The sequence below is a fragment of the Chlorocebus sabaeus genome, chromosome 25 (assembly GCF_047675955.1).
Source record: "Chlorocebus sabaeus isolate Y175 chromosome 25, mChlSab1.0.hap1, whole genome shotgun sequence".
Classification (NCBI taxonomy): Eukaryota; Metazoa; Chordata; class Mammalia; order Primates; family Cercopithecidae; genus Chlorocebus; species Chlorocebus sabaeus.
In genome coordinates, this window is record NC_132928.1 from 18,016,499 (window position 1) to 18,304,856 (window position 288,358).

The 288,358-nt window shown below is 40.9% G+C and overlaps 4 protein-coding genes and 1 long non-coding RNA gene across 15 annotated transcripts; 2 read left to right on the forward strand and 3 right to left on the reverse strand.

Moving 5' to 3' along the window:
- Nucleotides 1-8,310: 8,310 nt before the first annotated feature.
- RD3 (RD3 regulator of GUCY2D) lies at nt 8,311-14,275 on the forward strand. Its single transcript, XM_007988521.3, has 2 exons — nt 8,311-9,589; nt 11,468-14,275. Exons 1-2 carry the CDS (start codon nt 9,258-9,260, stop codon nt 11,757-11,759), a joined length of 624 nt encoding a protein of 207 aa, XP_007986712.3. The 5' UTR covers nt 8,311-9,257; the 3' UTR covers nt 11,760-14,275.
- A 22,329-nt stretch (nt 14,276-36,604) lies between these two features.
- Nucleotides 36,605-96,281, reverse strand: LOC103230137 (actin-related protein 2/3 complex subunit 3). The gene is given in 5 exon segments (XM_073011529.1): nt 36,605-37,211; nt 37,214-43,218; nt 49,509-49,585; nt 69,531-69,630; nt 96,178-96,281. Coding segments are annotated over 2 exon segments (534 nt in total). The 5' UTR covers nt 37,527-43,218; nt 49,509-49,585; nt 69,531-69,630; nt 96,178-96,281; the 3' UTR covers nt 36,605-36,990.
- Nucleotides 96,282-105,652: 9,371 nt separating this feature from the next.
- LOC140710245 (uncharacterized) lies at nt 105,653-111,826 on the forward strand. The gene is made up of 3 exons (XR_012091195.1): nt 105,653-105,794; nt 105,991-106,025; nt 111,542-111,826. It is a non-coding gene; the product is annotated as an uncharacterized lncRNA (long non-coding RNA).
- Nucleotides 111,827-113,825: 1,999 nt separating this feature from the next.
- TRAF5 (TNF receptor associated factor 5) lies at nt 113,826-162,418 on the reverse strand. 7 transcript variants are annotated; one of them, XM_007988529.3, is made up of 12 exons: nt 162,100-162,259; nt 141,165-141,339; nt 135,946-136,164; nt 134,937-134,994; nt 132,930-133,031; nt 129,265-129,429; nt 128,555-128,632; nt 128,173-128,247; nt 123,543-123,635; nt 119,113-119,253; nt 117,236-117,404; nt 113,826-116,576 (listed from the first exon to the last, which is right to left on the reverse strand). In XM_007988529.3, exons 2-12 carry the CDS (start codon nt 141,179-141,181, stop codon nt 116,002-116,004), a joined length of 1,692 nt encoding a protein of 563 aa, XP_007986720.1. In that variant the 5' UTR covers nt 141,182-141,339; nt 162,100-162,259; the 3' UTR covers nt 113,826-116,001. The 7 variants fall into 7 exon arrangements, with proteins under 7 accessions (XP_007986720.1, XP_007986721.1, XP_007986724.1 ...); XM_007988530.3 differs by lacking the exon at nt 162,100-162,259 and adding an exon at nt 142,569-149,431; XM_007988533.3 differs by lacking the exons at nt 141,165-141,339; nt 162,100-162,259 and adding an exon at nt 162,319-162,418.
- Nucleotides 162,419-173,385: 10,967 nt separating this feature from the next.
- Nucleotides 173,386-230,911, reverse strand: RCOR3 (REST corepressor 3). 5 transcript variants are annotated; one of them, XM_037985582.2, is made up of 13 exons: nt 230,541-230,898; nt 230,104-230,160; nt 219,506-219,583; nt 218,948-219,293; nt 216,882-216,934; nt 214,723-214,884; nt 212,903-213,027; nt 211,822-211,900; nt 200,488-200,706; nt 194,140-194,217; nt 185,171-185,228; nt 176,449-176,690; nt 173,386-175,988 (listed from the first exon to the last, which is right to left on the reverse strand). In XM_037985582.2, exons 6-13 carry the CDS (start codon nt 214,873-214,875, stop codon nt 175,644-175,646), a joined length of 1,299 nt encoding a protein of 432 aa, XP_037841510.1. In that variant the 5' UTR covers nt 214,876-214,884; nt 216,882-216,934; nt 218,948-219,293; nt 219,506-219,583; nt 230,104-230,160; nt 230,541-230,898; the 3' UTR covers nt 173,386-175,643. The 5 variants fall into 5 exon arrangements, with proteins under 5 accessions (XP_037841510.1, XP_007986727.2, XP_007986728.2 ...); XM_073011530.1 differs by lacking the exon at nt 218,948-219,293 and adding an exon at nt 222,920-223,015 and having other exon boundaries at nt 174,459-175,988; nt 230,541-230,820; XM_007988536.3 differs by lacking the exon at nt 218,948-219,293 and having other exon boundaries at nt 230,538-230,911.
- Nucleotides 230,912-288,358: the final 57,447 nt, after the last annotated feature.

Here is a 288,358-nt window from a genome sequence, read left to right on the forward strand (position 1 = left end):
CTGGAGTGCAGTGGCACCATCTTGGCTCACTGAAGCCTCCACCTCCCGGGTTCAAGCAATTCTCATGCCTCAGCCTCCTGAGTAGCTGGATTACAGGCGCCCGCTGCCACACCTGGCTAATTTTTGTATTTTTAGTAGAGATAGGGTTTCACCATATTGGCCAGGCTGGTCTCAAATTCCTGGCCTCAAGTGATCTGCCTGCCTCAGCCTCCCAAAGTGCTGGAATTACAGTCGTGAGGCACCGCACGCGGCCTCCAGGTGAACTTTCTAGCCACCTGATTGTGTCATAAGAATTACAACCCCTGATCACTGCACAGGATTTTTATAGTTTACCAAATGTTTTCATATATTGTCTCCCACCCGAGTCTCAGAGGAACCCTGTGGAGTGGGCTGAGCTGGCGTCTGAACACCATTTTATAAATGCAGAAACCAAGGCCTCACGGTTAATGAGCTGTAGCGATTATGCAGAGAATAGTGGGCGGGTACTTCTGGGGCACACCCTGCGCTAATTATACAGCTGAGGCCTAGGAGTCCCCTTCCATTCAGGAGAGCTGTGCCTTTCGCGGCATCGCAATTGCCTGTCTGCTTGTTTTCCTCCCTCTCTTGAGTGTACACTCCTTGAGGGAGTCCCAGCACCTAGCACAGCGACAGGCAGGTCACATACTCCTCCTGTGTTTGCTGAGCAAGTGACCAGATGAGAACTCAGCCCTGCGCTTCAGTCTCCAGGCCCTAGTCCCTCCCCGCACATGCCACTGTGCAAGGCCTCAATGCCCAGGCTGGTGGGTGGAGAAAGGCACAGCAGCAGAAATGAGCAGAATAGGAACTGCAAGCAGGAGTCCCTAGGAACAATGCAGGCCGTCAGGTAGAGTGAATCAGGAAGGCTTCCTGAACAAGTGAATTTTGAGGTAGAGTTTTTCCAACTTTTAAACTGTGAATATGCATAAACATGCAGAAATATACAATAAATATCCATCAATATTCCCGAGATACAACAATTGCTAATATTTTGCCATATTTGCCCTTGTAGGGGCCAAGGGCTTGGCCCTATGAAGGTTCACTTAAAAATCACCTCAAGAAAGGCTGATTAATTGGAGAAAAGGCGTACACATTTATCACGAATGCATACATGGGGAGAATCACAGAGGCACTGCTCACCCCACACTGGGGTTCGGAAGCGTATATACCTACCACCCTGGCAAAGCAAGTTATGGGAGGGGGAGAAGAGCAGTTCTGGTGAGAGGATTACTAGGGAGAATGAATGGGGCAGGGATCAAAAATGAACTTGTACATTATCCTGTGAGAGGGTCTGTTCAGGTGGGGGCTCGTTCTCAGTCTTAAGGGAAGAAAAAAAACATTGTTCCTTTTGGTGGATCTGGATCTTAGGCAGACAAAGGGCTTTGGAAGAGACAGTGGCCATGGGGAGGGCCAGAGAAACCGGAGGCTTCTTCAGCTCAGCATATGCAATGCCATATCTTGGGATATTAGTTTCTGAGCCCCAACACCCTGTTTATGGGGTGTGTGTATACATATTTATGTAACGTTTTCTGAACTATTTGAATCTTGTAGACACTCGTAAACACTTCAGCACCTCCTAAGATTGAGCTATTGGCCAGTATTCCACGGATCGTTTTTTTTTTTTTTTTCTTTTCTTTTTTTGGAGACAGAGTTTCGCTCTTGTCACCCAGGCTGGAGTGCAATGCTGCACTCTGGGCTCACGGCAACCTTGGCCTCCTGGGTTCAAGCCATTCTCCTGCTTCAGCCTCCCAAGTAGCCAGGATTACAGGCGTGCACCATCACGCCTGGCTGATTTTTGTATTATTAGTAGAGACGGGGTTTCACCATATTGGCGAGGCTGGTCTGGAACTCCTGACTACTGGTGATCCACCCGCCTCAGCCCCCTAAAGTGCTGGGATTACAGGCGTGAGCCACCGTGCCTGGCCCCATGGATCGTTTTCTAACATCCAGCTCATATTCAAATTTCCTCAGCTATCCTAATTTTTTTTTGTTTGAGTCGGAGCCTCTCTCTGTCACCCAGGCTGGAATGCAGTGGTGTGATCTTGGCTCACTGCAACCTCTGCCTCCCAGGTTCAAGCAATTCTTCTGCCTCAGCCTCCTAAGTAGCTGGGATTACAGGTGCCCACCACCACCCCCGGTTAATTTTTGTATTTTTAGTAGAGATGGGGTTTCACTGTGTTGCCCAGGCTGGTCTCAAACTCCTGACCTGAGGTGATCCACCCACCTTGGCCTCCCAAAGTGCTGGGATTATATGTGTGAGCCACCACACCCAGCATTTTTTTCTTTTAAATATAAAGAAAGGGATCTTTCCTAACTTGATAAAGGGTGTCTCCTTCTTTTTTTTTTTTTTTTTTTTTTTTTTTTTGAGATGGGGATCTCACTCTGTCACTCAGGCTGAAGTGCAGTGGCGTGATCTCAACTCACTGCAACCACTACCTTCCAGGCTCAAGTTATCCTTCCACCTCAGCCTCCCGAGTAGTTGGGACTACAGGCGCGTGCCATGTCGCCTGGCTAATTTTTTATATTTTTGGTAGAGATGGAGTTTCACCATGTTGCCCAGGCTGGTCTCGAACTCCTGAACTCAAGCCTCCCAAAGTGCTGGGATTACGGGCATGAGACGTCGTGCCTGGCCTATCCTAATTTTTTAAAACAAGGATTCAATCAGTGTTTGTGTGTTTGAGGCTGGTTATAAGTGCCATTGACTGAGTAGGAACCATTCATCACAGGAAGACTCTGAGGTCACCACGGCACTGCCACTCACCAGGTGGTGAGCCAAGTGTGGGGGCCTCGGGGCTTACACTGAGGAGTTGGCTCTGCCACAGTGGTGAATCTGGAGCCAGGCGGTGTAGAAAATTGTGCCAGATACTTAGCGAACGTTGCTCTTGCTGTTGTTTAACAGACCTCCCCCAGGCACCACGTCTGTCCCAGTCTCAGCTGAGGTTCAGGTTCTGGGCATACCCTGGGATAAGGCGGCACCCTCTGGAGTCTGTCTAGCCTGCCCACCTGCCTCTCTGTCTCTGTTCTTCCTCCCTCTCTCTCCCTCCCTCCTTTGCCCTTAAGAACTTAATCGGACCCACTGAAGAGCCTTCTGGGGGAGCAGCTGGCACCAGGGACAGAAATAGCACCAGCAGAAATCTTGTCTCTGCCAAAGCTTCCAGTCCTGGCCAGAGTTGCGGGGAGTGAGGGGACGGGAAGGAGGTGACTCAGAACACCCTCCTCCCCTGTGAGACCCTACACCTTGGCCAAAGAGGCTCAGAGCCCACAAAATTCAGGACTCAGGTGGGATCACCCCACTCAGCCCCTGCCATCTGGAGTTGGGAGAGTCGGGTGACAAAGCACCTTTTCTAGCGGCCAGCTCAGGTCGGGAGACTTAAGCCCAGCAAAGCAGGCCCCCATACAGGCTGCACCCCAGAATGTACTCGGGCTTGCTTCTGGCCTTACTCTGCTTCGAGGTGAGGCGTCTGGAGGTCCAGTAGACATGCCACCCTGTGGGCACTTCCCTTCGAGATCAGGCTTAGAGACCGAAATCACTGCCAGACAGTCACCCACCTACTTCCCCACAGAAGGGGCCACTGAGCAGGGCAGATGGCACTGCCAGTGAGAAACCCTAAGTCAGAGGGTGGCAAAGAGGTGGCTAGTTGCGGGGGTGTGGCTGGGTCTTGGAGGTGAAAGCTGGGGTGTCCCCACACGTGTTTGCAAGGCCCCTTACCATGTGGGATGAAACGGAGGTGGGAAGAGAGGGAGGCTGGCTGAGGGCCAGGAGATGTCCCAACCCACCTCCATGTGCCAGAAAAGAACTCTGAAGAGTCCAAGAATGCTGTCTGAATCTCACCCTCCACATTGTTAGGAAGGTATAGTTGACAAGGAAGGAAACGGAACATGCTTTATTTAATAGTTTGTTAGCTTATGTGGCCATGGCATGGATATTCTGAGGTCTGTTTGCCCTGGAGGCAAAAGTTATCTTCATTGTCTCCCATTTCTTCTCTCACATTTCTCCCGGCCACAGGAGAACCCTCTATTGCCAAGCCACTCTCTTGCAATCTTCTTTCCACTCAAATGCAAACTCAGATTAAGAAGAAAAAAGCTCCCTAAGGAGCTTTGAAAAATGCCTTCTTGTTCAGGGTCAGGTCAGGTCAGGTCTGTGGGGCTTGTTCCTTGATCCAACTGTTATAGCTTCTCCATCATTTATTCGTTCCTTTGTTCTGGCACTCATTCATTCATTTGTTTGCTATTTATTAAGTGCCTACTGACTATGTGTCCAGCACCAGGGATGGAAAGGGGAATACTCATTCATTCATTTGTTTGCTATTTATTAAGTGCCTACTGACTATGTGTCCAGCACCAGGGATGGAAAGGGGAATAAGGCACAGGCCCCCTCACATCCCACACCCGGGGTCAGGGGAGGTAGGCAGTCATGTTCCATAAAGTGCTCCTGAGCTCTGAAAAACACCTGTGCAGAGTGCATTCAGGGGACAAGGTAGAGAGTGGCCACATCTACCTGGGAGGTGGGAAGGTCAAGAAAACCTTCTGAGGGTGCTGACCCTAGACCTGGTCTCCACAAGAATGGGCAGGCATTTCAGACAGAGAGGGAGGAATATGACAAAGGCATGGAGCTGTGCAATAGCCTAGCACATTCAGTAGCCCTTGCAGGAATGAGTGACTCCGCATGCTTGTAGTACTCTTCTGCAGCGACACCATTCACTCTTTTGGTGCTAAGCATCAACCTAACCCACACACTTTGAAAAACACAAACCCTCCAGGGAAAGTGATACATTCAGTTACAGTTGCAGTCTTTGTGCCTGAACTGATGGAATCCTTTAGCCTTAGGCGAGGCTCCTGATGCTCCTGGCTCTCTGGCCATAACACTTCCACTCCTGCACTCCCACTCCCCAGTACCCCCAGTACACACAGTACTGCCTAACCTCTTTATTCTGGGCACATACAGCAGGTAAAAGCTAAGAAGTAAACGTCCTAGCTGCTACTGACCCCAGGAGTAGGGTCTAATGGTTCGTCCTTTCATCCCACCCTCCCAGGAAGGGGTCAGCTGTGTAATCTGAAGCCTCCATTGGTGATAGGCTTAGGTTGAGTGGAGAATGAAAAGTTTCAGATTTCTGGGGTTTTTTTTTGTTTTTTTTTTTTTGAGTTGGAGTCTCGCTCTGTCACCCAGGCTGGAATGCAGTGGCGCCATCTCGGCTCACCGAAACCTCCGCCTCCCCAGTTCAAACGATTCTGCTGCCTCAGCCTCCTGAGTAGCTGGGACTACAGGCGTGTGCCACCACGCCCAGATAATTTTTGTATTTTTAATAGAGACGGGGTTTCACCGTGTTGGCCAGGATGGTCTTGAACTCCCGGCTTCAAGTGATCCACCCTCCTCCGCCTCCCAAAGTGCTGGGATTACAGGCATCAGCCATCACGCCTGGCCTGTTTTCAGATTTCTTAATTCTGTTGATTGCTAAAGGAGTTGGTCATTCAAATCTCCATCTTAAGTAGGGATTTAGGTGTGGCCTTCCAGAAGGCTGCTGCTACCCCATCATAATATTCTCCTTTGTGTCTGATTATTTACCTTAACAATTCATTTCTCTGGATTAAGCACTGGGGTGCAGGGTGGTGGGAGGGTGGCTATCGGGAGAACCCACTCCCGATGTTTAACGTGGGTTCTTTTCTATTTCCTAAGTGTCTCGGCTGGGTTGAGAAATAAAGGGAAAGAGCACAAGAGAGAAATTTAAAGCTGGGTGTTAGGGGGAGACATCACATATTGGCAGGATCCGTGATGTTCCCCGAGCCGCAAAACCAGCAAATTTTTATAAGGGATTTTCAAAAGGGGAGGGAGTGCAGGAATAGGGTGTGGGTCACAGAGATCACATACTTCACAAGGTAATAAAATAATCACAAAGCAAATGGAGGCAGGGCGAGATCACAGGACCACCGGATGAGGTGAAATTAAAATTGCTAATGAAGTTTCGGGCATGCATTGTCATTGATAACATCTTATCAGGAAACAGGGTTTGAGAGCAGGTAACCTGTCTGACCACAATTTATTAGGCGGGAATTTTCCTCCACCTGATAAGCCTGGGAGCACTACTGGAGACCAGGGCTTATTTCATCCCTTCGGCTTCAACCATAAAAGATGGGATGCCTTAAAAGGGGCCGTCCATAGGCCTAGCTTCAGGGCGCATTCTCTTTCTCAGGGATGTTCCTTGCTGAGAAAAAGAATTCAGTGATATTTCTCCTATTTGCTTATGAAAGAGGAGAAATATAGCTCTGTTCCCTCTGGCTCACCGGCGGCCAGTTCAAAGTTACCTCTCTTGTTCCCTGAACATCGCTGTTATCCTGTTCTTTTTTAAAGATGCCCAGATTTCATATTGTTCAAACACATATGCTCTACAAACAGTTTGTGCAGTTGATACAATCACAGGGTCCTGAGGCGACATTCATCGTCCTCAGTTTAAGATGACGGGATTGGCCGGGCGCGGTGGCTCATGCCTGTAATCCCAGCACTTTGGGAGGCCGAGGCGGGCGGATCACGAGGTCAGGAGATCGAGTCCATCCTGGCTAACACGGTGAAACCCCGTCTCTACTGAAAAATACAAAAAACTAGCCGGGCGAGGTGGCAGGCACCTGTAGTCCCAGCTACTCGGGAGGCTGAGGCAGGAGAATGGCATGAACCCGGGAGGCAGAGCTTGCAGTGAGCTGAGATCCGGCCACTGCATTCCAGCCCGGGCAACAGAGCCAGACTCTATCTCAAAAAAAAAAAAAAAAAAAAAAAAGATGAGGCCGGGCGCGGTGGCTCAAGCCTGTAATCCCAGCGCTTTGGGAGGCCGAGACGGGCGGATCATGAGGTCAGGAGATCGAGACCATCCTGGCTAACACAGTGAAACCCCGTCTCTACTAAGAAATACAAAAAACTAGCCGGGCGAGGTGGCGGGCGCCTGTAGTACCAGCTACTAGGGAGGCTGAGGCAGGAGAATGGTGTGAACCCAGGAGGCGGAGCTTGCAGTGAGCTGAGATCCGGCCACTGCACTCCAGCCTGGGCAAAAGAGCCAGACTCTGCCTCAAAAAAAAAAAAAAAAAAAAAAAAAAAAAGATGACGGGATTAAGAGACTAAAGTAAAGATAAGCATAGGAAACACAAGAGTATTGATTGGGGAAGTGATAAGTGTCCACGAAATCTTCACAAATTATGTTCAGAGATTACCGTAAAGACAGGTGTAAGAAATTATACAAGTATTAATTTGGGGAACTAATAAATGTCCATGAAATCTTCACAATTTATGTTCTTCTGCCGCAGCTTCAGCCGGTCCCTCCATTTGGGGTCTCTGACTTCCCACAACAGGTGGCCTAAAAATGCAAGTGTCTTAGGGAGGTGACACCTCCCTCATCACCATGACACCTCCCTCATCACCAGTTGAGACTGAGTTCATCTGACCTCTTTCCTTTGCATATGGAGGGTCTAAGCAGAAATGGGATCACTGGTGCCTGGAAGGGGGAACTGCTTAGAGGGAGAAAAGTGCAGAAAAGGGAAGTGGGGCACCTTGAAGACCTACTTCAGGCTTTAGCTCGGGAATGTCATTTCCCTTCACTGTGGTCAGAATTACAGACTACATCTGACAGGTCATGGAGTAGCTCATTCACCCATTCATTCATTCATTCATTCATTCATCTACTCGGTGTGTCCTTCACCAAACTTGTATTGAGCAGGCCCGTGTGGGGGCTCCATGATGAGTTAGGCTCACTGCTGTCATACCTCCAGCTGTCTCACCTTGTTCTATGGCCGGATCCTGCCTCCACCTGGGACCCCTTCTCCATCAGCCCACGTGTCTGAAGCTCACACTCACTTCTCAGCCCACTCTGGCCCCTTTCATCGTCTAGGGTCACTCCTTCCCCTCTCACATCAGTGCTGACTCTGTGCTTCACCAGCAGAGTTCCCTCTCTCCATTGATGTTGCAGCTTTTACTCAACAAATATTGCCTCTCCTGGAGAGCAGGATCCTGGCATCCTTTCGTGTTTATGTCCCTCCACAGATGTGTACACAGTGCTTGATTAATGCTGAATGAATGAATGAATGGTGGGTAAGTTGGGTTTTTCCAGGTTAATGTTAATCCCATACAGTTTTTTTTTTTTTCTTTTTTTTCTTTTTTTGAGACAGAGTTTTGCTCTTGTTGCCCAGGCTGGAGTGCAATGGCGTGATGTCAGCTCATTGCAACCTCCGCCTCCCGGGTTCAGGCAATTCTCCTGCCTCAGGCTCCTGAGTAGCTGGGATTACAGGCATGCGCCACCACGCCTGGCTAATTTTATATTTTTAATAGAGACAGGGTTTCTCCACGTTGGTCAGGCTTGTCTTGAACTCCTGACCTCAGGTGATCTGCCCGCCTTGACCTCCCAAAGTGTTGGGATTACAGGCGTGAGCCACCACGGCTGGCCAACCCCATAGAATTCTAAGTGTCTTTCGTCAATAGGCTGGAGGCATTTAAAAACTGAGGGTGTTTTCCTGGTACACTGACATAGGATGTATCTGTTCTGAGTATGTGTGTGTATGTGAGTGTGTATGTGTGTTCCCCTTAAATCACAGGGAAAGCTTGTGCTCAGCCATAGTCCATATGTGTCCTGCTGTGTTGGGAGTTAGTGGGGATTCAGGAGGCCCTTTCTCTGGGCACAATCCTGGAGATGCTTTAAGGATCATAACCACAAGAGTCTCTTACTTTTATGTGATGCCTACAGTGTACAAAGTTTATTCACAGCTGCTTCTCACAACAGCCCTATGTTTTTTGTTTTTGTTTTGGTTTTTTGAAATGGAGTCTCGCTCTGTCGCCCAGGCTGGAGGCAGTGGCACGATCTCGGCTCACTGCAAGCTCTGCCTCCCGGGTTCACGCCATTCTTCTGCCTCAGCCTCCAGAGTAGCTGGGACTACAGGCGCCCACCACCACACTCGGCTAATTTTTTGTATTTTTAGTAGAGATGGGGTTCACCGTGTTAGCCAGGATGGTCTCGATCTCCTGACCTCATGATCTGCTGGCCTCAGCCTCCCAAAGTGCTGGGATTATAGGCGTGAGCCACCGCGCCCGGCACAACAGCCCTATCTTGTCTTACAGAATTAGAAATGATTGCTCAGGGAAATTAAGCCACCTACTTGAGGCCACTCAGCTGTTAGGGCGGAGCAGGTCTTCTCCCCTGGGTCCCAGCTCTCCTCTCTTCCCCTTGGGTTCCCAGGTTCCCCACCCTAACTAACAGAGGGGCCCAGGAAAGATGCACACCTGTCCTGTCTCAGCAGGGCCAGGGGCTATGTCTCTCATCTCATGGCTTCGGTGGAACGAGGCCCCATCCCGACTGTCCTCCAGGAGCCCTGCTGAAATGGTGCTGGAGACACTTATGATGGAGCTGACGGGCCAGATGCGAGAGGCTGAGAGGCAGCAGCGGGAGCGCAGCACTGCAGTCAGGAAGGTCTGCACCGGTGTGGACTACAGCTGGCTGGCCAGCACACCCCGGCCCACCTATGACCTCAGCCCCAGTGAGCGGCTGCAGCTGGAGGATGTCTGCGTTAAGATCCACCCATCCTATTGTGGGCCTGCCATCCTCAGGTGAGCACTGGGATGGGGATCCCTGCTGGGCTGCAGGCTCCAGGAAAGGTGGCTGCAGTGGCAGGGGCCTGAAGCCACCAGGACTAGAGCCAGGGAGCCTGGATGACCTAGTTACCTGTTAGAAGGAGCAAGAGGGGAAAAGGAATCTGAAAGAAACCATGAAACACTGGGCTAGGGTTGGGGGTCCAGCAGGAGGCAGGAGGCAGCTCCTGGAGGCGTGTGAGTTTTGATTCAAGAGAACACAATACCCTTGAGTTTTCTCTTCTCCTTGCCCAGATTATTATTGTCCTGGATTTTAACTTACCTGGCTTCTTTTCTTTCGTCAGTTTACCTTCAATATTACCTTCTTGGAGAAGTTTTCCCAGACATTTCTCCAAAATCAGATTCTTAATTATCCTAGCTTGTTAGCTTTCATGCTAGTCTGCCCACAGATGAGTGTGTGTGTTTGAGTGTGTGTGTGTGTGAGTGTGTGTATGAGAGAGTGTGTGTGTGAGAGTGTGTGTGTGAGTGTGTGTGAGAGAGTGTGTGTGTGAGAGTGTGTAGGAAGGTTTCAGACAGAATTCTGGGGCACTGCACATTTAGAGCTTGGGTGCCACAATGTTCCTTGAATTTAAATGTAATCCTACCGAAGCTGTGACCACATGGTCCTGTCTCAGAAGAATCGGTGCTGTTCTCAAAGCATCATCGAGTAATTTCAAAATAACTCAAGTTCTTTATCTACATTTCTCTTTGTAAAGGAAAATAAATCCACAATAAAACATCTTAAAATTCCTGTTAGTCTCCCAAAATCTTCCCTCACCCATCCCTTTAACTAACATATGCATTTATTGTACACCTTTTTCTTTGAAATTCTCTTTAAAAGCTCTCTCCTTCAGCCCCATTCACCTTCTTCAGCCCCGTTCACACTCCTTGGTTTCTGTAGAGCTTTTACCACCCCTCCCCTTTTTTCCTCCAGGTGGAGAACCTTACCCTCCCCCAGCTTTCTGAATCTGGACTGCAGAAGCCTCCCAAAGCGTATCTATTCCAGAAGCACCTGGGGACAGGGGTGGGTCATGGGGTGGAGCTGCTGAAAAGGGCACCTGGACTGGCAAATGAAACCTCAAAAGTGAGGGGGAAGACTGAGTGCACACAGGTCATGATTGTCCTGTCTCATTTCCGGTCTCATGTCACTGCTGAGAAGTCCTGACTCTCAATCTGGTGGAGGAAACCTGGTATTAAATAGACTTGCTAGCATTAACTTGTGAGCTCTAAGCAAAGATAGCCTAGGCAGAGTAAACAGCTTGGGAAACCACACCGGGCCTTGGGAGAACCTGGGACATGTCGGGGCCACAAGTGATTCTTCCCAGCTGATGTGCAGAGTCTTCCAGGGAAGTATCAGGGGACCCCTGTGCATGGCAAACAGCGCACCTGGAAGGAATATCACAGGGGCAGTGACATAATCAGATATAGGTTTCAGAAAGATCATGCTGGCCAGGGGGTGGAGAAGAGACAGGAGCGGCTTAGCCAGAAGGCCTCCCATCAGTAAGGCTGGCACTGCAAAGGGCTCCCCTTAATGCTGTATCATCAACAACCTTAGGTAAGTGTCAGGATCTTTACATACCTTAGTTCATTATAGCTCACAAAAAGGCAGCTGTCATCTCAGATTACAGACGAGGAGGCTAAGGCCAATGGAGGCCAGAGGTGGCAGAGCTGAGATTTGAACTCAGGATTAGTTGAATCAGTAGCAACGTGGGGTGGTTCCTGATTCGCTTCAGGAGCAGGGTAGAGTGGACTAACTGGCCACGAGGATGCACGGGCAGCCCCTCGGGGTTAGACGCCCCGGGGTGCCAGGCCCGCTGTTGTGGATGAATGGCCCCAGCGCCCTCCCCTCCCGCCCAGGTTCCGGCAGCTGTTGGCGGAGCAGGAGCCCGAGGTGCAGGAGGTGTCCCAGATTTTCCGCTCGGTGCTGCAGGAGGTTCTGGAGAGGATGAAGCAGGAAGAGGAGGCCCACAAGCTGACGCGCCAGTGGAGCCTGCGGCCCCGCGGCAGCCTGGCCACCTTCAAGACCCGCGCGCGCATCTCCCCCTTCACCAGCGACATCAGGACCATCTCCGAGGACGTGGAGCGGGACGCGCCGCCGCCACTGCGGTCCTGGAGCATGCCCGAATTCCGGGCGCCCAAAGCCAACTGACCGCGGCCGCTCCCCTGCCCAGAAGCGGAGCCGTCTGCAGGGGGAATGATAGGCCGGTGACTGGAGCGCCGGGCCCTGGAACCTCCTCACCTAGCCCTGAAGAGAAGACCCAAGAGGCGGCTGCATCCCAAGACGCTGCTGTAAAATGAAGCTCCATCTTCTTCCTCTGGCCACAAAGCCGAGTTAGGTCGTAGAGCCGCACCGCCTTTGCCCTCTCCTGCGCGAGTCTGCGGGAGCAGCCCCTTCCCTAACTGGCGGATTCAAGGTTTTGAAAGACAGACCATTGCCCCATCCTCATCTCCTGCTTCTGTCTAAAAGGGGACAGTTGCCCTGCCTTTTTGCAAGACCTAGATTCTCACCCCAATTTCAGGGATGTCCCATTCACTCCCCTACCCCCATCCCCAGTGCTAAGGGACCTGTTGGATGGTATCCATTCTTGCTAGTGACTGGCTGAGCTCACCACTGCAGACGGGTCACAGCCTTATGGGCAGGCACAGCTGGAAGGGACCAGAGAGACAATTAGATCCACTCTTTTCAGCTAGTAAATGTGGAACTTGAGGCTCAGACAGGGACACTTGTTTTGCCTTTAACTGCAGCCAGCTGCTCATGAACAGTGAGATTGTTCCTGCAAAAATAATGTCTGTTCTTGAGTTTGGAATCCTGGGCTATGAAGGGACAGATCCAAAGGCTACATCTCTACCTACCTGTGGCCTGATCCATCTCTTACCTTGGCACTGGGATGAGAATCTCAGCTGCTCTCCAAGAGGTGTAGCTAGGGGTGGAGGTAGGTTACTCATTACCCCACGCCACAATGTCATCACATGGTCTGTGGCCAGTCCCGAACAGCTTCTTTCAGAGGCTAAGCTCCAAGGTCTTCAGATGCTCCTCTAAAGAGCCCAGGCTTGTCAATTCCAGGGTGCCCCTTTCTGCAGCTGGTCACACCTGCTCTCTGGCTTTCTCCAGAAAGCGATGCCCAAACCCCTGACTGACCTTGAGGCAGCTGAGTGAAATGTTCTAGAAGAGCTTCCTGCAGACTTCATTGTCCTTCCATTTTCTAACACGGTTAGGCCTTGATGATGGGTATGTGGATTACCCAATGTGTGGATCACCCATGGAAAATCTGGAAGGCCAGGAGGCCTTCCCACACACTCTGGGGTTGAAGTGGGGTGTGAGGGGGATGGGTGGGGAAAGTGTCTACCCTCAACTACCAGTGCACATGCGGAAAATGCAAGTGGACCTTAATAGTAGCCTCAATAAAATGCTAGGAGGAGATAGAATCAATTGGGGGGGGGGGGGGAATCTGTGTATTCCCTCAGTGGAAACAAAGTTTGTTTGAATGATTTGGTTTTGAACTTCCCTTTTGAAGTTTTTTTTGATTTTCACTTGAATCTGGACGGAGAATCATAGGATGGTGGAAAACCTCTGATCTAACACTATCAAGAAGAAACAGTTGATTGGCTTATTAATTTAATTGGTAGATGTGAGAATCACTTAAAATAGGTATCTTAAACATCTTACATATTTTATTTGAAGACATAAAAAAGTTCACTCGATTGCCAAATTATTTTTATTTTTATTTATTTATTTATTTTTTTGAGACTGAGTCGCACTCTGTTGCCCAGGCTGCAGTGCAGTGGCGTGATCTCGGCTCACCACAACCTCTGCCTCCCGGGTTCAAGCGATTCTCCTGCCTCAGCCTCCTGAGTAGCTGGGACTACAGGCGTGTACCACCACGCCCAGCTAATTTTTGTATTTTTATTAGAGATGGGGTTTCACTATGTTGCCCAGGCTGGTCTCAAACTCCTGACCTCGTGATCCACTCGCCGTGGCCTCCCAAAGTGCTGGGATTACAGGCATGAGCCACTGTGCCTGGGTGCCAAACTTTTGATGTAGGTCCAAGCTGTGCTTTTCTGTGACCTATATGTTTTGTCTGGTGGGAGTTCTACACTTACGTTTTCTTGGTTTGCACTTTAATCATAACAATAATAACAACTGGCATAAAAGTTTTGGAACAAGCAGAAGTGACCCTGGGTAAGCAGACTGCTCAGCTGGTAGGGGCAAAAGTGCTGGGGGAGAATTAGAAAAAGGCCTCCACATTGTGAGCTTTCCCGGTGCCCTGGATATGGGTCAGCAAATGTTTTAGAGGAAGTGGTTAACCTGGAGAGAGATTCAAAGGAGGCTGGATAAGAGAATGTCTATTTTTCTCCTTCCCTATCACCTCACATGTACCTATTCTCCCCAAAGAGAAGGAAGACCTTACGTTTTCAATGTGGTGTTCTTTTTTAAGCTTAAGTAACTGGCTGCCAATGAAAACCTTCCCTTCCAGTCACAGGCATGTGGACAGAACCCACCAGACACTGGTTGTCCTACTACAGGCAATCCCAGCTGGTGGCTCTCAAATTCATGTGGGTCCGGAAGTTGTTCCTCTGGATTCAGGTTGTTAAAGGGACTAATGAGATCTGCTTCCATTTATATTTTTAAAAACTCAATAACCACAAATAAAAGAACAAAAAGTTTGAGAGTGTCCTTGTAAGTATCTGATGAGTGGCTGGCGGTATTTTGGAGGGGACAGGTTGAGTGTGTTCAAGACTGCCGCAGCCAGCCTGTTTGCACCCAGCTCACCACCACCAGCCACTAGAGGGCATGGGAGGGAGGCTTGTACTACTTTGTGACTACATTTTTTTTTTTTAACTTAACTATGAAAATCTTCAAACACACAAAAATGTAGAGGGAAAAGTTTAAGAAGCCCCATATATCTATCATGAAAGTTTAATAGTTACTAACATTTGGCCATATTTTCTTTATTTTCATATGTGGAGTATTTTAAGATAAATCCCAAGATGTTGTGACACTTTACCCCTGAATACTTCAGTATGCACTGCATAGGAATAAGAACTTCTTCCTGTATAACTATACTACCATTATCACTCCTAACAAAATTAACAGTAATTCTTTAATATTACCTAACACCCTGTCCATATTCACATTTCCCTGTTCCCAAGAAATGATTCTTGCCGTTTATTCCTTTGAACAAGGATCTAATCAAGCCCCATACATTGAGAAGAAAGTTGCAGTTTGTTTTATTTTTGTTGTTGTTGTTATTTTATTACATTTTATTTGCAGCTTGTTTTACAGTGGTCATATAATACTATGTAATTCCATAATGAAGCATTGTTTAAAGATAGAGTGCTTATGGAACACTCATGTTAACATGCAACAAGCTAATGACTGAACATAAATGATAAAAATTCTGCAAATTAGCCTAATGATACTCTTTACTCAGATCCTTGTCATATTATTTGATTAAAATTCTTCCACAGTTGGAACCAAGATTCCTTCATACTTTGAAAAGTAATGTTAAAAATTGATAGTGGGCCAGGCACGGTGGCTCACGCCTGTAATCCCAGCACTTTGGGAGGCCATGGGGGGCAGATCATGTGAAGTCAGGAGTTTGAGACCAGCCTGGCCAATATGGTGAAACCCTATCTCTACTAAAAATACAAAAATTATCCAGGCATGAAAACACATGTCTGTAATTCCAGCTACTCGGGAGGCTGAGGCAGGAGAACCACTTGAACCCAGGAAGTGGAGGTTGCAGTGAGCTGAGATGGCACCACTGCACTCCAGCTGGGTGACACAGCCAGACTCCATCTCAAAAAAAAAAAAAAAAAAAAAATTGATAGTGACAATTATATATAATCTGACTTTTCATTTGATGAAAATCCTTGTCACATCATATGTTTTATTTTCTAGGACCTGCTTGCAAATAGCAACCTAAAATCTTCTCCCTTTTTCTTGCCATTTAGGAACAAAACACTAACATTTATCAAAATAACTCAGGGGAAATCTTAAGAATTCCAATAGCAGATAATGAAAAAAGTTTGTCTATTTTTGATGCCATTGTTCATCACATAAATTTCAGTCTATGTCTTAATATTCATATGGTCTCCCAACAAAACACAATGTTACTTCAAAATTTATTCATAGACAAATTATTTTTATTTTATGTATGTATGTATGTATTTATTTTTGAGACGGAGTCTTACTCTGTCACCCAGGCTGGAGTGCAGTGGCACGATCTCTGCTCACTGCAAGCTCCATCTCCCGGGTTCACACCATTCTCCTGCCTCAGCCTCCCAAGTAGCTGGGACTACAGGCACTCGCCATCACACCCGGCTAAATTTTTTGTATATTTAGTAGAGACAGGGTTTCACCATGTTAGCCAGGATGGTCTCGATCTCCTGACCTCATGATCCACCCGCCTCAGCCTCCCAAAGTGTTGGGATTACAGGCGTGAGCCACCGCGCCCAGCTGACAAATTATTTTTAGACAATTATTTTGATTTATTACCTTGACTCATTTGTTAAAAGGGGAAATTGACATCTGTTTCCCTTTACAAATATTATTACATATTGCGTCATATTGGCATTATAATATTAAGGTGCTAAAGACAAAAACAAAAATTATTTCTTTATTGTATTCAAGGTAAAAATAATAATTTAAGTTTCTAAAAATGTGCAAGTTTTTATATAACTGCAAAAGCTGTTCACAAGCCAATAGAGGTTGGAAAGTGTTTTCTTTAACATTTTATTGTATTGCATTCCAGTTACAATTCCCTTGTTGGAACAAACACAATATTCTTAAAGCTCTGCAGTAAAACTTGGAAGTTTTCCAGCTCAGTCTCCCGTCTCAGCTAGGATTTGATTCAGGGAAAATTACATTCCAGTAACAAGTTGTTCCTCTCTGTGTGAACTGAGCACTGCCGCTAACTGCTTCAAAGCCACTTCTGGCACCTGGTCAGGGCCATAGGCAAATCCAGGGCAAAGGGGGATACAGTTAAAGTTAGCCTCTCCTTAGTAGAAAAGAAATCAAACCACTAGGAAAAAAAAAAAAGGCTCCAAACTGCAAAAGGAACAGGGGAAATGTGTACTTTATCCAAATAAGCCAGCCCAATAACATTGCTATGGACAGAAAAGACTTTGTCATCAAGAAACTCTTTTATTAACATTTGAATGACCCTTTACAGTTTACAAAGCGCTTTCACTCATATTATCTCACTTGATCTGGATTAGGGATTGAGGTACATTATGTTTTGTTTCAGACTGGGCATCATATGGCTGCCTAGAACTGGAAGCCAGAGTTCCTTCCACATGCTGTCAACATTATAGATCCTTCTGTGTTCTCGGAACAGCCCCCAAATACTCTATCACTGTACTTATCACAAAGTGATGTAAATGCACATGCTTTTGCTATTGCTTCTTCCTCCCACTTTGCTGTTCCCCCGCCTCCAGTAGTTTGTGAAATCCTTAAGTGGAGGAAGCAGGTCTTTTACTTCTGTGTCCCCATCTTCTGGGCACACAGTAGGTACTTTACAAATGCGCTTAACAGATGGGTGCATAGGGACACCGACATAGAGAGCTTATCTAGGACAGAGGCAGAGTGAAGAGGTGAGTGAACACTGAGGCAATTACGATACATCTATATCATTCATTATAAAATCTTTGAGGCACTACGGTGCTCATGTCTCATTTCAGTTTGTGTAACTCAAGATATGTCACTCACACAGTAGTCAAAAACCTAAGAATGCATTCCTTTGCTCATCAAGTATGTACTGAACGACTCCATGTGTAATAATTATAAAGGAGACGGGTCAGGGGTATGGTTACCCATAAGCCTGCCAGCTAGATAAGACTCTTGTTGTCTTGAAATTATTAATGATTTTTTAATAAAGGTCTCCAAATTTAATTTTGCCCTTATGTAGCTGCAAGTTATCTAGCTGGTCCTGATGGCACCCATAATTGGGAAGTTCAGGGTTGTTACTGACCAAATCTGAGCGCAATGGAATGTGCTCTCTCTCCTCTTCCTCCTCCTCTTTTCCTTCTTCTCTCAGTCTCTCTTCTCTTCTTCCCCTTCTTCCTCTCTTTTTTTTCCACGTCTTAGCTCTGCCTTCTTCTGTGTGGTGGTTGACACTTAATCACCTCTTTTAGTGTGATCATATCCCTCCCTGCAACTAGAAAAGATGGCTGATGGAAGTTCAGGCTGACATGTCCCTAGTTTAGCACTCCCAACACCCATATACTAATCCCAGAGGAAGACCCTGTGGCAGAGCCTGGTGAGCTAGTCACCAAACCCGCTTCTTCATTCTGCTGAACTCACAACTAGAGTTCAGCCTCCCTTTCCTTGGCAGTAGCCATGTGACCAAGTTTGGCCAATAGAATATGAGCAGATGTGAAAGCCTCTATTCCAGTTTGGCCCATTAAAAACCTTCCAAAAGTGATTCTCTGTCCTCTTTCCCCATCATGCTGGATTCTGATACCCAAGAAGAGAGGGTAGTCACAAGATGAAAGGGGCCTGAGTCCCTGAATGACCATATGGAAGGCCATATTGGACTTATGTGAACTACAAATATACTTCTATTTGTTAAACCACTGAGATTTGAAATTTATCTTTGCAGATGTTGGAGTAACTGATCTGTAACCAACATACACCTTGATTCCCCCTACGTGGGATGTCTACCACCCTTGGACCAGTTACTATTGCTGGGGAATGAGGTGCTAAGAGTGATCTAGCCTGGATCATGTGCCCCTCTGGGAACTTGGGGCACCAGATCACAGCCCCACTAGGACCACATGAAGTGAAAAGGGGGTGTTGTTGCTACAAGAAGGTGGATGGGAAAATATATGAGATGCCCCCGACGACCCCGAAATCAGCTCCCAAAGCTCTGAATAAGAGAGCAACCTGAAATCTCAAAGGGTCAAAAGATGTACTCTTTGAAAATCTGAATAGCTTAATATTAAAATGGTTTTCCTTATCACTGACTGCTGTAATATCATCTCAGTTCTTCCAAAGACCTTAAAATTACCTTTAATCTCATATCAAAGTAATTTGCAGAAGCTTCCATCCTACCTTTATTCTTGCTTCAAAGACAACAAATAAGGTTCCAACTGAAGGTCTCATGGGTGGGAAAATGAGAAAGTTTCTTTGTCTAGCCGTCCTTTGCCATATCAACCTTCTGCCCAGTTGTAGATATATACAGGAAGAAATGACAGCCATTCATTGTCCCTACTATGAAGTCAGCTCACTATTGTTGCTTTCTGAGAAACTTTTCATTTGTTTGTTTGTTTGTTTGTTTTCTTCTCTGCCACTCCATCTTGTCTTTAAAGGCTTCCTGTTTTTGTTGTTGTTTGGTGGGTTTTTGGTTTTTTTACTCATGAGCAGATTTTGCCCTTACTCAGGGGAACAAAAGGAAATTAACAGTCTAGATAAAATTGTTTGAATTTTGAGGCTATTGAACATTCCGGATTATAGTTCTGATGAAATTATTCTGCCACTTACATCTTTGCAAATCATTCACTCTCTTGAGGCTCCTGTTCCTTATCTATTAGAGAAGCATAGATATCTTTCTACCGCCCAGGCTTGTGGTGAGGTTTAAATAAGATCAAATGCTTTCCACTATAAAAGAACTTTCAAGTTTAAGATCTTACAGTTGTCTGTGACAGTCTTCTCTTCAATTAGTATGGGTAACCGAAAGTCAATTGAACACACTTAAGAGCACTTTTCACCTTCCTTCCTCTGGAGTGTCCAGACCCGGCTCTTTAATCATTGCCCTTGAGCCCAATTTCCCTCATCTTTTAGATCTGTGGTTCTCAAGCTTGGCTGCACATTAGGTTATCTGGTGCCCAGGCCACATCTCAGACCAATTAAATCAGAAACTTGGAACGGGACCCAGGCATCAGTTTTTCTAAAGTTTTCTAGGTGATTCCATTGTGCAGCCAAGGCTGAAAACCATGGTTTTAGATGATTCTCTCTGGAGAAATCAGGAAATTCTCTGTTGGCACAACTGAATCTATCTAACTGTAACACATGCATGAATGATTTCATTTCAATAGATTAATGCACTTTGGACCTATTACAATGGCCTTATGTGATCTTATGTTAGAGACAGATGGTTGCAAAGATGTTTATCACATAGATGTTTATCAGCTATGATCGATGTTTATCATTTCCTTAGCAGCATTCAGGAAATGTTTGAAGATGAGAGTATCTTTTTTTTTTTTTTTTTTTTGAGACACAGTCTCGCTCTGTTGCCCAGCCTGGAGTGGAGTGCAGTGGCACGATCTTGGCTCACTGTAACCTCTGCCTTCTGTGTTCAAGTGATTCTCCTGCCTCAGCCTCCCAAATAGCTGGGGTTGCAGGCACATGCCACCATGCCCGGCTAATATTTTATTTTTAGTAGAAACAGGGTTTCACCATATTGGCCAGGCTGGTCTTGAACTCCTGACCTCAAGTGATACACCCACCTCAGTCTCCCAAAATGCTGGAATTACAGGCATGAGCCACCGCACCCAGCTGAGATGTATCTTGTCAAGAGTGCTGCAAATGCCATTTTATAGCAACTAGAAAATGGAGAGGGTGATACGATCTGAGCTTTTTCTTATAAACCTGCAAGAATACAGTTACATAGGATGAAAATTATCTGGTGTCTTTTATGGACACTATTCATAACGGGTGTATGTGTATGTGTGTGTGTGTGAGAGAGAGAGAAGAGAGAGAGAGACAGAGAAAGAGAAAGAGAAAGAGAAAGAAAGAGAAAGAGATAGAAAGAGAAAGAGAAAGTTGTAATCCAGCAGGTAGAAATAGCTGTCTGGGAATGGGTTGTAGGGAACTCTTTCTTTCCTTCTTCTTGTGCCAAGTGGTAGAACTGGGAGGGAGGCAGCTGGAGCTAGTAAAGGTGAGTGGGAGGGTGTAGGTGCTGCCTTTGTCCTCAGAACTGGTAAAAGTGACATATTTGACCATTGGGCTTAAAGCCATCTTCAGATGCAAGCCAGTCCTGGGAATCAAGTTTGTTCTTATTTGCAGAGGTTCCGTGAAGGCCCCCTGGTGGTCATGGGCGGCTCAGCCAGAGAGTCCATTGTGCTGGCTGTGGGATCCCCGTGGATCAGCTCCTGTACCAGAGCAGAGTGGGCTCTGAGTGCACCATTCTTCTCCAGCTGGAAGCAGCCTCCCTTTGCAGGTTTGCCCAGGATACCCTCTGGCAGGACAAGAGACCTGCAGCATCACATCCTCTCCCAGCTGCAGACACGGAGCACCTGTTGTGACATCTACAAACAGTGTGACCTTGGCACAGCTATTTAACTTTGCTGAGTCTCAGTTTTCTCATTTGAGTAACAATATTTGCATGACACTGTGGTTGTGGAAATTAACTGAAATCAAGGCATATAAAGCTCCTGAAACCAGAAGGGTGTTCAAAGGCTCCTGGCTGTGTTATGTGTGTGCTCTTATTTTCCACCTGCTCACTTGCCTCTGGGTCCTCAGTGACCTGTCCCCATGGTGTAACCTCTGTTTCCTGAGGTTCAGCTTGGATGCCTCCCACCGAACACCACACCACATTGCTTTCCTTCAATTCATTTTCTCATTTGACCTCCACACTAACTCTGGGAGGTAGATGAGGAAGCAACGTCCTTTCCAGTGTAGCCAGGAGCTAAGCAATTTGCCCACCATCAAACAGCAAATCACCGGCAACAATAGTAAGAAAATGACCCACCATTTTGGGACACTTACTATGTGAGTAAGGCACATGCTGAGCATGGTGCATGCATTATCTCATTTTATCCTCACAAACAACATGATGAGGCAGGTATTTTTATCCCCATTCTACAGGTACGGAAGCAGAGATTTAGATGGTTGACTTTTTCCAAGGTTGTAAAGAGAGTAGCGGGCATAGCCAGAACTTGAACTGATTTCTCATCAGCTGTAGAGGCCTCTCTGCCTCTCTGGCAATAACTTGAACCTAGTTCTCTTGATTCCTGAAAAACTGCTTCTTTTGCAACGTGATGCTGCTCTAGGAACAACTTAGCAAATCCACAGCTACTGAAAGCACAGTACTTGATTTCTCTTCTCTTTGCCTGGAGATGTTTTTGTTTAGGATAACTTACTGTTTAATGCTGAATAGCCAAAACTGTGTGCCTCTCATGACTTGGAATTTTGATGGCCATAATCAGTTGGCCTCAGAAAAATATCAATCCCAGCTTTGTTCTCACAGGAGACCTCCAAAAGAGAAGTATAATTCATTTTTTCTTCCTCTTTTCTATTTCCGTAGGTGTCATTCTCTGTTATTCTGTTGGCTGTCATTTTTTATTTTTATGGACTGATTGATATAGACAAACCACCACTACCAACCCAGACAGCCTGAGAATGGATAATACATGTGGCTTCGCTGCCTCCTGAGATATTTCAGGTCCATTTACCCTGAACGGCTAAGACATCTAAGAAAGAACACACACTTCTTTAGCTGAGGATGCTAATTTGACCCACATAGGAAGCAGATGTTTCCTTCTGGCCATTTGCCCACTCCATGTGACTTGGGCTTTTCACACATGGTGGCTGGGTTCTGAAGGACAGAGAGTGTTCCAAGAGCAAACAGTCCAGGCAGAAGCTATAGGCTTGTTAAAAGCTGGCTATGGACATTTTAAGACATCATTTTTGCTTTGTCTTATTGATCAAGCAAGTCACTATAGTCAGCCTACTTTTTTGGGAGGGGAATTAGACTCCAGCAGGGAACTGGGGTAGCTGATCCCTCAGCAATATTGGTTTTTTTCTCTCTTTGCTAGTTTGGTAGGATAAAAATGTTATTTTAATTACATTTATTTCATTACAAGAAAGATTGAACATGAAAAGGGACGTGTATTAGCAACGTGCATTATCATGTAAATTATCTAGTCAAACATTTTGGCTATCTCTTTCTCTAATTTGTCTCAGGAACTTTCATGTTGCTATGTAGGAGCACCAGACGCTGGGTAATTTACAAAGATTAAAGGTTTATTTGGCTCATGATTCTGATGACTGGAAAGTTCAAGACCTGGCATCAGCATCTAGTGAGGGGCTCAGGTTGTTTCCTCTCATGATGGAAGGCAAAGGGGAGCCTGTGTGTGCAGAAATCACATGCCAAGACAGAAAGCAAGAGAAGAGAGGACAGAGGCCAGGCTCTTTCTAACAACTAGCTTTCTCAGGAACTCAAAGAGTGAGAACTGACTCCTCCCAAGGGAGGACAAGAATCTCTTCATGAGGGGTCGACCTGTGTGACCCAAACATCTCCCATTGGACCCCACCTTTAGCTTTGGAGATCAAATTTCAACATGAGGGTTGGAGTAAACAAACATCCAAACTATAGCAGACTGCAAATATTAAAAACATTAAATTTTGGTCTATTATATATATTGCGACTTTTTTTTCCAGTTTCAATTTACCTTTTAATTAAAAAAAATTTTTTTCTTTTTAAATCAAGATAGGAATCCTTCTTGCTCTGTTACCCAGACTGGAGAACAGTGCATGTGATCCTACCTCACTGCGGCCTCAAACTCCTGGGTTCAAGTGACCATGCTGTAGAGGACTACGAGCTCGCAAACGAGACATTCCCGATAAGTCCTGCTCTTGCAAACGAAGCATTCCTTCCCTGCAAACAGGGAGGACAAAGGAGCCAGCTGCAAACAGCAGACCCTGGGGGCTTGTTTATGTGTAAACATCTTGAAAATCCAGAAAGTCAGGGAAAGGTCAGAAAAACAACAATGTGTCTTGTGACTTGGCAACATTCCACAAACGACTGTATAAAATAAAGCAGAGCGTGCCATTTGGGGCGGCTGCCATGTTTGTCTTGTCATGTGTTGTCTTGTGTGTTCATTCCCTTGTTTAGGAAACATGCGGACCCCAACACCATGCAGCCTCAGCCTCCTAAGTAGCTGGGACTATAGGCATGCACCACCACACCCAGTTAATTTTCTAAAAATTTTAAAGTTTTAGTAGAGACAGGGTCTTGCTATGTTGTCCTGCCTTGGCCTACCAAAGCACTGGGTCCTTTTAATGTTTTACAGAGCTTTTAAAAAATTATCAATTATAGGCTGGTGTGGTGGGTCACACCCATAATCCCAGAACTTTGGGAGGCTGAGGCAGGTGGGTCACTTGAGGTCAGGAGTTTGAGACCAGCCTGGCCAACATGGTGAAACGCTGTCTGTACTAAAAAAAAAAAAGTAAACAGTGAGCCAGGCATGGTGGTACACACCTTTAATCACAGCTACTTGGGAGGCTGAGGCAGGAGAATTGCATGAACCCCAGAGGCAGAGGTTGCAGTGAGCCAAGATTGGGCCACTGAACTCCAGCCTGGGTGACAAAGGGAGACTCTGTCTCAAAAAAAAAAAAAAAAAAAAAAAAATCAATTATTCCATTAGATTCCAGTTTCAAATTTTTTTTTTCCCTCAGCTTCAATAATGTATAGTTAATAAAAATTGTATATATTTATAGTAAAGGATAAGATGTTTTAATATATGTTTAATTGTGAAATGATTAAATTAAGCCAATTACCATATTAATCACCTGACATACTTATTTTTTGTGTGTGCTGAGAACATTTAAGGTCTACTCTCTTAGCAGTTTTCAAGTATACCTTGAATTATTAACTACAGTCACTATGCCATACAATAGATCTCAGAAACTTATTCATTCTGAAACTTTATATCTTCTCTATTAGTCTGTTTTCATGCTGCTGATAAAGACATACCTGAGACTGGTAATAAAAAGAGGTTTAATTGGACTTACAGTTCCACATGACTGGGGAGGCCTCAGAATCATGGCAGGGGTTGAAAGGCACTTCTTACGTGGCAGCAGCAAGAGAAAATGAGGAAGAAGCAAAAGCGGAAACCCCTGATAAAACCAACAGATCTCATGAGACTTATTTACTATCATGAAAATAGCATGGGAAAGACTGGCCCCCATGATTCAATTACCTCCCCCTGGGTCCCTCCCACAACACGTGGGAATTCTGGAAGATACAATTCAAGTTGAGATTTGGGTGGGGACACAGCCAAACCATACCACCCTCTGATCAACATTTCCCCATCTCCTCCTCCCCTCCCTTCCAATCCCTGGCAACCATTCTCTCCCTCTGTCTCTCAGTTCTTTTTAAGATTCTGTATATAAGTGAGATCATGCAGAATTTGTTTTTTTGGGCCTGGTCTATTTCATTTGGTATAATGTCCTCCAGGTTCTGATTTATCCATGTTGTCACAAATGACAAGATTTCCTTCTTTATAAGGCTGAATAGTATTCCATTATATATGTATGTATGGGTGTGTATGTGTGTGTGTCTCTGTATAATGTGATATGTATTTGTTTCTTTATTCATTCATCTGTTGGTGGACACATAGGTTGATTTTACATCTTGACTGATGCAATGAACATTGTAGTACAAACATACTGATTTCATTTTTTTGTAGATGTATATCCAGAACTGGGATTGCTGGATCACATAGCAGTTCTATTTTTAATTTTTTGAGGAACCTTCCGACTATTTGCCATAATGGCTGTACCAATTTATATTCCCACCAACAGTGTACATAGGTTCTCCTTTCTTCACAAAACTTGTTATCTTTGATCTTTTTTATAGTAGTCATTCTAACAAGTGTTAGGTGACATCTTAGTGTGGTTTTAATTTGCATTCCCCTTATGATTAAAGATACTGAACATATTTTCATATCTCTGTTGGCCATTTTCATATATCTGTTGGTCACATCTGTTGGTATGTCTTCTTTTGAGAAGTGTCTATTTAGGTCTTTGGCACATTATTTATTTATTATTATTATTATTTTTTGAGACAGGATCTCACTCTGTTGCCCAGGCTGGAGTGCAGTGGCACGATCATGGCTCATTGCAGCCTTAACCTCCTGGGCTCAAATAATCCTCCCACCTTAGCCTCCCAGGTAGCTGAAACTAGAGGTGTACGCCACCACATTCAGCTAATTTTTCTCTCCATTTGTTAATTGGGTTGATTTCTTTTTACTAAGTTGTTTGAGTTCCTTATATATTTTGGATATTAACCCCTTATTTGATGTATGGTTTGCAAATATTGAGGTCTTTAATCTATTTTTAGTTAATTTTTGTATATGGTATAAGGGCCTAATTTCATTCTTCTGCATGTGGATATCCAGTGTTCCCATCATTTATTGAAGAAATTATTCTTTCTCCATTGTGTGTTCTTGGCACCTTTGTCAAATATCAATTGACCAGAAATGCATGGATTTATGTGTTTAAGTAGACTTCCCATCCTGTACTCAGATACATATTATCTTTATTCCTAACTCATCTATGGTTTAATTTTTAGTAATTAAATCAACAATCATTTAGACTTATTTTGATATATACTAGAAGGTAATACAATTTTTCCCAATGTTTACCCAATTTTCCTCACACCATTTAATAATCTATGCTTTCCTTACTGATTTAAAATGCAATCTTCATCTTCTACTAAATTGTTACATAAACTTGGACCTGTTTGGAGATTTTGAAGCAAGGGGATGAGAGAGCTATGCTGTAGAAAAATGACTGATTTTTCTACAGCATAGATCTAACATGGCACTAGCAGCTTCCACCTCCTGTAAATGACTGATTTAGAGGAGGTGGAAGATTTAGATTAACATCTAACATGTTAGGAACATCTAACATCTAAGGAACACAATATGTTGCTTGGTTTGGAAAGTTTTTTAGGGGCATAGGCAGTAGTTTTGGGGTAGAGGAGTAATGGAGGTTCATGTAGAGCAGCAATGTTCAAAAGTGTGGTCTGTGGACTTCTAGGGTCCTAAAACCCTTTCAAGGTGTCTGAGAGAAAAAAACTATTTTCATAGTAATATGTCATTTTGCTTTCTCATTGTATTGACAATGGCACTGACAATGCACAAGCAACGGTTGTTTTTACTGATCAGCAGTTTTCTGCTGACACCTTAGCATGAATTAAGGCAGTGATGCCAAACTGTACCAATAGTCATTGTACTCTTCAGTGCTAAACACTTGCAGCAAAAACAACAACAAGCAAAAAAAGAAAAGCCAGTTTCAGAAATTATGTTTAATTTTTGTGGGTACATAATAGGTGTATATACTTATGGGGTACATGATATGTTTTGATACAAGCATGCAATGTGAAATAAGCACATCACGGAAGCTGGTCTCGAACTCCTGACCTCAGGTGATCCACTTGCCTCGGTCTCCCAAAGTGCTGGGATTACAGGCATGAGTCACCGTGCCCAGCCTGGTTTAACTTTTCAAAACAACAACTTTTTGTTTCATTGATCCTTTGTATTTTTTATTTCAATTTTATTTCTTTCTGCTGTGATCTTTATTATTTCTTTTCTTCTACCAATTTTAGGTTTGGTTTGCTCTTGCTCTTCTAGTTCTTTTTTTATTTTCTTAGCCTACCTCACCCCCTGCCACCTTCTGGTTCTTTAAGATGCATTGTCAGATTGTTTATGTGAAGTTTTCCCGAAGTGCTGGGTGGCTCATGCATGTAATCCCAGCACTTTGGGAGGCAGAGGTAGGCAGGTCACTTGAGCTCAGGAGTTTGAGATCAGCCTTGGAAACATGGCAAAGCCCTATCTCTATAAAAAAATTAGCGGGTGTGGTGGCACACACCTGTAGTCCCAGCTCCTTGAGGGGGCTGAAGTGGGAGGATCACCTGAGCCTGGAAGGTCTCAGCTGCAGTGAGCTGTGATTGTGCCACTGCACTCCAGCCCAGGTGACAGGTGACAGAGGGAGACTCTGTCTCAAAAAGAAAAAAGAAGAAAGAAAGAAAGAAAGAAAGAAAGAAAGAAAGAAAGAAAGAAAGAAAGAAAGAAAGAAAGAAAGAAAGAAAGAAAGAAAGAAAGAAAGAAAGAAAGAAAGAAAGAGAAAAGGAAGGAAGGAAGGAAGGAAGGAAGAAAGAGAAAGAAAGAAAGAAAGAGAATCAGTCTTCCTCTTTTTTGATGTAGGCACTTGTAGCTATAAATTCCCTCTTAGTACTGCTTTTGCTGTAACCTATGTTTTGCTATGTGTGTTTCCATAATCATTTGTTTCAAGAAGCTTTTCAATTTCCTTCTAAAATTTTTCATTGACCCACTGGTTGTTCAGGAGCATATTGTTTAATTTATATGTATTTGCATAGTTTCCAAGGTTCCTCATGCTATTAATTTCTAGTTTTATTCCGCCGTGGTCAGAGAAGATGCTTAAATTTATTTGAATGTTTTATTTATTTTTTTATTTTTTTTATTTTTTGAGACGGAGTCTTGCTCTGTCACCCAGGCTGGAGTGCAGTGGCCGGATCTCAGCTCACTGCAAGCTCCACCTCCCGGGTTTACGCCATTCTCCTGCCTCAGCCTCCCAAGTAGCTGGGACTACAGGCGCCCGCCACCCCCGCCGGCTAGTTTTTCGTATTTTTTAAGTAGAGACGGGGTTTCACCGTGTTAGCCAGGATGGTCTCAATCTCCTGACCTTGTGATCCACCCGTCTCAGCCTCCCAAAGTGCTGGGATTACAGGCTTGAGCCACCGCGCCCAGCCCTCTTTGTTGATTTTCTGTCTGGAAGACCTGTCCAATGTTGAAAGTGGGGGGCTGAAGTCTCCAGCTATTATTGTATCAAGGCCTATCTCTCTCTTTATCTCCAATAATATTTGCTTTATATATGTGGGTGATCCACGGTTGGGTGCATATATATTTAAAATTGTTATATTCTCTTGCTGGATTGACCCATTTATCATTATATAGTAACTTCTTTGCCTCTTCTTATAGTTTTGGTCTTGAAATCTATTTATTTGACATAAATATAGCGACTCCTGCTCCTTTTTGGTTTTCATTGGCATGGAATATCTTTTTCCATCCCTTTATTTTCAGCCTATGTGGGTCTTTACAGATGAAGTGTGTTTTTTATAGAAATAAATCAATGGGTCTTGTTTATTCATCTGTTCAGCCACTCTATGCCTTTTACTTGAGAGTTTAGTCCATTTACATTTAATATTATTATTGATAAGTAAGGACTTACTCCTGCCATTTTGTTATTTGTTTTCTGGTTGTTTTGTGTTTTTTTCTTCCTTCTTTTGTATTTTTCTCTTTTTAAGCCTAGTCAGTCTTTCTTCTTTCCTTCTTGTCCTCCTTTAGTTACGATGATTTTCTCTGGTGATATGATTTAGTTTCTTGTTTTTTATTTTTTTGTGTCTTCATTGTATGTTTTTTGGTTTGAGGTTACCATGAGGCTTGCAAATACTATCTTGTGACCCATCATTTTAACCTGATAACAAGTTAACACTGTTTGCATAAACAATCAAAAAGAAAGCAAATAAAAACTCTATGCCTTAACTTCATCCCTTTGCTTCTTAACTTTTTATTGTTTCTATTTATGTCTTATTGTACCAACTATATCTTGAAAGTTGTTATAGTTATTTTTGATTGACTCATCTTTTTTTTTTTTTTTTTTTTTGAGACTGAGTCTCACTCTGTTGCTCAGGCTGGAGTGCGGTGGTGCAATCTCTGCTCACTGCAACCTCCACCTCTCAGGTTCAAGTAATTCTCCTGCCTCATCCTCCTGAGTAGCTGGAATTACAGGTGCCCAGCCCCACACCCAACTGATTTTTGTATTTTTTATAGAGATGGGGTTTTGCCATGTTGGCCAGGCTGGTCTTGAACTCCCAACCTCAAGTCATCCGCCCACCTCAGCCTCCCAAAGTGCTGGGATTGCAGGTGTGAGCCACCGACTGCACCCAGCCTCGTTCATCATTTAGTCTTTCTACTTAAGATGAGTAGTTTACACAGTTACAGCGTTATAATATTCTGTGTACTATTACCGGTGAGTTTTGTACCTTTGGGTGATCACTTATTGCTCATTAATGGCCTGATTGAAGTACCCCCTTTAGCATTTCTTGTAGAACAGGTGTGGTGTTGATGAAATCCCTCAGCTTTTATTTGTCTGGGAAAGTCTTTATTTCTCCTTCATGTTTGAAGAATATTTTTGCTGAATATACTATTCTAGGGTAAAAGATTTTTTCCTTCATCACTTCAAATACGTCATGCCACTATTTCCTGGCCACTGAAAAATCTGCTGCTAAATGTATTGGAGCTCCAATGTTTATTATCTGTTTCTTTTCTCTTGCTGCTTTTAGGGTCCTTTCTTTATCTTTGACCTTTGGGAGTTTGATTATTAAATGTCTTGATTTGGCATTCTTTGGGTTAAATGTGCTTGGTGTTCTATAACCTTCTTCTACTTGGATATTGATATCTTTCTCTAGGTTTGGGAAGTTCTCTGTTATCCCTTTTGAATAAAGTTTCTACCCCTATCTCTTCTCTACTTCCTCTTTAAGGCCAATAACACTTAGATTTGCCCTTTTAAGCTATTTGTTAGATCCTGTAGTATGTTTTTATTTTTTGTTTTGTCTCTTCTGTGTATTTTCAAATAAACTGTCTTCCAGCTCACTTTCTTCTTCTTGATCAATGCTGCTAAAGGGCCCTGATGAATTCTTCAGTATGCCAACTGCATTTTTTTTTTTTTTTTTTGCCAGAATTTCACTGTTTTTACCCAGGCAGGAGTGCAATGGCATGACCCTGGCTCACTGCAACCTCCATCTCCTGGGTTTAAGCGATTCTCCTGCTTCAGCCTCCCAAGTAGCTGGGATTATAGGTGCCCACCACCACACCCAGCTAATTTTTGTATTTTAGTAGAGACGAGGTTTCACCATGTTGGCCAGGTTGGTCTCGAACTCCTGACCTCAGGTGATCTGCCCGCCTCAGCCTCCCAAAGTGCTGGGATTACAGGTGTGAGCCACCTCACTCGACTGCCAACTGCATTTTTCAGCTCAAGAATTTCTGCTTGATTTTTAAAAATTATTTTAGTCTGTTAAATTTATCTGATAGAATTCTGAATTCCTTCTATGCGTTATCTTGAATTTCTTAGAGTTTCCTCAACACAGCTATTTTAAATTCTCCATCTTTAAGGTCACGTATCTCTTTCTCCAGGATTGGTACCTGGTGCCTAATTTAGTTCATCTGGTGAGGTCATGTTTTCCTAGATGGTGATAATATTATTAGATGTTCTTCAGTGTCTGGGCATTGAAGAGCTATTTATTGTAGTCTTCACTGCCTGGGCTTATTTGTATCTATCCTTCTTGGGAAGGCTTTCCAGATATTTGAAATGACCTGGGTGTTGTGATCTAAGCTGCATCGCTTTAGGGAGTACCCCAAGCCCAGTAATGTTGTGGTTCTTGAAGACTCATAGAGGTACCACCTTGATGGTCTTGGACAAGATCCAGGAGAATTCTCTGGATTACCAGGAGAGACTCTTGTTCTCTTCCTTTACTTTCTTCCAGAGTATTTCACTTTGTTCTGAGCCACCTAAAGCTCGGAATGGAGTGACACAAGCATCCCTGTGGCCACCACCACCATGACTGCACCACTATGACTGCTGACCTGAAGCAAGCACAGCACTGGATCTTGCCCAAGGTCAACTGTAACCACTCCCTGGCTACTGCCTATGTTCACTCAAGGCCCTAGAGCTGTATAATCAGCAGGTGGCAAAGCCGGCCAGGCCTGTGTCCTTTCCTTTGGGGCAGCAAGGTCCTGCAGGCCCTGGATGAGTCCAGAGGTGCCAACCAAGAGTCAGGGACTAGAGTCAAAAATTTTAGAAGTCTACCTGGTGTTCTATTGTACTGTGGGTGAGCTGGCACTCAAATCACAAGACACAGTCCTTCCCACTCTTCCCTCCTCTCCAAAGGCAAAGGAGCATCACCCTGTAGCCACCACCACCCCGGCCCATGAGGCATATTGCCGGACTACGTCTGATGTTCTCTTAAAGACCAATGGCTCTTAAGTTAGCTTGTGGTGAACGCTGCCTGGCCTGGGACTCACCCTTTATGGCAGTGGGCTCCCCTCTGGCCCATGGCATGTCCAGAAATACCATCCAAGAGTCAAGTCCTAGAATTAGGGTCTCCATGAGTCCACTTGATGCTCTATCCCCTGTGGCCATGCTGGTACCTAAGGTGCAAAACAAAGACCCCTTTATTTTTTCCTCTGCTTTTCTCAAGCAGGAGTTTTGCCCCATAGCCATCACAGCTGGTAATATGCTGAGTCTCCCCTGAAGCCAGCAAGTCTCAGAGGCTCACCAAGGCCCTTGATGTAGTACCTGTGTATCACTGCTGGTTATTCAGGAGCAAAGGGCTCTTCAGTTAGAAAATGATGAATGCTGCAAGGACTGAGTTCTTTCCTTCAAGGCAGCAGGTTCCCTTTTGGACCAAGGTGTGTCTAGAAATGTTGCCTAGGAGCTAGGGCCTGCATCAGGGGCCTCATGACTCTGACTGGTGTCCTATCCTGCTGTGACTGAGCTGGTATCCAGTATCCAAGATGCGAGACAAAGTCCTGCCCGCTCTTCCCTCTGCTCTTCTCAAGCAGAAGGAAGGGGTCCCTTTTGGAGTGTGAGCTGTGTAGCCTGGGACTAGGGGATGGGTAATGGCGGCCCTCCCTTAGCCACCCTAGCTGGTGTCTCAGTAGGTCACATGGCCCCCCAGTCCACTGTCTTTGGACCTAGTTTAGCACTAGGACTCACCTAAGAGTTGCAGTCCTTATGGCCTACATTGCCTTTCAAGTTTACTTGGAGACACAGAGCACCGTAGCCCTCAGTGGTGAGGTTTGCAGGAACTCAAGTTCCAACCACTGTGATCTGTGATTCCCCTTTGGCTAGGGCTGGTTTAAATGTTCCCTCCATGGGCAGGTGTCACTGAGTCTGGTCCGGTTTTCCTTTCTGCTCTACCAGAACAGCGCTGAGTTCACTGCCTCATAATTGCTGTGTTCTCCCTCCCCCAATGCCCAGAGCAGCTCTCTGTGCCATACCACTACTGCCAGGGGTGGGGAAGGGGTGGCGCCAGCAATTCAGGACTGTTTTTTCTATCTCTTCGGTGCCTCTTTCAGCAATATGGAGTTAAAACCAGGTACTATGAGTGTTCACCTGATTTTTGGTTCTTATGAAGGTGTTCTTTTCTGTGTAGATAGTTGTAAAATTGGGCTCCTTGTGGTGGGGATGATTGGTAAAGCCTTCTATTCTGCCATCTTTCTCTGCCTCTCAAGAAAAATACTCTTGGTGAAGCGGTAAAAAGTAATAATTTTATTAAATCTCAATCCTTGAGTATACATCTTTGTAATATTCTGTGTGACAAAATGGGAAGTGTATATAAAGTACTTCTGTATGCCAAAGTACAGTGGTTTCTCAAGGAAAACTACTCAAACTGATTGAGTCGCAAGCTGAAATAGCTGTTTTTCTCAGAGACCACCATTTTTACTTGAAAGAAAAACTGACAGAGAAATATGGTTATCCAGATGAGTATTTGGCAGACATTTTCTCTAAAATGAATGACATGAGCTTGTCATTTCAAGAAAAACGTCTGACTGTATTTGTTGCCAATGATAAAACTCAAGAAAAAATAATTTTGGAAAATACATCTATAACTCTCAGTTCCTTCTTACATCATGAGTTTGACATTTTTCCAATACTTAATGACTTTTCTGAAAATACTGGTAGTGATACTGGTATATCATTTTTACATTGTATAATTAAATGAGTTAATTTTTGGAAGATCTGTATAACTCAGCAGACCAGTATTTTTCAGATTGTCCAATGCATGATGTTACAAAACCATGCATGGATAAAAGAGCCAATTATAGTGCAAGATAATTCAATGAATTTTAATGTAACAAAGCATGAAAATCATTGATATAACTTCAGATTCCAACTAACTTCTTTTTGCAACTAACTTCTTTTTCTACCTCTGAATTGTGGGCAATTTTAAAAAAATTATAGTAAAATATACCTAACTTAAAATTTACCATTTTAATCATTTTTAAGTGTACAGTACAGTGGCATTAAGTATATTCATATTGGTGATTAAACCATCACCACTGTCCATTTCCAAAGCTTTTTCATCATTCCAAAGAGAAACTCTACCTATTAAACAATGTCCCATTACCCTCCTCTGAGTCCCTGGTAACTTGTATTATACTTTCTTTTTATATCCATTCTAGGTACCTTATATAGGTGGAATACTATTCTTTGTGTCTGGATTATTTCATTTAGCATAATGTTTTCAAAGTTCATCCACATTGTAGCATATATCAGAATTTCATTCCTTTTTATGACTGAATAATATTCCATTGTATGCATATACCACATTTTGTTTATCCATTCATCTGTGATGGATATTTGAATAGTTTTCACCTTTGGCTTTTGTGAATAGTGCTGGTATGAACATTGATATACAGGTATCTGAGTTTGGTTTTCAATTATTCTGGGTATATACTGCTGAATCATATGGAAGTTCTATGTTTTTTGTTTTGTTTTGTTTTTTTGAGACGGAGTCTCACTCTGTCACCCAGGCTGGAGTGCAGGGGCGCTATCTCAGCGTACTGCAACCTTCACCTCCTGGGTTCAAGCAATTCTCCTGCCTCAGCCTTCCAAATAGCTGGGATTACAAGCGTGTGCCACCACGCCCAGCTAACTTTTGTATTTTTAGTAGAGACGAGATTTCATTGTGTTGGCCAGGCTGGTCTCAAACTCCTGACCTCAGGTGATCTGCCCAACTCGGCCTCACAAAAATTGCTGGGATTATAGGCGTGAGCCACTGCACCCAGCCTACCTTTTTAAGGAACCATCATGTTTTCCACAGTGGCAGCACCATTTTATTATACACCCCCACCAACAATGCAGCAGAATTTCAATTTCTCCACATCCTCATCAACATTTTTTAAAAACTGTTTTGATAATAGTCATTCTAATGGCTGTGTATAAAGTTATATCTCATTGTAGTTTTTTTTAGTTTTCATGGTTTTTTATTTGCATTTTCTTAATTATTAGTGATGTTGTGCATCTTTTCATGAGCTTATTGGTCAACTGTGTATCTTTTTTGTAGAAATGTCTATTGAAGTCTTTAGCCAAGTTTTAAATTTGGGTTTTTTGTTTTTGTTGTTGACTGTTAGGAGTTCTTTATGCTATATTCTGAATATTTATCCTTTTTCAGGATACGTGACTTACAAATATTTTCTCCCTATTCTGTGGGTTACATTTTTACTCTGTTGATACCCTTTGATGCACAAAAGTTTAAATTTTAAAGTTCAATTTGTTTTTTCTTGTCTCCTGTGCATTTGGGGTCATATTCAAGAATTCATTGCCAAATCCAATGTCATGATTTCCCCCTACGTTTTATCCTAAGAATTGCATAGTTTAATCTCTTATGTTTAGGTCTTTGACCCGTTAGTTAATTTTTGTGTATGGTGTTGTGCAAGGGTCTAACTTCATTCTTTTGCATGTGGATATCCAGTTTTCTCAGCACCACTTGTTGAAAAGACTGTTCTTTCCCCACTGAGTGATCTTGGCACCCTTGTTGAAAACTTCTTGACTATATATCTAAGGGTTTATTTCAGGACTCTCTATTCTACTCCATTGGGATATATAGTATTTTGCACCAGCACTATACTGTTTTGATTACTGTAGCTTTGCAGTAAGTTTTGAAATAAAAAAGTTAGTCTTTTAACTTTATTATTCTTTTCCAGGATTGTTTTGGCAATTTGGGGGTCTCTTGATATTCCATGTGAATTTTAGCATGGATTTTTACATTTCTGGAAAAAAAAAGTTATTGGAATTTCAATGAAGATTGTATTGAATCTGTAGAGTACTTTGGGTAGTACTGACATCTTAACAGTATTACGTCTTCCAATCCATGAACATGGGGTGGCTTTTCATTTATTTGTGTCCTCTTTAATTTCTCACAGCAATACTTACAGTTCTCATTGTACAAATCTTGTATCTTCTTGGTTAATTCCTAAGTATCTTATTCTTTTCAATGCTATTATGAATTGAATTTTCTTAATTTCCTTTTCAGATTGTTCGTTGTTATTGTATAGAAACAACAGTGATCTCTTGAGTGCTGATTTTGTATTCTGCCTTTTTGCTGACTTTGTGCTAAAAATTTTGCGGAATCTTCATGGTTTTCTAAATATAAGATCATGTCATCTGTTAGGAGAGATAATTTTTCTTTTCTTTCTAATTTGGACATCTTTCCAACTAACATTTAAGAAACTACAACTAGTTGAGTTTTGATATAGTGCAAAGAAGACTATTCATGATAATCATAAAAAGCCATTAAAATACAACCTTCCCTTTTCCAGCTACAAAACTGATCTGTATGAGGCTGAATTTTCTTTATGTACTTCAATTAAAATAACATGTTACAATAGTTGAATGCAGAAGCCAATGTAAGAAGCCATATATATCAGTTTTCTATTACTATGTAACAAATTATCACTTTAGCAGCTTAAGACAACACTCACTTATTATATCAGTTTTCCCTGGGTTGGGAGTCTAGGTTCAGATGAGCTCCTCAGGATTTTTGCTCAGGGTCTCACAAAGCTAAAATTAAGGAGTTGGCCAGGGCTGCAATCTTATCTAAGGCTCAGATCCTTATCCAAGCTCACTGGTTGTAGGCAGAATTTAGTGTCTTGTAGCACTGAAGGCCTTATTTAATGGCTAGCTGTTGGCTAGGACTGCTCTAAGCAACTAGAGGTCATCCACAGGTCCTTGCCACATGGTCCTCTCACAACATGGCCACTTATTTCTTTAAAGCCAGAAGGGAAATCTCCCTCCAGTCAGCTATGATAGAGTCATATATAACATAATGTGATTATAGGTCACTCTATCATCCCTTTTGCCATATTCTTTTAGCTAGAAGCAAGGCACAGATCTTCCTGCATTCACAAAACTCACTGGTAACACTTTGGGGTGTTTGTACCACTCCAGACATTAGATTTGCAATGTCAACTGTTTGTTTTGTTGTTGTTGTTGTTGCTGTTTTTGAGACAGGGTCTCAATCCATGGCCCAGGCTGGAGTGCAGTGATTCGATCATGACTCACTGCAGCCTCGATCTCCTAGGCTTAGCCTCCCAGGTACCTGGAACTACAGGCATATGCTACCACACCTGGCTATTTTTGTGTGTTTTTAGTACAGGTGAGGTTTCACCATGTTGCCTAGGCTGGTCTCAAAACTAAAGCAATCTGCACACCTTGGTCTCCCAAAGTGTTGACATTACAGGTGTGAGCCACCACACCGGGCCTAATTATTATTTCATAAACATGTATTATTTATACTTACAATGAGTTTCTGTTATTTTTTTGAATGTTAGAAATTTATTTATTACTTATTCTTGAGTGCCACCTTAATACTGCAGATCATTTCAAATCACCCTTGATAACCCACTTTCTTTTCTCCCACCCAAATTCTTGATCAAGAGTTATTCAAGTAATGACATGCTCTTCTCTCTTCTGTATAAAACTTTATGAAATAAAGGCAAAAGATTGTGTACATCTTGCTGGGAAATGCTGCTCAGGGATCTGGAGACGGTGGCTGCCTGGGCTCCCTTCACTGTCCAGGTCCTGAAAGACTCTTGTTTATGAACTGTCTCTTCACAAAGCAAGTCCGCCACTTGCTGGGTTTATCATTCTGAGGGTCAAAAACTTGCTCACAAAGTCTCTGTCCAGTCTCTTGCCTTAGCTGATGTAAACAGGCTGTCATTACTTCATCTTCCTGTTTGTTTGCAGGTTTGGCATAAATTGCATTAAACAGAAAACGAGGCTTTCCAGAATAGGAAAATTAGCGATTCCCAGTGTATACATTTCTTTCTCACCTTGGCTTCTGGAATTACACTTCTAGAGTTTCTTCAGACACTCAGAAATATAGAGAGGTATATATATCAAGATCCTATCAGCTTCATTCTTAATTTCATAGTTTTTGAAGAAGACATTGGCCTTGAAGTAACAGATGGCTTCATCCACAGTATCTGTATCTTTTATCTCTCTGGGGGCAGGTCCTTTGAATTGACTTCTGATAGGTAAGAGTGCCATGTTTCCAATGAATTTGGTGTCAGGATCCATGAGAGAAGAGTGGTAAGCCGGCATCTTGGCGGTACCTGGGTTTCCTCTAATTGTTATTTTAAATGAATTAGTAATGAATTATATTTCTTAATTTCAATTGTAATTTCTAATACAGAAATTAAATTTTTTTTGAGACAGAGTCTTACTCTGTCACCCAGACTGTAGCGCAGTGGTGCCATCATAGCTCATAATACAGTAAATGTTGATAGACACTATTCCCATAAACAGCAGCTCTTTGGGCTCCTTAATAAATTGTCGGGAGGGATTGCATTGGGAGTTATACCTGATGTAAATGACGAGTTGATGGGTGCTGACGAGTTGATGGGTGCAGCACAGCAACATGGCACAAGTATACATATGTAACAAACCTGCACGTTATGCACATGTACCCTAGAACTTAAAGCATAATAATAAAAAAATAAAATAAAATAATAAATAAATAAATAAATAGTCAGAGGGGAAATGGAATGAGAACTATTAATATAACACCACCAAATAGTTGAAATTTTCCAAACTTTTTTTGTGATCCATAGAAATGCATTTTACATTGTGACCTAGCATATACATACGTATGCATATGCATATTACATGGATATATAACTGAAGCAAAAATTTCATGAAATAATACTGTTTTTTTTTTTTTTGAGACAGAGTTTCACTCTTGTTGCACAGGCTGGAGTGCAATGACACAATTCCAGCTCACTGCAACCTCCGCCTCCCGGGTTCAAGCAATTCTCCTGCCTCAGCCTCCCAAATAGCTGGGATTACAGGCGTGCACCACCATGCCTGGCTAATTTTGTACTTTTAGTAGAGACAGGGTTTCACCATGTTGGTCAGGCTGTTTTCGAACTCCTGACCTCGAGTGATGCACTCGCCTCGGCCTCCCAAAGTGCTAGGATTACAGGTGTGAGCCACCATGCCTGGCCAGTGCACTTTACTTCTATTATTATTACATTGTAATATATAATAATTAATTATACAACTCACCATAATGTAGAATCAGTGGGAGCCCTGAGATTGCTTTCCTGCAACCAGGCAGTCCCATCTGGGGGTGATGGGAGTCAGTGACAGATCATCAGGCATTAGATTCTCGTAAGGAGCATGTAACCTAGATCCCTCACATGCACAGTTCACAACAGGATTCACACTTCTATGAGAATCTAATGCTACTGCTGATGTGACAAGAGGCGGAGCTCAGGTGGTAATGAGAGTGATGGGGAGTGGCTGTAAATGTAGATGAAGCTTTACTCACTTGCCCACTGGTCGCCTCCTGCTATGCAGCCAGGTCCCTAACAGGCCACAGACCAGTACCAATCTGTGCCCCAGGGCTTAGGGACCCCTGCACTAGATGATTAATATTTACATTGAATTTTGAGAAGCACTGGCTGGGCGCAGTGGTTCACACCTGTAATCCCAGCTCTTTGTGGGGCCAAGGCAGGCAGATCACTTGAGGCCAGGAGTTCGAGACCAGCTCAGCCAACATGGTGAAACCCTGTCTCTACTAAAAATACAAAAATTAGCTGGGTGTGGTGGCCTCCCAGCTACTTGGGAGGCTGAGGGAGGAGAATCCCTTCAAACCAGGAGGCGGGTTTGAGGCCAGGAGTTCAAGACCCGCCTGGCCAACATGGCAAAACCCCATCTCTACTAAAAATACAAAAAAATTAGCTGGGCATAGTGTTGCGTGCCTGTAGTCTCAGCTAACCAGGTGGCTGAGGCAGAAGAATCGCTTGAACCCAGGAGGCAATGTTGCAGTGAGCTGAGATCACACCACTGCACTCCTGAGCAACAAAGCAAGACTCTGTCTCAAAATAAATAGATAAAATAAAATAGAGATGATGATATCAACAAACTCTTATCAGTGACATATTTGAGAGGTATAGTAAAAGAGTGCTTCACTATACTTTTTGTAAAATTCCATACAAAGCATTTAAAAATCGAATTTATGGGATGTCTTTTTAAAATGGTCACTTCTATAATGTGTTTATATTTATAGCACAATTAATTTGTATGCAATAAAAATATAAAATCTACAAATTATGGAATATGCCAGTGTCTCAGTCCATTCCTGCTGCCATAACAAAATAACTTAAAGTGGGTAATTTATAAACAACAGAAATTTATTTCTCACAGTTCTGGAGGTTGGAAAGTACAAAATCAGCAGCAGCATGTTCAGTGTCACTCTCTGCTTCCAAAATGGTGCTTTCTTGGTGCATACTCACATGGTAGAAAGAGTGAAAAGGAACAAGCAGCTTCCTTGCACCTTATATAAGGTCATTAATCCCATTCATAAGAGCTCTGCCCTCATGACTTAATTACTTCCTAAAGACCCCACCTCTTAATTCTAGCATATTGGCAATTATGTTTCAACATATGAATTTTGGGGGGTACATTTAGACCACAGCAGCCAATTTCCTAGTTCATGACATATATGTGAACATCCTGGAATACAGAGGGGTTGGGAGTATACGTAACTCTCCATCTATGTATTTCCACAATCCCAATAACATTTTACACTCATACTGACACTCCAAATACTCTTTCTCCTCTTTCTGTGTTGGTTTCTACTTTTCTGGTAAGCAATTGCCAAAGCAGGAAAATAAGAAGCCCACGACAACAGAATTGTCCAGAGTTTCGTTTCTTTATACAAGAATATTGTGTCCTGGCTGGGCACAGTGGCTCACGCCTGTAATCCCAGCACTTTGGGAGGCAGAGGCGGGTGGATCACTTGAGGCCAGGAGTTCGAAAAAAGAAAACAGTCCATTTATAACCTAAAATGCCTTTATTTCTTCAGTAAATAAGAAAATGAAAAACAAACATAAAAACCCTGTATCCTCTGCTGGTGCATTTCAGAAATGTCACCATTTCAAACATAAGGAAATAACTTTCTTGATAAATACTAGAAGCCCAAGAAAATATGAGGGCAAAATTATCTATAGTCATACGCTAAATATCTCTGTAATCAAAGATAAAGATGCTTAATTTATGTACAATCCTATTATAATTTACCCTGAGTTAATATCCTTGGGGAAAAGAATCCTTTAAGAATTCCATTCAGTAAAACACTATATTAGGAAAATATGAACAACGTATTATTTTAAAAAATATGTTTAGAGACAGGGTCTTGCTCTGTCACCCTGGCTGGACTACAGTGGTATAATCATAGTTCACTGCAGCCTCAAACTCCTGGGCTCAAGCGATCCTCCTACCTCAGCTTCCCAAGTAGCCAGGACTACAGGTTGGCATCATCATGTCTGGCTAATTTTTCTTTTTTTTTTTTTTTTTTTTTTTTTTGTAGAGATGGGCGTCTCTCTGTTGCCCAAGCTTGTCTCAAACTCCTGAGGGCTCAAGCAATCCTTCTGCTTTGGTGTCCCAACGTGCTGAGATTACAGGCGTGAGCTACTGAGCCTGGCCTACGAACAACATACTAAACTCTAACATCGTCACAGAATGATACTCCAGATTATTTTAAAGTTGTCTGCCTCAACAATATAACAGTATCAAAATTTCCAATTAAAAAAAATCAACTAGGCATGGTGGATCACACTTGTAATCTTCCTTTTGGGAAGCCAATGTGGGGCCATTCCTTGAGCCCAGGAGTACGAGACCGGTCTGGGCAACACAGAAAGACCATGTCTCTACAAAAAAATTTAAAAATTAGCCAACCATGGTGGTGTGCACCTGTGGTTCCAGCTACTTGGGAGGCTGAAGTGGGAGGATCGTTTGAGTCCAAGAGGTCTAGGTTGCAGTGAGCCACGATCATACTCAACACTCCAGCCTGGGTGACAGAGCAAGACCCTGAATAAATGAATGAACGAATGAATATTTAAAAAATCAAACTAGCTCTCTCTTTCACCATTTACTTCTAACACTAGTTTGTTTTACAAGCAAATATCAAGTACACGGTTAGATGGGATACACATTCACTCATAAACCTAAGTGAGCAAAAATCCCAAGGATCTGTAAAACTGTCAAAGGCAACATAAAAGGCTGACCTGGCAAATCGCTTTCTGTTTTTGTTTGTTGTTTTTTGTAGACAGAGTCTTGCTCTGGCACCCAGGCTGGAGTGCAGTGGTGTGATCTTGGCTCGCTGCAGCCTCTGCCTCCCGAGCTCAAGCAATCTTCCCACCTCAGCCTCCCGAGTAGCTGGGACTACAGGCATGTGCCACCATGCCTGGCTAAATTTATGTGTGTGTGTGTGTGTTTGTGTGTGTGTGTGTGTGTAGAGACAGGGTTTCACCATTTTGGCTAGGCTGGTCTCAAACTCCGCTCAAGCAATCTGCCTGCCTTGGCCTCCTAAAGTGTGGGGATTACAAGCATCAGTCACTGCACTTGATCTGCTTTCTTATTTTATAAAACACTGTGATAATTTTTTTCTTACATAATTTTTTTTTCCACTTTCATTTTAGACTTAGGGGGTAGATGTGCAGGCTTGATTCCTGGGTATATTGCAGGATGTGATCATTTTTAGATCTGAAAACTTTTTATTGGAAACTCATAATCAGTATACCTAATGTAAAAGAATATTACATCATGCTCTAAAAACAAATATTTGTGATTATGAAAATCTGTAATATTTGTTGAAAGAGGAATATGTAATTGCAAATGTAAACATAAAACGTGGGAAGAAAAACTGAGTAAGAAGTACATGAGCTGGATGTGGTGGCTCACATCTGTAATCCCAGCACTTTGGGAGGCCGAGGCAGGTGGATCACCTGAGGTTAGGAGTTTGAGACCAGCCTGGGCAACATGGTGAAACTCTGTCTTTACTAAAAATACAAAAATTAGCTGGGTGTGGTGGTACATGCCTGTAATCCCAGCTACTTGGGAGGCTGAAGCATGAGAATCGCTTGAACCCAGGAGGCAGAGGTTGCAGTGAGCCGAGATGGCACCACTGCACTCCAGCCTGGGTGACAAGAGCGAAACTCCACCTCAAAAACAACAACAACAAAAAAGAAGTACATAGAGGCCAAGCAAGGTAGTTCACGCCTGTACTCCCAGCACTTTGGGAGGCCACAGGGAGCAGATAACCTGAGGTGAGGAGTTCGAGACCAGCCTGGTCAAAATAGTGAAACCCTGTCTCTACTAAAAATACAAAATTAGTTGGGCATGCTGGCATGGGCCTGTAGTCCCAGATACTCAGGAGGCTGAGACAGGAGAAGTGCTTGAACCTGGGAGCTGGAGGTTGCAGTGAGGCGACATTGCCCCTTTGCACTCTAGCCTGGGCAACAAGGAGCGAAACTATCTCAAAAACAAAACAAAACAAAAAGTACATGGAAAAGACTTTACCTTTTTCATGGCATCTGTAAGTTTTCTGCCTTGCATAGAACTTTGGTAACAGTGTTTCATATGTAATAATTAGGCATAATATTCAAGAAAGCAGACTTATTCTCCTCCTTCCCTATAACATATCTAAATATAAAATAAGTACCCTAGAATTGCCACAACTGGCTTAGACTTAAGGTTCTCAAGTTTTGCATGTGGGCCTTCAAAGACAAAATATAATTTCCAAACTCTTTATTATGTGGTTTACAGAGCATCTGAAGATTGGTTTCATGAGTCTGAACTTGGTATGAAAGACGTTCAAATTCAAATCCCCAAGCCAGCGCATCAGTGTTTTTGTAGGCTTCACAGTGCTGGGCTCTGCATCCTTCTTTGGCCGCCTTACACCAAAAGGCTGAGTTTGGAAATCAAAAGGGTCAGCCCGGTTTCAGCCCCTCTGCAGACAATAAGTAGAACAGATTAGAATAGATTCACTACTTATTTTATTATACATAATACTTTTACTTTTCCCAATACTTACAGTAGAAAAAAGAAATTTTGCACATCATTGTTTTTTAGATGAGAACATGTTAAGCCTTGAAAAGTAAGTTAAATTAACACTGGAGCTTTACTTCAAACTCTAAACATATAGTCTTTTTTTTTTTTTTTTTTTTTTTTTTTTGAGACAGAGTCTCGCTTTGTCACCCAGGCTAGAGTACAGTGGCCGGATCTCAGCTCACTGCAAGCTCCGCCTCCCAGGTTCACGCCATTCTCCTGCCTCAGCCTCCCACGTAGCTGGGACTACAGGCGCCTGCCACCTCGCCCGGCTAGTTTTTTGTATTTTTAGTAGAGACGGCGTTTCACCTCGTTAGCCAGGATGGTCTCGATCTCCTGACCTTGTGATCCGCCCGTCTCGGCCTCCCAAAGTGCTGGGATTACAGGCTTGAGCCACCGCGCCCGGCCCAACATATAGTCTTTAAAATGCTAATAATACTATTAATCATCAAGTTTTACCATTAAATAAATGTTTTAGATACAGTGGCTTTATTTCAGACTCCATTTCCTGTGGCCTAAAAAATGGGAGAAAAATAAACTTCAACTATAAAAATCTAAATTTCAAATAAGAGGTTATTCTATGTGGAAAAAACACAAACAAGCATTTATAAAGACTGAATAGATATGAATGGAAATGAAAATAACTGACAGTAAATTTCTTGGATTTGCAAATTTTGAATACTTATTTTGAAGGCTGGAATGTTTAGCAACTTTTAACCTTAAATTATTTCAAATCAACCAAGTACTTAGTTTTGAGGAATTTTTGTGAGGGTGAGGCTCATTAGTGAGTTTTTAATCCACAAAAATCCAATTCCAATTACCAAGTAATATTTAGAGTTATCGTAAAGATTATACAGCTGGCCACATATGTTAGGGAGGTACAACAGTTTATAATGGGACACAATACTTTGCACATATTAAAGGTTAATTCCTATTGTATCTTTATCCTTTTTTCCCTTAAAAAATTTTTCCTTTTATTTATTCTTACTTTATTATAGTTTTCCTTTTTCCCAGAGATCACCACAACATTACAGTCTGGTATTTAGTATATAAGCATATTTGTTCTTCAGCATAGTTAACATTTTCCACTAGCATCTGATGCCATCCTACTGTTAATTCTGTTAACTCTGCTGCCTAGATTGCTAGACCCCCACCACAGCTTGGCAGAGAGTGAAGGGAGGTTTTGTTTTTGTACCGCTTTATTCTGGTCTAGTGCAACAGGAAAGAAGAGCTCTCTGCCATTGCAGGTCCCCAGACTAATGTTAGGAAGGGAAAAAGCTTTAACTCTGAGTAAAATTCAGAGTATTCATTATTGCAACTATTAAGGAGAATATTCAAAACTTGGAAATAAGGTTAAGCGATGGCTGCATGACCTTTTAATGTCATGCTAGAGCACTGTTTAAAAAGGCTGCCTAACAGTCATCTAATTCTCCAGGGAAAGTAACTTTGTTGGACACTGTATTCACTATGGCTTGGAGCTAACATATCTACATAAACAAACAATTTTATAGCTAGAGGCTAACTTAAATAAAATGGATGAAGTGTGACAATTCTCTTTTCTGACTAGTAGAAAGAGCAACTTTAAAGATTATACTTTCATTGCCCTATAGAACCTAACCAGTTTTGTATCTAATTTAGCAATCTTATCTCAGCATTCCTTTTTCCCCCATTCATTATAAAAAACAATAACCAAGTTTTTAATATTACCATTTCAACTAACTTTTTCATCCTGCTGGTTCCCTTAACTGAGTTAAATGAAACTTGGGCACATGCCCCCAATCTATTTTATTCTAATTTGAACCTATTTAACTCTCATCTTAGAATTATGTTTCTATGCAGTGGCTCAAGCCTGTAATCCCTGCACTTTGGGAGGCAGAGGGCAAGTAGATCAGGAGTTCAGGAGTTCAAGACCAGCCTGGACAAGATGGTGAAACCCCATCTCTACTAAAAATACAAAAACTAGCTGGGCATGGTGGCAGGCACCTGTAATCCCAGCTACTTGGGAGGCTGAGGCAGGAGAATCGCTTGAACTTGGGCGACAGAGGTCGCAGTGAGCCGAGATCGTGCCACTGCATTCCAGACTGGGTGACAGAACAAGACTCCATTTGGAAAAAAAGAATCATATTTCTAAGATTACAAGAATTTTATCTTATATCACTGGGATCAGAAATTGTGCTAAATGGCTATTACTAGCTGTAAGGGAGGCTGGGAATTTGAAGATTCACTTTTTAGTCTTTGTAAGCTAAGAAGGAAAAAAGAGCTTTCAAGAGACCAAACCTATAATAACTGTCACTAAAAATGCATGTGTGGTAGTAATGGCAGGGGAATTGTGGGAGAGAATAATCAAGAATGATCCCCAGATCAGGTTTAGGTTGTAAATCTACTAATATGAAGAACTCTGGAGAAGAAACAGGTCAATACTAAGCACTGAGAAATTAAAAGCTTTATTATTATTATTATCATTATTATTTTGAGATGACATCCAATGATTCAGCCCTGACATTATGTACAATTGTTATGTGCTGGATTTTTTTTTTTTTTTTTTTTTCTGAGATGGAGTCACTCTGTTGCCCAGGCTGGAGTGCAGTGGTACCATCTAGACTCACTGCAACCTCCACCTCCCAGGTTCAAGCGATTCTTGTGCCTCAGCCTCCCAAGTAGCTGGGATTACAAGCATGCACCACCATACTTGGTAATTTTTGTATTTTTAGTAGAGACAGGGTTTCACCGTGTTGGCCAGGCTGGTCTTGAACTCCTGACCTCAAGTGATTCACCTGCCTCGGCCTCCCAAAGTGCTGGGATTACAGGCATGTGCCACTGTGCCCAGCCTGTGCTGGAGATTTTAAAGGAAGAAAAGTAATTTATAATTATCCAAATCCTTGTAATAGTTGGTCAGTTGGGTGGCAAATCCCAGCCTATCAATTATATAGTAGAGTGCCCCATCCAGTGAAACAGTTTATGACAGAATGCTTGCATTAGACATTGCTTGTATTAGACACTGGATTTGTGGCCTCCAAGAAAATTTTCCAAGCAAATGACTCTATTTACCTCCAATTTACTACAAAACAAACACCTGCAATGTAGGAATTACTTAGAAATTTTAGTTCAAGTGTGTACTAAACACAAATGAAACGTTTTTATAGAGTATAGAAGAACTGTAAAAACACAATGCAATGTTTATTTTCAGATACGGTTGTCCCTCAGTCTACACAGAAGTTTGGTTCTAGGACCTCTGCATATACCAAAATTCAGGCATACTCAAGTCTCACGGTTAGCCTTGTGGAACCAGCCAACAAAAAGTTCGCCCTCAGTATACGCAGGTTTCGCATCCCACAAATACCGTATTAGCAATCCACGTTTGGTTGAAATAAATTTACATATAAGTGGACTCTTGAAGTTCAAACCGTGTTATTGATGGGTTAACTATACTTAACTTTATAAATACCATCAGCAACAACCATATTACCCTTTTCCTAGGAAAAATATCTGATGGTATTTATAAAGTTAAGTATATTTAAACCCTTTATCTGTCAAACATTAATTTTAGAATTCGATAAGGTTTAATTATTAACCAGATTATTCCTCTTCTACAATTTGACTAGTTGATTATGTGGCAAATAAGGACACCAATTACAACAAGGTGGGATGATACTATAACACTATTGGGTACCTATGATCGAGTCCTCTACTGAGTATGAAAACTTGTAGCCTGCCAAGTCGTCCTGAAGTCTACCAATCTTTATTATACTTATTTTAAAGGAATCATCCATTTTGTAAAACTTTTAATTTCCAAAATTTGTACTGCTTTAAATTTGGGAATTTTGTGCACAGTATTAAAAAACCATTTAGGATGATCCCTTAATAAGATTTATCCCATTAAAACAATGAATTTCTATAAAACTATGTCTTCCAGACTCTATATCCAGTTATTAGGTCATACAGATTTTACCTTTGCAATATCTCTTCTATCTATTCTTTTCAACCCCCTAATCACTGTCTTTAGTCTGATCTATAAATTGGCTGTATTCATATTTATCTTCCTCACTAGGCTACAATAGCTTCCTGTAGGTTTTTTCCTTCCAAATCATTCTGATATTGAATTATATTCCTAGAACAAAGGTTAGAAAACGTCATTTCTGTTTTAAGATGTTCAAATGTTCCCAATGCCTACAGAGTAAAATCCAAACTAGTCCCAAACTACTTCTTTGGTTTCATTTCTTACTACATGCCACTTCTCACTTTATGCTCCAGTTTCAACTGCAAATATCCTAATCCAAAATGAACTTTTGTTCCTATTTGCCTTTGCTAATGCTTTTCCTTCAGCCTGGAATCTCTTTACGCTTTTTTCTGCCTAGTAAAATATACTCATCCTTTAAGATTTGATTCAAATACCATCATCTCCTTTGGGGAGGACTACATGTCTACCAATCTGAAACAGATTAATAATTGCTCTGGGCACCCATGGAATTGTACCCTTACAGAAGCATTTATTTTCCATTAGTTTCTGCCTTCTTGGAGCCCATAGAAAAAAAAAGAGTGAATAAATATAAAATAAGAAACATAGTCACAAATACAGGCATAAAGTGTTCAAGTTCAGATACCATATTAAGCAAGTTAAAGTAATTTTTTTTTTTCTTTTTTGAGACGGAGTTTCGCTGTTGGTGCCCAGGCTGGAGTGCAATGGCGCGATCTCGGCTCACTGCAACCTCCACCTCTGGGTTCAAGCCATTCTCCTGCCTCAGCCTCCCGAGTAGCCGGGATTACAGGTGTCTGCCACTACGCTGGGATTACAGGTGTGAGCCAGCGCACCCAGTCAAGTTAAAGCAATTTCTAAATGTATTTGTAAAGCATCTGATTTGTTAGAGCAGATAGTATCCTAACGATTTTGTACAAGATGAAAACCAACTTTGTCATTTTGATCATATTTGAGAGTCACAGGACATTTTTACTTAAATTTTTTTTTTCTCCCCCGCAGGTTGCAGTGGCTCACGCCTGTAATCCCAGCATTTTGGGAGGCCAAGGCAGGTAGATCACCTGAGGTCAGCAGTTTGAGACCTCATCTCTACTAAAAATGCAAAAATTAGCCAGGAGTGGTGGCATGCACCTGTAGTCCCAGCTACTCGGGAGCCTGAGACAGGAGAACCACTTGAACCTGGGTGGCAGAGGTTGCAGTGAGCAGAGATCATGCCACTGCACTCTAACCTACACAACAGAGCAAGACTCCATCTCAAAAAAATTTTTTTGTTGCTGTTGAGATAGGGTCTCACTCCGAATGCAGTGAGGTGATCACAGTTGTAACTTCGAACTCCTGGGCCCAAACTATCCTCTCACTCCAGTCTCCTGAGTAGCTAGAACCACAGATGCGTACCATCACAACTGGCTAATAAAAAAAATTTTTATAGAGACGGGGTCTCACTATACTGTCCAGGCTGATCTGAACTCCTTGCCTCAAGCAATGCTCCTGGCTTGGCCTCTCAAAGTGGTAGGATTATAGGCCACCATGCCTGGCCCATTTTTAATTTTCAATAAAATTTTTTTTCTAATGACACTGTAATTCTGTATTTTAATTATATCATGTGAGTCCAAGAACAATATATGAAACTATGCTACGTTAATACATATTTTCAAAAATAAACTTTGAAGGAGATACCTGTTCACTGAATGTCATCTCAGAGTACAGAGATAAAATCCAACTGGCAATTTTTGAAGCTTTGAAGTATGTGGGATTGCTACTATTCTTGATAAATTTAAAAGATGAATGCAGTTTATATAACCAACAAGAAAAATTACACGCACAATTTTTTCCTTAACATGTCGTACACTGTGATTTGTAGTAAACCAGGCTGGGTGTGATGGCTCATGCCTCTAATCCCAGAACTTTGGGAGGCTGAGGCAGAAGGATTTCTTCAGCCCAGTTCGAGACCAGCCTGAGCAACATGGCAAACCCCCGTGTCTACAAAAAATAGCCAGATGTGATGGTGCATGCCTGTAGCCCCAGCTACTGGGGAGGCGGAGGTGGGAGAACTGCCTGAGCCCAGGGAGGTTGAGGCTGCAGTGAGCTGTGATTGTGTCACCGCACTTTAGCCTGGGCGACAGAGTGAGACTCTTTCAAAAAAAGAAAAAAAAAAAAAAAAGTAAACCAACTATCAAAGTACTGTAAAATAAATTTCTTAAACATGAAACACATGATACCTTGGAAAGGTGACATATGTGGCTGTTTCCTCCTTTTTTTCCTTCTCTTTCTTTTTCTTGGTGTTTCATATTTTGTCCTTAAAACAAAAGGAAACATATTAATGATTGCTTCAATAAAAAAAGACACACAGACCTTACTTATTTTTTAGTAGTGATTACATTCATGGCCCAAAATTTAAAAAGCAAAACATCTCCTTTCTACCTGTCAACCAGCCATCTAAATTTTCCCTTAGTCACTTACGGTTGTTATAACAAAATGCCACAGTTGGGTGGCTTAAACAACAGACATTTCTCACAGTTCTAGAGATTTAGAACCCCAAGATTAAGTTGTCATCAGATTCAATGTCTGGTTAGGGCCCACTTCCTGGTCTCCAGACTACCTCTTATCATGGTATCCCCACAGAGTTGAGAGAGGAAGCTCTAGTATCTCTTCTTTTTCCTTTTTTTTTTTTTTCTTGAAATGGAGTCTCGCTCTGTCACCCAAGCTGGAGTGCAGTGGTGCAATCTCGGCTCACTGCAACTTCCGTCCCCTGGGTTCAATCAATTTTCCTGCCTCAGCCTCCTGAGTAACTGGGGTTACAGGCATGCACTACCACACCCTGTTAATTTTTGTATTTTCAGTAGAGACAGGGTTTTACCATGTTGGCCAGGCTGGTCTCGAACTCCTGACCTCAAGTGATCTGCCTGCCTCAGCCTGCCAAAGTGCTGGAATTATAAGGGTGAGTCACCGCACATGGCCTCTTCCTCTTGTTATGAGAGCACTAATCCCATCATGGGATATCTAGTCTCATGATCTCATCTAAACCTAATTACCTCCCAAAGGCCCCACCATGTAATACATTGTTGGGGGATTAAGATTTTAGCATATGAATTTTGGAGGAACACATTTAGTCCATAATATTTCCCAAAGATAACAACAAATCTAGTTTTTTTTTTTTGCATATCTTTCCAAAGATACTTGTATGCATTTATAGGTTACTAAGTATATATGTTCTTCCCTTCAACACCACTACTTCCATAAATGGCAACGTATTTTACACACCATCCTGTGTGGCTATAACTTGAAGGCCATTCCTAATCAGTAAGCAAAGGATTACTTAGTATTTTTTTATGATTGCAATATATTCCATTGTATAGAGATTCCAGAATTTAATCAGCCTACTACAGATGGACAATTATGTTGTTTCCAATCTTTTACATACAATATTGCTACAAATAACATGTAAACATGTGGTTTTAAAGGTGTGTGAATAAATTACTAGAAGTGTAATTGAGGACTCTGGATTATATGTATTTCTAATTTCAATAGATATCATCATATTGCCCTCCACTGACGCTGAATCAATGTTCTTCCCCATCAGCAGAAAGTACCTACACTTCCCTGAACCTTGTTCCCCATGTTATTACATGATGTGATAACAAACTTTTGAATCTTTTAACTAATTAGATAGGTGAAAAATGACATTTTTAATTAAAATCTTCATTTTTGTTACCATGAGTAAGTTTGAGTATCTTTAAATAAATTTAAAAGGCATTTATATCTTCCTGTTGTGAGCTGTCTGGTCCTATCTTCTGCACATTTGTCTACTGGGTTGTAAGACCTTCTAAAATTGATTTTTTCCCCATCCTAAATCACATTTTTAGACTATCTGGCGTGGCCGGCCCTATCGTAAATCAAGTGACCCAAGGCCTCCAGGCAAACAAAGATAAAAGTTGAGTATTCTTTATCCAAAATGCCTGGGACCAGAAGTATTTCTAATCTTAAATATTTTGTTATTTTGGAATATTCATATATACAGAATGAGATATCTTAAGGATAGGACTCAAGTTCTAAAAACAAAATTCAAGGCTGGATGCAGTGGCTCATGCCTGTAATCCCAGCTACTCAGGATGCTGAGGCAGGAGGGTCCCTTGAGGCCAGGAGTTTGAGACCAGCCTGTGCAACATAGAGAGACCATGTCTCTAGAAAAAAATTTAAAAATTAGCCGAGTGCAGTGGCATGCACCTGTGGTTCCAGCTACTCAGGAGGCTGAGGTGGGAGGATCACTTGTGCTCAGTAGTTCAAGGCTGTAGTGAACTAGGATTGCATCACTACACTCCAGCCTGGGTGATAGAGACAGACCCTGCCTCAATACAGATAAATTAATTAATAAAGTTAGTTTATATTTCATATATACCTTAAACACATAGCCAGAAGGTAATTTTATACAATAATTTTTTTTTTCTTTTTTTTTTTTTTTTTGAGACAGAGTCTTGCTCTACCACCCAGGCTGGAGTGCAGTGGCGGGATCTCGGCTCACTGCAGTTTCCACCACCCAGATTGAAGCGATTCTTATGGCCTTAGCCTCCCAACTAGCTGGGATTATAGGCACGTGCCACTACGCCCAGCTAATTTTTGTATTTTTAGCAGAGACAAGATTTCACCATGTTGGCCACGCTGGTCTCAAACGCCTGTGATCCACCCATCTCGGCCTCCCAAAGTGCTAAGTTACAGATGTGAGCCACCACACCCAGCCAAAAATTTTTTTTTTTTTTTTTTTTTTTGACACAGAGTCTTGCTCTGTCACCCAGGCTAGAGTGCAGTGGCATAATCTTGGCTCACTGCAACCTCTGCCTCCCCGATTCATGAGATTCTTGTGCCTCAGCCTCTGGAGTAGCTGGGATTACAGATGCACACCACCAAGCCCGGCTAATTTTTGTATTTTTGGTAGAGACGAGGTTTCACCACGTTGGCCAGGCTGGTCTAGAACTCCTGACCTCAAGTGGTCCGCCTGCCTCAGCTTTCCAAAGTACTGGGATTACAGGCATAAGCCATCGTGCCTGACCTATGCAATGATTTTTAATAATTTTGTGCATAAAATAAAATTTGTGTGTATCGTAACATCAGGAAACAAAAGTGTCACTACCTCAACCACTACCCATGGGGGTAATCTGTGGTTGTTTGGCATCACCATCATTCCTGACTCAGAAATTTATTTGCTACTGATAAGGAATCATTTTCCTATACTTATTCCCACATAAGTACATAACAGCAAAAAATATGATACAACAGTAATAGAATGAAAAAATAATACATTCAGGGTAACCAAGCAGCACAGTAGCACCACCAGAATACCTGTTATCAGCTGTTAAACAACAGCAACAACAAACAATGGCAGGCTTTCATTCCCCACCTATCATGTTGTGTTTTGATTAAAAGGTTACTATACACCATTTTTTTAAAGTTATCAGAAGCAGGTGAGAGACCAAGAAGTGGGTCTTCTAAGGATAAGAAGGCTTTCTGCTGGATGGCTTTTTAAAATGTTTTCTCCAGAGTCATCTGCCTTATTAACAATGCTTTTGATTTAGAAGTCTCTCTCTGACATTATAAACTGTGATGATTTCTTGTTCTTTTGTAAACGTACACTGTTTTAGTCCTTCAATAAGCCCATCACACATTTTCACCATTGCTATCGTTTGGATATTTGACTCTCCAAACCTCATGCTGAAATCTGATCCCCAGTGTTGGAAGTGGGGCCTAATGGGGTGTTTGGATCATGGAGGCAGATCCTTCATGAACGTCTTGGTGCCATTCTCTTAGTAATGAGTGAGTTCTAACTCTATTAGTTCCCACAACAGTTCACCTAGAACTGGTTGTTGAAAGAGCCTGGTCCCTCATCTTCTCTCTCTCTTGCCTTCTCTCTCACCGTGAGATCTGCAGGTGCAGGCTCCCCTTCACCTTCTGCCATGAGTGGAAGCAGCCTCAGTCTCTTGCCAGAAGCAGATGCTGGAGCCATTCTTGTACAGCCTGCAGAACCATAAACCAAGTAAACCTCTTTTCTTCTTTTTTTTAGAGACAGGGTCTCACTCGGTTGCCCAGGTTGAGTGCAGTGGCACAATCATAGCTCACTACAGCCTTGAACTCCTGGGCTCAAGAGATCCTCCTGCTTCAGCCTCCTGAGTAGCTGAGACTATAGGTATGTGCCACCACGTCTGGCTAATTATTACAACTTTTTGTAGAGATGGGGCTCTTGCTATGTTGCCCAAGCCATTCTCAAACTCCTGGGCTCAAGCAATCCTTCTGCCTCAGCTTCCTGAAGTACTGGGATTACAGGTATGAGCCACTGCTCCAGGCCTAAGTAAACTTCTTTTCTTTATAAATTAACCAGCCTCAGGCATTCCTTTATAGCAACACAAACAGGCTTAGACAATCATGTTGTCTGTAGGTATTTTCCTACAGTGTTAACAACATTCATCCTCATTGTCACCATTTTCATGACCACCTTGACTCAGAACCATTTCAGCTATTTCATCACTGGTCAATGAATGAACAACTGGAGTCTCATTATCAATGTTAAAAACTTCAATACCCATTTTTCCAGCTTTCAGGACTCTGAAGGAGTATTTTCTTGCATATATAAGCAGGCCAGACTGCTTATCATTTTTTCTCATTTGACATACGGAATTCTTCAAAGTCACCATCCTGTCCATCTCACTGAACACAGTTGCAGGCCAGAGGTTGTGCCAGGCATGCACAAATTTGTCTTTAATCACTGTGCTCCAAGTGCTGGCAACAGCATAGATGGTAAACTTCATGCTAAACTCCTGAAAACCTTCCACAGCCATGCCCCTGTCCACTGTTGTTACATGCTATTCAAGAAAACGTTTTTATATTTACTCTTCATTGATCTAAGGATACTCTGTCACATGGCTGAATTAATAGTCACATTTTGGGGAAAGTACATGACATAGACATTATTTTTTATGAGAATTTCAGCTGGAGTATGAGCAGAACATTTGTCAAGGAATTTTTAAAAATTTTGTAGTCATCACCCAGTGCAGCCTTCTGTGCTGTGAGCCTGAGCCACTAGTATACAATTTTTGTGAAACCAATCAGAAAAGATATTCCTAGTTATTCAAGCTATTTTGCTAGCATAATGATGGACACATAAGAAATTCACCTGCTGAAAACAGCAAGGACACAGCTTTTGCCTATCACAGCAAGTTTACACTTAATGTGTGCTTAATGCATTAGCCCGTATCAGCAGTTATCCTGTCCCTGACATCCTTAATTCTATAGGGCTGTGTCATCAGCTGTAGTCAGTGTCCTTCCAGGGCGATAATGCCAAAACAGTAATATTTCATCCACATTACATACTTGTTCTGGCATCAGATTTCAACACCAATAGTTTTGGCAAACTCACCAATAAATTTCTCCACTGCTTCATGATCAGCAGAAGTTTTATCACCACAAATCTTTAAAAGTTTAATGCTATGTCTTCTTAAACATTTCTGCAATCACCTGTTGAATATTCACAGTTCCTTTCAATTTTCAGTTCATTATTACACATCTTTGTTTCATGATCAGCAAACTATTAAGTGGCATAATGTTCACTGCAATGCTGGCAGATCCACTCTTTCGATACACAATTGAGACTTTCATTTTCAGCTTTACGCAGCGCTGTTTTTGTTTTTTGTTTTTTGTTTTTTTCTCTCACTGACTTATCTTTGTCCTTTCAACGTAGAACTTCAATAGTTCATGTTTCTGTTTCTTCAGGTCATATACATAATGATTCCAACACCCTGCTCTTTTGTAAGACATTTGACACTTACACCACTGTCCAGTTTCTCCAGCCGCTTGACTTTCTCTGTTATATATAAACACAAATGCTTCATTTTTCTTATTACTATTACTCATAAGGGTATCTGCAGGCCTTTTTGGCATTTGTAACAGTATCTTTATACCCAAAGAATAAGCAAAACAAAACAAAACCACAGTGAGTCATGCATGTAAGTCTTGGCCCCATGTGGGGCACTGTGGGGAACGTGCCATTTGGTGTGGCCTGTGCACATGTCATTTATTGTCTTTTGTAGATATGCTTCCATGGGGGAATCTGGAAAAAAAAGATATACTGCAGCTAAAGTGGGCTGGAGGGGGGTCTTTATTTCCTTGGGTTTGCTGAATAAACTGTGTTATATACCTGTTTTTCAACTGCGACCCATCACGTAAATCTCAGGTGTGAAATATTCCACTTGTGGTGTCATACTGGTGTCCAAAAGTTTTGGATTTTGGAGAATTTCAGATTTTCAAATTAGAGAGTGCTCAAAGTATACTCCTATCAAGCATGACATTGGGTTTAGAGACTATCGGGCTTACAGATTAATTCCCAGAAGTCAAAGGCAAGGGCTAGACTTCTCTTAGGGCAAGATTAAATTCTTTTTTTTTTTTTTTTTTTTTTTTGAGATGGAGTCTCGCTCTGTCATCCAGGCTGGAGCGCAGTGGCCGGATCTCAGCTCACTGCAAGCTCCACCTCCCGGATTTACGCCATTCTCCTGCCTCAGCCTCCCAAGTAACTGGGACTACATGCGCCCGCCACCTCGCCCGGTTAGTTTTTTGTATTTTTTAGTAGAGACGGGGTTTCACCGTGTTAGCCAGGATGGTCTCGATCTCCTGACCTCGTGATCCGCCCGTCTTGGCCTCCCAAAGTGCTGGGATTACAGGCTTGAGCCACCCGCCCGGCCAAGATTAAATTCTTTACTACACACCTACACTATAATTTATCTGTCTTTTCTATTGTTAATAGATATTTGGGTTTATTCTATTTTTTGACAATTATGAACAACATTGCCATGAACATTCTTGTACAGATACACTGATATAAAAATGCATGAGTTTCTCTGGAGAATATACCTAGGAGTATGACTGCTGAGTCTTTGGGCTTGGGCTTCAATCTATCAATGTTTATCTCAAGGTTTGGGGACTTTGTGATATATATAGAAAGGCTTTCTATATATATTTCTTAATCATCTCTGATTAAGATTTCAAAAACTTTCCAATGGTTTCTTCAATTCTTGTATGGTTTCATTTCTTTGCGTGTAAATCTTTGATTCATCTGGAACCTATCCTAATATAAAGCTGAGGCATGAATTCAGCTTTAATTTTTCTGCAGATAGCTGGTTGTCTCAACATTACTTTTTAAATAAGTCAGCTTTTCCATACTGATTTGAGGTGACTGCTATATGCCAAATTTTGTGTGTATTGCTTTTTTCCCCTAAGCTATTTCACTGATCTGTCCATCTAGCTATGTGTCAATACCTCAATATTTTAACTTTATATTTTTCAATATCTGGTATGGCTAGTTCTCCTTATTAGAACAATCTAGTCTCGCTTTTTTTTTTTTTTTTACTAGAACTTTAGAATAATCCTGTCTAGTTCTACTCTAAAAATGTTGTGGTTTATTTTAAGGTGGATTTAAATGTCATTAAAATTTAATCTAAAAGTAGTTGGTATCTTCATGATATAGAATATTCCTGTCCAAGAACATAGTATGTCTTTTCATTTATTTCACAAATCATTATAGTATTTAAATATTTTATTCATAATACCTTGCATATTTCTCAAATTTATTCCTATGTATCTTTTAAAAATTTCCACTGTAAATAGGATTTTTCCATAAAATCTTCTGATATCAATATATGTAAAGATTATCGATTTTCAAATTCAGAATTTTACACAGAAATCTAACTGAATTCTATTAGTTTTTAAATAAACTTTATTTTTTAGAGAAGTTTTATGTTCACAGCAAAATATACACAGCAGAAAGTACAGAGAGCTCCTATATACTCCCTGCCCACATACATGCACAGCCTCCCTCACTATCAACATCCAGCATTAGAATGGAGTATGTTATAATCGATGACTCTGCATTAACAGATGATCATCACCCAAAGTCCATAATTTACATTAGGGTTCATTCTTGGAGTGGTAAATTTTATGGGTTTTGACAAGTATACAATGAATGACATATATCTACCATTATATTATTGTATTAGGGTTCTCTAGAGGGATAGAACTAATGGGATATACTATTATATATTATATATAATGTGTTTGTTATATATTATATGTGTATATAATATATAATGTATATATTATGTGTATATATTATCTATTATATAATATATATTCTCATATATATGTGTTATATTGCTAAGGAGTATTAACTCACATGATCACAAGGTCCCACAATAGGCCATCTGCAAGCTGAGGAGCAAGGAAACCAGTCTGAGTCCCAAAATCGAAGAAGTTAGAGTCCAATGTTCGAGGGCAGGAAGCATTCAGCAAGGGAGAAAGATGTAGGCTGGGAGGCTAAGTCAGTCTAGTCTTTTCACATTCTGCTGCCTGCTTTTTATTCTGGTCTTGCTGGCAGCTGATTAGATTGTGCCCACCCATATTAAGAGTGGGTCTATCTTTCACAGCCCACTGACTCAAATGTTAATCTCCTTTGGCAACACCCTCACAGACACAGCCAGGATCAATACTTTGCATCCTTTAATCCAGTCAAGTTGACACTGAGTATTAACCATCACAATTATCATATAAAATAGTTTTACTGTCCTCAAATTCCTCTATGTTCTGCCTTTTTGTTCCACCCTCCCCCCATAATTTTTAAAGAAATAAACTTCCAATTGATTCTCTTGAGTTGTCTAGGTATAAGAACATACATCCTAATAATTATAGTAACTTCATTCTTCCTTTCCAATGTATATCTCAATTTTTTTATTTTTTCTATTTTTAATTGATATTTCATAGCTGTACATATTTTGGGACTATATGTGATATTTTGTTTCCTTTTTAATTTCTTTATTAGCTTATCTGCCAAATCAATAGATGCATAATGTGATATTTTGATACGTGTGTAAGATCTATAATTATCAAGTCAGGGTAACTGGGATATCCATCACCTCAAAAATTTATCTTTTCTTTGTGTTGGGAATACTACAATTCTTCTCTTCTAGTTGTTTCCAAATATGAACTAAATTACTGTTAACTGTAATTTCTCTACTGTACTACTAATATCAGAACTTATTCCTTCTATCTAACTGTATTTTCGTTCTCCTTAATCAACTTTTCTTCATCCTGCCCTCTACTCTTCCCCTCCCAGCCTCTCACAGCCATGATTCTCCTCTCTACCTCCATGAGATCCAATTTATTAGTTCCCACACGTGAGCAAATAATGTGATATTTGTTTTTCTGTGCCTGGCTTATTTCACTTAATATAATGACCTCCAGTTCCAAACCACATTGCTGCATATAACATGATTATATTCTTTTTTATAGCTAAATAATATTCTACTATGTACAAAACCACATTTTCTTTATCCATTCATCTGTTGATGGACACTTAAGATGATGCCATACCTTGGCTATTTGTGAACAGTGAGGCAATAAACATAGGAACACCGATTGCAGATATCTCTCTGATGTTACAATTTCCTTTCTTTTAAATATATACCCAGCAGCGGAACTGCTGGATCATATGGTAGTTTTATTTTTAATTTCTCGAAGATCTCCATACTGTTTTTCATAATGGAGGTACTACTTTACATTCCCACAGAATAGGTGAGCTCCCCTTTCTCTGCATTCTACCAGCATTTGCTATTTTTTGTCTTTTGGCAATAGCCATCCTAACTTGGGTGAGACAGTATTTCATCATGGTTTTGATTTGCATTTCCTTGATGATTGGTGATGTTGGATATTTTTTTTTCAAGTATCTGTTGACCATCTGTGTACCTTCTTTTGAGAAATATTTATTCAGGTCTTTTACTCATTTTAAAAATTGGATTATTTGGTTTTTGCTATTGAGTTCCTTATATATTCTGGCTATTTTTGTTTGTTTGTTTGTTTTGAGATGGAGTCTTGCTCTTGTCACCCAGGCTGGAGTGTAATGGCATAATCTTGGCTCACTGCAACCTCCACCTCCCGGGTTCAAGTGATTCTCCTGCCTCAGCCTCCTGTATAGCTAGGATTACAAGCACCCGCCACCACACCAGGCTGATTTTTGTATTTTTAGTAGAGACAGGGTTTCTGCCATGTTGGCCAGGCTGGTCTCAAACTCCTGACCTTGTGATCTGCCCACCTCAGCCTCCCAAAGTGCTGGGATTACAGGTGTGAGCCACCACGCCCGGCCAAGGTGATTTTTTATATGGTAAAAGATGGGGATCTAGTTTCACTCTTCTGCACATGGATATTCAGTTTCCCCAGCACCATTTATTTACTTATTTTTATTTTTTAAGAACAGTCCTACTCTGTCGCCCAGACTGAAATACAGAGGCACACACACAGCTCACTGAAGCCTCAAACTCCTGAGCCCAAGTAATCCTTCCACTTCAGCCTCCCAAGTATCTGGGACCACAAGCACAAACCACCATGCCCAGCTAATATTTAATTTTTTGTAGAGATGGAGGTCTCACTATGTTTCCCAGGCTGGTCTTGAACTCCAGGCCTCGAACAATCCTCTTGCCTTGGATTCCCAAAGTGCTGAAATTACAGGTATGAGCCACTATGCCCAGCCTGTCACAGTACCATTTATTAAAGAGACTATCTTTTTCCCATTCTATGTTCTTGTTACCATTGTTGAAAATGAGTTGGCTAGAAGTACATGGATTTATTTCTGGATTCTCTATTCTGTTCCATTGGTCTGTGTGTCTGTTTTTACAGTACCATACTGTTTTGGTTGCTATAGCTTTATAGTATAATTTGAAATCAGGTAGTGTGATGCCTCCATCTTTTTTCTTTTTGCTCAGGATTATTTAGCTATTCATATGAGTTTCAGGATTTTTTTTCTATTTCTGTGAAAAATGTCATTGGTACTCTGATAGGGATTACATTGAATCTATAACTCACTCTGGGTAGTATAGACATTTAAACAATACTAATTCTTCCATTCCAAAGCATGGGATAGCTTTCCATTTTTTTGTCACCTTTCTTTTATTGGTGTTTTATAGTTTTCTTTGTAGAGATATTTTACTTCTTTGTTCTTTAGTTACATTTATTCCTAGGTATTTTAATTTTTTGTAGCTATTGTAAATGAGATTGATTTCTTGATTTCTTTTTCAGGCTGAATGCTGTTAGCATATAGAAACACTCCTGATTTTTGTATGCTGATTTTGTTTCCTATGATTTTACTAAATTCATTTGTCGGTTCTAAGAGTTTTCTGGTGGAGTCTTTGGGCTTTTCTAAATTTAAGATCATGTTGTCTGCAAACAAGGGTAACTTGACTTCTTCCTTTCCAATATGGATGTCCTTTATTTCTTTCTCTTGCTTAATTGATCTGGCTGGGTATTTTTGTTTAACTGAATTTCCTGGTATCTTCAAAACAAGAGATAGCAGATGTCTTTTTCTTGTTTTTGACTGTAACAGGAATGCTTTTAGTATTTCCCCAATCTAAAACTTACAGAAAAGTTGCAAATACAGTACTTCCAGTAAGTTGTTATCCAAAAAACAAGGACATTCTTCTATGTAACCACAATTTGAGGTCAAAATCAGGAAATTCACACTAATACATTACCACTATCTAATTTTCAAACAGCATCCAAGTTTTTCCAACTCCTTTATAGATAAAAGACTGATGTCCTTTATAGTTAAAGGATTCAGGTCAGAATCAGGCACTGCATTTAAATGACATGTCTCTTTAATCTCCTTCAATCTGGAACAGTTCTTCAGTTTTACCTTGACTTTCAAGATGACAATTTTGAAGATTACACACCAGTTGTTTCGTAGAATGTCTCTCAATTTAGGCATGTATAATCATTTCTCATTATTAGATTTAGGTTATGGATCTGCAATGGAGTGAATTTTCTGTGTCACCCCCCAAAATTCATACACTGAAACTCTAATCCCAATATGATGCTATTTGGAGATGGCTTTTTTTTTTTTTAGACAGAATCTCGCTCTGTCACCCAGGCTGGAGTGCAGTGGTGCAATCTCAGCTCACTGCAACCTCCGCCTCCCAGGTTCAAGCTATTCTCCGGCCTCAGCCTCCTGAGTAGCTGGGATTACACCTGGCTAATTTTTGTATTTTTATTAGAGACGGGGTTTCACCATGTTGGCCAGGCTGGTCTTGAACTCCTGACCTCAAGTGATCCCAAAGTGCTGGGATTACAGGTGTGAGCTATGGTGCCCAGCCTGGAGGTGGCATCTTTGGAAGGTAATGAGGTCATGAGGGTGGAGCCCTCATGAATAAGGTTAGTGTCCTTATAAAAAGAATAGCTAGCTCTCTTTCTGTCATTTGAGACAGTAAGGAAACCACCTTCTATAAACCAAGAAAAGGGCATTCACAAAAAATACAACCACACTGGCACTCTGATCTTGCACTTTCAGCCTCCAAGCCTCCAGAAGTGTGAGAAATAAAAGTCTGTTGTTTAAGCCACCCAGCCCATGGTAATTTGTTACAGCACTCTGAACTAGGACAACATCTTTGGCAGGAATATCACATCAGTGATGCTGTGTTCTTCTCAATGCATCCTAACAGGAGTCACACAATTCTGATTTGTCTCATTATTGATGATGCTAATTTTGATCACTTGATTCAGTAATGTCTACAAGGCTTCTCCATCACCATAAAATTATTCTTTTTCTCTGTGTTCACCTTCTTGACTTAGCCTTACAGCCAGCCATTTTACCAAGGAGTAACCAAGGAGTACTAGTACCTTTTAGTAGAGAATGGTATTTAGAAACCATGAACTGAACACTAGGTGTGCTCATTGCTATTAGGGTAACACTATTTCTAGACCAGCTACAGAGGTAGGAAATATTCTAGAAATCATAAGTTTAAACTGATTAATTTCAAATCTCAATCAAGTCCCACAGGTTCTTCTTTGTCTTTCTCCATTCCATATTTGTGTCTTCCTTCTTCCACAGTGAAAACCCTGGTTTTTTTTCAACCACTCCCTGTTTATTCATTTGCTCAATCTTACAATAAAATGAATATTACTATACTCATACTAGTAAGAAAATTTCTGTTATTTTACATTTTAATTACTGTGTATATTTTGTTATATTTATTTTATTAGTATTTGATGTGTTTTCTTTTTTATACTTTTGTGGAGGCATAATATGTATACCATAAAACTTGCCCTAAGTGTTCAATGATTTTTAGTAAAATTCAGAGTTGTGCAACCATTGCTGCAATCCAGTTTCAGAACATTTCCATCAGCATAAAAACTTCCCTTCTAGGCCGGGTGCAGTGGCTCACATCATTAATCCCGGCAATGTGGGGGACTGAGGCAGGCAGATTGCTTGAGCCCAGGAGTTTGAGACCAGCCTAGGCAACATGGTGAGACCTTGTCTCTACAAAAAAATACAAAAATTAGCTGGGTGTGGTGGCAAATGCCTGTTACGGTACGAGCTACAAGAGGCTGAGGTGGGATGACAGCTTGAACCCAGGACGTTGAGATTGCAGTGTGCTGTGATTATGCCACTGCACTCCAGCCTGGGTGACAGAGTGAGACCATCTCAAAAAAGAAAAAAAAAATAGAAGAAGAAAAGTTCCCTCTGCCTATATGCAACCAGTCCCCACTGTGACACCTCACAGACTCAAGCCCAGGTCATCACAGGGCTCCACAGATTTGTCCATCCTAAAAGTTTCATACAAATAGAATCAAACAATAGTAGCCTTTTGTGTCTGACTTCTTTCACTTCATATGATGTTTTTAAGATTAATCCATCTGTAGCATGTATCAGTAGCCTATTTTTTTATTGCTAAATAATATTCCATTACATGCATATACCATATTGTGGTTATCTACTCACCAGCTGATAGACATCTGAACTGTTTCCAGTTTTTGCCTATTGCATATAATGCTGCTATGAACACTCACAACAAGCCTTTGTGTAGACATATATTTTGGAGGTATAGGGGTGGATATGTAGAAATAAAACTGCTGGGTCCAACAGCAGGTATATTTTTAACTTTTTAAGAAATGGCCAAACTGTTTTTCAAAGTGACTGTATCATTTCATATTCTCACGAGCAACGTATGAGGGTTCTGATTCTTCCTCACCCTCACCAACACTTGGCATTGGCAATCTTTTCTATTATTGTAGTGGGTGTGTAGTGACATCTCATTGTGGTTTTAATTTGCATTTCCCTAAAGGCTAATGCTATGAAGCATCTTTTCATGTATACATAAGCCATTGTATAAAGAAAACTGTCCTTTAGTTAAAATATAATAAATACTCATTTAAAAATTTTTTTATCCCATTTAAAAAATTGGATTATTGTACTATCAAATTATAAGAGTTCTTTATATACTCAGATAAAAGTCCTCTATTACATACATGATTTGCAAATATTTTTCCCAGTCTATGACTTGTCTTTTAATTCCACTAATGGTGCCTTTTAAAGAGCAGAATTTTTTCTGTTTTGATGAAGTTCAATTTATTAATTTTGTTCTCTTATGGATCATGTTTTTGTTGTCATATGCAAGAAATACCTGTCTAACCCAAAGTCACAAACATTTTCTCCTTGCCATTTTCTAGAAACTTTAGTTCTTATATGTAAGTCTATGATCCATTTAGAGTTAAATTTTGCACATGGCATGAGATAAGGATACATATATTTTTGCATATGGATGTATAATTGTCCCAGCACCATTTGTTGAAAAAATTATCATTCCCCCCATTGAATTATCTTGACACTTTTGTCAAAAGTGGGGATTACAGGCATGTGCCACCACACCCAGCTAATTTTTGTGTTTTTAGTAGAGATGGGGTTTTACCATATTGGTCAGGCTGGTCTCGAACTCCTGGCCTCAAGCAATCCACCTGCTTTGGCCTCCCAAAGTGCTGCGATTACAGGAGTGAGCTACCATGCCCAGCCACCTTCTCTTTATTTTTTTTAGAGACATTGTCTCATTCTGTTGCCTAATCCTTCTCAAATGTTGCTGGATTCTGTTACCTAGTACTTCATTAGGGAATTTTGTATACATGTTCATGAAGAATACTTGTCTGCAATTTTCTTTCCTTGTGACGTGTTCACCTGGTTTTGATATCTGAGTAATATTGGTCTCATAAAATGTGTTACAAATTGTTTCCTTTTTATTTCCCAAAAAACAAACTGTAGGATTGGTAATCTCTCTTCCTTAAATGAAGCCATCCAGGCCTGGGTTTTCCCTTTTGAAAAGATTTCTAATTACCAATTCATTTTAGTCACACTATTTTTCTTCATTTATTATTGTTCTATTGATATTTTCTCTTTCTTCTTGAGTCAGTTTTGTTAATTTGCATCTTTCTAGTAATTTGGCCATTTAAGTTGTCTAATTTGTTGGCATAAAGTCATTCATAATAATTCCTTATAATACTTTTAACTTCTGTAGAGTTGGTAATGATATCCTATCTTTTATTCCTAATTTTGGTATTTGTGTCTTTTCTCTATATTTTTTCCTTGATCAGAATAGCTAACAGTTTATCAATTGTATTGATTAAAGAACAATTTTATTGTTTCAAAGAACCAACTTTAGTTTTACTGATTTTCTCTACTGTTTTTCTGTTTTCTATTTCACTGACGTTTGGCTCTGATCTTTATCATTTCCTTCTTCCTTTTTTTTTTTTTTTTTTTTTAAAGAAACGGAAGTCTTCAAATTCCCATTAACGATAGACTGGATAAAGAAAATGTGGTACATTTACACCATGGAACAGTATGCAGCCATAACTAGGTACGAAATCATGTCCTTTGTAGGGACACTGATGGGAGCTGGAAGCCATTATCCTCAGCAAACTAACACAGGAACAGAAAACCAAACACCACACCTTCTCACTTATAAGTGGGAGCTGAACAATGAGAACACATGGACCTAGGGAAGGGAACAACACACACTGGGGCCTGTTGTGGGGGTTGGGGAGAGACAGCATCAGGATAAATAGCTAATGCATGTGGGGCTTAATACCTAGGTGATGGCCTGATAGGTGCAGCAAACCACCATGGCACATGTTTACTTATGTAACAAACCTGCATGTACTGCACATATATCCTGGAACTTAAAATAAAAATAAATTTTAAAAAAAGATAAAGAAGAAAAAATGCTTATGTATAATACAAAATTCAGTTTAAAAGTTTGACTATATTATGTACTCGTGAGGACATTTGTCTCTTTAGTTCACTGTTATATACAGTATCTAGATTACTGCCTGTTACTTGGCAGATGCTTAATAAATGTTTGTCAAATGGATGTTTTAAATGTAACTTTTTTTCCCTCAAAATCCAAATACAAACATGGTGGGGGGGATCTATCTTAAATAAAAGCAAGAAATTAATCATAAAAAAAAGAAATGGGGGTCTTGCTCTGCCACCTAAGTGGAGTACAGTGGTGCAATCCTGACTCACTGCAGCCTCAAACACCTAGGCTCAAGTGATCTTTCTGCCCCAGCCTCTCAAGTAGTTAAGACTATAGGCACATACCACAACACCTGGCTAATTTTTTTTTTCTTTTTGTGAGATGAGATCTCACTCTGTCATCCAGGCTGGAGTGCAATAGCACGATCAAAGCTCACTGCAGCCTTGACTTCCTGGGCTCAAGTGATTCTCCCACCTCAGCCTCCCTAGTAGCTGGGACTACAGGTACATACCACCACGCCCGGCTAATTTTTTTGTATTTTTTGTAGAAATATGGTTTCACCATGTTGCCTAGGCTGATCTTGAACTCTCGGGCTCAAGCAATCCACCTACCTCGGCCTCCCAAAGTGCTAGGATTACAGGCATGAGCCACTGCACTTGGCCATTCAAAAAAATTTTTTTTTGTAGAGACAGGATCTCACTATGTTGCCCAGGCTAGTCTTGAACTCCTGGCCTCAAGTGATCCTCCTATCTTAGCAAAAGTGCTGGGGATTACAGGTTTGAGCTACCAAGCCTGGTTATCATTTCTTTCTATCTGCTTGATTTGGATTATTTGCTTTTTTTGTTTGTTTCTTTAGGTAAAAACTTAGGTTGTTTTTCTTTTCTAAATAGGCATTTAAAACTGTAAGTTTCCCTTTCGGCACTGCTTTAACTGCATTGTACACATTTAAAAATATTTTCTATTTTCCCTTGTGATTTCATCTTTAACCCATGGGTCATTTAGTAGTGTGTTTTAAAATTTCCAAATATTTTGATATCGACTACCTTTACTTCTATTGTTGACTTCTAATTCTGTGATCAGAGAACATACTTTGAATGATTTCAATCCTTTTACATTTATGGAGAATGTTTTACATGCATTTGCAAAGAATATATATTCTGCTACTGTGGGTGAAGTGTTTTATAGGTACTTTTTATGTCAAGTTAGTTGACAGTGTTGTTCAAGTTTGTATCCTTACTGATCATCTTTCTACATTTTCTATCAATTATTGAAAGTAGGTTATTGGGCCGGGCGCGGTGGCTCAAGCCTGTAATCCCAGCACTTTGGGAGGCCGAGACGGGCGGATCACGAGGTCAGGAGATCGAGACCATCCTGGCTAACATGGTGAAACGCCATCTATACTAAAAATACAAAAAACTAGCCAGGCGAGGTGGTGGGCGCCTGTAGTCCCAGCTACTCGGGAGGCTGAGGCAGGAGAATGGCGTGAACCTGGGAGGCGGAGCTTGCAGTGAGCTGAGATCCGGCCACTGCACTCCAGCCTGGGCGACAGAGCGAGACTCCATCTCAAAAAAAAAAAAAAAAAAAAAAAAGAAAGTAGGGTATTGAACTCTCCAACAGTTGTTGAATTGCCTATTTCTCCTTTCAATTTTGTAAGTCTTTACTTATGTGTTTTGAGGCTCTGTTATCAGCAACATTAGTTTCCTAGAATTGTCCTAACAAATTACCAACACTAGGTAGCTTAAAACAATAGAAGTTTATTGTCTTATGTTTCTGGAAACTGTAAGTCCAAAATCAGGGTATCCATAGGGTCATGCTCCCTTTGAAGGTTCTAAGGAAGAATTCTTCCTTGCCTCTTCTCATGGCCCCAGCAGTACTTAGTTGTGGCAGCACAACTCCAATCTCTGCCTCCATAGTCAGATCACCGCCTTCCCTGTGACTTTCTGCGTGTCCTCTCCTCCTCTTATAAGGTCACCAGTCATTGCATTTAGGTCCCTCACCCCAGTCAAGTATGATCTTATCTTAACTAATAACATCTGCAAAGATCCTATTTCCAAAGAAGGTTACATTCTGAGGTTCTGGGTGAACATGAATTTCAGGAAAGATATTGTTCAATCCACTGCAGTGTGAATACATTTATACTGACATTAATATCTTTCTGACAGATTGACCCTCTTATCACATGAAATGTTCCTCTTTGTCACTAGTAATATATCTTGAAATCTATTTATCTGTGTTTTATTAGCTTTATAAAACCAACAAAAAAAGCATTATATATTCTTTCATGTTCTGGGAGAGATTATTATATATGGTATGAGACTTACCCATGCTACCTATAATAATATATAATAATACATATAATAATCTTGTTTAAGAAAGAAATTACAAAAGTTTTTCTTTTTTCTTTTACTTTTTGTTTGTTTGTTTTCACTTCTTGAGTTAGTCTTCGCAATTTAGAGGTAATATAGGGTATTTCTCAATAGGAGTTCTATTAACATTTTTTTTTTTCTTTTTTGAGAGGGAGTCTCCCTCTGTTGCCCAGGCTGCAGGGCAGTGGCACCATCTCCGCTCACTGCAACCTCCACCTCCCGGGATTGAGCAATTCTCCTACCTCAGCCTCTGAGTAGCTGGGACTAGAGGATACAGCACCATGTCCAGCTAATTTTAGTATTTTTAGTACAGATGGGGTTTCACCATGTTGGCCAGGTTGGTCTCAAACTCCTGACCTCAGGTGATCCACCTACCTCAGCCTTTTTTTTTTTTTTTTTTTTGGAGATAGCATCTTGCTGTAGCACTCTGGCTGGAGTGCAGTGGTGCCATCTCAGCTCACTGCAATCTCCGCCTCCCAGGTTCAAGCATCGAGCAATCCTCTTGCCTCAGCCTCCTGAGTAGCTGGGACTACAGGTGTGCACCACCACACCTGGCTAATTGTTGTATTTTCTGTAGAGACAGGGTCTCACTATATTGCTCAGGCGCTTTTTTTTGTTTTGTTTTTTTTTAAATAGAGACAGGGTTTTACTATGTTACCCAGGCTGGTCTTAAACTCCTGGCCTCAAGCAATCTTCCCTGCCTCAGCCTCTCAAAGTGCTAGGACTAACAGGCATGGGCCACTCTGCCCAGCCTGGGTCAGTTCTTTATTTTTTAGGATCATCACTCATACTATAGGACACTTAATATTTTGAGCCTCTATCCACTAAATGTCAGTAACTCTCCTTAGCCTTTATTAACAACCAGATTCATACCCGTGAGGGTAGGGGAGTCATTCAAGAACCAATGACATAGTTAAGAGAGTAACTGCTTGGGCTTAAATACAAGCTCTGACACTAATTTTGTTAAATATTTTTCTATTGAATTTTGTTGTTGTGATTAGCTGATACATATAAAATTCTTAGAATAGTACCTAGAACAGAGCAAGTGTGTGATAAATATTAACAAGTATTATTCCATGAATTCTGTCATCTTAACAAGTTTTTATATGGCAGGACAATATTTCTGAAATATTGACTTAATTTTCTTGTACGAATTCACTTTTTCCTTGCCCTTTCCTTCCATACTCCCTTTAATCGGCTAGATAACTATGAGCTCGCTGCTATAGGGGAGAGATAAGCCATATTTAAAGACATAAAAATGATGTATTCATAAACTTTATTTCTAAAACTGTAAGCCTTTATGGGAATAGAGAAAGTTCCATGCATACATAAAATATTTGGGAGAAACATAACTAAAAAGAAATGGGCTTTCTTATCTCCCCGTTAATTTTTTTTTTTAATTATTTTTTTCTCCCCGTTATAACAAGCCTAGAAAGAAATTTCCCCAGACTGAGGAAGAAGACAATATGGTGGGAAAGGGATAAGAGTACAGAAATTGACAGATCCTTAAAAAATGAATTCTATGCCCTGATTCATGGAGTAGCAAAGCAGCAGTAAAAGTCCATACAAACATGAGGGCTCTAAGGCAGGGAGACGAGGAGGGTTAAATCCTGAACCTTGGGTAAATAATATGATACCAGAGAAGAAATGACTGGGAGATAAGACTATGCTGACCAGGCTTTAAGAAGTTGCCTTGCATTTCAAACGTAAGCATAGCAGTGAAGGCGTAGAATTATGTATATGCCCCTACATGTAATGTGGAATAAAAGAGAGAACATACCTGAAGGTACCAGACAAACAGGAATGACAACATCTTAGTGGCAAATGGTGTGGACCAGTGACTGAGGACCAGAAAGGATGATGGACATCTCAGAAGATACCTGCATGAACAGATAACATTGAGGACTAGGTGAATATTAGTACCTTCTCCCTATCCTTGTCTTAGTAACACAGAGATCACCCCCACTTCATAATCAGACTCGAAGTATGAAACTCCAAACTGACTGAGATCAGGTTTCCATCCCCCTCCAATGAACGGAGACTTCGAAAAGAAAGTAAGATAGCCGGGCACAGTGGCTCATGCCTTTAATCCCACTTTGGGAGGCTGAGGTAGGTGGATCACAAGGTCAGGAATTCGAGACCAGCCTGGCCAACATGGTGAAACCCCGTCTCTACTAAAAATACAAAAATTAGCCAGGTGCAGTGGTGGGTGCCTATAATCCCAGCTACTCGGGAGGCTGAGGCAGGTGAACTGCTTGAACCCGGGAGGCGGAGTTTGCAGTGAGCCGAGATCACACCACTGCACTCTAGCCTGGGCGACAGAGTGAGACTCCATCTCAAAAAAAAAACAAAAAATAAAAAATAAAAAGATGATTCATATAAAATTAGAGTAACTTTTCTTGTATAATTTTGTGGACATAGATCTACCCATATGCACAGAGTTGTTCATATAATTGTAAGTTTTTAAAGCTATGTATCAGTTGACATAGCCCCTTTTTACTTTTGTTCATATCTCATTTGTTTATTTTTATTACATTTTTAAAGATTTAATCAGTTTGTTGGGATTTTTGAAAAACTCAATTATTAGATGTATAGTCTACTCTTCCTGTCTCTTAAAAGTCACTAAGGTTTTTATCTTTATTATTTCCTTTATTCTGCTTTCCTCTGAGTTGTATTTCAGTTGTTTCTTTCTAGTTTATTGATTTGATAAAATCTGTTTTCCTAATTGGACCATGAATGATACAGATGGTAAATTCATTTTATAGCTTAAATGAGCAAATACAATTTTTATAACATGTATGGCATGATATGGCATGTACATATGGCAGAAACTTGATAGTTGTCAGAGTTAAAATTTATCTTCAGGACTATTAAACAAATTCTTGGTAGTAAATACTTACTAAGAACACTTCTTCCATTACTTGGCAAACATTCAAAGAAGTACTTTAGTCATGATTAGAAGAAATAGAGCAAATATGCACTTAAGACCTTTGTCCACCAACCTAAGGTTTTTTCTTACTTTTACTACTGAATTCCCTGAAATGTAAATATTATTTGGCCATTTCTCCTTTATCCTACTGAGGATGGTAATGACTAACTACTTTAAATTCTCAAAATACTTTGTGGCAAAAAGACTATTTCTTGTCAAGTATTCCTGTTAAATATCATTATGCATTATATCCTATACTTTCTTTTCATTATAACAAATCCAAAGTATATTTGGATTTTTAACTTTAATTTCTATATTATCTTAAAATAAAGCTTAGATATTACCAATTAAAGAAGTGAAGTAAAAATGAAAAGCTTATCTTACAAGCAAGAGGGAAAATATACTGTAAGTCTTACAGAATAAGTATCTTCTAAATTCTAGCCCAGGTGTCTCATAGGCTAGATGAAGAAACAAAGCCCTAGATAAGATAACTAGCTCAAGGATTAAAGGTCAAAAACAGAAGTTGGTCAAAAATTGGATTCCTTTTTTTGTTTTGAGATGGAGTCTCACTCTGGCACCCAGGCTGGAGTGCAGTGGCACGATCTTGGCTCACTGCAACCTCCGCCTGCCAGGTTCAAGCAATTCTCCTGCCTCAGCCTCCCGAGTAGCTAGGACTACAGGTACACACCACTATGCCCGGCTAATTTTTTTTTTTTTTTTTGGTATTTTTAGTAAATGTGGGGTTTCACCATGCTGGCCAGGCTGGTCTCGAACTCCTGACCTCGTGATCCGCCCACCTCAGCCTCCCAAAGTGCTGGGATTACAGGTGTGAACCACCGCGCCCGGCTCCGAAAAACTGGATTCTTATACTCAAAAGCACTCTTTTGTTCTGCTCTGTTATTACCTTTTACACGGATTATATAAGGGTCTCAAGGAACAAAAAATACAAAATTTGCTGAGAAGTTGGGCTCGTTTGGTGCAGTGGTTCCCGCCTGTAATTCCTGCACTTTGGGAGGCTGAGGCAGGCAGATAACTTGAGGTCAGGAATTTGAGATCAGCCTGGCCAACATGGCGAAACCCGGTCTCTTTTAAAAATACAAAGAAATGGGGCCGGGCGCGGTGGCTCAAGCCTGTAATCCCAGCACTTTGGGAGGCCGAGACGGGCGGATCACGAGGTCAGGAGATCGAGACCATCCTGGCTAACACGGTGAAACCCCGTCTCTACTAAAAATACAAAAAACTAGCCGGGCGAGGTGGCGGGCGCCTGTAGTCCCAGCTACTCCGGAGGCTGAGGCAGGAGAATGGCATAAACCCGGGAGGCGGAGCTTGCAGTGAGCTGAGATCCGGCCACTGCAGTCCAGCCCGGGCTACAGAGCAAGACTCCGTCTCAAAAAAAAAAAAAAAAAAACAAAAAACAAAGAAATTAGCTAGGCGTGGTGGCACACACCTATAATCCCAGCTACTCAAGAGGCTGGGGAAAGAGAATTGTTTGAACCTGGGAAGCAAAGGGAGGTTGCAGTCAGCTGAAATCCCACCACTGCACTCCAGCCTGGGTGACAGAGCAAGACTCTGTATAAAAAAAAAGAAAAAATGCCCCCAGAAATCTGACCGTAGAACAGGTGCTACGATAAACATCAATTAAACATTGTCTGTTTTTAAAAACCCAAAGAACAGAAGAAAGGAAAGAAAATAAAGAGCAGAAATTTGAGGAAATAGCAGAAGAGACAATGGACAAAATCAATGAAGCCAAAAAATGGTTCTTAAAAAGACCTAGAAAAGACATACAATCTCTGGCATGATTAAGAAGAAAGAAAGAAGGCAAAAAACAAATATTAGGAACAAAAAGGAGGACAAAATTATATATCCAGCAAGGATTTAAAAGAAAATAAGTGTATGTTATGAGTAATGTAGTGGCCAAAAAAAACCCACAAAACAATGAAAGGAAAACTTAGGTAAAGCTGACTAACTCCCAGAAATATGTAATTTAACCAAAACGAAATGAGAAAAAATTAAATATTTGAATAGTCTTATAGTCACTAAAGAAACTGAATCCATAGTTAAAAATCTTTCTGCAAAGAAAAAAACAAAAATACCAGGCCCAAATGGTTTTTATAGGTGAGTACCACCAACTTTTCAAGAAACAGATCATTCCAATCCTATAAATACTCTTGAAAGAACCGAGAGAAAGGATCATATAATCTTTTTTCTCCCCACAGGTTATTGGAGAACAGGTGGTGTTTGGCTACATGAGTAAGTTCTTTAGCAGTGATTTGTGAGATTTTGGTGCACCCATTACCCAAGCAATATACACTGCACCCAATTTGTAGTTTTATCTGTCACCCCTTCCCACCCTTTGCCCCTAAGTCCCCAAAGTCCATTGTGTCATTCTTATGTCTTTGCATTCTCATAGCTTAGCTCCCACTTAAGGACCATTTAATCTTGATACCAAAACCATATAAGATTTTCAAGAGAAAGACAAACTACAGGTTCTTCTTATGAAAAAAATCTGAAAAAAAAAATACTAGCAATCCAAACCCAGTAATGCATTAAAAAAGATAATATATCATAATTATGTTGTTTATCCCAGTAAAGCAACATTAAAAAATTAATAAACACAATTCACCATAAAAAAACTAAAAGAACAAAACTTTATGACCAAGAGATATCAAAAATTAAAAAAATTCAATGGCTATTTATTTTTTAAAACTTTTTTTTTTTTAAGACAAAGTCTTGTTTTGTCACCCAGCCTGGAATGTAGTGGCATGATCTCAGCTCACTTAGCCTCAATCTCTTGGGCTCAAGTGATCCTCCCACCTCAGCCTCCTGAGATTACAGATGGGCACCACCATGCCCAACTGATTTTTAATTTTTTTTTGTAAGGACAGGATCTCACTATGTTGCCCAGGCTGGTGTTGAATTCCTGGGCTAAAGGATCCTCCTCCCTCAGCCTCCCAAGGTGCTGGGATTACAGGTGTGAGCCACTGTGCCCAGCAAAAATTCTTATCAAAATAGGAATAGAAGAGAACTTTAAAAACATCTCAATAAATGGTATCTACAGAAAGCATCCTTCTTAATGATAATATTTCAGAAGCATTTCCTTTAAAATAGGCAATCATTCCCACTATTATTGTTTCTACTGTACTAGATATCCTTTTAATAATTCAAAAGCAGTATAAAGATTAGAAAGATGCCATTATTAAACAATAATATGACTGTCTACCGAAGAAAACCCCAAAGAATATGCAAATTATGAGATAACAAGATATTTAAACACATGGCTGAATATAAAATCAATTTACAAAGCTATTAAATTTCCAATAGCAAGCAACTGATGGTTAGAAAATATCACTTATAATAGCAACAACAAAAAAGATACTCAAGGCCGGGTGCAGTGGCTCATGCCTGTAATCCCAGCACTTCGGGAGACTGAAGCAGGTAGATCACTTGAGGTCAGTTCAAGACCAGTCTGGCCAACACGGTGAAACCCTGTCTCTACTAAAAATACAAAAATTAGCCAGGCATTGTGGCATGTGCCTGTAATCACAGCTACTCAAAAGGCTGAGGCAGAAGAACTGCTTGAACCCAGGAGGCGGAGGTTGCAGTGAGCCGAGATCGCACCACTGCACTCCAGCCTGGGTGAAAGAGCCAGACTCTGTCTCAAAAAAAAAAAAAAAGAAAGAAAGAAAAGAAAAAAGATATTCAAGAATAAACATAATTAACAAAAGATGTGCAATGATTATATTGATAAAATTATGAAATTTTATTGAAGGATATTAAAGAATACTAAAACAAATGAAATGTGATTTTTTTACACTGTTATAAAAAAACTCACTGTTGTAAAGATGTAAATTCTACCTGAATAATCTATAGTTTAAATTTGATTATGTTCAAAATTCCAGCAGGTTTTTTCATGGAATTTAACAAGCTGCTTCTAAAATTTATGTGGAAGAGGAAAGGGAAAAAATGGCCAACAAGATACCAAATACTTAGGCAAACTCCCAACCATATATCAAGATTTTTATAAAACCAGAATAATTAAGACTGTGTGGCTATATGACTGTGTACAGACAGTCATATAAATGAATGAAACAGACTAGAGAGCACAGAAACAGACTCCAGTATTGGTGGTGAAAATTGGTGTGGTTAGTTTTCTATTGTTGTAACAAATCACCACAACCCCGACCCCCTGCCCCCACTCCCACAACACATATACACACAAATTTCTCTTGCAGCTCTGAAGGTCAGCAGTCCAAACTAGGCCTTTATGGGGCTAAAATCAAGGTGTCAGCAGGGCTGGGTTCCTTCTGGATACTACAGGGCAGAATCTGTTTCTTACCTTTTCCCACTTCTAGAGGCTGCTTGCATTTCTTGGCTCATGGCTTAGTCACTCTAATCTCTGCTTCCTTCATGACATCTCTTACTTAGATTCCCTACCTCCTGCTTTCCCCTAGAAAGACCCTTATGATTACACTGTGCCCACCTGGAAAACTCTAGATACTCTCCTATTTCAAGATCCTTAATTACATCTTCAATGTACCTTTTGCTGTATAAGGTAACATATTCACAGGTTCTGGAAATTAGATGTGAACATGTTTGGAAGGGGCATTAGTCTGCCTACTACAGTGTGCACACCTTACAATTTAGCAATTCTATTCTTAGACATATAATCTAGAGAAACTTACACAAAAACACCAGGAGAAATGTACAACATATTCATGGTAGTACTGTTTGCAATAGGAAAAAAAATTAGAAGGACTCAGGGAGCAAGACGGCCAAATCAAACTGAAGAATCATCCACACAAAAAAAGCACCTTCACAAGAAACAAAAATGATGTGAGTGTGATTTTAAAACAACAGTACCTGGTTTTAACTTCATATCATAGAATGAGACATTGAAGAGGGTAAGAGAGACAGTCTTGAATTGCTGATGCCACTCCTCCTTCATTCCCACTGGCAATGGCCATCCGGCATGGAGAGACAATATACGCACTTGTGGGAGGCAGAGTGCAGCGACTGTGGGACTTTGCTCTGGAACTCAGTGCTTCCATGTCACAGCAGAAAGCAACATTGGGTAGAACTCACCCTGGTGCTTCTAGCCAGAGGCAGATTACTCATCCCAGGGTCAGAACCTGAGTTACAGCAAGCCCTGCCACACAGGCTAAAGTACTCTGGGGTCATAAACTTCAAAGGCAGTTTAGGCCACAAGCACTGCAAGTCCTGGTGCTGTCCCGGGTTCAGAGTCAGTGGACGTGTGGGACATGCAACCAAGTGACATACCAGCTGTGGCAGCCAAGGGAATGCTTGTACCACCCCTCCCCCAACCCCAGGTATGGCAGCTTGCAGCTCCAGGAGAGACTCCTTCCCTCACTTGAGGAGAAGAGAGAGAAGAGTAAAGAGAATTTTGTCTCGCAACTTGGATACAAGCTCAACCACAGTAGCACGGGGGACCAATCAAGAGTTCCGAGGCCTCCATTACAGGCCCTAGCTCCCAGATAACATTCCTAGACATGCCCTGGGCCAGAAGGGAACCTGCTGCCTTAAAGTGAAGGACCCAGTCCTGGCAGAACTAATTGCCTACTAACAAAAGAGTCCTTGGGCCCTGAATAATCAGTTGTGATGCCCAAGCAGTACTTGCTATAGGCCTTAGGTGAGACCTAGAGATGTGCTGCCTTTAGGTGTGACCTGGCACATTATCTAGTTGCGGTGGCTATAGGGAGAGATGCCAGCTTAAGAAACGGAGAGGGAGGACTAAAGGGGACTCTGTCTTGGAGCTTCAGGTACCACCTTGGCCAAAGTATGGTAGAGTACCAGGTAGGCTCTTGGGGTCCCCAATTCCAGGCGTTGGCTCCTGGATGGCATTTCTGGACCTGCCCTGGGCCACAGGGGGAGCCTACTGCCCTGAGGGGAGAATCTCAGGCCTGGAAGCATTCACTACAAGATGACTGAAGAGCCGTTAGCCCTTAAGTGAACATCAGTGGTGGCCAGAAGTACATGCTGTAGGCCTGGGACGATGGTGGCCATGGGAAGAGACTCTTTTGCTTGTGAAAAGGGGAGGGAAAAGTGAAAAGTCTTGTGGCTTAGGTGCCAGTTCAGCTGCAGTAGAATAGAGCACCAGGTAGATACCTCAGGTGTCCAACTCCAGGTCCTAGCTCCTGGATGGCATCTCTGGACCTGGTGGGGCTGAGGGAACTTACCACCCCAAAGGAAAGGACATAAGCTTAGCTGGCTTTGCCACCTACTGATTGTAGAGCCCTAAGGCCTTCAGCAAACATAGGCAGCAGCCAGACAATGGTTACCACGGGCTCTGTGCAAGACCCAGCGCTGTGCTGGCTTCAGGTCTGACCCAACACAGTCCCAATGCTGGTGGCCACAGGGATGCTTGTGTCACCCCAGCTCCAGGCAGCTCAGCACAGAGAGGGAGAGAGACTGTGTTTGCTTAGGAGAAAGCAAGAGAAGAGAACAAGTGTATCTTCATGGTAATCCAGATAATTCTTCTGGATCTTATGTAAGACCACCATGGTGGTCTATGTTATTGGGCTTGGGGTGTCCCCTAATGAAGATATGGCTGCAATGATTAAAAAATTAGATTACCATACCGAAGTCCCTTTGAATTCCTGGAAAGCCTTCCCAAGAAGGATAGGTACAAACAAGTCCAGACTGCAAAGACTACAGTAAACACTTAACTCTTCAGTGTCCAATCACCCAGGAACATCCACAAGTATCAAGATCACCCAGGAAAACATGACCTCACCAAACAAGCTGAATAAAGCACCAGGGACAAATCCTGGGAAAGACAGAGTTATCTGAACTTTTAGACAATTCAAAATAGCTATGTTGAGGAAACTTAATGAAACTCAAGATAATACAGAGAAACAATTCAGAATCCTATCAGATAAATTTAACAAGAGATTGAAATAATTTAAAAGAATCAAGAAGAAATTCTGGAGACAAAAAATGCAATAGACATACTAAAGAATGCATTCGAGTCTCTTACCAGCACAATAGATAAAGCAGAAGAAATAATTAGTGAGCTTAAAAACAGGCTACTTGAAACACACAGAGCAGACAAAAGAAAAAAGAATAAAAAAGAATGAAATGTATCTACAAGATCTAGAAAACAGCTTCAAAGAGAAAATCTAAGAGTTACTAGCCTTGAAGAGAAGGTAGAGAGCTGGTTGCGGTGGCTCACGCCTGTAATCCCAGCAGTTTGGGAGGCCGAGGTGGATGGATCACCTGAGGTCAGGAGTTTGAGACCAGCTTGACCAACATGGAGAAACTCCATCTCTACTAAAAATACAAAATTGGCCACGCATGGTGGCGCATGCCTGTAATTCCAGCTACTCAGGAGGCTGAGGCAGGAGAACTGCTTGAACCCTGGAGGTGGAGGTTGCAGTGAGCCAAGATAGCGCCATTGCACTCCAGCCTAGGCAACATGAGCGAAACTCTGTCTTTAAAAAAAAAAAAAAAAAAAAAAAAAAAAAAGAGGCAGTAGAGAGATATGGTGTAGAAAGTTTATTCAGGCCAGGCGCAGTGGCTCACACCTGTAATGCCAGCACTTTGGGAAGCCGAAGTGGGTGGATTACCAGGTCAGGAGATCGAGGCCATCTGGCCAATATGGTGAAACCCCATTTCTATTAAAAATACAAAAATGAGCTGGGTATGGTGGCACGTGCCTGTAATCCCAGCTCGTTGGGTGAGGCATGAGAATTGCTTGAACCCAGGGGGCAGTGGTTGCAGCGAGCCAAGATTGTGCCACTGCACTCCAGCCTGGCAACAGAGCAAGACTCCGTCAAAAGGAAGGAAGGGAGGGGGGAGGGGAGGGGAGAGGAGGGGAGGGAAGGGAAGGGAAGGGAGAAGAGAAAGTTAGCTTATTCTAAGAGATAATAACAGAGAACTTCCCTAAAGTAGAGAAAGATATTAATATTCAAGGATAAGAAGGTTTAGAACACCAAGCAGAATTAATCCAAGTATTAATAAGACTACCTCAAAACATTTAATAAACACCCAAAGGTAAAGGATAAAGAAACAATCCTAAAAGCAGCAAAAGAAAAGAAACAAATAACATACAATAGAGCCCCTGAAAACCTTACAGGCCAGGAGAGAGTGACATGACATAATTAAAGTGATGAAGGAAAAAAACTACTTTTATCCTAGAAGAGTATATCCAGCAAAAATATCCTGCAAACATAAGGGAGAAATAAAGACGTTGTTCAAGACAAACAAAAGCTGAGGGATTTCATCAACACCAGCCCTGAACAAAATGAAATGCTAAAGAGAGTTCTTCAATCTGAAGGAAAACGGTGTTAATGAGCAATATGAAATCATCTAAAGGTGTAAAACTCACTGGTAACAGTAAGTACAAAGAAAAACAACAAATATAACACTGTAATTGTGGTGTGTAAACTATATTTTGAGTAGAAAGGTAAAAGGTGAACTGATGATAAATAATAACTACAACAACTTTTCAAGACAGAGAGTATAATGAGATAAAAATAGAAACAATAAAAAGTCAAGCAAGGGAACAAAGTTAAGCTGTAGACTCTGTATATGTTTTTTCTTTGTCAGTTTGTTTATGCACTCAGTGTTAAATTGTCATCAGTTTAAAATTATGGGTTATAAGATATTATTTGCAAGCCTCATGGTAACCTCAAGTCAACAAACATTACAACAGATATACAAGAAATTAAATCATATCACCTGAGAAAATCACCTTTGATAAATGAAAGACAAGAAGGCAGGAAATAAAGGCCACAAAAACAACTGAAAAACAAATAACAAAATGTCTGGGGTAAGTCCTTACTTATAACACTGAATGTAAATGGACTAAACCATCCCAGTCAAAAGACAGAGTGACTGAATGGATTAAAAAATAATAATAAGACACAATGATCTGTTGCTTACAAGAAACATACTTCACCTATAAAAACACGCATAGACTGAAAATAAAGGAATGTAAAAGAAATTCCATACCAACGGAGACCAAGTAAGAGCAGGAGTAGCTATACTTGTATCAGACAAAACAGATTTCAAGACAAAAACCACAAAAACAGGCAAAGATCATTATATAATGATAAAGAGGTCAATTCAGCAAGAAGATATAATAATTTTAAATATATATGCACCCAACACCGGATAACTCAGATATATAAAGCAACTATTATTAGAGCTAAAGAGAAAGATAGACCCCAATACAATAGTAAGTAGAGACTTCAACACTCGACTTTCAGCATTGGACAGATCACCCAGACAGAAAATCAATAAAAATAATCAGACTTAATCTGCATTACAGACCAAATGGATGTAACAGATGTTTACAGAACATTTTATTCAATGGCTACAGAATACACATTCTTTTCCTCGGCACACGGTTCATTCTCAATAATGTTAATACACCATATGTTAGGTCACAAAACAAGCCTTTAAAAATTCAAGAAAAAAGAAATTATATCAAGCATCTTTGTTGACCATGATGGAATAAAACTAGAAATCAGTAACAAGAGGAATTTTGGAAACTATACAAACACATGGAAATTAAACAATATGCTCCTCCTGAATGACTAGTCGGTCAATGAAGAACTTGAGAAGAAAATTTAAAAACTTCTTGAAAGAAATGATAATGGAAACACAACATACCAAATCCTATGGGATACAACAGAAGCAGTACTAAGAGGAGAGTTTATAGGTATAAGTGCTTGTATAGGAAAAGTAGAAAAAATTCAAATAAACAAGCCATCTATGCACCCTAAAGAACTAGAAAAGCAAGAGCAAACCAAACCTAAAATTAGTAGAAACAAAGAAATAGTAAAGGTCAGAGTAGAAACAAATGAAATTGAAATGAAAATAATACAAAAGATCAATGAAATGTAAAGCTCGTTTTTGAAAAGATAAATAAAATGGATAAATCCTTAGCCAGACTAAGAAAAATAGAGAAGATCCAAATAAATAAAATCAGAGACTAAAAAGGAGACATTACAACCAATACAACACAAAAGGATTGTTGGAGGTTCATAAGCAAATATGTGCCAATAAATTGGAAAACCTAGAAAAAATGAATAAATTCCTGGACACATACAACCTACCAAGACTGAACCAGGAAGAAATCCAAAATCTGAACAGAGCAATAACAAGCAACGAGATCACAGCTGTAAAAAAGTCTTCAAGCAAAGGTAAGCCTGGGATCTGATGGCTTCACTGTTGAATTTTGCCAAAAATTTAAAGAACTAATACCAATCCTACTCAAACTGTTTCAAAAAGTAGAGGAGGAAAGAATACTTCCAAATTCATTCTATAAGGTCAGTATTACCCTGATACCAAAACCAGACAAAGACACCTCAAAATAGAAATCTACAAGTCAATATCCCTGAACATTGATGCAAAAATCCTCGACAAAATATTAGCAAACTGAATTCAACACGTTAGTGAGATCATTCATCATGACTAAGTGAGATTTATCCCAGGGATACAAGGACGGTTCAAGATACGCGAACCAATCAATGTGATATATCAACAGAATGAAGGACAAAAACTATATGATCATTTCAATTGATGCTGAAAAATCATTTGATAAAATTCAGCATCCCTTCAATCCTCAAAGAACTGAGTATAGAAAGTACATACCTAAACACAATAAAAGCCATATATGACAGACCCACAGTTAGCACTGCATTGAAGGGGGAAACACTGAACACCTTTCCTCTAAGATATGGAGCATGACAAGGATGCCCACTTTCACCAATGTTATTCAGCCTACTACTGGAAGTCCTAGCTAGAGCAATCAGACAAGAGAAAGATATAAAGGACATCCAAATTGGAAAGAAAGAACTCGAATTATCCTTGTTTGCAGATGCTATGATTTTGTATCTGGAAAAACCTAAAGACTCCACCAAAAAACTATTAGAACTGATAAACAAATTCAATGAAGTTGCAAAATACAAAATCAGTACACAAAAATCAGTAGCATTTCTATATGCCAACAACAAACAATCTGAAAGAGAAATCAAATAGTCCCATTTACAACAACCACAAATAAAATACTGAGGAATTAACTTATCCAAACAAGTGAAAGATCTTGGCTGGGTGCAGTGGCTCATGCCTGTAATCCCAGCACTTTGGGAGGCCAAGACAGGTGGATCACAAGGTCAGGAGTTCGAGATCAGCCTGGTCAACATGGTGAAACCCTATCTCTACTAAAAATACAAAAATTAGCTGGGCATGCTGGTGGGCGCCTGTAATCCCAGCTACTTGGCAGGCTGAGGCAGGAGAATCATTTGAACCAAGGAAGCGGAGGTTGCAGTGAGCCAAGATCATGCCATTGCACTCCAGCCTGGGCAACAGGGCAAGACTCCATCTCAAAAAAATAAATAAGTAAATAAAATAGGAAGAGGTTCCAAGATGACCAAATAGGAACAGCTCCAGTCTACAGCTGCCAGCATGAGCGACACAGAATACAGGTGATTTCTGCATTTCCAACTGAGGTACTGGGTTCACCTCACTGGGGCTTGTCGGACAGTGGGTGCAGCCCACAGAGTGTGAGCCAAAGCAGGGTGGGGCACTGCCTCACCCAGGAAGCACAAGGGGTTGGGGGATTCCCTTTCCTAGCCAAGTGAAGCTGTGACAAACAGTACCTGGAAAATCAGGACACTCCCACCCTAACACTGCACTTTTCCAACGGTCTTAGCAAATGGCACACCAGGAGATTATATCCTGTGCCTGGCTCAGAGGGTCCCATGCCCACAGAGCCTTGCTCACTGCCAGCACAGCAGTCTGAGATCAACCTGGAAGGTGGAAGGCAGCAGCAAGGCTGAGTGAGGGGCGTCTGCCACTGCTGAGGCCTGAGTAGGTGAACAAAGCAACTGGGAAGCTCGAACTGGGTGGAGCACACCGCAGCTCAAGGAGGCCTGCCTGCCTCTGTAGACTCCACCTCTGGGGGCAGGGCATAGCTAAACAAAAGGCAGCAGAAACTTCTGCAGACTAAAACATCCCTGTCTGGCAACTCTGAAGAGAGTAGTGGTTCTCCCAGCACAGAGTTTGAGATCTGAGAACAGATAGACTGCCTCCTCAAATGGGTCCCTGACCCCCGAGTAGCCTAACTGGGAGACACCTCCCAGTAGGTGCCGACTGACACCTCATACAGCCAGGTGCCCCTCTGAGACAAAGCTTCCAGAGGAAGGATCAGGCAGCAACACTTGCCATTCTGCAGTATTTGCTGTTTTGCAGCCTCCACTGGTGATACACAGGCAAACAGAGTCTGGAGTGGACCTTCAGCAAACTCCAACAGACCTGCAGCTGAGGGTCCTGACTGTCAGAAGGAAAATTAAAAAAACAGAAAGGACACCCACACCAAAACCCCATCTGTACCTCACCATCATCAAAGACCAAAGGTAGATAAAACCACAAAGATGGGGAGAAACTAGGGCAGAAAAGCTGAACATTCTAAAAATCAGAGTGCCTCTTCTCCTCCAAAGGAATGCAGCTCCTCACCAGCAACAGAACAAAGCTGGATGGAGAATGACTTTGACAAGTTGACAGAAGAAGGCTTCAGACGATTGGTAATAACAAACTTCTCCAAGTTAAAGAAGGACGTTCAAACCCATCGCAAAGAAGCTAAAAACTTTGAAAAAAGATTAGACGAATGGCTAACTAGAATAAACAGCGTAGAGAAGACCTTAAATGACCTGATGGAGCTGAAAACCATGGCACGAGAATTACGTGACGCATGCACAAGCTTTAGTAGCTGATTCGATCAAGTGGAAGAAAGGGTATCAGTGATTGAAGATCAAATGAAATGAAGCGAGAAGAAAAGTTTATACAAAAAAGAGTAAAAAGAAACAAACAAAGCCTCCACGAAATATGCGACTATGTGAAAAGACCAAATCTACGTCTGATTGGTGTACCTGAAAGTGACGGGGAGAATGGAACCAAGTTGGAAAACTCTCTTCAGGATATTATCCAGGAGAACTTCCCCAACCTAGCAAGGCAGGCTGACATTCAAATTCAGGAAATACAGAGAACGCCACAAAGATACTCCTTGAGAAGAGCAACTCCAAGACATACAACTGTCAGATTCACCAAAGTTGAAATGAAGGAAAAAATGTTAAGGGCAGCCAGAGAGAAAGGTCCAGTTACCCACAAAGGGAAGTCCATCATACTAACAGCAGATCTCTCGGCAGAAACTCTACAAGCCAGAAGAGAGTGAAGGCCAATATTCAACATTCTTAAAGGAAAGAATTTTCAACCCAGAATTTCGTATCCAGCCAAACTAAGCTTCATAAGTGAAGGAGAAATAAAATCCTTTACAGAAAAACAAATGCTGAGAGATTTTGTCATCACCAGGCCTGCCTTACAAGAGCTCCTGAAGGAACCACTAAATACGGAAAGGAACAACCGGTACCAGCCATGGCAAAAACAAGCCAAAATGCAAAGACCATCGATGCTACAAAGAAACTGCATCAACTAACAAGCAAAATAATCAGCTAACATCATAACGACAGGATCAAATTCACCTTAAATATTAAATATTAACCTTAAATGTAAATGGGCTAAATACCCCAATTAAAAGACACAGACTGGCAAACCGGATAGAGTCAAGACATCAGTGTGCTGTATTCAGGAGACCCATCTCATGTGCAGAGGCACACATAGGCTCAAAACAAAGGGATGGAGGAAGATCTACCAAGCAAATGGAAAACAAAAAAAAGCAGGGGTTGCAATACTAGTCTCGGATAAAACAGACTTTAAGCCAACAAAGATCAAAAGAGACAAAGAAGGCCATTACAAAATGGTAAAGGGATCAATTCAACAAGAAGAGCTAACTATCCTAAATATATATGCACCCAATACAGGAGCACCCAGATTCATAAAGCAAGTCCTCAGAGACCTACAAAGAGACTTAGACTCCTACACAATAATAATGGGAGACTTTAACACTCCACTGTCAACATTAGACAGATCAACGAGACAGAAAGTTAACAAGGATATTCAGGAATCGAACTCAGCTCTGCAGCAAGCAGACCTAATAGACATCTACAGAACTCTCCACCCCAAATCAACAGAATATACATTCTTCTCAGCACCACACTGCACTTCTTCCAAAACTGACCACATAGTTGGAAGTAAAGCACTCCTCAGCAAATGTAAAAGAACAGAAATTATAACAAACTGTCTCTCAGACAACAGTGCAATCAAAGTAGAACTCAGGATTAAGAAACTCACTCAAAACTGCTCAACTACATGGAAACTGAACAACCTGCTCCTGAATGACTACTGGGTACATAACAAAAAGAAAGCAGAAATAAAGATGTTCCTTGAAACCAATGAGAACAAAGACACAACATACCAGAATCTCTGAGACACATTTAAAGCAGTGTGTAGAGGGAAATTTATAGCACTAAATACCCACAAGAGACAGCAGGAAAGATCTAAAATTGACACCTTAACATCACAATTAAAAGAACTAGAGAAGCAAGAGCAAACACATTCAAAAGCTAGCAGAAGGGAAGAAATAACTAAGATCAGAGCAGAACTGAAGGAGATAGAGACACAAAAAACCCTTCAAAAAATCAATGAATCCAGGAGCTGGTTTTTTGAAACGATCAACAAAATTGACAGACCACTAGCAAGACTACTAAAGAAAAAAGGAGAGGAAGAATCAAATAGATGCAATAAAATATGATAAAGGGGATATCACCACCAATCCCACAGAAATACAAACTACCATCAGAGAACACTATAAACACCTTTATGCAGATAAACTAGAAAATCTAGAAGAAAGGGATAAATTCCTGGATACATACACCATCCCAAGACTAAACCAGGAAGAAGTTGAATTCCTGAATAGACCAATAACAGGCTCTGAAATTGAGGCAATAATTAATAGCCTACCAACCAAAAAAAATCCAGGACCAGAAGGATTCACACCGAAATTCTATCAGAGGTACAGAGAGGAGCTGGTACCATTCCTTCTGAAACTATTGCAATCAACAGAAAAACAGGGAATCCTCCCTAACTCATTTTATGAGGCCAGCATCATCCTGATACCAAAGCCTGGCAGAGGCAACAACAAAAAAGGAATTTTAGAGCAATATCCCTAATGAACATTGATGCAAAAATCTTCAATAAAATACTGGCAAACCGAATGCAGCAGCACATCAAAGAGCTTATCCACCACAATCAAGTTGGCATCATCCCTGGGATGCAAGGCTGGTTCAACATACACAAATCAATAAACGTAATCCAGCATATAAACAGAGCCAAAGACAAAAAACACTTCATTATCTCAATAGATGCAGAAAAGGCCTTCGACAAAATTCAACTGCCCTTCATGCTAAAAACTCTCAAAAAACTAGGTATTGATGGGACGTATCTCAAAATAAGAAGAGCTATTTATGACAAACCCACAGCCAATATCACACTGGATGGACAAACACTGGAAGCATTCCCTTTGAAAACTGGTACAAGACAGGGATGCCCTCTCTCACCACTCCTATTCAACATAGTGTTGGAAGTTCTGGCCAGGAAAATCAAGGCAGGAGAAAGAAATAAAGGGTATTCAATTAGGAAAAGAGGAAGTCAAATTGTCCCTGTTTGCAGAGGACATGATTGTATATTTAGAAAACCCCACTGTCTCAGCCCAAAATCTCCTTAAGCTGATAAGCAACTTCAGCAAAGCCTCAGGATACAAAATCAATGTGCAAAAATCACAAGTATTCCTATACACCAATAACAGACAAACAAAGAGTCACATCATGAGTGAACTCCCATTCATGATTGTGTCAAAGAGAATAAAATACCTAGGAAGCCAACTTACAAGGGATGTGAAGGACCTCTTCAAGGAGAACTACAAACAAAATAAAAACGAAATAAAAGAGGACACAAAATGGAAGAACATTCCACGCTCATGGATAGGAAGAATCAATATCATGAAAATGGTCATACTGCCTAAGGTAATTTACAGATTCAATGCCATCCCCATCAAGCTACCAATGCCTTTCTTCACAGAATTGGAAAAAACTACTTTAAAGCTCATATGGAACTGAAAAAGAGCCCGCATTGCCAAGACAATCCTAAGCCAAAAGAACAAAGCTGGAGGCATCACGCTACCTGACTTCAAACTATACTACAAGGCTACAGTAACCAAAACAGCATGGTACTGGTACCAAAACAGAGATATAGACCAATGGAACAGAACAGAGCCCTCAGAAATACCACACATTTACAACCATCTGATCTTTGACAAACCTGACAAAAGCAAGAAATGGGGAAAGGATTCCCTATTTAATAAATGGTGCTGGGAAAACTGGCTAGCCATATGTAGAAAGCTGAAACTGGATCCCTTCCTTACACCTTATACAAAAATTAGTTCAAGATAGATTAAAGACTTAAATGTTAGGCCTAAAACCGTAAAAACCCTAGAAGAAAACCTAGGCAATACCATTCAGGACATAGGCATGGGCAAGGACTTCATGACTAAAACACCAAAAGCAACGGCAACAAAAGCCAAAATTGATAAATGGGATCTAATTAAACTAAAGAGCTTCTGCACAGGAAAAGAAACTATCATCAGAGTGAACAGGCAACCTAAAGAAGGGGAGAAAATTTTTACAATTTACCCATCTGACAAAGGGCTAATATCCAGAATCTACAAAGAATGTAAACAAATTTACAAGAAAAAAATCAAACAACCCCATCAAAAAGTGGGCAAAGGATATGAACAGACACTTTTCAAAAGAGGACATTTATGCAGCCAACAGACACATGAAAAAATGCTCATCATCATTGGCCATCAGAGAAATGCAAATCAAAACCACAATGAGATACCATCTCACACCAGTTAGAATGACAACCATTAAAAAGTCAGGAAACAACAGGTGCTGGAGAGGATGTGGAGAAAAAGGAACACTTTTACACTGTTGGTGGGACTGTAAACTAGTTCTACTATCGTGGAAGACAGTGTGGCGATTCCTCAAGGATCTAGAACTAGAAATACCATTTAACCCAGTCATCCCATTACTGGGGATATACCCAAAGGGTTATAAATCATGCTGCTATAAAGACATATGCACACATATGTTCATTGTGGCACTATTCACAATAGCAAAGACTTGGAACCAACCCAAATGTCCATCAATGACAGACTGGATTAAGAAAATGTGGCACATATAAACCATGGAATACTATGCAGCCATAAGAAAGGATGAGTTCATGTCCTTTGTGGAGACATGGATGAAGCTGGAAACCATCACTGTCAGCAAACTATCACAAGGACAGAAAACCAAACACCACATGTTCTCACTCATAGGTCGGAATTGAACAATGAGAACATTTGAACACTTGGACACAGGGTGGGGAACATCACACACTGGGGCCTGTTGTGGGGTGGTGGGACAGGGAAGGGACAGCATTAGGAGATATACCTAATGTAAATGACGAGTTAATGGGTGCAGCACACCAACATGGCACATGTATACATATGTAACAAACCTGCACATTGTGCATGTGTACCCTAGAACTTAAAGTAAATATTAAAAAAAAAAACAGTGAAAGATCTTTACAATGAAAATAAAAAAACACTGACGTATGAAATTGAAAAGACCACAAAAAAGGAAGGATAGTCCATGTTCATGGATTGGAAGAATCAATATTGTTAAAATATCCATACTCTTTAAAGCAGTCTACAGATTCAATGCAATCCCTATAAAAATACCAGTGACATTCTTCATGGAAATGGGAAAAAAATCCTAAAATTTATACAGAACCAGAAAAGACCCAGAATAGCCAAAGCTATTCTGAGCAAAAAGAACAAAACTGGAAGAATCACATTACCTGTCAAATTATACTACAAAGCTACAGTAACCCAAACAGCATGGTACTGGCATAAAAACACACATACAGACCAATGGAACAGAATAGAGAACCCAGAAACAAACCCATACATCTACTGTGAACTCATTTTTGACAAAGGTAACAAAAGCATATACTGAGGAAAAGACATTCTCTTCTATAAATGCTGCTTGGAAAACTGGGTATCCAGATGTAGAAGAATGAAACTAGACCTCCATCTGTTGCCAGATACAAAAATCAAATCAAAATGGATTAAAGACTTAAATTTATGACCTCAAATTATAAAACTATTACAAGAAAACATTAGAAGAAACTCTCCAGGACATTGGACTGGTCAACAATTTCTTGAGTAATACCCCAAAAGTACAGGCAACTGAAACACAAATGTACAAATGGGATCATATTAAGTTAAAAAGCTGCACAGCAAAGGAAACAATCAGCAAAGTGAAAAGACAACCCACAGAATAGGAGAAAATTCCTTCAAACTATCCTTCTGACAAGGGATTAATAATCCTTGAATATAAAAGGAGCTCAAACAACATAAGAAAAAATCTAATAATCCTATTTTAAAATGGGCAAAAGGTCTGAATAGACATTTCCCGAAAGAAGACATACAAATGGCAAACAGGCATATGAAAAGGTGCTCAACATCACTGATTATCAAAGAAATGCAAATCAAAACTATAATGAGATATCATCCAACCCTAGGTAAAATCGGTTTTATCCAAAAGACAGGCAATAACAAATGCTGAGAAGGATGTTGAGAAAAGGGAACCCTCATACACTGTTGGCAGGAATGTAAATTAGTATAACCACTATGGAGAACAGTTTGGAAGTTCCTCAAAAAACTAAGAAGAGAGCTATCATAAGATCCAATAATCTCATTCCTAGGTATAGACCCAAAAGAAAAGAAATCAGTATGTCAAAAAGATAGCTACACTCTGGTGTTTACTGCAGCATTATTCATAATAGCCAAGATCTGGAAGCAATCTAAAAGTCCATCAACAGATGAATGTGGTACAAATACACAAGAGAGCACTATTCAGCCAAAAAAAAGAATGAGATCCTGTCATTTGCAACAACGGATGGAAATGGAGGTCATTATGTTAAGGGACAAAAGTCAGGCACAGAAAGACAAAATTCACATGTTGTCACCTATTTGTGGGAGCTAAAAATGAAAACAACTAAACTCATGGTGATAGCAGAATGATTGTTACCAGAAGCTTAGAAGGGTAGTTGGAGGTGGGGAAGGGAGGATGATTAATGAGTATAAAAATATAGCTAGAATGTATAAGATTTCGTATTTTATAGCACAACAGGGTGACTACAGTCAACAATAATTTATTGTACATTTAAGAATAACTAAAAGAGGCTGGGCACGGTGGCTCACGCCTATAATCCCAGCACTTTGGGAGGCTGAGGTGGGCAGATCACTCGAGGTCAGGACTTTGAGACCAGCCTGGCCAACATAGTGAAACCCTGTCTCTACTAAAAATACAAAAAATTAGCCAGGTGTGGTGGCGCATGCGTGTAGTCCCAGCTACTTGGGAGGTTGTGGCAGAACTGCTTGAATCCAGGAGGCGGAGGTTGCAGTGAGCCAAGATCGCATCATTGCACTCCAGCCTGGGCAACAGGACAAGACTCTGTCTCAAAAAAATAAAATAAATAAAAATAAAAAATAAAATAAAATAACTAAAAAAGTGTAAGTGAATTGTTTGTAGCACAAAGAAAGAATAAAAGCTTGAGGTGATGGATATCCCAATTACCCTGATAGGATTATTATGCATTGCATGCCTGTATCAAAATATCTCATGTATCCCATAAATATACTCACCTATTACTCACAAAATATTTTTTTAAACACAAGGAAAAAAATTAGAAACATTGTAAATGTCCATCCACAGGACAAGAGATAAATTGTGCTTTATTCACCCAATAGAGTATCATATGGCAGAGAAAATTAATGAACTACAGTTACACAAAAATATGAATAAACCATAAAAACAAAATATTGTGTGAAAAAGTGGCCAGAGAAAACTGCAGAAAATGTATTATTCTTATAAAACCCCAAACAAAATAAGCTAAACAAAATATTTCAAGATACATCCATTTGTAATAAAATTATTTTCAAAGGGCATGCGAAGGAGCAACACAAAATTTAGGATATTACTTTTAATGGGAAAGCAAGTGAACAGAAGAAGGAAGAAAAATACTGGGAGATAATCATATTGGTAATGTTCTAGTTAAATAGGTTCATGATGCTCTTTTTATTATTAAACGTCTAAGTTTTATATATCTTACAAATAGTTCATAAACTTATATGAACTAAATTAAATTTAAAGAAGCAAATTGATAGTCCATTTTTGTCAACATAAAATTACATATGTATTATATAGTACATAAAACTATACACATTTATTTACATCAATTTTATTTATTTCCATGTGCACAGAGGAATAATCTAAGGTTGTACAGCAAATACTTAAGAGTGATAACCATAAAGAAATTAAATAAAGAGAAAGGAGTGTAGCCATTTTACGTTTCATTTAATTTATGTCCATATTACTTGCGTTTATTTCAAAGCACATAGGCTATTTTATAACTATGCTAACACCAAAATTAAAAAGAATGTAAAGAATTATAAGGTTTTACCTGTCTGCATAGTTTTCTGAGAAGTATTTGAAAAGCAGCAAAGGACACTATAAGCTTAGCACCACCATGTTAATTATCATGTTAACCAATCCTTGACTTGTATCTCTTCAAATTCCTTATAGATTGTTTCTTAATTAATAAGTACAATATCCTCTAATAGCCAAATCTTATTCTTATATTACTCACAATTACTAACCTTTCTTTTTCCCCTCCATTTATTTGTTTTCTCTCTTCTCTTCTTCTTAATTTTTCCCTGGGTAGCATCTAAAAGTTTAAAAAGATTTGGAAGTTTCAGTTCTAACATTAAAAATTATTTTATTGATTAAAGAATTTGAAGGATTAAAATAATTAAGATTGATATTTTAATCAACTTTATTATGTTTGTTGGAAGAATCTTACAGGATACAAATAGCAGATAAAATTGTTTAATTTGCCAGGCATGGTGGTGCACATCTGTAATTCTAGCATTTTGAGAGGCTGAGGCAGGCAGATCCCTTGAGCTCAGGAGTTTGAGACCAGCCTGGGCAACATGGCAAAACCTTGTCCCTACCAAAAATACAAAAATTAGCCAGACATGTGGAGTGCACCTGTAGTCCCAGCTACTCAACAGGCTGAGGTGGGAGGATCGCTTGAGCCCAGCAGGTCAAGGTTGCAGTGAGCCAAGATCATGCCACTGCACTCCAGCTTGGTGACAGAGTGAGGCACTGTCTCGAAAAAAAAGAAGAAAGAAGAAAAAAGTTTAATTATAGTTGTATCCCAGTATAAATATATGGCATTTAGGAACCCATCCAAAAGACGATGCTCTCCTAGGTCCACTAGAATGCAACCTCCAGTTAATCTAGGGAATATAAGGTGTTATTAGCAGAAACTATGTGAATGAAACTATTAAGCAGTCTACTGGAAAATATAAATGAATTATTTCAATAAGAACATGGAAAAGGAGGACGGGTGTGGTGGCTCATGTCATCTGTAATTCCAGCACTTTGGGAGGCTGAGGCAAGTGGATCACTTGAGGTCAGGAGTTTGATACCAGCCTGGGGAACATAGTGAAACCTCATTTTTACTAAAAATACAAAAATTAGCCACGCATGGTGGTGGGCACTTGTAATCTCAGCTACTCAAGAGGCTGAGGCAGGAGAATCACTTGAACCTGGGAGGCGGAGGCTGCAGTAAGCTGAGATTGTGCCACTGCACTCCAGCCTGGGCAACAGAGCGAGACTCTGTCTCAAAATTAAAAAATAAAAAAAAGAAAAAGAAAGAGGACATAGAAAAGGAGAATGTTAGTTTGCCACCATATTAACTACTCCATTCTACAAAAGACAACCATTTTCCTGACTAGAAGCTAAGGTTACCGATGTGATTTTTGTATTATCCAGCTTGGGGTTGTCAGTTCCTTGAATCTTTAGTTGATGTCTTTCATCTGTTTGGGGAAACTTTTAGGCATTTGCTTTCTTTCCTTCTTCAATTCGATTACAATGTTAGATCTCATTACTGTGTCTCACATGTCTCTAACATTTTCTTCTGTATCTTTCTTTTTTTTCCCTACTGATGTGACTTCCAGTTCACTAATTCTTTGTGTGTGTCTAATCTACTGAAAAATCTATCTAAATTGCTAATTTTAGATAATGAATTTTTATTCCAGAATTTATACCTGATTCTTTCTTACAGTTGATAAATCTCTATTTTCTTAAATACATTAATCACAACTATTTAAACTTCATTGCCAGGTAACTCAACAGCTGTATTACCTGTAGGGCTGTTACTATTTTTTTCTCTTGTTTTTCAGTCATGTAGGCATATCTAGTAATTTTTATTAAAAGGTATGTATGCTGTATTAAAAAATTCTAGAGATTCTAGATGATGTTATCTATCTCTCCAGATTATTTATCCTCCACCAGGCAAACAGAATGATGGATGATGATCTAAACCCAACTAGGGATGCAGAGATGAGATTATAATTCCAGTAAGGCTCAATTTACCTCTGATTCATTCCTATCCCTCCTGGGTTTTCTACAGAGGGTCTGTGTTACTGGAAGCAGAAGTCAATAAAAGAAATTTATTTAATAGCGTAAACCCACAACTACAAACTGAATAGGAATTAGCTGCTCATCTCTTTCCTGGAAGTTATAGGTTCTCCAGTAAAATAAGGGGAAAATAAAAGAGGAAGAAACAATATGATCCAGAAAATGGGTGACCAAACCCAAAAGAGAGGTAAAGGATATATCCAGAATGAAGACAAAAGAACTTAATATCACAGTTGCTTAACAGGTCTTGAGAACAGTAAGTCCAAATGGAGTATGTTAAATGGATCTAGGAGAGAATCCCGAAATGAAATTAACTGAATACCTGATGTGTCTGAACCTTTTCAAAGGTAATTTATACTACTACAACACATCACAAACACAGAAAACTAAACAAATTTTATTGACTGGGCGCGGTGGCTCATGCCTGTAATCCCAGCACTTTGGGAGGCCGAGGTGAGCAGATCACGAAGTCAGGAGATCGAGACCATCCTGGCTAACATGGTGAGACCCTGTCTCTACTAAAAATAGAAAAAATTAGCCAGGCGTGGTGGCACACGCCTGTAATCCCAGCTACTCAGGAGGCTGAGGCAGGAGAATCGCTTGAACCTGGGAGGCGGAGGTTGCAGTGAGCCAAGATCGCACCAGTGCACATCAGCCTGGGCAACAGAGCGAGGCTCCATCTCAATAAAATAAAATAAAATAAAATAATAATAATTATTAACTGTAAGGAATAAAAAAGTTGTGCTAGAAAGGAACCATTATATGGTTCAGCTGTGAACAGCATGGCATCTACATAGCGATAACAATTAAACTATTAAATTATCAAAGTTACAATAAAGAAATCCTATTTAGGAGGATGGGAGGAAGAAAGTAAATGCGGGGGAAACAGTGGTTTAAAACAAAAGTAGCTAAATTCTAATCATCCATAGAGCCTAAAACTGAAAAATGTAGAAATGATTACATAAACAAGTTATGGAACCATATCTATCAGAGATAGATATCAAAACAGACTGCTAAAAGAGTTTGAAATGCCTGCTTCTGGAAATTGGGATTGGGAAGAATCATTTTGAAATTATCAATTAATGGTAGGGTAGAATAACGACATTTTGAGATATGCCAAGACTCAGAAAATTTACTTCCCAGACAACATTTTGTAAAAAGTTATTTGACAGTGTACTCCAACAGCCAAGGCAGAACACTAAGAGAGAGGAAGACATGAATCTAAGAAAACAATGGATCCAACCCAGAAGACCAGTGAGCGGAGATCCTAGGATAACACAGAAATAGCAGGCCTTGAGGGGAGAAAATGGTCTAGATTACACTAGGCAGGCAAGAATATCTCCAGAGAAAAGAAATGAACTCTAAGGAATAGTATAATTAAAAGGATGGAAAATCTTTTCATTATGGCAGTTATATGATCTTTTTGTCAACAATAAAAAACAAGAAGGAGAACTAGAAACTCGAAGAAAAACAAAAACTATGGCCGGGCGTGGTGGCTCACGCCTGTAATCTCAGCACTTTGGGAGGCCGAGACGGGCGGATCACGAGGTCAGGAGATCGAGACCCTCCTGGCTAACACAGTGAAACCCCATCTCTACTAAAAAATACAAAAAACTAGCTGGGCGAGGTGGCGGGCGCCTGTAGTCCCAGCTACTCGGGAGGCTGAAGCAGGAGAATGGAGTGAACCCGGGAGGCGGAGCTTGTAGTGAGCCCAGATTGCGCCACTGCACTCCAGCCTGGGTGACAGAGCGAGACTCCATCTCAAAAAAAAAGAAAAGAAAAGAAAAAGAAAAAAAAAAAACTATAAGAAAGTCATGGTTCGAATACAAAGCAAAACTAAGATACAGCACGGTTTTAACCAACTGATAGAATATAAATGATGTACTTGATGCTGTGACTAGAAAAACACTCTCCTTTGAGAGTCCTAGCAATCATAATATTAGATCCATGAAATGGAAATGTAATTCTTGCCTGTAACTTGGCACTGTAGTAACACTATTTATATAATGATAGTGATTTAAATGCTAATTATTGGTCTTAAAGATTTAAAGTGAATCTATGGACCAAAAAAGGACAATTTTTGCTGTAGATATTAACTACTGAAAAACTAAAAGAATACAATGGGGAGAAAAAAATGGAGGAAAGGATAGAGATACCAATATATTTACCTTATGTAAGAGAGAATAAAATAATTAACTACAGTTGATGGAACAAGCAGAGTTACAAGTAGGTTACTTATTAATACCAAATTAGCCAATAGAAAAACTAATTACAACACAACTTACAAACATTGAGAGAGTAAAGGTAGGTGAGACAAAGGAGTAATTTAAAGTGAACCAGTCAACTGATCTTATCTAGGGTTGAGTGTGGAGAACATTTGTTATATTTTGGTTGCCTAGTATCTGATTCCGCTTCCTATGTTCAGTGAATATTCGTCCACATGCCTTTCACCATCAATGCTAAAAAAGCCAATCTTGCTTTTCCAGTTCCCTTTGCAGCTGGGACATATAACTTGAATTAGGACTCCAAATGTTAATAATGGTTACCACATGCAATTCCTTTAGCCTATAATAAATATTTCCTAATTCTACTTCCTTGCCTTTGCCTGAAAATGCCTATTCATCCTCCACCACTCAAGTTTAGATAATCATTTCCTCTCCAAAGCCTTTCCTTGCCCCCATGACATACGCATGTGAAGTAACAGCACTCACCTGCATTGTAATGAACTATTTGCTTGTTTTATTGTCTACTATATTTTCTTTTTTTTTTTTCTTTTTAACTCCTCTTACTATCATTCTCAATATTGCTTAATAAAAGTTCCTTGTCTGAAGGGACCATGGCATGTTTACCATTACATCTGGCACATACTGAGTATGCTCAATAAATATTAGTTGAATAAACAAAAATTATAACAGATGTTTAGTACTTTTTTTCTAAATCACCTAACTTATAAATATGAAACTTTAAGAGGATGATAAATATACCTTCAGTACTCGAATCCGTCTGGCTTCCTGAAGATGATGATGAAGAAGAAGGAAACACACGATCATCTGAAGAAAAAGATGTCACTGATCTATGTCGGGATCGGTGCTGGTTTTGGTTTTGCTTTCTTTTTTTCTTTCGTTTGTGTTTACCTTAGAGAGATATAAAATGAAACACAATTATTTTCCCAAATATTAGCAACATATGAGAGAGAAACATATGCATTAATTTATAAAATGTACCTGAAATTACCCAAAAGGCCTTCAAGCAAGCATAAACTCCTACCTTCATATTTGCCAGCCTTGGCATCTTCAGGATTTCTGTGAGCGGACTTCTTATCCATGTCTATTAAACCTCCCTGCCATGTCTATAAAACCAAAATATTGACACATTATTAGAGAATTTAAAATGCAAAATGATATTTCTGGGGACAAAGAAAATGAAAATGGTAACAACCTCAGCACTAACATTTTGGGCTGGATTATTCTTGGTTGTGAAGGGCTTTCCTTTGGATTTTAGGCTGTCGAGCCACAATTTCTGGCCTCTACCCACTAGATGCCAATAGCACCTTTATGTGTGATGACCTAAAATGGCTCCAGACATTAACTGTCCCTTGGGGGGCAACCACTGTTGAGAACCACAATTCTATTGAGAACAAATGGACTAGAGTAGTAGTAATAGAGACAGAAAAAAGAGGCTGAATTCAAGAATCAGAATGTCCAGGAATTGCTGGTGGACTGGCTATGAAGGAAAGAAAGAAATAAAGGATAACTTCTAGAATTTTGGCGTGATCAATTCGGTAGAAAACAATACCATTAACTGAGATATGCCAACACTAAAGAAGGAATACGTCTGGAATAATATTCCACTAAAATACAAAATAAAAAATCAAATCGGAAGTTTTTTTTCTTTTTCAGACAGAGTCTCACTCTGTCAACCAGGCTGGAGTGCAGTGGCGCAATCTCGGCTCACTGCAACCTCTGCCTCCTGAGTTCAAGTGATTCTCGTGCCTCAACCTCCTGAGTAGCTGGGATTACAAGCACTCGCCACCACACCTGGCTCATTTTTTTGTATTTTTAGTAGAGACAGGATTTCACCATGTTGGCCATGCTAGTCTTGAACTCCTGACCTCAAACAATCTGTCCACCTTGGCCTCCCAAAGTGCTGGGATTACAGGCATGACCCATCGCACCCGGCCCAGAAGTTTCAAGGCATACCTAAATAACAATTTAGTAGATGCCTATAGACTAAGTAAATATGTTATTTACTTCATGTTGACAAAGATTATTTGAATAGAGAAAAAGCACTCACAGTAGTAAGTCTGGGAATCTTCAGCACAATATTTGAAGCCACAAGGCTGAATGATACCACAAAAAAAAACAGCACAAATGGGGTACCAAATACTCGTCTTTCATAAATGAAAGTCAAAGAATAACGTCTAAGGTGGATAATGTCTAAATTAGGAAACATTACTATAAATATATTACTTTAACATATATAAGTAGATCTAGAAAAAGAGCTAAAAGAATTGAAGGAAGCTGCAAGTTAGATGGAGTACTGTAGTACTTTTTGGTTTTTAAAATGATGAGTAAACGTTATTTTGACAAAAATGTAAAAGTAAATAAATCTCCTCCTTTAAAGCACACAAAGAGTAAGTGGGAATTCTCATCCAAGATGCCAGACTTCCTTCCTAGTCATATTAAAATGATGGTTAAGCAATAAACAAAGAAAGTAAAAGGTGAGGGGTATAAAAGTGTAGAAAACTGCAGGAGTTCGAAGGAAAACAAAATCTCAGGATAAAGCTGTTCAAAGTACTCAAGAGCAATAGTTCCAAATAAGAACAAAATATCAACGGGTTCTAACAAAGTTGTCAAGAATTAATACTAGCAACATTTCCCTTAAAACCATGAACTTCAAGAGAAATATAACCTAAGCACATTCCTGAGACTTGCAATGAATAATATGTATAAAATCACAATAAAATGTTATTTTGAGTTTTTCATTTTTTCATTTTTTTTTTACCTTATTTATTTATTTAGACAGGGTGTTGCTTTGCTGCCCGAGCTGAAATGCAGTGGTGCAATCATAACTTATGACAGCCCTAAACTCCAGAGCTCAAGCGATCCTCCTTCCTAGGTCTCCCAAAGTGTTGGGATTACAGGTGTGAGCCATCGAGTCCAACTATTTTCATTGGTTTTTAACATGTGAATCCAATTTACAGAGGAAAACACTGAAGTATTCATAACAGTTATAGAACAAAAGTTAATTTATCCAATTATAATGCTATAAATGTAAAGGCAGAGCTGTCAGGACATAAAAGATGGAGAAGGAAAAGAAAAGGTAGAAGGAAAAGAAAAGGTAGCAGGAAGGGAGTGCCAGTATCATCCTATGAAATCAAGAGTGCTAAAACTTGTGATAGTGATAGAACAAGAAATATGTTTAAATATATTGATAGAAAAAGAAATATGTGTTCAAATATATTGCTTAATTGCTTAAGTTTACAAGAGAAAACAAAAGAGAAAATAAAAACACTTTACGAAATCTGTAGAGAAAGCAGCCAGCAGGAGCAGAGGCTGTCATAATTGAGTCCTCATCTATCACAGCAGAAACTCAGAGGACAATAAATAAATTTGAGAAAAAACAGTATGGGCATACTATTTAGAAATGTAGAAATAATCACCAAAATAACTAAACACAAAAAATGTTTAAAGTGTTTGTCTCTGGGGATGTGGATCCAGAACAAGGAGAAAGCAGGTGGGATGGAGACTGTTGCTTTTCATGATCAACTCTTACATACAATTTGATCTTTTAATCATGTGCACATATTATGTTGCTAAATGTTTTTAACGGTTTTTTTAAAAAAGTGAATTGGGAAGTGAGGAAATAAGGACAATAAACTATATTTTAACATGAAAGCAGAAAAACAGCATAGCAGTTGGAGAAATTACTGAGGTCAGGGGTGAGTTTTTAAAATGAGATTCTAGACTATTGGTTTTTTTCTTAAAAAACTTTTCAGTAAAATTTACTTTCAAATTTATATACAGTAAAATTCACATGTATGTACAGTATTAAGAGTTCTAACACATGCATAGATACTTGTAACCACCATTAACAGGTTACAGAACGACTCCAACATCCAAAGAATTTCCTCGTGCTACTCTCTGGCAGTCAGACCCTCTCCCCACCTTTAACTCTGGGCAACCACTCATCTATCTGTTCACTGTCTGTTTAGTCTTACCTTTTCCAGCATGTCATATAAATGAAATCATAAGTATTTAACCATTTGATATTGGTTTCCTTCACTTAATATAACATACCTGAGATTCATCGAAGCTACTGCATATATCAATGTTTGTTCCTTTTTATCCAGTCCTATTCCATTGTGAAGATGTACACACTGTGCTTACCCACATTCACTCACTTAGGGACATTTAGTTCATATAGTTCTTGTTTAGTCTGCTAATATGGTAGATTCCACTGATTAATTTTCACATGTTGAACCAACCTTAATTTAGGACATTTTGGGCAATTATAAATAATGCTACTATAAATATTCATTTACAGATTTTTGTGTTAGCGTAAGTTTTTATTTCCCTAGGATAAACACACAAAAGTGGAACTGGAGAGTTACATAGTAAGTGTATGCTTAACTTCCTAAGAAACTGCACAACTGTTCACCAAAGTGGCTGTAGTAATGTGTGAATGTCCTAGTTGCTCCATATCCTTGTCAGGACTTGGTATTATTTTTAAATTCTATCCATTCTGATAATTGTTTAATATTATCTCCTGGCTTTAATTTGCATTTCCCTAATGATCAGTGATGTTGAATGTATTTTCATGCGCTTATTTGCTAGCTGTACCTCATCTTTGGCGAAGTGTACAACTTTTTGCCTATTTTTTAAATTGGGTTATTTGGTTTCTTGTTAGGTTATGGAAATTCTTTATATATTCTGGATATAAAAGCCTTTGGTCAAGTACGTGATTTGCAAATATCTTCTCCTAACATGGTTTGTCTTTCATTCTCTTTACAGTACCCTTTATATAGCAAAATATCTTTTAATGAAATTCAATTGATCTTTTTCTTTATAGATAGTGCTTTTGTTGTTACCTAATAATTCTTTGCCTAACTCAATGTCACAAACATTTTCTCCTATGTTTTCCTAAAGAATTTTAGGTTTTAGCCTGGGCGCGGTGGCTCACTCCTATAATCCCAGCATTTTGGGAGGCTGAGGCAGGCGGATCATGAGGTCAGGAGATCAAGACCATCCTGGCTAATATGGTGACACCCCGTCTCTACTAAAAGTACAAAAACTTAGCCAGGCGTGGTCACAAGATGAGGAGATCAAGACCATCCTGGCTAATATGGTGAAATTCTGTCTCTACTAAAAATACAAAAAATTAGCTGGGCGTGGTGGCGGGCACCTGTAGTCCCAGCTACTTGGGAGGCTGAGGAAGGAGAATGGTGTGCACCCGGTAGGCGGAGCTTGCAGTGAGCCGAGATCCCGCCACTGCACTCCAGTCTGGGGGACAGAGTGAGACTCCGTCTCAAAAAACAAACAAAAAAAAAGAATTTTAGGTTTTAAAATCAGGTCATGTGAATACTTCAGCTCTGCTCTTCATTCTAAAAAGTCTTTTGCTAATTTAGTTCCTTTACCTTTCCTTATCAACTTTATCATCGAGTAATTTATGCCTAAAAAATATTGCTTGGACTTTGACTGTAATCAAATTCATAGATCTATTTAGGGAGAACTGACATTTTAATTAGACTGAATTTTCCAATCCATGAACACTATAGGTCTTCTTTCATCAGCATTTTGTAGTTTTTAGCACACAAATCCCACACATACTTTGTTAGATTTCTACCACAGTATTTCATTTGTGAGGGAGGAGGGTGGGTCAGTTTCCAAATCCCACACATACTTTGTTAGATTTCTACCTAAGTATTTCATTTGTGAGGGAGGAGGGTGGGTCAGTTTCCAACGGTTCATTGTTAGTGTAGAAATAGGATTATGTATGTTAAGCTTGTATCCTGCAACCTGCTAAATTTACGTGTTAGCTCTACCAGCTTTTAAATAACTTCTTGAGATTTACTATATAACTGTCATCTGCAAATATAATTTTATTTCTTCTTTTCCAATCAGAATGCTTTTCTTGACTTACTATAATTGCTAGGATTTCCAGTAAATATTAAATAGTAGTGGAAGAAACATCCTTGCCTGGTTCCCAATCTTGGAGGACAGAGAGCAATCAGTCTTTCACCATTAAGTATAACAATACCTATGGGTTTTGTCGATGCCTTTTGTTAGGTTCTCTACTATTACTTGTTTGCTGAGTTTCAAGAATCATGAATGAATGCTGAATTTTCTTAAGTGCTTTTTCTGCATCTATTAATAGGATTATGTAGTTTTTCTTATGGATTGATGTTCAAATGTTGAATTCCTGGGATGAGACTTGGTCACAATGTATTATTTTTCTAGTATAGTGCTGAATTCAATTTGCTAATATTTTTTGAGGAAGTTGTATCTTTGTTCATGAGGGATTTTAACTTTTAGATTTGTTTTTTGTATTGTCTTTATCTGGTTTTAGTATCCAGAAAATGCTGCCTTCATAAAATGAGTTAAGTGTTTCTTCTTTTTCTACAATCCAAAGAGTTTGTAACAGAACTGGTATTTTTTCGTCCTTGAATGTTTGGTGAAATTACCCGGTGAAATTATCTGGGCCTAGAGCCTTTTTAAATTATTATTATTATTATTATTTTCCTTCCTGGCAAGAGTCTTCTTGCCAGGGTTTGTTTTTTGTTGTTGCTGTTGTTTTGTTTTTCTCACAAATTCTATTTCTTTAATAGTTATAGGACTATTTCATTTACCTATTTTGTCCTGGGTGAGTTTTCGTAATTTTGATAGTGGCCCATTTCTCTCACATTATCAAATTTATAAATACAGAGGTGTTTGTGTATTGCCTCATACTTTTTAACGTCTGTTGAGTTGGGAGTGCTCTTAGAGCATGTATGTTTTTTGTTTCTTTTTTTTTTTTGAGACGGAGTCATGGTCTGTCGCCCGGGCTGGAGTGCAGTGGCCGGATCTCAGCTCACTGCAAGCTCCGCCTCCCAGGTTTACGCCCTTCTCCTGCCTCAGCCTCCCGTGTAGCTGGGACTACAGGCGCCCGCCACCTCGCCCAGCTAGTTTTTTGTATTTTTTAGTAGAGACGGGGTTTCACCGTGTTAGCCAGAATGGTCTCGATCTCCTGACCTCATGATCCGCCCGTCTCGGCCTCCCAAAGTGCTGGGAATACAGGCTTGAGCCACCGTGCCCGGCCGTTTTTTGTTTCTTTTTAAAAAATATACTTAAATTTTTATTTGCTGATCTTCTCTGTATCATTCCAGTTTTAGTATATGTGCTGCCAAAGTAAGCACTAGCACGTATGTTATAGGAATGACTTCAATAAAATACTGAAGACAAGACAGACCTGCCGCATAACTGATCCTCAAACCTTGTTATCACTGATTTCTTCTTTCAATTCCATATCCAGTCAGATATTTGTCTTTGCCAATATTTCTTCTAATTTCTCTTCATTCCCAATACTGCTTGGCACAGTCTGCTACCTAAATGATTCCCCCGCCACTTAACTAGTCTCATTGCTTTTTCCCACTGTCATGCATTTTTCATACTGCTACCAGATTTATCAGACCTCAAATGGTTCAACACTGCCCACAAGATAATGGCCTTCCACATCTGGCTTAGTTCTGGTGTTTTGAATAATACTGTTTCCCTAAATCAAGAGTTTTTAACATTTAAATTTGGAGGAGTCACGAATCTCCTAAAATTAAGCATATAATGTTGTATGGATGTGAATTTTATTTCCAGAGCAAGATCTACAGCTTTTTAAAAAAATTTATTTGTAGTCTGGGTCTCATGGCTCACACCTGTAATCCCAGTACTTGGGAAGGCCAGGGCGGGTTGATTGCTTAGGCCAGGAGTTTGAGACCACCCAGGCCAACACAGCAAAACCCATCTCTACTAAAGATACAAAAATTAGTCGGGTGTGATGGTGCGCAGCTATAGTCTCAGCTACTCAGCAGGCTGAAGCATGAGAATCACTTGAACCCAGGAGGCGGATGTTGCAGTGAGCCAAGATTGCACCAGCCTGGGTGACAAAGCAAGACTGTCTCAGAAAAACATAATTTTTATATATTTAGAGGGTACGAGTGCAGAATTCTTAGATGTACATATTGCACAGTGGTGAAGCCTGGGCTTTTAGTGTCTCCATTACCCAAATTGTGAGCATTGTTCCCAGTATGTAATTTTTCAACCCTCACCCCCCTCCCATACTCCCACCTTTTGTAGTCTCCAGTGTCTATATATACTTGTGCCCACTGCTTCCCAGCTCCTACTTTAAGTGAGAACATGTAATATCTGACTTTCTGTTTCTGAGTTATTTTGGCTAGGATAATGGCTTCCAGTTCTATCCATGTTGCTGAAAAAACATGACTTTCTAATGGCTAAATAGTATTCCATGGCATAGACACACACACACACACACACACACACACACACACACACACTCTCCACATTTTCTTTACCCAATCCTCTGTTGATGGAGGGTATACTGATTTTATTAGATATTCAAAATGAGAAAACTGTACTCTGAATCCTTCAACCTTGTCTCTGTATTGAGAACATACTACAGGCAGGGTGCAGTGGCTTATACCTGTAATCCCAGCACTTTGGGAGGCCAAAGTGGGAGGATTGCTTGAAGCCAGGAGTTCAAGACCAGCCTGGGCAACATAGTGAGACCCTGTCTCTACACAAAATACAAAAATTAGCCGGGTGTGGTGGTGCACACCTGTAGTCCTAACTACTCAGGAGGCTGAGGTGGAGGCTGCAGTGAGCTTTGATCACGCCACTGCACTCCAGCCTGGGCGACAGAGTGAGATCCTGTCTCAAAAAAAAAAAAACAAAAAAAAACTAACAACAAACTACAGCCTCCACCTCCGTCAACAGTGAGTACAGAGTAATCACTCCTCTCTCTGAACTTTGATTTATAATATTTTAGTGACCCAGCCTAACCTTAACATTTTACAGATAAGTAAACAAATCTAGCACTTACCTGATTTGTCCAAAGTTGCTCTTACACAATTTGTAATCTGTGCAACTGAAATGGGATTTATCTGCTATTTTATGTGGCCTTTTTATGAAGGCCTTTTCATGTTTCCCCTTCAGGTCGGAACTAAACCTCAGAGTTCTTCAAAACCCCAATTCTGTTTATTGTCTTACATAAGCTAGCTGCCCAAATGTTTGCTGAGAATAGTGATAACCACTGTCATGTTGAGGTAGAGGAAGGGGGCTGGTTAGTGGGTACTGGTTTAGGGGTACTTTTTTAAGGAAGCATGAGCACATTTTGGATATGCAAAATATTATTAAGTTTGGAGCTTAGATTTGGTAAAACAACACTTAAGGGTCTGTGTAAGGAGAGCTCTGAGAAAAGGGTTCTCAGACAGAACCCAGATTTCTCAAGAACCCCCCACTGAACAGCATTAACGAAAAAAATTCCTCTGTAGAAGCAACTAAAAAAAAAAAAAAAAAGAATACTCAGTATTTGGAGAAGCGAAAGCAATGAATGATAATAACGCCAGATTGAGTAAGCTACACAATAAATTCAAATTTCAACCCTACCACATCCAAACTATGTTGCCTTGGGCAAATTATTAAACTTTTCTGTGCCTCAATTTTCTCATGTCTGCCTACTTAAGGACTGCGTGGGAAGATTAAATAAAATGCATGTAAAGTGCTTAGGTCACTGCTTTACTCTCAAGGCACTCTTAAGGGTTTGAGAAGGGAGGGAGGGGCGTGAAGTGGAATGGTCCTTGGTACATCTTTGTTACGAGGCGGTAGGATTCTGAAACAGAGGGCATAGTCACAAAGAAAGTTGGAGTAAGAAGTGGTGGTGGGGGCATCACATTCTCCGGGTGAGTATCTGAGGACCCGTCACAACTGTAGGAAGCAGAAGGGCTAAGAAGGGTCAGGCCAAGAGTACACCCTCCAGGGTGCATCTGAGAAGTCGAGTACTAGCGCTTAAATGCTATGAGAGCTTTCATGACAAAGGACACATCTTCTGGGGAAACTCAGAGCTTGGGAGACGCCTCACTAGCGGGGGACGAGGCAGAGCGGGGCTACCAACAGTCCCCTCGGAGTGACCGAGGGGGCCGGTGAGGAAAGAGTCAGGTGGTAAGAAAATGACGGCGCGGCCTCTACCGGTTTGCCCTCGCACACTAGCCACAGCCCCGGCTGGAACGGTCACTTACTGGAAACTGAAGAGAAACAACCTATTGGTCCAGCTTGACAACCTCAACCGGACCGAAGGTGCCGAGCAACCAGTGCGGCGAGGGCCGCGAAACCCAACGCCCGACCGCGTAGGAAACGCCAGAGCGCGCGCACGCGCAACAGCCGACCACAAAAGGCCGGCCTACGTCACAGAACTGGGCGGGAGCGGAAGCGACTCTTGCGGTAGCGCGAGCCTCATGCAGGGGCGGCTGGCGCGCAGGGAGGAGAGGGGCGCGGGGGCTCAGGCTGCAGTTTTTCTGACCGCGGCTCCACGCCTCTCGAAGCGTTTACACGCACATGTGAGGAACCTCACAACCTGGGGCCGATTTCTGTAGTAGATTGGCGCCAAATGGCAGATTTCCAGGGATTTGTTTGGGATTCCGTATTTTTGTAGATTTGCCAAGATTGGATACTAGTACAATATTGATAATTGCCATCCAGCAATGTGGCTATTTTTTTTTTTTTAATTAATTCAGTTCTTCCTTTGTTTTTCAGGTAAAGTGTTGCAGTTTGCTTGGTGTTGTGCGCAGGTAACATTTTTTCGTAGCTATTTTTGTTGTTGTAGTTTGTTTTACTAATAGACTGTTAATCCATTAGTACCCTTGTATAAGTATGGCTTTTGATTGTGATCTATCTGGACATTTCACTAAACCTTCGTATTTGAAAAATTTGACAGGCAGTCCTCTTTGATTTGTAGGTAAGAATTTATCTGTAAAGAACAATTTTGGCTTTTCCCAAGAATCCAACGCAACACTGAATAGTAGCCACGGAGGCACTTATTTCTTACCAGGAGTTATTTTGGATTGCATCTTAGATTTCATTCAAGACATCTGCAGGTTTATGGTGTGTGTGTGAGTGGGTGTATAGGCAAATTATGTTCTTTTCGTAGTTTACCATTTCATTTTTTTTTTTTAAATCAGCAAATGACTAAGTTTTACCAAGTATTTTCAGTATCAGTCTTTGAGATGATTGTATGGCCTTTTTTCCATTACTCTACAATAAAATAACTACAATAATAGATTTTCTAATGGTGAGCCATCCTTAAAATCCTGGTATGTTATTTTTTCAGTATATTGCTGGATGCAATTTGCTGTATATTTAATTTTGGATTTTCATGTATGCACGTAAGTTAGATTGGCTATGGTTTTCTTTTGCTGGCTTTGTCTAGTTTTGGTGTCAGGTTGTGCTAGGAGTCAGCCAGATTAACTTATTTTTATACGACCTGGAATAGACATAACGTGTGAATGACACATTCCTTAGGTTTTGAAGAACTCATCTTTAAAGCCTTCTGGGTGTGGGGCCATCTTAATGGATAGTTTTGTTTTTAATATAACTTCCATGGTTATTGATACATAGAATTTTTTATTTTGCTTCGTGAAAAAATTAGTTTTTTCTAGAAAAGTATTGGCCGGGCGCGGTGGCTCACGCCTGTAATGCCAGCACTTTGGGAGGCTGAGGCGGGCGGATCACGAGGTCAGGAGGTGGAGACCATCCTGGCTAACACTGTGAAACCCCGTCTCTACTGAAAATACGAAAACGAAGTTAGCCGGGCGCAGTGGCGGGCACCTGGAATCCCAGCTACTCAGGAGACTGAGGCAGGAGAATGGCGTGAACCCGGGAGGCGGAGCTTGCAGTGAGCCGAGATTGCGCCACTGCACTCCAGCCTGGGGGACAGAGCGAGACTCAGTCTCAAAAAAAAAAAAAAAAAAGAATTTCAGCTACATTTTCTAACATTTAAAAAAAAAATCTCATATTGTTGTCAACCATTCTTATATATTCTTACATATATATTCTTATATATTGTATTGAAGTCTTTTTCTTGATCATATTTATCAAACCAGCTTTTGGTTTTATAGATAAAATCTGTCTTAAAAGTAATTTATCTTTCATTAATATATGCCTTCATTAATTTCTTTGGGTTTATTTTGTTTTTATAGAATCTCGAGTTGAAAGCTTAACTTTCCTTTAAAATGTTTAATACGAAATATTACCAGAATGTACAGTTACAGAAAATAATATAATGAACACATGTATACCGACCATCTAGCTTTATCCCATTTTAACATTTTCTCGTATTTGCTTCAGATTTTTTTTTTTTTTTTTTTTTTTTTTTTTTTTGAGACGGAGACTCGCTCTGTCGCCCAGGCTGGAGTGCAGTGGCGCAATCTCGGCTCACTGCAAGCTCCGCCTCCTGGGTTCACGCCATTCTCCTGCCTCAGTCTCCCGAGTAGCTGGGACTACAGGCGCCCGCCACTGCGCCCGGCTAATTTTTTTTTCTATTTTTTAGTAGAGACGGGGTTTCACCATGGTCTCGATCTCCTGACCTTGTGATCCGCCCGCCTCGGCCTCCCAAAGTGCTGGGATTACAGGCGTGAGCCACCGCGATTTTAACATTCAGTTAGAGCTCCTTGTGAAACGGTCTGCAATCTCATTCTCCCTCTCTTCCTCTCTGAAATTAACTACTACTTGAATTTGGTATGTCATTCCCATGAAAGCTTTTATATATGCTCCATATACATGTAGCGATGTTAAGTAACATACAGGACTGTTTTATGCTTTTTAAACCTAATATAAATGATATTCATGTCACTTGCTTTTGTCACCTATAATTATGTATGTAAAATTTATCCAGGTTTGATTCCTGTAGTTCTAGTTTTTTAACTGCTGAATAGTATTCCATTATATAACTGTACCACCATTTATCCATTCTCCAGTTGCTAGCAATTTAATGATTCCTGATTTCTGTCATTACAATATAAGTTAATTCTTTCACACAGCTTCTTAGACATATGGTAAGAATTTCTTTAGGATAATGTCTAGCAATGGAATTGCAAGGTAGAAGGGTTTGCACAGTTCAACTTTGATATTGCCAGATTGTTCTCCAGTGGTTGTACAAGCTTACCCTCCACCAGCAATGCAGGAGAGCTGCTGTTACTCCACTCCATGCCAACACAGGTTATTTTTTTGCCCCAGTTTTTTCTTTTTTCTTTTTTTTTTGCTGTTACAAACTGCTAACAGTAAATTTTCTTGTACATGTTTCCTGGTACACGTGTGCAAGAGTTTCTCTGACTACAAAGCTAATGCAGTTATTAGCTCTATTTTGTTTTCGGTATGTTTTTTAAAAGCATGTATGTGTCCCCCTCATTTGAGATTTCCCTCTCTTAACAGTAACACTTATTCATAGATATATCTCACTCATTTTTTCTATGTATCATGCTTCCTGTTCTCTTTACTGCCTTTGGTTTGACAGTCTCTTTTTCTAGTTTTTTCCCACTTTAGCGGTTTGAAAGTTATATTTGATTTTTATTCTATGAATAGTAGTTACTCTTCTAACTCATTTAAAGGCATATCTTTATGTATGTATGTGTGTGTTTAGAATTCATCAGTATCCATATGAGGCAGTCTGTGTAGTGGTTAAGAGTGGAGCCTGTGAGGCCAGACTGCCTGGATTCAGATCTTAGCACTACCACTTACTAGCTGAGCAACTTAGAGCTTATTACATAAACTCTCTGTGCCTCAGTTGTTTCATCTGTAAAGTGGGGATAAAATAGCATATACCTCATGAGGTTACTGTAAGGTTAATGTGTTAATATATGTAACATTCTTAGGACAGTGCCTAGTACTTGGATCTCTTTACCAAATTTTTCATCTATGGAATGGGCAGAAGACTTGCCTATCAGAGTTGTTATAAAAATTCAGTGTATTATTGTATTCATTCAGCTTAAGACACTGTTTGAGCACCTGCTATGCATTTTTGAATTAGACATGGTTCTCGCCTTCAGAGGGAACAGACATGAAATGCAATTTCAATATGATAACCTTAATACTCTTCCCATGTTCTCTCTTGTCCCCCTTCTAATCTATGCTCCACATTAAGAGACAAAATATTAATCAGATCATGCATCCTTTGCCCATAACATGTTAACTTTCATTAAACTTTACATAAACCATAAACTTCTCACCATGGCCTGAGCACTCAGGTTCTAAACCCTGTGCCTCCCTTTGTAGCCTCATCAACTATCATTCTCCTGATTTCTACCAAACTCCCACCACACTATCCTCTTCTCAGTTCATTGAACCAACACTCTTCAGTGCCCTCTGCCCAGATTACTGATCCACCCTGACAGCTCTTTCCACAGCTGACTCATCTTTCAGATCTCAGCTTGATTAGGTCAGGCAGTTAGTTACAAACAACAGAATCCACTCTGGTTGAGAAAGAAAAGGACTTTAACAATATCATGTAGCTCACAGAATCTCCAGGACAGCCAGAGGCCAAATGTGGAAACAACAGTACCCAAACACACTAGAGGATCTAGTGAGAATCTGTTGCTGCTGCCACCATTGACACCAAAACTGCAACTTCCACAAACACTGGCGGTCCCCACTGGTAGCCAGAATTAGGCATGTTTCCTTCTTCATCTTGCTCACTTTTTCTTTTTTTTTTTTTTTTGGGGAGACGGAGTCTTACTTTGTCACCCAGGCTGGAGTACAGTGGCATGATCTCAGCTCACTGCAACCTCTGCCTCCCAGGTTCAAGTAATTCTCCTGTCTCAGCCTCCTGAGTAGCTGGGACTACAGGCGCCCGCCACCATGCCCAGCTACTTTTTGTATTTTTAGTAGAGACGGGCTTTCACCATGTTGGCCAGGCTGGTCTTGAACTCCTTACTTTGTGATCGCCTGCCTCAGCCTCCCAAAGTGCTGGGATTACAGACGTGAGCCACCATGCCTGGCCTATCTTGCTGACTTTCAAGTTGAAATTTTGCATTGACTATGCCTGCTTGGTGGGGCATAGGTCACATTGCTGTGCTACAAAGGGGGTCAAGGAAGCAAGTTTTCTCATAGGAAATTCCTCAGACTTTATAAGGGTGTTGAAAAGTGCTGGGTATTCAGAAAACATGTCACATGAACATGAGATAATTGTGTTACCTCAGAATTAAGGCCTTCTCTGACAACCCCAGTACATTTTCCCCACAGCAGCCCCATCAATCTTTTCCTGTACTCTGTGATTTTCTTCAAGGCACTTGTCACAACTTGTATTGTTATGTACTTAATTTGTTCAAATGTCTTATAATTCTGGGGCCATAGAGTCTATGCGTGGAGTTTCAAATTGTATATTTCAAACAGCCAAAAATAATTTTAAAACGTATTTCAGTCTTCAGCATGGGTGTCTTGAAAGAAAAAAGAATCAAAAAGGCTCCAAGTCACAGTTCCCAGCAGTTCCCATAGTTTCTGTTTGTTTTTTGTTTTTTTTTTTCTTATTTCCATGGCTGCTTTGGCAGTGTTTCCATAGTTTCAAATTCCGTCCTCTCTCTTCTTTAATTCTCCCCAATCCTTATGTGGATCTGTTTAGCTATTCTCCATAAATCTTTCCCTTAGAGCTCACCTTTCAAATGTTTTTCTGCCTGTTCTCTTATTTTGCATCACAAACATCCAAAACAGTTCTGAGAGGTACACTTCCTTAGGGCACTGGGGAGAGAAGCTGAGAGGCAAAGTCTTTGCCAGCCCAGAGGCTGGGAACATTTACACTCTGATCATTTTTCTGTACCACTTGTGATTGACCTACAGATTAGAAGTCTGAGGAGGACACGGACAATATCTGTTCTATTTGTAACTCATACAATCTGATAAGTATGTAGTCAACATTTGTTTTCTGGAAAAAGAAAAGTCGAGCAATCGAGTTATGGGCAAGGCAGTATACAGCACAGAGCAAGGACTTTTGATATAGTGAAGGTGAAACCACCTTTGCAGAAAATTATGACAGCCAATTATGACAGTGAAAGAGATCTAACCTAGCCAACTCTATCTCACTTCTAACCCCCAAGCTGTTCTTGTGCATTCCTGAGTGTAGGCAGAACTAACTTTGGGAGGAACTTACAGTTTTACTTTGAAACAAAGATCACAACAGTCCTATCCCAAAACAAACCCCCTTCCTGTCTGGGGACCAGACTTTCTAGGACTAACAAATTAGCCACAGGATTAGAAATTATGGTTTAGGAGTCATGCAGCTAGAGGCCACAAGATTCTAAGCCTCCCCAATTGCTCCTAGGGATAACATCACTATTATAAAACCTAGGATTGGTGCTCAAGGTATTTTCAGACCCCACACTGGATGGATCAGCTGCTCCCACCCAGATTGATGGTCTGGTGGCTTCCACTCCGAAACTGACTCAGCACAAGAGGACAGCTTTGACTCCCCATTTCCTGGGGGACCAGTCAGCACTCCCCACTACCTGCCCCCATCCCCATGAGATTATCCTTAAAAACCCCAGTCTCCGAATTTTCAGGGAGACTGATTTGAGCAATAATAAAACTGCGGTCTCCTGTACAACCAGCTGTGTGAATTAAACTCTTTCTCTGTTACAGTTCCTTTGTCTTGATAAATCAGCTCTATCTGGGCAGTGGGCAAAATGAACCCAATGGGCAGTTACTAAGGGTGAAGTGTGGAAGTAGGGTTACAGATTAAAGGATAGTTTAGGAAGGCATCCCAGAGGAGGTGAGGCCAAAGTAGAATCTTAAAGGGCAAGAATTATCCAGGCAAAGAAGGTAAGGATAGAGAAGAGTATTCCAGGCCAGGCATGGTGGCTCACGCCTGTAATCACAACTCTTTGGGAGGCTGAGGTGGGCAGATCACTGGAGTCCAGAAGTTCGAGACCAGCCTGGGGAACAGGGTGAAACCCCATCTCTACAGAAAATACAAAAAAAATTAGCCGGGCCTGGTGTTGCGTGCTTGTAGTTCCATCTACTTGGGAGGCAGAGGTGGGAGGATCACCTGAACCCAGGGAGGTCAAGGCTGCAGTGAGCTGTAATTGCGCCACTGGACTACAGCCCGGGTGACAGAGTAAAACCCTATCTCAAAAAAAGAGTATTCCAGATAGACATATAGTACAAGCTCAGACAAGTATCAGATAGCTTGGGTTGGTGTTGCTAAATGCAAGGTAGAAATGTCAGGAGGTGAGGCTGGAAGGGTAGAAGTGGGCATGGAGGGCCTTGTATGGCACTCCATGGAGGCTGGGCTTTTTCCTATGGGCTATGAAGCCACAGTGTGGGCGGGGTGGGAGTCATTCTCAGATTTTCTTTGAGATGGATCATCAGGTGACACTGTGGAGACTGTCACAGTGTCAATCTCCAAAGAGGCACAACTAAAAATAGAGAGAACAGTTGTGATTTAAAAAATAATGTAGGCCTGAAACAAGACAGTAGTACTGAGGAAGGGTAAGTAGTGGGAATACCTCTAAAGAAATTATTTGGAGGTCAAATTCGCAGTGCAGTGTGGGTTACTGGACAGGGAAGATGAGGGAGGAATCTAGAATAGTGTCCAAACTTTTGGCTTGGACAATGATGTCACTTAGATAGAAAAAATGGAGTAATAGGTTGGCAGTGGTGGGGAGGGTGGGAAGATTTCCAGTTCTGTATGGTGAAATGGTCCTTAAAGTCCCTAGGGGACTCCTGAATTTAGATGTTCAGCAGGTACTCAGATCAGCTTATGGCAAAGGCCAGGGTCAGAGATACAGACTTGCGAGAGCAGCATGGGGGTGACAGTGAGTTCACAAGGGCTGTGGGAGTGCTCTGGGAGTGGCTGCTGTTCCCAAGCTGGCATTTGGCCCTGTTGACATTCTTTTCTCTTCCCACCTTCCTTGGTGTTTTTCTTACCTCTGGATCATTCCTTCTCCAAATGCTTTACAGGTTCTTCTTCCTCTTCCCATAGAATGTGTTATTCCTGTGTGATTTCACCACCTGGGACCCCTACTGTGCCTCTATCAAACCTTTATCTCCAGCTCAGAATTCTTATATAAGATTGAGACACATATCTCCAACTGCTTTCTAAGAGAAAAGAGATAGTCAGTAGTGTGGACTGATTATCCAGGGACCACACAAAGGGTTTGTACCTCACTGTCCTATTGTATTCAGGACTGGCACTGTGAATTGATCCTGGCTGTGACTGTCTCTTGTTTTCTCTGAAAATACCAAATGTGGAAATCAGGGGTCAGATTTTAGACTTGTTAATAAGCATTATTAACACACACACCCCCACTGCAATCCTTCTGTAACTTTCTCAAGGATATTAACTTCCCCTTTATGCTTAGTGTATTGTTATCTTTTCATCAGGAACCAAAATTAACCCAAAATGGAAATAAAAATTTAAATCTTATTGATACAGAAGAAAAATTACTGTTCCGTTCATAAAAAAAGGAAAAATAGTTTACATAGATCCACCTTGTTTAAAAGCAAAATCACAACTCTTGTTTTGTGAAAAAGGGGTGCTTTTTACGCTAGAACTCCTTGTTCTGGGATCACTTAATCACTATTTCAATGATGAAGGAACTCTGAACTCCTAAGCAAACCATGCCATGACATACTTTATATATATGCACAAAAGTTGGATAAAACACAAAACCAGCATTTTGACAAATTCACTTTAAAATGTTTTCCACATCAACTACTCAAAAGAAGTTACAGCAATACGATCGTCCACTGCTCAGGAAGAGAGAGTGAACTTGGATATGATGAAGAACATTAAAAACAAACACACAGAGCACCTGGGTCTGGCCTTGTGGGCTAGAGAAATGCTTCCTGAATTTGTCCGAGGTGATGTGTTGAGCATCAGCTGTGCCACAGTTCACCAGCAGCGACGCTCTAGTTCCTTAGTATATTCCTGTTGTGAACATATTTCCTTGAATTTAATCATCTGGGATAATTGCTGCAGTGTGAGTCTTTAGCATTTGAAAATCCCACAGAAGAGATTAAGAAGGTTCCTCTTCCCAGAAGACACTCATATAAAGCATGCTTCTATAGGGTTAACTGCTCAGAAATTGTAAGGTGCATGGTCATCAACAGGTGAGCAGCTCTATAGGGGCCCATGGCCCATACTCATCTTTGTGTGCCCAGGGGAGCCAGCCTGCGTATAAGCAGTAGGGAAGTGGCATAACAATGCAGGAGGGCTCAGGACAACTTGGCATTTTTGTTGTTGTTGTTAAACTTAGGCTTATCAAGAGTCATAAAGACTCATCATAATTTGTATATACACCTTCAGACCCATACAGATAGATACATAAGAACATGATCATTTCTGTTCTTCACAAAGTACTCAGAATTCTGACAAGAAACATTACAAGTTTATATAAATGCCCATTTGCATAGCAGCTTACAAATTCAAACGTTGTCAGAGGCTTGGCGCAGTGGGTCATGCCTATAATTTCAGCACTTTGGGAGGCCAGGGCGGGCAGATCGCTTGAGGTCAGGAGTTTGAGACCAGCTTGGCCAACATGGCAAAACTCTGTCTCTATTAAAAATACAAAAATTAGCTGGGCGTGGTGACGGGTGCCTGTAATCCCAGTTACTCAGGAGGCTGAGGCAGGAGAATCACTTGAACCCGGGAGGCGGAGGTTGCAGTAAGCTGAGATCACGTCACTGCACTCCATCCAGCCTGGGTGACAACGAGACTCTGTCTCAAAAAAAAAAAAAGTTATCAGAGAATAGTAGATACTGTTTTAGCCATCCGTTTTCGCTGAGAGTAGTTCTGACACCCATAGGAAATTATAAAGGTTTTCTCCTCAAGTTGTAAATTCCTTTTATCCATTTATGACATTTTCTCTATTATATACTAAATTCTATCCATTCTCACATTGATTTACTACTATTACCAAAATACATTCAAACTGTTTATATACACACATATATAGGTGTATATGTATGTGTGTGTGTATATATATTTATTTGGTTGAATCTTATGAAACTGCTAAGTCTTTACCATTTTTGACCTATGAAAATAGTTTTTTTCATAGGGTTGAACCTAATGAAATCTGAACTTTAGCTGGCTAGCTATATCTTACATATTACTATGCAGTACTTTCTGCTTTACTTCATCAGGAAGAATGAAAATGCTTACCCCATTCACCAGTTCTTTTGCAGCCTTGCAAAACTGTACCTGCAAACTGCTGGTGAATTTCATGAAAATACTTAGAGGTATAGTAATTTTCACATATTTAGCATTTAACTGAAAAAAAGGTCCAAACTGAGCATATTATCTTTGTAACTACGTCACCGACCACTTAACTGGAACAGCCTACCTTATAAAGATGGCTTTTGCAGACTTAAGGCCAGGTCTAGAATCAATAGGCCAAACAATAAAATATCAAAACATTTTCAACTTGGAATTCTGCTACCTTTATGTCCTCCATAACATTCAATATTTAGAGTGCCCGAGACACTGCGCTAAGCACCAGTAAAAGAAAAACGCCCCGAAAACTTCAAGAAACTTACCATCTTTCAAGAAATATAAAAATATAAATAATAAGAGAATATTCTAAGAGTTTTAAGTTTCAAACTAGGACAGAGTAAAATGTAAAAAGACAGCACTTCAGAAGTTTTAAACTGACTTCAAACGTTAAGGAAAAAGGCAAATACAAATGTGCTTTGAGTCTAAATCCAGGTCAATATGATAATCAAATGTGCTCCCCTCCATGGTTCTGGCCCCAAAAAGTCCTCTTATCGCCCCATAAACAGTGATTAGAGATCCTCCAGGTCAGTTAAGTCCACAGCCACTTTCAAGAACAGAGTGTCATCTTTAATGTAGGCATTCTTGGCATTCTCCAAAACAGAATGAGCCACAAAGCGGGGACAGCCAGAGGCAATGTTCATCTCCCCATCAGGTCTTTTAAAGCTGCTGCTATTGGGGTCAGGCTTGAAGGTCTCCATAATGTTCTTTTTGCCACTCTGGTCCAGAAGCATCAGTGTCACCCTCTGCCTGAATGGCCACTGCAACAGTGAGTCAAACTCTCCTCGCATGACCACAAAGTATAGGGACAGGTGTGTCCCCTTCCCAGACCCATCCCCATTCAGGTATGCTCTAGCACAGAGCCGGTAGCCACAGCGGCCGGTGTAGAAAGACTGGCTGAAGATGGACACTGTGTGCCCATCCACTGCCTCCCTCTTCTTCATCTTGTAATCTGTCACCTTCCAAATGAGCTTTCCATTATAGCAAGTACCCTCCAGCAGTTTAAATCGCTCTTCATTTTTATTCAGCTGTGCTTTATGAATATTAATGTGGGTATCATGTTTGTTAGTTTCCTCTTCTAAAACAGCTGCAAATAAGAAAAAAAAAAAAAAAAAAAAAGATTCCATAGGCCTAAAAGTTATCTTTAAAAATTTCCCAAAGTGGAATTTTGTTACCTGAAAGAGAATCAACAAAATCCTGACATCCTAAAGATGAGCCGAATTCATTTGTTGTAATAATATTAACTCAGGGAATATCATGTTTTGGCACACTGCCTCCAAGGAAACCTGGATGTGTATCTTAAACTCACTGAAGTGTAGAGAAAACACAATGAGCATTCAACTAGCGTGAGTCAGCATGCTGAGCCCCACACTTTTCTGACTAGAATGCTTTTAAATAGCCAAACCCTTTAATATTTTCCCATACCTAAAACAATGATCCCACCACATCTCTCCCTGAGGTTTCTCATATTTTCCACTCTTATTGAAAGTCATCAATCCCTGTTCTTGGAATTTGCTGACCTGTTTCCAGTCTTGGAATCTCCTAGCCCAGTCCCCCAACCCCACTTGTGGCCCTCCCTCATTTTTGCCTGAGTGGCCAGAATCTCATGATGCTTTCACAAATAGCAGATTCAGCCATTGTTTATCCTGGACAGATGTGACTCTCTATTTGGCCAGGTGTTTGGTTGTTTCATGAACACATGCAGACAAATGAGTCACCAAAAGAGAGATAAAATATCAGACATACCTAATCTTTGATCATTGTTTTCTAGCAGGGTAATTTTCTGTTTCACTGTATCAACTGCTTCCATCAAAGGCCTCAGGTCACATTTATTTTGTTGCTGGTTAACCATTTGTAATAATTGATGCACTTGAGCTTCTAGCCAAGCTGACTTGTCAATGTGACTGGCAAAAACCTTTCATTACAAAATGGATAATCATGTTTAAAAAATTAGTTAATATTTTAGCAATTCATTGAGATTAAAATTTTTTTCAATTCAAACATATCACATTTAATCAATTAACAGAATGAAAAATACAAGCCCAGAAAATAAAATTCAGTGAGGATCACAGAGAGATGAGCCACCTAATTATCTTCCTCCTCCTCCTCCTCTCCTACCACAGCTCCTGTTCCAAATGTTTGAACTTTTCTTTATCTAATTTTTATCCTCCCTCCGTTTCCCTCTGCTTGGTTCTCCAACCCATCTTTATATATTTATTTTCATGTTGTCTCTCCTCTTGCCCTACACTTCTTCCTCTTTTTAGAAGCCAATCTCCTGATTCACTCCTGCTCTGCTAGAAGGTGGAGAATTAGATGGAATAGGCGCACCCTGTTCTGGCCTGAGCTCTACGGGTGGTACAGAAGGCCCTGAGTAAGGCCTAAACTTTTGACTGCTCTCTCAGGTGGAAAAGACTAAATAAAACTACTCCTCCCTTTCCCTGTGTGTGTATAAGATATGGCTACTCAAAGTACCCATTTTGTTTTTCACTTTCAGAATTTGATAAATTACATGAGGAATTCAATACTTTATTATAAAATAGGCTTTGTGTTAGATGACTGCCCAACTGTAGGCTAATTTAAGTGTTCTGAGCACATTTAAGGTATGTTAGGCTAGGTTATGATGTTTAATAGGTTAGGTGTATCAAACACATTTTTGACTTACAATATTTTCAACTTAATGGGTTTATCAAGACATAACCACATTGTAAGTCGAGGAGCATCTGTACATATATATGTATATACACATATGCATATATACATTATACATATTTCACATACATATACATTGTATGTATATGAGGGGTGTGTGTGTGTGTGTTTAATGTATAATGTGCTGGCTAAGTATGGAAATTATAGGGCCTAGATTTTCTGGAATAACCTAAATTTCAAATATATTGCCTACACCACATGTCTTGAAATCTTTTTCACTATAAATTTTATAATCATGATAAAGACATTATTCATCAGAATTCATTTATGGTTATTTAACGTTCATAATTTACAAAGTACTATTTTTGCTATATTTTAGTGATGTTTAAAGCATTTTCTTCCCAAGGGAATTAATAGTTTCACTTGTTGACTACAAAATGCAGAACTACAGATGCTCTCAGTGAATCTGCAATCAAGTGATTAATACTGGCCCAACATTAATTAAAACCCTAATTGCTATAAATTATATAGAAGTATTGTATCAATGTTAAAGTTGCTGATATTGCAAAACGTACTGGGGTTGTGTAAAAGAAGATCTTTATTCTTAGGAAATACATACTGAAGTATTAACATGTAGAGGTAAAGGGCCATAAAATATGCAGCGTACTCGCAAATGGTTTAGAAAGAGTATGTGCACGCACATGCACACACGCACACACACGTGCACACACGCACACACACACACACACGATGGGGGAGGAGCAGTGGAGGGGAGCATGAATGATGAAGCAAACGGGACACAACATTGACCATGAGTGAATCTGGGTGGAGGTTATACAAGTGTTCTTTGCACCATCTTATTCTTATAGCTTTTCTGTATATTTTAAATTATTTCTATTTAAAAAGTTAAAAGAAAAACCCTCACTGCAATTGAAAGCCAAATCTTGGCTTTCAACAGAAAGGCCATTTCTTACCTGGATGTTTGGGAGGAAGCTTCCATTTTTGCCAAACAACTGTGCAAACTGCTTGAACTCCTTTTCAAGTTTCTTTATAGTTTCTGCTAGCTGCTGGATTTTACTTTCTTTCTGTTCTAGGCTCTTGTGTAAATCAGAAATCTAATAACAGGGATGTGAGGAAAAATAAAGTCATTGAATATAACTGCATGCATATAAGTTAAAATCATACTTGCAGGTAAGAAAGTGTTTCTAGGAAAAAATGTACATATTTATTTCTAGGAAAATATTTACAGGTAGATTCCTCTATAATTATAGGAAGATATTTACAGGTGGTTCCAAAAAGCCACATCTACAGAATTTCTCATCAGCCTTTTCTATACCTAACCTACTATGATGGTTCATCTAATGACAGACATCACTTGACTGAATTTACTGAACTGGTTCTCTTCATTCATTCAACATGGACTTATTAAGCAACCACAAAAGCCAGGCACCTGTAATCCCAGGTACCTGGGAGGCTGATGGGGGAGGATCACTTGAGCCCAGGAGATTGAGTCCAGCCTGGGCAATATAGTGACACCTTGTCTCTTAAAACAAAATAAAACTACCACCAAAGAGTACTGATCACCATACCACATTAAATGTTACATGTGCAGTATCAATAGTAATAATGGCAAAAACTTGCTGACTATCATACCCTAATATTCATTAGCTCTTGTATGCCTCAAAAGACCCTATGAGTTGTATGAATATTAGACTCATTTTTCAGATGAGGAAACAGAGGTAGAGAGTTTACGTAACCCATCCAGCGTACAAACCAGCAAGGGATAGGCAAAATGTGTAGGTAGTATATTGACAGATTTTATAACCTACTTGAAGGAAACAATTAGATACCTAAAGCTGATCCTAGACAGCTCTTCTCTTAGGATTCCCATATCCATTCAATCTGCAACAGTTGCCAATTTTAATTTGTAACACGACAATAGAAACAGACTTACATCCATTTCTCATTTCAGCACTAGTTTCAGTCTTCATTATTTCTCCCTTGGGCTGCAACAGCAGCTTTCTAACTGGTCCTGCTCTACCCATTCTACCCGCAACACACACCAGAACATAAGCTCCGTGAGAGCCGGGACTGGCATGAACCTCACAGTCCACTATGACCCCAGCAACTGGACTGTTGCCTGGCACCAGTAGGTGCTTGATAAATATTTGTTAAATGAATGAACAACATGAATGCTCTCCCTGGCTTTAGTCTTGTTCTCCTTCCATTTGTATTCCTTACTGTGACCAGAATAATATTAAGATAAAAATCTGCTCTTGAGCCTTCCCTGCATAAACGTCTCTAGTGGCTTGCTTTTACAGGTGACACTGGGCCCTACATGACCTGCCCCTGGCTACACTTTCAGCCTCAAGCCCATTCACATTCCACATGCATCCTGCCCAGCAAGACCACACAACTCCTATTTCCCGTCAGGCCCTGCTGTCTCATACACCTCTCTCTTCATCTAAAAACTACCACTTTTTAAGCCTCCACTCATGGATACATCCTCTTGGAAATATTTCCTTACTTGCACCACCCACCGAGACCACCTCTCAAGTTCCATGATACCCTGTCCATATTCTAGTGTATAAATCATCATTATCATGCTTATAACTTGCTTTTCGTTGTTGTTGTTTTGGTCTTCCTCTCCACTAAATTGTTTCTTGAGACTACATCTCATTTATTTGTTTATCCTTAGAGCCTAGGACAGTGCCTGGCGCAGAGAGGGCATTTGATACATATTTTATGAATGAATGCACAAATGGCTGAGACAATCACTTGATCTCTGGCCCTAGAATCCTTTACTTAGAACCCTAGAGCTGACTTCCACCTACCTGCCTGGCCAAAAGCAAACTCCTTGTCTCTCTCTGCACCCTCACCTCTAACCTGCTCCAGTTTTGTAGTGCCCATCTCGGTTAATATCATTACCATGTCCCCTCCCTACTCAGATTAATGCATGTCATTTACAACCTCAGAAGGTCTCCTAATACTCTCTCTTTTTCCAGCCGACATGGCCTTGGTTGAGCCTTCAACATCACCACCACCACCTCCAGTATCCTGCTTCCACCTACTATTGAAGTACTTATTATGTGTTAGGCATTGTGCTACTAGCTTAACTATATTATCCCTTTTTACCGTCACCACAACCCCAATTACAAATGAGGAAATGGGGGGTGACAGAAATGAAGTAGTTTGTCCAAACTCATATGGCTAGTGTGCAGCCTGGCTGCAAACCTAGGCATTCTGGCTCCAGAGCCTTCACTCTTATCAATTGCCATGCTCTTACCAACTGTCTTGCTTTAAAAAACAAAAGCAAACAAACCGCTTTGGGCGGCTGAGGCAGGCAGATAGCTTGAGCTCATGAGACCAGCCTGGGCAACATGGCAAAACCCTGTCTCAAAAAAAAAAAAAAAATACAAAAATTAGCCAAGTGTGGTGGTGCACACCTATAGTCCCAGCTACTCAAGAGGCTAAGGTGGAGGATCTCTTGAGTCTGGGAGGCAGAGATTACAGAGAGTCCAGATCACACCAGTGTACTCCAGCCTAGGTGACAGGGCCAGACCCTATCTCAACAAACAAATAAACAAACAATTAGCTGACCAAGTATTTTCCAATTAAGAAACCTCTATTAGCTCCCTATTACTGGAAAAAAAAAATTGGTTCAAACTTCTGGGCCTTAAAACCTTTCTGAAACAAGGCAGAGAATGAATGAATGAAAAAATAATTGAATGCGCAGTGTTCAAAACTTCTTAGGCTACACAGAAGGCCACTGCAATCTGGATCCAACACACTAGTCTGCAGCCTCTCTCTATCTCATACTCAGAAGTCCATTCATCCTAAAATCCCATTTCCTTGATTCATCAGCGTTTCTTATGCCTCCCTGCTTCAGTGCAAGCTCTCCCTTTTGGATGTCCTTCTTCCACAACATTTTAACTGATGAATCCTTCCTCCTTCAAGAGGCAGCTTGGATGTCTTACTTTGAAAGTCTTCCCCAACTCCCCCAGAATAAACTGCTGCAGCCTCTGTACCCCAGACTGAGTTACAGCATGTCCTACAAGGCATGACAACTAACCTATTTACATTTATGTTCGTTCTTCAAGGATAGAGGCTATGTCTTCCTTGGCTCAGTGTCGCTAGCAGCAAACATTGTACCTGACATATGGTAGGTGTTTCTTGAATGAAAGGATGGATGAATGAGGCAACTGATACAGAAAAAACTTGGGAACGGTTACTAGGCAGCATGCCTTCTACCAAAGTTACTGTTTAATCAGTCTTCCTAATTTTCTCCAGGATCTGACCCTGGAACTCACCCACCTACTTTAATAGAAAATCAGACATCAAAAAATCATCTGCAGTAGCAAACATCAGCTCTTTTTCTGAAAATGGTTTTCTTCCCTACCTGGGCTTGAAAAGTCTGATTTTCCGCTGGGCGCAGTGGCTCACGCCTGTAATCCCATCACTTTGGGAGGCCAAGGCGGGCAGATCACAAGGTTAGGAGATCGAGACCATCCTGGCTAACACGTGAAACCCTGTCTCTACTAAAAAATACAAAAAACTAGCCAGGCGTGGTGGCGGGCGCCTGTAGTCCCAGCTACTTGGGAGGCTGAGGCAGGAGAATGGCGTGAACCCGGGAGGCGGAGCTTGCAGTGAGCCAAGATCGCGCCACTGCACTCCAGCCTCAGTGACAGAGCAAGACTCGTCTCGAAAAAAAAAAGAAAAGTCTGATTTTCTGAGATGTTCTAACAAAATAATTAACTTTCCTAAAAATTGCTCAATAGAATCAGCATTTATTGAGGTTAATATGAGTGCCACAGGCACTATGGCAGGCATTTGCATATAATTTCACTTGATAATCACAACTCGGTGAAATAAGTGTGGATGTATGCATTTATCAGGTTGCAATGCTTCTCAAAGGCAGGAGTTTAGACTTACCACAAAATTTATAAAACCCATACTGCTTAGAATAGATAGTCAACTGTTGTTTCACAGTAATATTAATGTAACTGAAACATCAAATTGCTAAGTGCCAGGTATTAACCAAAAGGTGTGTAGATAGGCTATTGAGAGGCAGTTATGGTATACCATGGGGAGTACTGGACTTAGAATCAGAGGACATGAGTTTTCAGATTGAATTCTGCTACTTAACGATTAAAACACATAAAAATGTATCAGAGTTCAGTTATTTCATCTGTTGAATGAGGGGGACGGACCCAAGGATCCTAACAGCACCTTCCAATTTTAATGTTCTATAATCCTGTGAGCCTGTTTGGCCACTTAACAGAAAAACATCTACCTCCAATTGACTCATACTGAAATAGAGGAGAATAGAAAAATACCAGCATAGAGCAGGCAAATAGTAGCAATTCTGTTGCCTCACTTTTTATTTGAACCTTTGAAGATTTACCTGTTCTTCTAATTGGACGTTCTTTTCTAAAACCAAACGCATGTGCTCCCGTAAGGCTGAATGCTCATGTTCCTGCAGGTTCCTCCGTTTATCCTTCAATATGAAGAGAAAAATAAGTCAGGTTGCTGAGAGGCTTCAAAAATGAAAGAGGTGGTAGGATATTCTGCTAAAATAGAACCTTAACAACTTTGCTTACTTTAGTAGTTTAAACATGCACCAGTCTCTAGTGGGTTGCAGGAAAAATGACTCCAGTGGGTCCCTTTTCCAGCTTTAGGATTCTTTTTTTTTTTTTTTTTTGAGACAGCTTGCTCTGCTCTGTCGCCCAGACTGGAGTGTAGTGGTGTGTTCTTGGCTCACTGCAGCCTCTGCCTCTTGGGTTCAAGAGATTCTTGTGCCCCAGCCTCCCGAGTAGCTGAGATTACAGGTGTGTGCCACCACACCCAGCTAATTTTTGTATTTTTAGTAGAGACAGAGTTTCACTATGTTGGCCAGGGTGGTCTCCAGCTCCTGGCCTCAAGTGATCTGCCTGCCTTGGTCTCACAAAGTACTGGGATTACAGGTGTGAGCCACCATACCTGGCCCCAGCTTTAGGATTCTACAATATCCATGAGACAGAGAATCAGGCCAATATCAAAATTCGCAGTGCTGATTTTCTTCCTTGCCCTGGGAGTATATGACTGTGGGTTAAGCGTAGTTATTATCATCTCTCAACTATTCCCATATAAAACCTATCTTCCTTCGTGGGTTATCTTCAAATCAGTTTTGTTTGTTTTTTGAGATGGAGTCTCACTCTGTCGCCCAGGCTGGAGTGTGGTGGCACGATCTTGGCTCACTGCAACCTCCACCCGGGTTCAAGCGATTCTCCTGCCTTAGCCTCCTGAGTAGCTGGGATTACAGGCACATGCCACCATGCCTGGATAATTTTTGTATTTTTATTAGAGATGGGGTTTCACCATATTGCCCAAGCTGGTCTTGAACTCCTGACCTCGTGATCTGCCTGCCTCGGCCTCCCAAAGTGCTGGGATTACAGGCATGAGCCACCGCGCCTGGCCTCTTCAAATCAGTTTTAAGTCAACACTAGTTCTTCCTCCTGTCAAGCACATTTCCATGCTGCCTCCAATCATGGACTGGCTGCCATGGGCAGAAGGAATGCCACCTGATTTTAATTTCAGCCCATACATATATGTTGCCCTCAAAACCACAGAATACATTTGCAAGAAGAAATGGTTGCTTTTTCCCTAATCATTAAAATATTTTTTTTGCAGACTGCCTGCCTATATTGCCAGTAAAAGCAAATGTTTGTTAGGTGCATCAAGGTGATCCATGCAGTCTAAATATTTATCATCAATTTCCATTCGGGTTAGGGTTGGCTTCTTTGGTGACAGGCTGTCCTAAATAACGTTCCAGAGAATAACTCCCCCAGCCATTCCAAGCTCTGATGCTGAGGCAAGTTCTAGAATACAAACCAACTGGAGATTTGGGCCTGATTGTAAAGATCATTTTTAGAGCTAGAAAGCAATTCTGCACTTTTTTTTTTTTTTTTTTTTTTTTTTTTTTTTTTTTTTCCTTGAGACAGGGTCTCACTCTGTTGCCCAGGCTGGATTACAATTGCATGACCTTGGCTCACTGCAATCTTTGCCTCCCTGGCTCAAGGGATTCTCCCACCTCAGCCTCCCAAGGAGCTGGGACTACAGGGTGCGCCACTACACCTGGCTAATTTTTGTATTGTTTGGTAGAGACAGGGTTTCACCATGTTGCCCAAGCTGGACAATTGTGCTGATGCACAAGAAAGGTAAACCCCATCCTTTTTGCGGCCAAGACAACCTCTGGTTTGATATATGACAAATTTATAGACTTCTTCATAGATTTTTTAAAAAATCCTTCTCACAATATACATTTTTTCAAATGGTTTTTAAAATAAAAGAAATATGTGCTTATGTCAAACAACATAAGATGAAGAATGAAAAGTAAAAGGCCTCCTCTTTCCATCTCCACACCCAATTTCCTAGTCTTACCAGAGTCAGTAAGGATATATACACATTTTTAACACAAATGAGAACATACTATATTTAATTTTTTACATATCTCATTATTTTTATCAGCTATATAATATCCTAAAATATGAATATATAATTATATAGTTGGTGTTTTAATGATAGACTTATAGGTTGTTTTTAGTTTTGGGTTGTTGTGGGATTTTCTTGCTATACAAACAATAATAAACATCTTTGTGTGTGTTTGTGTATGTGTAATCACTGTATAATTTAAGAAAAGATATCTGTAACATAAATCCTAGCAGAAATGCACAATGTATGGATTCATTTTTTTATTTTCATAGATATAACCAAATCACCCTAAAAAAAGTGAGATATCATAAGATGTTTTAATCTTTGTCAATTTGATCACATTAAGTAAAATTATATTTCTTGTTAAAATGTACATTTATTTAGGAGTGAAATGAGCATCTTTTCTTACATTTATCAGTCAAATGAATTTTTTTCTGGAACTGCCTATATACTATATTTCTTTGCCTATTTTTCCATTAAGTTGAGTAAGTTATTAACACTAAAGGTTTCTTTGTATATAAAGGAAAATAGCCCCCCCCCTTTTTTTTTTGTCTGATCATATGTTGCAAACTTTTCCCTCCAGTTCATTGTTTGCTGTTTGACTTTATTTATGGTATTTTTAAAAATCATATAGAAGTTTTAACTATTTATAAGTTTATCAAAATTATGGCTTCTGGTTTTGTGTTAGTCATTTAAGAAAGGGCTTTTGTTGTTGTTGCAGGGCGGGGGCGTTGTTTGTTTGTTTTGAGACAGAGTCTCGCTCTATCACCCAGGCTGGAGTGCAGTGGCGTGACCTCAGCTCACTGCAACCTCAGCCACCCGGGTTCAAGCAATTCTCATACCTCAGCCTCCCGAGTAGCTAGGATTACAGGCATGTACCACCACACTCAGCTAATTTTTGTATTTTTGTTAGAGGCAGGGTTTCACCATGTTGGCCAGGCTGGTCTTAAACTCCTGACCTCAAATGATCCACCCACCTCAGCCTCCCAAAATGCTGGGATTACAGGTATGAGCCACCGCACCAGCCTCTTTAAGAATAAAAAAATTCAGCCAGGCACGGTGGCTCACACCTGTAATCCCAGCATTTTGGGAGGCTGAGGCGGGCGGATCACAAGGTCAGGAGATCGAGACCATCCTGGCTAACACAGTGAAACCCCGTCTCTACTAAAAATACAAAAAATTAGCCGGGCGTGGTAGTGGGTGCCTATAGTCCCAGCTACTCAGGAGACTGAGGCAGGAGAATGGCATGAACCCAGGAGGTGGAGCTTGCAGTGAGCCAAGATCCCACCACTGCACTCCAGCCTGGGCGACAGAGTGAGACTCCGTAAAAAAAAAAAAAAAAAATCACTCATCTTTCCTTCTAGTATTTTCACGATTTCTGAAGTAAACTTTTTATTTCGGAATAATTTTAGATTTATAGAAAATACAGAATGATAATACAGAGCATGACATATTTTAATACCTAAAACTCTGCTCCGTCTGGAATTTACTAAAAAGACTGAAATAGAAATCAAATTTTATTTTATTTTGTATAATTCATTGAGTATTATTTTAAAGTATTTAAAAGGTAATAACATACATATTAAAACACGATTTTAAGTCCATTTTTTTTTTCAGTATACTTGGTAACATACAAGGGTATATCACCATAAAACCAGGATTTGTAATCATGAGAGGAGTAACCCCAGAAGGTTCCCAAACCAGCTGGAGGCAATGGAATCAGAATTACAAACAATTACTGTGGGCCAGGCACAGTGCTGTAATCCCAGCACTTTGGGAGGCCAAGGCAGGTGGATCGCCCGAGGTCTGGAGTTCAAGACCAGCCTGGCCAACATGGTGAAACCCTGTCTCTAACAAAAATACAAAAATTAGCCAGGCGTGGTGGCGGGTGCCTGTAATCTCAGCCACTCAGGAGGCTGAGGCAGGAGAATTGCTTGAACTCGGGATGTAGAGGTTGTAGTGAGCCGAGATTGCGCCACTGCACTCTAGCCTGGGTGACACAGTGAGACTCTGTTTCAAGGAAAACAAAAAGAACAAAGAAATAATTATTGTGATGGCTAATTTTATGTGTCAACCTGGCTAGGCTAAGGTGCTCAGTTGTTTGCTCAAAACAAGTCTATATGTTACTGTGAAGGTATTTCATAGATGTGGTGAGAACAATTGGTAGACCTGAAGTAAGCAGATTACCCTCTATAGTGTGATGGGCCTTATCCAATCATTTGAAGGCCTTCAGAGCAAACACTACGGTTTCCTGAAGAAAAAATGCTTCTCCTCAAAACTGCAGCATAGAAACTCCAGACAGCCAGAGTTTCCAGATTGCTGAGCTTCCCTGCAGATTTTGGACTTGCTAGCCCCCACAACTGCAAGAGCCAACTTCTTAAAACAAATCTCTATATATGTATATATCCCCATTGGTTCTGTTTCTCTGGAGAACTCTAAAATAATTAGCCTTAGATTTCTCAGAACTGTAATTCTCCATCCTCGATGGAACAGAGAGTAAACTGAACTTGCCAAGCAAATTATACAGTAGAATGTATAGGCAGAAACAAAAAGTCATTCCATACCGTTACAGCACAGCCATAGTGCTTAAAAGGACAGTCTTGCTCAGCTTCAGGACATACAGCCAGGTGTTCATCCACCTACGAAATGCAGAGTCACAAGCTATAGAAATTCATCACTTATTTTCCAACTGCAGCAATCAGGGAGCCAAGGGTGGCTTGGGAAGAAGGCAAGGACCAGGAGAAGGAGAGAGGCCTGGCAAGAAAGAGCTGTGATGAAAACTGAAGAGAGTTTGCAGAAAAAGAGAAGGGAAGGCAGATATGTCATGGTCATGAGTGTAATTTAAGCCCTGGGCCCTTATATTTTGGATTTTATCAAACACAGACCACAATGATTACTAAAACTTCATCTTCCATAAAATCTACAGAGAGGATTATTTGCAGTTACCTCAGTTTTTAGAATAATCTTCGCACAATTGTTGGGACAAAATACTGGGTATTCAGGACACAAGTTTTCCTCATGATTCTGAAACAGACAAAGTACAATAAAACAAAGTCAAGGGTTATCTTTCATGGCCTCACAGTGATTACACCTGTGTCTCTTTGGGGATATATGTCATGTGGCTTACTCTCTACAGGAAGTTATTGCCTAGTTCCAAAAAAGGATTAAAGATGTCCACTTTCTAGGTATAAATGAACTTAATTAAAATATTAAATTTTCCAATTATTTCAAAAGAAAGTCATAGAGCACAGGACTCAAAGAAGGTAGATTGGGGAACTGCCAGCATAGCTCCTTCGGGACATGTAAAAGGTACCCATGCTTTCTTTTTATGCCTACATCCTGCCTCCCCAGCTACACTGCAGAATTCAGAACGTAGACATTATCTTCACCTCCTTGTGACTCAGCGCCCAGCATTCCTTACACATACACAGCATGTGTTCAAATAACATTTTTGCCAATAATAAATGAAGACAGTGCTACCAACAAGAAGGTTTTAAGCTTTTCACAGAACTTCTCTCCAAAAAGCAAATTCTTTAGACTAATTCTGTACAAAAACAAATGCAGGAATGTTCTTCTGGCATTCCACCTGATTCACTGTGACCAGTCAGGCATAATTTAGCTCCATAAAGATGACTGTTGTGTGTGTTGTTTTTTACCTGTAGATTGATGACTACCACATCCTTTTTGCAATAAAGGCATTTTTCCTCTCGAAACTGACAGTATGCACTCAAATGCTCTTTCAGGTCTTTCCGTAGGACTGGTTCCCGGCAGTTCTCATTAGAACACTGCACAGCTTGAAATAAGCACTGCTGAAGGTGATCCTGCAACAGATAACAACAGGCCAGTGGGACCTGCTGACCAGTGTGGTAGGAGGGAAGTCAGCTGGAAGGCCCAGGGAGGGAGAGAGAACAGGGTGGGCAGCTGGGCAGAAAGGCTTGCACAGGGCAAGGCAGAGGGTAGGCTCTCAGGGGATGCTGCCCACTGCCTCTGTTGAGGAGAGGGGATGGGGAGGGATGCTTGTACCACAGATGGGAAAGCCAGTCTTGGGGGGAATTCAGAGGACAGGGGAAGATGGGTGAGGAGGGAAGTACACCAAGTTTGTTTTAGATGATCTAATAACGTGCTCATATTCTCAGGTTAGTTCTTGGATATTTTCCTTAATTTACCAGTTCTTCAAGGACATTTTTATTTTTTTTGTGGACTCTTCATACCAACCCCCAGCATCAAGTATGGGTCTCTGCACAGCAGATGGTAAAAGGACACAGAAAAAAGAAAAAAGGAGAGAAGGGCATATCCTAACTCAAGGAAGAAAGGGAAAGGATTAAGAAGACGAAAATAAGGCAGAGGAAGCTATTCCAGAAATGATAAAGGAGGCGGGGGAAATACAGGTTCGCAGGCCCAAGAGAAGCTAGGAATGGTCAGACTGGTAAAATCAGGAAAATTTTTAATAATTAATAATACTTTATTGGCCACGTGTGGTGGCTCATGCTCTTAATCCCAGAACTTTGAGAGGCTGAGATGGGAGGATCACTTGAAGCCAGGACTCAAGTCCAATAAGACCCCAAGACCTTGTCTCCACACAAAAAAATTTTTTTTAGTTAGCCAAGTGTTGCAGTGTGCACCTGAGGTCCCAACTACACAGGAGGCTGAGGTGGGAGGATCAGTTGAGTCCAGAAGTTTGAGGCTGCAGTGAGCTATGATTGTGCCACTGCACTCCAGCCTAGGTGACAGAGACTCTGTCACAAATAATAAGTTATTTAAATTTTATTTTAAATATTCTCTAATTTTATTTTAAAAGTTATTTTAAATATTCTCTAATGTTATTTAACATTATTAAATATAAACATTATTTACATGTAAATATATTTAATACATTATAAATAATATATATTTAATATATTATATGCAATATAATATATAACATTATATATACTATTTAATATTTAATATTAAATATTAAATGATTTAATTTAATCATCATAGAGAATGATGACATGGACAGTGTTCACTCCAGGATTCTTCACATTCTATTTTATTTTTTATTTTTATATTATTTTATTTTATTTTATTTTACTTTTGAGTCAGGGTCTCTCTCTGTCACCCAGGCTGGAGTGAAGTGGCACGATCTCCGTTCACTGCAACCTCCACCTCCTGGGTTGAAGCGTTCCTTGTGCCTCAGCTTCCAGAGTAGCTGGGATTACAGGTGTGCTCCACACCCAGCTAATTTTTGTATTTTTAGTAGGGACAGGGTTTCACCATGTTGGCCAGGCTGGACGTTCTAGTTTTTTTTTTCTCTTTTTTTTTTTTTTAGACAGAGTCTTGCTCTGTCACCTAGGCTGAAGAGCAGTGGCACCATCTCGGCTCACTGCAACTTCCACCTCCCAGGTTTCAAGCAAGTCTCCTGCCTCAGCCTCCCGAGTAGCTGGGATTACAGGTGCCAGCCACCATGCCCGTCTAATTTTTGTATTTTTGGTAGAGACAGGGTTTTGCCATGTTGGCCAGGCTGGTCTCAAACTCCTGAGCTCTGGTGACTGGCCCGCCTTGGCCTCCCAAAGTGCTGGTATTACAGTTATGAGCCACCACGCCTGGCCAACATTCTAGATGTTAAAAAGCAGGCATATCTCAGTGAAAACCTTTGAATCACTGCAGTTATTGTCATGCTGGCAAGTTACCAAAATGTTAGAGAATTTGTCCCTCTGAGGGTCCTTTAAGACAAAATTGGCAAGCTAAGACTCACAGGCCAAATCCAGCCTGCTACTTGTTTTTATAATTAAAGTGTTATTGGAGAGGAGCCACACCTATTCCTTCACGTATTGTCTAGCGCTGCTTTCCCTCTCAAACCGGAGAGCTGAGTAATTGTGACAGAGACTGTATGGCCTGCAAAGCCTAAAATAGTTACTATCTGGGTCTTTATTATTATTATTATTATTATTATTATTATTATTATTGTTTGACTCTTAACAGAGTTCGCTGACCCCTTCTCAGAAGAAAATCAAACAGTTTTTTGACAGTGAGATAAACAAATACAGCTATTCTCCTTCACCTCTGGTAGTAAGAATCACATGGTGATCACAGTTAGAATCCATCTCTTCTCCAAAATTGGTTGATATTACTCCTCAACCCTCACCCAGTCAATATTCATCAAAACTCTGCGACCTGTAAGATTCTACACCTTACCACACAAGGGGGTGGGTGGGAAACAAGGAATGAGGGGAAATATAAAAGAAATAGGTGGAGAGTAACCAGCCCCTGCTCTCCACAAGCCAGTTTTGGTCACTAAAGCTGTTCAATGGTCCATTTGAGCTTCATTTACTTTTTAGGCCTAGTGACAACAAAGTTGGAAAAAAGGCCTTGCTCTAGGACTTGACTATTCAAACAAGAGGCAAAGGACACATGAAAACATAACACATAACAAACAGTCTATGAACCTCCAAATAAATCCCTGGGTTAACAAGGAAATCATATACACATTTATAAGCTCAGTGCCTGAGGGATTTGGAGGTGTGATAGAGAAAAGACTGAATCATCTGAAATATGTGTTCCAAAATGTGTGGGTGTGCAGGGGAAATTTCGCAGCCTCTCAGCAATTCCCTGGAAGTTAGAGAAGCCTGAGTCATGTTCACGTGCAGTGTGATCAAACTTGACATGGGCTTGCCAGGCAGCACCACACTTCCAGCTTCCCATTTAACCACCTTCCCTAGCTGGAGGGAAGAGCAGTTGGGGTTACTTCATTTGAAAGGCACTCAATTCCCCTTCACTTACATTTCCCCTACAACTTGTTGGTTTGTCTCTCCTATCAATGCTTTACCTTTAACCCACAGCCTGTCTCTGTCCTGGTCTAAGTGATCTGTGTTAGATCATAAACTCCATGAGGCCAGGCCCCACAGTTGCTGGGAAACACCTAGACAGCACCAAGTGAGAGAGCAAATGCTTTTGGGGAAGGACCTCACAATTGTATCTTTCTGTAGTCATGCCCTGGGTCCCACACAGTTCCCCCCAAATAACATATTCTTGAGTGTTTGTTTTGTCCAGCATGTCCCACACCCTCTCTTCTGGCTCAGTGATCCCTACTACACAATTAAGGTCTAGTGGATACAAGATGTTCTCCATGCGCTCCATACAGGACGAACCTCTTCACTCACACCTCAGCGCTAGGTGGGCTATAGCACTGTAGCCAGCTGTATTGCTAGACTGGGAATCCTTGAGGGCAATTCACTGAATCTCTGTACCATGCTTAGCTCAGTAACTGTCACATAAAGGGGTTCAATACATATCCCTGGAAAAATGGCAAAGGCAGATATTGTTCATGAATAATACCAACCTGGTACCGGCCCAGAATAACCTTGGCATTACATCCAGGAGCATTGCTGCAATATACATACAAGTTGAGGACTTCTCTTTTGCAGCAATTGTCTTTAAAAACCTAAAAGATAAACATAATAGGTCTCACACACTCCAAAGTTTTACAGCAATGTGAATTAAGCTATTATTAATTTGGTCTTCAAGTATATCTCAGAAGGCAGGTGGAAACTTCCAGACACCAGCTGGAATGAAAATATCACACTTACACCACACTGAAAGAAAAGGCTGTCTCAGATATATGCTTTTGACAAACCATCAAACATATAAGCCAGGTAACAATGCCCTGTGCAACAGGCTGCAGCTAGGTGAATCTTATGGTGAACCTGACCCCACATTCTTAAACGTCAGGAGGTAAAGCTTGGTCAAGAGTGATGCTTTCAGCTTCCAGTCCCAGGGTAAATGTATTACTCATCAGACAGTGTCACTGAGGCTGTGCTGGCTTGCTATTTTAGCACAAACCAGGAGTCGGCAAACTTTCTCTGTAAGGGGTCAGAGAGTCCACATCACAATCGTCTCTGTTGCCACATTTCAACGCTTCCATACACAATACTTAAATGAATGGGCACAGCTACATTCCAATAGAACACTATTTATGAACACTGAAATTTAAACTTCACATAATTTCTACATGTCACAATACTTTCTTCTTTTGATTATTTAAAATGAATTTTTATTTTGAAGTAGTTTAAGACTCACAAGAAGTTGCAAAAATATGAGGGTTTCTATGCACCCACCATTATGTAAAAAGAATTTCTTAGCTTACAGGCCATACAAAAACAGGTGGCAGGCTGGATTTGTCCCAAGACTGTAGTATCCAACCCCGGGACAGTAGGTCAGACAGACACTAACTGCAGCACAGCCCCGTTGTAGGTATTTGCAAAACACATCATAAGGGGTATAGAGAAGATGCATGTACAGCAGACTAGAGGCTCAAGGAAAGCTTCTGCTTGAACATCCTGCAACAGAATCTTAAAGGAAGAAAACGGAACTTAAAGAGGAGTTTTAAGGGAGAAAACCTTCATGACAATGGAACAGACAATGGTTTCTTAGATACAACACCAAAAAAGAACCAGCAACCAAAAAAAGAAAAAAAACAAATGAATTAGACTTCATCAAAATGAAAAAATTTTGTGCTTCAAACACACTGTCAAGAAAGGGAAAAGACAACCCACAGAATGGAAGAAAAATACTTGCAAATTTAGCGGCCAAACGGCTGCTAAGAGATTTATATCCAGAATATATAAAGAACTTTCTTTTTTTTTTTGAGACAGAGTCTTGCTCTGTCACCCAGGCTGGAGTGCAGTGGCATGATCTCAGCTCACTGCAACCTCCAACTCCTGGGTTCAAGCGATTCTTGTGCCTCGGCCTCCCAAGTAGCTGGGATTACAGATGTGCGCTACCACACCCAGCTAATTTTTGTATTTTCAGTAGAGACAGGGTTTCGCCATGTTGGTCAAGCTGGTCTCAAACTCCTGGCCTCACGTGATCTGCCTACCTCAGTCTCCCAAAGTGCTAGGATTACAGGCTATAAATAACTCTTATAATTCAACAAAAGGTAAATAACTCAATTTTTTAAAATGAGCAAAGAAAATAAGTAGGCTTTTTTAACAAAGAAGATGTACAAATAGCCACTAAGCACATGAAAAAATGCTCAACTTCATTAGCCAACAGGAAAATGCAAATCAAAACCATAATGAAATATATTAGCTAGAGCTAGTATAGGAAGGGGATAAAGAAGCAGCAGGAGAGGAGACTTGGGGTGGAGGAGGGGTGTGGTCAATAAAGATCCAAACAAGCCTCTCAAACAGGGCTACGAGTAGGGTCTGATGTGACTCCACAGCAGAAGAATATGGACTTCAAAGAAGGTCTCCCTTGACCACTCTCCTGCTCCAATCTCAATGTCCAATTCATTGACTTCTTCGCCATCACCCTGAGAGCTGCTAGACTAAAGCAGTGACTTTCTTACCTCCTGAGATTTGATGACCTCCTTGTCTACAGGGCAGATTGGCACTGTGTTTAATTCTCTGGAGAAAAAAATTAAAATAGAGTCAGAGTTAGTTGTTTACCTCAACAGCATTTCCAAGACCAGCCCCAGGGCTCCAGTCATGCTCTAGCCCTGGGCAGGCTGGTCCCTGTCTGCACATGCTATTCCCTCTACCCAGAAGGTGCCTTCTGCACCCGTCCTTCAACACCTTCCTAGTCTTTCAGTTTGCCTGAAAAACTTCATGCATCCTCCAGGATGCAGTCAGTGAGTCCCTGGACAGAGTTAAAAGTCCCTGTCCTTTGTTTATCACACTGTGCCACATTTGTCTCCTCCAGACTGGGACATTCTAGAGGGCAGACATGGGGTCCTATTCCACGCTGTAGCTCTTCAGCATGAGAGCACAGAACACAGAGGTGCTGAACACACCAACACATGAAGGAATGAGGATGCACTGTAATAACCCCCTTTCAAAGCTTGGCAGGGTAAAATGACTGCCTTGCTTCCTACATAACCCCCCAAAGTGTGCCTGCTTTCACATCTCTCCTGGTCTCCTCCCTCAACACAGCATGACCCAGGTCTTACAGCTGCCCAAGAATGGACAGCATCCGTGGCAGCAAGGTCCCTTCTAGGAGCCACAGCACCTCTTCCTCAAAGCAAGGGAAGATTGGGGTAACTACAACACAGACATTGTGAGATTCAAACCCTTCTCCACAGCCAGCTCCCATGATGGAGTGTGTGTCTAGGTCTGCTCTCCCATGCAAAGCAGGAGCAGTCTGCATTTTAAGAAAAGGTGAATATCTGTAAATTAGTGACCAAAAAATGATTATTCTTCAGGCCCTCACAGAAGGGATCTGGGAGAGTCCTTCCTTATAGTCATGGACCTGTGGCCAAGTTAAGCAACTCCAAAACCCGTGAAAACAGTTGAGTGGCCACAGTTGCCACCTGGATGCTGGGCCTGCCATGGCCAGAGTTGCAGGCCCTGCGCACTCACCTCAGGGACAGGATGCAGTGCTGGCAGAAGCGGTGCCCACATCCTGTCTGGTGGGGGTTGTGAAGCACCGAGCGGCAGAAGGCACATTTGTAGCGCTCTTCCAACCGCTCCACAAACTGGTACTCTATATTGGGCTCAAAATCCAAGGAAATGGAGTTGCCCGAATTCTGGCGAATGAAACCACAGGGCGTACCTCTATGCTCTTCTGAATAAGCCATTCTGCAGGGGTCAGGGGAGAAGAAGGAAAATTAAGTGTGCAAATACTGAAACAACTACAGCCGTAAGGTGCTTTGGTTATTTGTCTCATAATTAATGTACATCATTCACATGGTCATTCTGTTGTCACTCTGAAACAACAGTGACAACCTCCTGCCACTAGGGGTCTCCGGCAAAGGTGCAATGTCTTTTGGGGTACTCAGGTTAGAGGCTGGACCAGATGACTTCTAGCTGGAGGCCAGTGGTGTGATCATGGCTCACTGTAATCTCCAACTCCTGGGTTCAACTGATCCCTCCCCAGTAGCTGGGACTACAGGCACTACAGGCACACACCACCACACCTGGCCAATTTAAAAAAAATAATAATTTTATTTTTTATTTATTTTTATTTATTTTTTTAGAAACAGTGACATGGTTTGGCTGTGTCCCCATCCAAGACTTCTCTTAAATTCACACGTTGTGGGAGGGACCCAGGTAATTGAATCATGGTCTTTCCCATGCTGTTCTTATGTGCATAAGTCTCATGAGATCTGATGACTTTATAAGGTGAAGTTTCCCTGCATAAGCTCTCTCTCTCTCTTTTTGCCTGCTGCCATCCATGTAAGACATGACTTGCTCCTCCTTGCCTTCTGCCATGATTGTGAGGCATCTGCAGCCCCATGGAACTGTAAGTCCATTAAACCTCTCTTTTTTATAAATTGCCCAGTCTTGGGTATGTCTTTATAAGCAGCACGAAAATGGACTAATACAGACAGGGTCTCGCTATGTTGCCCAGGCTGGTCTTGAACTCCTGGACACAAGTGATCTTTGTGGCTCAGGCTGCCAAAGTGCTGGGTAATCCACTGCACCTAAGCTAAGATAACACTCTTAAAACCTGTGGAGCCAAAGACCCAACACAGCAACACAATATTGAAGGAGAAGAACAAAGCTGGAGGACTGACACTACTCAACTTCAAAACTTATTATAGAGCTATGGTAATCAAGATAGTGTAGTACTATCAAAAGAATAGACAAATAGATCCAGGGAACAGAATAGAGAACCCAGAAATAGACCCACATAAATATAGTCAACTGACCTTTGACAAAGGAGCAAAGGCAAAACAATGATGCAAAGATAAGTCTTTTCAATAAATGGTGCTGGGACAACAGGACATCCACATCAGAAAATGAAGCTAGACCCAGACCTGACACCTTTCACAAAAATTAACTTAGAATGGATCACAGACACAAACATAAAATGCAAGGCTGTAAAACTCCTACAAGAGAACATAGGATAAAATCTAGATGATCTTGAGTTTGGTAATGACTTCTTGCACACAAATATATTACTCAGAGTATCTATCACTGCCGTTGTGGTAGATCGAATGTTTGTATTCCCCCCAAAACTCATATGTGGAAATTCTAACCCCCAATGTGACAGTATTAGGAGGTGCATATTTGGCAGGTAATGAAGTCATGAGTGGAGCCCTCATGAATGGGATTAGTGCCCTTATAAGAAGAGGCCAGGGAAGGCTGGGCGCGGAGGCTCACGCCTGTAATCCCAACACTTTGGGAGGCCAAGGAGGGCGGATCATGAGGTCAGGAGATAGAGACCATCCTGGCTAATGCGGTGAAACCCCGTCTCTACTAAAAATACAAAAAATTAGCCAGGTGCAGTGGTGGGTGCCTGTGGTCCCAGCTACTCGGGAGGCTGAGGCAGGAGAATGGCGTGAACCCAGGGGGCAGAGATTTCAGTGAACCGAGATCATGCCGCTGCACTCCAGCCTGGGTGTCAGAGCAAGACTCCGTTTCAAAAAAAAAAAAAAAAAGAAGAGGCAAGAGAGAGCCGGGAATGATGGTGCATACCTGTTGTCCCAGCTACTCAGGAGGCTGAGGTGGGAAGATGGCTTGAACCCAGGAGTTCAAGTCTAGCCCAGGCAACATGTCGGGACCTCCTCTCTAAAGATGCCAGAGAGGTCCCTGGCCCTCTTGCTGCCATGTGATGATACGGCAGTTAAGTCTGCAGCCCGGAACAGGGACCTCATCAGAACCCAACCACGCTGGCACCCTGATCTTGGGCTTTCAGCTTCCAGAACCGTCAGAAACCTCTGTTGTTTATAAGCTACCCAGTCTATGGTGCTTTCTTATAGCAGCCCAAGCTAAGACAAGTACCAAGCCACATCATTTCTCACCTGAACTAAATACAAGTTCATTCATTGCTTTCTTCTCCAATCTACTCTCCATACTATAGCCAGGATGAGACTTTCAAAATGCCAAGTACAATGTAAGGTTATCTCCCTTCATCTTTTAGTGGCTTCTCAGGGCTCTGAGCGAAAGTCGACAATGCTAAGCAGGCTCAAGATTGTATCCTCCCCAATCCAGCAGCATCCTGGACCTCTCTTCCCTGGCTTTCTGTACTCCAGCCACACAGGCTTTTTTTTAGTTCTTCTAATACACCACACTTTATGCCACCGGGCCTTTGCACAAGCTACTTGGGAGACTGAGGCAGGTGGGATCACTTGAGCCTGGGAGGTGGAGGCTGCAGTGAGTCATGATTATGCCACTGCACTCCAGTCTGGGTGACAGGGCAAGAGACCCTGTCTCAAAAATAAATAAATAAATAAATAAAAAGTCTGGGGTTTGAGACCAAAGCTCCACCTTTTCCCTAGTATTTCCTGCAAAACTTCAAGGGTGGTAGGTAAGATATAAATGTTCCCTCCAGTAACATGGCTGATTCTTGGGATTTAACAAAAGTTTTAATTCTGAAGATGAAGAGGCAAAACATTTTATTTACATGCACAGCCCTAATAACCAAGACCCACCTTTCTCTCAGAGAACTCGAAGAACCACTTTCAAACTTCCTTACTCTGCTTTGTGTTCCCTCGTTCCTGGGGAGGTTGGCACTTCACATCCTGTGCCCTAATGTCATATTCTATGTCCCTCTGAGATTCTCTTCTGAGGCCAGGCCCAAGTCTGTCACACAGCATCTAAATTTGGACTCTCAGAGATGTACCTAAAGCAACAGGCTCATTCAGTCCCCAGAATGAGGCAGTAGGATGTACAAAACTCAGTTCAGGTTCCCCTCCACTACACTCTACACTCTTCCTAACACAAGAATCTATGGAATTCATCTGTGTGTATGTCCATCTTTTGCCACAACAGTAGTTCTCCAACCTTTTGGTCTCAGGACCCCCTATGATTTGAATGTATGTGTCCCCCCTAGAATTCATATGTTGAAACCTAAGGTCCAGTGTCATAGTATTGAGAGGTGGGACCTTTATGAGGTGAATAAGTCATGAGGGCTGTGTATCCATGGATGGGACCAGTGACCTTAAAATGGGCTCAAAGGAACTAGCTAGGTTCTTTTGCCCTTCCACCTTTCCCCATGTGAGAACAGTATTCATCTCCTCTGGAGGATGCAGCAATAAGCTGTCATCTTGGAAGCAGAAAGTGAGCCCTCACCAGACACAGAATCTGCTGGTGTCTTGATTGTGGACTTCCCAGCCTTCAGAACTGTGAGAAATACATTTTGTTCTTTATAAATTACCCATCTGATGTATTTCGTGATGACAGCACAAACAGACTAAGATAACACTCTTTTTTTTTTTTTCAGAGACAGGGTCTCACTCTGTAGCCAGGCTAGAGGGCAGTGGTGTAATCATGGCTCACTGTAACCTCCAACTCCTGGGCTCAAGTGATCCTTCCACCTAAACCTCCCCAGTAGTTAGGACTACGGGTGTGTGCCACCACACCTGGCTAATTTTTTTTATTTTTATTTTTTTAGAGACAGGGTCTTACTATGTTGCCCAGGCTGGTCTTGAACTCCTGGCCACAAGCAATCCTTTCAGCTCAGTAAAGCAATAGGATTACTACAGGTATGAGCCACAGCACCTGGTCTAAGATAACACTCTTAAAACTTGAGGAGCCAAAGATCCAACACAAGAGCATAATATTGAAGATGACAGATACTACCCAACTTCAAAACTTATTATAAAGCTACAGTAATCAAGACAGTGGAGTATTGTCAAAAGAACAGATAAATAGATCCATGGAACAGAATAAAAAGCCCAGAAATAGACCCACATAAATACAGTCAACTGACCCTTGGCAAAATGGCAAAGGCAAAACAATGATGCAAAGATAGTCTTTTCAACAAATGGTGCTGGGACAACTAGATATCCACATCAGAAAATGAAGCTAGACACAGACCTGACACCTTCACAAAAATTAACTCATAATGGATCACAGACATGAAAGTAAAATGCAAAACCTACAACTCCTACTAGATAACATAGGACAAAATCTAGATGATCTTGAGTTTGACAATTACTTTTTAGGTACAACACCAAAGGCACAATCCATGAAAGAAAGAATGGATAAACAGACTTTCATTCAATTTTGCTGTGAACCTAAAACTGCTCTAAAATAAAATTTTGTCTTTTTTTAATGGAAGATCCCTAAGAGTTTTTGTTTATGCAAATTATATCTATTCATATTTACCATACTTGAAGGTCAAATTGAGGAATTAAAAAAGTATTTACTTCAAGATAATAAGCCAATTATATGTTAATACAAATAATATTTTTATGAAAAATAACCATTTTCCAAAACAAAAGAATTAGTGAGAAGAGTGTCACCATTTTACATGTTTGCACATCTCTTTAATGTCTTGCTTAATAGAAGATAGCTGGATTCTCATGTCTGCTCCTACATTCCGTCTGTTCAGGAAAACACCTCTGTGCATTTGTAAAAGAAGAGTAAAAATGGCAAATGATGTCAGTACTATTATGAAAATAGTTTTGACCATGCAGATCCCCCAAAAGTGTATCAAGGAGCTGCAGGCAGTGCTGTGCTAGTAAACGTTTAATAATCTGCTCAACTGGGGGAAAGCTCCAATTTGTAGCATTTGCCGATTTCTGTAGTTAAACACTTCCACTATGGCTAATTTCAAGGTAACAATGCAAAAGGTCACTGAACTGGAACTGTGAAAGAGATACACACAATTGGTTCTTACCTGAACTCACCTGAAGTAAGAGTCCATTAAGTGTTTTCCTAGTAAGAGCTGTTCCAGCACCCCAGGGGCCTCTGAAGCACACTTTGGAAACCACTGCTCTACTAGGCTGTTGTGCAGGCCCTTGTCTTGTCAGCTTTGTCCTGGCAGGCACAGCACATGTGACTCGTACAGTCTCCTTGCTCCTGCTGAAAGCCAGCAGAGGACTGAATGCCCTATCCTTCCTCTCCCCATTCATGTGTGTATTTCCCAGACCTATTCAACAAGCCTAAGTCATTCACTGACCTTGTTCACTCTTTAATCTGTTATTGTCTTGTCCAGTATTTGTTTTTATGAAATTGGGTTTTTAATCTCATCATACATTGTAAAAAATAAGCATTTATGTTCGGCTGTGAGATGTGGACTTGAGGTGTCTTTCTGGGTGACATTCTGGTATATCAACAGAGCTGTGATGCCTCCCAGGGCAGGGTCCATCTCCTTCTGAAGCTTCCTCAAGCCTGGACCCACTGTCTTCACTGACATGAGAGAGCCCAACAGCAGAACTAGAAAGGCTACGCTTTTTTACCTAACAAATATATTTATCTAATTAATTAGATATTTTCAGCTGGTACTCTGTCATTCCCAGGCAGCTATTTAGTGGAAATGAGTAAGCACTCAATTTTATTAAAATCTTTCCCCTCTTTGTATAACAGCTTACATACCAGGAACCACAAAGAAGCTCAGTTCTTGTAAGTCAGGAGAAAAATAAAACATATCAAAAGTGCTAAAAATAGAGGTTATATATCACCTTTCTGCAGTCAAGGGCATTCTTATTCTTGCCATCAATGGGATGTACAGTATGGTACTCCTACTGAAGAGTTGTTAACTCAAGCCCAAAGAGACAAGAGAAAGTCATATCCCATCTATTCCCTAAGAACTCTTGCTGAGTTTCTTTGAAATACTATCTTCTTGTTTCATAAATTGATGCATCTTTTCCATGAGAATTTTTTAGGAATTCCAAAGGAAAGCTGTGGATGCCACCATTTAAATTCGTTACTTACATATCTCTACAGATTTCTGGAGAACATATGATAAATATTCTCACATTCTGAAGCAACGTGAGCTTATCCTTCAGTCATAACAAAAAAAGATAATGTATTTTGCAGAGTTTAAGAAAGATTTAACAAAGAAAGGTAGATCCTGGTCTGTCTATCCATACTCCATACCCCTGCCAACAACCAGTTTGGATTAATGAAGATTTGAAAAATTGGGGAGTTTTTACATATATTATGTTATAGTGCATAAGACATAAGTCCATGAAATTTGTCTCCAGGGTTTTCAAGTTCTGATTCTTGGGGAATTACTGATTACTACAGATAAAATCCCAGATTAAAAAGGGCACAGGACCAGAGACCTCTGTCTCTGCTCTGCCACTCACCATCCATGAAACCGTGAGCAGGACATCCCACAGCTCACTCATCTGCACATCCCTGCACTGACCCTGGGTTAGGTCCTGAGAATGCAGAGGCTGTGATGTTGCATCTGCCCTTGAAGCCCTCCAAGGACAGAAGAAATAAGGAAGAAAAATGATCAGTTACAATATCCCGCTGGCAAGTACTACAAACAGAGATTCCGACAAAGAACTGGTAGAGCCTAGGTGTGGGGTAGCTAACAATTTCCGAGGTGTCTGTGCTGATTTCACAGAGAAGAAACCATCTCAGCTGGTCTTGAAGAAAGAGGAGGCATTTTCTAGATGAAGGAGATTAAAGAATTTCCCGGTATCATAAAAGTTCTAGAATGATTAGCAATTAACTGTAGCTGAAGCAAAATTAAGGGAACAAGCCAGTCATTTGCCTGTTTGCCCAGATCCACTCCCTACTCTTGCTCTGCTTAGGTCTGCACCATGAGGTAGGGTGAAATTTGATGCCACAAACTGTTTTCCAGACTCCCTGGCTTCTGGCGAGGTTCAGCCAATGAGAGGCACTGGGGTGGGAAGAGGGGGAAGCCAGGGGACCTCTCCCCCATCCCTGGGTGCTTAGCAGCATCTCAACAGTGACTGGTGTTCCTCCATGGCTCTAATGACACCAGATGGCCCCTCTCTCTGCGGATGGGCTGCTAGAAGCCAAACTGTCCATTTCTCAGCTCTGCTCAGGTCTCACTGGCAGTGTTGGTCAACCACCTAATACCCACTTGAGCAGCATGGGAAGGATACAAATATGTTATTCCCCAAACCCACCCAAGGCCCACCAATGGGTCCTGGGCTTAAAGAGGAGAGACTGTGGCTGGTGGTAAAGAAAAGTTAAAATGTTTAATCCCAAGATGCAGTTACCCAACGTGTCTCTTGAATCCATACCCTGGGTGGGTTCCAGATGCTCTCCTGCTAGGATAGGCAGTTCTCTCTCAAGGTCATGGCTGGCCTTGAATCCTGTGATTCTGTTCTTCCAGGAAGAACAGTTACTACAAGGAAGCAAAAAAAAAAGGAAGGGGGGCGGGGCTGGGCACAGTGGCTCACACCTGTAATCCCAACACTTTGGGACACTGAGGCAGTAAGATTGCTTGAGCTCAGGAGTATGAGACCAGCCTGGGCAACCATGGCAAAACCCCATCTCTACAAAAATTACAAAAATTAGTTGGCCAGGTGTAGTGGCTCATGCTTGTAATCTCAGCACTTTGGGAGGCCGAGGTGGGCAGATCACCAGAGATTGGGAGTTTGAGAGCAGCCTGACCAACATGGAGAAACCCTGTCTCTACTAAGAATACAAAATTAGCTGGGCGTGGTGGTGCATGCCTGTAATCCCAGCTACTCAGGAGGCTGAGGCAGGAGAATCACTTGAACCCGGGAGGCTGCAGTGAGCCGAGGTTGCACCACTGCACTCCAGACTGAGCAACAAGAGCAAAATTATGTCTCACAATACATAAATAAACAAATAAATAAAATTAGCAGGGTGTGGTGGTGCATGCCTGTAGTCCCAGCTACTTGGGGGGCTGTGGCAGGAGGATCGCTTGGGCCTGGGAGGTCAAGGTTGCAGTGAGCTGTGTTCATTGTTCACGCCACTGCACTTCAGCCTGGGCGACAGAGAAAGACCCTAACTCAAAAAAGGAAAGGAAAAGGAAGGAGGAGAAAGCACTTTATCTGTTAGGCTATCCTCCTGGCACAAGGGAGAACTGAAATAGTCTCACAGTTTTTCCAAAGCTTCTGTCTGTGATGGCCTGGAGAGGTCTTCCCTCAAAAATTGCAGAAGAAACCCCTTTAACCAGGCAGGTCAAAGATGAAGGCCTTGGAGAAAGGAAGAACCAATAAGGCCATTTTCCATTGCACCTAATGTGGCCGGGAGCTCATGCAGAGACCAGGTGACACCACAACAACCAGAAAACATGTGACTGCAGTCCACCGACGCACCATCCTTGCCCCAGCATGACTGGCTTTGATGTCTTAGAGGCAGAGATAAGCGTATGTTTTCTTTGCTTTTCCTTACGCCTTCACAGAAGAACGTTGTCTTGGGAACAGGACAAAGAATGATGTGAGCATAATTTTAATTACTTTAAAGAGAACTGTGACTTCTCTCCAAGTTGTCAGGAAACCACTGGTTCCCCATTCTTCTGGTGGTACAGCAAGCACTGTTGGTGAGTAGATGGGAGCGCAAAGGCTGAAGGGCATCCCTCTTCCCCCAACCCTCCAGGCTGCACACCCACGCTGACATGGCCGAAGCTGCTGCTGCCTCAAGTCAGTCACACTTACAGAGATGCCTTTAGTGGAACTCTTCTTGGAACCATGTGGAGTCGACCTGACTCCAGGTGGTACTTTTAAGGTATCCAGGAGACCTTTAGATTTGCTCTCAGAAACTAGACCAAGAGGAAAAAATAACAAAGAAAGCTCTACTGATCTTCCCACACAGCAGCTTTCTCCACTAGGAAGCCTTGTTCAACTCCGGTGCGCTCGGCCCCCATCCTTGGCTCCAGCTCTGTAACAGTCCCCACTGCTACCTAGGGACAGCTCCTCGAGCTCCTCAAGGGCAGGGCTATCCTCCTTAGTCCCCAGGCCAGAGCACCCAATAACCCAGATGACTCAATAATCAATGTGGAATCAGAGTTAGTGTGAGGCCACAGTGGGAAAGGGCCATGAAGACAATCTAGGAGAGTTCCTACTGAGGCGGAGGGCAAGGGAAGGGTATTAAAGGAAGTGAATGGAGCCTAATGCTGGAGTCAGATATGGGTTAGGAGTACAAGTACTGAGGCTATGTCCAAGCACAGAGACAGCTAATTTATATGCATTAGCTCATTTTAACCCCTCAGCCAGGTGTGTTGGCTAAAGCCTGTAATCCCAGCCATTCAGGAGGCTGTGGTGGGAGGATTGCTTGAGCCCAGGAGGTCAAGGCTACAGTGAGCTATGATGGCGCCACTGTACTCCAGCATAGGAGACAGGGTTATATATATATAAAAAAATAATCATTATTCCCCATTTTTTTAAATGAGGAAATGGAGGCCTAGTGAGTTCCTAGTGCCAGGTAGTGGTGGAGGCCCTCAGGGGATGAGGAGCTGGGGTTCCTCCCTCCCCCTCCAAGGTTCCGAGAGTCAGCATGGCATGGCAATTACCACCATGGACTCTGGAGTGGACTTGCCAGGATTCAAACCCTGCCCATACACCTTCATAGCCATGTGACCTTAGGCAAATTAACTTGGTCTCTATGCTTCTCCGTTTCTTCATCTGTAAAATGAAATGCTGGACAGGACATGGAGGAAAGGGAACCCTCGTACACTGTTGGTAGGAATGTAGATTAGTACAGCCACTGTGAAGAATGGTATGGAGGTTCCTCAGAAAACTAAAAACAGAACTACATATGATCCAGCAATCCCACTGCTGGGTATATATTCAAAGGAAAGGAAATCAGAATATTGAAGAGACATCTGCACTCTCATGTTTACTGCGGCACTGAAGAACCAAGATTTGGAAGCAACCTAAGCATCTATCAACAGATGAATGGATACAGAACATGTGGTAAATATATACAATATTCAGCCATAGAAAAGAACAAGATCCCATCACTCGGAACAACACAGATAGAACTAGAGAACATTATGTTAAGTGAAATAAGCTAGGCCACAAAGACAAGCTTCACATGTTCTTGTTTGTGGGAGCTAAAAATTAAAACAATTGAACTTAACGGAGACAGAAAGTAGAAGGATGGTTACTAGAGGCTGAGAAGAATAGTTGTGGGGTTGGGGAAGTGTTGGGGCGAAGAAGTAGGGATGATTAATGGGTATAAAAATATAGTCAGGATAACTATATAGAATACAATCTAGTATTTGATAACAGGGTAACTATAGTAGTCAACAAGAATTTATTGTACATTTAAAAATAACTAAAAGATTTGGGATGACTGTAACACAAAGAAATGATAGATGCTTGAGATAACAGATACCCCATTTACCCTGATGGGATTATTATGCATTGTATGTCCATATCAAAATATCTCATGTAGCCCATATATACCTAATATACACCCATAAAAATAAAAAAGTAGGACCCATCAAAATTCAAAAAAAAAGAAAAATATAAAAAAATAAAATGGTGATAACGATAACAGTAGCTACCACATAGAACTTCTAAAGATTAAATAAGTCAATACCATATACATCAGGGGTTGGCCCATCACATGTTTTGTAAATAAAGTTTTATTAGAACACAGCCATGTTCATTCACTTACACATTGTCTATGGTTGTTTATGTGCTACCACAGAGGAGCTGAGCAGTTGCCCCACAGACCACATGGCCCACAAGGCCTCAAACACATAGTTACTACCTGGTTCTTTACAGAAAAAGTTTGCTGACCCCTCTATGCGTGAAGAGCTTATAGTGGTAGTACACAGAGGTGTCATAAGGGCTACTATTATTAATAAGCACTTGTCCCTGAGTGTCTTCATCAACGTCCCCCACTCTGAGATAACCTGACTGACTGCCTGACATGCTATTTGCCTTCTCATTTCACCCAATTTTGAATTCATGGTTACACTGGACTATCTCACACTAAACATTTATTGATTCAGTCACTTTTTGTAAATCATTTCTTTGCTGGGAACCTACCATAGGCAGACACTGATGAGGAAACAAAAATGCTGGACCTCCAACCCATTCTCCATCCTCAGCCCGGCAATGCCCCATCAACCTCTTTCTCCCCCTACCCCTCTTCTCCTTCCCATTCCCGGCTCTAGAGCAGTGCCCGATGGAAACACACCTCCCAGGTGGCACCCACAGACCTGTGTCCTTTATCAGATCCCATCAGCGCCTCTCTGAAGCCTTCCTGGCCCTCCCAAGCTCATCTGTACTCTACCTGGAATAAGTCGGCAGGCCCAAATCATCCGGGGATGTGGTATATGAGGCCATATGTAGTCTGGGAAAGCATATTATGTTAGTTTGATGATCTAAACGGTAATCACATCATCACATTTGTTGACTAGTCTCTCCTAAATCACTGCCCTACTGCTCTTTATGTGACATTTGGCACTTCCTTCTTGAAACTCCCTGATCCCTTGGCCCTAGGGTTCTGTATTTGTTGCTTCTCCTCCCAGCTCTGAACCACACCTCTCAGTGGCTCCTTGCCAGCATTCCACTCCTACAGGGTTCCCCAAGGCTAGGTCAGCCTTCTGCCCTTTGTTCTTGACTCAGCTCAAGAACTTCTCCTCGTTGGAAAGGCTTCTCTTCATTGGAAAGGCTGCCTACTGCCAGCTCAACTGCATTCCCAAATGGGGGTGGGTGTGCCCACTGCATGGAGCTATGGGGCTGTCATCTCAGACTCACCCTTCTCTCCCCCTTCCCCCTTCCTGACCATCCTCCTTGCTTACAAAGAAGGTACAAAGAGGCCAGGAGCGGTGGCTCACTGTTGGGGTGATCAGACCCAATACCAGGTCATGGGGGTGACAAAGGCCGGCAGAGTCAAAGGATTGAGAAAAAGACCGTTTGAGAGATAAAGGTGGGACACCAAGAAGCCATCGCAATCGTGGAGGCTGGGACGTCCCCAAGCTCTGGGAGCCCACGCTATTTATTGGTAATCCAACAGAGAAACAGGTGGTAAGAATGTGGAGGTCAAAAGGACACGTTGCATTAAGCACATGATTTACAGCTGTGATGGTTTAGCATTTATATGGAACATGTTCTGCTACTTGAGATAATGGGAATAGGCACCTAGGAGGGCTAGAAGCAAGGAGCCAGCAAGTCTAGACATATTCCCAAGGACATTATGCAAGCCCTGCCTCAGTTTCCCTCCCAACACTCAGCTTTTTCCCAACAGCTCACGCCTATAATCCCCGCACTTTGGGAGGCTGAGGTGGGTGGATCACCTGAGGTCAGGAGTTCAAGAGCAGCCTGGCCAACATGACGAAACCCCATCTCTACTAAAAATACAAAAAGCTGGGCGTGGTGGCACACACCTGTAATCCCAGCTGCTCAGGAGGCTGAGGCAGGAGAATCAGTTGAACCTGGGAGGCGGGAGTTGCAGTGAGCCAAGATTGAGCCACTGCACTTCAGCCTGGGCAATAGAGCAAGACTCCGTCTCAAAAAACAAAAACAAAGACAAGTACGAAGAGCACAAACACTCATAAAGTGAATGAGGCTGCAGTGACCCCTCGAGCTTGGACGCACAGCCAACAGACAACGGTTTAGATTTAGCTTGGAATTCAGAAACATTTTCAAATGAGGACTGAACCCAGGCTTTACCCAGCCCCACCCTCCACGGCCTAAGGGTACTCTGAAGAAAGGGGAGAAACCTGAGACCACCCTGGACGGGCTACAGAACAGAAATACCAATGAGTATTTAGAAACCATGGCATGACCTTTTGGTGACTTTTAGCTACCAAAGGTCAACATCATTCTAGCGGTGCCCCACCTTCCCACAAATGCTCATCCACAGCTGCCTTTGTGTAAGTTTACATTTCCAAAGCTGACCACAGACGTGTGACATACTGCCAGCTGCCTACTGCCCAGAGCTAGGAGGGCTGTGACTGGGGTACGTGTTGGGAGAGGCACACAGGGCAATCCCCTCCCGCCTGGCGGCAAGGCCAGCTCTGGTCCAGTCCATGGAGGAAGCAGATGAGAGACCCTTCCTGGGGTGGGCTACCCCAGATGCACCCCAGGCACACCCTAGGTGCCCAGCCCACATACAGGCAGGCATCCTAGAGTGTGACTTGAAAAATGCAGCCTTCAGGCTGTTGGGACTCATGGGCCTGATCAGGGCAACAGAAGAGGGAGAGCGGGTAGGGAACCCAGAGAGGAGATCCAAGAGAAGTAGGTAGAACTGGGAGAGTGGATTCCCCCACCCTCTCACCCCCACCCCACAACTGAGCCTGTCAGCTCTGGAAGGACTTAAGGGAACAGCTACCCAAGTGTTGCACTGTTTCACAGCAGAACTTACCAAACCGAATTTCATGCAGAAACATCAATAAATAAAAGAGTATACAGAATACCTGCTCTGGTGGAAGCAGGGCCTGTTGGGTTTGCTGCGATCCCCAGGCCTCTGGCAGCTCTTCTGGTTAGTCCTAGGAGATCCACAGTTTGGTTTCTCAAGATAATGATGATAACAATAATGATAATAATAAAACCTGACATGTACTAGGAATTTCCAGCCTGCACTTTCACATACAATATCATACACAGTTCCACACTAACCCTGTGGCAATACTGCTATCCTCATCATATTCCCAATGAAGAGTCCGAGGCCTCAAGTTCTTAAACAACTTTCCCCAAATCACACAGCTAGTGTGTGGGCACAGGGATTTGAACACAGACTTTCCAACTCCAAAGCCAGTGCTCCTCACTCTGTGTCACAGCTGGGAGAAAATGCACCACATCGCAGCCAACACCAAACAGGAGGGCTTGATGGCAGGAAGTACCACTTACTGGTTAGAGACCAGCTCTGGGGCCAGACTGCTGGGGTTCAACCCCTTCTGCCATTCGCTTACCTGTGTTACCCCTTCCTCATCTAGAAAATGGGACAATATGGGAGGCCGAGGCAGGTGGATTGTCTGAGCTCAGGAGTTCGAGACCAGCCTGGGCAACATGGCGAAACCCTGTCTCTACTAAAAATTACCTGAGCATGGTGGCGCACACCTGTAATCCCAGCTACTTGGGAGGCTGAGGCAGGAGAATCACTTGAACCCAGGAGATGGAGGTTGCAGTGAGCCAAGATTGCACCACTGCACTCCAGCCTGGGTGACAAAGTGAGACTCTGTCTCAAAAAAAAAAAAAAAAAAAAAAGACAATAATAGTACCTGCTGCAAAGGCTTGGAGTTAAGATTAAATGAGTTAATCCACGTAAATTATTATCACACAATTCCTGGCACGTAAATAAGCACTTAATCACCATGCATGTCCACCCTGCCCTCCTAGCCAGCTTTATTCAGTGCCAGGCACATGCAAAGGCTGTGCCTTATTGTATTATGGGAGTGGAGGAGAGTGGGTTACCAGGTAGCTCCTGTCCCCAAGAATTTTTCAGTCAAGGTAGGGATCATGCATATGCATATGCACAAAACTACAGCAGCAGCTCTCTGAGCAGTCAGGGTCCCAGATGCTCTGCTAAGAATCTGTTCTAGAACATGATGAAAATGCTGGCTTGGACATCTTACCCCAGAGGAAGGGGGTCCATTTGTTATAATATGATACTGATTAATACACTTCAGTATCATGATCTCTCAGTAGCAACTAGAATCTCACTTTCTAGCAAATTCCCAGGCTAGATTCTACAGCTCATGACAGCATGAGGAGCACCAGTTAGATCACCGTGGCAGCTTCCAGGTCACCTTCTCTTATCTCTTGGAGCTTCAGGCTGGTGCTGGACCTGCTCTCTTCTATCTGCACTCATTCTCTGGGTGAGCACGTCCCACCTCCTGGCCTTACCAGCTATGGCTGACAATGCCCTGATTTCTATCTGTAATCTGGACCTCTCCCTTGAGCCCCAGACACACTCCACTGTTTAGTCTATGCCTCCACATTGAAGAGGCATCACAAACTTAACACATCCAATCCCCATGCAACCTGCTCCCCCTATAGCCTTCCTCCATCTCAGTGAAATGGTACCACCAATCACAGCGTCGCTTGGACCAAAAATTTTGGAGTGATCCTTGGGTCCTCTCTTACTCTCTATCTCACAACACCAAATCCCATGGGATCTTCCTTCCCAACATATCCCCCCACCCTCCTCCTCACCACTATCAGCATAACCACTCTGGCCTAAGCTGCCATCATCCCCCCAGTGGTTACTGCATCAGTCTCCTAGCTGGTCTCCTGCTCTGCCTTGCTCCTTTACAGCCCATTCACAACCCAGCAGCCAGAGTGATGCTTTTAAAAATAGAAGCTGTCTCTGCTGCTCCTCTGCTCCAATGGCTCCATTGCACTCTGGGTAGAAGCCAGTGACCTTGGAGGTCAGGGCCCTCCATTTCTCTGCCCCTCCATTCTGTGTCCTCACTTCCTAGTGACTTCCCCCTTATCACTCTGGCAACACTGGCCTTGCTTCTTCTTGAACAGCAGGAGAGGCTTCTGCTTGCTTTTCCCCTGCCTAGAATACTCTTCACCCTGGTATCTGAAGAGCTGCTTCCTTCACTTTAGGAATCTGCTCAAATGTTATCTCACAAGGGAGGCCTTTGCTGACCACCCTACATGGAAAACGCAACATCCCTGGCAGACCCATCTTCTACTGCATTTTCCTCCAATGCACTTATTACTGCCTAACATATTACTTGTTCACGTCTTTACTCTCTGTCTTCCCTTATCAGAATAGAATATAAGCTCCATCACACCAGGGATTGTTTCTTTGGGTACTGAGGTCCCAACACATAAAACAGTGCACATGGCCGGGTGCAGTGGCTCAAGCATGCAATCCCAGCACTTTGGAAGGTCAAGGCAAACAGATCAGTTGAGGTCTGGAGGTCTGGAGTTTGAGACCAGCCTGGCCAACATGGTGAAACCCGTCTCTACCAAAAATACAAAAATTAGCAGGGCATGGTGGCGTATGCCTGTAATCTCAGCTACTCAGGAGGCTGAGGCATAAGAATCACTTGAACCAGGGAGGTGGAGGTTACAGTGAGCCAAGATCACGCCACTGCACTCCAGCCTGGATGACAGAGCAAGACTCCATCTCAAAACAAAACAAAACAAAACAAAACAAACAACAACAAAAAACAGTGCACATGATAGGTACTTAGTAAATACTTACAGAACGACTGTAACAGCTATTCCCCAGAAAGCAGGGCAGCCTCTCTCCTGCTAAGCATGCTTCTCACTGCCTAAACCTTTTCATTTCACCTGTTTGTAAGTGCTGAAATTCTACCAGTCCCAGCTGGAGAGAGCAAGGCTGGCTCATGATGGCTGACCTGGGGTGGGAGTTGGGGAGTCACTGTAAGGGGTGGGGGGACAGTGTAGCCACATAGGACCACAAGAGTAAAGCCTGAGCAAGGCTCCCCTCTGACACACTAATGTGAGCTAGCCTCGGGGTGAGGTGCTAAGCGGGAAGCTTTAGCCCAAGGGTAGCAGGCACCTGGGAAAGGGGGAAATGCTGAGAAAAATATATATATAGACAGGCCAGCCAACAATTCAATGCAACCAACATTTATGGGGCCCTCAATTAGGTGCCAGGCATTGTACAAGGTGCTAGAGATCTAAAATCCCATTTGCCAGAGTCCTTTTCCAGAGACTTCATCATGCCAACACAGTAACAGCACAAAGCCAGCTTTTCCCTCTCAGCTCACTCTGTTCAATGTTGATTTTAAACCTTTCTCTCCTCCACAAACCTTGACCACTCCCTCCAGTCTCACCAGGAAACTCTACTTCCTACTGCACAGCAAAAAAAAAAAAAAAAAAAAACAGAGATCATCAGACCAGACCACCTCTACTTCCTGCCACCACACCTGCAAATCTCCCTGCATGGGGCCCCTGCTCTGCCCCTTCCCTGCCAGGGTGGCGGCAGAGGTGACCTCTGAATTAGGCCAATCTCCCCACCTGTCCTCCACCTCTCCTGGATTCCTGGTCTTTTTGCCACTCCTCATATGAACAGAGAACCTTCCCCACTTACAGCCTTCGCCCTAAGGCTGGGTCTCCCTTTCCTGAAGCTGTTGTCTCTGCCAGAAACATCTTTCCCTCTCTCCCCTCCTCTTGCTGAGCTAAACACGTTCAAGCCCAGATGAAGCCTCACATATGCAGCTAGGCCTCTGTGTGCCTCCTCCGTCAAGTTAGGGTCCCCCCGACTTACGACACGCCCTTTAACCACCTATACTTCTCCTTAACAACACTTGCCAGGAATGTAAATAATTGTTTATGTAATTAATTATCTGTTCAACAATAGTCTTCCCCAGCATGGAGAAAGCAGTGCTGGAATTGTGTCTTATATTTTTCAAGGTGCAGACACAGAGCAAGCACTCAAATAGCTGAGTCAATTAACAGTTGCCACTTGGGGTGCCACAACGTTCTGGATACCACAGGAGCTGTACATAGGCTGTTCCACTTAATCCACACAGCAGCCCACGTTTGTAGATACTCATTATATTATTCATCTTCATATTTTACAGATCGGGAATCCAAAGCTAGGGGGATGACACAATGTGTTCAAGGTACCACAGCTGGTAACTGCTGGGTAGGGATTCAGGCTTGTCTGCTGTCAAAGCCACCACGTCACACTCACATCTTACTCTCCACAGCTCACTCACTGCCTTAGATAAAGGAGGTACTCAATCATGAGGGATGGATGGAATGACCAAATACATCATTTTCTTTGGTCTTTAGTCACCATTGAGACCTACAAGCAAGAATTATAATTCCTCTTTTCCCAATGAGGAAAATGGAGGGGTTCAAAGGGCCACACAGCAGTAGGACGCCATGCGGGCTGAAACCCAGGTCTTCTGGTTCTTTGTATAGGGCAATTTTCTCTACAACATAACTATAGTTAGGCACTGAGAGGACAGAACAGATGAGATTATGAAGAAAAGCTGTGCAGAAACAAGTTAACACAGCAAGCCTGAGACTGCTATCTTTAGAAAGTTCTGCTCGCAAGGATGGCCCCTGGCTGGTGTCTGTAACATGGATTTCAGTAAGGTTCCCACCACCTGAACTGCTAAGAGTGGCTCACTGTGCTTAAACTGTCTAGGTAAACAATGTGTTTTGTTTTGTTTGTTTTGTTTTGAGATGGAGTCTCGCTCTGTCGCCCAGGCTGGAGTGCAGTGGTGCGATCTCGGCTCACTGCAACCTCCGCCTCCTGAGTTCAAGTGATTCTCCCGCCTCAGCCTCCCAAGTAGCTGGGACTACAGGTGCGTGCCACCAAGTCCCCTAATTTTTTGTGTTTTTTAGTAAAGACGGGGTTTCACCATGTTAGCCAGGATGGTCTTGATCTCCTGACCTCGTGATCCGCCCCCCTTAGTCTCCCAAAGTGCTGGGATTACAGGCGTGAGCCACCGTGCCTGGCCAATGTGTTTTATGCGGAACACCTGTTTTTCTTCTGGAATCTGGAATTTTGACATGTGCTAGATGAAGTATCTACATGACCAGCCCTCAGTAAAAACCTTGGGCACTGAGTCTCAGTAAAAAACTTGGGCTTCCCTGGTAGATGGTGCTTCACACCTGCTGTCACAATGCACTGCTGGAGAAATTCAGCACATCCTGTGTGATTCCCCCTCGGCAGTCCTTTGCAGAGTCTTTTCCAAGACTCTTGGAATTTTGCACCTGGTCTCCCCTGGACTTTGCCCCATAAGCCTTTTCCCTTTGCTCATTTTGCTTTGTATCCTTTTGCATATGAATCATAGCTGTGAGTATGACCATCTGCTGGACATTGAATCCTATAAGTCCTCCTAGCAAATCACTGAACCTGGGGATGGTCTTGGGGACCCCCAACACAGAAGCCTAACGAGATGAATTTTGAATTTGTTTTGAAAAGAGTGGCGGGGTATGGATTAATGGATTTGAACAGGAGGCATTCTAGGCAGGAGAAATGATGTAAGAAAAGGTAGGCATAGGCCAGTCAGGTGTAGAAAGGCCTACAGGTCTTTAGGCCAGGTACGGTGGCTTATACCTGTAATCCCAGCACTTTGGGAGGCCGAGGTGGGCAGATCACTTGAGACCAGGTGTTGAGACCAGCCTGGCTAACATGGTGAAACCCCACCTCTACTAAAAATACAAAAATTAGCCGGGCCTGGTGGTGGGCACCTGTAATTTCAGCTACTCGGAGGGCTGAGGTGAGAGACTTGCTTGAACCCGGGAGGCAGAGGTTGCAGTGACCTGAAATTGCACCACTGCACTCCAGCCTGAGTGACAGAGCAAGGACTTATCTCAAAAAAACAAAACAAGGCCAGGCACGGTGGCTCACGCCTGTAATCCCAGCACTGTGGGAGGCCGATGGGGGTGGATTGCCTGAAGTCGGGAGTTCAAGGCCAGCCTGGCCAGCATGGTGAAACCCCATTTCTACTAAAAATACAAAACTTAGCCAGGCGTGGTGGCAGGTGCCTGTAATCCTAGCTACTCCAGAAGCTGAGGCAGGAGAATCGCTTGAACCCGGGAGGCGAAAGTTGCAGTGAGCCAAGTTGGCACCACTGCACTCCAGCCTGGGCAATAGAGCAAGACTCCATCTCAAAACAAAATAAAATAACAACAAAAAAGAAAGGCCTAGAGCTATTTAACAAGACTTGAACAGAAATGATGATGAGAAAATCTAGCACTGCTGTTATGAGGTAGAAGAGATGAGGGCTAGAGAGGTCCACTTGTTAGGAAGATCCAGTGTAAGTGAAGTGAAAGTGAACCACCTAGTCATACAGAGGCCTTATGGGAACTGTTAGTATCAAGGAAGTGGGGAAAGCACTTAGCCTTTGGCTGTCCACAGCTAATACATGGCAATAAATATCTCTAAAGGAGGTCTGTGGGAATGATACAGAGAATTTGAGGCAACATCCCAAAGTACTGGTTTTTGAAATAAAACATCTTAACATAAAGAAATCAGTCTGCTCCCAAATAATCTACTTCCCATTCATTAAGGGTGACTAAAATGTTCTTCATCTTTTTAAAACATCTTTGCTTAAGTCCAATATTCCCCCCCACCCCAATTCTCCTATCTACCCCTCTCACTCCCTAGTGAGTTATTCCTGGAATAACTCCACCCAATGTTTTAATCACTTCTTTCATTCTGCATCTGCTTAGCATATAAGCCTTTGCTTTATATTAAATTATTCTGCCTTTAACCCAGGGAGGCATGGTAAGTTTTCCTAGGTTGCATCATAGATGTCAACCCAGCCTCTACCTCAGAAATCCTAAAATCATGAAGACAGAAGAGCGACCTTCATGGCTGCTGCTTATCTTAAACCCATCCACCTCCCTCCATCCTCCAGGGTCAAGGGTCTCCCTAACAGAAGCATTAGAACACAGCCTGGCTGTTCTAAGCCATCCGCCTTAGTACAGGAGAACAGAAAGGGCTCTGGGTGGTGGCTTTGCATCAAGTCAACCTCATCCTGCTGTGCCTTCACATTGGATCCTGCTAAAGTAACTGGTCTGCTCCTGGAGATCAAGTCAGAGCTTGTATTTTTGTTTCCCAAATCTGTTGTATTTTTTTCCTGTGTTGGCTCTCTGCCAAGCACTATTCTTCCTCCAAAGCTGCTGCCTGCTTTGCCCACAAGTACTGAAAACTGGACTCCTGCCCTTGAAACCTGGACCATAGGGCCCCAGCCTCTGAGGCTGCCTGCCCCCTCTGCCTGCCAAAGACTCATCCCAGCTTATCCCCACCATACCCTGTCCCATCCCAGCTTCCCTACCCTGGCCCCTGAGGTCTACCTGGTTTAGAGATGGCAAAGTGGCAGCAATAGGCTAGTTTAAATGATGGTCTACTCGCCTGGGCACAGTGGCTCACACCTGTAATCCCAGCACTTTGGGAGGCCAAGGCAGGCAGATCACCTGAGGTCAGGAGTTTGAGACCAGCCTGCCCAACATGGCGAAACCCCAATAAAATGCAAAAAATTAGCCAGCTGTGGTGGCGGGCACCTGTAATCCCAGCTACTTGGGAGGCTGAGGCCAGAGAATCGCTTGAATCCCAGAGGCAGAGGTTGCAGTGAACTGAGATTGTGCCACTGCACTGCAGTCTGGGTGACAAGAGTGAAACTCCATCTCAAAAAAAAAAAAAAAAAAAAAAAAAAAAATGGTCTACTCTGACACACAGCAATTCTTCTGTTGGTTTTTAATTTAAATTTGATGCCTTTAGGCTAGGCATGCATTTTCCAGCTCCCCAGAAACCCCACAATGCTCTACAGCTATTAACCACATGGAAGGAGAAAACTAGTTTTACTGAATATCTGCCAGACTCCACGTTCTGTGTATATATTGACTCATTTAATCTTTCCAGCAACCCCAAGTGGCACACATTACTATTTCTATTTACCAGTGGGAATACAGACACTATGGAAGTTGGGCAACTTGCTCAGATTATATAACTACAACCAGCAAATCATAAACCCAGATTTGAACCCAGGCCTACCAGATTCTGAAGTCCACACTGTTTCTACTACACCATCATTGAAAGTAGCAGGTCTTGACCAGGCTATGTATTAGGGAGGCCCCTCTGCAGTAGTGTGAAAAGGAAAATTGAATACAGATGGACCTGGGGCAGGAAAACGAGTCAATGCTTAATTAAGGTTGCCCAGGAAAGAGTCCCTGTGGCCCTGAACTGGGAATAGATAGATCAGGACTGGCTGAGAGGGACAGGATAAAGGTGACTGAGGAACAGCAGCAATTTCTGCAACAGTTAGAGAGAACACAGAGAAAGAGGCGGCCTGGGACGAATGTCTAAGGTGCTCCTGAAACAGCATGGGGAAGATTCTGAATATTGCAAATCATAATGGTGAAGAAGAGAACTGGGTGAGGGATGGAAGTTTGATCAGCCTTTCCCTAAGAGTGTTGGTTTAAGTCTTGGGAATGGCCAAGGGCTCAAGGAAAGAAGCACAGAGAATTGAAATCCAGCCTGAGGACCCAGGCTTGGCTCCATACCTGCATTTGCAGGACAGAGGAGGATAAGAAGCTGGACGTCAAGGAAGGGAATGCTGGTGGGGGCGGTGTAGCAACCTCCAAGGAGGTAAGTAATAGCTGCAGCATGGGCTGGTACGGGCTGGCGACTGAGGAGTACCAGGTCCTGGAAACCTACACAGAGCAATCAGAGCAGCACAGCAGGTGCACGGTGCCAAGTGAAGAGCGAGTGCAAGAGCTGGCCACTTCCAGAAGCTTGTCAGTGAAAGAAAGAGAAGAGGGACTGGGGAAACATGGAATCTTCTTATTAACAGAAAACTCAGCTTGTAGGGGAGGGAAGAAGTCTGTGGGAGGCGGGGAGGGAACCCGCCTCAGAGGGAGGAGGAGAGAGCTGACTTGGGAGTGTAGATGGAGAACGTGCTTTCGCCTTGATCTGGAGGAGAGCACTTTCTCCTTGAGAGGAAAAACAAAAAAAACAAAAAACAAAAAAACGCCATGGGAAAAAATTCAGGAATGTTCTGAATTGCTAAGGAGGGAAGCTGATGGAGCCTGTGGTGTCAAGAAATCAGACATGGGGCTCTGCTGAAAGTAAGTGAGATGGCAGCCCTCGCTCCACACAGATATCCTGGGAGGGCACTCACTGGGCTTTGTCACTTAATACTGGGTCTCTAAGACCTGCATGTCACATGGATACTGCACAGTGTACAGACCATTTGCATATATACTGCTTTTGCTACAGCACAATCCAAGCATGCATCACTACCTGCCTCCAGGTACAAATATGCAAAATGTGCTCACCACTCTCACTGGAAACAGACTGAGTTCCTCTGTCAGGACTAATGAGTACTTTCACTTTTATCTCCTGCCTGGTCCTCCATGCCACTTTCTCACAAGATAGGACTTGCTGGAGGCCATGTGGGTCAAGGCTGCTGTGTGATCCTTCAAATAAAGCTTTCATCTGGGCAAGGCAACAAATTCATGCTGGCCCACTCCTGGGTGGTGGTGGCAGCGGCAGTGGTGGCAGCAGCGGCAGCAGCAGGGGCCTGCCAGCTCTGAGGACTGCCTCTGGCCTGCAGCGTGTTCACCTCTGCCCCAACACACACAGACACTCACCTGCTACACCTCTACTGGAGCTAGAACTCCTATCCAGAACCCCAGAAAAAGCCACAACCTGGGCAGATAAAAGCTCTTCAGAGACTGAGTCAGACACTAACCCCGATCAGTGACAAGGTCAGGCAGCTTTTGATGACTGTCTCGCTGGTTCTCTCGTCCTCCTCCTGCCCAGAATTCTGGCTTCCTTTAGTTAAGAAACTATGGGAAAAGCACAGGAATTGGAGAAAGAAGACTTGGAGTTGGGTCCGGCCCCAACCCTATATGCTGTGAGGTCTTTTAAATCACTTCTGAGCCTCAGCTTGCAACCAGGTAAAGTGGAAGGAATAGCATGTGCCTCTCCCTTCTCTTGAGGAGGTAGTGAGAAATTAATCACATGAGATGGGCTTCTTGTAAGCTGTACAGTGTTATTCTAATTTCTGGATTTAAGCAAGTCCTGCTGCGAGCTCAACCTCTCTCCCCCAAGCCCACCCAGCACTTGTCCCTGGCAGCTCAGACCCCAAGGGAGACACACCCTGAATGAATTCAATTCGATTCAGCAAACATGTGTTTAGGCCTACTCTATGGCAGGTTCCAAGACACACATGAAAACAGACACGCGTCTTGCCCCGAGTTTGCCTGGCTGGGCAGAGCTAACAGAGTGGATGCCTGTTCCTGTGGTGGTTAGGCCAGAGCCTCCAGCAGAACTTGCTCCATGTTGCTGGGGACAGAACACAGAGGCATTATCAGAATCTGGGTCCCCTTGCTGACCCCTCAGACAGAGGAGGAGGTGGGCAGATATGGCTCTCTGAGAAGCCAGGGGGAGGGGCCTGGAGCAGGGGAACCAGACACCTCAATGCTCTGGGCCTGGTCCAGCAGTGGAGCTCAGGGAGCTATTTACCCCCTCAGTGCTTCACCCTCACAATCTGAGAGATGTAGAGAATAAGCTTGCTCTAACTCACGAGTGCATCATGGAGGACAAAATGAGAACAAAACGACAAGGGCAAAGAGAAAATGCTCTGCAAAGGAATGAGCTTTACAAACAAATAATTATTTTTCCTTCAAGGTCCTCCCCAGTAAAGCTGAGCTAATCACAGAAGATTTGTCTAAGTACTGAGGTGCCTTTCCCATTGCTAGCCTAACAAGAGTGACTCTGAGGCATCTAGCTCCCCGACTGTGCAAATCATCCCCTCTGAAACATCCCAGTCCCTATCATTAGGACATTCAGTAGACGGCAGCTCTTTTTCACATTCTTTCCATCGCCCTACTACCCAAGTCCAGCAAGTGATGCTTGCTGACAGAGGGAAACACCACCATCCTACCCTGCCCATCACAACAGGCCTCAGCCCAGAGGCCGTGGGAGGAGTATCCTTCTCCATCACTTCCCCTGTTCCAGATGCTGGCTCAGACACTTTCTCCTGCCTCTGTCCAGGACCCAGGGATCTGAGAGTTGATCCATTCCACAGAGTTACAACAAAAACAGTAACTGTAACAAAATCAAAAACCTTCACAGAAGCTAGGCGTTTTCCACTTCCATCTTACATGCATCGTTCCTGCAGCAATTTCTGTCTTTCTAGTTCAAATTAGAGTTAGAGATGGAAGTGTTCCCACCCAAACCACCAATTACATTAACACCCCTGTTTTCAGCTTTGTGAGTACATAAGGCAGAGCAGCTGTGCTGGGATTTGTGCGGTCCTAGCCCAGCCTTTTGCTGCCTAAAATTATCTCGCACACACCCAGAACTGTTCTATTCCCAGAAATGGTTCAACTGATTTCTTTGCATCTCAGGTCTTCCAGAGCCCTTTTAAAATGCAAGTATCTCTGGAGGAAATAATCATATTCCATTGGCCCCAGCCCAGTTCTCACACAGCACCTGCCCAATAAATATTTACAGAATTAACTGTTTACCAGATGCCTATCTTCACAGGAGGTGGGTCAGAGCCCAGGGCTATGGAGGGTAGGGGCTGCAGGGGCAACCCTGGCAGGGAGCCTCGTCTGGTTTCACCAACCTCAACGCTCGCCTGGTGCCACAGCGAGATAACTGAGTTCTCATGAAAGTAAATCTGAAATACCCAAATATGGAAACTTAGCAGAAGGAGGCAGAATGAGCAGAGAAAGTCGGCCGGCCAGAGTGGCCCAGTGGGACCCGTGGCAAGAGCTTGGCCCCGAACATTCTCAGAACCACGAAGACCCTGCAGAACAGGAACAAAGTGGAGACAATCTGGTACGGAGAACTCAGAATCTGGGAGTTCTCTGGGTGCCTCTGGGCAACTCCTTCCACCTCTCCGAACTTTGGTTTGCGTCAAGGCTCATTAGAGCGGGCCTTCTGGGGAAGGGGGTATCTGCTTTCTAAAGGAAGACGCGCAAACGAACAGCTAGTGGAGGCTTCCATTCCTGGCAATCCTGACGTTTCAAACATTCTGGAGTTGCTTTGATTGGAAAGCCCTGCAAAGGTGGAGGGGGTGCCTTCGGGTTCGGAAGGGGGCCAGGGCCTGGTTTGCAGTGCGGGTGTGCGGGACGTGCCTGAAAGTCCTCCCCACCAGCGCACCCCGACGGAACCTGGCCCCTCCGGTCCACAGCCGCCCTCTGGACCAGCTCCCCAGCTCGGGACCCCCAGTCTCCGCCCTCGCCACACCTCTCCCCGGCTAAGAAAACCCGCTCCGCACCGCACCCGCTGTCCCGGGGCAGTCGGCGGTCACCTGCCCCGCCGGTCTCCCGCGAGCCCGGGACCCTCCGCCTCCCTCGGCCCAGCCGCCGCCTCGCGCCCTCCCTGCCGGTCGGGGACCGGCCGGATGCCAGCAGGCGCTTTCGGTTTCAAAGTAACTGGGACGAGATGAAAAGCCCTCGTCGGTGTCCCCACCCCGGACCTTCCGCCGCGAGGGTGCCCTGGGCGGCGATCCGCCGGACTCACGTGGGGCTCGGCGCGCGGCCTCCGCGGGGCCGGTCTGCAGGCGCGCAGCTGCTCCGGAGCTGCGCCCGGCGGCGGCGGCGGCGAAGCGGGGGCGAGGCCTGGGGCGGGGCCCGGGCGCGGGCGGAGGGGCGCGGGCGGGCGCAGGGGAAGAGCGGACGAGCAGGAAGGGGTCGGGCGGAGGCTGAGACCGTCACCCAGGCGGTTGGAAAGCTAACCTACCCGCTTCAGAACCGTTAGTATCTACAAGTCTAGTCATCTGATTTCCTTCACGTGCGTTCGAATTGTGGACGTCTTGCTCTTCCGTCAGGCACGATAAGGCTCAGCCAGTCCTTTTCTGTGTTGACCTATTTGCTCAAGGCCTTGAGAGCTGGCTCAAATCAGTCCTTCCCGGACTTTCCTTCAGGGTAGCACAAATTTGCCAGCCCTCCTCTTGCTGTTGGCCTGTTGGCCTAACACCACCAATCTCTGAGAGTTGTAGAGCTCCCCGTTATGTCAAGGGTTGGCTTCCCAAGCATCTCCTGTGGTCCTCAAAACAAGCTGGTGAAGTAGGCCTGGTCATCCCCATTTTACAGATGAGCTCTCTGAGGGCCAGAGCAGCAACGTGGAGTGACGTACCCAAGGTGAGACACACTCAGCAAACTCTGCAACTGGAACTTGAATCCAGATCTCTCTCTCTCTATTTATTTTATTTATTTTTTATTTCATTTTATTTTTTGAGATGGAGTCTCGCTCTGACGCCAGGCTGGAGTGCGGTGGCGCGATCTCGGCTCACTGCAACCTCGGCCTCCCAGGTTCAAGCGATTCTCCTGCCTCAGCCTCCCGAGTAGCTGGGATTACAAGCATGCGCCACCACGCCTGGCTGATTTTTGTATTTTTGGTAGAGACGGGGTTTCACCATGTTGGCCAGGCTGGTCTCATCTCTTGACCTTGTGATCCGCCGTCCTCGCCCTCCCAACAGGCCTGAGCCACCGCGCTCGGCCTGCGCACTCTTAAATATGAGCTCTTTCTTACAATATGTTCTCTCCAAGGGCAATACATTCTATATAAATGAAATGAACCAAAATTCCAATTCTATCTAGATCCTTTACTTTCAGTTAGGCCACCGTAGGAAAAGTACTTGACTGTTCTGAGTTACCGTACTCGTCAATAAAAGGGGAGAATAATATACACCTTGGGAGTCAAAAACTCAGATGTGCTCAGGAGCTGGGCAGGAAACATACAGGAGGGAGGCAGAGGTGGTCATGGAGAAAGGAGGGAGGCGCTGGTGCCTCCAGCAGCAGGTGGAGGATCTAGTGGAGCAGCCACCACCCAGTGCCAGCCTATTGTTACCTGATCTCTTATTTCTCAAAAGAGCCAGAAATCCAGATCCAAACCTTTTTTGGTTGGTGAGTTAGATTAACCGCTCCGTGGGGGAGATGCACTGGTGGGTGTTGCTTCGGCACTCTAGATCTGTCTCATAATCTTCTCATGAGAATTAAATGAGATGGCACTCCTGTACACCTGACACAGAGTAGGTGCTTAGTGAACCCGAGTTCTCCTCTCTGTTCTGCCATACACTATAGTTTCCCACTCTTTGTGTGTGTGTATTTTTTGAGAGAGGTTCTCACTCTGTCACCCAGGCTGGAGTGCAGTAGCATGATCACAGCTCACTGCAGGCTGGATCTCCTGGGCTCAAGTAATTCTGCTGCTTCAGCCTCCAGAGTAGCTGGGACTACAGGCACACACCACGACGCCCAGCTTGCCCAGCTACTTTTTTTTTTTTTTTTAAGAGATGGAGACTTACTATGTTGCCCAGGCTGGTCTCACACTCCTGGGTTTAAACAATCCTCCCACCTCGACCTCCCAAAGTACTGGGATTAAAGGTGCGAGCCACTACGTCCCACCCACTTTCTCTTACAATTGCCTGCTTCTTGCCTCTCTTCTCATTACTTCCAAGCATAATAAAGTTGATAATGATTTTAAAAGTTATATCTCCTTTCACTGGCTGGAACATCAGTGTCTAGTATGCATACATGCAGGTATGCTCAGAATCCCTAGTCCTGTCATTGACTGTGATTTGCTTCTCTCTCCTACTGCTCTCCCCACCAACTGAATAAAGCAGTCAACTGTTCCAAAAATTACATCCAAGCCTTAAATATGATGGAATAAAAGCTGGGATAGAGAGGTGGATCTTTATTGTGGTGGGAAATGGGGGCCGCGTAACTCGAGGGCTGAGTCTAGAAAGGTAAAGGAATTTTAGATGGATATTAGTCAGAAGTCAATAACATAGTCCCAATTTCCTTGTTGATCATAAAGTGGAATTTGAATCCTGTATATATGTAAATGCACATATAAAAAAATTAAATACCTTCAAGTGATAACTAATGTTTATTAAGGTTTTTGGGTTTTTTTCTTTTTTTTTTTTTTGAGATGGAATCTCGCTCTGTCACCCAGGCTGGAGTGCAGTGGCATGATCTTGGCTCACTGCAACCTCCACCTCCTGGGTTTAAACAATTCTCCTACCTCAGCCTCCTGAGTAGCTGGGACTATAGGTGTGCGCCACCATACCCCAGCTAATTTTTGTATTTTTAGTAGAGATGGAGTTTCGCCATGTTGGCCAGGCTGATCCCAAATTCCTGATCCCAAGTGATCCACCCACCTCAGCCTACCAAACTACTAGGATTATAGGCATGAGCCTCTGCGCCCGGCCTATTAAATTTTATATACCATTTCTGTGCTCGGTATTTTTTCATGTTAACTCATTTAATAATCAACTCCATTTTATAGATGGAAAATCTTATCTATTGAGTAATTTGCCCAGAATCACAAAATTATTAGTTTGAGAGAGGCAGAATTTGAATTCTGGGAAGTCTGGTTCTGGTACTCCTAGCCACTACACCCTACCCCTCAAATAAATGATTGGTGTGAATTCAAACAAAACAACTTAAAGACAAATTGTAGTACTTTTAGTGTTTTGATAATATTCAGCATTAAGTTCAACATTATATCTAACATTGAACAAAATCCAACCTTCAAACTAAATTCAGTTACAAAATAAGACCAGGGCTGAACTCTACATTACAGTTTTATGCAGAAGGAAAGGGCTAACCCTTTTATCTGTTGCTTCTAGACACTGTAATATTGCTCTAGATGCCCAAAGACATAGATTTCAGCTGTTTAATTTGCTGTATAAATTAGGATGAGAGACTGCAACCCTGGCTGCCAATGTAAAGATGGTGCTGATGGAGAGGTGAGGACGCCGCCTACTGGAATAGTAGATGGATGCATTATCTTCCTCAGGCTGCTCCTCTGTGACAAGACTGATCAATGTAGTGAGTTAGTTAGCAGGGCGAAAGTTCGTACTTCCCATCACCTAGGGATCAGCGAGATCAGATAAGGAGGGAAAATCCTCTCCTTGGGCCATAGATTGCACCTTTGACTCAATTGCAAGTTACAATGGAAAGTCTTTGTCTGTAATAGAACCACACACGGAAAGTGTGATATACTGTAGCAGCAAACCACTTCCAGGCAAAAAGCAGATCTCAGGGTCTTGTGCACAGAGAACATGCAGCTTGCTCACTAAGTAGGTGTTGTATTGAGACAAGACATGAATGACTGGTTCCTTTGCTTCCATCAAATAACCTTTAGCTCAGCTCTCCCTGTCAGTGTGCTGACCACCACAAGAAAAGAGGCAGGGAGTACTGGGATGGGGCAGAGAGCTTCTCTTGGGACCAATGTAAATTTTTTGTAAGCCTCCCTTTGCAAAAGAGCCTGTGTATGTGCATTCAGCAGCTGCACCTTTAACTCAGGAGCTTAAGAAAAAAACCATGTTTCTTTTGTTCTACCTTGCTTTACTCTATTGTTATCTACTATGTTATAGGGTCAGCACCACTCTAAAAAAGCAGACCTGTACTGTTCCTATGGCCATATATTATGTATTTATTCCAGGGGATCCCCTGCTTGATACATAAACACACCCTTTCTTATTCCTGTTCATGGTTTGATTGTCTGATGGTCAGCCTTGGCTGGAGAAATGAGATTTTTGTTGTTTTTAAATTAGGCCTCCTGTCTTCATTGTACACCTGGCTAAACTGTCTCTTTGACAGTTTCTTTAATAAGATTCACACATGCAATTCCTGTCACTACTAGGAAAACATTTTAACATATTAATTCTGCATAATCACCAGAAGGCATTACAATATAGATTTAAAAGTTATTATTTAGCCTTAGGAATCATGAAGTAAGATAATAGGTTTGATTGGCACAGTTTGGTCTTGCATTTTGTAATAGGTTGGTAACAAGGAAGACCATTTATTTGGTATTTGTTTTTGAGAATAGTGCTTACTCTATATGCTGAGATTTCAAGCAATGATCTTGGAACCCTGGTTAGTCACATCTTCCATTTCACAGAAAACAGGACAGAAGCATTAGAAAGAAAGGCATAAGCTCAGGAAGGGCCCATCCTGGGAAAAAACACAAAGTTCAATCGCTCCTCAGTATTCCATGACCTTGCCACTTCTATCCTCTGAAACCTCATGCTACTTTCTGTTGGCACAAATGAGGGCCTCTCATTGTGATACAGCTTTTGTACAGCCCTTCCAGTTCCATACTTCTTCCTTGTTTAAACAACTTTACTGATGTACTTTTAATAACATAAGATTCACCCAATTGATGAATTTTAGTAAATGTATACAGTTGTGCAGCCATAACCACAATGAAATTTTAGAACAAATCCATCGCCTCCTGTGTCCCTTTGCAGTCAGTCCACACCCCCAGCCCTGGCCTCAGGCAAGAGATCTCCTTTGTCTCCATAGCTTTGCATTTTTTTGAAAATTAATATGAATAAGGCCAGGCGCTGTGGCTCACGCCTGTAATTCCAGCACTTTGGGAGGTCGAGGCAGGTGGATCACAAGGTCAGGAGTTCAAGACCAGCCTGGCCAACATGGTGAAACCCCTTATTTACTAAAAATACAAAAAAATTAGCCGGGCATAGTGGCAGGCACCCGTAATCCCAGCTACTCCGGAGGCCTGAGGCAGGAGAATCACTTGAACCCAGGAGGTAGAGGCTGTGGTAAGCCAAGATCACACCATTGCACTCCAGCCTGGGCAACAAGAGCAAAACTCCATCTAAAAAAAAAAAAAAGAAGAAAATTAATATGAATAAATACGTAGCATTTTGTGTCAAGTAGGAAAATACTTTTGTGATTGATCCATGTTGGTGCATAAGTCAATAGTGTTTTCTTTCTTATTGTTGACTACCTCATACCATGAATAAAAATTAAACAGATGGAGCATAAGATCTAAATATAAGAACAAAACTATAAATTTCTAGAAAAAAACACATGAAAATATATTATCAAAGCATGATCCATAATAGAAAAAATTGTATTGATAGACTATTTTGTTTATTCCCCAAGTGATAGACATTTGTGTTATTTCTAGTTTTTACAATTATAAATAATGCTGCTGTGAACATTTGAATAGAAGTTTTTGTGTGCACATAAATTTTCATTTCTCTTTAGGTAGATGCCTAGGAGTAAAATTAATGGGTTGTATTTTAAGTGTACATTTAGTCTTTTAGATGTTGCCAAATAGGTTTCCAAAGTAGTTGTATCATATTACATTTCTACCATCCATGTAAGAGGGTTCCAGTTTCTTCACATCCCTGACAACACTTGCTATTGTCAGTTTTTTTAAAAATATTAGCTATTCTAGTGGGTGTTACAGGTAGCTCATTGTGGTTTTACTTTGCATTTCCTTTATGACTAATGATGTGATGATCTTTTTATGTACTTATTTTCCATTTGCATATCTTCTTCAGCAAATGTGTATCCAAATCTTCCACCACCCCCCTCTTTTTGTTCTATTATTGATTTGAAAGAGCTTTTATATTTGAATTGTAAGAGTTCGTTGTATATTCTGGATACAAATCTTTGATCAGACTTATGTTTTGCAAATATTTTCTCCTGGCCAATGGCTAACCTTTTCATTTTCTTGTGTCTTTTGAAAAGTAACATTTTTAATTTTGATGAAATACAATTTATCAATTTTTTTCTATTATGGATCATGCTTCAGTGATATATTTTCTTGTGTTTTTTCCTAGAAAGTTATAGTTGTTCATTTTCATTTTGTTTTTTGAGACAGAGTCTTACCCTGCCACACCTAGGCTGGAGTACAGTGGCACGATCTCAGCTCACTGCAGCCTCCACATCCTGGGTTCAAGTCATTCTCCTGCCTCAGCCTCACGAGTACCTGGGATTACAGGCATGCGACACACACCCGGCTAATTTTTGTATTTTTAGTAGAGACAGGCTTTCACCATATTGGCCAGGCTGGTCTCAAACTTCCAACCTGAGGTGATCCTCCCACCTCAGACTTCCAAAATGCTGGGATCACAGGTGCGAGCCGCCGTGCTCAGCCGTTTTTGTTCTTATATTTAGGTCTGTGTTCCATCTCATGTTTATTTTTATGCATGACGCAAGGTAAGGATCAAGGTTTATTGGAGGTTTTTTTTTTGCATGCAGATATTCTATCATTTCTGCCATTGAATTACACTGACACTTTCATTGAAAATTAGTTGATCACATATGTGTGAGTCTATTTCTGGACTCTTTATTTTGTTCCATTGATCTGTATGTCCATCATTATACCAATATCACAATCTTGGATTATTGCATCTTTATAACAAATATGGAAATTAGTTAGTGCCAATCACCCAATTTTGTTCTTCTTCAAAATTGTTTTGTCTGTTTTAAGGAGTTGCTGCCTGTTTTTGTAAATAAAGTTTTATTGACACATAGCTATGTCTGTTCATTTATAAATTTTCTCTAGCTGTTTTTGAACTAAAATGGCAGAGGTTAGGAGTTGCAACAGTTTGCGGACCACAAAGCCTAACATATTTACTATTTGGCTGTTTATAGAAAAAGTTTACTGGCCCCGGTCTAGGTCCTTTGCATCACCATTATAAATTTCAAAATTAGTTTGTCAGTCTGTGCAAAATAAGCCTGCTAGGATTTTTATAAGAATTAGATTGAATCTATAAATCAATTTGAGGAGAAATGCCATTTTAACAATATCAAGTCTTCCAGTCCATGAACAGTTATTTAGGTCTTGTTTCTCTTAGCAGTATAATTTTTGGTGGACAAGTCTTGCACATTTTTGTTTATTCCTAAGTATTTTTTTTCTTTTTGATACTATCATGAATAAGATTTTCTTAATTCCATTCTCAGATCAGTTGTTGCCATTATATGAAAATACAATTGATTTTACATTGATCTTGTATCCTCTGATTTTCTTAAGCTTGCTACTTGCAAAAACTACTATTCTAGTTTCTGCAGGTTTCTTGCGATTTTTTACATGCAATTTCATGTCATCTGCACATAAAAACAATTTTAGTTTTTCCTTTCCAATCTGTATACTTTTTTCTTGCCTGTTGAACTGGCTATAACCTCCAGTAAACCACTGAATAGAGTTGTGAGTGCAGACATCCTTGCATTGATTCCCATCCTGAGGGGAAGCGTTCAATTAAGTGTGATGTTTAACTGTAGGCTCCTTGTAGATGCTCTTATCAGGCTGAGGAAGTTTCGTTATATTCCTAGTTTTCTAAGTTTTAATCATGAATAGGTGCTGGATTTTGTCAAGTATCTTTTCTGTGTCTATCAACATAATCATATGCGTTTTTTCCTTTATTTTATTAATATGATATATTGCAATGATTCTCGACTGGAGGTGATTTTGCTCCTTATGGGACATTTGACAATGTCTGGAGACATTTTCGATTGTCAGACTGGGGAGGTGGGTTCTACTGGTATCTAGTGGGTAGAGGCTGAGGATTCTGTTCAACGTTCTAAATGCACAACAAAGAATTATCTAACCTAAAATGTCAGTAGTGCTGATATTGAGAAAAATGTCATGTGCACATGAAAAGAATGTTTGTTCTACTGTTGGGTAGAATGATCCCACATTTCAATTAGGTGAAGGTGTGTTATTCAAGTCTTCTATACTCTTAATTTTTGGCTTCCACATTCTATCAGTTATTGAGAGATGGTGTTGAAATCTCTGACTATAATGGTGAATTTGTCTATTTCTTCTTGCAGTTTTATCAGGAATCCTCTTGATGAACTGCCCACCTTTATCATTATTAAATGACCATCTTTAACCCTGATGACAGTCTTTGCTTTGAAATCTTTTTCTGACATTAATACAGTCACTCTAACTTTCTTTTGATTACTGTTAACACTGTATATATTTATCCATTGTATTAGTTTTCTATTGCTGCAAAACAAACCACTGCCAAAACTTAGCAGCTCAAACACACATTCTCAGAGTTTCTGTAAGGAATCTGGATGCTTCTACTTTAATCATAGGCTGCAATCAAGGTGTTAGCTGGGTTCTGGTCATCTCAAGACCCAACTGGGGAAGGATCCATTTTCAAGTGCACATCGTTGTTGGCAGGATTCAGTTCCTGGCAGGTTGTCCAACTGAAGGCCTGAGTTCTTTGCTGGCTGTTAGCAAAAGGCTGGCTTCACCTCTTTGTCACATTAGAGGTTCCTTAATTCTGTGGGCTTTTGTCATACATTTACTCCCACCTGCTGGTCGCTCCTCCTCTGGCTTCCTAGCACTGCGCTAAGGGTTATTTTGGTTTTTCTATTTCTTGTCATTTCAGTAAGACTGGTGGGGGAGATTATGGGAAAGAAAAGTAAAAGACTATGTCCAGTCTGTCAACTTGAACTGAAATTAATCTCTCCTTTTTGCACTGCACTTTAATTTAAAAAAAAAAATGAACTGAGATTGCACCATTGCACTCCAGCCTGGGTGACAGAGTGAGACTCTGTCCAAAAAAAAAAAAAAAGTCAAAATATATTTCCCTTATTAAGAAGGGTATGGTATAAGTAGACATGTAAAAACCTCTAACATACATTGGACAGGTACTGTATGCCCCAGTTTATATATTCCTCCCCAAATGAGGAAAATGAGGCTCACAGAGGTTAAGTTGTTTAGTCAAGTTGGAAAACTCATCATATTAAGGTTGGTGGGCAACTATTTTGCATACATAGGCCACAAGCCCTCAATGATTCTGATTGTTTTCACTCTTTTGGAAAAGATGAAGGGGTAGGATATCAACAAAAATGGTCTTTGGATTAAAGGCCTCTTCAAGCCAAATCCTGTCAAATAAGAAAGCTGTTCTGGGTAGTAAACTAGACAGATCCCTCAAGAGATACCTTGTGTTGTGGTATTATTCAGCATCTTCTTAGTTATTGGTAACTGTATCTTACAAGTACGATGAAATTGTACAGAATAAAAATTTCACCTTTCTTAAAATAGTCCAAAGGAAGGAAACATATGAAGCATTCTGAGACATCAACTTTGATGTCATTTACATTGTGAAGACTGTTCTTAGAACCCTCCGCTTCATATCACCAGCATTTTTTCCTTAGAGACCCTGCTCACCCAGATTCCTGCTTTAGGATTCTGAAGTTTAAATTACTGCATTGTAAAGACCTGTTCCCTTTATTAATTAACAGTTGTCTACTTTAAACCTAGTAATGACAATTGGCAACCATCTCCCCCAATATTAACTTCTGATCTTCACTGTTTCTCCCTTAGCTCTGTAGGACTTGGGAGAGCAAAAAAGGGCAAATAAAGCCACATGGCCCCTTAGACACAAACTCACACATCTAGGAGCATTCCTTGTCATGTTTAATTCTCAAACTCCATTGTCGCTAATATACTGCTGCAGAACATTCCTTCCCTAAGGCAGTTATGACAAAGAAGGAAGTTGTGGGGAGTTATACATGACCTACTTTTTCCTAGAAGAAAACAGTTTAGGTACTACCATACATCAGATGTCAAAAGTTTCTTGTAGACATTTTCTAATATGGAATGGTTTCTCGAACTTGATTCTTGGGTTCTTTCTGTATTCATTTATTCTGTTATTTTCTTATAAATGATGTAATCTATAATGAATGGCTAAATTTAAAAACACATTTTTCTTGTGTGTCCTCTAATAAGAATGTATTTGTCATTTATTTTGGGCATGCACAGATAGAGATAGATTCTGTTTAGAGTTCTAAGTCAGATTATTATTCTTTCTGAGGAGACCCTGACACCCCAGTGTTGACTAGTTAGCAGTTATTAATATTCATAACCTTTTGATAACAGGAGGGAACATAAAATTAATACAACATACTTAGTAACTAAACTAGGTACTTTAGCCCAAGTACAGTCATGCACCACACGACACTTCGGTCAGTGACTGCAAATACACTGGTGTTCTTTAAAATGATAACATCAGCAGGGCATGGTGGCTCACACCTGTAATCACAGCACTTTGGGAGGCCAAGACAGGTGGATCACCTGAGATCAGGACTTCAAGATGAGTCTGGCCAACATGGTGGAACCCCATCCCTACTAAAAAATGCAAAACTTAGCCAGGTGTGGTGGCAGGCACCTGTAATCCCAGCTACTCGGGAGGCTGAGATAGGAGAATCACTTGAGCCTGGGAGGCAAAGGTTGCTGAGCTAAGATCGCACCACTGCACTCCAGCCTGTGCAACAGAGTAAGAACCTGTCTCAAAAAATAAATAAATAAATACAGTATTTTTATGATACCTTTTCTATGTTTAGATACACAGATATTACCACTGTTATAACTGCCTATGTACATTACTACAGTACATACAGTACAGTATACAGTACATTACTGTATACCATAGGACTGTTGCCTAGGTGTGTAGTAGCCTTTGCCACCTATGTTTCTACAAGTACAATCTGATTCACAGCACAACAAAATCGCCTAACAGCACCTTTCTCAGACCATATCCCCATTGTTAAGGGACATGACTGTACTTGCAATTTTGAATATTCTTAAAAATGATAGTCATGTTCTTGGCTTGCTCTCTACATCCATTCCTAAAAAGAATGTAGGCCTACATTAAGACAAAATTTCATATTATTTCACCTTTATTTTATATTCTATTTTACTCAATTGCAAGCTTATTAAGAACAAGTTTTGATCATAACTTACCCTTACCTCATCCATATTACACTAGAATTATATCATATAGAAACACATTTCTTCCATTCGTTTTATAAGATGTATCCACAGTGTGATTTATTTTTAGTTATGTAATTTTAAAAAACCACTTTGGTGTAGATTTTTCAAAAATGATAACCCTGAAATTAATGAAAATTGTCATTAAAAGATTTCTAGTTTTGCTTTTATAAAAATCATTATTTCAAATTTCACAGTGAAGAGGTACTAAATTCCTCATAGGACATGAAATTATATAAAAATAGAAGACATAGACATCTTTAAATCTTTAATCCTTTAAGCAGCAAGCATATCACTCTTCCAGGCCAAACACTGCTTAAACAAAAAAGAAAAATAATGACGTGCAAAATATTTACAAAATATGCAAAGCACACAATAAAGACATCTCACTATATACATGTGTCATATTACTAATGAAGCTAAGGTTTTTCTACTGTGTGCTCTAATGCATGTAAATCAAATTACAGCACATCCCTCAGATACAGCACCTTGGCCCATGTCTGGGATAGAACAGATTTTTTAATGAATCACAATATACTGAACAGCTGGACAGATGCTGGTGCTGACCAACTTGACTGACATATCCCACATATTGTGTACTGAAGGTCTACTGACAAGAGACAAGACAATAAACGCTGTAAAGGTATAGTATGCACATACGTAAGACAATTTAAGTGCTTTAAAAAAATGCTTTAGATATTTTAAGATACATAACTGTCCCCTGTGGCTTTTAAAGAAAAAATAAGTATAAATTGTTGAATATTAAGAATTTTAAATCAGCTAAATTCAGGTCCAAGAACTATTTAAGATGATTCAATGAGAAAGAAAAGAACCTAACCTGGAAAAAGAGTTTCAGATATGCCAGTACGTAGGGTATTTATGGAAATAAGTGGTCTAAAATTAAAAATTAAAACTAATCAATGAACTTAAATCTATAGCACTTTAAGGCTGTGGAGCCAATGATAGGGAATATTTTGGGAACACATGATCTTTCAAAACATAAATTAGGGCCTTATGTTGACTATTATTTTGTGAAGTATTCTACACGTGATAAGAATGTGAATGTGCAAACATTTAGCCTATGTCCACTAGTATAGCAATCTAAGTGATCTGTCCCTTTGCACAAATAATGATTCCAATATGAAATCATTGTATCAAAAATATTAATTACACATTGTTGAAATACTATCACTTGTAAAATATTCTTTGTAAGTACTTAATGATTATAGGTTGAATTAAGAAGACTTGATGTCTTTTGTGTTTTTCTATAAAAAGGGGTCTCAGCATTTTTAGTTAACAGCACAATTGTGACAATATACTGATACATCTTTAGATAACACAGAACAAATTCTTAAATTTATTTTTGAAATAATGTTGATGATTTAACCCTAAACCAATCCCACAAATACAGGTTGGCTGCAAGGAGTACACAAATGTATCCAAATAGTACAATAGAGATTTATCAAGAAAACACTTTTCATATTAAATGCAGACCATATTATTAAGTATAAGGGCAATTTTAAGTTCAGAAACCAAACACGAAAAGGGTACTGTAAATAAATGCTTCCATAACCACTGTGTCTACATAACTAACAAAATATAATTCTTCTCTGAAGTCCCCAGATGTAGGCAACTACTAGTTAAAAGCAGATAGCATTTAGAAACAAAAAAAACCCAACTCCATTTTCAAGGAACTTAAAGAGATTATATTTCAACAAATTAAGTCCTCATTTGTATGCAAAATTATTCTTCCAATCCTCTCATTACTGATAGATGATGAGTCAATGACCTTTAAACAAGGACTCTGCGCTAGGACCCTAAACTGTATGTTAAAGGGTTAGTAGGTTCAGTACATTCTTTGTGGTTTTATATAATTGCTTTGCAATTGATTAAATTGCTTTCTTTTAAAGGAACATATTAAAATTCCTTTAGAAAAAAAAGCAACATTTTTTGAAAGAAGGGATATGCAGCTATAATTTCTTAAATATGCATAAAATGAACATATGTCAAAATCTGAAATGCTGGCTATTCTTGCACTCCTAACATAGGAAAATGTTTTTAAAAAATTAAATTAAAGAAAAAAGCCGAACATCCTTAACTTAAGAAACTTAAGGAGTTTTCACAATTCCTAAGTCAATATTCCTGTACTAAAAGCCTTGACTATGAAGAGGCAGGAATATAAAGAACCTCGATAAAATAAATACAGTAAAAACAAAACAAAAACTTGGTATATAGAATACTTAAATCTTTTTTTTTTTTCCTTTTATGAGATCAACATTGCTGAACATATACTCTAGAAAGGCGGCTAACTGGAGGCTTTTTGTTGTGTAACATTTTAGTCTAGTGGACTGAAAAAATTTCTTAGACATCCACTTATGCCAGTCCACTGCCACAGAACTAGTTCGCAGCCTCAGTATCTAGAAATGATTATTCTTTCCTCTTTTTCATCAGTCAGATGAGCATTGGTATAATGATGGGGTGAAAAGTTACTGCAGCTCTGTCCAATTTAATTTTTAGTGCAGTGAGGACTGTGAATCTGTCTGAATTCCAATAAGTGATGGTGGCTGTTGACCACCAACCGTGGACAACACTGGTCTTGGGTTTAGACGGGGTGGCATAGAATTAGCAGGGCGAATAAGAGGTGGTGGAGGCTGATTTAAAGTTGGCCGGGGCTGGATGAACCGAGCCTGCTGCTGGAGTGGAGGAGGCTGCCGGTGAAGAGCGGGGGCAGCAGGCAGTGTTGGACGAAGAAGTGGTGGAGGCTGGTTCAGAGTGGCAATAGGGGCTGTTGGTGTTGGAGTGGATGATGGGACAGGAGGTGATGGACCCAGTGTCCGAGGAGCCTGTGGGGTCTGTGCCTAGAGGTGAGGAAACAAAAATACACGTATGAGATGTAAGTCCTAATGAACTTAATACAATATAGTTTGGGCTGTCACAGGAAAAACAAAACAAATAAAAACAAAACAAAAACATAACACCAGTGTTTATTGGAAGCACAAGCTTCTTTTATTTTAAACAAAACAAAACAAAAAACCAAAAACCAACGAGGCTACCAAACAGGCATCTTTATTTGTAAACAGCTTAACACTGGAAATAAAAATAAGACTATGAAAGAACAATACACTCCATTCTTCTAGAATCAGAACTTAGCATGTCATTATGACTTAAGAGTCACGAGAGATGCACCACTGAGTAAGTGTATTGTCAACCTTTCATGCTCAATTTAGCTAGTCCTCTTGACAAATTAACCTTACAGAATACCACACAAAATGGTGATTCCTCAACTCATATTAGCTCAAATTCCATACACAAACACACCTCCTCTTCTTCATCAGTGCTCTTCCCTGATGGCACATTAGAAGCACTTTTTGTCTCCTCCCCTAAAGTAGAAGCATCACCATTAGAAGCCTGGGTTCCTTGTTCTGCTTCCCACTCCTGCAATACCTCCTCTAAGTTAAACCGACGCCTGTAGTTTACAAAGAAGTTCTTCACTTGGCCAACAGTCTTGTTGCCAATTACATCTGCAATAGCTTGAAAATCTTTACCATATTTGCGGACACCTGGAAGGCAAAGTAAATAATACACCTGTGAAGGATCAATAAGGAGAGCTGTGTGTACTATACATCATGCACACACAAAAGATACCAGCAATGACAATCCTTTCTGACAAACTCTGCTCAGTTCTCAATTCTGAGATAGAGGCTAAGATATCAGGGTCACAGATGAAAACTATCAGTTATGTCATTTCATCGAGCCAGCCACTTGCCTTCAACTGAACAATCAGAAACTTACCATTTTTTACATACTCAGTTATTTTCTCCAATCCTCTCTTGAACTCTCAAATACAGTCCATTTATTGTAAAGCATTGAATTCTTTGTTCCATCCTCAATTCCACATTCATTTATTTCCCTAGTAGCCAGTCACCTAAATTTGAGCAACATCGTTTGTAAACAAAACTGGATGGGAATGAGCCATCTCTCTTATCCCCTCAATGGACTGAGTGAGTAGCCTTAGGGTTCCCCCATTAAGAAAAGCATTATAATTTTGGTCTTAATACTAACTTCAACATGAATACTTGCCTATACCACCAGGGTACCAACAAATTGAAATTAGTTAAGAACTTAAACATGAAAAGCAGGAGAATCATCACAAGTTGGTGGATTTTTAAAAGGGAAGTTTTTTTTCAGAGTCAGTTGGATTTTAACTCATCTAGTAGTTTTAAAGACTGAATGGATGTAAGATTATAGCTTAAAGAATAACGTAACAGTAATGACTACCTGAAGAGCACTTGTGCTCATCACCACTACCTTAAACTTAAGAAGGGATATATATTGTTAATTGAGAACCTAACTTTACACTAAGGAAGTTTCATTATAATGAAGGGTAATAATTGATTTAAGAAGTTGAGATTGTTAAATATACTATAGAATTTTAAATAGATAGTAATTTCCTCTTAAGGGAATCCTAAAAGAAGTTCACAGACTCATTCTAGGAGATGCACTTAGCTCAAAACAGAATAGAAAATAGAAAAGTTGTTGAAAATTTTTATAATTTGATAACTGCTTTTAAAAATACTAGAAAACAGTAACTCATTAATGAAAGAGATGAGAAAAGAGACAAAAATATGGGGGCTTAAATAAACAACATGTATATGATCACAGATGAGAGAATATATGGATATGTTAATACCCAGCAGAAATGCTATTCTTACCAATACCAATTAATATGAAATACTCAGTTACCCTAAAGCACTATCATGATGTAACAATCCTACTTTTAAATTCTGCTTCATGTTAAATTGAGAATTTGGAAATAAGCATCTCTGACTACATTAAACTAGCTGGGCTTGACTCTAAGGGGAATTCCTTTATCTAAGAGCACTCTGGACAGGAGGTCTGACATTACTATCCTCTAATTATATCCCATTTTTAAGGTAGAGTTCTGGGTTTGTAAGCTATGCTCATTTGCTGTGTTCTCAAAGGAAAATACATGTACATGACAATAAAGTAACAACGATAGACACTGTTTATAATATTTTATCAGCATAAATGAATTTATACTCCCTTTAAACCCATGAGGTTGATTTCCAGTTTGAACTTGACAGTTAAGTATAAATTCTAATAGTGACTAGATTCCACTGAGAGTTTATTTGGTAATAAAAATCCAAGGATATTTGATAGGAGTTACTGTTATATATTCAAGTACTTCTCTACTACTTTTACATTTTAGAAAATAGCAACTCTTAGAAGGGTGAGTCTCTGTGCCATTTCTAAATTCTAAATTTGAGTTTGCTGCACTGAAGATTAACTACTAATTAGAAACCAAATATAATGTTCTATCAGTTACTAATTTTCATAAGGAACACTTAATTTACATTCTAGCAATGGTCAAACCTACTGAATACATGAGTTTAGAAGTGAAAACCTTAAAAAAAGTCTAAGATGAGACTGTATTCCTAAGAAGAAGTCACATTAAAACTAACTCTGACTCCAAGTCTAAAGATATTATAAACCTCAGAACACTTATTTTGCAAAATATATTCCAAAACGTTAAGTTGTCCCCAAGTCTGATTCCATTAAATAAGTGCCCCTTCTTCTGACTATACTGCTTTTGATCTTCCACTTAATTTTCTCTTGTTCAATGGACTTTACCTTGTCACCGATAGTGTTACATTTGTAAAATTATATATCTTAAACTCAAAACTACTTCCTGTAAGAGTGTTTCTAGAGATGTTCAATGTTGACAGCTTTTTCTAACTCACTCAAGTATGCTTATCATTAACTATAATATGTTTATAATTAACTCATGTGTACCAGTTAAACTCTTAAGGCTCAGACCACACTGTAGACTTCTGTAGTTTGGCTGAGGATTCCAACCTCAGATATTCCAACCTAGATATTCCAACAAATATCTAGGCACATTCGTTCCTGAGAACAAATCCCCTCAGCCTGAAGGATGGTTGGACAGGGTCTGGAATAGCTGGAGCTCCTTGGCAGTCTCATTTGGACAAGAGCAGCTTCATCTGCTCGCTTTAATTTTCTCTGTGTACCATGATGTGAAAAAGGTTGGAAAGTACTGTCCTAGAAAATATAAAGCAGCACTAGCATTACTACAATGCTGAGTACACAGGAAGTGCTTAGGAAATAAGGAAATATGATTGTTCTTCCCTAAACCACAAGAGGTATTAGATATATATGGCTGAATTCTTCATCACCTTCACACTCAGAATGGCATGGCTCAAGAGCATTTTGGTTAGACGATGGAACTCTTAAGCTCTATACTGTTACTAGCAACTAGGCAAACTCTAGTGAAACCCCAACTGATTCAATGAGACTGCTCCTTTAAAAGAATCTCCAGCTAGGCTTCTGAAACAACTAGCAGGTGGCAGTGATGAGCAGCAAGTAACTTTAACAACTTAACAGCATCAGAGCTACCCTAGTTTCAATCTGTCCCTGGGGGAAGGGCACTCCATTATTTTTTCATAGTTGATAATAAACAAGGTGATCTGACTACTTTCTCAGGAAGGGAGTTAAATATGATTAAGTCAATCTCTCTTCCTGAAGATGTAAAAGGTATGCTTGAACTATAGTTGTTAAAGTCCCACTTCTAGGGAAAGAGGTCGTTTTCAAAGGTTAGTGGAACAAACAGACAAATAGTATGTTTCCCAGGAAGAAAAAGAACTGTTTTCAGTCAAATTTCTAAATTTCATTTGAAAGCTACAATGAAACAACTTGGCTTTCTATGGTGGCAGATGATACCTTATAATCTTTATAAAATTTTATTTGGGAATTAACATAAAAATGTAAGTCATTAGGATATTCTGTTATCATTACATTTTATGAAAGCCCACATATTCCAACCAGGAATCTATATTACCCAATGCAAAAACATCTTTTTTAAACATTTCTTGTCAATACTTTAACTTGCTAAAGAAGACATTTTTATTAGCAGTAGAGACATTAGCATAGCCATTATCTGAATTATCAGACATTCTGAATTAGTGGAGTCTGTCCACACATTTTTTTTTTTTTTTTTAATCTTTGGCTAGTAAGATGGTGGTAACTTCAGGAGAATTTATGTGGTATTTCCCAACTGTAAAATCAGAATCTGAATCTTTTTTTTAAAATTATTTTTATGTTTAGCTAGAAGGGATAGCATGGAGAGCTGCCTTTGGTATGTTTAAAACCATTTTTTAAAATTTGATTTTGGGGCTGGGCATGGTGGCTCATGCCTGTAATCCCAACACTTTGGGAGGCCAAGGTGGACAGATCACTTGAAGTCAGGAGTTCGAGACCAGCCTAGCCAAAATGGTAAAGCCCAGTTTCTACTAAAAATACAAAAATTAGCCGGGTGTGGTGGTAAACGCCTGTAGTCCCAGCTATTTGGGAGGCTGAGGCACAAGAATCACTTAAACCCAGGAGGTGGAGGTTGCAGTGAGCCGAGATACTGCCACAGTGCTCCAGCCTGGGTGACAAAGTGAGACTCTGTCTCAACAACAACAACAACAAAAAATTGATTTTGGACCAAAAAAAAAAAAAAAAAACACGCCCAAAAGACGAAACATGGTAAGCTGCTTATAGATAATCAAATTTCAGAGGCTTTTTTTCTGGCTTTCACAGCAAAATTTATTAAAGTGAACATGTACTTAGTTTAACTGGGAAACATTAATTTTTCAAAAATATATTTTTGAAATAACAGGAATACAATAACATCTAGAAACTCCAGAGAGATGATTCTCTTCTATCATTAAGACATACATTTTAAACTCAAGCCATTTGGGAGTGTGTATTTCTTTCCACCTCCTATAAATTTCTTCAAGAATTCCATATTAAAAGGTAGAAAAGGTAGCAGTAGCAGCAGAACAGTGACTGATGTATATACATGGAAGGCGCTAAAAGTCAAAATCACATTGTAAGTTACATTCCATTACAAAAATGCTGGAAATTTTGAATCATTAATTATTTAATGTAAGTGTATCAGAGGGCTGACAATTATACTTTTGAACCTCCGTTCTTATGGTATCTGTTATAATAGAAAAATAATCTCTAAAGCAAAAGGGTGCTTTTCAGATGGAAAGATATAAATCTCCTCGTTCTACTTCCTTTTGATCATTCATGTACTGTGTTACCATCCTTTTATTTTTAAGCAATTGCCAAATCTACTTTTTCTCCTTTACAAACCCTTCTATCTTTTTGTTAGTATGAGACCGAAAAAAGACAATTTCTAGACTTGAAAATTCATTTATCTTAAAAAGGTGAATGAACTACAAGAAAAGGTAACTTTTACTATAAGCATAAGTCACGTGAACATAGTTCTGTCATTTTCTGTTTTATATAAAAAGGTAGTAATTATAAAAAATAAACATAAAAAATAACTATATAAAAATAACTAATTAAAGCTGATATCTTTATACAATTGGAAAAAATTTTGTTTATCCTAAAAGTAGCATAAATTTTAGTTGGGAAGCTTTTTTTAAGCACTACTGACTAGGAAATGAATATATTTAAGAGGCAGCTTATAATTAAAATGCAAATATCATATACCATGCTTCTAGCCTCTACATACTTTAAAAAAGTGTTTTGTACTATAATTTAAACATATTGCTTTTTGAAAACAGCTAACCATCATTCCATTTTAAATGGAAAAAAGATACACTTAGAATAATCTAATTCCTTTTTAAATTCCTTTTAAATTTTTTTTTTTTTTGAGTCAGAGTCTCGCTCTGTTGCCCAGGCTGGAGTGCCATCTTGTCTCACTGCAACCTCCACCTTCCAAGTTCAAGCAAATCTCCTGCCTCAGCCTCCCAAGCAGTTGGGACTACAGATGTGCGCCACCATACTCGGCTAATTGTTTGTATTTTCAGTTAAGATGGGGTTTCACCATGTTGGCCAGGCTAGTGTCAAACTCCTGGCCTCAAGTGATTCACCTACCTCAGCCTCTCAAAGTGCTGGGATGACAGGCGTGAGCCACCACACCCAGCCCCTTTAAAAATTCTTAATTTCTGAATGCTGTTTATCATGAATATCAAGTTGGATTTTAGGATAACTTCTAAAAGCATTACAGGTTAGAGAAAAATATTTATATATGTATAAGCTACAAACAGGAATATTTTATCATTAACACAAATATGGAAAGATCATTATTGGTCATAATAAAATTTGGTCATAATAAAAATTAGATACTTAGGGTTGGAACAATTGATAGAAACTGTAGAAGTACTTTTCCTGGCAAATATTTTAAGAGGATTAAATTAGCAGTATTAATGATATCCTACCTGGAGACTCTTGAAGAATTCTATTAAAATTATAACATAGGTAGAACTAGAATTAACATAATAAAGTGACTGATTACAAAAGTGTAAACAGACATTCCTATTTCATCTGAGCATGGTTTCCCCTCTCTTCCAATTAAGAAAGAAATAAGGGAAACTTATTTAAATAGTTAACATTTAGTTAACAACTATAGGAGTAACAGGAAAGTAGGGTGGGAAATACATATTTAAGCCCTAGGAAAGGAAATGATCTCAATATGTTTGGTTTCAAAAGAGTAGTAACAAAAAAACTTATTTAATAGTAAAGTTGTAAATCTCACTAGTTGCACCAGAGTCAATATTTTTTTCTGCAGTCTGCAGGTCACTGTAATAGTCCTCTACTATGAGCCAGATAAAATAAAGCATTTAACAAGTAAGTGTCAAATCAGAAGTATATGTGTAAAATGTCTTGCATATAAAGTGCTATACAAATTAAAACATGTTAATATCAAAAGTTTATTATTACTTTGGAAAACTAAATTGGTCATTAGAATAATATAAAGGTTTACCAAAAAACAAAAACAATTGCCTGCTAAGATAAGTACTTCTAGATAGTAAACTGTGTATTAAAAGACCCTGAAATTATGTCCCTTAACTGCACTGAAACTCAGGTACAGGGGACGTTACTACATGATTATACTATTTATAAGACACACTTCTGAGCACCATATAAATGCATGGGCACATAAGACAATATAACACTTTAAAATTCTCTTTCAAATAGCTATTTTGGGCACGAATAGCCTTTATAGTTTTATTTTATGTAACAACAACAAAAACCCAAAAATGAAAACAAAAAAAATCCAAAGAATAAATAAAACAGAGACATTAACACCATTAACACATTATTTAAAAAGTGCCTTTGAAATCCTGCAAACATGCATACTTCCATACAAACTGCTGCATTAGTGTAACTTCAAGGGTTACTTTTTAAATGCACATAGTATAACACTGAATATACCTCAGTACAGAGGAAATGTTTGGTCATATATATGACCACTCCATTATTTTAATATTTATAAGTTATGTCCACATATATAGTTCAAACTATATATTTAGATATTACCACTGCTCTTCCTTTGAATGCAGCTTTGGGTAGTAACCAACCCAGCCAAAAGATTCAATGGACTCTATAACTTAAAGTACTGCTGTAGAGCAATATCAAATACTGAGTGCTGTGTAGAGAAGTATTAGCCTAGATTTTTTTTCCTATGACACTCTTTTCAGAAAATTCTTTCACTGGGATAGTTTCTTAAAAATACAGAGTTAATATACTAGTCTTTAAGCAACTGAATACTGGAAATCAGGGTTCAGTTTTTACCAGGCTACTAAGATACAGGGAAATAGTGGCTTTACATGAATAAAAGAAATCCCTATTCAAAATGACTATATTAAACATGTAGGCCATTGCTCTAAATGAATATAAAGCAGCCACTGAAAATGCTAATTTTTTAAACAATAATTTAAATTAGCAGAGCCTAATTTAAAAACAGCTATTTTTGAACATTATGAACTAACTAAACCTTGTTTTGACTCATTCAGAAACTCAGTTCTATAATTACAGATGTGTCCAATGCACGTCCAGCACCCTGTGTCATAGTATCAATTCTTTATGAAATGACTGTGCTATGCTGCACAGGCCAAAGCAAGGGCTGACACATCATCCTGCTGGCACCCTCCTGTGTCATTTTCAAATCATGCTGGCTGGCTAATTCTTACTCTCTCTAATCCAAACTGCAGAGTCATCTATCAGTCGATCAATCGGAATGATGTCTGCACAGCATTTTTGTGTTAAATATGTTCTCTGAAGACTATTTGGCAACATTTTAAAAGGTATGCGTATATGTTTCACTGGGGCCCCATTCTCTCAACAGTAGTTAACCTACATTAAAAAAAAGTTATTAGCACTCAACACAAAGAGGTGCTCAGGCAGGAAGAAACAAAATGTAGACCAAACTTTAAATTGTATAATCAGACCTGCACATAAATGTATCATGAAGAGGAAACAAATCCGTAACAATGAATAAAAATATACAATTTGTCTTTAAGTCATTTAAACATGAGAAAATCCAAGTTTATAATGCTTCCAATTTGCCCATGGGTATTCCTAATAAAAAAAAAGTCTTCTACCATATAATTCAACAAAACATTCTTAGAAATAGTGCATTTAAAATGCTGAATGTGATTTTTTGATATCTCTCAAGTCTCTTTTCAAAAATATACCTATTTAAAGTCAGGTTTCTAAGCATTCAGTGGTACATCTCTTAAGGGAAGTATGAAACATTGAAAGTTAAGCATGTAGTTAATATTTTCAATCCTGACATTTATCAGATAAACACTATTTTACAGAGTAGAGAAATCAGAAACATCATAGTTTATTGATGCTTTTGAGTTATCAATGAATGATATATATAGTAAGAATGAACCCAATTGCAGGAATATCAAAGGAAAAGCACAGAGAGCCCATGTGACTTTTTCATGCTTAATTATCACCATCAATTATTTAGTGCCGAGAATGCATTACGTGCTGTTCAGGACTCAAAATGTACGTAGACTTGAGTATGTCACATCCACAAATACAACACAGAATTCCTGGTCACCAGGACTTTGTGATAAACACAAGAGCCCTTTCTTGATCAATTTCTAAAGGAAGGGAAGAACTAGGGTAGTCACCTTTCATGACAAATTAAATAATTATTAACAACAATAACTGCTTATCTTTAATATACCTTGCACTGCTAGAAGCTGCTCCTCTGTGGTCCAACGGGCATTAATTTTCTGATTTGACTACAAAATTAAAGAGAAGTTTCCTAATGAGGATATGAAGACAGACATTTTCCAAAGTGCTTATTTTTTTTTAATTTTCATCAAATCACAGACATGAGATTACTACAACTCTGATTTATGAAGATTCTATTTTTAGAAAGAGTAAAAATACATATTCTGAGTTACCTTTTACCCATGCAGAAAGATAATGAAAGGGAAATGTACCAATTTGTGAGAAGGAACAACATTTGCATTTATGCTCTAATTAGAAATATTAAAATGTGAGAAAATCTATTAGTCTCCCATTTTCCAACTATAATATTCCTATCACACATTGCAGCTATGAATTTTAGCCTACTTTTAAACATTTAAGAGACTTTCTTTGCTTTTCCTTTTTTGAGACAGGGTCTTGTTCTGTTGCCCAGGCCGGAGTGTACAGTGACATGATCACAGCTCACAGCAACCTCAAAATCCCAGGCTCAAGCAATCCTCTTACCTCAGCCTCCCAAGTAATGGCTGGCACCACGGGCACCTGCCACCACACTCAGCTAATTATTATTTTTTTTTTTAAGAGATGAGGTCTCGCTATGTGGCCAGGCTGGTCTCAAACCTCTGGCCATAAGCAAGAAACTTTATTTTCTTCCTCACGCTGATGCCCAGGCTGGAGTGCAGTGGCATGATCTTGGCTCACTGCAACCTCCGCTTCCCAGGTTCGATTGATTCTCCTGCCTCAGCCTCCTGAATGGCTGGGATTACAGGCACCCACCACCACGTCTGGCCAATTTTGTATTTTTACTGGAGATGAGGCTTCACCATGTTGGCCAGGCTGGTCTCAAACTCCTGACCTCAAGTGACCTGCCCATCTGGGCCTCCCAAAGTGCTGGGATTACAAACATGAGCTACTGCACCCAGCTGAAACTTTATTTTCTTCAGAGAGGATCTATGACTCCAAAATTTCTTCCCTTCATATTTAAGATTAAACCTATCCTTCATCCCCGAAAACAGTGGTATAAATTATCATAGGACTACAGAACAGGCCTAAGTCCTAAAATATTTCTTTAAATTTCTGAAGCAGAAAGTGATCCTCATAAAAATATGTTTTTTCAAGACCCCCCAATATTTCTCCCCACAAAAATCCTAAATTTAGGATTTTCAGTATGGTAATATTACAACAGCAAATATCTAATCAGACTTCATTAGTGTATACCCACTGAGTGGTAAATCAAGGACCTTTGACAGTAGGACAGAAATAAATACACCAACATGCAGGCGTCTGCAGAAGGAACTGCCAAAATAAAGTGGCTCCGTGTAATACCTGGGAATGTTGGGCAAAACAGAAAGAGGGCTTCCTTTGAGAAGTGGCGTTTAGGTCTTACCTCACTCATGGTCTTAGCAATAAGAGTTTCTATAGCACACAGAGGTTCTAGGTAACACCAACTTTCTCACCAAAAGTAAGGAGGTGCAAGTACTCAGAATGAAGAATGAAACAAAAATCCAAAGTTAAAAAAAAAAAGAGGAAAACTGAAAAAGTTAAAAAAAAAAAAAAAAAAAAATGGACTTAAGAGTTAACGAGAGAAAAACCTAAAACAAATCACTGTATTCTAAATGAGGAGATTAATAAGGGACAGCAGGGCAGGCAAGGTAGTAAACAGTGGATAAGCCTCAAGGTCAGGAACCTGGTGATGAGGCAAAGGAAAAACAGTAAAAAGGAAAAGAGAAAGGGGAGAATAGGATAAAAACTATGAGAGACATAAAGAAACAGTAATAAAAGAGCACAACAAATCTAAAAAAGTTAAGGAAAAAAAAAAGGAGATAGGGAAAATTAGGTAAACACATGTTCCCCCAAAAGGGGAGTAACAAGAATGGAGGAGGAACTCTATTTAAAGAAGGGATATATATCCTTAATTGAGACCCTAACTTTACACTAAGGAAGTTTACACTGAATTCATGCACAGGCAATCTGATGCTACCTTGGCTGTGTAAGGTAGATAAAAGATGACCTTGGTACCCAAGGATAACTAGTACTGAAATCAATTTAAAACAGGTCAAAATATTTTGTAGTAAATGGTAAAAAAATAAAAGGTTGATTGCAGTTCAATCCGAAATGTGAAACTAAAACCTGTAGAAATTAGCTCTTTTTAAAAAATAGTTAATGACTTGTTTCATACACTTTATTTTTGGCATATCTTTTCTGATGATACAATGGTGCAACATCCTTTGGCTTTGAAATTTACATGATCATAAAATGGGTCATTTTTTGCTTTAAAGGCTTATTGAAACAATTTTCTCAAGGTCCTCTCTTAATACTTGGTTCTCAAATTATTCTTTTGTGAAGTGCTTGCCTGTGAGTGATCACTTTTTTCTTTAATGGTTAATTCTGCTGGATACTCATCTGACAATTTTGTAGGTGACTAATGTCATTCTCTTGCAGTTTAACAGACTTCATGAAGTTTCTCATCTTTTGCAAAGTATGCAATTTCATTTTGGTTTGTGTTGTATTTGCATTGTATTAGCAAGAGAGTGACAGAGAAGGATAATGTAGTGAATGGGACAGATAACAGCTAAAGTTAATTAGGAAGAGTTGGTGAGTAGAGCCTAATTTTATACATGATTGGTTTATTAGTCAATGTTCTTGTTTGGCAATTTTTGCTTCTCCATGCATTACATGGATGAATGACGAGCTGGATATTGAGGATCTTCTGTACATACAACTTGCAATAACGATGTTGTAGGTTGCTCTAAGGATTAAATATAACTAAATATGAGGATATATTTAGAATATATCTAAAAAGGCATCTGGCACACTGGCTGTGCAAATAAAAGTTGATCAATTCATGTTTATTAAATCTGAAAGAAACTGGAGGGAAAGGTATCATTAATGAAAAGGTAACAAAAACTGAAAGAAAAAATAACATGCATTATGAAAATTTTTTTCATCTAAACTGCAGAAAGCTTACAAATCAGAAAATGAATGAATACAAACAACTTTAAAGTTAAAAAGTACAGAGTATATGGGGGAATTTCAAGATGGGAGAAAAAGTCATAATGATTTAAGTGGGGAAACAGAACAAGGAAAGGTTGAAGACTGAGATGGGTTTAGAACAGGAAAAGCTTCTGAAAGGCAAATAATGGGAAGGCAATCCACATGTAAGGGAAAACAGTATTTGTGTCAGTAAGAAGTGATAGCCTGGCAAGCTGGTGATATTTAACTAAATTAAAATATGATAAGGGCCATCCACTTTTGGAAGGGTAGTAAAATTCAAGGTTGATAAGTTCACACTAAATTTAATAAGCAATAGTTATGTTTTGTTTTGGGGGGCAAGGGGTCAAGGGTATGATCATAACTAAAATAAGACTTTAATCCTGGAAAGCTCGGAGAGGGACAATGCTGTTAAGAACCTGAGAAATCAAGAAATGCTGCTGTGGGAGATGTGGGAAGGTGAGGCTAAGATTTAATTTAATTTGGGATACAATGAGAATGAGGTATTGGACATTCAGGTGGAGTTCAGGTTCCACCTGAGGCTAAAATCAGATTCATTTATTTAAAACACAGTTTTGAAGAGTCTGGGAAATTTTTATAAGAAAAAACAATGGAGTCATTATCTTACTCAGGTCTAAAATTGGCCTACAATTTTTTTTTTAATTTTTTTTTCAAGATTACTCTTGAAATGTCTTTAAAAAGGTAGCCAGAGACAGGCACACAGTCTCTCAACACACCCACACAGCCAGGTATTTCTCCAGCATTGGAATGGACCACTAGTTTTTCAGTTAAACCACAGATGAAGCTGTTGGCTTGAATTTAGGGTAGTGTTGTTTTTTACAAACACACACACACACACACACAAAATTCTCTCTCAGTTCAAAGAGACACACAGAAGGCATGCAGAAACTAGGACTGACTAAAGAAACAGTGGATTCTGAATTCTTAGTTCACCACTGCTCACTGTGGGGCATACATTCAATAAATGGAGTGTAAGAAGAATTGCCAGCACTACTGCACTTGCTATTGCTAAACATTCTTTCTCTCTCTTTTATTTGACTGAATGTCTGGATAAATTTGTGTAATTTAAATGAACATATGATATGACTTTAACACAGTAAAACAATGAGATTGTGTATTCAAGACAAGGGAAATGAATTTTGAGGACAACATGGAGAATGCCTATATGTATAGAAGACAAACCAGGGAACAGAAGAAGAGTTATAAAAGAGAACATAACCTCCCAAAAGTTAAAGGAAGAAAAAGAGGGGTAGTGGGAATGAGAATTTAAAAGTTGTGGAAAGTGGTCATCAGTGCCAATGCTAACCTTTGTAAGAGGCAGCTTAGTGGAAAAATGCAGAAGGGGCTGAGCACAGTGGCTCACACCTGTAATCCCAGCACCTTGGGAGGCGAGGCGGGTGGATCACTTGAGCCCAGGAGTTTGAGACCAGACTGGGCAACACAGCAAGACCCTGTCTCTAGGAAAATTACAAAAAATTAGCCAGGTGTGGTGGTGTGCCTGTGGTCCCAGCTACTTAGGAGGCTAAGGTGGGAGAATCACCTGAGCCCGGAAGATGGAGGTTGCAGAGAGCCGAGATCACGCCACTGCACTCCAGCCTGGGGGATGGGAGTGAGATTGTCTCAAAAAAAAAAAAAAAAGAAAAAGAAAAATGCAGAAGGGACGGTTGAAACTGTATAGGATTAAACAGTCAGTGTGTGACAAGTGGAAGCAGAAGAGGGGGAAGAGTGAAGAAAAATAGGGTCAAAAATTTTAAATATACAGGACTCACATAAGTTATTGATTTTAATATTGTCTTTTAAATCTGAGAAACTTTGGTAGAGATTAAAGAAAGGACAACTAGAATATGTCTAGGAATCTAAAACTGTGTGGTAGCTGTAGTTAGCTACAGTATGGTATCACAGAGTATATTCTTCTACAAAAGCACCTATCTGAAATGCTGTTGCTTTAAAAATAATATAATAATATAAAATAAGACAATCTAATATATAACAATATCAAAGGTCCCAAAAAGCCTTCTAGAACTATCTATGACATCCTTAGGGAATTCGGCATTTTTACTCCATCCTTTCCCTGCTAAATTGTTTTCACATCTTTCCCATTTTTGTCAGTGGTAGATTCATACTACCTCTGAGTTGAAAGAGGTGGAAAAGGTCACCAAGTTAAACCTTCTACTTGATGCTGAAAATTCCACCCAACATCCATAATGAAAGGATGTCGTCTACCTTTGCAGGAAAACAACCATAGATGGAGATTTTATAGCTTCAAAAAGCACTCCTTTTTCAGTTATACTTATTCTTCCTTCTGGATTCATCAATCTTTCCTCCACCTACCCATTTACCTCCATCCAAAACAAAAAGCAGAAGACATACCAGCGACACCCTCAACACTCTCACATACTTTCAAGGAAGACATATTAATTTCCCTACCTTGCAATGTTCTTTGGGTTTACTGCTTGCTTCCATTCCTATAACTAATAGCCAACCCTACTGATACCCCTTAATCATTTACAACTTACATGCTTAATATTTTAGCAGCTATAAAGTTTTCCTGTTCTAATTTATCCTACATAATAATGACATAACTTTCCTATAATTAAAAATTTTCTTTACATCCTTCTGTACTAAAGAAACTACAGGGTCTTTCCATTTGACTTAATTTAAAAAGCAAACTTCTCTTTCTGGCTTTCACAAGGACTTTATACTCTGGACTTGCCCACTGATGTTTATCACAAAGATGCCCCTACTCAACCCTCCTAACATCTCTCATATACCATGTTCATTCCTTCTCTGCATCCAAGTTTGCCTTCCTAAGTAGACAATATGCTTCTTGAGAAAAGACTGTTTTACATTTTCATGGAATCCTCAATAGCAATTAATTAGCACAATAATGAGCACATAGTAAGTGCTCAGGGAATACCTGTTGACTCATTTTTAAAAGGGCTTTTAATTTTCCCCTACTAGATTTACATTTTTGAATGTACTGTTCAACACCAAACCATTGCTCTTATTATTCCCTCAGCTTGGAATGACTTCTTTGGTCATTTTTGTATGTGCAAAAAATCCCTCTTATCCTTCAAACCTCAGCTGCAGTATTCTCCCTCTAAGAAGTCTTCTCTAACTGTCCTTGCCAGAATGAATAATGCCCACTTGTTTCCCTGTATACTTTGCTTATAAATCTATCATACAACTTTTATCAGTTTGTCTTATAACATCTAGACTGCAAGTTCTTTCTTTTTTAGAGTAGGTGGAAAAATCACATCATCTTGTCCACATCTTTATGTGTTCCCTCTTCCCACACACTTATCACAGGGCCTAACACAGTGCCTCATATGAAATAGTTGATCAGTAAATACTTGTGGAAGTGAATGGACTTTCTTCAACAAATTTTTCCCTAAATGAAAATAAGAAATACAACCAAATTAATAAGTAAAGCACTTTAGTAACAGCTTACTTTTAGTAGAGTTACTTCATTTCTTTCTTTTTTTTTTTTTTTGAGACGGAGTCTCGCTCTGTCACCCAGGCTGGAGTGCAGTGGCCGGATCTCAGCTCACTGCAAGCTCCACCTCCTGGGTTTACGCCATTCTCCTGCCTCAGCCTCCCGAGTAGCTGGGACTACAGGCTCCCGCCACCTCGTCCGGCTAGTGTTTTGTGTATTTTTTAGTAGAGATGGGGTTTCACCGGGTTAGCCAGGATGGTCTCGATCTCCTGACCTCGTGATCCGCCCGACTCGGCCTCCCAAAGTGCTGGGATTACAGGCTTGAGCCACCACGCCCAGCAAGTTACTTCATGTCATGGCTTATTGTAATTATTCCAAAGCTTATTAACATTCTTTGATTAGATAAAAGGTAAGGGGATAGATTACCTGATTCTTCAAGTTCTTTATTGTAATTGTTAATCTGAAATTCAAGTTGCCTTCCTCCCCAAAGCAGTAAGGACAATATGACAAATATAAATATATCCTGGGGACTCTCTAGATGATACAATATATATACATTTTTCACATCATATAAGTTCAATATATCAACCCAAAGTAATATCCAAACTTCAATATATGGATGATGGAGTGTTAACATTTTGGCTATTTTATTTTGATCATTATTTTTATAATAAATCAAAAATTACAATAAATGTTTGATAACTTCTCACCCAATAGCTGCATTAAAATGTGGAAATGTAATATATAATTTTGCTATTATATAAAAACTTCCAAATGTAAGAGGCAACATGACATATACTAATGTAGAAATCCAATCAGGACTCTAAAAAGATGAGATATAGCCAGAGTTTCATTATTTACTAGTTCTGTCACCTTGAAAAAGTTGTTAACCTCCCTGATTTCCAGTTTCCTCATGTAAAATAATAGTATCTGGTTCACCTAGCTGTATGGATTTACATAAAAATCAAATGGGATAGCACATAGAGAAGCTATAAAATGCTACTGGACTTTCGCATCTTTCTTTTTATAAAGTTAATGAGTGACGCTGTCCTGTAATTTTATGGAAAAATCTGAGATGAGAATTATCCTTTTCTTGAAAATTTAGTAAATGTTTTTTGTAAAATTGTCTGGGTCTGAAGTTTTCTTGTGAGAGAAAAATGTTAATTATTATTTCGTTTTACTTCATGATTACCAATTATTCAGCTTTTCTTTTTCAGGCAATTTTGATAAGACACATTTTTCTAGGAATTTCTACATTTTATTTTTCACACTTGCTAGTATAAAGTTCTTCCTGCTATTCCCATAATGTTTTTAGTATCTGCGGTATTTAAGTTTTAGATTACAAAATTATAGACATTTAAAATTGTTTGCATTCATGCATTTTAATGCGTAATACAAATTAAAATAATTTTTGTTGCAATAATATAACAAAATAAAATAGTAATTTTTTGTATTATATTATCCTTAAATGACTGTTACTAGAATGTTTGTCACTTTACCTGTGGGCCAGGAATGAGATATCCGTTTTGTATTATTTTTCACTCTTTTCCATAACCTAACCTTCTTGAAAGAGATTATTCAAAACAATGAAAAACAACTTTTTTCATAAGTCTTCCTTTCTGAAAGACACTGATAACTAAGATGGCATATGGTACATAATTTCTGAAGTACTACTGTTCTGCCTCCCCATAGCCCCTCACATAAATTTCATCTGTAGATATTTCAGTCAACCAAGTTCTTTTCCCCTTCTGGGGAATAAAAGTCCCAATAAGACCAAATAAGATTATCTGATTATCACATACACAGAAAGGCAAATCCAGGATATGAAGCATAATATGGAAATGTTAAAGAGAGAAAAAAGATATAGTAGAAGCTCCTAGAAAAAGACCTGATTGGATTTTAAGGGAATAAGTACCCCTATAATTACCACAAATATCAAAAACATATTTAGGTTTCAACTGAAATAGAAGACTTGAGAAAATGGTCAATCTATACCTTGTTTTTGTAAGTACAAGACTAAGTCCCCATACTAAAATCCTAAGTGGAAGCTGAGCCAAAGACAATTATCTTAAATTAAAATAAAAATTTGTTAAAATAATCTAGCTTTTCATGATATTTTTCTTGCTGTGTTACCAATTCACACAAGCAGGAAAGGGCTTTCAGCAAACATTGCTGTAGACCCAGAAATACACTAGCATGTTCATCAATGAGCTTCTAGTTTCACATACACTGTTCCTATTACTACTTTCCCTAATTACTTTGCTTGCTATGAATTTCTAAGGGCAGGAAATAAATAATTTAACTTAGATACAAAATTATTAACCAAGCCTCATAAGATCACCTAAATAAAAAAATAGAGACATAATAAATTATCCATATTATGAAACCTTCAAAGTATTAATGATGCATGTGACCAAAATAGTACTTGGACATTGGACAACTGAAAAAAAAAAGTTTTCACTATACTTAATCACATGTATCCTTCAATAACATACCTCAGGAGGTTTGAATTCTTCAATTCCACCTTCCATTTTCTGTTTAAGTGCACTGTTTACTTGCTTAGCATTCTGAACCTTCAACAAAATAACCCCAAATGTGAATCAGATCGCGTACTTAGGTAAATTTGTGAGTACTCAATAAGTGAAAAGAATATATTCCAAAACCCTCTTAAATTTTATTTCAGAATAGTCATACTAATCACACTTAGGGTATGACATGCCACTAATTCAACTTATACATGTATGAACTAAACATCTAAGAGACTAAAAGACTCTGAATATCTTTGAATATCATGGTCTTGAATATCTTTTAGCAATAACTTTTATAACCAAAGACAACTGGCATACATAGGAATTAAATTCCATCAATTTTTCTCATTACCATAGTGTTTTGACTAAATAAGAATTTTTCCAATAATAATGATGATGATGGTGGCTAACATTTATTAGGTATTTATTATGTATAAAACATCATTCTCAGTCCTTTATATGTAATAAATCACTTAATTTTCAAAACCACTCTGTGAGGTAAGTACAATCAGTTCTGCTATAACATGACAAATACATTAAAAGTCACTGAACTAGCCAAGTACAGTAGCTCACGCCTAAAATTCTAGTGTTTTGGGAGGCCAGGAGTCTGAGGCCACCCTGATAATACAGTGAGAACCTGTCTCTATGGAGAAAAAAAAAAAAAAAAAAAAATTAGCTGAGCATGGTAGCATGAACCTGTAGTCCTAGCTATTCAGGAGGCTAAGGTGGGAGGACTGCGTAAGCCCAAGAGTTCAAGGTTATAGTGAGCTGTGATTATGCCAATGCACTCTAGCCTAGGCGACAAAGCAAGACCCTGTCTTAAAAAAAAAAAAAAAAGGCCGGGCGCGGTGGCTCAAGCCTGTAATCCCAGCACTTAGGGAGGCCGAGACGGGCGGATCACGAGGTCAGGAGATCGAGACCATCCTGGCTAACACGGTGAAACCCCGTCTCTACTAAAAATACAAAAAACTAGCCGGGCGAGGTGGCGGGTGCCTGTAGTCCCAGCTACTCGGGAGGCTGAGGCAGGAGAATGGCGTGAACCCGGGAGGCGGAGCTTGCAGTGAGCTGAGATCCGGCCACTGCACTCCAGCCCGGGCTACAGAGCAAGACTCCGTCTCAAAAAAAAAAAAAAAGGTCAGTGTGCTATGCAAAATTCATAATAAAAACCACAGGGCTTATAGGGAAAAGGAGGTTGGGACACAACATTTAAACTTCAATGACACATAAGACAGGAACCTAACAAAAATGGCAACACAGTTTTATACATTCTAAATGATTTTTTTATCCATAAATGCTACAACAAAGACAGTACTTTACCTTAAAAAAAAGACCTGAAGGTTGCTTATGGAAGTGGGAGTCAAAATGGTTGCAGTTTGTGAATTATTATGGAAGTGGTAGAAGGGTTACTTGAAATCAGATGAAAAGTTTTAACACCATATAGGTATGGTTCATAACACACAGTGAATTGAGGTAGCTGGTACATGTTTGAGATGTGTGTGTGCTCAGTTCAGCTGAGTACATTTTGTTTTGCTGACAAAAATCATACATAAACAAATAATTCATGTTATGTTCAAATTATTCCCAAGTATATTAATTGCATTAGAACAAATCCACATTTTCAAAAAAAGTTATAGCAGAACAGACTCTACTTATAACCATTTTTACAGATGAGGAATATAAGGCACAGCCAAGTTAAGAAACCTTCCTAAGGCTAGGAGATACAACCTGAATTTAAATCATACCAAGTTTTTAACTTCTATTCTACTAGCAATATTTAGACTGTTAAGGGTTAGGATTGTTTACTTTTTTCCTCTGTTTTTCCCCCCTAGTATGGACAGCGAAATACTTATAATTTATGAACTTTTTTCACTAGAGATCTTAAAGCCACAGCTAAAATGCATAAAATCTAGGATGATTCAAGGGTAGTCAGCTGGCCATGTTAGATAGACATATAGAGACAGAATGTAAAGTCTCAATTCTCGAGGATTTCATAGAATAGTGGGAAGATAAGTAAATATAAAAGTATGATAAACGCTAAAACACCTAACATAGACTCAGAGAGAGAAAGAAAGAGAATGAGAGAGTAAATGTGTTTCTATGTATGTTGATGAACAGGTGGTAGGGAAGATTAGGGAAAGTGTTCCAAAGAAAAGGACAGCTAAACTGAGTTTTAAAGAATTAAACTGGCAGACAAGCTTGGGAGGAGGGATTGCATTCCAGGCAGAATAACACTTAGGAAGACAGAAAAGCCCTAAGGCAAAGGCAAGAATTTAGGCTGGGGTTAGACCAAGGAATTTTAACTTTGCCTGAAGACTGAAGAGGAATTTTAACTTTGCCTAAAGACTGAAGGAAAGCTAAAGGATTTTTAAGCAAGGGAACAAAATGATCATATCTGGCTTTTAGAAAGACAGTTCTGGTAGTAATGTGAAGAACAGAATAGGGTAAAGAGGATGGAAATTAATTTAACAATCCAGGTGAGAAATAATCAACAATTAAGAAAACTTTCATTAAAACTGTAGGAATGAAGGAAGGATGGTAGTGGTCTACAGAGATTAAAGAAATACCTTGGAAACAAAATTAAGACTTTTTTTTTTTTTTTTTTGAAGACAGAGTCTCACTCTGTCACCCAGGCTGGAGTACAGTGGCACGATCTCGGCTCACTGCAACCTCTGCCGCCCGGGGTTCAAGCAATTCTCCTGCCTCGGCCTCCTGAGTAGCTGGGATTACAGGCACCTGCCACCGTGCCTGGCTAATTTTTGTAGTTTTAGTAGATACGGGGTTTCACCATGTTGGCCAGGCTGGTCTTCAACTACTGACCTCATGATTCACCCGCCTCAGCCTCCAGAAGTGCTGGGATTACAGGCATGAGCCACTGCACCCAGCCAAGACATCTTTGTAAACACTTGATTGTGGAGAATTAGGAGGAATTGAGGCTAATTGGTCACTGGCTTCAGTAATTGAGAGTATGTGGCACTACTCACTGAGACAGAGAATACAAAAAGTGGAACAGATAACTAGAGTGAGTGTGGAAGAATTCAGTTTGAACACTGCATATGAGATGTTTGTGACATAAAAGTAGCAGTGGTTAACAGGATTTGTAAACCCATGAGTGCAAACCTTTACTGTCACACATCAAATGAATAACCAAATTAGGAAGTTAAAGCTTAAAGTGCCTTCTAAAAAAAATCAATAAAAATAGTCCCTAAGTGTAGGAGTAGTAGTCAAGTATGAATACAGGTGACTGAGTACACTTTATTCCTTGATATTTTTAGCACTTTTAAAGTATTACAGCAGATGATTTAGAAGTTTTCTAAAGAGGACTGCTGTGGTTTGGAAGATAGGTGTCTTGCATTCATAGTTTGACTAAAGGCTAAGCATTTAACCAAATATGAGATGTGTTGGTGGTATAGCGGTGAGCATAGCTGCCTTCTAAATATGTACTATTACATATGTACTATACACACACATACTCAAGACAGTCACAAAGTCAAGTGAAAGAAATTCCAAAATTAAAGTAATGGCTGACAGTGTCAAACATTACTGAGTAGTCACAGTAGTTAAAAACCAAGAAGGCAGCCTTAGATGTGGCCACTTGTTCATAAATGATTTTTTTTTTCCACTGTAAACCTTGAACTCCCAGGCTCAAGCGATCCTCTCACCTCAGCCTCTCTTGTAGGACTATACTAGATACACACAACCACGCTTGGCTATTTAAAAAAATTTTTTCATAGAGATGAAGTCTCACTATATTGCTCAGGCTGGGGTCAAACTCCTGGCCTCAAGTGATGTTCCTGTCTTGGCCTCCCAAAGTGTTGGGATTACAGGCATGAGCCACCATGTCAGCTCATAAATGATCTTCAAAGAGGTGTTTCAGTAGAACTGGAATATCATACGGGGCAGAATCTAGATTAGAAAGGGTTGGAGAATAAGTTTTGGTAAGAAAGCAGAGGAAGCAAATGTGGCCTATGTTTATTAAGGAAGGAAAAGAGAAACAGAAAAGCAGTTTGGTTGAATAACCAGGACCAAGGAATTTGAAAAATCTGAACATGTTTAAGATAGAGAATCTTGATCCCACACTATACTGTTGCAAGGTTCTTACATTTTGTAAGCAGTAGAATACAGTAGTCCTCCCATATCCGCAGGGGATACAGTCCAAAACTCCCAGTGGATGCCTGAAATTGTGGATAGTACCAAATCATAACATATGCAGGTTGAGTATTCCCTTATCCAAAATGGTTGGAACCAGAAGTGTTTCAAATTTCAGGGGATTTTGGGATATTTGCATAATATATAACAGTCGCACATCCCTAATCCGAAAACCCAAAATCCAAAATGCTCCAATGACCATTTCCTTTGAGCATTATGTCTGTGCTCAAAAAGTTTCAAATTTTGGAGCATTTCAGATTTTCAGATTACGGGTGCTCAACCTGTACTGTTCTTCCCTGTATATACATACCTATGATAAAGTTTAATTCATAAGTTAGGCACAAGAAGAGAGTAACAATACCAAATTAAAAATAGAACAATTACAACAATATACTGCAATAAAAGTTATGTGAATATAGTCTGTCTCTCAAAATATCTTATGGTACTGTACTGCAGGTAACTGAAACCATGGAAAGTGAAACTACGGATTAAGGGAGGACTACTGTAATATTAACTAAATATACAGTGATAAGCTAAGGATGAATATTGTAATCACTAAAGCAACTACAAAAAAAAGGAAAAAATAAAAAATAAAAAAAAAAAAACCACAAGAAAATGCAAAAGAGATCACTGAAAAATGTAAATATGACCATGGTCCACCTTTCCTTTTCAAAGTCCTTCAGTAGTTTCCTAACTCAGGATGAATTTCAAATTTCTTAACGTGATTTGACTACCTCTACTGTAACCTGCTAAAGTCAAGTAGAAACTAACAAAGAGGTTTAAGATGAGTGACAGTGATCAGACCAGTACTTTAAAAAGATAGCACTGGCAACAATGTGTAACCTCCAGCTAAAGAGAAGTAACAGAAAGAATCAACAAGAGGCCCAGCGTGGTGGCTCATCCCTATAATCCCAGCACTTTGAGGCGCAGGCAGGAAGATTGCTTGAGCCCAGGAGTTTGAGACAAGCCTGGGTAACATAGCGAGAACCTTTCTCTACAAAAAATTTTTTTAAATAAGGAAAGAAAAAAGAATCAACAAGATAGTTATTGTCAGGCAAGTGACAGCAAGAGCCTAAATGGGCAGTAGTGATGAAATAAAAAAGAGGGAATTGATTTAAAGGAAATTTCAGAGATAAAACTCACATAACTTGGTTACTGCTTTGGTTTACATGTGTTGGGAAAGTGATAACAGCAGGGGATGAATAAAAGATGATTCTGATGTTTCAACAGACAGAAAACAGAGAAAAAAACCTTTTAGGAGAAGACCTAGTAGGCAGCTGGAACTATAGCTAAGAAGCTTGAGAAAAGTCACAGCTTGAGAAATAAGACTCAGAAGTCACTGGCATAGTGTATAGGGTTGGCTGATATAGACCAAGAAAGTACAGATTTAGAAGAATATCTAGGTTTAAGGGATTAGAAAAAAATAACAAAACAAAACAAAAAAAAAAAGGAAAAGACAACTAAGAAAGGCCAGAGATCTAATAACAATGAATAACTAAGTACTTAATATGTGCCAGGCACTGTTTTAAGCACTTACCATATATTATCTTGTTTAATTCCTCTCAACCACTACAATATTATCCACATTTCCAGACGAGAAAACTGAAGCTGAGAGAAGTTAAAGAGCTCCTCTAAGGTTACACAGGAAGGAGATGGTGCCAGGGTTAGAACTTAACAGGTCCACTGACTCTAGATGCTGATTTTTAACTACTATCTGATTATGATGATGCTGCCCTTACAATACTACCGTACTACTACTACTGATGATGATGATAATGATGATGATGATGATGCAGACAACAACCATTATTCACTAAGCATTCAAAATATGCCAAGCACTACTAAACAATCTAAATGTATCATTGCAAATAATTCCCAATAACCTGCAAGAGAAGAAGGATTATTATCCCCAATTTTATAGATAGAACATTGAAGCTTACAGAGGTTATATAATTTGCCCAAGACCACAGAACTAACAGGCAGCAATGCTGGGATTCAAATCTAAACAGGCAGAGGTATCTTCTAAGTTGGACATAAGATAAGTTTTAAAAAATGAAACTTGCATAAGTGGATGGCTAAGAAAAATCTGCAAACAACTGAGCTCAACCTAGGTAAAGGCAGATAGCCAAAATGCACATAATCATTAAAAATATTATTTTTATAAAATACCTGACGTTTTAGAGAGATCAACTCCATGTCCAGTTGCCTCAGGATGGTGTTGGCTGCATTGGGACTACAGGAAACTGCTACCACATCTTCCTGGGTTAAATACATGCCCTTAGGTGGACGGCACTTAGAACGCTGAGAATGATGGCGATGTTGTAAACTCTGATACTCTCTTCTTCCAAGTCCAATCTTGCTAGTTTGGACAGGTTGTTCAGTATTACCCTAAGAGAATAAAAGCAGAATAACAGGTCACTTGGTTTTCACAAATGTATAAAGTGAAAACAGTCTATTAATATTGGAAGTATCTGCTGCAATAAGTACACATAAAAAAACACTTCTAACCAATTATATATTATGTACAAGTCCAAACACATACACACATAGCACTCACCAACTGGGGGGAAAAGCATACAACATAATATATCCTTGCTTAATCCACTCAATCAAGTGTTTGATTTTTAGGCCCAGAGGACTAGGAATAAGTGAAAAAATAAGTTAGACTCTAAACTTTCCTGTGTACTTCAAGATGTGATATATTTTTCCTCAACAATAAAGGGCGGAGGTGGGGGGAGCCAACTTATTAAATGCAAAGTTTCTCTGAAAATAAAAATTAGAGGCCGGGCGCGGTGGCTCACGCCTGTAATCCCAGCACTTTGGGAGGCTGAGGGGGGTCGATCACGAGGTCAGGAGTTCAAGACAAGCCTGGCCAAGATGGTGAAACCCCGTCTCTACTAAAAATACAAAAAATTGGCCAGGCATGGTGGTGGGCACCTGTAATCCCAGCTACTCGGGAGGCTGAGGCAGAAAACTGCTTGAACCCAGGAGGCGCAGGTTGCAGTGAGCCAAGATCGCGCCACTGCACTCCAGCCTTGGTGACAGAACGAGACTCTGTCTCAAGAAAAAAAATAAATAAAAATAAATAAATAAATAAAAATTAGAAAGAAAAAAGGGGGCAATTTATAAATTATGACACATAGCAGATTAGACAGCTGGTTAAAGAGAGATAACATTTCATTTTTACTTCACAGTTACTGAAAGAAAACTATGCCTCTAAAGGTTAAAAGGGACACAATTATCTTAACCTTGAAAATATTTCTAACTTCCAAATCTATGATTAAAATAAAAGTAAATTTATGCCTCAGAAGGGTTTAAAAAGTGTAACAATGATGACTGTAAAGTTTTAAGCATTATTTCATTATAACTTGTTCTTAAAGTATGATATAAAAATACATTATTCTGAAAGAATAATCTATTAGAAACTATATCTTTTAGGTTGAAGATTATTTCAATGAATATATATAATAATCCAAATTTTTTTTTAATTTTTTTTTTCCTAGACAGAGTCTCACTCTGTCGCCCAGACTTAAGTGCAGTGGCCCGATCTTGGCTCACTACAAGCTCTCAGCCTCCCAAGTAGCTGGGACTACAGGCGCCCACCATCACGCCCAGCTAGTTTTTTTTTTTTTTTTTGTAATTTTAGTGGAGATGGGGTTTCACTGTGTTAGCCAGGATGGTCTCGATCTCCTGACCTCGTGATCCGCCCGCCTCGGCCTCCCAAAGCGCTGGGATTACAGGCGTGAGCCACCATGCCTGGCCTTTTTTTTTGAGACAAGGTCTCACTCTGTCACCCAGGCTAAGTGCAGTGGCATGAGCACTGCTCAATATAGCCTTGACCTCATGGGCTCAAGTGATCCTCCCAGCTCAGCCTCCTGAGTAGCCAGGACTACAGGTGTGTGCCACTATGCCTGGCTAATTTTTCTTTTTTTGTAGAGATGGGAGTCTCACCATGTTGCCCAGGCTGGTCTCAAACTCCTAGACTCAAGTGATCTGCCTACTTCAGGCTCTCAAAATGCTAGTATTATAGGCATGAGTCAACACGCCTGGACTAATACTCCAATTTCTTAGAAAAGGAACTCTTAGTAAAATTCATTTAAAAAATTTTTTTTTGTTTTTTTTTGAGATGGAGTCTTGCTCTGTCGCCCAGGCTGCAGTGCAGTGGCGCAATCTTGGCTCACTACAACCTCCGCCTCCCAGGTTCAAGCAATTCTCCTGCCTCAGCCTCCCGAGTAGCTGGGATTACAGGCACCCGCCACCATGCCCAGCTAATTTTTGTATTTTTAGCAGAGATGGGGTTTTGCCATGTTAAGCAGGCTGGTCTTCAACTCCTGACTTCAGGTGATCCACCCTGCCTTGGCCACCTAAATTTAGTGCTGGGATTACAAGTGTGAGCCACTGCACCCACTGAAAATTTATTATGAAGCATAATCCACTTAATTGCTCGAAGCTAACTCCAAGCAACACATGGCGGATCTGATGTTCAGAGGAACTCCTCCCAGTAGGGCACTACTAAAACTGCTGGATCAAACATTTTTTAAAAGTCTTTTAACATTCACTTCTGAGCTGGCAGGGAAGTAAGGAAATTCTTCCGACGCCAGAAATGATGAGAAAGCAAGAATCCAGAGGGAGAATTAAATATGCAGTGGTTGTCATTTGCCTAAAGCCAGGCTTCAATGGACAACAGGTGCAGGGCACAGGAGACAAGCCAGAATGCTAAAAGGGGAACTCCATCATTTTGTGAAGTAGGAAAAAAAACACCCCTGCTCTGCAGAGGGAGGGGGTGATTAATGGGAGTCATGCCCATCTCACTCTTGGCTGGGTGGAAAGAAACCAAAAAAGAGTCTCCCAAAAGTGTCCCAACCACAGTCCTCCATTCAGGCAGATTTGGGGCCTAAATTTATATGATCTGTTTGTCTGAAAAACCCCAAATCAAGATTTTAGTTTAAAGTATCTTAGATTGGTAGTGCCTAGAGACAACAGAAGCAAATGCAACTCCTCTCTAGAACAATGCACTTCAAACCCATGTCTCAAAAAATCTGTTTATGACAAACAGGTCTTCACTAAATGAGCTTCTAAAGGATATACTGCAGGAAAAAGGAAATTATTTTCAAAGAAACCCCTTAGATTCAGGAAAGAATGGTGGGCAAAATAGAAGTTAAAATGTGGGTAAATCTAAATAAAAGAGACTATATGTTTGATTTGTGAGATTTAAAAAACCAAGATGTAACAAACTGTGGACAAAACTAGTATATAAATCAGGATGGTAGTGGATGGAGTCAAAGCATTCTAAGGGCCTTCTATTAATCAGAAAGTCAATAAAGACATCAATATTAGATTTTAAATTAAATATGCAGGATAAAATTTTCAGAGTATACAGTAAGAATAGAAATATAGCAACATGCCGGCCAGGCGTGCTGGCTCATGCCTGTAATCCCAGCACTTTGGGAGGCCGAGGGGGCGGATCACAAGCTCAGGAGACCGAGACCATCCTGGCTAACATGATGAAACCCCATCTCTATTAAAAATACAAAAAATGGCCGGGCGTGGTGGCTCACGCTTGTAATCCCAGCACTTTGGGAGGCCAAGGCAGGTGGATCCCAAGGTCAGGAGATTGAGACCATCCTGGATAACACGGTGAAACACTGTCTCTACTAAAAATACAAAAAATTAGCCGGGCGTGGTGGTGGGCGCCTGTAGTCCCAGCTACTCGGAAGGCTGAGGCAGGAGAATGGCGTGAACCCAGGAGGTGGAGCTTGCAGTGAGCCGACATCGCGCCACTGCACTCCAGTCTGGGAGACACAGCGAGACCCCGTCTCAAAAAAAAACAAAAAACAAAACAAAACAAAAAATTAGCCAGGCGTGGTGGCATGCGACTATAGTCCCAGCTACTCGGGAGGCTGAGGCAGGAGAATCGCTTGAACCCGGGAGGCAGAGGTTGCAGTAAGCGGAGATTGCGCCACTGCACTCCAGCCTGGGTGACAAAGCGAGACTCTGTCTCAAACAAAGAAAAAAAAAAAAAGAAAATATGGAAACATCCCAAACAAGTAGAGACAGAGAGGGAAAGAAAACAGAATAAGAAATGGATTCTTAATCCCCAAAAATAGGACATGAACGAAGGGAAAGAAGACTAGGAAAAGCAAGTTGAATAGAAGGTAAAAATAGGAAAGAACAAAATTACATCAGCTAAACATGATCAATACAAGTGGGCTAAACTCTTCAGATAAAATATTAATACATACGCTCAGCTATCTGCTCCTTATAAGACACATACTTAAAATGTGAGGACACAGAAATGTTGAAAGTAAAATGATAAAGATAAACCAGGCAAATACCTAACAGAAGAAAAATGGTGGAGCTATCGGCATAACAGACAAAATAATCTTCAAAGTGGAAGCCAATACAAGAGACCCTACATAATGATAAAAGGCTTAATTCAGCAGCAAGATAAAACAATTTGTATGCACCTAATAACACTAACTTCAACATATAAACAACTACTTCTCAATAATTGAGTGATCAGAATAACTGATCACATAAGCAGACAACCACCACCAAGCTATCAAGTAGACAAGCAGTAAGAATATGGATTTCAACCACAGAACTGACAAACCTATATTAATGGACATATATAAAACCTTGTTACCAAGATAATATCCCTAAGCACACATGGGAAAACATTTATGAAAATTCCATACTCTGGGCTTGGAAGTTTAAAACATGTCAACAAATTCCTCAACATTTCTGCCATGGGGAAGCAGGGGTCTATATTCTTTCCCTTTGATTCTGAACCAACTTTAGTGACTCATTTATAACCACTGAATGCAAGAGAAGTGACTCTGAGTAACTTTCAAGGCTGGGCCAGAAACAGCTGAGTAGTTTCCACTTAGTGCTTCTGGGATTGATTACTTTGCAGGAAACCAGCCATTATGGCAAGAAGTCAGATTACTCAGAGACCACCAAATTGGAGAGGCCAAATGGAATTGCTCCAACCTACAGCTAGCATCAAATACCAGCAATGTGAATGAGTCAAAAACCTTTAATAACATCCTACTTGATGTTGAAACAAAAACCATTCTCTTTACAATCAGAAAAATGTTCCCTATCATATCTTCTATTCAAATTATATTGGTGACGCTAACTAGTTCAGGTACGCACTCCTTAAGAAGAATCACCAAATAGCAGAACTTACCCCAGAACTATCAAGACTTATGAGGCTTACTATAAGTAACTGAAAAAATGTGGGATTAGCAAGGAATATTTAACTGACAACAGAAGCAGAATAGAGAGCCAGGCATATGCATAAGCCTCATATATAATAAAGCTGGTACTGCAGAACAGTTGAAAAATATATTCAATTCCATATTAAAAAAATAAACAGCCAGGCATGGTGGCTCACGCCTATAATCCCAGCACCTTGGGAGGCCAAGGTGGGAGGATCACTTGAGCCCAGGAGCTCAAGACCAGTCTGGACAATGTAGCAAGACCCCATCTCTACAAAAAATTAAAAAAAAAAAAAATTAGCTGGGTGTGGTGGTGCATGCCTGTAGTCCCAGCTACTTAGGAGGCAAGAGGATGGCTTGAGCCCAGGAATTTGTGGCAGCAGTGAGCTATGATTGTGTCACTGCACACCAGCCTGGGTGACAAAACAAGACCCCCAACTGTTAAATAAATAAAAAAATAAAGGATCTCTACATTACAACATGAACTTATTTACTGCTACAGCAAGGACTTCAGGAGAAAAAGTTTAAAACTTTCAAAAGAAAATGTAAAAGAATACTGGAATTTAAATTTAAAATTGGGCCGGGCGCGGTAGCTCAAGCCTGTAATCCCAGCACTTTGGGAGGCAGAGATGGGCGGATCATGAGGTCAGGAGATCGAGACCATCCTGGCTAACACAGTCAAACCCTGTCTCTACTAAAAAATACAAAAAACTAGCCGGGCGAGGAGGCGGGCGCCTGTAGTCCCAGATACTTGGGAGACTGAGGCAGGAGAATGGCATAAACCCAGAAGGCGGAGCTTGCAGTGAGCTGAGATCCGGCCACTGCACTCCAGCCTGGGCGACAGAGCGAGACTCCGTCTCAAAAAAATAAATAAATAAAATAAAATAAATAAATAAATAAATAAATAAATTTAAAATTGGCCGGGCACGGTGGCTCACATCTGTAATCCCAGCACTTTGGGAGGGTGAGGCGGACGCATCACGAGGTCAGGAGATCGAGACCATCCTGGCTAACATGATGAAACCCTGTCTACTAAAAATACAAAAAAAAAAAAAAAAATTAGCCAGGCATGGTGGCCTGCGCCTGTAGTGCCAGCTACTCAGCACAGCAGGCGGACCTTGCAGTGAGCTGAGATCGCACCACTGCACTCCAGCCTGGGCGACAGAGCGAGACTCCGTCTCAAATAAATAAATAAATAATAAATTTAAAATGTATATGCTTTTGATGAAATAGCTGTTTACTTCCCTGTAGAGAGTAAAAAGACAAACCACAAACTGGTAAAAGATCTTTGCTGTTAACCAAAGGACTCAAATCCAGAATATACAAAGAATTCAATAAGAAAAAACTTTACATTCAATCTGCAAGAAAAAGACAACTATCAAGTGGAAAAATAGGTGGAAAAAATAAAAAACTACAAGCCAGGCATGCTGGCTCACATCTGCAATCCCAGCTACTTGGGAGGATGAAGCAGGCGGATCATTTGAGTCCACAAGTTTGAGGCTGCAGTGGCTATGATCACACTACTGCACACTAGCTTGGGCAACAAGCAAGATTCTGTCCCAAAAAAAAAAACAAAAAAACAAAAAATTCCACAAACAAAACACTTTTAAAAAGATGTAACAACAGCTAATAGATAGAAAAACACACAGCCTCAGTAGTTACCTATGAATGAAACTGAGGACACAATGAAATGCCATCTCATACTGCCAGATTTGGAACATTTTAAAAGTCTGATCAAGCATTGGCAAGAAAGTAGACAATGGGTACTCTCATAGCCTACTGGAGGTATATCAGCTATAGAAAACAATTTGCCATTACCTAGGAAAGTTTAATGTGGCTATTCCCTAAAATAGAGTGACTCCATTCCAAAGAATCCTGGGACACTGTTACTCAATAAATCACTGTTGGTATTTTGGTGAAACAATCTGTGCTTTGCATTTCAGTATAGTTGTCATCTGTTTCTCCTACCCACTCAACAACTGAATTGCCCCACAATCACTGTAACAATGAAAACACCTCCACAATTTCTAAATGTCCCCTATGGGGTCAGTGCTAAACCTAGCTGAGAACTATTGTACCAAAGGAACTCTAAGACATGTGTATCCAGAACATGTTCATATCAGCAGTGTGCATAATAAAAAGCTGGAAATTAAGTTTATTAATTGGAGAGTGAATAAGTTGCAGTATATGTATACAATGGAACACTATAATATAGCAATAAAAATGAATCGCAAAAATAATAACAAAAGGCAGGTACTGAAGAATACATAAATATGATTCCATTTAAATAAAGTATGAAATAAATGAAACTGAATGATAATCATCATTATATGTGATAATATACATACGTGATAAAACTATAAAGAAAGAAGTGAATAATTAATAAATTTCATTATACTGGCTCCCTCTAGAGAGAAGGTGAGAATGTGCAATTGAGGCCGGCCATGGTGACTCACGCCTATAATCCCAGCACTTTGGGAAGCTGAGGCGGGCCAATCACCTAAGGTCAGGAGTTCTAGACCAGTCTAGCCAAAATGGCGAAACCCCATTTCTACTTAAAATACAAAAATTAGTCAGGCATGGTGACACATGCCTATAATCCCAGCTACTGGGGAGGCTGAGGCAGGAGAATTGCTTGAGCCCAGGTAGAAGCTGCAGGGAGCCAAGATCACGCCACTGCACTCTAGCCTGGGGGACAGAGTGAGACTCCCTCTCAAAAACAGCCGGGCGTGGTGGCTCAAGCCTGTAATCCCAGCACTTTGGGAGGCCGAGATGGGTGGATCACGAGGTGAGGAGATCGAGACCATCCTGGCTAACACGGTGAAACCCCATCTCTACTAAAAATACAAAAAAATTAGCCGGGCGTGGTGGCAGGCGCCTGTAGTCCCTGCTACTCGGGAGGCTGAGGCAGGAGAACGGCGTGAACCCAGGAGGCGGAGCTTGCAGTGAGCCGAGATAGTGCCACTGCACTCCAGCCTGGGCGACAGAGCAAGACTCCGCCTCAAAAAAAAAAAAAAAAACAAAACAAAAAACAAACAAACAAACAAACAAACAAACAAAAAAGAATATCCAATTGAGGAAACACAAACAGGAGTCCTGTTTCTTCAGCTCAGTGGTAGATACACTGGTATCTATCATTTTTCTTTAAACTGTACATACTCTACAATATATCTAGTTCACAATTTTTAAAAGTTAAAATTAAAAGTTTCTATGTAATATGTTAACAACACGCAGGAGCAGCTACAAAGATCTGTATTAAAAGCAATAATGTAGTTTATTTCCCTGCCTGGTAACCTTATTGTTTGGAATGAGCGGAGAAATGAATGAAGCTGCTGACACATAGTGCTAGTCTTGGACCACACCTCTGCAATATCCTCTTAAAACTTTTTAACTTATACTTCCCTCATATTATTTATTTTCTGGTAAGATGAGATCATGAGCAAAAGACCAAATGAGTATGTATCATCTTGCATAGTTGGGCAAAACTATATATTCCATATATATATATACACACACACACACAGACACACACTTTCTAGGTAGCAAATTCCTAAGTTTTCAGGTTTATATCATAATAAAGAGCATATAGTATGTATTCTCATTCATTAAAATTTTACTAAATGCTTACTATGTATCAGCCCCTGGGAGTGGAAAATAGTTAAAATATATTCTTGCTCTTCAAGAGCTCACCACACAGACAGGAAGGCAGGAAGAGGAAACTATGAGTAAACAACTACCACTCAGTAGAATTAGTACTGCAATAGATTTAAGGAGAAATAAGGAGGTTGTCAATTCAAGATAAGGCACAAGATTTCATAGAGAAGCTACATCTTGTAGAGTTGTGAGGAATTTCCTAGACAGATTTGGGAAGAAAGGAATTCCAGAAAAAAAGGGACCAACATAATCATAGGACAAAAGCCAGGGAACTAAAAGACATATCTAAAACACTGTTAGTACTCTGACATAAATGGGGAAAGGTAGGGAATGCATAACTGGAGAGTTTGTATTTTATCCTATAGACAACACCATGGAAGGATTCACCAAGCAGTGAACTGGCAACTTTACAAAGGATTGCTTTGGCAACAGGGTAGCCAATGGACTAGAAAGGGTGGTATGGAGAATCTGAAAAAGGGAGGCATGGAGATAATCAGAGAGAAAACTGTCAGGATAATTCAGAGAAGAGATGAGAACCTAAGAAGAAGGCAATCACACAAAGAACAGAGAGATCAAATCTCACAGTTTTTTGAGAGACAGAATTAAAAAGAATAATGATAAAAGAATAGAGTAAGAAAGAAAAAGATGCCACTAAAATTGTGACACAATGGTTAAAAAGGTAGACAGGAATCAGAATGGCATTACAAAAGTCAAAGACAGCTTTTCAAGAAGGGAGGGGTCAGTAATTTGATACAGAAAGCAAGAGTAGAATACAACTGATCACTGGATGTTGCATTTTGGAAATCATTGGTAACCTGTCAGCAGTTTCAGTGAAGTGGTGGGACAGAAGCAGCCTGACTAAAGCAAACTCAAAAGTGAAGTAGTGCTAAGAAGGGTGATTTGTTTTCTAGAGTGGTTAAGACATACACTTTTTCTTTTTTTTTTGAGATGGTGTTTCACTCTTGTTACCCAGGCTGGAGTATGTCGCAATCTCGGCTCACTGCAACCTCCGCCTCCCAGGTTCAAGCGATTCTCCTGCCTTGACCTCCCGAGTAACTGGGATTACAGGCATGTGCCAGCATGCCTGGCTAATTTTGTATTTTTAGTACAGACAGGGTTTCTCCATGTTGGTCAGGCTGGTCTCGAACTCCTGACCTCAGGTGATCTGCCCGCCTCGGCCTCCCAAAGTGCTGGGATTACAACAGGCGTGAGCCACTGCGCCCAGCCAGAGATATACTTTTAAATGGAAGACTTGAACATACTTTTGGCTGCACTGAAAGGTTGAAAATATGGGAAAGACAAGGGATAACTGGTGGAGAACGTCTCAGAGTAGACACGAAGGGATGGATAGGATCACACAAGCAGTGAAATTGTATAGGAAAAGAAAAAAGATCTTTCTTACTGTGAGAGAGGGATATTAAGTCCTAAGACTGTTCATTCAACAACCATTTATTGAATAAACATTTATTGAATATTTGCCATATACCAGGTACTGTGCAAAGTGTCAGGGGATACAAATGAATAACTCAGTCCCTGACTTCAAAGAGTTCGCAGCTTAGTAGGCAAAATACAGTAACTGTAATATGTTCTAAGTACTAATACGCCACAGTGAAAAGGCCAGTATGGTAGCATAGAACTTAGAAGAAGGGCTGGAATTTAAGAGAGCTTCTGTCTGACACTTTCTCTGTGACATGGATGAAGCTATCTGCCAAGTGTTTTTAGGGGTGGAGGGGTATTAGGCAATGTGTAGGAAGGGAAGGAATGTTCAAAACAGCTGCCCAGATAAAACAACAGCAACTTGTATACAAGATTTCTATGTCCTGGGTACTATAAAAAGTGCTTTTATACATATTACCTCTTTGATTCTCAAAACAATCCTATTATTTTCGTTTTACCAAGAAAAAAACCTGGGACTCAGAGATTAAAAACTGAGAGGCACTTAAGGACTACAGTGAGACTGGAAACTGTTTTCCATAGTAGCAACAATTTACAATTTACATAATTGTATCATTTTCTCCTGCTGTGTCTCTTAGACCACAAATAGCAACTAATCCAGCATCATGAGTTTACAGGGCTAGGGATGGTATAGCAGAAGGATAAGGGAAGTAGGGAGTTAAAGGAATGGGGAAATGGGAAAGAAAGAGATTCTCATAGTTGATCATTGGGACCATGGCTCTGGGAAACAAAGGTAAGGCAGACTTGGGGAAGAAAATGAAGGAATTAAGGAATTTGACAATATTTAGCCGTAGAAAGAAAATTAGTAAAACACAAAATTGAGGTAGAATGAACATTTTTAAAATAACATTGATGAAAGAGTTTAAAGTGATGAATGACCCATGGCATTGAGTTTCTTCAGAAGAATGAGTCACTAAATTGGATGAGGTCATATATCTAGTAAATGCTAAGTTTAAACAAACTCAGATCTTTTTCCAGTTTCAATGGTATTTTCAACTTTCAACAGCTTGGTTAACTGGGGTTCTAGGTACGACTGTATTGCTAATTAACACTGAAATTTACTATCTCATAAAACATTACATTAAAAAGTTTTTCTTAATATGAAGTACTGTTCATTCTTTTTCAGCAGATTTGTAGAACAATCACAAGCACTTCTAATGATCATCATTACCTCTTTTTTGGCTTCTTTTTTGGGATCATAATCACTATCATTCCCATCCATTGGATGTGTTTCTTCTACATCATCATCACTGAGAAGAAACAAAAATTAGTACACTTAATTCCCTTTTTTTTTTTTTTAAGACAGTGTTTCACTCTTATTGCCCAGGCTGGAGTGCAATGGCACGATCTGAGCTCACTGCAACCTTTGCCTCCTGGGTTCAAGCGATTTTCTCACCTCAGCCTCCCAAGTAGCTGGGATTACAGGTGCCCACCACCACACCCAGCTAATTTTTGTATTTTTAGTAGAGATGGGGTTTCACCATGTTGGCCAGGCTGGTCTTAAACTCCCGACCTCAAGTGATCTGCCTGCCTCAGCCTCCCAAAGTGCGGAGATTACAGGCGTGAGCCACTGCACCCAACCAATTCCCTTCTTTTTATTGTATTCTAGTGCTCTTATCAAACTGTAATATATATATATCTTAATAATTTTACTAAATATTATTTAACAGAATAAGAGTTGTACTTGAGAAGATGAGCTTTTAATTCAGATTTCTGTAGTATTCAGAAACATTTATCTCATTGGGTATACAGAATCCTTTTAGCAAACACTTCTAGCTCAAAAACAGAGACCCAGTGGGAAAGGGATTTAAAAAGAAATACCATTTGGGAAATGGGAACACATACAAATTGAGGTAATACTTAAATTTCAGTCCTCCAATTGGAGAATACAGACAAAATGAAACAAAATGACTTTATACTATCAAAAGATTTAGCCTCAATAATAACGATTTCGGTTACTCAGGTAATTATAAAAAGAGCTTCTTTCATAGAATATATTCTTTAATATATTCTAAATGTGTATTAAATATATCAATACTAAAAGGAAGCATTTGTGATTAAAATTAAAAGAGGTGAAAGAGCTCTTAATATTAAAACTTCTAACCACTTGGCTCTTCTTGTCAGAGTAGAAACATAAACGTAAGAATAAGGAATATTTACAATGTGTTGTGATAAATTTTCTGCCTTAGGAAATGTAAGCAACCCAATGTAGTGTCCCTAACAATGTAACTATATGAAGGTAACCAACCTACCTGTCACCCTGATTATGTCTATTAGCTAGTTTACGAGCCTGGCGATCCATCAGACTTGTCCTAGAGCGAGTTTTTTTCCAAGAATAGTAATATTTTACAAGGCTTGCAATTGTCTTATCTGGAAGCTTAAAAAAAATCATGTTAATATCAGCAAGTTTAATTCATAAACAAAATGAATAATAATTTTGATATTACTATTTAGTAAAGGCATAATTAAAAAATATTTCATGGGTACCTTTATGAATTATAGAGCTAAAAAGTACTACTACAGTCAGTATCCCATATCAATGTCACTGACATTTCTCAATGAATATTCCTATTTGTTCTGGAAGAGGAGGGGAAGAGGTCACAAACTAATTTGGTGAGAATGTCCCCAGAAGTTCCCAGCGCAGTCATGTTAGTATTCAATATATATAATTCACATAAAATAAAATTCACTATTTCAAGTGTACATATTAGTGGTTTTGGCAAATTCACTAACTTGTACAATCACCATCTCTATCTAATTCCAGAACATTTTCATAATCTCAAAAAGAAATCCTGTACCCATTAGCAATCATTCCCTATTCTACCCCTCCACCAGTCCCTGGCAACCACTAATCTGCCTTCTCTCTCTATGGATTTGCCTATTCTGGACATTTTACATAAAGGGAATCATACAATATGTGACCTTTGTGTCTTGCTTCTTTCATTTAGCAAGATGTTTTAAAGAAAAGCTATTCAATTCTTAACAATACATTTTTTTGAATAACTTTGTTTTAAATCCAGTCTTAAAATGGTAAATAATGCAAACAGGCTTTGGCCATCAAATGAAGTCTCTGAGTATTAAAATGACTGATGATCATGCACTGACTGATCTGTCATAGTGAAAACAAGGATGCAACTTCCCCACCAAAAATGTTCTCTTTCATTATGGAAGACACCTAGATATATTTGCAAACATTATCTAATTTTCATCTACTCAGGTTAAAATAGTTTAATGCAGGAACTTCTCAGATTTACATTATTTTGACACAATACTAAAAATGTAGGAACTAGAAATACAGAGCAGTTTCTCTCCACACACCAAAAAAAAAAAAAAAGAAAGAAAGAAAGAAAGAAAGAAAAAAGCAGCAGCACCATCTGGACAATATTGAAATAATTTGTTTTTTGTTTTTTGAGACAGAGTCTCGCTCTGTTACCCAGGCTGGAATGCAGTGGTGTGATCTCGGTTCACTGCAACCTCTGCTTCCCAGGTTCAAGCTATTCTTCTGCCTCAGCCTCCCAAATAGCTGGGCGACAGGCGCGTGCCACCACACCCGGCTAATTTTTTGTATTTTTAGTAGAGACAGGGTTTCACCGTGTTAGCCAGGATGGTCTCGATCTCCTGACCTCATGATCCGCCTGCCTCAGCCTCCGAAAGTGCTGGATTACGGTCATGAGCCACCGCGCCCAGCCTAATAAGGACTTTTTAAAACGTGACTTTCATATCCAAAAATATATAAGTTGGAAAAAATCCTCGTGTCAAAGAGTGAAACATTTAAAAATAAAGTTGAAATTTTTTTTCCTGAAACAATAAACATACGAAATAACTCTATTACATGTATATTATTACATGTTACGTAAGTCAAAATAAAAGCTAATTTACTATAATGCAATAGCACATAACTGTCATGTAAGAGTGGTTGCAGAAAATAGGATTGTATACAAATATACCTGTTTCCAAATAGTTTTTAAAATTAAATTGAAGAATGTTTTTGTATTTAATAATTAGGACGTGTTCAATAGTAGCTTAAGATATCATTCACATATGAACCACAGTAAGATTAAAATTACCATACCATTTGCTGAATCCTGTGAAAGCTCTTTCCATGAAAACTAAAGGCTTGTTCAAATAGGACTTTATCTTCCACTGTCCACTCGTCCGGAAAGGGAGTGAAATTAGGGAGATCAGCAAGGGACTTCTCAATGTTATGTTTATGCCAGAACAACATGCCAAGTGCCTTTGAAGAGAAATCATTCCCCTTTGGTTTTAATGGACTTATGTTCCATCACACTTAAGAAAGTTAAACACAAATTAGATCAAAATATTAAGCCTATGACTTCAACTGAAGATAGACTCACAGTTTGGGACTTTAAATCAGGGGCGCCCAGGTAGCAGACCTCATTTATTTATTTCTTTTAAATCAGGGCCTCAGAACAGTGAATGTTCTTACATACCATATTTGCTGCAGAATCTAGGAAAAACAGTGAGCTGAGGAGAGTGACTACAAAGCAGATTTGTAGGTTCACACCAAGAGTTTAACCCACATTTTAAAATTTGTCAATATGTAGGAAAAAATATGCTAAAAGGAAATTTTCCAGTAAATCCATACTTGAATGAAATGATCAGATGCCACAAAGCCAGAAATGCTCAGTTGGGGCTTTGTAGGGAGATATTGAAGTTTTAATCTTTTACAAGTGTATCACAGGCTAACCATGTCCAAGAAGTAAAAGTACCTCCACTGCAACTTTAACAATTTTTTAACCACATTTAAGTTATTTATTATCAGAACATATAAACAGAATTATTAGGAGGCATATAAATAACTTCAATGACTTAATTACCAAATTAAAACAAAGACTGAAATGGACAACTTCCAAAAATTCCATAAATTCCCTTTCTATTTTAAGTAGTAGGCCTTTCTCTTTATTATAAGGTATTAAGCATCGTTTAGGGCACAAACTTTTATTTTCTAAGAGATATAGCCACTTTTTAAATACTGAGTTTGTTAATTTCTGTACTCTGATAACAGTCCTTTAAAATACACAGGAAAACGAACATATGTATAGTCCTATTTTAAAGGATTAACTTTCTCAAATATTAAACAGAAAGGCAAGGCTTAAAAACAAAATAGGCAATCAAAGGCTTCAGAATTCACACAAAAGTTAATTACATTTAGGCAGATATAGATAAAATAAATATCTCAATTTCACAAAAATATTCCTTTACCATGTAATTGGACTATAAAGTTAGCTCTTGATAACCCAGGTTACAGATAATTTACCTTTCTTACTTATCTTAAAACAAATCTACCATTTTACTATTAATTCTGATAAAGGCTGAAATACTTAGTTGAGATTTAAGATCTCTTTCATTTCATTTTTCCATATTTTCCATTCCCTTATTACTAAGGATAATGTACCATATATTTGTCTCTCTATATATAGTATATTATATATAACACAGTATATTACATAATATACATTATATAAATACATTATAGTCTATTTAATATAACTTATCTCCATGACTATGTATGTTATACTTACTAAATTCAATGACATTACTATATTTTGTATGCAGAAAAAGACCAATCTGTGGGTAGCCAATAGATCAAATTATAGTATAAAATATTAAGATAATTTCTTGATTTTGTTATAATTTTTATTTGAAGAGACTTAACTCTACATACAGACAGATATATCATATATAGATATATCCTTTTAAAGTTATCTAACAAAAACAGCCTTTTGTAATTTCATTCAAAATTTAAAAGTCTTAAATATTCCCTTAAATGTAAAGTTTAATTTTTAGATCCTATAAAACAAAAAGTCAAAAGAGAATTACCTCTATCATTAATAAAATTTTTTATAAATAAAAGATTTGTTTTAAAGTTCTATCTGTGTACACTGACTCCAAAATACACCAAAATCTTAACTTTTCATTTTGGAAAGCATTTGCCAGAGGAATACTGAAGGCTTCCAGAAATTTTCAGAACTCAAAGTAGAATAAGAAACAGACATACTGAGAGAAAAATATTTAAGCCTTTGAGATGAATAATGTTTATAAAAGCAAACTCCTTAATATTGAAAGGTCACTCTTTGCTAGGACTTTTGTGGTATCTATAAAATAGCTGGTCAAGTTTATGCACTTTGTTAGGACAGAAACTATGATGAGATTCTCTGGATTTGGTAAATATGGAGACAAGCCTTACTATTGAAGTGTTTCTCTACATACCTGTTCCACATTGTAGCCATGCTTCTCCTTTGCAATTGCAATGTATTCATCCACTGCAATGAAATAATGGTATATAATTAATTATTTTCATTTAATTAATTTACCTAGGTCTACTTTTGTTCTTAACATAGCAAAGCAAAACAATTTATATTCCAGGGTAAAAAAATAGCCAAAGATACCTCCCATGAAATGTTACAAAAAGAGACTTGTAATAGCAAGATCAGATGCTCACCTGGTTTAAAATTTTATTTAGTATAACTTATCTCTACAACTACACATTATACTTACTAAATTCAATGACATTACTATATTTTTGTATGCAGAAAAAGACCAATCTGTGGGTAGCCAATAGATCTAATTATTGTATAAAATATTAAGATAATTTCTTTTCTAATAGTCTTTATTTGAAGAGAGTTAGCCGTTTAAGACCCTTTCACATATTTAGAGTTGATCCAAAGCCTTTACCATTCCATTTTTGATTGATGTATAAAGGATAGCTTATAGTTCTGCCAGTTATACATAACAATGACACATTTAAGTATGCTTCAGTACTCCTGAATTTTCTTCAGCTCTTCCTGCTTGTAATACAAAGCATGTTTGAGTATTCCACTTTCATTTATCTTCCATATGTAATTAGGCCAACAGAATTATTTAGATAAGCAGTTTCAATGATGATAAACTGGCTATTATTTCAAGGCCTCATTGCTGAGAAGTCCGACACATTCACCAGAACTCAGTTTTATGTGAACTCCATAAAATTGCTCTTCCTTGATTCTAATTAATTTTTATATGTGTGTGTATGTATAAATTAACTTTTTGGAAATATTTTTGAGAAGCAGTGGTTAAGAATCCTGATTCTGGAAGAGCTAGTCTACCTAGGTTTGATCATCAGCTTATTGCTGTTTTTTTTACTTTGGCCAAGTAACTTTTGACCTTTTTGTACCTTAGTTTCCTCACTCTAAATAGTTGTTAAAAACAGTACCTTCCTCCTGTGATTAAATAGTTAATAAATGGAAAATGCCCAGAACAGTACCTGGTCCATTTTAAGAATTTTATAAGTATTTGCTGTGATTAGTCAGTACAGTCTAATACATGAATATGCTCTTATAACAATAATGCTATTATAATAAAATGTTTAAATGTATGCTATCAAATCTCCCCACAAAGGGTAAGCTTTTTGTGTAGAAAACCCAAATATTACATTTTGTTTACAGCCCAAAGCACTTAAATACATGACAGGTCTAAATATATGCTGAACACCACCAATTGACTTGTGGTTTCCAACCCTGGCTATGCATTACAATCAGTGTGGGAGCTTTTAAAAAGTAAGACATCCAGGATCCACCCTTGAAGCCTCTGACTTAATTGGTCTGAGAAAGAGACTAGACATAAATACTCAAAAAAAAAAAATTCCCCAAGTGATTCCAATGCACTTCCAGGGCTGAAAACCATCGCCCTAGACCTTTATTTAAATATTCCACATGAACACTACACTACCAGGACTCTGTGGCTGAATTTTGTTTCCACTTTGCTAAGAAATGAACCATTGTATAAAACAGAACTAAGCCAGTAAAATTCAATGATACCCTGATGCTCAGTTTGTGAATGAAAACCTTTGTCTGTAATGAGGATTGAACCTGGGAAACTAATAGTCTCTTTCAGGTTCTCATTAAACAGTCCCAGGCCAGATGAATAATTTCATGTTTTCTGTTAGGAATGCTTCAAGGGCACACAATTTCTAGACTACCAGCTAGACCTTTGGCTGGTGTTTTACAGCTCTTAAATAGAAAGATTTATCAGGTAAGCAGAAACATACTCGGTTTTCAATTTTTAGCTCTCTTATTGCATCAATAAGCATGATTCGACTTACTATACACGATAGGATATCATTAATTTTCATGGGACTAAATAAATCAGACACCTTTAAGATGTTAGTAAATATTCTAAAAAGACAAGCTTATCTTACAGCTGCTAGAATTAACTGTTCAGTGTCGTTGTTGTTCTTGTTGTTATTTAACAAACTAAATGATAACTGAATGGAGGGGTGGGGATCTTAGTGTTGTTACCTGCACGTTTCCTATATCTGATGTGCCGCAAAGGATCAGGTCCGCTACATCACATTGAAGTCTAAAGCCACACCATGATTCAAGAAGTGCATGGTCAATGATCCAGAAGGTCTCCGTCCAGAAATGGAGAGCACAAAGATGACCTGATGGCTGCTGAAGTCAGTTCTTTCCCCTTTCCTCTTTAAAATGGTAATGATAGTGGGCTCTTTGAAGTTTGAAGGCATGTCTTTACCGCTCCAAATACTGAGGAAAAGCCTGGGCAGATGTCTACATAGTAACTCCCTCCCCTGCTTGAGGATTTAAGCAGCAATGCCATCAGATCCTAGGTTTTTCATTCTTCATGGGCCTGACACAAATTGGAATGATCAACCCACTATCTTCCAAAAGGAAAAACATTCTAATATAACAACCTCCATTAAAAAAAAATAAGAATAATAATAAAAACAAAGACAAAACTGTTTTATGAGAATCTAAAAGACCCAAAAACAAATATAAGTCACATTTTGAATTGGGTGATAAACTCCTGCTGACATTAACATTCAATTTCAGAAAACTTACATTTGGCATCTGGGATACTGTGATATGGAGACCATACAAGCATCCCTCCATTGTCTTTATCTGTGTACTTTGTAGCACCTGGGGGAAAAAATAATTACTTTGAATATGATGGATTTTATTTACACTGAAAACAAGTATAAACAAAGTAAGCTGGCCGGACACGGTGGCTCATCCCTGTAATCCCAGTACTTTGGGCGGGCGAGGTGGGCGGATCATGAGGTCAGATCGAGACCATCTTGGCTAACACAGTGAAACCCCGTCTCTACTAAAAATATGAAAACGAAAAATTAGCCAGGCATGGTGGCGGGCGCCTGTAGTTCCAGCTACCTGGGAAGCTGAGGCAAGAGAATAGTGTGATTCCGGGAGGCGGAGCTTGCAGTGAGCCAAGATGTGCCACTGCACTCCAGCCTGAATGACAAAGCGAGACTCTATCTCAAAAAAAAAAAGTAAGCTTTATTTCAGTTTTAGTACAGTATCTGCAAAGGAGGACAAGGAAAGAAAATACAGGAAAACAGAAGGAAAACAGATTTACATTACATAGAGTAAATAGCTTGTTTATAAAAATTAAGGAAATTTTACAAATGCTGGTTTATCCCTTTTAAAGTAAAAAAGACTTTCTTCAGCACATTACATATCTCTACTTGACAGAAGGTAATAAATCTGATATAAACTTCCATACATTACTTAGAGATGATCTTTAAAAACTCAAGACTTTTAAACGAGAAAGAATGCCTCAGGTACTGTTTTGCCCCATATCTAAATGGGTCAAGAGTGCTGTAATTTTTAAACACTTATGTCTGCTTTTTATTTAATTTTATTTCTTGCTAAGGGTCTGCCAGCTATTCACTTTTAAACTTAAGTTCATTTATGACATTTTATATTTATAAGTTTGTGCTATTCTCTATATTAAAGTCAAGAAAAATAAAAATAAAAAAGGCTGGGTGCAGTGGCTCATGCCTGTAATCCCAGCACTTTGGGAGGCTAAGGCAGGCGGATCATCAGAGGTCAGGAGTTCAAGACCAGCCTGGCCAATGTGGCAAAACTCTGTCTCTACTAAAAATGAGAAAATTAGCCAGGTGTGCTGGTACACGCCTGTAATCCCAGCTACTTGGGAGGCTGAGGCAGGAGAATCACTTGAACCTGGGAGGCGGAGGTTGCAGTGAGCCGAGATCACACAGCTGCACTCTAGCCTGGGTATCAGAGCCAGGCTCCATCTCAAAAAAAAAAAAAAAAAGTCAAGGTAAAAAAGTTAATGCAATTTCTTCTTAATATAATCTCAAAGTCTACTTCTACTTCTGACTTGGAAGAATAGTAACATTTTCTAATTTCTTTCTTTCTTTTTAAAGATGTGAAGTCTGGCTACGTTGCCTAGGCTGGTCTCGAACTGCTGGCCTCAAGCAATCCTACTGCCTCAGCCTTCCAAGTAGTTGGGATCACAGCTGCATGCCACCATACCCAGCCTCTAATTTATAATATTTTATAGCCTAGAAAGTCAGAAAAATCAAGCCCTATTAAACCTTCATATAAATTAAGAATCAACAGCCTGAAGGGCTGAGACAGCTATGCCAGAGCTAAATTACATGCCTATAGACTCTATCTATTATTTTTATCATTCAGTGTTATTCTTCTGGTCTACCTAATTCTTAGTTGCATTTAATTCATTAAAACTATCAACAAATGAAGCATTGCTACTTTTTTTTTTTTGAGATGAAGTTTCACTCTTGTTGCCCAGGCTGTTCAATAGCACGATCTAGGCTCACTGCAACCTCTGCCTCCCAAGTTCAAGCGATTCTCCTGCCTCAGACTCCCGAGTAACTGGGATTACAGGCATGCACCACCACGCCCAGCTAATTTTTGTATTTTAGTAGAGACGGGGTTTCACCATGTTGGCCAGGCTGGTCTTCAACTCCTGACCTCGTGATCCGCCTGCCTCGGCCTGCCAAAGTGCTGGGATTACAGGAACGCGCCACCATGCTTGGCTAACTTTGTATTTTTAGTAGAGACAAGGTTTCTCCATGTTGGTCAGGCTGATCTCGAACTCCCAACCTCAGGTGATCCACCCACCTCGGCCTCCCAAAATGCTGGGATGACAGGCATGAGCCACTGCACCCGGCTCATCAATGACTTTTATGTGGTACTGATAATTACCATTAATAGCCAGAATTCTAAAATTACTCACACAAAATACTAAAATAATTCCGAGGTTAAACTGTAATCCTTTATAAAGTTATAAGATACTTGGAATGAAGAACATTCATTTCTAGTGGTAGGAGAACTACTACTATAATCTCCATCTAGAGAAGTTATCTATCAGGCAATAATATAGTATCATTCAATATTTTTATTTTTAGACAAGCATCATATATCATTACTGATCAATAAATTTTAGTTAAAAAATCATACGTTGCCATAAAATATAAATTTATCTTAAAATTCTATGTATGTTATAAGGAAAATTAAGAAGAAAAGAAAACTGAAAGAAGAAACACTACCAAAGTATTCGAAAGCCTTTTGTATTTTGTCACATCTTTAATAAAAGAGGACACAAAAGCATGAGCTGAGAATTTAGGAAAATGCCACATTATAGTTCATTATGTGAAATTTATATTCAATGAAATAAACTGGCCAAGCCCTGTGGCTCAAGCCTGTAATCCCAGCACTTTGGGAGGCTGAGGTGGGCGGATCACTTGAGGTCGGAAGTTCAAGACCAGCCTGACCAACATGGAGAAATCTCATCTCTACTAATACAAAAATTAGCTGGGTGTGGTTGGTGCATGCCTGTAATCCCAGCTACTTGAGAGGCTGAGGCAGGATGATCACTTGAACCCAGGAGGCGGAGGTTGCGGTGAGCCAAGATTGCTCTATTACACTCCAGCCTGGGCAACAAGAGCAAAACTGCACCTCGAAAAAAAAAAAAAAAGAAACTTTGAGATATCTTTTTAAAACTTCAATATTAAGATACATATTTAAGTTTTCACCCTGTAAACAAAAATACAAACACAAAATAGTCAATCCACTCAATGGTAATAAAACAAAAACCCTATTTAAGTTGGTCAGAAGCCTTTACTTAATTCATAAAATCTAACGTTATACAAAGTGAATATCCTAAACTTCAATCCTTTAATATGGAACTGATTATTTTGCACAATGGAATCATGACAATAAGATCATTTAAATCCTACTTAACAGAACATGAAATGCAACAAAGAAAGTTTTCCATTAAGTCTCAAGTCTTAATGGCATATCATGCTAAATATTTAAACATAATTTCTTTGCATCTCATTCTTGCCTTACAGAAAGTCTGAATTAAAATATCTTCATTAAATGGCCCTTCTCAAACAGGTATTAAAACTATTTTTTAAATTTTTTCCCATAAAAAAATAACAGCTACAGGCTGGGTGCAGTGGCTCTTACCTATAATCTCAGTACTTTGGGAGGCCAAGGAGGATGGATGGCTTGAGCCCAGGAGTTTGAGGCCAGTCTGGGAAACACAGTGAGACCCTGTCTCTACTAAAACTACAAAAAATTAGCTGGATGTGGTCGCGTGCACTTGTAGTCCCAGTTACTCAAGAGGCTGAGGTGGGAGGATCGCTTGAGCCCAGGAGTTCGAGGCTGCAGTGAGTCATGACCACACTACTGCACTCCAGCCTGGGCAACAGAGCAAGACCCTGTCTCAATAAATAAGTTTCCAAAAAAATTCTTAGCATTGTAATTAAGGGTTCAATCTGACAGAAACTGGTATCCAAGCTGTGGGAACTAACAGCTCTTCCAATATGGGTGAGCGGGTAGAGGATACAGGAGAGGCATACATAGAGCAATCCTGTCTGATAGCAGAGAATGCCTAATTAAGCATTTCACAATTTTCCTTCCCTAACTCTGAACTGGACTCTACTATTTTCAATTATGTATGTGTCAACTAGGCCCAAGAGATGACTGATACAGGAAATGAGGGATATTTTAGTGCAATGGTTAAGAGTATGAACTATAGAGCCCAACTCCCAGAATCTGAATACCAGCTCTGCTACTTGGTAGCTGTGTCACCTTGGATAAATCTATTTAATCTGTCTGTGCCTCAGTTTTCCTTATCTCTAAAAATATGGATGATGAGAGTACCTATCTGACAGAGTTGCTCAAAAATTAAATGAATGTAAGTACGTGGCATATGGTAAGCATTATCTATGATTTAATTATTATTACTAGTATACGCTTATTGAAGACAGTTCTTTCTTAAGTTCCTTCCTTCTTTATCCTAAAAAGGCTTCTTCTCACCGTATCAACTACAAATGAATAAAACCTCAAGGGAATATATCTCAAAAATGGCTGATGTCCTCTCTCGCCAACCCCTTGAAAATGAAATTGAATAGCTGTAATGACCTTTATGTTTTTCTCACAATTCAGACGTGATTCCTTTCCTATAAAATAGGAGAAAGTAACATGTACTATTAAAAATAATTTATCTACCTCTTGGGATGCTTTGTATCCAATAAGTTTTACCTTTTTCATTGTAAAAGTCAGAATGAACTAAAACATTAAATAGACATTAACCCCATGTTTATTTTGTTTTTATCTGTAACAATATTTAAGATTATACCTCAAAACTATCTGATATTTAGAAACAGTACTGAGACTCGAACCTGACTCACCAACAAAACAACCATGACTTAAAGTACCTTACCTTCTGAATAGATTAAAAAACAAACCAAAACCTAGATAGCAAGCTACCATAATTTTAAAAGACTATAGTAGCATATCAGTTCTGAAAATAAAATTGTTGAACAATCAATTGTCTTCAGTTTTAGATAAAACATTTAAAGGTTAATCACTTTGAAATTATTAGATCTTTTAACTGGAGTCTTACATTTATAAGACTGCTGGAGAAAACCAACAACTAGGAAGGGAAAATACAATTCAATAAACTAGGATTTCCACATCAATAAAAATAAAAATCTATTACTTTTTAGATTTCCTTTAGGACATTAAAAATAAGGACTTTGAAGAAGATCATGGAACAAATATACTATATAAATAACTTAAATACTGAGAATATTAAAATGTACTAAATATACTGTAACATTTTACTACTTATATACTAGGTTCTAAATTATATACTTAATATATACCAACTTCAAACTTGGGTAAACAAAGACTTTCCTGGGGCACATGAGCACAAGTAAGTTTCAAGAGAATCAATTTTCAGAACTTTAACTTCCCTGTGTTCTCTTTCCTAAGACAATCTGCCTGAAAACTCACATGTGGTCAAATGATAAGAGGTTAGACTCATTCTACTTCCATCATCTCTCTTCACAAATGCCCGTCTCTCATTTAAAAAAAAATAAAAGGGCACCATCTCTCATGCATTCCAAACCTTACAAGAGTACATGACCCAAAATGTTAAACCCTCCAGGGTTTCAAACAGGGTGTCAGGAAACACTCCTTTACTCAAGGCACCATAACTACTAGAGTTTTAATCAATTATGCATTAATTGTAATAACTCAAGCCAGAAGAGATGTAACACTCAGAACCTTACTCACAGGTGATCAATAAAGCACTTTATTTTATTTTACTTTATTTATTCATTTGAGACAGAATCTCACTCTGTCGCCTAGGCTGGAGTGCAATGGTGCAATCTCGGCTCACTCCAACCTCCACCTCCCGGGTTCAAGCAATTCTGCCTCAGCCTCTCAAGTAGCTGGGATTACAGGTGCCCACCACCATACCCAGCTAATTTTTTGTATTTTTAGTAGAGATGGGGTTTCACCATGTTGGCCGGGCTGGTCTTGAACTCCTGACCTCAAGGGATCCACCTGCCTTGGCCTCCCGAAATGCTGGGATTACAAGCATGAGCCACTGCGCTGGCCCAATAAAGCACTTAACAGCACAAAAAAAAAATTATATAAGATAAAATTCTGTGGAGAAAACGCATGGAAATGACTTCAAAGACGAAAAGGAACAATGTAAACTTTCAGAATGTTAGAAGCTTGTCTACATATTTTACAAAATAGTACTATTACATCACTGTAGTATTTATATTTAATTGGATACATTTAAAATAAAGATATAGACTTCATTATCAAAGTATTAATATTTTCAATACACTACAGATTATATTTTTCAACTATTTAAACTCAGTGACAAGTAATAGATGTTGACTAAAAATATGTAAATCTTTTTTCAAAATTATTTCATGGATATGTAAGTAAAATATTTTGAAAACCACTGCTTTATATACAGTATTTTTCGCTTAATCTTGTAATATTCTTAACATCATCATCCTTTTACAAACGAGAAAACTAAGGCCTAGAGAAGTCAGGTGGTTCATCCAAGGCTATTATGCCATATTAGATTAAAGACATATAAGAAATTAGGCTCTACACACAAAAACTGTTCTCATGATGTAAGTACAGTTAATAGGCACTAAATAAAAGTTGGGAAGATCTAGTGAACAATGGAAACAAAATAATCAGAAATATAGTTAGTAAAGACATTATTAGCAATGGTTCCATAATTAAGGTAAACTGTTCCTAATCTCTTAACTTCAGTAATTCCAGTATAAACCTCAATTCTTCTCATATTTCCTAAAATAATCACTTTAATAAATTTTTTTTTTTTTTTTTTTTTTGAGACCGAGTCTCATTCTGTCACCCAGGGTATAGCACAGTGGCACCATCATAGCTTACTGCAGCCTCAACTTCCTGGACTCAAGTGATCTCCCACCTCAGTCTTCTCAGTAGCTGGAAGTACAGATGTGGTATGCCACAACACTTGGCTAATTTTTGAATTTTCTGTAGTGACGGGGTCCCACTATATTGCCCAGGCTGGTCTCAAACTCCTGGACTCAAGCGATCCTCTCACCTCAGCCTCCCAAAATGCTGGGATTATACCCATGAGCGTTGGGATTATACCCATGAGCGATAGCCCCTGGCCAATTCATTCTTTACCTGCTTAATTTTTATCACCATCACTATCACCTTTTCCAATAAAATTAGCCTACATAAAAAATCCTCTTAATTTTTCTACATTCTGATCACAGCAGATTTTACAAACTCAGCACCCAAGGAATTTTTCTTTCAAATGACTTCTAGAACTATGCGTCAACAATCTCCATAAAGATGGATTGAGTGGTTTAGGAGACAAAGATAATGAGAAAGAGAAGAGAGAGGAGCTAACCATGTCTCAATTTCCATAACTAATAAATATCTTTTTGGCAGGGTGCAGTGGCTCAAGCCTGTAATCCCAACACTTTGGGAGTTCAAGACTAGCCCGGCCAACATGGTGAAACCTTTTCTCTACAAAAATACAAAAAAAAAAAATTAGCCGGGCACGGTAGCACGTGCCTGTAGTTCCAGTTACTCGGGAGGCTGAGGCAGGAGAATTGCTTGAACCCAGGAGATGGAGGTTGCAGTGAGCCAAGATCGCACCACTGCACTCTAGCCTGAGTGACAGAGCAAGACTCTGTCAAAAAAAAACTTTTCGTCTATTATTTTTCCCAAGGTAATGTGTTTATATTCCCACCTAATTATATTGATGTGAAAAACACAACAGCACAACATTTATAATAAAATAGATCAGCAGTATAATGTTGAATGGCAGAGGCCCAGTATTTCCCTGTAAAAAATGCCCAATAACTGATCATCTACATTTGATTGATAAGATTAATCAAATTAACAGGTAAGAAAATTAATTAACAGGTAAGAAAAGCCCTCCTAAGTTTAAATGGTAGTCAGTTTTAATTCTATCCTTGGGTTCGGTATGCTTCTGGAGAAGACTCTTAAGCAGAAAATGAGTAAGTGAACTTAAAGAAAGTGATGTCTAGCCTTATTCTAATAATAAAATTAAATTAGTCTGAGTAAATAAATTGAAAATATGACTTTAATGACTTTAAACACATTTCAGTGATTTTTTTTCTCCTCAAATATTCTATTCGGGTTCAAAATAAGCAAAATATTATTGTGGATTAAGGTGGTTAACAATGGTCACGTAAAACCACATTAATATTATTCTAAGTGATTATTCTCAAAATTTGGAAATTTGTTCCAGTGTTCAGTTTATCCTGAAACAAAAAAGATGCTTTCCAATGATTAGATCAATGCTTTCCAATGTAATGCTATGGCATGTACAAGTTTGTTCCAGCATTAAGTCTGGCTCTTAAGCACAAGACTCCTAATAAAACTGTATATAGTTGTCTATGAAATAAATATTGACTCAGAAATCTACCCATTGGGGCAAAAAGACAGATAAATTAACTTAAGAAATAATTGTAGCTGCTGAGGTGGAGACTCCCAATGAAAGCTCCAAATCAGAAAGGTGTGAATATATCCAGAATAATTCTTCATAATTACAAATTTTAATCTTTATAGAATTACCTGCCACATGCCCATCATTTAATCCTGGTAACAATTCCATTAAATAGTTTTTATAGGCTGGGCGCGGTGGGTGGTTCACACCTGTAATCCCAGCACTTTGGGAGGTTGAGGCAGGCAGATCACGAGGTCAGGAGTTCAAGATCAGCCTGGCTAAGATGGCGAAACCCCATCTCTACTAAAAATATAAAAATTAGCTGAGCATGGTGACGCGTGCCTGTAGTCCCAGCTACTCAGGAGGCTGAGGCAGGAGAATCACACTTGAACCCGGGAGGTGGAGGTTGCAGTGAGCCGAGATCGCGCCACTGCACTCGCCACTGCACTCCAGCCTGAGAGACAGAGCGAGACTTCATCTCAAAAAAAAAAAAAAGTTTTTCTAGCCAGGAATACTGAGGTGCAGGGATAGTGTGTGTGGCTTGCTCAGACCACAAAAAGAAGAGTTGGGAGTTAGGAATTCAGATTTTTTTTTTTTTTTTTTTGAGATGGAGTCTCACTCTGTCACCCAGGCTGGAATGCAGTGGCGTGATCTCAGCTCACTGCAACCTCAGCCTCCCAGATTCAAGCGATTCTCCTGCCTCAGCCTCCCGAATAGCTGGGATTACAGGTGCGTGCCACCACGCTCGGCTAATTTTTTGTTTTCAGTAGAGACGGGGTTTCACTGTGTTAGCCAGGATGGTCTCGATCTCCTGACATGGTGATCTGCCCGCCTCAGCCTCCCAAAGTGCTGGGATTACAGGCATGAGCCACGGCACCCGGCCTCAATTCAGTCTCTTAAAGCCAAAGTGTGCTCCTTCCAAATGTCAAGTAAACCCAGAGGGAGCAGAGTGGTGTGAAAGTGCCATTCACCTACTAGCAACATCAATAAAGAAAATTAGCTTCATAAAACATTTAAAATTACTTGAAGCCCATCAGTATATACACTGATAGTCTTTAAATAAAATGTATTCCCAGCCAGTCATTTAGAAGGCAACCCAAATCTAGTGAACACTCTTGCATCACTGTTTTCACCTATTAAAAATGAAACTGTCCTGACAATCATTTTAACACTCATTACTTTTTATCCTCCTCACTTGGGACAGGAGGAGGAGCTGCTATCTGAAATCCAAATGGTTGGTAAATATCATTTTGCATTTCCTAACAGGTAGAGGAGGGACAAAAAATACACCTCTGTATTCTAATAATTAAACATTCTGTTTCTCCCCAGGAAAATACAAGGAAACTCTTTAATATCTAACATAGAAATCGAAGGTCTGACACAAACGCAATATTATGAACGGGCACCAGGCAAAAAAATTGACGAACTGTAAGGAGGGAAATAAAAAGGTGGGCCCCTCTGAAAGTCTGTCCAAAGCCTGAACTGAGAAGGGTCTCGGGCAGGGTGGGGAGAAGGAAATGCGCTCCACTCCGAGAGGCTCCAGCAAGGGCGCCTCCATATGCGGAACTCTCGCCCAATCCCCGCACAAGCTGAAATCTCGTGACCGCCGGGGAGCCTGTTTGGAGAAAAGTAGACAGGGAGCCCGCAAGCTGGGTTGGCAGAGGACGCTGGAACCTGGCTGCTCGGGGAGAAAATGTCTCCTTGGCAGCTGCAGCCACTGTCCTGTGGTCTAACTTCCCAGGGCTGGCTGGCGAGCGAGGTGTGCCTGCCGCTGGCGTCTCCCCACCCCCTTCCCCCACCCCTTTCTCTCCGCGGCTCCCGCACTCCGCAGGGCTGCCGCGACCAAAGCTACACCGCCTAGCCAAAAAGAAAGGAAAGAGACAATCCCCGCTGCGCGCGGGTCGGCAGGGCTCGCCCTTGGCTTCCCCAGCCGGTGACAGCCGCCCTGGCCTCCGCCGCCCGCCCCGGTGCCGAGGCGAGCGAGGTGGCAATTGACATTTGCACGGTTCGTCCACACAGTCTGCACGCCTGTTCCTCCAGCCCGCGGCCTCGGACCCTGGACTCCGCCAAGGGCCGTCTCCCTCTGCTCACCCCGACCCCGCTCCAGCTCAAGGGTCAGGAAGGCGATGCCACCAGCGGGCAAGTGGCCTCCGAAGGGAACCATGTTAACCTTGCAGTGCACACATCTGCCCACACGCCCAGTGTCACAGCCCGGCCAAGCCTGACAGCCTCCCCGCCACGGATGCCCGCCCAGCCCAAGCCCACATCCCCTCCCGGCCCCATGCCCGGACCCCTAGCCCGTCCACCCCAAACCAAGCCCAGGAAAGGGAAGATAAGATTTTGCTTAAGCAAATGTATCTACCTGGATCAAATTCAGGGATCCGAGCTTGGTATTCGGCTCCGACTCTCATCCCAACATCTGCAAAGCGATGCCAAAAAATATATATAAAAAAAATAAAAAAGAAGAAAAGAAAGAAAAAGGAAGAGACACTTAATAAAAAATAAAAATCGCTAGATGGAGGAAAGAAGCGGCGGGTGGATGGGAAGATATTAACTCGGGGCACTCCAGGAGATGGCAGTGGATGGGGGCGGGGAGGGGGGGCAAGGGCGGAGGATTGGTCGAGGGCGGAGGGACGGGGGTCGCGGGGGTGCTGCTGCACTGCACCGGGAGTTCGAGGCTACCGCAGCGCCCGGGCTCTGAGGGGAGGGAGGGCGGGAGAGCGGCGAGGGGAGGGGGCTGGGGGAGGGGAAGAGGGAGGGGGGCAGGCGGGCTGGCGGGGAGGAGTTCGAGGCTACCACCGTGCTCGTCGTCGCTGCTGCAGCCGCTCTCGGGCTCCGAGTAGTGCAGCCCGCCGTTGGTGGACGAGGCGCCGCTGCCGCCGCCGCCTGCCGGGCTCTTGGCGCTGCCGTTGGCCGATCGGTTCTTCCCCAGTAACTCGGGCCCTTTCTCCATCATGCCGGGCATGGTAGAACAGGGGAGGGGGAAAGGTGAGGGGAAGAGGTAGGCGTCAGGGTGAAGGGGGAGATGGCTTAGAGAGCTGGCGGGAGGGAAAGGAGGAGGAGGAGGAGACGGCGGCGGCGGAGGAGGAGGAGGCTGTTAATATGGAGCCGCCATAACCGCCCCGCTCCGGCAGTAGCGCAGTCGCCTCACAACAACCCGCCCCGGCCCCGCCTCTCTCCCCTCCTCCCTCCGCCGCCGCCCGCCCCGCGCAGTCCCTGGCGCCCCTAGGCCGCGCCGCGCTCTACGCCGCCGCCGGTATCACTCCGCCCCGCAGGGAGGTTCCGGCCGCCTGGGGGAGGGGAAGGGGGGAGGGGCGGGGAAACCCCGCTCGCCGGCAGCCGGGCCACCCCAACGGAGCGCTAATAAAATCGCCACCGAGGCGTGGCTGCCGCTCGGGCTTTCTTCCTAGGGGGCGCTCCGGAGCGCGGGCGGGAGGTGCACACGAGGGAGCGGGACTCTTTGCCCTCTCTGGGCGGAAGGAACGCGGTCATCCTGAGAAAGGACGGGCGCGACCCGACCGGACCGGGCGACCGCGGGGAGCGGCCCCCCTCTGCGGACCCGGCTGTAGGCACGGTTCGGAGTGCGGCCGACCTCAGATGTCTGGACGGGCAGTCTGCTCAGTTTCCCGGTGTCCGCCGGAAGCCTCGAGCTGGCGGCGCGCGCTGGTCCGCCGTGCAGTCGCGCAGTCTAGCTGGGCGGCTTTGGGGCTCTGAGGCCCAACCGGCGAAAGAAGTAGACTCGGCTCTAACGATCTCGACGCTGCAATTTTTGTTTCTGGATCTCTGAAGTGGGGCCCAATTCCCTAGAGAGAGTGTGGGGATGACGGGATGAGTTTCCGGGGCTGAGAGATGCAACTGTGTTATGCTGAAGCCTTTCTCCCTCATCCTAACCCTAGTGTCTTATTCTTCCCACATTTCTTTCTTTCTTTCTCTTTCTTTTTCTTTTCTTTTCTTTTCTTTCTTTTCTTCTTTTCTTTGATGTTTTAATAGCTGGGGAGTGAGTGCTGTGAGTGATGGGGAAATAAGATGAACAGGAGACCTGGTCCAGTAGACGCGTTTTCAGTTTTCGCGGACCTGCGGTCTCCTCTTGGAGCGCTGGGGGAGAGGGCGGAGTCCCCCGGCGGAGGCGAAGCTAGAGCTGCGTTCTGGCAGCGTTTCCAGCCTGGAAGGAGATGTGCTCTGCAATGCTTTTCTGAATTGCATTCGGCGAAAGGAGTAGGAAACTGCGTTTATTCCTTCACCAGATTTGAGGGCGTGTGCTGCGTGCCAGGCTGCCTGGCATTGGGGGCTGTTGATGATTTTCTTTTCCTTTTTTTCTCATTCCTTGTTTCCCCCCTCACGAATGAGTAGAAATAAGTGAGGATTTAACTGCCAGCGTCTAGTATGCAGGTGTATGCTGAGCGGTATTGGGGTTCAACAGATACTCTCCAAATTCTTGAAAATAAAGATTGTCTTGTAATAATTATATTATGGGTCAATCCAGGGTGGATCAAACCAGAAATGAACGTCTCTGGCCAGAGCAAACCTTACTGAAAGAAATAATATATCTAACTCAGGAATTGAGCCAAGAAAACCCTGGGAAGTGAATATTTCTAAAGTGAAGTGTGGTATACAAAACTATCTGGTTCTAGTAGTAGAGATAGTCTCATCTCTCTATTAAAGCTTAATGTGATTCCATTAAATATTTTAATCATAAAACTGGACCTTTTATTCTGTTCCTTTTCTCAATAAATACAATTCTGAATATTATTTTGATTCCCGTATAGTTTTCCTACAAAGGGAGAACGCCCTGGCCAAATGAAATGAATAGCCGTTTTCCTTGACGGTCGTATTTTTCATTGCAAATTAATACACTGGTATATTGGTTTTTATGCAGCAGCTTCTAATGAACATGATTCAGCTTCTTTGGTCCTGTAACACAAAAGCTAGACCCTGTCAAATGCTACTCACTCTGAGGCCTCTGAGCCAGCCAGCTTTCTGACAGCCACCGTTGTGGCGCCCCATGCACTTTCCTGCAAAAAGGAATCTGCATATAGATCAGGAACCAAAACATTGGAAAGATTTGGGGACCTTTGTAACTTCTGTTTATTAGTAAAACCAGTAAAGTGAGAAGATTCCCCTCGAGCACAGCACAAAAGGGCAGACACAGAGAAGACTGCATTCCACGGTTAGGAACAGAACCTGGGCCAGGGGAAAGTATGGCATTTTTTTAAACCTATTTATTATTATTATTATTTTTTTTTTTGAGACGGAGTTTCACTGTTGTTCCCCAGGCTGGAGTGCAATGGCACGATCTCGGCTCGGCACAACCTCTGCCTTCCGGGTTCAAGCGATTCTCCTGCCTCAGGCACCCGAGTAGCTGGGATGACAGGCATGCGCCACCACGCCCAGCTAATTTTGTATTTTTAGTAGAGACGGGTTTTCACCATGTTGGTCAGGCTGGTCGCGAACTCCCCAACCTCAGGTGATCCGCCCGCCTCAGCCTCCCAAAGTGCTGGGATTATAGGCTTGAGCCACAGCGCCCGGCGGCATTTCCTAAAAAGGAAAGTATAATAGGTTTCTGTTTTGTTCCTGAAGAAAAGGAAAGCACCTGAAGCTGGACTGGTTCTGAATAATAATGGGCCTTAAAATGTTTCCCAATAGCTAACAAGGACTAATATACAAAGAGAAAAGGTCTAAGGCGAAATCTTGGAAATGCCTGACTGTAACGGGTTAGAAGAGGAAAAGCAGAAGCTGGATAGGGAAGAAGAATGCTTTAGAATGCCTTAACAGGCCAGGCGCGGTGGCTCACGCCCGTAATCCCGACACTTTGGGAGGCCGAGGTAGGCAGATCATGAGGTCAGGAGATCAAGACCATCCTGGCCAACATTGTGAAACCCCATCTCTACTAAAAATACAATAATTAGCTGGATGTGGTGGCGGGCTCCTGTAATCCCATCTACTCAGAAGGCTGAGGCAGGATACTCGCTTGAACCCGGGAGGTGGAGATTGCAGTGAGCCAAGATCATGCCACTGCACTCCAGCCTGGCGACAGCGAGACTGTCCCAAAAAAATTTAAAAAAAAAACAAAAAAGAATGGGTTAATAAGCAGTGTCCACTGATGCAGAATCATGAGAAGGGCTTAAGAAAAGACCTTTCGATTTAACTAGAAAGCTGTTGTTTATTTTTTTGGCTGGTGTTTTACTGTGTTTTTAAAAGTTTTACTAGTTGCATATTTTAAATTTGGAACAGAATACTTTCTCGTAGTTACAAAGTCAAAAGATAGGATGTACTTCAGTATTGTACTACAGATCCCAGCAATGCATAAAGGCAAGGGAAAATGTGTAAGGATTGGAAAGAAATACATAAACCTGTTATCCTGAGAAAGCATGATAGTCTATCATTTTATACATAAAATTACAGTAATCTACACACTTAGTATTAAGTGATTTTAAGCAAGTTGCTGGATACAGTTAGCTATAAAAATCAATTGTATTTTTATGTGCTAGCGTTAAAGAATTAGAAAACGAGTTTTTAGCCAGGCACAGTGGCTCATGCCTGTAATCCCACCAGTTTTGGAGGCTGAGGCAGGCGTATCACCTGAGGTCAGAAGTTTGAGGCCAGCCTGGCCTACATGATAAAACCCTGTCTCTACTAAAAATACAAAAATTAGCCAGGCATGGTGGTGGGTGCCTGTAATCCTAGCTACTCAGGAGGCTGAGGCAGGAGAATCGCTTGAACCTGAGAGGCAGAGGTTGCAGTGAGCGGAGATCACGCTATTGCATTCCAGCCTGGGCAACAAGAGTGAAACTGCATCTCTAAATAAATAAATAAAATTAGCCAGGCATGGTGGTGCACACCTGTAATCCCAGTTACTCGGGAAGCTGAGGCAGGAGAATCGCTTGAACCTGGGAGTCGGAGTTCACAGTGAGCCGAGATCACGCCACTGCACTCCAGCCTGGGAAACAGAGTAAGACTCCGTCACAAAAAAAAAAAAAAAAAGAATTTAAAAAAAATTGATATACAAATGCATCAACAATTTCAAATACCTAGTGTTTGAGTTTCCTATGGCCATTGTAACAAATTACCACAAACTCTGTGGTTTAAAACAAACTTATGGCCAGGCGTGGTGGCTCACATCTGTAATCCCAACACTTTGGGAGGCTGAGGCGGGCGGATCACGAGGTCAGGAGATTGAGACCATCCTGGCCAACATGGTAAAACCCCGTCTCTATTGAAAATACAAAAATTAGCTAGGCATGGTGGCACGTGCCTGTAGTCCCAGCTACTCAGGAGGCTGAGGCAGGAGAATCCTTTGAACCCGGGAGGCAGAAGTTGCAATGAGCTGAGATAGCACCAGTGCACTCCAGCCTGGGTGACAGAGCAAGACTCCGTCTCAGAAAACAAAAACAAAACCAAAAAGAACGTATTCTATCACTTCTGGAGGCCAGAAGTCTGAAGTCAAGGTGTCAACAGAGATGTGCTCTGTCCAGAGGCTCTGAGTAAGAATCTGTTCCTTGCTTTTTCCAGTTTCTGATGTCTGCTGACATTTCTTGGGTTGAAGCCACATCACTCCAGCCTCTACCTCTCTTATATAAGGACAATGTGATGACATTTAGGGCCCACCTGGATAATCCAAGATCATCTCCTTGTCTCAAGATCCTTACCCTAATCACATCTGCAAAGACCCTTTTTTCAAATAAGGTAACAGTTATAGGTTCCAAGGATTAACACCTGATTTCTTTGGGGATAGGATTCAGCCCACTACTATTAGGAATAAATCTTTCTTTTTTTTTTTTTTGAGACAGAGTCTTGCTCTATCGCCCAGGCTGGAGTGCAGTGGTGCGATCTCGGCTCACTGCAAACTCAGCTTCCTGGGTTCATGCCATTCTCCTGCCTCAGGCTCCTGAGTAGCTGGGACTACAGGTGCCTGCCACCGTGCCTGGCTAATTTTTTTTTTTTTTTGTATTTTTAGTAGAGACGGGGTTTCACCGTGTTAGCCAGGATGGTCTCGATCTCCCGACCTCGTGATCCGCCCGCCTCGGCCACCCAAAGTGCTGGGATTACAGGCATGAGCCACCGCGCCCGGCTAGGAATAAATCTTATGAAAGATGTGTAAGAACTGTATGCTGAAAATTATGTTATTGAGAAAAATTACAGAAGACCCAAATGAATGGCTATACTCATGGATTGGAAGACTAGATATTTTTTTTTTTTGACACCGAGTCTTGCTCTGTCACCCAGGCTGGAGTGCAAAGGCATGATCTCAGCTCACTGCAACCCCTGCCTCCCAGGTTCAAGTGATTCTCCTGCCTCAGCCTCCTGAGTAGCTGGGATTACAGTCATGTGCCACCACGCCCGACTAATTTTTGTATTTTTAGTAGAGATGGGAGAGATGGGGTATCTTTTTTTTTCTTTTTTTTGGGGGGGGTGACAGAGTATTGCTCTGTCACCAAGGCTGGAGTGCAGTGACACAATCTTGGCTCACTGCAACCTCCACCTCCGGGTTCAAGTGATTCTCCTGCCTCAGCCTCCCAAGTAGCTGGGATTACAGGTGCCTGCCATCATGCCTGGCTAATTTTTGTATTTTTAGTAGAGATGGGGTTTCACCTTGTTGGCCAGGCTGGTGTCGAACTCCTGATCTCAAGCCTGCCTCCGCCTCCCAAAGTGCTGGGATTACAGGCGTGTGCCACCACACCCGGCCTAGAGATGGGGTTTCACCATGTTGGTCAGGCTGGTTTTGAACTCCTGACCTTGTGATCCACCCGCTTTGGCCTCCCGAAGTGCTGGGATTACAGGCGTGAGCCACCGTGTCCGGCCTGGAAGACTAAATATTCTAAAGATATTCTTCTAACCAAATTGATTTAGTAGATCTAGAGTAATCTCTACTAGAATACCAGGAGGGCGTGAGAGTGTGTGTGTGTGTGTGTGTGTGTGTGTGTGTGTGTGTGTGTGTGTGTGTATTAAATTGCAAGTTGATTCCAAAATTTATATGGAAATTGGGAAGGTCAAGAACAACCAAGACAATCTAGAAAAAGAACAAAGTTGGAGGATTTATACCACCACATATTACTGCTAAAGCAGCTATAAAAATTATTGTGGTACTGGCGTAAGGATAGAAAATAGAAACATGGATCTGTATAGAGTTCTCAAACAGATGCTTATGTGAACATTTTATTTATGCAAAGGTGACACTGTAGTAATGTGGAGAAAAATTGACATGTCAATAAGTAGTGCTGGGGCAATTGCATATCATGTGGAAAGAAAGTAACCTTGATGCCTACTCATACTGAAAAAAAAAATCAAAATACGTTGTGGACCTCAATGTAAAGGGTAAAACAATAACACCTTTATAATTTTAGGTACTCAAACATTTCTTAAATAGGACAGAGAAAGCACTGTTTCTGCCTGTCATGGTGGCTCATACCAGTAATCCCAGCACTTTGGGAGGCCAAGGTGGGCATATCACGAGGTCAGGAGATTCAGACCATCCTGGCCAACATGGTGAAACCGCATCTCTACTAAAAATACAAAAATTAGCTGGGTATAGTGGCATGCACCTGTAGTCTCAGCTCCTCAGGAGGCTGAGGCAGGACAAACTTAAACCCAGGAGGCAGAGGTTGCAGTGAGCTGAGACTGTGCCACTGCACTTCAGCCTGGACGACAGAGCAAGACTCCATCTCAAAAAAAAAAAAAAAAAAAAACAGCACTACTTATAAAGGAAAATATTGAGCATTCTAGATACAGAAAATAGTATGGGAAAGACAAAGAATATGGAATTAAGATGTTATGTCAGAGAACTAAAAATGGTTTTGTATTCCTAGAACATGAAGTGAACCCAGAGTTAGGCAAGTTGTGAGTCACATTAAACCTTTTATAGCATTCAAAAGGGTTAGGCAATTTACAGATAATGAAACAGGATCAGAGAGATCTAAGCAGGAGATTGGGTCCAATTGGTATTTTAGATGGAAAAGAATTTGCACCTCCCCCCCCCAAAAAAAAAGGAAGCTATTGAAGTAATCAAGAAATGATGAGGCTTAAATTATAGCAGTGGTAGCAAGGCTAGAGGCAGGGACAGATAGAAATATTTAGTAGGTAAAATTAGCAAAATCTGGGGACCAACTAAATACAGAAAGTCAAAAGGAAGGGATGAATTTAATCTGATACAAGGATTTTGGCTTAGGTGTCTGGATAGATGATTGTGTCAACAACTGAGATGATGAATACTGAAGACTTGCCATTTTACGGGACAAGAAGGATGAGTTGCCAGGTGTGGTGGCTCACGCCTGTAATCCCAGCACTTTGGGAGGCCAAGGCATTCAGATCACCTGAGGTCGAGAGTTCGAGACCAGCCTGACCAACATGGAGAAACCCTGTCTCTACTAAAAATGCAAAATTAGCTGGGCATGGTGGTGCATGCCTGTAATCCCAGTATCCTGCCTCAGGATGCTGAGGCAGGAGAATCACTTGAACCCGGGAGGCAGAGGTTTTGGTGAGCCAAGATGGCACCATTGCACTCCAACCTGGGTAACAAGAGCTAAACTCTGTCTCAGAAAAAAAAAAAAAAAAAAAGAATGAGTTTATTTCTGGATATACTGGGTGCTCCATAGTGAGATATCCAATATGCAGTTGGACATAAAATTAAGATCAGCACTGGAGAGAGAGGAGTTGCTAGTGATTGATTGTAGCTAACCAAGGTTGTAAGACCTGTCTTAGTCCATTCAGGCTGCATAACAAAATACCTCAGACTGGGTCATTTACAAACAATAGAAACTTCTTTCTTACAGTTCTGGAGGCTGGTAAATCCAAGATCAGGGAATCAGCAGATTTGGTGTCTGGGGAATATTCTCTGCTTCATAGATGTTGCCTTGTTGCTGTGTCCTCACAAGGCAGAAGAAGCAAGGCAGTTCCCTTCAACATCTTTTATAAGGGCACTAACCCCACTCATGTCTTAATCATTTCCCAAAAGGCCCCGCCTCTTAATACTATCACATTGGGTATTAAGTTCCAACATACGAATTTTGGGAGAATACATATATTCAGACCACAGAAAGACCTAACTAAGTCACACAAGAAGAGCATACCAGATGAAAAGTATAATGAGCTGAGAATGAAAAGCAAGGGAACACCAATATTAAAGAGTCTAAAAGAGGAAAAAAAAATCCATGAAAGAGAGTGAAAGGAATTGAGAAATAGGAAGAGAACTAGGAGAGAGTGCTTTACTGAAACCAGGGGTATAGAGAGATGCAAAGAGAAACAGGGTCACTAGGCCAAGAGAGGTAAGACTCAAATGCTTACGCAAGTAAGAAGTCATGAATTATTCTGGTAAGAGCAACTTTTACTGGGATTACTGGACTGAAAAGCCAAGCTGCAGTAGATTGAGAAATGGAGTAAGGAAATAGGAACGAAAAATGTGAGCCTACTCCAGCAACATACTCATATGGGTAAGGAAAGGAACATACACACACACACACACACACACACACACACACACGACAACACATAGTGTCTTGAAGCAAAGTAACTATAGAGATACAGCCAACAATATGTATATATCTAACATTTTATTTATTTATTTATTGAGAAGGAGTCTTGCTCTGTCACCCAGGCTGGAATGCAGTGGTTCGATCTTGGCTCACTGCAACCTCCACCTCCCAGGTTCAAGCAATTCTCCAGTCTCAGCCTCCTGAGTAGCTGGGACTACAGGCGCACACCACCATGCCTGGCTAATTTATATATATATATATATATATATATATATATATATATATTTTTTTTTTTTTTTTTTTTTTTTTTTTGAGATGGAGTCTCGCTTTGTCGCCCAGCCTGGAGTGCAGTGGCGCGATCTCGGCTCACTGCAAGCTCCGCCTCCTGGGTTCATGCCATTCTGCTGCCTCAGCCTCCCTAGTAGGTGGGACTACAGGAACGCACCACCACGCCCGGCTAATTTTTTGTATTTTTAGTAGAGACAGGGTTTCACGTGTTAGCCAGGATGGTCTCAATCTCCTGACCTCAGGTGATCTGCCCGCCTTGGCCTCCCAAAGTACTGGGATTACAGGCGTGAGCCACCACACCTAGCATATATATCTAACATTTTAAAGTTGAAGTACAAATGCTGTTTCCCCACTATTATCATTTCCCCCCGTTATCAGATGGGTGTTTAAAGCTACAACTTTATGTTAAAAAAAAAAAAAGGAGTAGTTAGTAAGTAATTGGGGTCTGTGTGTTTAGAAGATGCTTTTTTTTTTTGAGAGAGTTTCACTCTTGTTGCCCAGTCTGGAGTGTGGTGGTATAATCTCAGCTCACTGCAACCTTCACCTCCCGGGTTCAAGCGATTCTCCCGCCTCAGCCTTCTGAGTAGCTAGCACACCCGGCTAATTTTTGTATTTTTTTAGTAGAGATTGGGGTTTCACCATGTTGGCCAGGCTGATCTCGATCTCCTGACTTCAGATGATCTGCCCGCCTCAGCCTCCCAAAGTGCTGGGATTACAGGTGTGAGCCACCATGTCCGGCAGTAGATGCTTATTCATTGTTTGCTGAATTGAACAAATTGAGTTCTAAATGTAAGCTTCTAAAATATTTTTCTGTAATAAAATTAAAATTTTTATCTGTATTTTTGTTATTGCTGTTATTGGTTTTTAGCCTTTAAAATTAACACACACGCACATACATATAATAGGATGTATGAGAACTTTTCAAAAAGAATGAAGCATGTCTATTTATACCAATATAGAACAATCTTAAAGATATTTTAAGTAAAAAAGTCAATGTTCAAATATAAATAAAGCATTTACATATTTTCATGTATATTTGTGTGTGTATATATATTCTTTCTAGCTGCCTATATTCTTTCTAGAATATATATGTTTTTGTTTTTATTTTTTTTTGAGATGGAGTCTCACCCTGTTGTCCAGGCTGGAGTGCAATGGTGCGATCTTGGCTCACTGCAAACTCCACCCCCCAGGTTCAAGTGATTCTCCTCCCTCAGCCTCCTGAGTAGCTAGGATTACAGGCACGCACAACCACGCTTGGCTAATTTTTGTATTTTTAGTAGAGATGGGGTTTCATCATTTGGGCCAGGCTGGTGTGGAACTCCTGACCTCGTGATTCACCCCCCTCGGCCTCCTAAAGTGCTGGGATTACAGGCGTGAGCCACTGCACCCAGCCTCAGAATATTTTTGAAAGAGTACATCAAAACTGGTTATATCTGAGGAAAAGGTGTCACAATCTGGGATGGAAAGGGGGACTTTATCTTCCTGTGTATTGTTTTGCATGGTTGGACTCTTAACATGTATAGGTGTTATTGTTTCAAGAAAATAAGTGTTTAAAGAATCAACTAATAGACAAAACACAGATATTTATAGTAAAAATAAAGTTATAACTAATTGAGGTTAGAAAGTAGAATGGAAGAGGCAAGATGGAAAGAGGGTGGGGTGTTAGTATCCTCATTTTAAAAAATAAAAAAAGTTTTCAGCAGGGCAGTCATTGTGGATTATACCTTGATTCACTAGCTGTACTAGGCACATAGGAAAGGCCTCAATTGAGCTCCTGTTTTATTCATATTATTCAGGTTAATTATGATTTTCTTTATGCAACCACTTATGCTGAAGCGTTCATTGATTTGTTCTTTGATTTTCCTTCATTATTATTATTTTGTTGTTGTTGAGACTGATCTTGGATCTTACTCTGTCACCCAGGCTGGCATGCAGTGGCATGATCATAGTTGACTACCACCCCAAATTCCTAAACTCAAGCAATCCTCCTGCTTCAGCCACCTTCCTGAGTAGCTGCAACTACAGGTGTGCACCACCACACCCAGCTAATTTTAAAAAATTTTTTCACGGCAACAGGGTCTTGCATGTTGCACAGGGTGGTCTTGAAACCACCTTTGCAAAAATATAACTGAGGAAATTATCACAGTGAAAGAGATCAGACCTAATTAACTCCATCTTGCTTCTCACCTTTAAGCTGTCTTTGTTCATTCCTGGGCGTAGGTGGAACTAACTTTGGGAAGGAATTCAGTTCATGATTTGACTCTGAAATGAAATTGATAATAGCCTTTTTTTGCCTGGGACCAGTCTGCTTTTGCAGGACTAACAAATTAGCTACAAGATTAGAAATTAGGGTTTTGGGCCATGCAGCCTCTGGCTCCAAGAGTCTGAACCTCCCCAAATTGCTCCTGGGGATAACATCACTACTGTAAAACCTAACATCAGTACTTGAGATATTTTGCAGACCCTGCACTGGATGGACCAACTGACACCACCCAGACTGGTAATCTGGCTCAACCAGTTCTGCCATCCCACCCAGGAACAGAAGACAGCAAGAAAGTCTCACTTGGATTACATCTCCAACCTGACCAATCAGCACTCCCCACTTCCCAAAACCCTACCCCACAAATTGTCTTTAAAGACTGATTTGAGCAATAATAAGACTCCAATCTCCCGCACTGCTGGCTCTGCGTTAGTTACTTTTTCTCCATTGCAATTTCCGTGTCTTGATAATTTCTGGCCTCAAGTGATCCTCTCTCCTCGGCCTCCCAAAGTGCTGGGATTACAGGTGTGACCCACCTCATGCAGCTTCCTTATTATTTTAGAAGTGTTGGTCTTAGAATAAGTTTAACTCCAAAATAGAATCAGGTGATCCTGAGAAAGCATGACCAGGAGACTGCCTAACATTAAGCCAGCTCATGTTAGACACAAACATAATAGGGAGAAGGAACTTTAATTTTTTTAATTTTTAAATTTTTATTTTAATAAATTTTTTTACAGCTACTGATCCCCACAGCCAGAGAAATCATGTAATCTTAAGGTCTGGTAACCTTTATCTTTACCTCCTGGAATAGTCACCATTTCTGAAACTATAAATTCAAACAGATCTTCATTTGAATGTCTCCATTTAAACAGATACAGAGATAGTAACTCTGCATCACAGAGTAGATCCCTCCCTCCCTCCCTCCCTCCCTTCCTTCCTTCCTTTTCCTTCCTTCCTTCCTTCCTTCCTTCCTTCCTTCCTTCCTTCCTTCCTTCCTTCCTTCCTTCCTTTTCCTTCCTTCCTTTCTTTTTTGATGGAGTCTCGTTCTTGTCCCCCAGGCTGGAGTGCAGTGGCGTGATCTCAGTTCACTGCAACTTCTGCCTCCCAGGTTCAAGTGGTTCTCCTGCCTCAGCCTCCTGAGTAACTGGGATTACAGGCGCGTGCCACCACATCCAGCTAATTTTGTATTTTTAGAAGAGATGGGGTTTCGCCATGTTAGCCAGGATGATCTCTATCTCCTGACCTCAGGTGATCCGCCTGCCTCGCCCTCCCAAAGTGCTGGGATTACATGTGTGAGCCACTGCGCCTGGCCGATCATTTCATTTTTTAAAATGTTTAAGTCTTTTTTTTTTTTTTTTTTTTTTGAGATGGAGTCTTGCTCTGTTGCCCAGGCTGGAGTGCAGTGCTGTGATCTCGGCTCAGTGCAACCTTCACCTCCTGGGTTCAAGCAATTCTCCTGCCTCAGCCTCCCGAGTAGCTGGGACTACAGGCACACACCACCACAGCCGGCTAATTTTTGTATTTTTAGTAAGAGATGGGGTTTCACTTTGTTGGTCAGGCTGGTCTTGAACTCCTGACCTTGTGATCTGCCTGCCTCAGCCTTCCAAAATGCTGGGCTTACAGGCATGAGCCACCGCGCCTGGCCAAAAATAAAAATGTTTAAGTCTTAGAAAACGTATGTTTTTTTTTGTACCCAAAGTTCAACTACATACAAAAGAAACCCCAAACAGCAGTGTCTTAAACAAAATGAAATTTTATTTATTTTCATGTAAAAAACATACAGAAGTAGGCAATATTGGGCTGACATGACAACTGCAATGAACTGGTGAGGAATCCAGACTTCTTCCATTTTGCCCTCCACTGTTCCTGGAGCATAACTTTTACCCTTGCAATCCAGAATGGCTGCTAGAGTGCCAGTCGGGACCCAGCTACGTGCAGCAGCACACAGGAGTAAAAGCCAAAGAGCACACCCCTCTCATTAAGGAGACTTCCGGGCAGTCTTGTAAACCACTTATGCTGATACATCAACATCCACAGCTTAGTCACATGATCCATCTAATCTCAAAGGAGGTTGGGAAATTTCAGAGTGCCCCACTAAAAAGCAGGGTTCCATTGCTAAGGACTACAAAGGAAATGAGTACTGAAAAGCAGCTAGCAATCTCTGTCACACTAGCTCTTTAAATACTTAAAAACAGCAATCAAGTCCCACTTAAGCTTCTTTTACAGACTAAACATCATTATTCCCTTTGACAAATCTTCATTGACACTGTTTTCAGATCCTTCACCTTTTTGATTGTCTCATGAAAAGTTCTAATTTGTGCTTCAAATAAGACAAACCCCCCCCCCCGCCCCCCGCGCGCCTTCTGTGAGATCTGATTGATGCAAAATCAAATGGAAATATTTTGGGGTCTTTGCATATTTTTATTAATCCATCGTAAAATTAGCTTTCTTGGCAACAACTGCACAAGGTTACTAAATTTGGTGTCATCTGCATCCCCTGGGTCTTTTTTACATCTGTTGTTATTTAGCCTGATCTCTCCCCGTTTATACTCCAGCAGACTTTTTACTTTCCTTTTTTTCCCTCCTGAGTGTGTATAAATGTATTGCTATTTAATTTCACCTGGCTTGTTTTAGCTTATCTGAACATTTTGGGAACTTCTTGAATTCTAACTTTCTCACCCAATGTATTAAATGTCTCACATGTGGGCATTTGCACCTGTAGTAAACTGAATTTCTATTGAAGAACAGGAACAGAATTTTAATATATATCCTCAGCATCAGGTGAAATATCTAGTACAGAGTAAATTCTCAGCGTTGTTTAATGAATGAATACTGCAGTTGAAAATAGAGAACATTTTCTGGCCGGGTGCAGTGGCTCACGCCTGTAATCCCAGCACTTTGGGAGGCCGCGGCGGGCGGATCACGAGGTCAGGAGATCGAGACCATCCTGGTTAACACGATGAAACCCCGTCTCTACTAAAAATACAAAAAAAAAAAAAAAAAAAAAAAAAAAAGCCAGGCGTGGTGGCGGGCGCCTGTAGTCCCAGCTACAGGGGAGGCTGAGGCAGGAGAATGGCTTGAACCTGGGAGGCGGACCTTGCAGTGAGCCAAGATCACGCCGCTACACTCCAGCCTGGGCGACAGAGTGAGACTCTGTCTCAAAAATAAAAATAAACAGAACATTTTCTATGTATTTTTTAAAATCCTGGAGTTATTTGTGACAGGAAACTATGAAACCTCATTATCTCCTAAAATAATGTGAAAGTAAAGTAAATCTTGGGGCCCCCAAATCACTAAGCTAAAGGGAAAAGTCAAGCTGGGAACTGGTTAGGGCAAACCTGCCTCCAATTCTATTCAAAGTCTCCATTCTGCTCGCTGAGATGCATATCTGATTGCCTCCTTTGGAAAGGGTAATCGGAAACTCAAAACAATGCAACCATTTGTCTCTTATCTGCCTTTGACCTGGAAGCCCCCTCCCCACTTCAAGTTGTCCTGCCTTTGCTTTGAGTTGTCCCGCCTTCTCCGAACCAAACCAATGTTCATCTTACATATGTTGATTGATGTCTCACGTCTCCCTAACGTGTAAAACCAAACATGTGCTCTGACCATGTTGGGCACCTATTGTCAGAACCTCCTGACGCGCACTTGGGTGCGTGTCTTCAACCTAATAAACTTTATAAATTAAACTTTTATACTTTATAAACTTTATAAAGACAAAATAAACTTTATAAATTAACTGAGACCTGTCTCAACTTTTCAGGGTTTACAGTAATACAGACATTTACTCATCTGGACGAATTCTATTTAATATTTATACGGTCTTTTAAACAAGCAAGTTAGCAATTATGTAAATTTCTTCCTGTTATATGATTTTATAAGGATTTATTTGGCTAAATAAAAAGACTAGACAGTGAAAACTTTAAACTTTATTTATTTATTTATTTTGAGACGGAGTTTCACTCTGTCACCCAGGCTGAGGTGCAGTGGCACGATCTAGGCTCACTGAAACCTCCGCCTCCCAGGTTCAAGTAGATTCTCCTGCGTCAGCCTCCTGAGTAGCTGGGATTACGGACGCGCTAAAGTTTACATTTCAAGTCGGCCTCAGTATGCTGCATTCTTTACTAACACATTCTCTTCTTTTTTTTTTTTTTCTTTTTTCTTTTTCCTTTTTTTGAGACATGGTCTCACTCTGTTGCCCAGGCTGGAGTGCAGTGGCGCCGCCATCTTGGCTCACTGCAACCGCCACCTTCCAGGTTCAAGGGACTCTCCAGCTTCAGCCTCCTGAGTAGCTGGGAGTACAGGCACGCGCCACTGCACCCTGCTACTTTTTGTATTTTTAGTAGAGACGGGTTTTCGCCATGTTAGCCACACTGGTCTCGAACTCCTGACCTCAGGTGATCCACCTGCCTCGGCCTCCCAAAGTGTTGGGATTACAGCCGTGAGCCACCATGCCCTGCCACATTCTCTTCTTTGTTTCACAAATTATAAAATAGAATTCACAACCTTTTTCTGTTTAAAAAGACTGTTAAGGAATATATTCATTAAAATCAGTCTGTAGAGATCTCCGGGATCCAAATTATGAAGTAATCTGAAGATGTGGGGATAAAATTAGATGTATCAACCACTAAAATGGAAACAAAATAACATTAAATTGATTTGTGGAAATAATCCTAGAAAATAAAATGTTTCAGAAATTTGCTTCTTGTGAGATTAGAAGGCTCCTAAAATACTTTCTTTTTCTTTCTTTCTTCTTTTTTTTTTTTTTTTTTTTTTTGAGACGGAGTCTCGCTCTGTCGCCCAGGTTGGAGTGCAGTGGCCGGATCTCAGCTCACTGCAAGCTCCGCCTCCCGGGTTTACGCCATTCTCCTGCCTCAGCCTCCCGAGTAGCTGGGACTACAGGCGCCCGCCACCTCGCCCGGCTAGTTTTTTGTATTTTTTAGTAGAGACGGGGTTTCACCGTGTTAGCCAGGATGGTCTCCATCTCCTGACCTCGTGATCCGCCCGTCTCGGCCTCCCAATGTGCTGGGATTACAGGCGTGAGCCACCGCGCCCGGCCCTTTTTTTTTTTTTTTTTTTTTTTTTGAGACGAATTCTCACTCTGTCACCAGGCTAGAGTGCAGTGGTGTGGTCGTGGCTCACTGTAACCTCCGGCTGCTGGGTTCAAGCGATTCTCCTGCCTCAGCCTCCTGAGTAGCTGGGACTACAGGTGTGTGTCACCACACCTGGCTAATTTTTTATTTTTAGTAGAGACAAGGTTGCACTGTGTTAGCCAGGATGGTCTCGATCTCCTGACGTCATGATCCGCCCGCCTCGGCCTCCCAAAGTGTTGGAATTACAGGCGTGAGCCACCAGGCCCTGGCCCTAAAATACTTTCTTGGAGATTGGACGTAGTAATCTAAATATAATGTGTAGAATAATCTATAAATTTGGCATAATGACAGAGTCATTAATGTTAATTATTATTGGTAGTATGTTAATTATTAGTAGTAGTATTAAATATAGACATTAGAAATCACATCAAAGCTTCTTCAGAATTGGCCAAGGAGATGGCACCCTGAATCTATACAGTGGTCTCTTATCTAGATAGGAATATTCCTGTAGATAATAATACAAAGAAATGGGTCCCCTAGAAAATCTTATTAGGATAAAAAGATTAATTGATTGACAGAGTCCTGCTGTATTGTCCAGGCTGGAGTACAGGGGCATGATCATGGCTCAATGCAGCCTCAAACTCCTGGGCTCAAGTGATTCTCCCGTCTCAGCCTATCCAGTAGCTGGGACTACAGGCATGTGTCACCATGTTCTAATTTTATTTATTTATTTATTTTTGTAGAGAGAGAGTTTTGTTATGTTGCCTAGGCTGGTATCAAACTCCTGGACTCAGATGGTCCTCCCGCCTCCACCTCCCAAAATATTGGGATTACAGGCATGAGAAAAAGTAACTGTTGCAAGCTTTGGCACACCACACACACATGCACATACACACACGGCCACCTTCCCCACCACCCCTGCATATAGGGCTCTCCTAGATATTCTTTGATCTTATTCCATTACTTTGGTTGTCAGAGCAAAGTCATTCGATTCAGCATAAACCAAATTTGTGGCTCTCAGGACTTGGCCTTCATGCCGTGCCCTTCACTCTCTTCCCTCAGTACTTACAGCTGTGATTTGGTCTGAGGAGGAGGAAGCAGGTAGATTGTCTTCTTATTAATACCTCACCATCCATAACCAGGTTGTAGTCTTTATTCTGTTGATTACTACTGTTTCTCTGAGTAACACTCACTGGGTATAGCAGACCCGAATGCATGGGATATTTTTGTTGGTTATTGGAAGTCCCTCTAGAATCCTCCACCTGTATGAGAGATGCTCCTTGATAGGAGAGATACAGCTCAACCTTTACCTCTTCCACTGTCCCTTAGCCCATACAGGGAGTGATACACCTCATAGCTCTTACTACTGTGACCTCTCACCCAATGGACAGCCCTCTTGGATGGAGTATCAAAAACATAGTAAGTATCAAGTTCATAATAATGGGAATTATAAATTTAGACAGGTATTAGAAATTACTTCCCATTACTTCTGAGCTGTGAATTGCATTTTGAAAACAAAGCTTTTCAGTTGTGATATATTTGAAGCCTCTGTGAAGGATCTAGTATTCTATAGACTGAAGTGTAATCATAATAACTGGATAGGAAATTATTAAGTTGTATTTATTTATTTATTTATTTATTGACGGGATCTAGCTCTGTCATCCAGGCTGGAGTGTGGTGTTACGATGTCGGCTCACTGCAATCTCCACCTCTGGGGTTCAAACAATTCTTCTGCCTCAGCCTCCGGAGTAGCTGGGACTACGGGCACACACCACCACACCTGGCTAATATTTTGTATTTTTTAGTAGAGACGGGGTTTTGTCATGTTGGCCGGGCTGGTCTCAAACTCCTGACTTCAGGCAATCTGCCCACCTCAGCCTCCCAGAGTACTAGGATCACAGGCATGAGTCACTGCGCCTCACCAGAAAGTATTAAGTTGAATAAAGCTGTGGGGAAAAATTCTTACCTTTGCTTCTTTTTTTTTTTTTTTTTTTTTTTTTGAGACGGAGTCTTGCTCTGTCGCCCGGGCTGGAGTGCAGTGGCCGGATCTCAGCTCACTGCAAGCTCCGCCTCCCGGGTTTACGCCATTCTCCTGCCTCAGCCTCCCGAGCAGCGGGGACTACAGGCGCCCGCCACCTCGCCCGGCTAGTTTTTTGTGTTTTTAGTAGAGAGGGGGTTTCACTGTGTTAGCCAGGATGGTCTCGATCTCCTGACCTCGTGATCCGCCCGTCTCGGCCTCCCAAAGTGCTGGGATTACAGGCTTGAGCCACCGCGCCCGGCCTACCTTTGCTTCTAATATATAATTTTATGTAGCATTTAAGCTAGGAATATTGTAAGCAGATGGAATTTTATTTTTTTTGAGACGGAATCAGGCTGGAGTGCAGTGGCAGGATCTCAGCTCACTGCAACCTCCGCCTCCCGGGTTCAGGTGATTCTCCTGCCTCAGCCTGCCGCATAGCTGGGACTACAGGCATGTGCCGTCATGCCCAGCTAATTTGTACTTTTAGTAGAGATGGGGTTTCACCATGTTGGCTAGGATGGTCTCGATCTCTTGACCTCGCGATCCACCCGCCTACATCTCCCAAAGTGCTGGGATTACAGGCATGAGCCACCACGCCCAGCCTGAGGAGATGGATTATAAATAGAATGAATAAAATATGTCAGTGTGAACACCAGGGCTTAATACTATTTATAAATACTATTTTTTCTTTTTTTTTGAGACGAAGTATTGCTCTTGTTGCCCAGGTTGGAGTGCAATGGCGCAATCTCAGCTCACTGCAACCTCTGTCTCCCGGGTTCCAGCAATTCTCCTGCCTCAGTCTCTCAATTAGCTGGGATTACAGGTGCCTGCCACCATGCCCAGCTAATTTTTGTATTCTTAAGTAGAGATGGGGTTTCACCATGTTGGCCAGGCTGGTCTCAAACTCCTGACCTCAGGTGATCCACCTGCCTCGGTCTCCCAAAGTGCTGGGATTACAGGTGTGAGCCACCATGCCTGGCCTATAAATACTATTTATTTTTATTTATTTATTTTTTTAAATTATTCTTTAAGTTCTAGGGTACATGTGCACAATGTGCAGGTTACGTATGTATACATGTGCCATGTTGGTGTGCTGCTCCCATTTACTCGTCATTTACATCAGGTATTTCTCTTAATGCTATCCCTCCCCCCTCCCCCCACCCCACAACAGGCCCCAGTGTGTCATGTTCCCCGCCGTGTGTCCAGGTGTTCTCATTGTTCAGTTCCCACCTATGAGTGAGAACGTGCAGTGTTTGGTTTTCTGTTCTTGCGATAGTTTGCTCAGAATGATGGTTTCCAGCTGCATCCATGTCCCTAATACTATTGTATTAATAAGAACTTGCTGCTTAAGTTGCAAGAGATGGAGACTTATCTTGAAATAGGTTAAGAAAAGCAGGGGTTATAACAATAAGCACTAATTTCCGCTCAGTTGTTTTGGGTTAGTTAGGGCCAGCCAATCTATGCTGGACTCAGCTAGGTGGCACTGCTGCTCTTGGCTGCTCATGTATCTGAGGGTGGTTGGTGGTTGGCTAACATAGGCTGAGCCTGGCTAAGTGGTTTAGCTCAGGTGGCTCTGCCCCATATACCTCTTATCCTACTATTGATACCTGCAGACTAGTCTGGGCATATTTTTCTCATGGAAATGGTAGAAGTGCAAAAGAGTAAGCCCAGTTGCGCAACGACTCATCAAACCTTTGATCTGCTATCATTCCATTGGCTGAAGCAAGTCATATAGGAAGCCCAATGTTCAGGGGCAGAAAAATATCCTCCACCCATGGAGGTGAGAGATGAATCTCTCTGAACAATAATCTAATCTATCAAAAATATAAATATAATTGAATCAAAAGTTTCACAAAACAATTTTTAACAAGTGGTTTGTGATGCATGAAAATATTTTCTATTTCATTTTATATTATCTTGCTGGTTAACCCTCACTGCATTGATTTTACAACCCTTCAAGATCTTTAATTTGAAAAACAATGCCCTGGACAAAAACTGATTCAGACAGACACACATGATCTGAGTTTTAGAAGCATCAACTGTGCACCAAACAAAAATAATTCCGATAGTTCTCTCTCTAGCCTCATTTAACTAGGGTAGGATGTTGGTGTGGGGATATACGGAGTTGCATTAGTGTTACTCTAGTCAATGTTACTCAAGATGTGGTCCACAAACAAGCTAGTTCACAGACGGGTACCAATCCACAAACTATTCATTACCAGTCCACAGTGAGATAAGAGACCTATGCCAGAATGTAAATCAACACACTGCTTCTTTCACTGAGGAAATCTTACTTAAAAAAACAAAAGCCAGGTAAACAAAACTGCATACTTACTGACATAGTTGCTTTACACTCTAATGAAAGCTCCTTATCTCAATCTGACTAGTAATAAACAGGTCACAGAGCAGCACTCTGAGTGGCATTACCTAAGGAATGCCCAGAATCTTCTAGACAGGAATCTCCATAAAATAGTTATCTTGTGGATCTGAGACAAAGGAAGAGTATTTTAGAGAAGAGGATTGTTAGGCATTTCATAAATTGTAGGGAAAGAAACCAGAAATGAGAAAGGGGCCCAAAAAACAAGAACAGAGGACTAAGTGATAGAACAAGACTTTGGAGAATGAGGAGGGAGTAGGGACAAGGTGATTAGATTGGTTGGAATAGGAGGAAGTATACCTCTTCCCCTGAGACTAGAGAAAACTAAAAAGGGGACACCTACCAATAAGTTTCTAGGTAATGGTGTTGGACAGTGGAGCATTTCTCTTTTTTTAATTTTAATTTTTTATTTTTTTTTTTGAAGTGGAGTCTTGCTCTGTTGCCCAGGCTGGAGTGCAGTGGTATGATCTCGGCTCACTTCACCCTTTACCTCCTGGCCTCAAGCGGTTCTCCTGACTCAGCCTCCCGGGTAGCTGGGACTAGAGTCGCCCGCCACCACACCCAACTATTTATTTATTTATTTATTTTAAGATGGAGTCTCGCTCTGTCACCAGGCTGGAGTGTAGTGGCATGATCTCGGCTCACTGCAACCTCCAACTCCCTGGTTCAAGCGATTCTCCTGCCTCAGCCTTCCAAGTAGCTGGTATTGCAGACACGTGCCACCACACCCAGCTAAGTTTTGTGTTTTTAGGAGAGACGAGGTTTCACAATGTTGGCCAGGATGGTCTCCATCTCCTGACCTAGTGATCCACCTGCCTCGGCCTCCCAAAGTGCTGGGATTACAGGTATGAGCCTCCGTGCCTGGCCTACTTTTTGTATTTTTTGTAGAGATGGAGTTTCACCACATTGGCCAGGCTGGTCTTGAACTCCTGATATCAAGTGATCTCCTGCCTTGCCCTCCTGAAGTGCTGGGATTACAGGCATGAGCCATTGTGCCTGGCCTGACAGTGGAGCATTTCATGCCTGATGGTATTACTCTTCTCAGTGAAGAGGAAAGGCCATTTGCTGAAAGAGGAGAGAAGGGATAGGTGTTGAGTAGGGTATCTGAAAGGAGCAGTGAAGTTATAGAAAACTTCACACTGCTCTATTTTTGTCTTGTTACTGCCATTTTGGAATTGGGGGATTTGAATTAAACTACATTTATTTAAAATCCTAGTAAGGTTGTATCAATTTATTCTATTTTATAAATATTTTTTTCTCTTTAATATAAGAGATTTTTGGTCATAACCTATGTACTTCAAAGCACTTTCTTTTCTTTTCTTTCTTTTATTTATTTATTTTTTGAGACGGAGTTTCGCTCTTGTTGCCCAGGCTGGAATGCAGTGGCGTCAATATCAGCTCACTGCAACCTCCGCCTTCCGGGTTCAAGCAATTCTCCTGCCTCAGCATCTCTACTAAAAATACGAAATTACGAAATTAGCCAGGCGTGATGGCACTTGCCTGTAATCCCACCTACTCAGGAGGCTGAGACAGGAGAATTGCTTGAACCCGGAAGGCAGAGGTTGTGGTCAGCTGAGATCGTGCCATTGTACTCCAGTCTGGGTAATAAGAGCAAAACTCCATCTCAAAAGAAAAGAAAAGAAAAAAAAAAGTACAGTACAATAAATACATAAACCAGTAACGTAGTTGTTTATCATTATCAAGTATTATATACTGTACATAATTGTATGTGCTACACTTCTATACAACTGGCATCTCAGTTCAGTAGGTTTGTTATTCTCCAGCATCACCAAAAATATGTGAGTAATGCAGTGCCCTACAACTTACCGTGGCTATGACATCATTGAGTGATACGAATTTTTCAGCTCCTTTATAATCTTAAGGACTACTGACTGGGAGTGGTGGCTCATTCCTGTAATCCTGGCATTTAGGGAGGCTGAGGCAGGCAGATCACTTGAGCCCAGGAGTTTGAGACCAGCATGGGCAACATGGTGAAATCCCACCCATCTCTACAAAAAATACAAAATATTAGCTGGGCATGGTGGCACAGGCCTGTAGTCACAGCTACTTGGGAGGCTGAGAGGTGGGAGGATCACTTGAGCCCTGGAGGCCTAAGCTACAGTGAGCTGTGATCACTCTACTGTACTCCAGCTCGGGCTACAGAGCGAGATCCTGTTTCAAAAAACAAAAACAAAAACAACTTAGGTACTATCATTGTATGCTACCATGTTTATGCTGTCCATCCTGGACCAAAACATTGTTATGAAGCACGTGACTCCTTTTTAAACAAGGCTCTTATGTAATTGTATTTTTGTTTCTGCAAACACGTAAAGCAATTTCAAATCCCTGTGGAACAGAATGGAATACAAATACACATACAATTATTTATACCAACCAAGTGTTCAAAAATGTAAACTATTTTTGTTATAAATTGAAAGCTGTGTTTTAAGTTTTTTTTTTTTTTTTTTTTTTTGAGACGGAGTTTCACACTTGTTGCCCAGGCTGGAGTGCAGTGGCACGATCTCAGCTCACCACAACCTCTGCCTCCCAGGTTCAAGCAATTCTCCTACCTCATCCTCCCGAGTAGCTGGTATTACAGGTATGCGCCACCACATCCGGCTAATTTTTTTTTTTTTTTTTTTTTTTTTTAGTAGAGATGGGATTTCTCCATGTTGGCCAGGCTGGTCTTGAACTCCTGACCTCAGGTGATCCGCCCGCCTTGGCCTCCCAAAGTGCTGGTATTACAGGTGTGAGTCACTGTGCCTGGCTTAAGTTGGGTTTTAAGGTTACCTCATTCTTCATTTTATTTCTCTCTACTTATGGGCAGGTTCCGTGTTTTTTGTTTCTTTTTTTGAGACGGAGTCTTGCTCTGTCTTCAGGCTGGAGTGCAGTGGCGCGATCTCAGCTCACTGCAACCTCTGCCTCCTGGGTTCAAGCGATTCTCCTACTTCAGCCTTCTAAGTAGCTGGGAGTACAGGTGTGTGCCATCATGCCCAGCTAATTTTTGTATTTTCAGTTGAGATGGGGTTTCACCATATTGGCCAGGCTGGTCTCGAACTCCTGACCTGGTGATCTGCCTGCCTCGGCCTCAGAAAGTGCTGGGATTATAGCCGTGAGCCACCGTGTCAGGCTGATTCAATCTAACTTCTCCTTAAGCTGCCTACCCAGGATCTCTTTAGGCACCTGCATTTTCCCTAGTTCAGCTGTGTGTCACTGCTCTCTGTACCACCGGGCCCTGAGAGGAAATCTGGGGCATGGTATCCTTCCAGGAAGACATGAGACTAGGGAAGACACAGGACTAGGGACAACTGTCTCCTTAGTTTACCCAGGACCACCCGTCAGACTGTGCAGATATATGTGAATCTTATTACTGATGGGTGAGCTCAATTCTTTTTTCTTTTTGAGATGGAGTCTCGCTCTATCACCCAGGCTGGAGTGCAGTGGCATGATCTCAGCTCACTGTAACCTCCGCCTCCCTGTTTCAAGTGATTCTCCTGCCTCAGCCTCCCGAGTAGCTGGGATTACAGGTGCGTGCCACTATGCCTGAATAATGTTTGTATTTTTAGTAGACAGGGGGTTTCACCATGTTGGTCAGGCTGGTCTCGAACTCCTGACCTCGTTATCTGCCCCTCCTCAGTCTCACAAAGTGCTGGGATTACAGGCATGAGCCACAACGCCTGGCTATCAATTTTTTTTTCCTTAAAGAGACATGTCATCCAAGTTGGAGACTGCAGTGGTGCAATCATAGTTCATTGCAGCCTGGACTTTCTGTGCTCAAGTGATCCTCCTACCTCAGCCTCTTGAGTAGCTAGGACTACAGGTGCACCCCACCACACCCAGCTAATTTTTATTTTATTTTGTACAGACAGGGTCTTGCAATGTTGCCCAGGCTGGTCTCAAACTCCTGGCATCAAGCAATCCTCCTGCCTCGGCCTCTCAAAGTGTTGGGATTACAGATGTGAGCCACTGAACCTGGCCTTGGCCCAATTTTATTTTATTTTTATTTATTTATTTATTTATTTTTGAGATGGAGTTTCACTCTTTTTGCCCAGGCTGGAGCGCAATGGCACGACCTCAGCTCACCGCAACCTCCGCCTCCCGGGTTCAAGTGATTCTCCTGCCTCAGCCTCTCGAGTAGGTGGGATTACAGGCATGCGTCACCATGCCTGGCTAATTTTTGTATTTTTAGTAGAGACGGGGTTTCTCCATGTTGGTCAGGCTGGTCTTGAACTCCCAACCTCAGGTGATCCACCCGCCTCGGCCTCCCAAAGTGCTGGGATTACAGGCGTGAGCCACCGCGCCCGGCCTTAGCCCAATTTTAAAAGTGGAATTACAGTGTGGGAGAGCAAAGGCTAAACCTCTGCACTGAATGGCCTTTTCTGAATCCACAGGAAAAGTCTCTGTAGCAAACACTGTTCATACTCTGCCTCATATCCGTTTTGTACTCCTGAGTTCACTTGCAGTTGCAGGAGAGGATGGTTTTCACACACTCAGTGTCTCATTTCAAGCACTGCATTTCTCTCCTTTGCCTGAAGGCTTTCTTCAGCCTCTTGAGAGCTTGCTTTGTTACAATGAGGTGCGGCACAGAAGTGGGGTTGTGGGTGAACACCCATGGGGGCAATCTTCAACCAACAGGGTGTGGAGTGGGTGGGTAGGTTCCCTGGCCTCCTCAACTTCCAGCAGATAATTCTGAGATACAATCCACACAGTTTCTCAAAGGATCTACAGCAGGATTGAGCTGTAGTTACCCACAGCAGAAACTCACTCAGTAAAACACACTTTTTAACACACTTTTTGCCTTTTCTCCTTTCCCTCTCACTTTCTCCATTTCCTCATCTCTGCTTCTTAGGATCGCCTCACAAATAATCTTCCTATAATACCCAAGTTCTATCTCAGGGTTTTTTTTTTTTTTTTTTTTTTGAGACGGAGTTTTGCTCTTATTGCCCGGGCTGGAGTGCGATGGCTCGATCTCGGCTCACTGCAACCTCCGCCTCCTGGGTTCAAGTAATTCTCCTGCCTCAGCCTCGCAAGTAGCTGGGATTACAGGCATGAGCCATCACACCCAGGTACTTTTTGTATTTTTAGTAGAGACGGGGTTTCTTCATGTTGGTCAGGTTGATCTCGAACTCCCGACCTCAGGTGATCCACGCACCTTGGCCTCCCAAAGTGCTGGGATTACAGGCGTGAGCCACCGCGCCCAGCTGTCTCAGGGTCTTTTTTAAAATTTTAATTTATTATTTTTTGGGGGGAAACCCAAATGAAGACAACATTGAATAAATTAGGTTCCAAAAGGCAGGAACCATGCCACGGGAGCCACCCCAGTCTCTCAACTGGCTGCCAAGCTCTCAGATTTGTTCCTGTACTACATACTCTTGTAAATCACTTCAGAGTGTTTTGTTTTTGTTTTTGTTTTTGTTTTTTTTTGTGATGGAGTCTAACTCTGTCACCTAGGCTGGAGTTCAATGGCGTGATTTCACTCACTGTAACCTCTGGCGCCTGGATTCAAGCGATTCTCCTGCCTCAGCCTCCCAAGTACAGGTGCATGCCACTATGCCTGGCTAATTTTTGTATTTTTAGTAGAAATGGGGTTTCACCATGTTGGCCAGGCTGGTCTCGAACTCCTAACCTCAAATGATCCACCCACCTTGGCCTCCCAAAGTGCTTGGATTACAGGTGTGAGTCACCGTGCCCAGCCACACTTCAGAGTGTCTTGGCTTCACCTGGCCTATCTTTTTTTCCAGCTGCTTCTGTGACAACCAGTTCTCTGTGCATTCTTTTAGCTTTTCCTCGGTGCATCCTGCAATACCTCAGCTCCAGCGCATGGCGCATGCCTCTCCCTCTCCATCTGGGGTTTGTCTGTTGTACTCTTTTCCAGCTATTATAGGACCACGAATAGCTTTTTCGGCAGCAGGAAAAATTTGCACAAAAATAAGTTCACTAATAACCAGTCAACACACTTAGAGGAACAACTTTTGAAAAAAAAAATCGTTTTTTGTGATACATGTGTTACATTTTTTATTTTAGATAGCATTTAGCTTATCTTGTTTGTAATACTTTATTCATTTTATCTGACAACTGGTAACAGACTGATGATTTTCATTTAATATTTAAATTGTTATAATTTTCAGTCGTACTTAATGTTTAATCTTTAAATTTAAGATGTGTTAAAGGCTGGACGTGGTGGCTCACGTCTATAATCCCACCACTTTGGAGGCTGAGGTGGGCAGATCACCTGAGGTCAGAAGTTCGAGACCAGCCTGGCCAACATGGCGAAACCTCGTCTCTACTAAAAATACAAAAATTAACTGGGTGTGGTGGCACCTGTCTGTAGTCCCAGCTACTTGGGTGGCCGAAGCAGGTGAATCACTTGAACCCAGGGGGGCGAAGGTTGCAGTGAGCTGAGATCGTGCCACTGCACTCCACCCTGGGTGACAAGGTGAGACTCCCTCTCAAAAAAAAAAAAAAAGAGAGAGACATTATGCATTTCTTTGTCACCTTTTGTTGGAGCACAAAGTCCTTGAACATGTATAAGATGGGAAGTAATTGTATTAATTACAATGGGGAAATACTTCTTTCAGCTTTGTTGAGTTTTTGTTTAGCAAGAGGAAGCCTGAAAGCTGGACCAACTCTGGATACACGACAAAATTGAGTGTGGACAGTTTCAGGGATAAACTGCTCTTCACCCAGGCACAGTGAGCCAGGGTTGTCTCATCTTCCTTTAACTTCAACCTTGTCTAAACTTGGGGACCATCTGTCCTATGTAATAAAAAGCAATAGTCCTTATACCATAACAATAATTTTGAAATGTGATATATCCGAAGTCATGTCTGTAAAAATAACGAAACAAAAAGATGTTTACATCTCATTTAAAATTTAAAAAACTCATTTTTATTATTTTTTAAATTATCTAACCTATTTGGTGGACAGCTTAGTCATGATCAAAATGACAAAATGAGGTAATATATAGGGAAACAATATGTAACTTGTAAAATACGACATGAAAGAAACTTCTGACAGGGTGCAGTGGCTTATGCCTATAATCCTAGCACTTTGGGAGGCTGAGGTCGGATGATCAGTTGAGGTCATGAGTTTGAGAGTAGCCTGGGTAATGTAGCAAGACACTGTCTCTACAAAAAATAAGCTAAATAAAATAAAATAAAAATTAGTAGGGCACAGTGATGCGCCCCTGTAGTCTCAGCTACCTGTAGGGCTGAGGTGAGAGGATTGCTTGAGTCCAGCAGTTGGAGGTTACAGTATGCTATGTATCATGCCACTGCACTCCAGCCTGGATGACAGAGCAAGACCCTGACCTTTCTTAATAGGTCTTAATTTCCAGCCACATTAATTCCTTTTTTTTTTTTTTTTTTTTTTAGATAGAGTCTCGTTTTGTTGCCCAGGCTGGAGTGCAATGGTGTGATTTTGGCTCACTGCAATCTCTGCCTGCTGGGTTCAAGCAATTCTCCTGCCTCAGCCTCCTGAGTAGATGGGACTACAGGCACTCGCCACCATGCCTGGCTAATTTTTTGTATTTTTGTTAGAGACGGAGTTTCACCATGCTGGCCAGGCTGGTCTCGAACTCCTGACCTTGTGATCCTCCCACCTTGGCTTCCCAAAGTGCTGGGATTACAGGCATGAACCACCGCGCCTGGCCCACATAAATTCTTGATACTGTTTTTTGAAAACCCATTAAATTGAAGTCAGAAATATAGTCCCATACTGATTCTTTAGGTCTAACATACCCTTCTACCAGGCCAGGATAGACTTTCTAGGCCTGACTTAGATTTCTAGCTTTCAGAGAGGTGGAGTATTCTTTACTCATTTGCATTCTCCTCACTGTAGCATTAGGTTTATTCATGCTACTGTTCTCAATGACTTTTCTTTGAAAGCACTGAAATAGTTTATTTTGAAATTATTTTAAATAACAGAGAATATTTAACATCCCCCCATCCAAAGAAAAATATGGCAAGTTTTAAGTCCAGAAGAAGCAATATTGTTTTTATTTACATCCAAATGAGATTGACTGCCTTACTGCTTACCAGCAAATATTGTTTCCCAGCCTCAGAAACCTATGATCCACAGACTTCTAAGTAGCTTATTTGTAGTTGAAACCTAAAGGGGAAATGTTATACTCCATTACTGCAAAATTCCTGTATTTCCCTTTTCTGTATAAGATGCTACTAAATCAGCATCATTATAGCATATCATCTCTGAGCATCCTGCTTAACAGTGATTTGTTATTGATCTGCTCACTCACTGTGCCCTCTTTGAGAGCAATACCATTTATCTGAATAATGAACAGTTGAGAATAGCATTTATGTGAATAATAAACAAAGAACAGTTAAAGAAAAGTTTTTATCTTAGCATTATGCTAAATATTGAGGAAGGAATTTAAGTTGATCACCTTGGCCTCTACATAAATAACTGAACAATTCAAATGCTTATTAACTCCCATGCATAAAGTTTTTCCATAATAAATATAGATTGTACTCTACATTGTCCATTTAATAGCAAATATTTATCGAGTGCTTGCTATGTGTCAGGTACTGTTCTTAGTAAATATCCCTGTTCTTATGAGCCTTATAAGTTAGGAGGAGGAGAAAATGAATGATAAACTCTGTGTGTGTGTGTGTGTGTGTGTGTGTGTGTGTATGTTTGTATGTGTGTGTGTATCATGGGTGAGCCTGGAGAATATTATGCCAGATGAAATAAGCCTGGCACAGAAAGATAAATACTGCATCATTTCGCTTATATGTGGAATCTAAAAAAGTTGAACTCGTTAATAGAAGCAGAGAGCAGAAAAAGGGAACCAGGAACTGAGTGTTTCAGTAACACTGGTCAAAGGATACAAAATTTTAGTTAGGAGAAATAAGCTCAAGAGATCTATTGCATAGCATGGTGACTATAGTAAATAACAATGTATCATATTCTTGGAAATTGTTAAGAGAGTAGATTTTAAGTGTTCTCACCACAGAAAATAAGTATGGAAGGTAATTACTATGTCAATTAGCTTGATTTAGCCATTGCACAATACATGCATAATTCAAAACAACATTTTTTTTTTTTTTTTTTTTTTAAAGACAGAGTCTCACTCTGTCACTCAGGCTGGAGTGCAGTGGCACGATCTCGGCTCACTGCAACCTCCGCCTCTGGGGTTCACGCCAGTGGGTCTCCTGCCTCAGCCTCCCATGCAGCTGGGACTGCAGGCACCCGCCACCACGCCTGGCTAATTTTTGTATTTTTAGTGGCAACGGGGTTTCACCATGTTAGCCAGGATGGTCTCAATCTCCTGACCCCGTGATCTGCCCACCTCGGCCTCCCAAAGTGCTGGGATTACAGGCATGAGCCACCGCGCCCGCCCCAGTATAGTTTTTTAAAGAACATTTTTATGGCCGGGCGCGGTGGTTCACGCCTGTAGTCCCAGCACTTTGGGAGGCCGAGGCGGGCAGATCACCTGAGGTCAGGAGTTTGAGACCAGCCTGGCCAACAAGGTGAAACCCCATCTCTACTAAAAATACAAAAAATTAGTCAGGTGTGGTGGTGGGTGCCTGTAGTCCCAGGTACTTAGGAGGCTGAGGCAGGAGAATTGCTTGAACCTGGGAAGCAGAGGTTGCAGTGAGAACCTGGGAGGCAGAAGTTACAGTGAGCTGAGATCATGCCATTGCACTCCAGCCTGGGCGACAGAGCCGGACTCCATCTCAAAAGAAAAAAAAGTAAAAATAAAAACAAATAAACATTATATAAAATATATATGAAATACACAATTAGCTGGGCATGGTGGCTCATGTCTACAATTGTGCACTTTGAGAGGAGGAGGGGTGTGGATTGCTTGAGCCCAGGAGTTCGAGATCAGTCTGGGCAACATAGGGAGACCCCATCTCTACCAAAAAATACAAAAATTAGCAGGACGTGGTGGTATGCACCTGTAGTTCCAGCGACTTGGGAGGCTAAGGTGGGAGGATCACTTGAGCCCAAGAGGCTGAGACTACAGTAAGCCATGTTCATACCACTGCACTCCAGCCTGGGCAACGAAGTGAGACCCTGTCTCAAAAAAAAAAAAAAAAAAAAAAGAAAAAGAAAAAAGAAATATACAGTATATAATGTATTATATTACAGTATTTTATATTAGAAGGTGATATGTGCTATAGAAAAAAATAAGAAGTAGGTCATAATAAGGGGCACTGAGAGTGCAGAGTGGATGGGGATGAAATTTTAAATAGGTGTTCAAAGTTGTTCCTGACAAGCAGTTGAAACTCAAGATGATTTGAAGGAGGTAATGGAGTTAGCCATGAAGATAGCAGGGCAACAGCATTGCTGGTAGAGGAAACAGACTGTGGAAAGGCTCTAAGATGAATGCTAGCCTGCCATTTTCTAGGGAAAGCAAGGAATCCAGGATGGCTGGAGTGCGGTGAGTGAGTAGAAGATAAATTGGTTGGGGTGTAATGGTGTGGTGGAACAAGATCCAGTAGAAACTAGAGCCATTTTTGGTAAGGTCTTTTGGTCTTTTACTGTGAGTCACATAGGGAGCCTCCTCTGTTTTGATCAGAAGAGGACATGATTTGGTTTATGTTTTAAAGGGGCCACAGTGGCTCAAATGTTGAGAATGGACTGGACGGAGTAAGAATAAAAGACATGAAACCTATGGCATGAAGTACATGAAATAGCATGAAAGTGTGTCTGGAATTGGTTCCTTCCTGTGGGTTCTTGGTCTCGCTGATTTCAAGAATGAAGCCGTAGATCCTCATGGTGAGTGTTACAGTTCTTTTTTTTTTCTTTCTTTTTTTAGATGGAGTCTCACTCTATCACCAGGCTGAAGTGCAGTTGCGTGATCTCAGCTCACTGCAACCTCCAACTCCCTGGTTCAAGTGATTCTCCTGCCTCAGCCTCCTGAGTCTCTGGGATTACAGGCACGTACCACAGCCAATTTTTGTATTTTTAGTAGAGACGGGGTTTCACCACGTTGGCCGGGATGATCTCGATCCCCAGACCTTGTGATCCGCCCATCTCAGCCTCCCAAAGTGCTGGGATTACAGGCATGAGCCACCATGCCTGGCTGAGTGTAACAGTTCTTAAAGATGGTGTGTCCAGAGTTTGTTCCTTCAGATGTTCAGATGTGTCCGGAGTTTCTTCCTTCTGGTGGGTTCGTGGTCTTGCTGACTTCAGAAGTGAAGCTGCAGAGCTCTTAAAGGTGGCGTGTCCAGAGTTGTTTGTTCCTCCTGGTGGGTTCATGGTCTCACTGATTTCAGGAGTGAGGCCACAGACCTTCGCAGTGTGTGTTATAGCTCATAAAGATAGTGCAGACCCAGAGTGAGCAGCAGCAATATTTATTGTGAGGAGTGAAAGAACAAACCTTCCACAGTGTGGAAGGAGACCAGAGCGGGTTGCCACTGCTGGCTCAGGTTGCCACCTTTTATTCCCTTATTTGGCCCCACCCACATCTGCTGATTGGTCCATTTTACAGAGAGCTGATTGGTCCATTTTACAGAGAGCTGATTGGTCCATTTTTACAGAGTGCTGATTGGTGCATTTACAAACCTTTAGCTAGACACAGAACACTGATTGGTGTGTTTACAATCCTTTAGCTAGACAGAAAAGTTCCCCAAGTCCCCACTCCACCCAGGAGCCCAGCTGGCTTCACCTCTCAATCCCCCTCTAAACAGGACACCCCAGCTGTGTTGGGAATTGGACAATGACCGCTCTAACTACTTCCTGCTGGATAGGGGTGAAGAAAGGGCCATGCAGTTGTAGTGTCCTCCAGAGGGGAACTCTTTAGGCTAGTGAAAGGGCCAGGGGGTTGTGCAGGGATCCTCAGTAGAAGTTGTTAGTTGAGCTCATTTGGGGTTCCATTTGTAAGACAATCTGCAGCTTGATGGCCTCGATTCTAGAGGAAACAAATTTGACAAAGAGGTTAAAAATACAGGCCCCGAGGGCTAGTAATAGCAAGATGGCGGTCACGGGACCTAGAAAGGGGATAAGTCATGTTGTCCAACTCCAGAGGTTGGTATAAGAGTTTGAAAGGCATTGTCTGATTTCAGAAGCCTTTTCCTATAAACGCCAGGCAGCATCTTGTACTATCCCTGACTGGTTAGTGTAAAAACAACACTCTTCCCCTAAGGGGCAGAGTCCTCCTTTCTCAGCAGTGAGGAGGTCTAGGCCTCAGCGGTTTTGGAGAGTCACTGCTGCCAAAGAGTCTATCTGGGATTGTAGATACTATCCTTATTGGATAGATTCTGTTATTTCTTGCAAACTGTCTGAGAAATCCTTTGAGAGTCTGTGGTATTAGGATAATACATGTTACACTGTTAACTTTTAGCAAACTTTACTTTTGTTGAAAACCTTGTAAGTTTGGGATTTTAATTCTTCTTTGCTATTAATAAAACCTTGTTCAGTCCACATTAACTTAGAATTGGTATAGCTGGCTCTGTCCTGATTCTGCAAGTACTTTAAGATTTGGCTAAGTGCAAACAACTCATATGTTTGTATGGTAATTAATTAAGATTTAGATCCCCTGTTAGGAAACCTGCTGGATTAAGGATTTTTGATAGGAAGGCTATGGGTTGTCAGTGGCCTCAATGCTTTTGGGCTATGCCTTTGTTAGTACTGTCAACAAGGTGGTATTAGAGTTGTTATAGGGTCAGGAAGACCTTCAATTATCAATTATAGGTTTTAAATTTACCCTGAATGTTAAAGGAATATGGTACACTGTTTTTTCTTTACTACTTCCATCCATTTAATATTTTATTAAAATTTTTAGGATCCTTGAAGAGAGAAATTACTTTTGAAATACTGATTATTCTCCCTTTCTGAGTTTGCCTTTCTCATCACATTATCTCCAAGTGCTTTGGTAAGAGGTTGATATGGAAGGGCTTTGAAACAAGAAGAAAAGTCTTTCCTACCTCAAACTTAAGGTAATTTTAAGTATCAAATCTATAGGCATCAAGGGGGTTGAAGAACAAAGCTTCATCTGTTACCTGTTCTTATGCATTTTAATGCACTGTATCCTAATACTAAAGAAAGAAAAAGGTTTAATAAGTTTCTGACTTTTGATTAAAACTGTTTTGGAAAGTTTTTCACATAAACATTTTATAACCCAGAGAGTTAAGTAAGGACGTTGTTTTTAGAAGAAGCAGCTAAGCTTCAAAAAGCATTCTTTTGGAAAACTATAGCTTAGCTCACTCCATCCCGGTTTTTTTTTTTTTTTTTTTTTTTGAGTCTCGCTCTGTCACCCGGGCTGGAGTGCAGTGGCTGGATCTCAGCTCACTGCAAGCTCCACCTCCCGGGTTTACGCCATTCTCCTGCCTCAGCCTCCCGAGTAGCTGGGACTACAGACGCCCGCCACCTCGCCCGGCTAGTTGTTTTTTTTTTTTGTATTTTTTAGTAGAGACGAGGTTTCACCGTGTTAGCCAGGATGGTCTCGATCTCTTGACCTCGTGATCCGCCCGTCTCGGCCTCCCGAAGTGCTGGGATTACTGGCTTGAGCCACCGCGCCCGGCCTCCAGTTTTAATATATTACTGTGATTAACAGGATACCACAGTAGGGGGCATTAAAGAGATGGTAAGTTTGTACCGATAAAATAATTATATTTTTGTATTGAATATTGAGTTTGCCTTTACAGCAAGAATAAATTTACATTTCAAATAGCAAAGAAAATTCTGCCAAGGGCCTCTACCACCACTAGACCCAAGTTATCTGTTGTCTTCAGCAATCACTTTCATTGACTCCTTTGCCAGTTATCCTGGATCTGCAAAGAAATTCTCTTTATAAGGGCATTTTAAGCACTATGAAGAATGCATGATTAACTTTTAGAGATAAGTAGATTAGAATATCATAACTATAGGTTATGTTCCTAAGATATCTTTTTCTGAAGAGCAAAGACTGTGGCCATTCGGATGAAATGAATGGAAACCTAGTAAACAGAGAAAGACAGGAAAGGAGGAGATGCCAAGCAAATGTTTGCATGAAGTTACATGATCAAGCTCCTGCCTGCCTCTCCATCCTTATCTTGTGCCACCCTCCCTTTCATTCACTGGGTTCCAGCCATCCAGGTCTTGTTTCTGTCCCTCCAACATCCCAAATACCTTCTTTAAAGGCATTCCCTGTTACCCTATCGAAAATAGCACCCCCACTGCCTTCCATCATATCATTTTCTAGAGTTCAATCTTAGCATGCAACACACTCAGTAGGTGCCTTGTAAATGTAAAAAAAAAAATGGTTTCCAGTGGACACAATGACTCATACCTGTAATCTCAGCACTTTGGGAGGCTGAAGCGGGAGGACTGCTTGAGGCCAGGAGTTCAAGACCAGTCTGGGCAACATAGTGAGAACCCCCTATCTCTACAAAAATAAAAACAATTAGCCAAGTGTGGTGGCATGTACCTGTAGTCCCAGCTACTCTGGAGGCTGAGGTGGGAAGATGGTTTGAGCCCAGCAGTTTGAGGTTTTCAGGTAGCAGTGAGCTATGATTGCATCACTGCACCCCAGCCTGAGTGACAGAGCGAGACCTTGTCTTAAAAAAAAAAAAATATATATATATATACACACACACACACAAACACAACACACACACACATATATATATATATATATAAAATAAAAGTTTTATTTCTTAGCTTTATCCACTAGAATGAGAGCTCTCTTAAGGCAGTGGCCTTGCATGGCCAAATTTCCAGTAACTAAAACTGTCCTTGACCCTTAGAAGTGGTCAGTAAATATTTGTTGAATACATGAATAAAGTTTATTTTACATGAGGTAAACCCAAATATTCAGAACTTTAGCATACCTCATCTATACTTTTTGGATGCCAAAATCTGCTAAGTTTTGAAACAAAAAACAGTCTCAATTTACTTGCTACTCTGCGTGATGCCCTAACTACATAATTAACCAAAAAATACATTTACAAAGTGTGTTAAATATGATACCAAGGGAGATTATAAGAGAAAATCATCTTCCTCGCCTTTGCATATTCTTCACAGCATAGCATGTGTTTACTTGTTTGAGATTACTAGCCATGTTTTCTTGAGCAAGAGAGCTTTCCTGTATTATTGGTAAGAACATTATGTACAAGTTTACCCAGAGTCTCATTAGGGATAAGAGATTCTCCAATCATTTCGTGGACATCTTAAAATGCAATAGTACTTGGAGTAGCCATTTTAAGGTTATGTTGTTAGCTGGTATTACAGGTCATAGAGAAAACCTAAAATGTTAAATTGCTAACTGTTACTCTTCCTGAGTTATTTTCATTATTAATTCATTTTTTGAGGGAAATAAAAACCTGCTTAAAAATAGTCCAGATCCTGGTCCATAGTCTATATTATGAGTAAGATTTTGGTGACAGGTGTAAGTAAAAACTGATGTGTTTTTTCAACCCACTGTGAAGTTGAAAGGGAGGATGTCGGAACTCTCTTTTAGCCCACTCTATGCCCAGTGTGCAATCTTGATAAGTTTATTAACTTTTTGAATCTTAATTGTATTATCTATGATCATGGATCTATAGAGCATATGTTTGGACCTTATAGTTAATCATTCTACAGAAGTAGAATCTTATTAACAAAAATGAAAATTTGCCGGGCACGGTGGCACACGCCTGTAATCCCAGCACTTTGGGAGGCTGAAGTGGGCGGACCACGAGGTCAGGAGATCGAGACCATCCTGGCTAACATGGTGAAATCCCGTCTCTACTAAAAATACAAAAAATTAGCCAGGTGTGGTGGTGGGTGCCTGTAGTCCCAGCTACTCGGGAGGCTGAGGCAGGGGAATGGCGTGAACCCGGGAGGTGGAGGTTGCAGTGAGCCAAGATAGTGCCACTGCACTCCAGCCTGGGCGACAGAGCGAGACTCCATCTCAAAAAAAAAAAAGAAAAGAAAAGAAAAGAAAATCAATACCCCCAGCATTTATAGCTTATCCCGATTACAAAAATAGTGCATACACAAGAGTAAAAAATGTTGAAAAGACAAAAAGCATAGAGAAAAATAGAACTTGAATACTATAACTTTAGAAACAACACTGTCCCCATTTTCATGTTGCCTCTAACTTGTTTTTAAACTTTCTCAATTTAGTGATTTATTATTATTGCTACACTTTCCCTTCCTCCCTCCTTCTCTTCTTTTTTCCCTCCCTCTTTCCTTTTTCTTTTCTTTTCTCTCTCTCTCCCTCCATTCCTCCCTTCCGTCTTTACTTTTTTCTCTTATAGTCCATATTTGTTTAGTGTTACCAAAACGTTTACCAATATATTTACTCCCACTATTTCTTTCTGGGTTCATTTAAATTTTGCCAAAGAAAATTCTTTAGTTGTTTTTTCACCAAGAGCTTACTAGTACTAAACTTTCATAGTTTTTTATGGCCAGGCGTGGTGGCTCATGCCTGTTACCCCAGCACTTTGGGAGGCTGAAGCAAGAGGATTGCCTGAGCCCAGGAGTTCCACACCAGCCTGGGCAACACAGTGAGACCTTGTCTCTCCAAAAAATAAAAAACTTAGCTGGATGTGGGGACACGTGCATGCAGTTCCAGCTACTTGGGAAGCTAAGGTGAGAGAGGACCTCTTGAGCCTAGCAGATCAAGACTGCTGTGGGCTATGATGATGCCACTGCACTTCAGCCTGGGCAAAAGAGTGAAAACCCCATCTCTTTCCCTCTAAAAAGGGGAAAAAAAGTTATTTTATGACTGAAAGTACTTTATCTTACCCTTATTATTGAACAATAGTGTAGTAAACTCCTTTTCCCTTCACACCTTATCATGTATTTATTAATTTTTTTACCATAAAGTATAGCAGGAGATATGATGTATTTAAATTCTGTGTATTTTTACATATATTTTAACCTCCCCAAGATATTATCATTGTTTTAACAGTCAATATTCATCTAGTTTTAACTATATAGCTACCATTTCTTTATATACCTGTGCTATTGAGCTTCAATTAGGGATCATTTTCCTTTTGCTTGGAAAACTCTCTTTGTATTCCCTTGGGTGTAGATGTGCTGGCATTAAATTCTTCCAAGTTTTTGTGCATAGGCAAATGTCTTTATTTCACCTTCACTTTTGAAGTATATATATATATATAACTGAATATAGATTTTTTTTCTTTTCTTATTTTTTTTTTTTTTTTGAGACATGGTTTTGCTCTGTTGCCCAGGCTGGAGTGCAGTGGTGCGATCTCGGTGCACTGCAACTTACACCTCCCAGGTTCAAGCAACTCTCCTTCCTCAGCCTCCTGAGTAGCTGGGACCACAGGTGCCTGCCACCACACCCAGCTAATTTTTGTATTTTTAGTAGAGACAGGGTTTCACCATGTTGGCCAGACTGGTCTCACACTCCTGACCTCAAGTGATCCGCCCACCTTGGTCTCCCAGATTTCTGGGATTACAGGCGTGAGTCACCATGCCCTGCCTGGATATAGATTTCTAGGTTGGTTGTCACTCTCTTTCAGCCGTTTGAAGATTTTATTCCACTGTTTAATGGCTTTCATGTTTTCTATTAAAGGGTCAGCTATCAGTTTTATTTTTTATTTATTTTTATTTTTTCTTGAGACAGAGTCTCACTCTGTTGTTCAGGGTGTAGGGGTGCAATCTTGGCTCACCGCAACCTCCACCTCCCAGGTCCTCCTAGTGATTCTCCTGCCTTAGTCTCCCAAGTAGCTGGGACTACAAGCGTGTGCCACCACGCTTGGCTAGTTTTTGTATTTTTAGTAGAGATAGGGTTTCACCATGTTGGCCAGGCTGGTCTCGAACTCCTGACTTCAGGTGATCCGCCTCACCTCGGCCTCCCAAAGTGCTGGGATTATAGGCAAGAGCCACCATGCCCAGCCAGCTATCAGTTTTATTGTTACTCCTTTAAAATTATGCATCTCTCCTATTTCAGTCACTTTTAAGATTTTTTTCTTTCTCCTTAATTCTAAACCATTTTACTACGAAATGTCCAGATACAATTTTCTTTGTATTTATTCTGGTTGAAGTTTTTAGAGATCTTTGAATCTGTAGTTCAAGGTCTTTCATCAATTCTGGAAAATTCTCAGAAACTATCTCTTCAAATATTATTTTGACCATTCTATTTCTTCTCATTTAGACATATGTTGGCCTCCTTTTTTTTTCTAAACCATGTCTTGTAAGTTTGTTTTACAATATATATTTTTTGATCCTTGTATTTTTTGGAGACAGGGTCTTGCTTTGTTGCCCAGGCTGGAGTGCAATAGTGTGGACATGGTTTACTGCAGCCTTGACCTTCTGGGGTCAAGCAATCCTCCTGCTTCAGCCTCTTGTGCAGCTTGGACCACAGATATGCACCACCACACCTGGCTAATTTTACAATTTGTTGTAGAGAAGGAGTCTCACTTTGTTGCTCAGGCTGGTCTCAAACTCCTGGGCTCAAGCAGTCCTCCTGCCTTGGCCTCTCAAAGTGTTGGGTGGCGTGAGCCACTGCACCGGTCTTGCCAGCAGTTAACTAGTGACAGATGTCATTAATTTTGATCAGGCCTTGAGATGGCTAGAGGCTGAGTTTAAGACTCTATGAGGCAATGCTATATTACGGTTACACCCTTGAACCTAGAAAATAGTCATTCAGGGATCTCTACTTAAAACCTGCCATGTTGTCCAGGATTCTTTCTCCATTTCAGGCTCTGAACTCCAGTTTTTGTCTGTTTAGTTCCCTGAGATTTTCCAAATCACTGCTTATCCCTTAAACATCTTAACAATTGTGTTTTGTTTGTTTGTTTGTTTTTGAGACGGAGTCTTGCTCTGTTGCCAGGCTGGAGTGCGGTGGCACAACCTCGCTCACTGCAACCACTGCCTCCTGGGTTCAAGCAATTCCCCTGCTTCACTTTCCTGCGTAGCTGGGACTACAGGCATGCACCACCATGCCCAGCTAATTTTTTGTATTTTAGTAGAAATGGGGTTTCATCATGTTAGCCAGGATGGTCAATCTCCTGACTTCGTGATCCACCTGCCTCGGCTTCCCAAAGTGCTGGGATTATAGGCATGAGCCACTATGCCTGGCCTGTTTGTTTGTTTTTGCTGTAACTGCTCCTATTCCTTTCCCTGTTCTTCAGTGACTTAGGATTCAAAAGATTCTTTGAGGTAAAATCCTTCAAAATTTCACACTCATTTTTCTGTGATTCTCTTCTCTCTGGACCCTGGCTGTTCATGTCTTGGCTGCTCCACTTGTCTTGAACCCCAATTTTTGTCTTCCCGTCCCCATAGACTTACTGAAAACTCTTGGTCACTACTTCCTGCTATACCTCTGTCTCCTAGCCAGGAAATGGTAAGTGCCCCAAGAGAAAACATTGGTGGAGAATGTCTGATTTATTCTGATTTGTTTCCTTTTCCTCTAGGATCTTGACTTCCCTTCCCTGGCTACCTTGGTAGCTTCTCAATATCTCCAAATAACTGCCTTTTTCATATTTTATCTAGCTTTATGAGATGAGAGTGTTCATTTGATAAGAGTTTCTCTTAAAAAGCTTAGTTTTAGACTTAAAAAGTAAAAGTCTAAAGCCTATACAGCCTTTTAATATTAAAAGAGCCATTGCATTTCCAATTGCTACTTATTAGGCTCTCTTAAATTGTTCACATGTTCTAGTTACTAGTTATACCAAATAGTTGATGGCTTTTGCAGTTCTTTTTTTTTTTTTTTTTTTTTTTTTTTGAGGTGGAGTTTTGCTTTTGTTGCCCAGGATGGAGTGCAATGGTGCGATCTCAGCTCACTGCAACCTCCGCCTCCCGGGTTCAAGCAATTCTCCTGTCTTAGCTTCCCAAGTAGCTGGGATTACAGGCACATGCCACCATGCCCAGCTAATTTGTGGTATTTTTAGTAGAGATGGGGTTTCATCATATTGGTCAGGCTGGTCTCGAACTCCTGACCTCAGGTGATCCGCCCTCCTTGGCCTCCCAAAGTGCTGGGATTACAGGTGTGAGCCACTGGACCTGGCTGGTTTTCACAGTTCTTAAAGCATTTCTTTTGCCCTCTTCACTTGTGGGATAATCATACACCTGATCATCTATCTCTTCCACTACATCCATCCCAACAGAAGGGTCTCTGATTAGCAACAAAACAAAAACTGCCAAATGGATTAGTTGAAAGGGAGAAATACAGTTCTTTCTTTCTTTCTTTTTTTTTTTTTTTGAGATGGAGTCTTGCTCTGTTGCCCAGGCTGGAGTGCAGTGGCACGATCACCAGTCACTGCAATCTCAGCCTCCCAGATTGGCTGAGACTACAGGCACACGCCACCATGCCCGGGTAATTTCTTTTGTATTTTAGTGGAGATGGGGCTTCACTGTGTTGCCCAGACTGGTCTCTCTAACTCCTGAGCTCAGGCAATCTGCCCACCTCGGCCTCTCAAAGTCCTAAGATTACAGGCGTGAGCCACCACACCTGGCCCAGTTCTTTCTTAAGTAAATAATGTTGAACCAAACCTTTGCCTTTTACCCACTGAGAATCAGGGTAGTGGCCTCTATCAGCTCATTTTCCTTCTTAAGGAAGTATTAGGTTGGTGCAAAAGTAATTGTGGTTTTTGTCATTACTTTTAAATTACTTTTAATGGCTAAAACCACAGTTACTTTTCACCAACCTAATAAGTCTCTTTGGTCCTGCCTTCTATAGCATATCTCTCAGACTGTGCTTATCATAACAGTGACTTTTCAAAACGTAATTGATACACGCCTTCATTTGCCACTAGAATATATTGGTCATAATTTTTAACACTTTTTGAGGCATCACTGTGTTTATACATGACTCATTGATTGAATGTTATTTTTTTCCAGGCACTGAGAATATGGTAGTAAACAGACACATGTTCTTCTAGTCTGTGATGAAAATGGCAAACCTCAGGGAGATGAGACAGGTAGAACTTAACCCCTCTTCTTCCTGAATACTGCCAGGCTGCTGTGCTATCTTTTTTTTTTTTTTTTTTTGAGACAGAGTCTCACTCTGTCACCCAGACTGGAGTGCAATGGCAGGATCTCAGCCCACTGCAACCTCCACCTCCTGGGTTCAAGTGGTTCTCCTGTTTCAGCCTCCCAAGTAGTTGGGATTACAGGTGCGTGCCACCACGCCCGGCTAATTTTTGTATTTTTTTAGTAGAGACAGGGTTTCGCCATGTTGGCCAGGCTGCTCTCGAACTCCCGACCTCAGATGATCCACCCGCCTTGGCCTCCCAAAGTGCTAGGATTACAGGCGTGAGCCACCACACCTGACCTGCTGTGCTATCTTGATTCGCAGTTGTGCTGTCTTCTCCCTCGCTGATGCCACTGAAATTGTGTGATTTATAGGGCTGGGAGCTTGCACATTACATACTGTTATTCTGGTTTTGGTCATAATAATGTCTTCTTTCTCGTTGGCATCTCTCTTCTCCATGGTAACTTCTTGAAGCTGCCAGAATGATACAATTTTTTTTTTTCTCTTCCTCTCTGTTGAGCCACTCCTGCATGGTTGCCAAGGGGAACCAGATAAGTGTTAAGTATAATATTAATTTGAATATTATATATCTAGATAAAGCGCATGACTTATATGACATCTATTTTAAACTAGCTTCAGGCTCTTCCTGTATTTACCGTACTTAAGTTTTTTTGTTTTTGTTTTTTTGAGTTTTCTTTTTGGTTCTCCAAGATTACTGAGTGGACCCAGTCGATGAGGCTTAGGAACTCAGCTGACTGGCCCTGTACCTGGCTCTCATGGTAACTTGTATTTAACATTTGTCATATGGTTATCAAATAATTATTTGAGTAATTTTTAAATGTTTGTTTATCAGACTGGGCTGCTTTTTAAGGTCAGGGACTACGTCTATGTTGTTCTTTCCTGTGTTTCCACTGTGCTATAGCACAGTGCTGGTGTACAGGTATTAATTTTCTTTTTTTTTTTGGTCAAATGAGAAACAAGAGAAAAAAGATAAGATGCAAAGACCACAAAGAACATGATCCAATATACCCCTGTTTAGAGGTTACCTACTGATCTAGATGCCCAGGACCTCATTTGCCTCTAACCTCCTATTCTATTGTTTAAGGCCACCCTCCAACCATGAGTAGAAGTTAGGGAATGAATTGGTACACAGTTGTTATTTTATTTCCTCTTCCAAGTAATCTCACAATAAAAGAAGACTTCAAGATTTCTGATACCAGAAAAATAGTAGATATAAAAATCTTTCAGCTAAAAATACCTAGAAATACTAGATAAAAGTTAACAAGCAGGCCGGGCGCGGTGGCTCACGCCTGTAATCCCAGCACTTTGGGAGGCTGAGGCGGGCGGATCACGAGGTCAGGAGATCAAGAACATCCTGGCTTACACGGTGAAACCTCGTCTCTACTGAAAATACAAAAAATTAGCCTGGCGTGGTGGCGGGCGCCTGTAGTCCCAGCTACTGGGGAGGCTGAGGCAGGAGAATGGCGTGAACCTGGGAGGCGGAACTTGCAGTGAGCCGAGATCGCACCACTGCACTCCAGTCTGGGTGACAGAGCAAGACTCCGTCTCAAAAAAAAAAAAAAAAAAAAAAAAAGTTAACAAGCATTATTTTAACTACGTGTGTGAGATGAGTCTTGTTTTTCAAAATTTATTCTGAGCTGGGCAGGGTGGCTCAAGCTGGGCATGATGGCTTACGCCTCTAATCTCAGTACTTTGGGAGGCTGAGGTGGGCAGATCACCTGAGGTCAGGAGTTCGAGACCAGCCTGGCCAACATGGTGAAACCCCATCTCCACTAAAAATACAAAAATTAGCCAGACATGGTGGCATACACCTATAGTCTCAGCTACTCGGGAGGCTGGGGAAGGAGAATCGCTTGAACCTGGGAGGCAGAGGTTGCAGTGAGCCGAGATTGCACCACTGCACCTCAGCCTGGGCAACAGAATGACACTCTGTCTCAAAAAACAAAACAAAACAAAAATCTAATAATTCCTCCCCTGACCCTTTTTTCAGTGCATAATCCATTAACATTTAATATAATAATTAATAAGATTTGATTTAGGTCTACATTTTTTTCCTGTTAGTATAGGACCTACTTCATTTGTATAGGTCCATTTAACACTCTACCTGCCATTTTGTGCTATAGTTATCATATGTAACGCATCTACATACATTATAAACTTCAACAAATAATGCTGTAAATGCTGTAACTTAAATATCTATGTGTATTCCAAATAAATGAAGAGGAAAAATTGTAATGTGTTCCGATATTTACCATTCCTGATGATTTAAAGTCATTCCTAGGCCAGGCACAGTGGTTTATGCCTATAACCTCAGCACTTTGGGAGGTTAAGGTGGGCCAATCACTTGAGCCTGGGAGTTTGAGACCACCCTGGGCAACATGGCAAAATCTTGTCTCTACTAAAAATACAAAAAAAATTTGCCCAGGTATAGTGGCATGCTCCTGTGGTCCCAGCTACTTGGGAGGCTGAGGCGGGAGGATTGCTTGAGCCTGGGAGGCAGAGGTTGCAGTGAGCCACGATCATGCCACTATACTCCAGCCTGGGTGACACAGTGAGACCCTGTTGCTAAATAAATTAATAAATAAATTCATTCTTAAAGATCCAAGTTTTCCTTTGATGTCATTTCTGTCAATCTGATGAACTCCCTCTGGCATTTCTTGTAATGCACATCTGGTGGTAATGAAGTCTCCTAGTTTTCCTTTATTTAAACATTTATTTAGTTTTTTATTGTTTGTTTTCATTTTCATAGGATATTTTGGCTGGATGTAGAATGGTGAAATGACAGTTTAATTCTTTAAGCACTTGAAAAATATCATTCACTGCCTCCTGGCCCCCACAGCTTCTGATAAAAAGTCCAATGCCATTGAACTATTGAATACTTTTCCCCCTGGAATGTAATATATTGCTTTTTTTTCCTGGCTACTGTCACAGTTTCCTGTTAATTTTTGGTTTTCAGCAGTGTATTGATTATTTATTGCTGTGTAACAAATTGTTCCAAAACTCAGCAGGTAAACCAACAGACACTTACTATCTCATAATTTCTGTGGATCAGGAATCTGGGTGTAGCTTTCTTGGTCCTCTGCTTTGGCTTTGAGTCCCCTCACAAGGCTATAGTCTTCTCAGGCTTGACTGTGAAGAATTTTCACAGAGTTCATTCACATGGTGATTGCCAGCACTCCGTTCCTTGTGGCTGTCAGCCAGAGAAGTCTCAGTTTTTCATGAGTTATTGGCCAGAGGTTTCCCTTAGTTCCTTGACACATGGTCCCCTCCATACAGCATCTCACAGTATAACAGCTTGCTTCATGTACACACACACACACACGCGCGCACACACACACACACACACAGAGAGAGAGCGAGCACACTACCAAAAGGGAAGTCACAATTTTTGTAACCTAATCATGGAAGTGACATTCCATTAGTTTTGTTGTATTCTATTCATTAAAAGCAAGTCACTAGGTTCAGCTCACACTCGAGGGAAGGGGATTATACAAAGGCATGAGCATCAGGAGGCTGAGGTCAGTGGGGGCCATGTCAAAACTGTCTATCACAAGCAGTTTGACTAGGATATGTCTAGATGTGGTTTTCCTTGTATATATCCTGATTAGGATTTCTTGAATCTATCAATTTGTCTTTCACCAAATTTCAGGAGTTTTGTTGCTATCGTTTCCTCACACATTTTTTTCTACTGCATTTTCTCTCTTCTTTCTTTTTGGGGCTCCTGTTTCCCCTATATCAACTCCTTTGATATGGTCCCTCAGCTTCCTCAGGCTTTGTTAGTTTTTTCCAAAAATGTTTCATTTGTTTTTCAGATTGGATAGTTTTTATTAACTGACTTTCTTATGCCTGTTCTGCTATAAAGTTCATCCAAGGACTTTTTAATTTCAGATATTACATTTTTTTTCAGTTCTACACTTTCCATTTAAAATATACAACAAAGTTGTAACTATTATTACTCATTTCTTCAGATTTTGTAGTATAATGGTAGCCTCAAAAAATGGAAGTGTTTAGGCCTCTCACAACCTCCGAAAAGACTGCTACTTAGCAGGTATTCACAAATGTTTGTTGACTTCAATTTAATCGTAATAAAGTGAAAGCAACATCAAGCCGTAAAAAGCAAAGGAAGGAAGCAAGGAACATCAGGTATCTTTACTGACTTGTTTTGAGAAATCAGGCACATTGATACATTTGATTAGTGGAATAAAAAAATTACATATTTTCATTCACAGACAAGGAATATTTCTATTTTATTTTATTTTTTGGGACAGAGTCTCTCTCTGTTGCCCAGGTTGGAGTGCAGTGGCATGACCTTGGCTCACTGCAACCTCTGCCTCCCGGGTTCACGTGATTCTTCTGCCTCAGCCTCCTGAGTAGCTGGGATTACAGGTGCTCACCACCATGCCCAGCTAATTTTTATATTTTTAGTAGAGATGGGGTTTTGCCATGTTGGCCAGGCTGGTCTTAAACTCCTGGCCTTAAGCGATCCATATGACTTGGCCTCCCAAAGTGCTGGGATTACAGGCATGAGCCACCGCGCCGGCCCGGAATTTTATTTTATTTTATTTTATTTCATTTCATTTTATTTTGAGACAGAGTCTCACTTTGTCACCCAGGCTGGAGTGCAGTGGTGCAATCTGGGCTCACTGCAACCTCCACCTCCCCGTTTCAAGCGATTCTCCTGCCTCAGCCTCCCAAGTAGCTGGGATTACAGATGTGCACTGCCATGCCTGGCTATTTTTTCGTGTTTTTAGTAGAGACAGGGTTTCAGTATGTTGGCCAGGCTGGTCTCAACTCCTGACCTCAGGTGATCCACCTGCCTTGGCCTCCCAAAGTGCTGGGATTATAGGTGTGAGCCACCATACCTAGCCACAAAGAAGGTTTTAAATCTGTGTGGCAGACAGACTGTAAGGTGGCCCTTACGATTTCTGCTTTCTAGTGTTCATGCCTTTGTGTAATCCCTTTCCCACGAAAATAGACAGGACTTGTGACTTACTTTTAACCAATAGAATATGACAAAGGTGACGCGGTGTTGCTTCTGTGATTATGTTATGTAAATCTCTGTCTTGCTAACAGACTAACTTTACAGACTCTCCTTGCTGGCTTGATGAAGTAAACAGCAATATTGGGGAAACCTATATGATAAGGCCATGCAGATGACCTCCAGCCTCCAGCCAGCAAGAAGCTGGGCCCTCAGCCTTACAACTGCAAAGAAATGAATTCTGCCAACCATTTGAATGAGTTTGGAAGTAGATTTTCCCCTGGTTCAGCCTCCAGATGAGAACACAGCCCAACTAACACCTCGATTGCAACCTTGAGGAGGACCTCGCTAAGCCCTTCCTAGACTCCAGACTTTTAGAAACTGTGAAATAATAAATGTGTGTTGTTTTAAGCCCCTAAGTTTGTGTAATTTTTATGCAGTAGTAGAAAGTTAATATAATCTGCATAGTTTCAGAATTTTGCTACCTCTTATTTTGTTGAGAGCGATTTTTCAAACTGATTTTTATGCGTAATATACAACTTGAGCTTTAGGAAATGAAATATTCTGAGATCAGCAGTTTTATAGTGTAATCACAGGAACAACAGGACTCTGGGGAAACCCACAAGAAAAGCATTTTTTAACAAGATCTCATGCCAGCAATTTCACTCTTGGGAATCTGTTCATAGAAATAAAAGCCCGTTTAGTGAGTGAGGATAAATATACAAGTGTTTTTTAAATTGCATTGTAGTGGCGAAAGAACTGGAAACAAATTTTTCACAGTTATTGTCAAATTGCTATCCAAAAAGGCTGTTAAAATGCCCATTTCCACCAGCAATGTGTAAGGACCCTTTTCCTTATCTCCCTGTAATGGAAAACTCCTATTCATCCATATTAGTTTCCTAGGGCTGCTGTAATAAAGTGCCACAGACTAGATGGCTTGAACTACAAAAATCTATTGTCCACAATTCTGGAGGCTAGAAGTCTGAGACCAAGGTTGCAGAAGTGTTGGTTTCTTTCTTTCTTTCTTTCTTTCTTTTTTTTTTTTTTTAAAGACAAAGTTCTTCTTTTGCCTAGGCTGGAGTGCAATGGCAGGATCTCGGGTCACTGCAACCTCTGCCTCCCAGGTTCAAGTGATTCTCCTGCCTCAGCCTCCTGAGTAGCTGGGATTACAGGCATACGCCAGCACACCCGGCTAATTTTGTATTTTTAGTAGAGATGGGATTTCTCCATGTTGGTAAGGCTGGTCTCAAACTCTCGACCTCAGGTGATCCACCCACCTTGGCCTCCCAAAGTGCTGAGATTACAGGTGTGAGCCACCGCGCCTGGCCAGAGTTGGTTTCTTCCGAGGCCTCTCTCCTTGGCTTATAGGTCACCGTCTTCTCCCTGGGTTTTCACATGGTCTTCTCTCTGTGTGTTCATGTCCAAATTTCCTCTTCCTACAAGGACACCAGTCTTATTAGATTAGGACCCACCCAAATGAACTCATTTTAACTTAATTACCGCTTTAAAGACCCTATCCCCAAAAACAGTCACATTCAGAGCTAATGAAGGTTAGAACCTCAACTTATGAACTTTTGAGGGACACAATTTAGCCCACAACACCATCCTTATGGCTCAACTTAAGTATCAGTCCCTCAGGGAAGCCTTTTCTCACCCTGAGAGAGGTCTACATCCCTGTGTCAGATGTGTGTATGTATATATGTATGTGTGTATACATATGTATGTGTATCTTATATAGATACATATATGCATGTATATATGTATAGATATCTGACCATACTTCTCTTTTATGACATCATAATTATAATATTATTCCATTTTCATAAAACAAACAATGATGACCTTCCTTCGTGTAGATATTTCTATGTTTGCGTGTAGCTATATGGATGAAGGTATGGAAAGATATAATCTAGATTGGTAACATTGGCTACATGGGGATTGCAGGGGAGGTTATGGTAAGGAGGTTGGGAAAGATATAGCAAGCAAACAAAAATCAACCACAAAAACTTACAAAAATATGGTATCATGCAACATGACCATGTATACATGGATAATATAATGTAATTTATTATTTTTTAAAAAAGTTTTTTCAGCTGGGCATGGTGGCTTACGCCTATAATCCCAGCACTTTGGGAGGCTGAGACAGATGGATCACCTGAGGTTAGGAGTTTGAGACCAGCCTGGCCAATATGGCGAAACCCCCATTCTACTAAAAATTAGCCAGGCTTAGTGGTGCGTGCCTGTAATCCCAGCTACTTGGGAGGCTGACACAGGAGAATCGCTTGAACCAGGGAGGCGGAGGCTGCAGTGAGCCAAGATCACGTCACTGTACTCCAGCCTGGGTGATAGAGTGAGACTCGTCTCAAAAAAAAAGGTTTTTCATTGCCTAGCTATTATGTCACAAAGATTTGCAAACTCTCAGTGCCATACAGCAATATCTATTTATTTACCTTCCACATCAGTGGAAGTTGGGCTGGGTCTGCTGGGGAGGCTTCACTGGATGTGGCTCTCATCTTCTTCCTGGTATTAGCAGGCTGTCTTGGTGGGCTCTTCTCATGGAATGGCAGAAACTCAAGATGTCAAGTGGAAACATGAGGGACATCTATGAAACTAGTACATTGTCAACTTCCTCCTTCCTTGGTCAAAGCAAGTGACAAAGTCAAGGGATGGGGAAGTACATTCTACTCATGGATGTGGGGGTAGGGGAGAGGGTTAATATTTCTAATTAATAATCTAATCTTCAATTAGACTGAGTTTAATTTAAAAATGTGGCCGGGGGTGGTGTCTCAGGCCTGTAATGCCAGCACTTTTGGGAGGCCGAAGTGGGCGGATCACAAGGTCAGGAATTCGAGACCAGTCAGACCAACATGGTAAAACCCTGTCTCTACTAAAAATACAGAAAAATTAGCCACGCATGGTGGTGCGTGCCTGTAATCCCAGCTACTCAGGAGGCTGAGGCAGGAGAATCACTTGAACTTGGGAGGCGGAGGTTGCAGTCAACCGAGATTGTGACACGCACTCCAGCCTGGGCGACAGAGTGAGACTCTGTCTCAAAAAAAAAAAAAAAAAGTTATTTGCTTCCCTTTATACACCATAGTTAATAGGTAGGCTTTCAGCCTGCTTTATCCTTTAGGTGAGCATGTGGTCAGGCCCCTTAGAACAAGATGTAGGAGATAAGCCTTTTATTCACACTCTGGCTAGGGAGACAGAAAAAAACTAATGTCTAGAATTTGGAATGTTAGGGTAGATGGAAAAGGTTTCAAACAGTTGGACAGGTGAGAAGGGAACTCTGTAGACAGAAAGCATAGACAAACTGAGGAGGCTATTGGTTCCCTGACAAGCTTGTCGAGTTTGTTTCAACACAGAGAGCAAAATCAGATTAATAGACAGTTAACCATCTGGGCCAGTTGTCAAATTTTCTCTGTATTACAGCTAAAGAAGTTTGAAATTTATAGAGATCCAAAGTAAAGTAATTTTCCCCTCATATTTCACACGGGTAAAATGTACTGTGAAAAATAAATGAGCCTAAACTAAAAGTACAAGAATACATGTTTTTTATTCTCTTGCGCATTTCAAGGGTTGGAAAATTCCATCTCCACCCTTTGCATCTTAAACATCTCACTTGCCCAATTTTGGATAGAATCTTATACTCTAGGCAGTAAAAGATAAACACAAAGTCCTGTCAGGTATAAGGCATCCCAATTTTAGCCAGAAGTTTGGCCAATTTGTCTCATGTCAATAATTAGGAGGTGCCAAGAAGGAAGTGTGGAACAAATAAAAATGTGATTAGAATTAAAAATGAAAACGAAAGCCACCAAACTCAGACCAGAGTGTGGTTCTGTTGAAATGTGCTGACTGTGACCTGGGGGATTGCCATCCTACTGTGGCTAGCCTGAAGGAGTTCCGACATGGCTCTTTCCCTTGATTTTTCCACGCCTTATTCTTCCCTCATAGCATGCATTTGTCACTGTATTAAAGGTGGTAATTTCTTTAAAAAGCAAAAACAAAACATTCATTCCTCCTACAGACATTCCATACATCCAAGGTAAAAACACTGCCTTCACTTCTCAAGGAACAGAAACTCCACCATCTGAGTATTACTTCACTTTAGGAGGTTTTGGAGAATATTTTCATGTCCAAATTTACTCAGTAGTTTTATAAAAATAGTTACACATTCACTTCCAATTTGAAGTGGTAAAGTACTTTGAAAGTCCTTTAAATTTATCTGAAGTGCAGCTAAAATGTAGTATTCAAGTTCAGTAAATGGGTGCAATTTGTTTCCAGGTTTGAATTGTTTCAATTTTGTTCATGTGTCAGCCTAGACTACCCCCAGTTAAATCAGTCTTGGAAATAAAAGGACAAGTCCAATTAAATAAGTTTATTTTGTGGTAGCAATTGGCCCTTGCTAAGAGAAGAGTCTTTTCTGTCAAGTAAAGAAAAAAAGATTGAGAAATGCCATGTCAGTGATGCTTATGGGTTAAAAAGATGCTAACACAGTTTAACACTTCAGGGTTCAAAAAGGGTGGAAGGGCACAGAATGTTCTCTCTCTCTCCTCCTATGATTATTTGAAAAATATGTTACATTGTATTCTTATTCCAACTCCAAGGCAGTGATTCAGAAGGAGATAACAGAAGGAAAGGAAAGGTTCAGATGAAGAACCATTCTGGAATGTTTCACAATTGTTTAAAAGCACTGGGTTAGGCAGCATCATTTCTTCCATTACTCTTCCTAAACTGAAATCCTTGAAGGTATCCTGTTGTTCAAACAACGTTTGTTGTACCTTAGAAATCCAAGGGTTCGTTTATTCTTTGAATGCTAAGGGCTTAACCAAAACTCTATCAAAAGTTACTGATAAATTCAGATTGTTTTCATTGCTTTAAGAGGACCAGTGAGATTGTTATGGACTAAATGTTTGTGTTCCCCCCTGCCCAAATTCTTATGTTGTATCCTTAACCTGCCATGTGATAGTATTTGGAGGTGGGGCTTTTGGCAGATAGTTAGATCAGGAGGGTAGTGCCCTCATTATGAGATTAGTGTCCGTATAAGAAGAGGAAGAGAGAGCAGAGCTCTTTCTCTCTCCATTGTGTGAGGACACAGCAAGAAGGCAGGCAGTTACAAGTTAGAAACAAGAACCTCACCAGGAAGTGAATTTCCCAGCATGTTGATCTTGGACTTCCCAGCCTCCAGAACTGTGAGAAATAAACAACTGTTGTTTAAGCCATCCAATCTATGGTATTTTGTTATACCGTATAGATGACTAATATAGACAGGTTCAAAGGAGTAGTTGCCATGGATTGCACAGAGCATCCCAAAAGTAAGTGATGGTGCACATAAAGCATAATAGAGAGAGAGAGAGAATGAGTACAAGTTAATCAGTAGGTCTTTTGAGAGCCAGATTTAAAAGCAATGTATGGGACTTTTATTTCCAACCATTACCAAATTAATTGGTCTTGGATTTTCTTTCCTACCACACAATGAGAAAACCAGACAAAACATAGGTTTTTTGGATTTTTCTTTATGATTTTTAGCAGTTTGACTCCAATGTGCTAACTAGCTGTGGTTTTCTTTGTATTTATCCTGCTTGGGGTTTGTTGAACTTATTAGATCTGTAACTTTTTATTTCTATCACTTTATTTTTCACTCTAGAATGTCAACTTTTTCTTTTTAGAAAATAATTTCCACTTGTGTGTTGAGATTCTCTAGCTATTCTTTATATTGAGACAAAATTTTCCTTTAATTATTTGGACACACTTTAATTATTTATAATAGCTGCTTTGAAATCTTTGACTTCTGTATACAGCAGCAGCACCAGGGATGAGTTTCATCAAAAACAATTTTTACATGGGAGTCAGGATGAAACTGTTCCACCTCAGATTTTTTTTTTTTTTTTTTTTTTTTTGAGACAGTCTCGCTCTGTTGCCCAGGCTGGAGTGCAGTGGCGTGATCTCGGCTCACAGATTCAAGCAATTTTCCTGCCTCAGCTCGCTGAGTAACTGGGATTACAAGCGCCTGCCACCACACTTGGCTAATTTTTGCATTTTTGGTAGAGATGGGGTTTCACCATACTGCCAGGCTGCTCTCAAACACCCAACCTCAGGCGATCTGCCCGCCTTGGCCTCCCAAAGTGCTGGGATTGCAGGCATGAGCCACTGCGCCTGGCCAAGTTAGACCCTTATAAGGAGCACAACCCAGATCCCTTGCATGCACAGTTCACAATAGGGTTCATGCTCCTATGAGAATATAATGCTGCTGCGGATCTGACAGGAGGCAGAGCTCAGGTGGTAATGCTCACTGACCCACAGCTTACCTCCTGCTGTGCAGGCAGGTTCCTAACAGGCCACAGACTGGTACTGGTCCATGGCCCAGGAGTTGGGGACCCCTGACATTCAACATTTGGGCCCACTTGGAGTCACTGTCTATTGATTTCCTTTCGTCCTTAGTATAGGTCATGCTTTCCTGTTTCTTTGCATGGTTAGTAATTTTTGGCTGAAAACTGAATATTGTAGGTGATGCATTGTAGTAACACTGGACACTCTTATGTTCTTCTGATGATTGTTGGCTTTTATTTTAATAGGCAGTTAACTTGCTTGGACTAAAACTATTATTGTCCCATCAGTTTCTCCCATGCACTCATAATGGTTGATCAGGGATATGGAAAGATGTATAGAGCATACAGAGATTTTGACACTCTTGCACTTGTAGAGTTATAAATTTCCAGCTGCTCTTTCATCTCTGAAAGAACTCTGTCCTCTGTCACATTGCATGGGTAAGGCTTCAGTTTTCTGCTTCTGGAGATAAGGAGTTTGGAGAAACATCCTAGGGCAAAACCATCAGAAATTCACAATTCTGACCCATTTCCAAAGTGGATTTTCAAGTGTAAACTCACTTCTGGTTTCTGACTGCTTCTGGTCACTTTCAAATACCTTTAAGTAGTTGTTTTCTAAGCAATATTTTGTTCAGATTTCATAATTTTTCTCTGTGGAAGGATTTGCTTGAACTCTTCACTCCATAAATATGGAAAATAAGACTTTCACTCTTAATTTTGAAAGGTATTTTTGCTGTATTTAGAATGCTGTGTTGATAGCCTTTTCTTGTTTATTTTTAGCATTTAAAGAGGTGTTCATTTCTTTTGGTTCCATTTTTTCTAATGAGAATTTAACTATATTTCTTATCATTATTCTCCTGTGTGTGTATGCAATGTATCTCTTTTTCTCAGGCTGCCTTAAGAATTTTGTTTATTTTCGCTTTTTAGCAGTTTGACTTTGATGTACTTGGGATGTTTGTGTGTGTTTAGTGAACCCCAGCTTGGATTAAAAAGTGCTTCAGGCTTTGTGTTTTTTTTTTTTTTTTTTTTTTTTTTTTGGAATGTTTGCGTTATACTTATCAGGTGAGCATCAAAATCCAAAAATCCGAACTCCAAAATGCTCCAGTGAGCATTTCCTTTGAAGATCCTGTCAACACTCAAAATGACTTGGATTTTTGGAGTAATATGGATTTCAGATTTTCAGGTTTAGATGCTCAGCCCATATATGTTTTTCACAAAATTTAGGAAGTTTTTGGCAATTGTTTCTTCAAACATATTTTCTGTTCCCTTCATTTTCTTCTCTGTTTCTGGAAATCCAGTCATACACATTAGACTGCTTAGTTTCTCATAAATTATTTAAAGCAAAAATAGTAACATTACACAGTCAAATTTATTGCATATGTAGCAATGAAGTGTATTACAAAAATGGCACAAAATATGAAGGGATTGGCAGGGTGCGGTGGCTCATACCTGTAATCCCAGCATTTTGGGAGGCCAAGGTGGGCAGATGACCTGAGGTCAGGAGTTTGAGACCAGCCTGGATAACATGGTGAAACCTCATTTCTATTAAAAATACAAAAAATTAGCTGGGCATGGTGGTGCAAGCCTGTAATCTCAGTTACTTGAGAGGCTGAGGCAGGAGAATCACTTGAACTAGGGAGGCGGAGGTTGCAATGAACCGAGATCACGCCATTGCACTCTAGCTTAGGCAACAAGAGCAAAACTCCATCTCAAAAAAAAAAAAAAAAAAGAAGGGAAAACCAAAAGCACCATGGTAAACTCAATCCCAATAATATCAATAATTACACTCACTATAAATAGATTAAACACCCAATTAAAAGGCAAAGATTAGCCTGGACACAGTGGCTCATGACTGTAATCTCAACATTTTGGGAAGTTGAGGCAGGAGGCTTGCTTGATGCTAGGGGTTCAGGATTGCTTGAAGCCAGGTGTTCAAGACCAGCGTGGGCAACACAGTGAGACCCCATCTCAAAAGAAAAAAAAAAAGAAAGAAAATGGGAAATGTCTTAAGTCAGTGATCTCAGTTTCTACTTTAAAAACCTAAAAAAAGAGAAAATTAAAGCCAAAAAAGTACAAGAAAGAAAATAATAAAGAGCAGAAATCAAGAAAATAGAAGATGTACAAACAATGAAGAATCACAGTTAAGAGCTGTTTTTTGAAAGGAGTAATAAAATTAACTGACCAAGAATAAAAGAGAGAAAACACAAACTACTAAAATCAGGAATGAAAGAGAGATATCACTATATATAGATCCTACAGATGTTAACTAACTTTTTGTTGTTGTTGTTGTTGTTGTTGTTGAGACGGAGTCTTACTCTGTCGCCCAGACTGGAGTGCGGTGGCTGGATCTCAGCTCACTGCAAGCTCCGCCTCCCAGGTTTACGCCATTCTCCTGCCTCAGCCTCCCGAGTAGCTGGGACTACAGGCGCCCGCCACCTCGCCCGGCTAGTTTTTTGTATTTTTTTCAGTAGAGGCGGGGTTTCACCGGTTTAGCCAGGATGGTCTCGATCTCCTGACCTCGTGATCCGCCCGTCTCGGCCTCCCAAAGTGCTGGGATTACAGGCTTGAGCCACCGCGCCCGGCCTTTTTTTTTTTTTTTTTTTAAGATGGAGTTTCGCTCTTGTTCCCCAGGCTGAAGTGCAATGAATGCGATCTTGGCTCACTGCAACCTCCACTTCCTGGGTTCAAGCGATTCTCGTGCCTCAGCCTCCGGAGTAACTATGACTACAGGCGCCACCACCACGCCAGGCTAATTTTTGTATTTTTAGTACAGATGGGGTTTCACCATTTGGCCAGGCTGGTCTTGAACTCCTGACCTCGTGATCCACCTGCCTCGGCCTCCCAAACTGTTGGGATTACAGGTGTGAGCCACTGCACCCGGCCAAGATGTTAATGAATTTTCTAGGGTGATGGAAATAGTCTATATCATAAATGATATATTATAAAAGGTGAAAGCTTTGTTCTGAAGAGAAACCAGAGCATCATGAATGTTATATTGTAATGTGTATATGCATTTGTTAAAACTCATTGACTTACATACCTAAGATCTATGCATTTGACTGTAAGTAAATTTTACTTCAATAAAAAAAATTAAATTGAATGTGTCATGCTCTCAGTTGGCTTCTTTATTTCCTTTTTTGTATGCTTTCGTGCAAACCAGTGTTTAGGTAGGACTCGAATTTATTCAATCCATTCTGTAATTTACAAACGCGGTCTTTGACCTATTCATTTTGCAGTTACTGTAATTGTGTGTTTCTGTTTCCTTCTTAGATTATGAACTCTTTAAGAAGACTGGCTCTTCTGTACACTGTGTTCCTACTACCTCATATGGTACCATGAACTTTGTGGGTGCTTGACAAATATCTGGTTTATTTCTCGACTCTCAGCATTTGATCATAATTAAAGCTGCCAGAACTAAACCAAGATAGGATAAAATAGGCATTTAAGTGGTGAATTAGAGCATGCCTGGGAATGTTTGTGCATATATAGTACATCTCTCCATTCCAAAACAGATGAATAACAATTTGTGTTCATTTCATATTAGCTATTTATTTTCTCTTAATTACTGAGCATGATTAAGACTTCCTCTTTTTTTTTTTTAAGATGGAGTCTCACTCTTGTTGTTCAGGCTGGAGTGCAATGGCACAATCTCGGCTCACTGCAACCTCCGCCTCCCGAGTTCAAGTGATTCTCCTGCCTCTGCCTCCAGAGTAGCTGGGATTACAGGCACCTGCCACTGCATCCAGCTAATTTTTTGTATTTTTAGTAGAGACGGGGTTTCACTATGTTAGCCAGGCTGGTCTCGAACTCCTGACCTCAGGCGATCCACCACCTCGGCCTCCCAAAGTGCTGGAAATATAGGCATGAGCCACCGTGCCTGGCCTGACTTCTTGTTTTTAATGGGCCCAGGAAGTCACCTCAAAAATGTCACTTTGTTGTAAAAGCGTCTTTAACAAAGTTAAAGATTCTGTGACCCAATTCCTTGTTAGAAATTCCATTAATGGAGGCCGGGCGCGGTGGCTCAAGCCTGTAATCCCAGCACTTTGGGAGGCCGAGACGGGCGGATCACGAGGTCAGGAGATGGAGACCAGCCTGTCTAACATGGTGAAACCCCGTCTCTACTAAAAAATACAAAAAAACTAGCCAGGTGAGGTGGCAGGCGCCTGTAGTCCCAGCTACTCGGGAGGCTGAGGCAGGAGAATGGCGTAAACCCGGGAGGCGGAGCTTGCAGTGAGCTGAGATCCGGCCACTGCACTCCAGCCTGGGCCACAGAGCCAGACTCCCTCTCAAAAAAAAAAAAAAAAAAAAAAAAAAGGAACTCCATTAATGGAAATGATATTACATAGGATGCCAAGGAAAAAACTCTAATGTCAGTTAAATGCGTATGTAAGTATGTACAACATCCCCATGGAAAACACTAATTAAAAGAAATTTGAATGGGAGGAAAATATCAAATACCCACTGGTATCTAGAACCTAAGAGAGTGGATAAGGTTAACTACTAAGGGTATGTCCGTGGGAGACAAGAAAGGATAAAAGGGAGAAACTCTGGGCAGACAAGGGAGAAAGAGAAAGTGGAGGACAAATGGGGAGAACATTTAAAGGCATCAGAAGTTTGAGTTCATCAGTTCAGGGGCCATGTGCTCCTTTCTTTCATCCTCAGCATTTATTGTTCACTGATTTTGCACCAGGTGCTTTGCAAGGCTCTGAGGCTCTGGAAACTGTCCCTGCTCTTGGAGCAGTCATGGGTGTAAATAATCTCATATTTCCAGCATTGGGGCAACTGTCTCTCTTATTGCATTTGTTCCCTTTATGCATTCTAGTACTCTACCTGCTCCCTGTTTAGGTTTTCAACTCTCATGAAGATTCTGCTGTATTTTATAACCTCACTTTTTATTTCCCAGAGCACTTTATGCAG

What these genes read in the sequence shown, in the direction of transcription:
- TRAF5 (XM_007988529.3), bottom strand. An exon ending in AGGTCATCAAATCTCAGGAG is followed by an intron (nt 133,032 to 134,936) that starts GTAAGAAAGTCA and finishes TTTATCTTTTAG; the next exon opens with GTTTTTAAAGACAATTGCTG. An exon ending in TGGTAGTCATCAATCTACAG is followed by an intron (nt 128,633 to 129,264) that starts GTAAAAAACAAC and finishes TGTCTGTTTCAG; the next exon opens with AATCATGAGGAAAACTTGTG.
- RCOR3 (XM_073011530.1), bottom strand. Translation starts at nt 230,706, where the DNA reads ATGCCCGGCATGATGGAGAAAGGGCCCGAGTTACTGGGGAAGAACCGA. An exon ending in CAGTATCCCAGATGCCAAAT is followed by an intron (nt 216,935 to 219,505) that starts GTAAGTTTTCTG and finishes ATTTCATTGCAG; the next exon opens with TGGATGAATACATTGCAATT. An exon ending in ATGGCTACAATGTGGAACAG is followed by an intron (nt 214,885 to 216,881) that starts GTATGTAGAGAA and finishes TTCTCTTCAAAG; the next exon opens with GCACTTGGCATGTTGTTCTG.
- RD3 (XM_007988521.3), top strand. Translation starts at nt 9,258, where the DNA reads ATGCACACCTGTCCTGTCTCAGCAGGGCCAGGGGCTATGTCTCTCATC. An exon ending in TGTGGGCCTGCCATCCTCAG is followed by an intron (nt 9,590 to 11,467) that starts GTGAGCACTGGG and finishes CCTCCCGCCCAG; the next exon opens with GTTCCGGCAGCTGTTGGCGG.